The 288,358-nt window shown below is 46.9% G+C and overlaps 1 protein-coding gene and 1 long non-coding RNA gene across 7 annotated transcripts; one reads left to right on the top strand and one right to left on the bottom strand.

Moving 5' to 3' along the window:
- Nucleotides 1-71,709: 71,709 nt before the first annotated feature.
- Nucleotides 71,710-80,518, bottom strand: LOC134889123 (uncharacterized). Its single transcript, XR_010171213.1, has 2 exons — nt 80,476-80,518; nt 71,710-72,327 (listed from the first exon to the last, which is right to left on the bottom strand). It is a non-coding gene; the product is annotated as an uncharacterized LOC134889123 (long non-coding RNA).
- On the top strand, nt 80,054-250,417 carry THOC5 (THO complex subunit 5). 6 transcript variants are annotated; one of them, XM_063913349.1, is made up of 22 exons: nt 80,272-80,710; nt 96,247-96,373; nt 96,767-96,855; nt 97,002-97,145; nt 102,050-102,163; nt 102,390-102,487; nt 102,724-102,870; nt 104,645-104,759; nt 126,442-126,574; nt 173,529-173,564; nt 179,619-179,696; nt 192,423-192,463; nt 199,232-199,331; nt 199,414-199,522; nt 199,625-199,726; nt 199,885-199,981; nt 200,355-200,469; nt 224,966-225,069; nt 225,463-225,550; nt 225,776-225,891; nt 249,853-250,043; nt 250,237-250,417. In XM_063913349.1, the coding sequence occupies exons 3-22, from the start codon at nt 96,778-96,780 to the stop codon at nt 250,298-250,300; spliced, it is 2,070 nt and encodes a 689-aa protein (XP_063769419.1). In that variant the 5' UTR covers nt 80,272-80,710; nt 96,247-96,373; nt 96,767-96,777; the 3' UTR covers nt 250,301-250,417. The 6 variants fall into 6 exon arrangements, with proteins under 6 accessions (XP_063769421.1, XP_063769419.1, XP_063769418.1 ...); XM_063913348.1 differs by having other exon boundaries at nt 96,244-96,373; XM_063913351.1 differs by lacking the exons at nt 80,272-80,710; nt 96,247-96,373 and adding an exon at nt 80,054-80,265.
- Nucleotides 250,418-288,358: the final 37,941 nt, after the last annotated feature.

Here is a 288,358-nt window from a genome sequence, read left to right as displayed (position 1 = left end):
GTGAAGTGTTTTAGTGTTACGCTCTGGCTGAGGAGCGCGGCTTAAAATAGACTCCCGTGATCGTAGGGCATATAGATAACTAGTATCTATAGGCCGTGCGATTGCACCGCACATCTGTGTGTTATGCGCAGCGCAACGTGATAATATTTGCGTTATTTTACGCAGGTGTGTCATAGGCTCTTTGTAAAGCATACGCAGACGTGATTGTGTAAACAAGGGGTTTTTCACTGATGTTCTTCAGGAACTCTCCCTGGTAGACATTCACTGGAAAGGGTGATCGATAGTATGTTTCTCACCCTATAAAAATTCCAGTGGAAAGATACCGAAAAGGAATTTTTCGCTGGACCTCTCAGGAAAATATTCCAACAAAACTTCCACCGAAAGAAATTACGGTGCTGAAGGGTCTGATAGCAGTCTGAAGGTTGGGTACATTGCGATCCCACTATTTACAGTGGGTCGTAGTATAGGCCAGCAGGGACTGGAGTGACTGAAAGCACTCAATAAGAACTTTCACCATCTGCTTGCATTGTTCATTTGGTGTTTGTGAAAAAAGGCCCACAATGGGAGCCAAGTGGACAAGCGAGAGGCGTTCAGCAGTCAGGGTCCAGGCTGAAGAAGAAGTAGGGCCTAAAGGGTCCGCAAGGTTAGTAATGTGTGGTAAGTATGGTCCGCACGTAGAGGCTTTTTGTGATGAATGGAGATGTATGACGGCGGGGGATAAGGCATCATTTCCTAGGATGGGTAGTTTTAAACCAGAGGTACTGCAGAATGTAAGGAATAGAATATGTCTCATCGAGTCTAAGGAACAAAGGATCAGACCTAACGACTGTTTAAGTATATGGCAACAAGAGGGAGATGTGCAAAGGGAGTGTCACGATCCGGGTATCTGGACGCCATTACCTGCCGTTTAGGTGTCTTCTGAGACTGGCCCAGCGTTCCAAATCCGGATCTCATCTGTGTCAACACTCTGCACATCCCTCCTGTCATTCTGAGACACTACCACAGCGGCGCCATGTTTGAATCCAACATGGCGTCTCCCGGCCTCCGCCGCCGTTACTGTGTTATTGCTGCAGGTTCTCAGAATCATGTATCATGCCTGCCGCGGCCTCTGCTGCCCTCCAGGTGTCTCAGCATGTAGCTGTCGTCTGGCGTCTCCTGTCCTCCCCGGCCGGCGCCGCCATTATCACTATGTTTGCACATTTCATTACAAACCAGTTTTCCCTCCAGGTTCCAGCATGGGCGCAGCCATGTTGGATTTGATCACATGCTCCAATTCCTCCAATCCACCATCTCTGGAATCTGCATAATTGCCTAGCCAATGCCTGCATAGCAGCAGGTATAAGTATCCTGTGTCTAGGCCAGATAGATGTCAGTGCTTTGAATGTCATACCTTGTTCCAGTCTCTCTCTCCTGTGGTTTGTTTCTCCAGGTTCCAGCTCCTGTCTCCAGCATCCACAAAGAGACCCGCACCTGCTTTCCATCCTGCGGTGCAGCCTGACTCTGCAATCCTCTGTGACTGCTCCAGCTTTCAGCTATTACTTCGTTTGCTTCCAGCTTCCAAGCTTTCAGCTATTAACCCATCTGTTTCCAGCAACCTGCTTCCAACAGAATTCAACCTCCTTAAAGAGCCGGTGTTCTCCCAGCGGATTTCTACCTACCAGCAGTATCCACTACCACCGGTAACCACTCTTCATTTCATCTGTTTCCACGCACCCTAGCATCTTTCAGTTTTAACTCCGTATCTCCACCATCTGGCTGGTTCCGTCCAGTGACTCCTTCAGTGCATTCCAGTTACCAGCATCATCTTATACACCTACTGGCGTGTTCCTCGGTTGTCTCCACTACTACAGCCTGGCCTGGTAAGGTTATTCTACCCAAGGACTATAACATCTGTTCTGCAACCTACCAGTGCCCTGTTATACCTTCTATGGTTTAGTGATCCAGGAACTGTATTATCTGCCACTGCTAATACTGACTGTGAATGCTGTTGTGATTATACGGAGTCTGTTTAATAAACTTTCATTTAACTTTTAACCTGCTTGTCATGGTCACACCTTCGGGTTTCCTTCCACACTTACATGTCCAGGGGTCTGATTAAACCATCTAAGTTTAACTTCATTCCAGCCCCCACAACTGAGGCTTCCTCCCGTCAGCCTAAACCCTCAGTTGTGACAGTAAGCACTGACCATATGAATCCAGCCGGAGACCAGGATCAAGCGGCTAGACCTATGCAAGAACTGGCAGCCAGACTCGAACATCAGGAGGCTGCACAAGGTCACATCATCCGCTGTCTCCAGGATCTCTCTACTCGGCTGGATGGGATTCAGACGACCCTCCGTGGACCTGGCACGTCTGGTGCGTCCACCACAGTGACTCCAGCTGTAACCCCACCCACCTTGCCCATTTCCATACCACGTCTTCATCTTCCAACGCCAGCAAAATTTGACGGATCTCCAAGGTTCTGCAGGGGATTTCTCAACCAATGCGAAATCCATTTTGAGCTTCAATCTGGCAACTTCCCCAGTGACCGTACCAAAGTTGCTTATATTATTTCTCTCCTCAGTGGCTCAGCCCTTGATTGGGCATCACCGTTATGGGAGAAGTCTGATCCCCTGCTGTCCTCCTATACTGACTTTGTAGCATCATTCAGGCGCATCTTCGACGAGCCGGGCCGGGTTTCCTCTGCTTCATCTGAGATTCTCCGTCTACGCCAGGAAACCCGTACTGTGGGACAGTATCTTATACAGTTCAAAATCCTGGCATCTGAACTGGCCTGGAACGACGAGGCCCTGTATGCTGCATTCTGGCATGGCTTGTCAGAACGCATTAAAGACGAGTTAGCTACCAGAGACTTGCCTTCTAAGTTGGATGAGCTAATTTCACTATGCACAAAGGTTGATCTACGGTTCAGAGAAAGAGCAACCGAGCGAGGAAGATCATCCGTTCCTAACTCTTCTGCTCCTCCTCCTCGTCAACCATCTCCATCCAAGGATGAGCCTATGCAAATTGGTCGTTCCCGTCTATCTCCCGCTGAGCGCCGAAGACGCCTCTCCGAGTCTCTATGTCTCTACTGTGCAGCTCCGTCGCACACTATCAACGCCTGTCCCAAACGTTCGGGAAACTCCAGATCCTAGCTCGCCAAGGAGAGGGCCGGCTAGGAGTAATGATCTCCTCTCCATCTCCTCATGATTGTAACCTCCCAGTGTCGCTCCAAATTGCTCAACGTTACAGGAACGTCATTGCCCTCCTTGATTCCAGAGCAGCTGGGAATTTCATAACCGAAGCTTATGTTAAACGGTGGTCCCTACCCACCAAGAGACTGTCCTCGTCCATCTCTTTGACTGCCGTGGATGGCAGCAAGATTTTTGACGCAGTCATTTCCTTAAGGACTCTTCCAGTTCGTCTGAGAGTGGGAGTTCTTCATTCTGAGTATATTTCTTTTTTAGTGATTCCAAGAGCCACACATCCAGTGGTTTAAGGCCTTCCATGGCTCCATCTCCATAACCCATCAATTGACTGGACGACTACGCAAATACTGGCATGGGGTCCCTCCTGTGCTGAGACTTGTTTAGCCAAAGTAATTCCTGTTTGTTCTTCCTTCCCCAGGTCATCTGATGTTCCGCCTCCTCCATATCAAGACTTCACGGACGTGTTCAGTAAAGCCTCTGCTGATATCCTTCCTCCTCATAGAGAATGGGACTGCCCAATCGACCTCATTCCAGGGAAGGTTCCACCGCGAGGCCGAACTTATCCGTTGTCTCTGCCTGAGACACACTCCATGGAAGAGTACATCAAAGAGAACCTGGCGAAGGGTTTCATCCGACCATCTTCTTCTCCAGCCGGCGCAGGCTTCTTCTTCGTTAAGAAGAAAGACGGTGGTCTGCGTCCGTGCATCGACTACAGAGGTCTGAACGACATTACCGTCAAGAACCGATACCCTTTACCCCTGATTACCGAGCTCTTTGATAGAGTTAGTGGTGCAACCATTTTCACAAAGCTGGACTTGAGGGGTGTCTACAATCTCATCCGAATCCGTGAGGGTGACGAGTAAAAGACCGCTTTTAACACCCGTGACGGACATTATGAGTACCTTGTCATGCCCTTCGGATTGAGCAACGCTCCAGCAGTCTTCCAGCACTTCGTGAATGAGATCTTCAGGGACATCTTGTACCGCCATGTCGTGGTTTATCTAGATGACATCCTCATCTTTGCTAATAATCTCGAAGATCATCGTTTCTGGGTAAAAGAGGTTCTTTCCCGTCTCCGTGTCAATCACCTCTATTGTAAATTGGAGAAGTGTGTGTTTGAAGTTAAAACCATTCCGTTTCTAGGTTACATTGTGTCCGGTTCCGGACTAGAGATGGATCCTGAGAAACTCCAAGCAATCCAGAATTGGCCTATACCCTTAACCCTCAAAGGGGTCCAGAGGTTCTTAGGGTTCGCCAATTATTATAGAAAATTTATACGAGACTTTTCCACCATTGTGGCGCCTATCACTGCATTAACCAAGAAAGGTGCTAATCCGTCCAAGTGGTCCGAGGAAGCTACACAGGCCTTTCACCTTCTGAAGCAACGGTTCATCTCTGCACCAGTTCTGAAACAGCCCGACACCAACTCTCCTTTTATCTTAGAGGTAGATGCCTCCTCCGTTGGAGTAGGAGCAGTGTTATTCCAGAGGGCCAAAGATGGACATCTACATCCTTGCAGTTTCTTCTCCCGGAAGTTCTCCCCAGCTGAGCGCAACTATGCCATTGGCGATCAGGAGTTGCTGGCCATCAAGCTCGCTCTGGAGGAGTGGAGATACCTGTTGGAGGGAGCTTCCCACTCAATCACCATACTTACCGACCACAAAAATCTTTTATATCTCAAAGGCGCACAATGTCTGAATCCTCGTCAGGCCAGATGGGCACTTTTCTTCTCTAGGTTTGACTTTAAACTTCAGTTCTGTCCGGGTTCTCAGAATCGTAAGGCCGATGCCCTTTCCCGCTCATGGGAGCAAGAAAATGAGTCCGAGTCTGCAGACAAGCATCCTATTATTAATCCGTTGGCATTCTCCACGGTAGGGATGGACTCTACGCCTCCACCAGGGAAAAGTTTTGTTAAGCCAGTTCTAAGGAAGAAGCTCATGCATTGGGCCCATGCTTCCCGTTTTGCTGGACATACAGGTATTCAGAAAACCCTTGAATTTATTTCTAGGTCCTACTGGTGGCCAACTCTGAAGAAGGACGTTATGGAATTTATTGCCTCCTGCCCAAAGTGTGCCCAACACAAAGTCTCCCGCCAGTCGCCTGCGGGGCAACTGGTTCCATTATCTGTTCCCCGTCGACCATGGACCCATTTGTCGATGGACTTTGTTTCCGATCTACCTATCTGCAACAAGTTTAATACCATCTGGGTGGTAGTTGACCGGTTCACCAAGATGGCACATTTCATCCCTCTCACCGGTCTTCCGTCAGCTTCCAAGTTGGCTCAAGTATTTATACAAGAGATCTTCCGACTTCACGGTCTTCCTGAAGAGATCATCTCGGATCGTGGAGTACAATTTGTAGCAAAATTTTGGCGAAGTTTGTGTCAAGCCCTCCAAGTCAAGTTAAAGTTTTCCACGGCTTACCATCCTCAGACCAATGGTCAAACCGAGAGGGTGAATCAGGACTTGGAGGCCTTCCTCCGTATATATGTGTCTTCCTCTCAAGATGACTGGGTTCAACTCCTTCCTTGGGCCAAGTTCAGCCACAACAATCAATACCATTCCTCATCTTCTTCTACACCATTCTTCATTAATTATGGATTCCACCCTAAAGTCCCAGAATTCCAACCGCTTCCCGCAACTTCTGTTCCAGCAGTGGATGTCACCTTGCGTCAGTTTTCAAATAACTGGAGGAACGTCCGCGCAGCCCTGCTTAAAGCCTCATCCAGGTATAAGAAGTTTGCCGATAGGAAGCGTAGAGCGGTTCCTGCTCTCAAGGTGGGTGATCGTGTGTGGTTGTCCACGAAGAATTTGAGGTTGAGAGTTCCCAGCATGAAATTTGCACCTCGCTACATCGGTCCCTTCAAGATTGAACAAGTCATCAATCCTGTTGCCTACAGATTAGTTACCACCCTTCTTGAAAATACCCAGGACATTTCATGTTTCCTTGTTGAAACCGCTGATCCTAAATCGGTTTCATTCCGCACTTCCTCCAGCTCCCAAAGTTCAGACTCAACGGGGAGTCGAGTACGAGGTGGCCAAGATTTTGGACTCACGTTTCCGTTACGGTCAGTTACAGTATCTCTTTGACTGGAAGGGCTATGGTCCTGAAGAACGCTCTTGGACCAATGCCTCAGACGTCCATGCTCCTGCCTTGGTCCGAAATTTCCACTCAAAGTTTCCTTTAAAGCCTAAGAAGTGTCCTGGGGCCACTCCTAAAGGGGGGGGGGGGGTGCTGTCACGATCCGGGTATCTGGACGCCATTACCTGCCGTTTAGGTGTCTTCTGAGACTGGCCCAGCGTTCCAAATCCGGATCTCATCTGTGTCAACACTCTGCACATCCCTCCTGTCTTTCTGAGACACTACCACAGCGGCGCCATGTTTGAATCCAACATGGCGTCTCCCGTCCTCCGCGGCCTCCGCCGCCGTTACTGTGTTATTGCTGCAGGTTCTCAGAATCATGTATCATGCCTGCCGCGGCCTCTGCTGCCCTCCAGGTGTCTCAGCATGTAGCTGTCGTCTGGCGTCTCCTGTCCTCCGCGGCCGGCGCCGCCATTATCACTATGTTTGCACATTTCATTACAAACCAGTTTTCCCTCCAGGTTCCAGCATGGGCGCAGCCATGTTGGATTTGATCACATGCTCCAATTCCTCCAATCCACCATCTCTGGAATCTGCATAATTGCCTAGCCAATGCCTGCATAGCAGCAGGTATAAGTATCCTGTGTCTAGGCCAGATAGATGTCAGTGCTTTGAATGTCATACCTTGTTCCAGTCTCTCTCTCCTGTGGTTTGTTTCTCCAGGTTCCAGCTCCTGTCTCCAGCATCCACAAAGAGACCCGCACCTGCTTTCCATCCTGCGGTGCAGCCTGACTCTGCAATCCTCTGTGACTGCTCCAGCTTTCAGCTATTACTTCGTTTGCTTCCAGCTTCCAAGCTTTCAGCTATTAACCCATCTGTTTCCAGCAACCTGCTTCCAACAGAATTCAACCTCCTTAAAGAGCCGGTGTTCTCCCAGCGGATTTCTAGTTACCAGCAGTATCCACTACCACCGGTAACCACTCTTCATTTCATCTGTTTCCACGCACCCTAGCATATTTCAGTTTTAACTCCGTATCTCCACCATCTGGCTGGTTCCGTCCAGTGACTCCTTCAGTGCATTCCAGTTACCAGCATCATCTTATACACCTACTGGCGTGTTCCTCGGTTGTCTCCACTACTACAGCCTGGCCTGGTAAGGTTATCTACCCAAGGACTATAACATCTGTTCTGCAACCTACCAGTGCCCTGTTATACCTTCTATGGTTTAGTGATCCAGGAACTGTATTATCTGCCACTGCTAATACTGACTGTGAATGCTGTTGTGATTATACGGAGTCTGTTTAATAAACTTTCATTTAACTTTTAACCTGCTTGTCATGGTCACACCTTCGGGTTTCCTTCCACACTTACATGTCCAGGGGTCTGATTAAACCATCTAAGTTTAACTTCATTCCAGCCCCTACAACTGAGGCTTCCTCCCGTCAGCCTAAACCCTCAGTTGTGACAGGGAGCTGGCTCGCACAGCAAGTTCCAAACCTGACAGGAATGCGATTGCGAGCACACCATCACCGACACATGTCGATGGGGAGAAAACAGCTACAACCAATGGTACATCGGCAAATGATAGGAACATTCATATAAATTGTATTAACCCTAACCCATGCATATTGTACCCTGTCTTAAGTTCTGTCAAAGGTCATATGTCGGAGGAAGATGATGGATCCAGCCTAATCTCAGCCCTCATCCAGGCAGCCACCTTGCAGGAAACTCAGGTGGGCACGGCCCAACCAGTAAGAACAGTGACGGTGTCTCCCACTGAAGGGACGGGTGAGATCATAGCCACCGGTAAGTGTGAGACTGTTCATTACGCAGAGACAGTAACAACTCACAGTGAGCCGATTAGGAATGGAATGGTTGGGCTACATCCTGTCTTAGTAATAGCAACTCCCAATGGGAGAACAGATAGCCAGGGAGTAACCCTCACCAGGAATACTGCAATGTATTGCCCGTGGACCAGATCAGTACTGCGGTCAATCATTTCAGAATTCCCTGATCCCCGGAGACATTTAGCTAGATGTCAGAAGTTTATTAAGGATCTGGGTAATGCCCACGAATCTACAAAGATTGGCGGAGACTTTTGAAAGCGTGCCTACCCCCTAATATTGACACCCAAAAATGTATCACAGATTGTAAGATAGTCAGACGATCCTCTGATTGACGAATACAATCAAGAGAACGTGGAACGAATTAACATACAACTAGGATTGTATTTCCCCACAATTGTAAAATGGAGCAAAATTTTCACAATCAGAGAGAAAATGAAATGACATCTGAGTATTTCCATAGAGCCTTACAAATAATGGCTAGATACACTGGGGTATCGGATATAAGGAACGATGCGAATTACAGGGAGGTGGCTGTCTCTGTGCTAATGGACGGGCTCAATAAGGCATTGAAGATCAGGGTACAGACTTCTTTGCCTAATTGGAGAGGGGTCACAGTAGACACTCCCAGAGAGTGCGCAATCGAGCATGACAGGAATATCTCCAACCACAGAGAACAAGAGAAGAGGCTGAGGACGGTAAGCATACAAGCACTTAAAGGGATGTCTAATCAACCAAGATCCGAGGCCCCTAAAGACTGTAAACGAGCAAGAATGTTATATTTCTCATATGTCCTAGAGGATGCTGGGGACGACATCAAGACCATGGGGTATAGACGGGATCCGCAGTAGACATGGGCACTCTAAAGACTTTTCATTGGGTGTGCACTGGCTCCTCCCTCTATGCCCTTTCCTCCAGACCTCAGTTTTAGAAATATGCCCAAGTCGACTGGATGCACTCTGAGGAGCTCTACTGAGTTTCTCTGAAAAGACTTATGTTAGGTTTTTTATTTTCAGGGAGAACTGCTGGCAACAGACTCCCTGCTTCGTGGGACTGAGGGGGCAGAAGTAGGAACCAACTTCCTAAAGAGTTTCATGGCTCTGCTTCTGGCTGACAGGACACCATTAGCTCCTGAAGGGAACTGAACGCTAGCCGTGTCTAGATGCTCACTCCCACAGCACGCCATCACCCCCCTCACAGAGCCAGAAGTCAGAAGACAGGTGAGTGTTAGAAGACAGATCTTCAATCAAGAAAGTGACTGCTAAAGGTACCGCGCGGCTGGCGGGAGCGCAGCGCGCCATGTTGCCCACACATACACAGGCACTGCAGAGCGCGGCGGGGTGGGGGTGGGCACCCTGGGCAGCATGAAACCTTTGGAAACTGGCATAAATAAGGGGAATAAGTTGCTGAGGCACAGTCCTACCCCCGCCAGTATAAAAAATTACCTCATAAAAGCTGAGGAGAAACACACCATTGAAGAAAGGAGCTTCCTCCTCAGTCAGCCAGCACACTGCTCAGCGCCATTTTCTCTCCTCATGCTGCAGAGACAACACTGGTCCTCCTCCACTACTGAACAAGTATCAGGGTGCAAAACAGGAGGGGCCACAGTGAATTTGGTGCTATATAATTGTGTGATTAACATTATAAAAGCGCTGAATGTCAGTGGGAATTTTGTGTTCACAGACATTGTGTTACTGGAGCTGGGTTGTGAACTGGCAAAATCCTATCTGTGTCCCTCTGACAGATTTTACTGTGGGTCTGTCCCCTATAAATCCTGGAGTGTCTGTGGTGTGGTTCTGCACGTGTGTGACATGTCTGTGGCAGGGAACTCTGTGGAGACATGTTAGGGACACAGAGGTGTAATATGACACCAAGAACCTGACTGGGTGAAAGGTTACATGATAGTGTGAATCATATCAGAAAGAGGTTGGACTGAATCTCATACAGAAAATGAAAATAATCTGTTGAAGATGTAATTTTTAATAGTTCTGCCTTTCATCCACAGGGACCTTTCTGGGTCAGATACAAATTTGCACAAGTAGTACAAATTGATACCGACACGGACTCTAATTCCTGTGTCGACACTAGTGATTCCAGGGGAATAGGTCCTAAGTTAGCAAAAAAGCATTCAAAACATGTTTTAGCTATAAAGGAGGTGTTAGAAGTTACGAAGCCCCCTCTTTTACCACAAGGAGAGGGTTTACTTTAGTAAAGAAGTAATGTAATTTTCCCTCCACCTCAGGTCTGATTTAACCTGAAAAGAAATTTCAGATTCCCAAAAGGATATCAGGCAGCTTACCTTTTTCCAAAAAAGGTGGAAGTCACCCCGCATTTTAGACAGGGCCCTGTCATAAAAGAGAAAAGGTGTTTCTCCCTGCGCCTGGAATGGCTTCACTTAAGGAGCCGACAGACCGCAAGTGAGTGAGGTGATTTATTGATGTGGCCAATGGGACACTACTCAGGCCTACCATTGTCTGTGACTGGGTGAGTAGTGCTATTGAAAAGAGGTCAGAAAACTTGTCATTAGACATTGACACAATAGATGGAGATGAGATACTCCTAACGTTAGTTCATATCAAAGACGCTTCTGCGTACGTACTAGAATCCATGAAATATATTGGTTTCTTGGGATCAAGAACCGCTACCAAGGCAGTATCGGCTCGGAGGGCGTTGTGGATTCGCCAGTGGAATGCTGATGCAGATTACAAAAGAAATATGGAGGCTCTCCCGTATAAAGGTGAGGCCTTGTTTGGTGATGGGCTGGATGCGTTAGTCTCGGCAACTACCTCAGGTAAGTCGACATTCTTGCCTTATGCTCCTACACCGGCGAAAAAGACATCACTCTCACATACAGTCCTTTCGGCCCAACAAATACAAAAAGGCCAAAGGTCTCCCCTTTTTTTGCAGGAAGGGGAAAAGGAAAGAAATCTGCAGAGTCTCCCGGATTGCAGGAGCAGAAGTCCACCCCTGCTTCTGCCAAATCTGCAGCATAACGCTGCGGCTCCCTTGCGGGAGACCGCTCGGGTGGGAGCACGTCTGAAACTTTTCAGCCAAATCTGGATTCAATCTGGCCTGCCAGCTTCTCTTCCGGGAAGAGAGGCAGTAACAATGGCAATTCAAAAAATTATGTCAGGATCAGGTCATTGTCCTGGTACCCTTGGCACGGTAAGGAGAAGGTTTTTTATTCAAGCCTCTTCGTAGTTCCGAAGCCGGACGGCTCGGTCAGACGGATTTTAAACCTGAAAAATCTGAATCTCTACCTGAAAAGGTTCAAGTTCAAGATGGAATCCCTGAGGGTAGTGATTTCCAGTCTGGAAGAGGGGGACTTCATGGTGTCAGTAGACATAAAAGATGCTTACTTGCATGTTCCCATTTATCCTCCTCACCAAGCTTATCTGAGTACAGTACAGGATTGCAGTACAGGATTCGCAGTACAGGATTGCCATTACCAGTTTCAGACGTTGCCGTTCGGACTCTCCGCGGCATCGAGGGTATTCACCAAGGTGATGGCGGAGATGATGGTCCTCCTTCGTTAAAAAGGAGTCAATATAATTCCTTATCTGGACAATCTCCTGATAAAAGCGAGATCCAGGGAACAGTTGGTGCAGAACATCACACTCTCCCTGTCAATACTCCAACAACACGGTTGGATCATGAATTTTCCAAAGTCGCAGTTGGAACCGACGACAAGATTGTCCTTTTTAGAGATGATTCTGGACACAGAAGTACGGAGAGTATTTCTTCCAGTGGAAAAGGCTCTGGAAATCCAGAAAATGGTCAAACAAATATTGAAACCAGCAAGCGTGTCGATCCATCAATGCATTCGGTTGTTGGGGAAAATGGTAGCGTCCTACGAGGCCATACAGTTTGGCCGATTTCATGCCAGAGTATTCCAGTGGGACCTGTTGGACAAGTGGTCTGGATCCCAACCACGGATGCAAGTCTCCGAGGCTGGAGAGCTGTCATACAGGGGGAAAGCTTCCAAGGAAAATGGTCAAGTCAGGAAGCCTGCCTTCACATAAACGTTCTGGAATTGAGAGCCATTTACAACGGCCTTCTACAAGTGGTACATCTTCTTCAAGATCCCGTGCAGATCCAGTTGGACAATGTAACCGCATTTGCGTACATAAACAGGCAAGGCAGAATGAAAAGCAGAGCAGCAATGGCAGAGGTGACAAGGATTCTCCTTTGGGCAGAAAGACATGTTAGAGCTCTGTCAGCAATTTTCAGTTCGGGAGTGGACAACTAGGAAGAAGACTTCCTCAGCAGACACGATCTCCATCCAGGAGAGTGGGGCCTCCACCAAGTAGTCTTCGCAGAGGTGACAAGTCTTTGGGGAGTTCCTCAAGTAGACATGATGGCATCTTGTCTAAACAAGAAGCTTCAGAGATATTGTTCCAGGTCGAGAGACCCTCAAGCAATAGCAGTGGATGCACTGGTGACCCAGTGGGTGTTTCGGTCGGTATATGTTTTCCCTCCACTTCCACTGATTCCAAAAGTTCTCAAAATAATAAGAAGAACAAGAGTTTGAGCAATCTTCATTGCCCCAGACTGGCCAAGGAGGGCTTGGTATCCAGATCTTCAGAAGTTGCTCACAGAAGATCCTCGGCCTCTTCCTCCTTGAGAGGACCTACTACAGCAGGGGCCGTGTGTGTATCAAGACTTACCGCAGCTACATTTAACGGCATGGCTGTTGAGCGTCGGATCCTAGCCCGAAAGGGTATTCCCAAGGAATTCATCCCCACTCTTATTCAGGCCAGGAAAGGAGTAACGTCTAAACATTACCACCGTATTTGGAGAAAATATATGTCTTGGTGTGAATCCAAGAAGGCTCCTACGGAAGAGTTTGAGTTGGGACGTTTTTGTCACGATCCGGGTATCTGGACGCCATTTCTTACCCATCAGATGCCTCCTAAGGCTGGCTCAGCGCTCCAGGACCGGATTCCATCTGTTATCCTGATGTGTACATTCCTGTATCCTCTCCTGTCACTCTGGGACGCTGTCACAGTGGACGCCATATTACACCTGGCATGGCGTCTCCCGCGGCCTCCGCCGCCGTCCCTGAACTTCTGCATGCAGAGTGTCTGAGTGGCGATTACGTCAGCCGCGGCCTCCGCTGTGTCCGCGTGGTTGGATGTGCATCTGTCAGCCTGGCGCCTCCTGTCTCCGGTGGCCGGCGCCGCCATTAATGTTTTCATTACCACATGGATTACAAACCAAACTTCCCTCCAAGTGTCTGCATGGGCGCAGCCATCTTGGATTCTGTCAGCTGATCATTTCCACCAATCTGTTCTCAGTATTGATAATCTGCATAATTGCCTAGCCAATCCCTTCCTTGCTGCAGGTATAAATACACTGTGCCTGAGCAAGGAAGGCGTCAGTGCTTTGGTTGTCAAACCTAGTTCCTGTTTGTCTCTCTCCTGTGATTGTCTTCCAGGTTCCAGCTCCTGTCTCAAGACTTCCACCATAGAGACCCGCACCAGCATTCCACCTGCGGTGTAGCCTGACTCTCCAATCCATTGTGGATTCATCTGTTTCCAGCTACAACATTACCTGCTTCCAGCTCAGCTTCCAGCAGAGTACAGCTTCCCTTAAAGGGCCGGTGTCCTTTCTACACTTTACCACTCTCCACCGGTATTATTATTTCTCCGCTCTCAAGTTCTACATTTCAGTTCATATTTCATCGCTCCCAAGTTCATTTATTATTTAACTGGTTCCAGCCAGTATCCACTCCGTGCTAACAACAGTCTGGTTCCAGCCAGTATCCACAGCAGCTGTTTTATCTTCAGCAACCCAGCTTTTCCTGGAACACCAGCTGGCACAATCCTGGGTTATCTCCATTGCTACAGTCGGGCCTGGTAAGGACTTTCCATCTAGAAGATCATAAGAACTATCTCACACTACCAGTGCCCTGTGGCTCCTGCCATCCTGTAGTACCCAGGAACTGTATTTATTCTTTGCTGACTTTTACGTTTTCTTTTACTGCTGCTGTGTTGCGGAGTTGTCATAATAAACATCATTGACTTTTATCTAAGTTGTCGTGGTCACGCCTTCGGGCAGTTATTATTCATGTTACTTACATGTCCAGGGGTCTGATACAACCTCCCAGGTTCCGGTACATCTCAGCCCCTACAACTGAGGCTGCCTCCCGTCAGCTCGGGCCCTCAGTTGTGACAGTAAGCACTGACCTAATGAATCCAGCCGGAGACCAGGATCAAGCGGCCAGGCCGATGCAAGAACTGGCAGCCCGACTAGAACATCAGGAGGCTGCACAGGGCCACATCATCCGCTGTCTCCAGGATCTCTCTACTCGGCTGGATGGGATTCAGACAACTCTCCGTGGATCAGGCGCGTCTGGTGCGTCAACCACAGTGACTCCAGCTATAACCCCACCCACCTTACCCATTTCTGCTCCACGTCTTCATCTTCCAACGCCAGCAAAATTTGACGGATCTCCAAGATTCTGCAGGGGATTTCTCAACCAGTGTGAGATTCAGTTTGAGCTACAACCTGGCAATTTTCCGTGACCGTACAAAAATTGCCTACATTATTTCTCTTCTCAGTGGCTCAGCCCTTGATTGGGCATCACCGTTATGGGAGAGGTCCGACACCCTGCTATCTTCCTACACTGCCTTCGTGTCAACATTCAGGCGCATCTTCGACGAGCCAGGCCGGGTAACCTCAGCTTCATCCGAGATTCTCCGTTTACGCCAGGGGTCACGTACTGTAGGACAATATCTGATACAGTTCCAGATCCTGGCATCCGAACTGGCATGGAACGACGAGGCCCTGTATGCTGCATTCTGGCATGGCTTATCTGAGCGTATTAAAGATGAGTTAGCTACCAGAGACTTACCTTCTAAGTTAGATGAGCTAATCTCACTCTGCACGAAAGTTGATTTACGTTTCAGAGAGAGAGCAACTGAGCGTGGAAGATCATCTGCTCCAAAATCTTCTGCTCCTCCTCCTCGTCAACTGTCACCATCTAAAGATGAGCCCATGCAACTTGGCCGTTCCCGTTTAACTCCTGCTGAGCGCCGAAGACGTCTCTCCGAGTTTCTCTGTCTCTATTGTGCAGCTCCGTCTCACACCATTAATGCCTGTCCCAAACGTCCGGGAAACTCCAAATCCTAGCTCGCCAAGGAGAGGGCCGGCTAGGAGTAATGATCTCCTCTCCATCTCCTCAAGATTGTAATCTCCCAGTCTCGCTTCAAGTTGCTCAACGTTATCGGAACGTCATTGCCCTCCTTGATTCCGGAGCAGCTGGGAACTTTATTACCGAAGCCTATGTTAAACGGTGGTCCCTACCCACCGAGAGACTTCCTTCGTCCATTTCTTTAACTGCCGTGGATGGCAGCAAAATTTTTGATGCAGTTATTTCTTTAAGGACTCTACCAGTTCGTCTGAGAGTGGGAGTTCTTCATTCCGAACTTATTTCTTTTTTAGTGATTCCAAGAGCCACACATCCTGTGGTCCTGGGCCTTCCATGGCTCCGTCTTCACAATCCTACAATTGATTGGACGACTACGCAAATCCTGGCATGGGGTTCCTCCTGTGCTGAGACATGTTTGTTTAAAATATTGCCTGTCTGTTCTTCCTCCCCCAGGTCGTCTGATGTTCCACCTCCTCCATATCAAGATTTCACGGATGTGTTCAGTAAAGCTTCTGCTGATATCCTTCCTCCTCATAGAGAATGGGACTGTCCGATTGATCTCGTTCCAGGGAAGGTTCCACCTCGAGGCCGAACTTATCCGTTGTCTCTGCCTGAGACGCATTCTATGGAGGAATATATTAAAGAGAACCTAGCAAAGGGGTTCATTCGACCTTCTTCTTCTCCAGCCGGCGCAGGCTTCTTTTTTGTAAAAAAGAAAGATGGTGGTCTGCGGCCGTGCATCGACTACAGAGGTTTGAACGACATTACCATCAAGAACCGTTATCCTTTACCCCTGATTACTGAGCTCTTTGACAGAGTTAGCGGAGCTACCATCTTTACAAAGCTGGACTTGCGAGGTGCATACAATCTCATCCGGATCCGTGAGGGTGACGAGTGGAAGACCGCCTTTAACACCCGTGACGGACATTATGAGTACCTCGTCATGCCCTTCGGATTGAGCAATGCTCCAGCTGTCTTCCAGCATTTTGTCAATGAGATTTTCAGAGACATTCTATACCGTCATGTCGTGGTCTATCTAGACCATGGGTCTTCATCCTGTGGCCCTCCAGCTGCTGTGAAACTACACATCCCAGCATGCCCTGCCACAGTTTTGCTATTAAGGTATGCTAAAACTGAGGCAGGGCATGCTGTGATGTGTAGTTCCACAGCAGCTGGAGGGTCGCAGGTTGAAGACCCATGATCTAGACGATATCCTCATTTTTGCCAACGATTTAGAGGAACATCGTTTTTGGGTAAAGGAGGTTCTGTCCCGTCTCCGTGTCAATCATCTCTACTGCAAATTAGAGAAATGCGTCTTTGAAGTCAAGTCCATTCCGTTTCTAGGGTACATTGTGTCCGGTTCCGGACTAGAGATGGATCCTGAGAAACTACAAGCAATCCAGAATTGGCCGGTACCCTTAACCCTCAAAGGGGTCCAGAGGTTCTTAGGGTTCGCCAATTATTACCGAAAGTTTATACGAGACTTTTCCACCATTGTGGCGCCCCTTACTGCTTTCACCAAGAAGGGTGCTAACCCGTCCAAGTGGTCTGAAGAAGCCATGCAAGCTTTTCATCTTTTGAAACAGAGGTTCATCTCTGCGCCTGTCCTGAAACAGCCTGACATCGACTCTCCTTTCATCTTAGAGGTGGATGCCTCCTCCGTTGGAGTAGGAGCGGTGTTATCTCAGAGGGCTAAAGATGGCCATTTACACCCTTGCAGTTTCTTCTCCCGGAAGTTCTCACCAGCTGAGCGCAACTATGCCATTGGCGACCAGGAGTTGCTAGCCATCAAGCTCGCTCTAGAAGAGTGGAGGTATCTGTTGGAGGGAGCTTCTCATTCAATCACCATACTTACAGACCACAAGAACCTTTTATACCTGAAGGGCGCACAATGTCTCAACCCTCGTCAGGCCAGATGGGCACTTTTCTTTTCCAGGTTCAACTTTAAACTCCAGTTCTGTCCGGGCTCTCAGAATCGCAAGGCCGATGCCCTTTCCCGCTCATGGGAGCAAGAAAATGAGTCAGAGTCTTCAGACAAGCATCCTATTATAAATCCGTTGGCATTCTCCACGGTAGGGATGGACTCTACGCCCCCATCAGGGAAAAGTTTTGTGAAGCCGAAGCTAAGGAAGAAGCTCATGCATTGGGCCCATGCTTCCCGTTTTGCCGGACATACAGGTATCCAAAAAACCCTGGAGTTTATCTCTAGGTCCTATTGGTGGCCAACTCTGAAAAAGGACGTCTTGGAGTTTATTGCATCTTGCCCAAAGTGTGCCCAACATAAAGTATCCCGCCAGTCGCCTGCGGGGCAACTGGTTCCACTATCCGTTCCCCGTCGACCATGGACCCACTTGTCGATGGATTTCATTACAGACTTACCCATGTGCAACAAGTTCAATACCATCTGGGTGGTAGTTGACCGGTTCACCAAGATGGCACACTTCATTCCTCTCACCGGTCTTCCGTCAGCTTCCAAGTTGGCTCAAGTATTCATACAAGAGATCTTCCGACTCCACGGTCTTCCTGAAGAAATTATCTCAGATCGAGGAGTTCAATTCACAGCCAAATTCTGGCGAAGTTTATGTCAAGTCCTCCAAGTCAAGCTAAAGTTTTCCACGGCTTACCATCCTCAGACCAATGGTCAAACCGAGAGGGTGAATCAGGACTTGGAGGCCTTCCTCCGCATCTATGTGTCCTCCTCTCAAGATGACTGGGTTCAATTACTTCCCTGGGCCGAGTTCTGTCATAACAACTAGTATCATTCTTCATCTGCTTCAACACCATTCTTCACTAACTTTGGATTCCACCCTAAAGTCCCTGAGTTCCAACCGCTTCCAGCAACTTCTGTTCCCGCAGTGGATATCACCTTGCATCAGTTTGCCAATATCTGGAAGAGCGTACGATCAGCTCTGCTCAAGGCATCGTTCAGGTACAAGAAGTTTGCGGATAAGAAGCGTCGAGCAGTTCCTGCTCTCAAGGTGGGTGATCGGGTATGGTTATCCACGAAGAATTTGAGGTTAAGAGTTCCCAGTATGAAGTTTGCACCTCGCTATATCGGTCCTTTCAAGATTGAACAAGTCATCAATCCTGTTGCTTACAGACTCCAGTTGCCTTCCTTCTTAAAAATACCCAGGACATTCCATGTTTCCCTGTTGAAACCGCTGATCTTGAATCGGTTTCATTCCTCACTTCCTCCAACTCCGAAAGTCCAAACTCAACGAGGCGTTGAGTATGAAGTGGCCAAGATCCTGGACTCACGTCACCGTTACGGTCAACTACAATATCTTATTGACTGGAAAGGTTATGGTCCTGAGGAACGTTCATGGACCAATGCTTCTGATGTCCATGCTCCTGCCTTGGTCCGGAGATTCCATTCCAAGTTTCCTCAAAAGCCAAAGAAGTGTCCTGGGGCCACTCCTAAAGGGGGGGGTGCTGTCACGATCCGGGTATCTGGACGCCATTTCTTACCCATCAGATGCCTCCTAAGGCTGGCTCAGCGCTCCAGGACCGGATTCCATCTGTTATCCTGATGTGTACATTCCTGTATCCTCTCCTGTCACTCTGGGACGCTGTCACAGTGGACGCCATATTACACCTGGCATGGCGTCTCCCGCGGCCTCCGCCGCCGTCCCAGAACTTCTGCATGCAGAGTGTCTGAGTGGCGATTACGTCAGCCGCGGCCTCCGCTGTGTCCGCGTGGTTGGATGTGCATCTGTCAGCCTGGCGCCTCCTGTCTCCGGTGGCCGGCGCCGCCATTAATGTTTTCATTACCACATGGATTACAAACCAAACTTCCCTCCAAGTGTCTGCATGGGCGCAGCCATCTTGGATTCTGTCAGCTGATCATTTCCACCAATCTGTTCTCAGTATTGATAATCTGCATAATTGCCTAGCCAATCCCTTCCTTGCTGCAGGTATAAATACACTGTGCCTGAGCAAGGAAGGCGTCAGTGCTTTGGTTGTCAAACCTAGTTCCTGTTTGTCTCTCTCCTGTGATTGTCTTCCAGGTTCCAGCTCCTGTCTCAAGACTTCCACCATAGAGACCCGCACCAGCATTCCACCTGCGGTGTAGCCTGACTCTCCAATCCATTGTGGATTCATCTGTTTCCAGCTACAACATTACCTGCTTCCAGCTCAGCTTCCAGCAGAGTACAGCTTCCCTTAAAGGGCCGGTGTCCTTTCTACACTTTACCACTCTCCACCGGTATTATTATTTCTCCGCTCTCAAGTTCTACATTTCAGTTCATATTTCATCGCTCCCAAGTTCATTTATTATTTAACTGGTTCCAGCCAGTATCCACTCCGTGCTAACAACAGTCTGGTTCCAGCCAGTATCCACAGCAGCTGTTTTATCTTCAGCAACCCAGCTTTTCCTGGAACACCAGCTGGCACAATCCTGGGTTATCTCCATTGCTACAGTCGGGCCTGGTAAGGACTTTCCATCTAGAAGATCATAAGAACTATCTCACACTACCAGTGCCCTGTGGCTCCTGCCATCCTGTAGTACCCAGGAACTGTATTTATTCTTTGCTGACTTTTACGTTTTCTTTTACTGCTGCTGTGTTGCGGAGTTGTCATAATAAACATCATTGACTTTTATCTAAGTTGTCGTGGTCACGCCTTCGGGCAGTTATTATTCATGTTACTTACATGTCCAGGGGTCTGATACAACCTCCCAGGTTCCGGTACATCTCAGCCCCTACAACTGAGGCTGCCTCCCGTCAGCTCAGGCCCTCAGTTGTGACAGTTTTCTCCATTTTCTGCAGGCTGGTGTGGATGCGGGCCTTAGAATGGGGTCAATCAAGGTCCAGATTTTGGACTTATCAGTTTTCTTTAAAAAACAATTGGCCTCCTTTCCAGAAGTTCAGACATTTGTGAAAGGGGTTGTGCACATCCAGCCTCCATTTATGCCTTTAGTGGCACCATTGGACCTTAATGTGGTGTTGCAGATCCTTCAATCGGGTTGGTTTGAGCCTCTACAAGAAATAGAGTTGAAGTTTCTCACTTGGAAAGTGGTGATGCTTTTGGCATTGGCATTCGCAAGGCGGATGTCTGAATTGGGGGCCTTGTTCCACAAGAGCCCTTACCTGATCTTCCGTGAAGATAGGGCAGAGTTGAGAACTCGTCAACATTTTCTTCCAAAGGTGGTTTCCTCTTTCCACATAAACCAACCTATTGTGGTGCCAGTTGCTACTGACACGTTCGCTGAGTCAAAGTCTCTAGATGTGGTTAGAGCTTTGAAGATTTATGTCGCTAGAACAGCTCAAATACGGAAAACAGAGGTTTTGTTTGTCCTGTATGCTCCCAACAAGATTGGGTGTCCTGCTTCCAAGCAGACTATTGCGCGCTGAATCAGAGGTACGATTCAGCAAGCTCATTCTGCGGCTGGATTGCCGTTACCGATATCGGTGAAGGCCCATTCTACTAGGAAGGTGGGCTCCTCCTGGGCGGCTGCCCGGGGGGTCACGGCATTACAACTTTGCCGAGCAGCTACTAGGTCAGGGTCAAACACATTTGCAAAATTCTACAAGTTTGACACCTTGGCCGATGAGGACCTCAAGTTCGGTCAATCGGTGCTGCAGGGTCATCCGCACTCTCCCGCCGTACTGGAGCTTTGGTATAGACCCCATGGTCTTGATGTCGTCCCCAGCATCCTCTAGGACGTATGAGAAAATAGGATTTTGATAACCTACCGGTAAATCCTTTTCTCCTAGTCCGTAGAGGATGCTGGGCGCCCGTCCCAGTGCGTACTTTACCTGCAGTTTAGTTATTACAGTTACATAAGTTGTGTTATCTTGGTTTCAGTATGTTGCTGCAATTAGTTCATGCCTGTTGGCGTGTGTTATGTTGAATGCCATGTGTGCGGCATGGTTGAGGGTGTGAGTTGGTAGATACTGTATCTCACCACTAGTTAAGTAATTCCTTTCCTCGAAAGGTCAGTCTCCTTGGGCACAGTTCCTACAACTGAGGTCTGGAGGAGGGGCATAAAGGGAGGAGCCAGTTCACACCCAATGAAAAGTCTTTAGAGTGCCCATGTCTCCTGCGGATCCCGTCTATACCCCATGGTATTGATGTCGTCCCCAGCATCCTCTACGGACTAGGAGAAAAGGATTTACCGGTAGGTTATCAAAATCCTATTTTGTAGAAGGGGGGGGGGGGCATTTTGCCAGGGATTGTAGGAGTAATGGGACACATAGTAAATATAGACCCTCTAGACAAAGAACACGAGCCACGTTATCAAACACATAGATGGGACCAAGATCATATAGTAAGAATTTAATGCCATATAGAAAACACTAATTCGGTAAATGGGAAGAACGAGAAAAATGCAACATTACCCTTTGACAAAACCTGCAAAAGTTATGATTGGGCCTCTATGATGCTAAACCTTTTCATTTTTTTCCTAGCAGCAGTGGACCCTGACTAACTTAATCAACAGAGACCTTGTTAAAATGTGAAATACATATAGTCTGCTCCCGTTCAGGAAGTACAAAGTATGTTAGACACCCACAAAGACTAATGTTGTATTCCACTGTTCTAGATTCATGTCCATCACAGGTAGAGGAAATTATCTCGCAAAATACTGGGTTCCCTATGAATTTAGGATGGACAGGACACTGGATTGATGGCTGGGATAGTCCCAGTAGTAATACAGCAAGCACAAACTTTAAAGGGAGTAGACAAAGTAGAGAATCAATTCCCCGTAGTGCCCAATCCAGCTGTCATTTTAATAAAATCCTCTACACCTCTACAAAACTTATGTGTTACCAACCTCTATTCTGTTTTCTTCACAGTTTCCTCTCCATCTTTTACGTTCACCTACAGGAGGGTACAATATATGGACCCGATTACAGTTCATACACCACATGCCATATCGGTCTTTCAGAGTTCTGCCCGAACCCGGTATATCTCACCAGCACGATGGCACCTGTCGAAGTCGAAAATATTATAGCCACATGCATCACGTACAAACACCATTCAGAGTGGCCTCTGTGCGGTTGCGTACCAGCCGTGCGTGCGCAAACCCGGATGCTGCGTACATTGGCTCGTGAAGCCCTGCGTATTAGCACGTGGTATGAGTAAATATGATAACATATGCATTCGCATAGAAAAGCCATATTCAATATTTTATCCATATAGTGCATATCTCACACACAGTCTGTACACTCTTCAATGGCAAGTTAATGTGCGCACACATAATAAAATCACTCCCACACACAAACAAGGTGATACTTTCAAGAACTCAATTACAAACAGTGTCTTGAATGTATCAGACTGTCTTGTTTACGCAAAACTTTGTAAATCATGGAAAATAGACCCTGATCTACGGGAAATGTAAATACCATTGTTTGCCCCCATTGTTCTAGAGTTGTTCAGTATCTGTTGTAGACATTGTTGCACTAGAAGTCAGGACAAACAAAAGAACAATATATCCTAGACAAGAACCCAAGCCAAACCCTAAACTCGACTAACAACTTGCAAAAGCACATACCAGACATTTATATATCAGAGGTATAACATTTATAGTCTAAACTCATGGTAATATATATATATATATATATATATATATATATATATATATAGTAACTAAATTGTAATAGCGGAGATGTGTATGTATGTGTGTATATATATATATATATATATATATATATATATATATATATACTGCTAAAAAAATAGGATTTTAATACCTACCGGTAAATCCTTTTCTCTTAGTCCGTAGAGGATGCTGGGGACTCCAAAAGGACCATGGGGTATTGACGGATCCACAGGAGCCTGGGCACACTATAAAGACTTAAACTGGGTGTGAGCTGGCTCCTCCCTCTATGCCCCTCCTCCAGACCTCAGTTAGAAAACTGTGCCCAGGAGAGATGGACATTTCGAGGAAAGAATTTATGATTTAAACACAGTGAGTGTTATACCAGCTTACACCACAAACATACAGCAAGACATGGCCTTCAACAGAACACCAGTCCTCGGTATGAAAAACATACAGCCATATGCTAAGCGAATATGTAACAAAACCTGTGTGTCAACACAACCAATAATAAGACACCGCATGCCATGTCATGAACAACGTCAGCTACAGCCTGACAGAAAAGAAACACCACCAAAGTGTAACCAAAACCAGTAACTGCAGACAGTACGCACTGGGATGGGCGACCAGCATCCTCTACGGACTAAGAGAAAAGGATTTACCGGTAGGTATTAAAATCCTATTTTCTCATACGTCCTAGAGGATGCTGGGGACTCCAAAAGGACCATGGGGTCTATACCAAAGCTCCAGAACGGGCGGGAGAGTGCGGACGACTCTGCAGCACCAATTGAACCAACAAAAGGTCCCCCTCAGCCAGGGTATCAAACTTGTAGAGCATAGCAAAAACGTTTGAACCCGACCAAGTATCCGCTCGGCAAAGTTGAACCGCCGAGACACCTCGGGTATCTGCCCAAGAAGAGCCCATCATCCCATTAGAATGGGCCTCTACCGACTTCAGTAACGGCAATCCAGCCATAGAATGAACATGCCAAATCGCATCACAGATCCAGCGTGTAACAGACTGCATAACACAGTCACCCCAATCACGCTGGGAGCATATCGGACAAACAGAGCCTCTGTTTCTCCAAACTGAGCCAAATTGGCGACCTAAATATTCAAATCCCCGGCAACATCGAGAGACTTTGAATCAGCTAATGCCTAAGTAATCACCGGCATCAAAATAGACCGATTTCTGCGAAACCCAGAAACCTCTCTTGGCAGAGCTACTATCTGAGTTCTCAATTCCTCTCTATCCACATGGAAGAGCAAACAAGTCTCTTGTGAGATAAAAACCACCACTTCCGACACCCGCTTTGCGGACACCAAAGCCAATAGCATGACCACTTTCCAAGAGAGAAATTTTCGTTAAAGAAAATTATAAGGCCATACTGCACTGAAATGGAGCCTAACTCTAGGCCTGCATCCACACCGGCTTGTAAAGTATGGATAAGAACGACCTAGCTGAAAGTCTTCCGTAGGAACCTTCCTGGATTCCCACCAAGACACATAGTTACGCTAACTTTGCCGTTACTTCTTTCCTAGCCTGAAGAATTGAGGAAGACTTCACTGGGAACATCCTTTCAGCTTAGGATATGACATTCAACCGCCACGCCGTCAGACGCAGTCACAGTAAGTCTTGATACACGCCCTGATCTTGTTGTAACAGTTCCTCAAGTAGATGAAGAGGGCAGGAATCTTCTATGAGTAAATCATGAAAAACTGGATAGCAAACCCTCCTTGGCTAGACCGGATCCGAGAGTATCGCCTGAACCTTTGTTCTTTTTACGTTTATCACCGTCAGAAAAAATTAAAGCGGAGAGGCCACATAGACCAACTAAAAACATCCACGGTGTCACGAGGGTGTCCGCTGCTATAGCTTGAGTGTCCCTTGACCTGAAACAATTTCCCTGAGGCCTCTCGTTGAAGTGAGGCGCCAACATGACCAATTGCGACACTCCACAAAGACTTGTCACGTCTGTGAAAAGTTCTCGATGATGACTGAATTTCTCCCGAATGGAGATCGCGTCAGCAGAGGAAATCTATTTCTCAGTCGTTTACCTCCGGAATTAAGACTGCTAATATAGCGTTTACCAGATTTTCCACCTCACGGCAAAACTGTGCATCTTCTGCCATCGCCGCTTTGCTCCTTGTTCCGCCATAGCGGCTTACTTACACCACTGCTGACAAGTGGTCTGGCAGAACTAACATGGGTAGAACATGAAAAATACGTTCATTGAAAATAGCTCTTAAATCAAGAAAGCTTAATGCAGACAAGCTTTCCAACTTGACCTTATCCTCTGGAAATACGTCCCTTGCAAGGACTGCTTCCCAGCCTCGGAGATCCGTATGCACGGACACCAGGATCCCGAACCTTCATTTCTCTAGAGGGAGAGAACCGAGCAGACACCACAGGAGTGATGTCCTGGCCGTTAGGATTATATGCCGGTGCATGTGCAGGTGAGACCCGGACCACATGTCCAACTGGCCCCTTGAAAGCCACTCTGGTAGTAGACCTGCTCACCAAAAAAGGCCTCTTAGGCCGCACCCATCTGTTTTAGTAACAGAACATATTGATGAAGTGTCCCAGCAAAGCTGATCCAACTCTGGAACCTCAGACCTCTTTCCATAGGAAAACACCGAACATTAACCGGTCAATATCTACTCTGAAACCCACCTCCGACATCTGTGTCGATGGGAACAACCGCCAATCCCTGTGTCGAAGAACAGTCAGAGAGAAACAACGATTTGCACCTTTTTACAGGGACAACCGGACAATGTCCTGAACCTGACGCACCTCTGTATGGCGTCGCGTACTACCTCCCCTTCCAGAGGGGAACGGCAAGATCTATTAGAAAATCAGTAAGGGGAAACAACCGTAACTCAGAATGTTCCCCTTTGGATTCTATAAATAACTCACAGGTCCTAGTCTACTTTTGGACTAACTGAAAAGTAGACGAGTGCTCACCGGAGTGGGAGCCAGCCAGATAGACTCAGCGACAAGCGGTGGATGTGGTGGAAACAGAAAACGACATCCACTTCTGCGAACCTAACAAGACTGCAGAACTCTTACCTTTCAACCTTCCACTGTCTGCACAGAAAAGGAAAACAGAACGGTATCGAACCAGTTAAAATGACTGCATCCCACAAAAGAATGCGTCACCAACCGTTGTGAAGGAGGCTAACTCACTAAGTTAGACTTACCAGTGGTATCCGCCGAGATTGACTGAACTGAGGCATCTCCAAACAGCTGTATACCTCCCTCCAGTATCTCTCGGAGACATCCTCAGCATTTCCCCGGTCACACCTCCTGCTGTCACGCGGCAGCCTGCTGCAATGTTATAAAGTAGAATCAACATAAGCAAGCTTCCCCACTCTGGGCAGGGTAATTCTATCGGATGCCTACCCGAATACAACACTCCCTCATGTGCATGCAATGCAAATAAGGTCAAGGTATAGAAATAAAATATCACTTAGCTTCCTGTGTATGATCCTTTGTGTCCAGGCTCTGTGTCGACCAGGAGTTGACTGCCATAATGTCCTCTCCGCGTCGGGAAGAGAATAATATTCCCACTACTTGAGAGGATCGAAACCAACTCGTCACGGCCAATCTAGAGCTTAGTCAACAGAGCGACCAGTACATGAGAAGAATACCATTATTTCAGCATTCATGGATATACATAATATAATACACAATAAAACACACATATCCTAACCATGCATATATGAACATATATCTACATATATATACATATAGATATAACCTATACGCAAGTGGATTGTCCAGACCTGTCAGGTCCCTAGTGACAGTAATGTGTTGTGAATGTGTATGACCATGTACTGACATGCCCCCAATGTGGATCTACCAGGAACGTTATGGTCGACAGAAACTGAGTAAATGTCGACAGCAAGGAATAGTAAGCGGGCAAAAAATAATAATAATCTTGGAACCCTAAGGGGTTTGAGGGAAGCATACATATACAATTTCAATAACACTCCCCCCACATATACCTATAAATATAAATATATATACAGGTACAAGGCAATAACAGCCTGTTAATTTTTTCAGCAAGAAAAAAAGGCATTTGTTTCCCCCAGCACCCTGAATGATAACCGTAACCAGATATAAATTCCACATAATAATAGAAATCAGAGATCTTCGTTACACATATTTGCGCAAATGTGTGAATAAGCCCCAAAGCCGCATCAAGGCGTCTCTGTATATTTGGGGTCCCTAGCGCTATATCTAGGTGCAGGGTGTGGCACCCCAAAACACCAGCATAAGCCAGAAAGCCCAGCGTAGCATACCAGTGAAAAAACTATAGTGTTAATAAATTAGTATTTAGGAAGCCGAAGCTATAGAGAAAGTGATACAAAAATGAAATGCAATTAAAATAGAGAAATAGTGTTAAAAAATTAATAAGTGAAAAGTGTTAATAGAATGTAAAGGTATGCCACACTAAGGCCATCCAGCTCAGCCAGTCCAGAGGCACCACACCTCACACCTCCATTACCCCAATCTGGGTCTAAGATTAACCAGCAACACTTATGCTGCATTCAGACTGCAAATGCCGGATCCTACCCGGTAAGACAAACGTGTACTTACCGGGTGGGATCCGGCATTTGCACTCCGCTGCTGGCTTTCCGACCCGGCAAAATACCGGGTCGGTTGCCATAACAACGGAGCGCGCAGCAGCAGCAGGGGCGGGGGTGGAGGCGGCGTCGGGAGATGAGCTCATCTCCAGCGCCGCCTCTCCCTATCTTGTGAATGGGAACCGTGTCGCATCGACACGGCTCCCATTCACACCACACTTGACCCGGTAATCAACCCGGGTAAAACCCTTCTTTTTTACCGGGTTGATTTACCGGGTCAGGCGACCCGCTAAATCGGCCAGTGTGCTTTCACATCGCACACTGACCCGGTTCGACACGGCAATATGCCGTGTCGGTACCGGGTTATTTGTGCGATGTGAAAGGGGTATTAGAAATACCCCTCCCTTTCGAGCACATGAATGATATCACTAAGCTAATTGAGCATCTACCAATATATATGTTTGTTAATTTTTTCACCCAGGAAATACCGTTGATGCCGACAGGGCATCCACAAACAACTGTGCCTCCCAGACAATAAGACAGCGCTTCTCACTTTGTATCAAAATATTTTTACTTTATATATATATATATATATATATATATATATATATATATATATAGTTAACACAGTAAGGCATCGGCCAGTACCAATACTAAAACATACAGATAATGTTTGCAGGTGATATATATATAATATATGTTGATCCACAATTAAGAAAATCTCTAATATGGAATATCTCCCCTGTATTAGCCGACATATATGTCGTACTCTTTCTAGGTAGATATTTACAAAACAAGCAATTTTGTTTCCCACATTTATGGAATCCTGATGGTTTCATAGGTATCCACATATCCTCAGTGGTGGATTTCTTTTTTGTTCTTTCAAAATGACTGGGCACCAAAATGGAACGTAAGTTCTCACTCTTTCGAAAGATCATCCCCCCTCTATGATCTAATTGCGGTTTTAATACCTCATCAAGCATTAAAAAGGGACATGTTCCTTTTTATAGTTTGTTGGATCTTATGAGCACAACTATTATATTGTGTGACAAACATCATGCTTCTTTTTTCATTTTTAGTGTCTTCCACCAAATTATTTCTTTTCTTTAGGTTTTAATAATAGGGCCCTATCAAGTTGTTCTACTTCCAACAAGGCTCCCTCAAGTACTGTAGACGGATATCCCTGTTCTATGAATGAGGTCATGAGTTTAGTTGCCTGTGCTCTATATGTTAACATAGATGAACAATTTCTACGTATACGGACAAATTGACCCCTTGGGATATTTTCTTTCCATTCTCTCTGTGTTCAAATATTGCCTTTCACATATGTGCTTCCGTATTAGCTGAGCTCAGATTTAGCAGCTATATTAACAACTTTCTAAGTTACTAACATGGATGGACTCTAATCAGTAATATCTGTTTAAAAATAACCTGCCTGATTAACATTGTGATTCACCTGCATGTGGACTGGCTCACTAATTCTATGCTGCTTGCTGGACTAACATTATGCATTTTCACATGTGGACTTTATTAGTTAATGAAGATCTGTCTATATAAGCTTGATATGTGTTATTAGATAGAGCTCGTTTATATATTATATATTCCCATATTTCTTTTTAAATAGAGTCTTATTGGGATATCTATATAGTGCATCCAGGGTTATATTTATGATACCAGTGTGTAATATATAGTATTTGTATGTGATAAAACACTTTTTAAACATTATCTGTATGTTTTAGTATTGGTACTGGCCGGTGCCTTACTGTGTTAACTATATATATATATATATATATATATATATATATATATATATAAATAAAGTAAAAATATTTTGATACATGGGGCGGGATGTACTAAAGCAAAAATGCGGTAAAACCCCCGAAAACGGGGGTTTTACCGCATTTTTTTTTTACCTACAGCCTCCTTCATGTCTCCTGATGTACTGGCCTGTCTCCTGGTAGCGCCTCCATATTCTGGACACTACGCTGACAGACACAACAAACCTTCTTGCCACAGCTCGCATTGATGTGCCATCCTGGATGAGCTGCACTACCTGAGCCACTTGTGTGGGTTGTAGGGAGGTCATACAGGCACGTGGAGGCCACACACACTACTGAGCTTCATTTGACTTGTTTTAAGGACATTACATCAAAGTTGGATCAGCCTGTAGTGTGTTTTTCCACTTTAATTTTGAGTGTGACTCCAAATTCAGACCTCCATGGGTTAATAAATGTGATTTCCATTGATCATTTTTGTGTGATTTTGTTGTCAGCACATTCAACTATGTAAAGAACAAAGTATTTAATAAGAATATTTCATTCATTCATATCTAGGATGTGTTATTTTAGTGTTCCCTTTATTTTTTTGAGCAGTGTATATATGTGTGTGTGTGTGTGTGTGTGTGTGTGTGTGTATGTGTATATATACATAAACATATCTCGAGGATGGGAATAAGTACATATATCATGTGTGGGATCATATTGTTCAGGGTCACATAAGCAGTAATCCGGTGGGTATGAGGATATTGTCTCATATTGCAGCAATAAGTTATTAGTAATACCGGATTTATGTATGATTAATGTGGTGGGTTTAACTGGTCTTGGGGTGGGAACTCAGATGTAAACAACAGTAATCACATCTCAGGACTTAGCCATTGCCCACCATTTGAGCTGACCAATGATCCCCAGTGCACAGGATATGTCCCACCCCCAGACCAATGGAAGAAGAGCATACATTTCCCATTGTATTGTGTTTCGGACCATTATGTAAAAACAAGGCCTCCAGGCCGGTCTCAGGTTAATTCTCTGAAGGTCATCTTGCCAGATTGACTAAGGACCGGATCTGGGTGGCGCAGGTGAACAAAACATATGTATCCATTGATTGTAGCCTCTTCTGTTATGTTATTGTATTATTGTTGTAACCCCCTTTTGAGTAAATAGTTGTTGGTGGGTTGGATCCCAACATTTTAAATACAATTGGTGTCGTATTCCTTTCCTGCTAGGGGTTATAAAGTGTATTGCGCCTCACGTGTAGCTACTCAGTGCTTACAACGTGACGGCATGCTTACGCAACGTGTAAGCATCTGTTAGGGGTTTTACGCACAGACACTTAGCGTTTGCAGCGGCCTGATCAGATATACATTTAAGGTATTGCTTTTTCTTCCTGAAAGTTAATCAGCTTTAACAATTGGGGGCTCCTCCGGTTCATCACACACTCACAGACTTGCAGGCCATAACAGACTTAAATCTACCAGCAAAGGTGGAGACGCATGTTAAATAACCTTGCATTGTGTTAAAACCAGTTTGTGCTGTTAGATCACATCTGTTTCTGCAGTCTTAGAGGTGCTGCTGTAAGCCAGGGGACGAACAGGAAAAAAAAGCTGTTTAAAATCTGTGTGTAATTTTTTTTTGCCACAAAAAGCGTACACAAAGCGTACCGATACTTTGCATGCTTTCTCAACATATTGTTGCCATAGGTTAACAGTCATTATAGATCTGTGTGAAATCGGATACATTTGTTTGCTATATATATATATATATATATATATATATGTGTGTGTGATAGTTTGTTAAGGGCATAAATTGTAAAACACAAAACGCAGTTCCGGCCTAAAATGTTTAGGTTTACACTCAAAAGGAGATTGCCCCATGTGGATGACTTCCGGCGAGCGTACGGAACAAGTGTGTGTTGTGTTAGTGAGTGATAGTAGTTTTATTGCTCATATTTATCGAGATTGTGTGGTTTATTGAGTTGCGGGAGCAAGGTATAACCACACGATAGTTGTTCAATTTAAGGCGGGATAGTATACATTTAATACTGTAGCACATAACTATCCGATTTCAAAAGCAGATTACTTTACCCCAGAGGTAGTACAGTTTAAACAAAATATTAAGGTAGCCAAATCAAAGGGAGTGATATTTTTCTGTACAGAAAAACACTGTGTATTTGTGTGAGCTGAAAGTAGGAGTGAACGGTTGTTGGACCCAGAAATTGAGATCTCGTGGAGACACTGAGTAAGCAGAGGCTTGGTGGCGTAAGGCGGCTGACTTGCGTTAATTCATAGATAGAGAAATAAGCAAGCCGTGAGGAGATTTGCAGAGGAGCGCGATATAGAATTGTGCATTGTGAAGTTAAGGTTTTGTGTTACGCTCCGGCTGAGGAGCGCAGCTTGTGGATTCAACTCCAGTGATCGTAAGGCGGATAGATAAGTATCTATACGCTGTGCGATTGGACCGCATGTTTGTGGGTGCGATACGTGGTGCAACGTGACACCCTTTTGCGTAAACTGCGGTATCATTAGCGCCGTGTAGAGCATACGCAAGCGTGATTTGTGTATAAGCAAAAAGGGAAGTTTTCGCTGGTTCTCTCTCAGGAAAATCTTCAACGGTAGATATTCACTAAGGTGATTGGTCCTAAAACTTCCAGTGAATAGGAAACCAGGTAGGGTCCTCACTGGGTACGCGGTGTTCACTATTGGAGTGAGTCGTGGTACGTCAGCGGAGAAGGAGCGGGTGGAAAGCACTCGGAGGACTTTCACCGTCACTTCAATTGTGCATTTGGGGATTGCGTTCGGAGGCAAAAAGTCCACGATGGGATCTAATTGCACAAGCGAGGGTTCGGCAGCCAGGAGTCAGGCTGGAGACTTGCGGCCCAAAGGGTCTGCAAGGTTTATTATGTGTGGGAAATATGGTCCACACGCAGAGACTTTTTGCAAAGAATGGGTGCGTATGACTGCTGAAGATAGGGCATCATTCCCTAGGGTGGGAAGCTTTGAACCTGAGGTACTGCAGAATGTAGGTATTAGAATATGTCTGATCGAATCTAGAAAACAGAGGATCAGACATAACGACTGTTTAAACATATGGAAACAAGAGGGGTGGTACAAATGGAACTGGTTCGCACAGCCAGTTCCAAACCTGACAGGAATGTGAGTACGAGCACACCATTACCGACACATGTCGAAGGGGAGAAAATGGCTACAATCAATGGTGCATTGGCAAATGATGGGGACAGTCATGTAAAATGTATTAACCCTAACCCATGTATATTGTACCCTGCCCTAAGTTCTCTCCAAGGTCATATGTCGGAGGAAAATGAGGGATCCACCCTACTCTCAGCCCTCATCCAAGCGGTCACCTTGCAGGAAACTCAGGTGGGCCCGGCCCAGCCAACAAGAGCAGTGACGGTGTCTCCCACTGAAAGGACTGGTTAGATCACAGCCACCGGTAAGTGTGAGACTGTTCATTGCACAGAGACAGTAACACCTCACAGTGAGCCAATTAGGAATGGAATGGTTGGGTTACATCCTGTCTTGGTAATGGCAACTCCCAATGGGAGAACCGGTAGCCAGGAAATAACCCTCACCAGGAATAATGCAATGTATTGCCCGTGGACCAGAACAGAACTGCGGTTAATCATTTCAGAATTCCCCGATCCCCGAAAGCATTTAACCAGATGTCAGAAGTATATTAAGGATCTGGGTAATGCCCATGAACCTACAAAGATTGGCAGAGATTTCTGAAAGCGTGCCTACCCCCTAATATTGACACCCAAAAATTTATCACGGATTGTAAAATAGAGTCAGATGATCCTCTGACCGATAAACACAATCAGGAGAATGTGGAACGAATTAACATACAACTAGGATTGTATTTCCCCATTGTCATCCAGTGGAATAAAATTTTCTCCATAAAAAGAGAGAGAAAATTAACTGACATCCAAATATTTCCATGGAGCACTGCAGGAAATGGTTAGATACACAGGGGTATCGGATATAAGGAACAATGCAAATTACAAGGAGATGGCTGTCTCTGTGCTAATGGACGGGCTCAATAAGGCATTGAAAGTCAGGATACAGAATTCTTTGCCTTATTGGAGAGGGGTCACAATAGATACTCTCAGGGAGTCTGCTGGTAAGCAGGAAAGGAATATCTCAACGATGGTAAGTATGCAGGCTCTTACATGGAAGTCCCATCAGCCTAAACCACGGACCCCGGATGGTAAGAAACGGTCAATAATATGTTTCTATTGCAGGAAGGAAGGGCACTTTGCCAGGGATTGTAGGAATAGTAGGACACATAGTCAATATAGACCCCCTAGACCAGAACACGAGTCACATTATTAAACACGGGACATATAGTAAAAAAAATTAAAACCCATAATAGAACACACTAATTCGGCTAATGGGAAGAACAAGATAAGTGCAACATTACCCTTTGACAAAATTTGCTGAGGTTAAGATGGGGCCTCTATGATGCTAAACATTTACTTCTTTTCCTATCAGAAGTGGCCCCTGACAGAAACTTTGTTAAATTTGATATACATATAGTGTGCTCCCGTTCAGGAAGTACAAAGCATGTTAGACACCCACAAAGACTAACGTTGCATTTCACTGTTCTAAATTCATGTCCATCACAGGTAGAGGAAATTATCTCGCAAAAATACTGGGTTCCCTATGAACTGATAAAGCTGATTATTTACCTTAGAACACAAGCTATTTATTAATATCGTGAAGCCGTAATGGCCGCTGTCCCTCGTGCACGTGCTACGCACTTAGTACGCTATTTGCGTACAAAGACCTCGCACGTGGTACGCAAGTTACGTACACACGCTGCGCTGTGAGTACGGAATACACACAGCGAGCGTACACACAGATAATAACCTCTTAAACCTTACACAGAGTATGCTTATACTGTAGATCTTAGTGTTGAGATACTGCAATGATATAATGCTATTTAACCTTGATCTGTAAGCTAGCTGTTTGAGCGATTGAGATGCTCCGATTACCCTCAGCAATGTAATAAACACACAATACCTTGCTAAGGTTCCAACACCTTTACTAACAATATTTAGCTAAGTAAAAGGGAAAAGAAAACAGTGAACAGTTCATACGCTACAGGCTAACATTAAAACCTAACAGAATAACTAAACAAAAATATACACAATAGCGAACGATCGCAAACACAAATACATCGACTAAGAATGAATGGCTAACATTAAAACGGGTAACAAAGTGGCCACAGAGAAACATACCATACGGGGAACACTCGCAAGCGCAACCGGAATCCAGTCCTCCAATTATCAGAGATAAATGTTAAAGAGAGAAAGTACTGGCCGGTCTGGGGACAGTGACCCTTATATACACAACATACAGTGTACTACAAAGGGCCCTACAATCTTATTGTTCATTGGACACAGGAATGTCTCCTCGCATTATAACAAAAGGTCATAGGTTAGTTTGAACAGGTGGGCTGTGACTATATCAAACTGCTCAGGTGGGAGGGAATCTCAGAATTCCCGCCGCATGGATAATGAACTGCAAATATAGGAAATGTCCAGAAACTACTAATGGCCATAACTATACGCAGGAGCGATTAATCTTTACCCAACCAGCACCGGATTGTTCCTAATAAAATGTTCTTTAGTTAGGTACCAAACACCACTGCTCAAACCCTGTCTGACCCTTCATATCATGCAATGAGGAATTCCTCTGTCCAGCGACCAGTTACATTTATCAAACTTACAGTCATTATTAAGGGGAACATTATCTATAAAACATACTATTTGGTTTTATTATTTAACTATTGAGTCGCCCGCTAGACGCACACAAACTCTACCGTAAATGCACATACCACGCACTCGAGCGCATGGCCAAGGAGGCGCCATCACGCAGCTGCGAGTATCCGCACGCACGGGAGAGAATGTGCACGTGCAGCGGGCAAGCGCATGAGGTGAATATATGGCAACGTGTAGCATGATATTTTTCCGACTTTGACAGTCCACCCTTTGGCAGTCACCAATAACTGCCACTTCCTAAAACAGTTCAAAAAGAGAAAAATATATGTCATATGTAAATACATTTCTATGATTGGGTAAGGGAGAAGAGAGGAAGGTGGGAAAAAGGTATGACCTAGTGAGATAGTAGAAGCATGTGTGTATGAATCCATGTTTGAGGGGTCATGTATCATCGTGCCGTACGTGTTTTAAATCAAGCTTCGAGGTATTGCGAAGTATACATTTGAATTACTTCTTATCCCGTATTACGGGTCTGTGGATGGGCTGTCAAACTTTACCGAGCTCTTTTCGGCTTTTGGTTGCAACAAATGGGGGAGCACATTTAGTTGATGATACATGAATGGGGGAATATGTGAGTGCTGATATCTGTATCTATATTCCCTATCGACTATGTGTGTCATTACCTGAAGGTTGTAGAAATGAAGATAAGAAGCAATTATGGTAAATGCAGTCATAAACTATGTGAGTTTAATATACATTTGCCGATTGAGGTCTTGTCTTGTGTCTTGTCTCGATGTACATGTTGACTGTAGTCTCCTGATGCTTTTGCTATAAATGACAGCAAAAGTTTTTCCATTGTCCAGAAAGTTAGTCACTAAAATATTTGGGCTATCGTAAAATTTAAAGTCACTAGGGAAAATGGGGCTTGTAGCATAGTTCATCAATGGTCTGTATAAAAGAGGTTGTCAAATTCTTCTTCCAAGCGGATGTCTTTGTACCTTGGAGGAAAACAAAGGAGAAACGGGTGAAAGAAACGGACCGTGGAATCACATTTTCATCACAACATTGTCTCTATTGTTGGGTCATAAATCAAATTAGTTGTTGTTATTACAGTGTCCTCGCTCCTTAAGCTCATCACCCTGGTATTGCTTTTATTCTTCGTTAAAACCCGTACGCATCTAAATATCAGGCCAACCAATATGACGACCCCCAGAATACACAAAAGAAATTTCCCTACATCCATAATAATATCTTGGGCCCATTCTCCTAAACCCGAGAACCAATTTCGTGGGTTCAACCATGACACCCAACTGGTCAGCTCATTACCCACAGCAGCGAGTGTGAGATTGTGTTTCCTTCGAAACTCCCATTTTAATTGTAAAATGTCATCCATCTTTTGGTCTATGACCTCGGCTGGGTCCTCCGTGCTGTTTGTAATGTACGTGCAACACTTTATTCCATATTGAGTTGCTAGGGTAACACAATACCCACCTGTCACTGCTGTGAGGTAATTGAGAATCATCCTATGCTGAACCAGATCTGTTTTGTAGGCTTGTAACTCTTTCCCAGTGTACCTGAATGTGTCGTCATACATTTCGGTGATATTGTCTAATAAATTTGCAAGCGCAGATATATTTATAATTTATCACTCCTCTGGCGGTACGAGTGATATCTAACGCGAGTAGGAATTGAATCCCGGTGGATTCATGGATCAGATCAGATCAGAGGCTGAATGCTCTGTCCTCTCTATCAGGTGCCGTTTAACGACGTGCTCGTAATGAGTGTGAGTATAAGAAGCTTGGGCACTGCGGTGAATATCTTTCATTTTGTTATGGGATACAGTCATTACTTCAGGCAGTACTTTTCCAATATAGCACAATCCCTCTGAGTTTGGGGCAAGCCACTTATACGCCTTCCTCCCGCATATGAAATATGCATCATCGGGGAGAACAAATGGGACGGAGTATGACATTATCATGTTACAAATTTTCCATGTGAAATCTCCTAACCCTAACTCTCCCATTTGTTTTGTACACGTATCTGTTTGTACGATATGTGCACAGTATCCTGGTGATACTTCTCCAACTCGCATGGTCTTACTTCCTAGAGTGTACCTATACCGGAAAAATCTTCCATGGTCGGCTATCTGGCGTATAAGTTCTGTGTCTATGGGCATTCTGTCGGCTCTGTATGAAAAGGTCATGGTTTGATTACTCCATGACACTTCCCAATTTCCCGGCTTTCGGGGATTGGAAATCTTAAAGCACACTAAGGACCTATCTACATGATATTGGTGGAGCTTCAAACTAGGAGGACTAGAAATATTAAACCTCTTGACCACTGGCCTCCCACCACTTAGCTCAAATACCTCTCTTACAGTTAAAGGGAATGGTACTAGTCCTGATTTGCTATGACCTTGAGGTACTTGAGAGCATACCCAACAGTCTGTCTGGTTTAACACTTTACCCACTAGGGAGTGATAGTCACTCAATGGATGCCGGTCCATGTGGACATTAAAACTGGACTGACATTTCTTGATGCACCCATCCTCAACTATATTGTCACAGTGCCTACAGATGCAGTTCTCTTCAGCTAACAATCCTTCACAATTTCTTCTATTATCAATGCTACCAGATCGTTTTCTGAGACTCGCCTTTGCTCGGAGATTATGTTGCTCTTGGAAATTTACGCCTGCATCCTGGTCATCAGAACCTATTCCAGATCCCTTCTCGACCTCCATAGTACTCTCACCGAAACAGACTGCTCTGGTCAACATCATGGTCAACAGGAAAATCCGGATCACAGTCTCTTGGGGCAAGTCCATCTTAGAGGAGTAAAAGGAGAAAAATAAGAAGGGGGAAAGGAAATAGGAGGTAGGTGGGAACTGGAGAAAATAACAAATGGGAAAAAGAAATCTGGCTCGACAAGCTTCTGGTCTTATTATTCTCAGCGCTCAGGTGTCGTCTCAATCCTCCCTGAACAGACACTCTAGTGATACAACCTCTACCGTCTGTTCTTTATCACGGGACCTCTCTGGGTCAGTGACCTTTTTGCAATGAGACGAATGGACCCAAGTCTCTCTCTCGGCAACCTTCAATGCTGTTGTGCTGGTCAATAAGACTTGATATGGTCCTTCCAATCTGTCAATAAGGCAACCTGAGCGTAGAAAATTCTGTATCATTACATAATCCCCAGGTTCAATGTCATGACAATTACTGTCTGGCAGATCAGGAGTCACCAACTTTAGATTATCATTCTGATTCCTCAATTGCTTACTCATCTTAACCAAGTACTTTACGGTTACTTCATTGTTACATTTCAAATCATCCTGGGGGTTAATCATAACATGGGGTTGTCGACCAAACAGAATTTCAAAAGGAGACAGGTTAAGAGGGGACCTGGGGGTGGTTCTGATGCTGTATAATACAATTGGCAAAGCTTCGGGCCATAACAGTCCTGTTTCAGTCATTACCTTGCTCAATTTATTTTTAATAGTGCTGTTCACTCTTTCCACCTTCGCACTCGCCTGGGGGCGGTACGGAGTGTGCAGCTTACTATTAATTCCCATCAACTTACACATTGTTTGAAAGACTTCACCTGTAAAATGGGTACCCCTATCACTCTCAATGATTCTAGGGATACCGTACCTACACACAAATTCCTGCACAATTTTCTTTGCAGTAAAAACAGCGGTATTTGTGGCTGCGGGAAATGCTTCGACTCAATTTGAGAATACATCAATACAGACCAAAACATACTTTAAATTTCTACAAGGTGGTAATTGTATGAAATCAATCTGTATTACCTGGAAAGGGCCATCTGTCGGAGGGATATGGGATGGCTCCGTCGGTATTGCCTTTCCGATATTCTTCCTCAAGCAGGTGAGACATGTCATTGCTCTTTTACCCGCATGGGAAGAAAATCCTGGGGCGCACCAATAAGCTCTTACTAGCTTACACATTCCTTCTTTGCCTAGATGAGTCAGCCCATGTGCCGCTTCCGCTAGACTTGGAAGGTATGCTCTGGGTGCCACTGGTTTACCATGTCCATCTGTCCAGAGTCCTGAGGACTCCTGGCCATATCCTTTTGACCTCCAAACTGCCTTTTCCTGTGGGGAACACAAATTTTGCATTTCACACAATTTCTGTGTGTTTACAGTATTAAATACCATCAGTTGTGTACTGTCTGTTTGTATGGGGTTACCGGCTGCTGATTTAGCAGCTTCGTCTGCTCGGCTGTTACCAAGTGATACCGGGTCTTGGCTATATGTGTGAGCTTTACACTTGATAACAGCCACTCTGTCGGGTTCCTGTATCGCTGTTAGAAGTCTTTTGATGTGGGCTGCATGCGCTACGGGTGTGCCAGCTGCTGTCATGAAATTTCTGAGGCGCCATAGGGCTCCGAAATCATGGACTACTCCGAAGGCGTACCTAGAATCTGTGTAAATATTGGCTGACTTGCCCTTAGCCAATTCACATGCTCTGGTTAGGGCAACCAGTTCAGCAACTTGTGCTGAGTGTGGTGGGCCTAGCGGTTCTGCTTCTATGGTACCTTGGTCATCTACGACTGCGTATCCAGTACACAAGTCTCCCGAGTCCGTCTGTCTGTGACAACTACCGTCAGTGTAGAAAGTAAAATCTACATCTTCCAGTGGGTTGTCACTGATGTCAGGCCTTGCCGTGAAATTTTGGGTCAAATATTCCATACAATCATGCGTGTCATCCCCTGTATTAAATCCTCCTTCACCATCACTCTCATCCTCCACCCTTTGTGCCTGTCCAGGCACACCTGGGAGATACGTTGCAGGATTTGATGCGCTGCATCTCCTTATGGTGATGTTTACGGGGGCCATCAATGCCAATTCCCATCTTGTAAACCGCGCTGAGGAGACGTGTCTGGTTTGGGCCGAATTCAGTAAGGCTGACACTGCATGTGGTGTATGAATTGTGAGGTTGTGTCCTAGCACTACATCTTCGCTCTTTGTGACTAGCAATGCTATTGCTGCAACACTTCGCAAGCATGTGGGGAGGGATCGTGCTACCGTATCTAGCTGGGCGCTGTAGTAGGCTACCGGCCTGCTGGCATCACCATGCTTCTGGGTTAAGACACCTGCTGCGCACCCAGCACTCTCTGTTCCGTACAGCTCAAAGGGTTTCCCATAGTCTGGCATACCTAATGCCGGTGCCTGCGTTAGGCACTGTTTGAGTCTCTCAAATGCCATCTCGGATTCGTCTGTGTACGAAATCCGATCAGGTTTGCTTGATGAGACCATCTCCTGCAAATGTAGGGCCAGTATGGAAAAACCTGGGATCCAGTTACGGCAATACCCACACATTCCTAAAAACGTTCTAATCTGTTGCTGGGTTTGTGGCAGGGTCATGTCACGAATTGCTTGAATTCTATCAGTGGTAAGGTGTCTCAGTCCTTGTGTTAGACAGTGTCCCAAATACTTCACACGGGTCTGGCATAATTGTAACTTGTCCTTGGAAACCTTGTGTCCTGTTTCTGAAAGATGAAACAGGAGTTGTTTCGTATCTCTCAGGGACGCTTCCAGTGAATCTGAACACAGCAGTAAATCATCCACATACTGTATCAATATTGATCCACTCTCTGGTTGGAAAGACTGTAAACAATCATGCAGGGCCTGTGAGAAAATACTTGGACTGTCTATGAAACCTTGTGGTAATCGAGTCCAAGTGTACTGGACTCCTCTGTATGTGAATGCGAATAAGTATTGACTGTCAGGGTGCAGAGGTACCGAGAAGAAGGCGGAGCAGAGGTCAATCACAGTGAAAAATTTGGCAGTGGGAGGGATTTGCATAAGGATGACAGCTGGATTTGGCACTACAGGGAATTGACTCTCAACTATTTTGTTGATCCCTCTTAGATCCTGCACTAATCTGTAACCCCTCCCCCCACTCTTTTTAACAGGGAAGATGGGACTATTGGCAGTGCTGGACGTCCTTACCAGAATGCCCTGTTGTAACAAGCGCTCTATTACAGGGTAAACTCCTAACTCCACCTCTGGCTTCAGAGGGTATTGTGGGATTTTTGGAGCTATCCTACCATCTTTTACTTGCACAACTACTGGGGCTACGTTTGCCATCAATCCAGTGTCTTGTCCATCCTTGGTCCAAAGTGATTCCGGTATCTGGGAAATCATTTCCTCTACCTTGGACGGACACCTATTTACAACAACAGTGTGTGACATTAATCTTGTTGGGGAGTCTAGCATATCCTGCGCTTCCTGAGCGTGGTTTTCGGGTATGTCCAAGAACACACCTTCAGGAGTACAGTATGACGCATCCCATTTTGCACAGTAAATCTCTACCTAGGAGATTAGTCGGAGCCGATGCAGCCAGCAGAAAAGAATGCTTGGTATGCGAAGGCCCTATCGTAATCTCTGCTGGTTTGCTTAAAGGGTATTGTCGCACTACTCCTGTTACTCCCATGGCTGGAATTGTTTTACCAGTGGTTCTCATGCCCACGGTCGAATTTATCACTGACTTGGCCGCCCCCGTATCTATAAGGAAATTTAGAGATTTTCCAGCTACATCAATTGTGACCTCAGGTTCATTTCCAAGGCTCGCAATTAATTTCACTGGCTGCAGACTACAGGTGTGGCCCCACCCCTATGGTGCGTGGTGAACTCCCTGCATTGCGCTGGCAGCTATTACCTGTGAAGGAGGTAAATGGGAATTATCAGAGACTTGCCAGTCTCTTCTTGGGGGATACCTTCTTGTTTCCCCTGCGTGTGGCTCATAACTCCGTCTCTGTGGTCCTTGATCCCAATCTCGTATGTCATGTCGTTGTCTAGGGTTTTTATATGCATTGTGTGGATTACTGGTGCAGTTACGTGCAAAATGACCTTCCCTATTACAATTGTAACATTTTACCGTATGTGGCTTACCACCAGGGGTCTGAGATTTAGACTGAGCCGGCCTTGTTGTAAGGGCTTGGATACTTATAGCCATCAGTCTATCACTCTGTGACTCCCTGCGTCTTGTGATGTTCCTGTCGTGCCCAACAGCAGTCTCTCTTAAGGCGGCCACCGACATACCTCTCCAGTTAGGTTGAGTGGTTTGCACCCTATTCCTTAATACCTCATTTAAACCGTCCATCAAGACGGACACTGCTACCTCTCTATGGTGTACATTTGCCTCAATTTCCACGATCCCAGTATATTTAGCCATTTCCTCCAGTGCACGGTGGACATATTCAGAGGCAGTTTCTCCTTCCATTTGTTTGATGGAGAAAATTTTGTTCCATTTTACCACAGCTGGGAAGTATATTCCTAGCTGCAGATTGATTCTGGTTACATTATCTTGATTATACTCATCTGTAAGGGGTACTTCTTAATCTAATTTACAGTCAGCTATAAATTTCACAAGGTCAATACTAGAGGGCAGACATGCCCTCAGTAGTGTCCGCCAATCTTTGTTGTTGGGTTCTGTGGAGTTACCCAGGTCCTTAATGAACCTCTGACATGCGGCTAAATCTTTTCTGGGATCAGGAAATTCAGACAAAATTGTTCTTAATTCTGCTCGGGACCAGGGACAGTGCATTGCAATATTCCTGATGGGTGTGACCCCATTTGTGTCGGTCTTCCCATTGGGGACCGCTATCACTCTAACAGGATTAATATTAATTACTTCACTCTGGGTTGATTCTACAGTGGGTGGTGCAACAGTTTCAGCATATTGTACAGTGCCGTACTTACCTCTAGATACAACCTCACCTGTCCCTGAACTATGTGCCTTTGATACCACTCTTACTGGTTGGGCGATGCCCACTGAAGTATCGTTTATGGTGGCCGCTAGAGAGAGAGCTGAAATCGTAGTGGGCTCATCTTCCTGGTCGTATTCCTGGGGGAAGTTTAAAATGGGATACAACTTGCATGGGTTAGCGTTAGTATCAACATTTGCATTAACTTTCATTTTATTCTTATCATTACTACATTGGTTAAGTGCACCCTTATCGTACACCCGCATGTCATTCTCTGCAGCCACTTTGTCCCCTATTATATACGGTGGTGGTGCCGTTGCTATCAGACTCCTACCAGGATTTGAATTTGCTTTCTGAGCTAATTCCTGTTGTATTTCACTTTCCTGTTGCCATACCTGTAAACAATCATAATGTCTAATCCTCTGCTTTGCAGATTTTATTTGGCCTATCCTTTTTCTTAGATTCTGCAATACCTCAGGGTTCAAACTGCCTACCCGGGGAAACTGCTCCCCATCATCCTCTGTCATTCGTTCCCATTCTTTGCAAAATACCTGTGTGTGTGATCCGTATTTTTCACACATTATATACCGTGCTGACCCTTTGGACCAACAACTACCAACGTGAACCCTTGTTGGACGTCCCTTCTTTGAACAACTGGCCCCCCATTGTTTGCAGATATTGCTGTCTCAGCAAATTCTTACAAAACAAACCAAGTTGCCCGCGGTAAGGCGACGGTGAAAGTTCAACTAGTGCCTTCACTCACTTTACGCCCCAATTGGCCATTACGAGTTCCAGCAATGTGCCCACCACTGGACGTACCCAATCCACGGGATCTTTTTGTAACCTCTATTTACTGGGGCGTGTGGGAGTATGCTACCCTCCTCAGTAAGTATTGGTTGTTGGAGATTTCCTGAGTGAACAGCGAAACTCCCTTAAAATAACAAAAACCTACACAAATCACGTTAGAATGTACAAATAGCGTTTATGATCCCACAGTAAATTTTAATGGGTATCAAGGTAACAAACTAATGCACACAATTACGTGCCGTCCAGTCGCACTGCGCATAAGTAACTTAATATTTATACGCTATACGACCAACGGAATCAGTTGTTTAGGCTGCGAAACCTTCAGCCGGAGCTCAATCTATATGGGTAATACGCAAAACCCCCCGGGCTGCGCTTAAACCTTCGCAGTCCTTTTGTCTGCGGATACTACTTGCTCCTTTTACCTTGTATAATGTTAACGCGGGCAAGCCAGTCCCACGCCACCAAGTGTCCACTCACCTGATGTGGTCTCCGACGGGATCCCGATTTCTGGGTTCACAAAATAATACCTTTATTTCCACACTCACTCATATACACTGATCTTTCTGTACAGAAATTCCTTTCATACAGGCAGTAGTTCAATCCCTGAGTATTGCAATAGAAAAAGGTTCTCTTTTAACTAAGCTTTTTGGAAACTGAACAAACCTGTGCTATTATCAGGTAGTTATACTATACCGCCCCCACTAAAACAATGTTATTGTGTGATTTGAGTTTCGGTGGGCGTATCCGTATGCTCCGTTGTGTAAACACGCCACGTGCGTATGCCTTTGTGTTGCGTACGTAATCTCACACGTTGCCCGAGACACGTATGCACAAAGTCCAGATATGCCCACAGCAATGCAACTAACACGCTTCTATAAATGTAAACGATGTTCAACTGTAATCGCTTACCGTACACCACACAGTATTTGCTATGCTGTGTGCGTGTCCTTTACAATTATTCCCTTAAAAATTATCCTTTATAATCTCAACTAAATAGCACCAGATTTCCTCAGCACGTGTCTAATAATCGGTTCTAATGGCAACAAGAGAGTGAGTCGCAACAATGTAGATGTGTGCGTGCGTGTGTGTGTGCGTACGCAAAACAGAAATAAACAGTTTTAAAAGATAATAGCGTTTTGTTCTTACCTTCCTACCTTCCGGTTTCGGATTCCACCCCAGCACTCCTACAGCGTAGCGTAACAGACGCTTATCTAGTCAGCACCACTGTATCCCTCACCACCAATACGGATACGAAGGGATACTGCGTTCCCGCCCTTTGCTGACAGATAAAGTCTGTGCTCGCTAGTGGCGGATATGTGGAGGACGGACGAGCCCTCAATTGATAAAGCTGATTATTTACCTTAGAACACAAGCTATTTATTAATATCGTGAAGCCGTAATGGCCGCTGTCCCTCGTGCACGTGCTACGCACTTCGTACGCTATTTGCGTACAAAGACCTCGCACGTGGTACGCAAGTTACGTACACACGCTGCGCTGTGAGTACGGAATACACACAGCGAGCGTACACACAGATAATAACCTCTTAAACCTTACACAGAGTATGCTTATACTGTAGATCTTAGTGTTGAGATACTGCAATGATATAATGCTATTTAACCTTGATCTGTAAGCTAGCTGTTTGAGCGATTGAGATGCTCCGATTACCCTCAGCAATGTAATAAACACACAATACCTTGCTAAGGTTCCAACACCTTTACTAACAATATTTAGCTAAGTAAAAGGGAAAAGAAAACAGTGAACAGTTCATACACAACAGGCTAACATTAAAACCTAACAGAATAACTAAACAAAAATATACACAATAGCGAACGATCGCAAACACAAATACATCGACTAAGAATGAATGGCTAACATTAAAACGGGTAACAAAGTGGCCACAGAGAAACATACCATACGGGGAACACTCGCAAGCGCAACCGGAATCCAGTCCTCCAATTATCAGAGATAAATGTTGAAGAGAGAGAGAGTACTGGCCGGTCTGGGGACAGTGACCCTTATATACACAACATACAGTGTACTACAAAGGGCCCTACAATCTTATTGTTCATTGGACACAGGAATGTCTCCTCGCATTATAACAAAAGGTCATAGGTTAGTTTGAACAGGTGGGCTGTGACTATATTAAACTGCTCAGGTGGGAGGGAATCTCAGAATTCCCGCCGCATGGATAATGAACTGCAAATATAGGAAATGTCCAGAAACTACTAATGGCCATAACTATACGCAGGAGCGATTAATCTTTACCCAACCAGCACCGGATTGTTCCTAATAAAATGTTCTTTAGTTAGGTACCAAACACCACTGCTCAAACCCTGTCTGACCCTTCATATCATGCAATGAGGAATTCCTCTGTCCAGCGACCAGTTACATTTAACAAACTTACAGTCATTATTAAGGGGAACATTATCTATAAAACATACTATTTGGTTTTATTATTTAACTATTGAGTCGCCCGCTAAACGCACACAAACTCTACCGTAAATGCACATACCACGCGCTCGAGCGCATGGCCGAGGAGGCGCCATCACGCAGCTGCGAGTATCCGCACGCATGGGAGAGAATGTGCACGTGCAGCGGGCAAGCGCATGAGGTGAATATATGGCAATGTGTAGCATGATATTTTTCCGACTTTGACAGAACTTAGGATGGACAGGGCACTGGATTGATGGCTGGGATCGTCCCAGGATTGATACAACAAACACAGATTTTTAAAGGGGAGTAGACCAAGTAGAGAGTCATTCCTCGTAGTGCCCAATCCAGGTGTCAATTTTTATAAAATTCTCTTTACCTCTGAAAACTTATCTATTACCAACTCATATGTAGTTTTTCTCCAAAGTCTCTTTTTCATCGCTTGCGTTCACCTACAGGAGGGTACAATACATGGACCCGATTATAAGTCATACACCACATGCCTTATCGGAGATTCAGAGTGCTGTCCGAATCCAGTATATCTCACCAGCACAATGGCACCAGTATTACTTCAGTGTGCCTTGTCATGCACAAAGGGTGGAAATGGGAATACTGGTGAAGGGAGATTGTGTACGGACACGGATATGCATAATGGTGTGACAGCCTGTTGGTGAATGCAAACCTGACATTTTTCTTTTTTTATTCCCCCCTTTTCTCTCTTCTAGAAATGTTTTTACTCCACACAACAAATACACAACATACAAAATATGCAACAGTTAATTGAAATGCAAAATTTGTGTTCCCTACAGGAGAGTGTAGTATGGAAGGCGAAGGGATATGGTCAGGAGTCCTCGGGACTTTGGACAGATGGACACGGTGAGCCAGTGGCCCCCAGGGCATATCTCCCAAGCCTAGCTGAGGTGGCACACGGTCTGAACTCATCTGGGCAAGGAAGGTATGTGCAAACTGGTAACAGCCTACTGGAGTGCACCAGGGTTCTCTTCTCATGCAGGTAAGAAAGCAATGACATGTCTTACTTGCTTGAGGAAGAATATTGGTAAGGCAATACCAACGGAGCCATCCCATATCCCTCCTACAGACGGACCTTTCCAGGTAATACAAATTGACTTCATACAATCCTGTAGAAATTTAAGTTACCACCCTGTAGAAATTTAAAGTATGTGTTAGTACGTACAGATGTCTTTTCCTACTGGGTAGAAGTATTCCCCGCTGCCACAAATACTGCCATGTTCACTGCAAAGAAAATCGTGCAGGAATTTGTGTGCAGATATGGTATCCCTAGAATGATTGAAAGTGATAGGGGTACCCATTTTACAGGTGAAGTCTTTCAGGTCATGTGCAAACTGATGGGTAGTAATAGCAAGCTGCATACTCCTTACCGGCCACAGGGAAGTACGAAGGTGGAGAGAATGAACAGCACTATTAAGAATAAGCTGAGCAAAGTGATGGCTGAAACTGGATTGTTGTGGCCAGAAGCATTACCACTAGTGTTGTACAGCATCAGAACCACTCCCAGGTCACCGCTTAACTTATCACCCTTCGAAGTTCTTTTTGGGCGACAACCTCGTGTAATGATAGACCCCCAGGATGATTTGAAGTGCAATAATGAAATAACTGTGAAATATTTGGTTAGGATGAGCCAGCAACTGAGAAACCAGCAAAGGAATCTAAAGCTGGTGATTCCTGACCTACTGAACAGTAATTGTCATGACATTGAGCCTGGGGATTATGTGATGATTTGAAATTTTTTATGCTCAGGTTGCCTCATAGACAGGTGGGAAGGACCATATCAAGTTTTGTTGACCAGCACGACAGCACTAAAGGTCGCAGAGAGAAAAACTTGGGTCCACTCGTCCAACTGCAAGAAGGTCGCGGACCCGAAGAAAACTCGTGACAAAGAGAAAGGTGAAGAGAACCTCAAATCACTAGAGAGTCTGTCCTGGGGAAGCTGAGAGGCAGGACTGTTGAACGGCACCTGAGCAAGGAGAACAACAAAATCAAGGACGGCTGTCGTACCATATTCCCCCCCCCCCTCCCCTGCATTATTTTTCTTTTTCTCTCTTCCTTTCTTTGCTATGTAACTAAATGGATCTACCTCAAGAGACTGTGGGGGTAATTCCAAGTTGATCGCAGCAGGAATTTAGTTAGCAATTGAGCAAAACCATGTGCACTGCAGGGGAGGCAGATTTAACATGTGTAGAGAGAGTTAGATTTGGGTAGGTTATTTTATTTCTGTGCAGGGTAAATACTGGCTGCTTTATTTTTACACTGCAAATTAGATTGTAGATTGAACACACCACACCCAAATCTAACTCTCTCTGCACATGTTATATCTGTTTCCCCTGCAGTGCACATGGTTTTGCCCAATTGCAAACTAAATTCCTGCTGCGATCAACTTGGAATTACCCCCTGTGTTTCGGGTTTTTCTGGTGACTCTGTTTTTGATCAGGACAATCTGTTTTTGTGAGGGTCCCAGATATGTTGAGCAAGGATCTGGAATGGGTTCCGATGGCGAGTATGGATTCATAGGACCACAGGAGCAGCATATCACTCTAGTAAAGGCTGGTATCAGTAAGAGATCTGGTAGTCACGGAGCTCGGAGGCACTGTGAAGGGTTATTGTCTGATGAATATTGTATATGTAGAAATTGCGAAAACATAGTCGAAGATGGGTGTATCCAGAGATGTCAGTCAAACAATAATATTGACATTGGCCGAAATCCTTTGAGTGATTACCACTCATTAGTGGGTATGGTCTTAAACCAAACGGAATGCTGGGTGTAAAGTACCTCAAGGACAGAGTAAGTCGGGATTAGTGCCATATCCTTTAACGATAGATGAGGTACTCGAATTACGGGGTGGGAGACCGGTGGACAAGAAATTCAATATATCTAGGCCCCCTAGCTTGAAGCTCCACCAGTACCACGTAGATAGGTCACTATTATGTTTTAATGTGTCCAATTTCTGGTAACCAGGAAATTGGGAAGTGACATGGAATAACCAGACAATGACCTTTTCACATAGAGCTGATAATGTACCTATCAACTCCGAACTTGTACGTAAGATAGCCACAAGTGGGAGGTACTTTCAGGTATAGGTATACATGTGGGATGAAAACTATGTGGGCTGGAAAGGTATCGCAGGGGTATTGTGCCCACATCAACCAGCCCGATACTTGTACTGAGCAAATGTGAGAACTGGGGATCGGTTTATTTATAAGAAAGATATGTGATATGGTGTTGCATTTTGTCTCCTATGTTCTCCCAGACGATGCCTACTTCATATGTGGAAGGAAAGTGTACAAGTGGCTTACTCCGAGCTCTGAAGGGTTGTGTTATATTAGCAGAGTACTACCAGAGGTTATGACCATAGCACCCGACAAAATGAGAGACATTAACCGCAACGCTCAGACTCCTTATACTCATACCCATTATGAACACATCATCAAGAGACACCTCATAGATAGGACAGAGCACGCAGCCTCTGATTTGATCTATGAATCCACCGGGATTCAAGTTCTTCTCGCATTAGATATCACCCGTACTGCCAGAGGAACTATAAATTATATGTATATACATGCGCTTGCGAACTTGATAGATTATATCACTGAGATGTATGATGACACCTTCAGGTATACGGGCAGGGAGTTACAAGCCTACAAGAAGGAGCTGGTCCAGCACAGGATGGTCCTTAATTATGTTACGGCTGTGACAGGTGGGTACTGTGTTACTCTGGCTACTCAATATGGTGTGAAGTGCTGTACGTATATTACGAATAGCACTAATGACCTCACGGAGATCATTGATCAAAAGATGGACAAGATCTTGCAGTTAAAGTGGGAGTTCAGAAGAAAACACAACCTAACCTTGACGGCTGTGGGTAATGAACTAACCGGCTGGGCCTCATGGTTGAACCCACTCAAATGGTTCTCTGGGTTAGTAGAGAGGGCGCAAAATGTAATTGCAAGTGTGGGAAAGTTTCTCCTTTGTATCCTGGGAGTCATCATAATTATTGGTCTGATATTCAGATGTGTTCGAATTTTGACGCGGCGCAAACACAGCACAAATTTGACTGGTCTAAGGAGCGAGGGCGTTGTTACAGCAGCAGATTTAATTTATGACCCATCTGTAGAAACAGTGTTATGATAAGGATTGCAAATGAATTTCATGGCCTGTTTCTTTCACCATTTCTTTCTGTTTCCCCCTCTACTCCGAAACATCCAACCGGAAAAGATGTCAACCATACCAAAATTTATGTGAATGTATTTTTTTTACATGTGTCTTAATCTCATCTCTGCAACCTTCAGTTAATGGCATACATAGTCGATAAATGTTATCCACATATAGTAGCACACACGTTTCCCCTCCATGTGTCATCAGATAAATGTGCTCCCCATTTGTTGGTATAAGAAGCCGAAAAGGTGAGAGTTGAAAGCCCTTGCCTGAAAAGAGCTCGGTAGTGTTTGTTTGCCCATGTACAGACCCCTAATACAGGATGAGAAGGATTTAATATATACTTCGCAATACCTCGAAGCTGTCTTAGAACATATACAGGACGATGATACATGCCCCTCAGACATTAATTAATACATACATGCTTTTCCTATCCCACTAGGCTATACATTTCCCACCTACAAATCTTCCCCGGATATTCGAACTTTGTATATAAATTATATGTAATATTTTCTGTTTTTAATTGTGTGGCAGTTGGTTTACTGCCAAAGGGTGGACTGTCGAAGTCGAAAATGTTATAGCCACATGCATCACGTACAAACACCATTCAGAGTGGCCTCTCTGCGGTTGCGTACCAGCTGTGCGTGCGCAAACCCGGATGCTGCGTACATTGGCTCGTGAAGCCCTGCGTTTAGCACGTGGTATGAGTAAATACGGTAACATACGCATTCGCATAGAAAAGCCACAAAAGCCATATTCAATATTTTATCCATATAGTGCATAACTCACACACAGTCTGTACACTCTTCAATGGCAAGTTAATGTGCGCACACATTATAATAAAATCACACACAAACAAGGCGATACTTTCAAGAACTCAATTATAAACAGTGTCTTGAATGTATCAGACTGTCTTGTTTACGCAAAACTTTGTAAATCATGGAAAATAGACCCTGATCTATGGCAAAGGTAAATACCATTGTTTGCCCCCATTGTTCTAGATTTGTCCAGTATCTGTTGTAGACAACAGATACTGGACTGTCATTGTTACACTAGAAGTCAGGACAAAAAAAAAGAACAATATATCCTAGACAAGAACCCAAGCCAAACCCTAAAGTCGACTAACAACTTACAAAAGCACATACCAGACATTTATATATCAGAGGTATAACATTTATAGTCTAAACTCATGGTAATATATCGTAACTAAATTGTAATAGCAGAGATGTGTATGTATGTATATATATATATATATATATATATATATGTGTGTGTGTGTGTGTATATATACATACACAAATCTCGAGGACGGGAATAAGTAAATATATCATGTGTGGGATCATATTGTTCAGGGTCATATAAGCAGTAAACCGGTGGGTATGAGGATATTGTCTCATATTGCAGCAATAAGTTATTAGTAATACCGGATTTATGTATGATTAATGTGGTGGGTTTAACTGGTCTTGGGGCGGGAACTCAGATGTAAACAACAGTAATCACATCTCAGGACTTAGCCATCACCCACCGTTTGAGCTGACCAGTGATCCCCAGTGCACAGGATATGTCCCACCCCCGGACCAATGGAAGAAGATCATACATTTCCCATTGTATTGTGTTTTGGACCATTATGTAAAAACAAGGCCTCCAGGCTGGTCTCAGGTTAATTCTCTGAAGGTCATCTAGCCAGATTGACTGAGGACTGGATCTGGGTGGCGCAGGTGAACAAAACGTATGTATCCATTGATTGTAGCCTCTTCTCTTATGTTATTGTATTATTGTTGTAACCCCCTTTTGAGAAAATAGTTGTTGGTGGGTTGGATCCCAACATTTTAAATACAATTGGTGTCGTATTCCTTTCCTGCTAGGGGTTATAAAGTGTATTCCGCCTCACGTGTAGCTACTCAGTGCTTACAACGTGATGGCGTGCTTACGCAACGTGTACGCATCTGTTAGGGGCTTTACGCACACACGCTTAGCGGTCGCAGCGGCCTGATCAGATATACATTTAAGGTATTGCTTTTTCTTCCTGAAAGTTAATCAGCTTTAACACACCAGTATTACTGCAGTGTGCCTTGTCATGCACAAAGGGTGGAGAATGAGAATACTGGTGAAGGGAAATTGTGTACAGACACTGATATGCATGATGGTGTGACAGCCCGTTGGTGAACGCAAACCTGACATTTTCTTTTTTCTCTCTTCTTTTCTCTCTCCTGTAGAGATGTTTTTACCCTACACAACAATTAATTGAAATGCAAAATTTGTGTTCCCTACAGGAGAAGGCAGTCTGGAAGACGAAGGGATATGGTCAGGAGTCCTCAAGACTTTGGAGAGATGGACACGGTAAGCCAGTGGCCCCCAGGGCATATCTCCCAAGCCTAGCTGGGCAGCACACGGTCTGACTCATCTGGGCAAGGAAGGTATGTGCAAATTGGTAAGAGCCTACTGGAGTGCACCAGGGTTCTCTTCTCATGCAGGAAAGAAAGACATGTCTTACTTGCTTGAGGAAGAAGATTGGTAAGACAAAACCAACGGAGCCATCCGATATCCCTCCTACAGACAGACCTTAGCAGGTAATACAAATCGACTTCATAGTTACCACCCTGTAGGAATTTAAAGTATGTTTTAATATGTACCGATGTCTTTTCAAATTGGGTAGAAGCATTCCCCGCTGCCACAAATACTGCCGTGTTAACTGCAAAGAAAATCGTGCAGGAATTTGTGTGTAGATATGGTATCCCTAGAATGATTGAAAGTGATAGGGGTACACATTTTACAGGTGAAGTCTTTCAGGTCATGTGCAAACTGATGGGTATTAATAGTAAGCTGCATACTCCATACCGGCCACAGGCCAGTGCAAAGGTGGAGAGAATGAACAGCACTATTAAGAACAAGATGAGCAAAGTGATGGCTAAAACTGGACTGTTGTTGCCAGAAGCACTGCCACTAGTGTTGTACAGCATCAGAACCACTCCTAGGTCACCGCTTAACTTATCACCCTTCGAAGTTCTTTTTGGACGACAACCCCATGTAATGATAGACCCCCAGAATGATTTGAAGTGCAATAATGAGATAACTGTACAAAATTTGGTTAGGATGAGCCAGCAACTGAGAAACCAGCAAAGGAATCTAAAACTGGCGATTCCTGACCTACCAAACAGTAATTGTCATGACATTGAACCTGGGGATTATGTGATGATTTGAAATTTTCTAAGCTCAGGTTGCCTCATTGACAGGTGGGAAGGACCGTATCAAGTTTTGTTGACCAGCACGACAGCACGTAAGGTTGCTGAGAGAGAGACTTGGTGCCACTCGTCCCACTGCAAGAAGGTCGCTGACCCGGAGAAAACTCGTGACAAAGAGAAAGGTGAAGAGAACCTTGTATCACTAGAGCAGGGGTGGGAAACCTTTTTTCTACCGAGGGCCATTTGGATATTTATAAAATCCTTCGGGGGCCGTACAAAAATTCTCAACTTAAAAAATTACCCTGCCCCCCAGTAGGTCTGCCCCTTAGAGGTACTGTGGCTAGTTAAAATGGGACGTGATACACATATGCCTCCAATAGTGCGGTGCCAGATCCACAATTTCCCCCACAGTGCCAGGTATACAAATGCCCCCACAGTGCCAGGTATACAAATGCCCCTCACAGTGCCAGGTATACAAATGCCCCTCACAGTGCCAGGTATACAAATGCTCCTCACAGTGCCAGGTATACAGATGCCCCCACAGTGCCAGGTATACAAATGCTCCTCACAGTGCCAGGTATACAGATGCCCCCACAGTGCCAGGTATACAAATGCCCCTCACAGTGCCAGGTATAGATGCCCCCACAGTGCCAGGTATAGATGCCCCCACAGTGCCAGGTATACAGATGCCCCCACAGTGCCAGGTATACAGATGCCCCCACAGTGCCAGGTATACAAATGCCCCTCACAGTGCCAGTTATACAGATGCCCCCACAGTGCCAGGTATACAAATGCCCCCCACAGTGCCAGGCCTCACAGTGCCAGGTATACAAATGCCCCTCACAGTGCCAGGTATACAGATGTCCCCACAGTGCCAGGTATACAGATGCCCCCACAGTGCCAGGTATACAAATGCCCCCCACAGTGCCAGGTATACAAATGCCCCCCACAGTGCCAGGTATACAGATGCCCCCCACAGTGCCAGGTATACAAATACCCCCACAGTGCCATGTATACAGATGCCCCCACAGTGCCAGGTATACAGAGGCCCCCACAGTGCCAGGTATACAGATGCCCCCACAGTGCCAGGTATACAGATGCCCTCCCCCCTCCCCTCCGTGCTGCTTACCGTGGGACACGGAGGAGAGCGCGGCTGTCGGGTGGGAGTGGCGGCGTGTAGTACTTCAAACCAGCCGCCGGTTCGAGAGCCAATCAGAGCTCGCGGACCGGCAGCCGTGGCTCCTGATTGGCTGCCGGTCCGCGAGCTCTGACTGGCTCACAGACCGGCGGCTGGTTTGCAGTACTACACGCCTCCGCTCCCACTCGACAGCCACGCTCTCCTCCCTGTCTCCCTGTTCTGACAGCTGAGATACGCTGCCGCCGGACTGAGCGGCAGCGTGTCTCACTGACACAAGCTGGTGGGCAGGACCAAACGGCCCGCGGGCCGGATGTTCCCCACCCCTGCACTAGAGAATCTATTCTGGGAAAGCTGAGAGACAGGACTGTTGGACAGCACCTGAGCGTGGAGAGCAGCAAAATCAAGGACGGTTGTCGTAACATCTTTTTTTTTCCACCCCCCACTGCATTTTTCTTTTTTTTCCCTATTCTATTTTTGCTCCTTAACGAAATGGATCCACACCAAGAGACTGTGTGTTCTGGCTTTTTCTTGTGACTGTTTTTGATCAGGACAATTTGTTTTTGTGAGGGCCCCTGAGACGTCGAGCAAGGATCTGGAATGGGTTCTGATGGAGAGTACGGATTCGTAGGACCCCAGGATCAGCGCATCACTTTGGTCAAAGCTGGTATCAGTAAGAGATCTGGTAGTCACGGAGCTTGGAGGCAATGTGAAGGGTTATTGTCTGATGAATACTGCATATGTAGGTATTGCGAAAACATAGTCGAAGATGGGTGCAGCCAGCGATGTCAGTCAAACAGTAATATCGATATGAGCGGACATCCTTTGAGTGATTACCACTCATTAGTGGGGGCGGTCTTAAACCAAACAGAATGTTGAGTGTGCTCGCAAGTACCTCAAGGACAGAGTAAGTCGGGATTAGTGCCATACCCTTTAACAGTAAATGAGGTACTCAAATTACAGGGGGGGGAGACTGGTGGACAAGAAATTCAATATATCTAGGCCGCCTAGCTTAAAGCTCCACCAGTACCACGTAGATAGGTCACTGTTGTGTTTTAACGTGTCCAATTTCCGGAAACCAGGAAATTGGGAAGTGACATGGAATAACCAGTGACCTTCTCACATAGAGCTGATAAAGTACCCATCAACTCCGAACTTGTACGTAAGATAGCCACAAGTGGGAGGTACTTTCGATATATGTATACACGTGGGATCAAAACCATGTGGGCTGGAAAAGTGTCGCAGGGGTATTGTGCCCATATCGTCCAGCCCGATACTTGTACTGAGCAAATGGGAGAACTGGGGACCGGTTTCTTTATAAGAAAAATCTGTGATATGGTTTTGTTGCATTTTGTCCCTTACATTCTTCCAGATTATGCCTACTTCAGACATGGAAGGAAAGCGTACAAGTGGCTTACTCAGAGTTCTGAAGGGTTGTGTTATATTGGCAGAGTACTACCAGAGGTTATGACCATTGCACACGACAAAATGAAAGACATTCACCGCAACGCTCAGACTCTTTATACTCATACCCATTATGAACACATTGTCAAGAGACACCTCATAGATAGGACAGAGCACACAGCCTCTGCTTTGATCCATGAATCCACCAGGATTCAAATTCTTCTTGCATTAGATATCACCCGTACTGCCAGAGGAATTATGAATTATAAGTATATCCATGGGCTAGCAAACTTGATAGATAATATCACTGAGATGTATGATGACACCTTCAGGTATACGGGTAGGGAGCTGCAGGCCTACAAGAAGGAGCTGGTCCAGCACAGGATGGTCTTGAATTATGTTACGGCTGTGACAGGTGGGTACTGTGTTACTCTGGCAACTCAATATGGTGTGAAGTGCTGTACGTATATTACAAACAGTACTGAAGACCCAACGGAGATCATCGATCAAAAGATGGACGAGATCTTGCAGTTGAAGTGGGAGTTCAGAAGGAAGCACAACCTTACCTTAACGGCTGAGGGTAATGAATTGTTCGGCTGGGCCTCATGGCTGAACCTACTCAAATGGTTCTCTGGGTTAGGAGAGTGGGCACAGTGTAATTGCAAGTGTGGGAAAGTTTCTCCTCTGTATCCTGGGCGTCGTCATAATTATTGGTCTGATATTCAGGTGTTCGAATTTTGACGCTGCGCAAACACAGGACAAATTTGATGAGTCTAAGGAGCGAGGGCATTGTAACAGCGGCAGATCTGATTTATGACCCATCCGTAGAAACAGTGTTGTGATAAGGATTGTAAATTAATTTCATGGCCGGTTTCTTTCACCATTTTTCTGTTTTCCCCTCTACCCAGAGACATCCAACCGGAAAAGACTCCAGTATACCCAAATTTATGTAAATGTATTTTTATGTCTTACCCTCATCTCTGCAATCTTCAGTTAATAACACACATAGTCGATAAACGTTATCCACACATAATAGCATACACATACATCTCCTCACATGTATCATCAGATAAATGTGCTCCCCATTTGTTGTTATAAGAAGCCGGACAAGGTGAAGGCTAATGGCCCTTGCCTAGATAGAGCTCGGTAGTTGTTTGCCCATGTACAGACCCTTAATACAGGATGAGAAGGATTCAATGTATACTTTGCAGTACCTCGAAGCTTACTTAGAACATATACGGCATGATGATACATGCCCCTCAGACATTTACTCATACATACACGCTTTTTCCTATCCCACTAGGCAATACATTTCGCACCTACAACTCTTCCCCTGTTACCCGAAATTTTGTACATATTGCAAATGTAATATTTTCAGTATTGCTAGTTATGTGTGGCAGTTATTGTTTACTGCCAAAGGGTGGACAGTCAAAGTCGAAAATATTATACCCACATGCATCAAGTACAAACACCACACAGAGTGGCCTCCGTGCGTGTGCTTGTTCTGCGTGCGTGCATATGCCCGCACGCTGCGTACATTGGCTCATGATGTCCTGCGTATTAGCGCGCGGTATGAGTAAATACGGTAGCATACGCATTCGCATGGAAAAGCCACAAAGACATAACTGACATTTCATCCATGTAGTGCATAATTTACACACAGCCCACACACGCCACACCAGCAAGTTACATTTACTTTAGAAATGGAACAATAGAGATATTCAACTTTACAGGATGTGAGGGGACAGAAATAGGTCAGAACATAGTGTTTGGTATCCACATGTACAGTAATTCAAGGGCAATATTCCGATTGCAGTTTGCAGATAATCGCATGCTCCTGTGCAAAGTTATGCGCAGGAATACAATATTCATATCTCACTGTATGTACTGTACTCCTGATATTCGGCGGGAACCCAGTGGAAGACATCTGCAAGTACACCTGGACTAAGCATCGCCCACCTGTTCAAACCAACCTATGACCCCCTCACATACTGTAAATGACCAGCTCTTTGACGTATGGATGAAGAGATTACAGTTTTCTTTGTTTCATGCTTTGGACCATTGTATAAAAACCAAGCCTCCTGGCCGGCCTCAGTCTATTCTCTGAAGGTCATCTTTCCAGATCGACTGAGGACCTGAACCGGGTGGCGCAGGCGAACAAACGTATGTATCCATTGGTTGTAGCCTTTTCTCTTGTATTGTTGTATTTCTCTGTGAACACCCTTTTAAGTAAATATTTAATGCTGCATTGGACCACAACATAACATATACAATTGGTGTCGCACTCCTTTCCTGTTAGGGGTTAAAGTGTATTCGGCCGCACGTGTAGCTACTTTGTGCTTACAGCGTGACGGCGTGCTTACGCAACTTGTACGCATTTCATAGAGGTTAAACACACGCTTACAGGTTGCAGGAGCCTGAACATTTCTGTATTAAGATAGTGCTTTCTCTTCCTGTAAGTTAAACGAACTTAACACCGCGTACACAAAATCCCACCCTGTAGTTGTGCCGCTGACACAAAATCCCCCTTGTAGTAGTGCTGCTTACACAAAATGCCCCCTTAGTAGTGCCGCTTACACAAAATCCCCCCTGTGGTAGTGCCGCTTACACAAAATTCCACTTGTGGTAGTGCTGCTTACACACATTTTGCCCACCCAGTCACACAGATACAAACACCCACACACATACATACCATACATACACTTTCTCAAGCTCACTCACTCTCTTTACATCTTACTAAAAGAAAGTCTGGCTGACAAGAACTGTCCATCCTCCTGTTCCTCCTCATGATCAGCCTGGTCCCGGGTAGCTCCACTCCTCCGTTCCATGTAGCTCCACCCCCTTTTCGGGTCTTCCTTCCTGGCCTGCACAGTGCACACTCTGGCTCAGTGCTGTCACATAGTTAGGGAGCGGGAGAGGATGCATAAAGCTTCCGGCGCCACTGCCTGTCATAGTGTGACAGGCACAGCAGCCAGCAGCAGGGGGCGCAGCAGCGGCATGCAGAGTACCTCTCCTGCCTGGAGCCTACCTGCATTGCATACCTTTGCTGAGCGGGTAGCGCCGGGCCTGTTTGTACGCATTATTCTTAATTACTAATAAATACATATATTGTGCAACATATTCCATTGTGCTTTACAAGTGGGAAAAAACTTAATAAAACACTGGGTAATAACAAAGAAGTAGAAGGGCCCTGCTTGCAAGCTTACAATCTATAGATCTGCAACTATGCAATTTATAAGGGATATTTTACATAACTGCTACGAGGTTGATACAAAATCTACGTAAATTTAAGCTACATCGGTGGTGCTGTGTGGCGTCGAGTGAAATGCATTGAACCACACCCTCTTCTCTCAAACCTGGAAGCCCTGCATCTCTTGTAAGAAGCTAGCTCTTGACTGCAGGTGTCCCTACCATAGAGGTGCCTGTGTGTGAACACCGTTCTGCCAGGGAGAGACACTGCATAGCACCACCGATATAGCTGGGTCTGAAGGAAGAGACCCACTCACTACCATACCACAGCACGGACTCTGGGCAAGGCACCCCTGCCGGCAAAATGTAAGTGCCATCAGCGCTAACAAACTAATATCACCTATCAGGATCAGAACATTAACTCTTCACCTACAGTGAATATCAGCCCTGGCCATAGCTTATTGCAATTATCTTTGGAGGAATCGAAAGGATTACAAAGAGGACTTAAGAACGCATTTCTATTTAATTTTTATACAGCAGAGTATTCTTGAAAAGCAAGTTATTTTTAAAATATGCGAACAGTTCTTCATATGTGTATCATTTGTTTACATATGTATGTTTATATGTATATTTTAATTACTATATAGTTCCTTAAGGGAACCGTTCCTTTCTGCAGCGGGGTACACTGGTATTCCACAGGGAATAACATCGGGGAGTAAAGTTGGATCTTGATCCGAGGCACCAACAGGTTAAAGCTTTGACTGTTCCCAGGATGCATTGCACCGCCTCCTCAATAACCCCGCCTCCAGGCACTGGACCTCAGTTTGTAAGTTGGTGCCTGCACATCAGGGAGGAGGAAAGAGGGTCCCCCAGGTGGGACCAGCAGGTAAATCGCGGCCCGGTCGCTGTCCCAGGAGACGGACCGCGCCGTTGGCGTGGACACTGTACTGCACAGTGTCCCACTATACACCAGGGCAGGGAGCACAGGTCGGATTTACTAAAATCCGTTTAATATAGGCTCCATAGTACCCGGTGGTGAGGCCCAGCATAGGGGATAAGTCGCTGACCTGTAGCCCCTCCCCCAGATCTGGGCACCACCTACTGCTGGTGTTCCCACCCTGAAGCTGCATCTCTCTCTCCCTCACTCCCTGACAGAGATTTTGGCGCCATCTTCACTACTAGCTGGCCTGATCTCCGGGACTGCTCGGCTAAGTCTCCTCTGCAAAGCCGCCTGTCTCATCAGCGCTGTGCTTTTACCGGCACTTAAAGTATTCTACATGTCACTTTAGACAGTGTTGGTTAAGAACTAGTGTACTGCTATCTGAATATTTGTTACAAGTATTCTGTGATATACATCCAGTATCTACTGTGCATTGTTATATCTATACTCATACAGTTATATGTAATTTACTAGTCCAGTGCTGTTTTATTGTTTATATGTGATGACTTCTGCATTGTACCTGTGACTGAGTGTGCCTGTAGCTTTATCAGTGTCTGTCTATATATATATATATATATATATATATATATATATATATATATATATATATATATATATATATATATATATATATATATATATAAATACAGGTTTAGTATCCCATATCCAAAATGCTTGGGACCAGAAGTATTTTGGATATCGGATTTTTCCGTATTTTGGAATAATTGCATACCATAATGAGATATCATGGTGATGGGACCTAAGTCTAAGCACAGAATGCATTTATGTTTTATATACACCTTATACATACAGCCTGAAGGTAATTTTAGCCAATATTTTTAATAACTTTGTGCATTAAACCATACTTGCCTACTTTTGAAAAAGCATTTCAGGGAGATTGTGAAAGTAACAACTAAAAGCGCGGACGCGTACTGCTACATCGGGGAGGCGTGTTATGAAAATTACTTAGATCCAAATGTAAATGAGCCCCAAATTTAGCAAGATTTATTTGCTGAAGAAAAGACACTGACATTTGTCAGGATTTGTTTGTGTATTGTGATTTACAAGAGGTTCCAATGTAGGGAAATGGCACTAATGTTCCCGTTTGAATGTATTTATCTCTTTTTTTTCTTTTTCCCCCCAAGAATGTAATAGCTACAATGAGGATAAGGTGCAATCAGGGAGATTGCTGGACTATTCAGGGAGTGAGGGAGATTGCTTCTATTTCAGGGAGTCTCCTGCAGAATGAGGGAGGGTAGGCAACCATGCATTAAACTAAGTTTGTGTACAAACACACAATTCATTTATGTTTCATATACACCTTATACATACAGCCTGAAGGTCATTTAATACAATATTTGTAATAACTTTGTGTATTAAACAAAGTTTGTGTACATTGAGGCATCAGATAACAAACATTTCACTATCTCAGTATCCCTTAAAAAAAAAAATCAGTATTTCGGAATATTTGGATATATATATATATATAGTTTCCACTGTTGCTATTAAAGCAAACTGCACGTCACTCTCATAATGATGAAAAAAAAGAAGAGCTTTAATGAGCGTGAAAAGTAAAATCATCACTGATTTGACTTTTCACACTTAATGATGAAAAAAAGAAAAGCTTTAATAAGTGTGAAAAGTCAAATCAGTGATGATTTTACTTTTCACGCTCATTAAAGCTCTTCTTTTTTTTCATCATTATGGGAGTGACGTGCAGTTTGCTTTAATAGCAACAGTGGAAACTATGGTAACAAAGCAAGAGCACCTAATATTACAATTTTCTGCATGGGAGTGCTGGATTATTCAAAGGTGTGTGTGTGTATATATATATATATATATATATATATATATTTTTTTTTTTATTTTTTACTGTATGTTTCAGTCACCTCATATCGCTTAAATCCTCTTTTTGGTGTCCTGTGTTTACTGTCACATAACATAGGTTTTTTTTGCAGATTGTGGGGTATATGCAATTAGCGGCGAATCGCGGCAATTTTTCGGCCGTTTTTTAATTCGACACAATTCGACCGTCTAATTTCGGCAAGTGGGTGCCGAAATTGACCATATTCAATAAAAAAACGGATTCGACAGTCCCGCTGACGAAAAACGGCCGATTTGACGGATTTTGTTCCGATTTTAAAAAAACGGGAAAAAACCCGAAATAAAATTGCATGGGGTCCCCTCTCCAATGCATAACCAGCCTCGGGCTCTTCGAGCCGGTCCTTGTTCTAAAAATCCGGGGGGGGAAATGTCATGGGATCCCCCGTATTTTTAAAACCAGCACCGGGCTCTGCGCCTGGTGCTGGTGCAAAAAATACGGGGGACAAAAAGAGTAGGGGTCCCCCGTATTTTTTACACCAGCATCGGGCTCCACTAGCTGGACAGATAATACCACAGCCGGGGGTCACTTTTATACAGCGCCCTGCGGCCGTGGCATTAAATATCCAACTAGTCACCCCTGGCCAGGGTACCCTGGGGGAGTGGGGACCCCTTCAATCAAGGGCCCCCCCCCCCGCCACCCAAGGGCCAGGGGTGAAGCCCGAGGCTGTCCCCCCCATCCAAGGGCTGCGGATGGGGGGCAGATAGCCTTTGGAAAAATGAAAATACGGGGGACAAAAAGTAGGGGTCCCCCGTATTTTTTACACCAGCATCGGGCTCCACGAGCTGGACAGATAATGCCACAGCCGGGGGTCACTTTTATACAGCGCCCTGCGGCCGTGGCATTAAATATCCAACTAATCACCCCTGGCCGGGGTACCCTGGGGGAGTGGGGACCCCTTCAATCAAGGGGTCCCCCCCACCCAGCCCCCCAAGGGCCAGGGGTGAAGCCCGAGGCTGTCCCCCCCATCCAAGGGCTGCGGATGGGGGGCTGATAGCCTTGAGAAAATGACAAGAATATTGTTTTTTCCAGTAGTACTACAAGTCCCAGCAAGCCTCCCCCGCAAGCTGGTACTTGGAGAACCACAAGTACCAGCATGCGGGAGAAAAACGGGCCCGCTGGTACCTGTAGTTCTACTGGAAAAAAAATATCCAAATGAAAACAGGAGACACACACCGTGAAAGTAAAACTTTATTTCATACATGCCGACACATACATACTTACCTATGTTGACCCGCCGACTGCCACGTCTGCAATGTCGCCGACGATCCGGGGTACCTGTGAATAAAATTATACTCACCTCAATCCAGTGTCCAGGTTATAATCCACGTACTTGGCAAAAAAAAAAAAAAGGAACACCCGGACCACACGGACTGAAAGGGGTCCCATGTTTACACATGGGACCCCTTTCCACGAATGCCGGGACCCCACGTGACTGCTGTCACAGAAGGTCCCTTCAGCCAATCAGGAAGCGCTACTTCGTGGCACTCACCTGATTGGCTGTATGCGGCTGTCAGCGGCTGACCGCGGGTAACCCCACCGCTACCCGCAAAGTTCCCACCATTGAAACTAATGGAGGGAGCTGTGCGATGCGCTGTCTGACAGCAGACTCGCATACAGCCAATCAGGTGAGTGCCACGAAGTAGCGCTTCCTGATTGGCTGAAGGGACCTTCTGTGACAGCAGTCACGTGGGGTCCCGGCATTCGTGGAAAGGGGTCCCATGTGTAAACATGGGACCCCTTTCAGTCCGTTTGGACCGGGTGGTCTGGGTGTTCGTTTTTTGTTGTTGCCAAGTACGTGGATTATAACCTGGACACTGGATTGAGGTGAGTATAATTTTATTCACAGGTACCCCGGATTCTACTTGGACAAGTGGACCGAACGTCGTGTCAACATAGGTAAGTATGTGTGTGTCGGCAGGTGTGAAATAAAGTTGTACTTTCACGGTGTGTGTCCTGTTTTTATTTGGATATCTTTTTCCCAGTAGAACTACAGGTACCAGCGAGCCCGTTTTTCTCCCGCATGCTGGTGCTTGTGGTTCTCCAAGTACCAGCTTGCGGGGGAGGCTTGCTGGGACTTGTAGTACTACTGGAAAAAAACAACATTCTTTCATTTTTCCAAAGGCTATCAGCCCCCCATCCGCAGCCCTTGGTTGGGGGAGGGGAGGGACAGCATCGGGCTTCACCCCTGGCCCTTGGGTGGCTGGGGGGGGGACCCCTTGATTGAAGGGGTCCCCACTCCCCCAGGGTACCCCGGCCAGGGGTGACTAGTTGGATATTTAATGCCACGGCCGCAGGGCGCTGTATAAAAGTGACCCCCGGCTGTGGCATTATCTGTCCAGCTAGTGGAGCCCGATGCTGGTGTAAAAAATACGGGGGACCCCTACTCTATTTGTCCCCCGTATTTTTTGCACCAGGCGCAGAGCCCGGTGCTGGTTTTAAAAATACGGGGGATCCCCTGTCATTTTTCCCCCTGGATTTTTAGAACAAGGACCGGCTCGAAGAGCCCGAGGCTGGTTATGTTTTGGAGGGGGGACCCCACGCCATTTTTTTTCGGGATTTTACCATTCCATTTAAAAAAATAATAATAATATTTTTAAAAATATATAAATAATACTTGTGCCTCCAAAATAGACAAACCAAGTACCTAATCCCTTCTAATATAAATAGATATGCTATTACCAATAAAAAAAAAAACACCAAAAAAAACATGTTTTAAAATTTTTTTTAATTAGATTCCCCCACCAAAGTGTGGCGGATTGAAAATGACGAATTTACTGTCTAAAAGCACTGTTGTCGAATTTCCAAACTTCAATTGAATATACTTTTGGCGAATTGCTGCATTTGTACCATTGCAGAAATGTCGAATTTGACAAATGACGAATTTCAAAAAGTCGAATTTTGAAAGTCCGTTTTTTTGACGGAAAGTACTGAATTGCATTGTCGATTTTTTTGGCAAAAAAGTCCAGTTTTTCGACAATTTCGGGAATTCGACCACAATTGCATATACCCCATAGTGTTTGTCTGGCTATATTGTACCGTTACGCCTTACGGCTACATTTCCTATAATGTCTGCTACAAAGGGCGGGAAATCCACGGATGCTTCTGCACCCTGCAGTACTGGCGCCACGGATTTACCTGAGGGGGAAGTTTTAGCTGCTGGTTCAGGCGCTGAATGCCATACAGTGCGTCCCCTCCCATGAGGAACTGCTTTAGGACATCCCGATGTTATTCCCTGTGGAATACCAGTGTACCCCGCTGCAGAAAAGGAGATTTATGGCAGACTTACCATAGTTAAATCTCTTTCTGCGAGGTGGTTTCCGGATGACACGCCGACCGGAAGAATGCAGACAGCAAAAAGACCGACAACAGAAGACAGACAGACACCAGTCAGACAGTGGTGAAACACAGACAGATAAAACTCAGACAAAGTTAATATATTGACAATGGAAACACCGACAAGGCCAACAGCCCTACAGAACAAAGACCGACAGTTCATAAGTCAGACAACAGTCACATCGACAACCCCAAAGCCGACAGCGCATACATCGACAACAAAACAGACCGACACGTCATCCATCAGACAACAATGATACCGAACCACAACAGACCGACAGCATATACACAGACACATAAAAGACCGACAGAACACACGTCAGACGTGCATTAGACCGACACGCAAAAGACTGACAGCGCAAACATAGTAAAAGAGACTGAAATGTCATTTACCAGACATCAATTAGATAGACAATCCCAGAATGCAGACAGCACATACATAGACAGCTAAATGACCGACAATACATATAACAGACTCCAATAAGACCGACACGTAAAAGTCCGAAAGCGTATACATAGACAGCTAAATGACCGACAATACATAACTCAGACCCCAATAAGACCGACACGTAAAAGACCGACAGCCCATACATAGACAGCTAAATGACCGACAATACATACATATAACAGAATCAAATAATACCGACACGCAAAGACCGACAGATTATTAGGAATGGGGCCCATAAATCGATTTCATAGACTTCTGAGATTTTCATTTCCCCAACACTACCCTCCTACACACAGACATGTCGCCGCGTACACACCTGCACCCTTAGCTCCAAATAGCTATGGCGGGTGGACGGGGGTCCCAGCATCCAGTCCTGTATGGCCCTCTACCACTGGCATGAGCTACCACCATAGCTCATCGTCACTCCAGCAACCCCCTGCGATACTCTCATCCATGGAACTACAGGTCCCAGCCAAACCTGTCAGCGGTCCTACTAGCAAGCCCAACTCATACAGGCTAAAGTCATGCTCACCCCCCCTACACACACACACACACACACACACACACACACACACACACACACACACACACACACACACCTCCCCCCAGTCCCTGCAGCGCACCCCTTCCCCTCAGTCACCCCTCTCCCCGCTATTTTTGGGTGCCCTGTCCTGGAAGCCTTCATCGTCACCCCAGCAATAGTATGCCATCTAGGCTAAGACGCGCCTACGCTAATAGCGTTACCCCCGGCGCTACTTTCATCCGTGGAACTACAGGTCCCAGCCAGACCTGTCAGCTTTCTAACTAGCAAGCCCAACTCATACAGGCTAAAGTCACGCGTGCAACACCCTCCCCCCCCCCACACCTCCCCCCAGTCCCTGCAGCGCACCCCTTCCCCTTAGTCACCCCTCTCACGTCCCCCGGGCGCATGGCTGTAGTGGTGTACTCCAGGGCGAAGGGAAACCCCCCACCGGCACCCCTCCATAGCTATTGCAGGCGATAGCAGCCCGTCCAGGATGAGACGCTATGAGTCCCGTTCAGCCGCAATAGCTATTGAGAGCACTACGTCCAGGTATGGACGCGACGCAGTGACTGAGTGTACAGGGGTGGTGTAGGAGAACTACAAGTCTCAGGACTTAAGATATGGCCCTGTTTCCTAGTAAGAATACCTGTCTAATAACTGTCTGTTATGTGTAATATTATATTTTGGCAATGAATGTGTGTCGGTCTTATTAATATCTGACATATGTCCTGTTGGACTTTTAACTGTCTATATATGCTTTGTCTGTCTTTTTTGTGTCGGTCTTATTAATGTCTGATATATGTCCTGTCGGGCTTTTAGTGTGTCTGTCTAATTGATGTCTGAATGAGGACATTTCTGTCTCTTTATTTGTCTATGGATTCGCCGTCGGTCTATTAACTGCCTATGTATGCACTGTCTATCTCTTAAATGTCTATGTATTCGTTGTCCGTGTTATGTTTGTGTCAGCCTACTTGTTGTCTCAAATGCCCTGTCAGAATTTCAGGTGTCTATGTCAATGTCGGTCTTCAACAGTGTCTATATAATACGTATCTGATGGATAAATGTCGGACTTTTTTTTGTCTGTGTATCCGCTGTCGATCTTTTATATGTCTGATTAATTACATTGTCTAACTTATCTATGTCGAAGTATTATTAATGTCTAACTATTATTTGACGGGAAACCTCCAGTGTCTGACAAGCACTGTCTGACTAATGAATGTAGGTAAAATAACAATAGGACCGCTATACCACACCCCTGCGAGGTACACTGGATTCCACAGGGCGCCCACCCTAGCTTCTGCATTAGCCGCTAGTCCCTTCTCCTGTCGTGAGAATGTGGTTCTGTGTGACCAACATCTACCGTCTCTTTTGCCTGCTACTGCATTGGACTGGTTAACGAAACTAAGCTCCAGTGCCTGGAAGCGGTGTTATAGAGGAGGTGGTGCAATGCATCCTGGGAACAATCAAAGCTTTAGCCTGTTGGTGCCTCGGATCAAGATCCAACTCTACACCCTGATGTTATTCCCTGTGAAATCCAGTGTACCTCGCAGAAAGAGATTTAACTATGGTAAGTCTACCATAAATCTCCTTTTACCAATAAGGTGATCAGTTTCTGGCCCAGCAGCAGAAGTAAATTGGGATTGTGAAAGGGGAACCCGCTATGACAGACTTGGCTGCAGTAGGTCTACAAAAGCCAACTTTTCAGCACCATACGAACATCCTCAGGGAATCCTCTGTGCGGACTTGGGAGTGACCCAGTAATTCGCAATCTAAAATACTAAAATCTGTTTTGTTTTTCCTATTTAACAAGCCTGGTTAGTTTCAAATGTGCGTCATATTTTTCCCTTAAATGGACCGCAAAACTTGGGATTACAATGTTTTTAATGCAAGATTTTCATATTGACAGAATCCCTGCTTTAAAGTCCATCACTGCTGACAATCAAAATGGGCTCTAGCTTGTATTAAGTTACGTAGTGTTTCTGCTAGCTTGTATTAAGATACAGCGAGTTTGACCATTGTTTTTTGTTTTGTTTTAAACGGGTGTACTATGAAGTACCGGCGCCCAGCATACTGGCGGCGGGATCTCGACCGCCAGAATACCAGCAGTAGGGCGAGCGCAAAAGAGCCCCTTGCTGGCATGGTGGCGAGCTACGATCACCAGACTATTTATTCTGCCTCCAGGGTTGTCGTGGACACCCCAAGAGGGAGAACAATTGTCGGGATCCCAGCGCCGGTATGCAGAGCACTGGGATATAGAGTGCCTCCCGTTTTAAACACTTGAATAGCATTCCAACAGCACATTAGTCTATGTTGCAGTACATTTTTTAGTTAGTTTTTTCCCATTGCTGTACATAGTGTAGCCATGTAATAAATAAATAAATATATAAATATTTATATAGCACCTATAATATAAAAAAATATATAATATAAAATTTAATGTAAGTGAAATTCATTTATGTTGTTATAATATATATGTATGTCCAATGTTGGTAGTAGTTGACATGTGGGTTTAGAGCACTGGACAGCTGGTCTGACAGACTTACAGCCGAAGTCTGTCATAAGCTAAGTCCCTGCTTGCCGCTCCAAGCTGAATGGAGATAGCCTGCAAGGGCGGCAAGAACAGTGCCTCGAGACACCCATCTGCTTCATGCGCCACGGTAGTAACAGTCTGCCGGGCGGGAAGCAGAAGCTCACGCGCTCGCTGTACTAACCGCGAGCCGCTGGAGACGGGGAGACGCGCTGATTGGCGCCGGGGATGAGAGGCCACCAATGGGGATATGCCGGTCAGCACGAGCCTGGGAAGGGAGAGAGATAAAAGAGGGCTCCTCAGCGCTGACCGGCAGTCTGCAGATCCCTCGGTCAGTGCGCTGTTCCTACTTGCTATCCCTGCCGATAAGAGCTGTACATTGGGCAGTGGATGAGCAGTGGGACTGTGGCCAGCACCTGAGCAAAATCCTGGGTACAGGCGCATTGGGTAGTGGTGCTGAGGTTTCCCTGGCTGCCACTCATTCTCGCTGTAAACATCCAGTGAGCGGCAGGGAGACTAATGCAGCTACATCCTATGCATGCCTATAGGTACTATAGCGATGCTCATGACTACACTCACAGCCACTTCACTTGCTGTAAACATAGAGTGGACTGTGGGGAAAGTTTATGAGGCAGCAAGCTAGGTACTAAGAGCCAGGTACACCACAGTATCTCTGTCTGCCACAACTATTCGCTGTATACATCAGTGGCAGGCAAAGCGGAGAGGGCCATTCGGTGTTAACGCCATCCTGAACCCAACCGGGTCAAGGCAGCAGAAGTTCAGCCGATCACCCTACAGCGCCAGAGAGAGAGGGAGAGCCAGGTGTAGTTGGGACCAAGCTACTGAGGACAGAGTTGAGGGAGAGACAGTGTCAGCAATACCAGCTCAGAGCATCGTAAAACCGTTTCAGAGGAAGCTGTGAGTTCAGATATTCGTGGACGGGTGAGAACTATAATTTGCATTCACCTGCAGTATTCACAGACACTTAAGCTAAAATATACCACTAGCTCATCTTGAACTTTGACATTTAATGAGCTGCATGTAAGGACTATAGAGCACTAGTACCAAGAAAGTTTTTAGCCTAATACACAAACATCTTCAATACAACGAGCCACCCTATCCAGTTACAATATAAGGAGTGATTTTCCAAGTATAGTATGCCTATAAGAAAGACATCTGGAGTACACTGTCAGGCAAGCTCAACAATACTTTGGTAACTTTAAAAGACACATAAATTGTATCAGTGCTGTTTGGCTCAACAAAGTAACTATATATTCTGGGAGCACTGCCAGACTTTCCATATATTGGATACAGTAGTAAAGGAAACAAAACTGATACAGATACTGTTTGGCTAGGTAAGAATAATTTACCCTGTGGAATCCACCAAGTCAGAATAACATGTTCTATGAGAATATATGAAAATTCAATTAACATATTTATCTCTAAAACGAGATTGGAAGGAGTTCAGCACACAAACTGATTTATTGAACAGCAACAAAGGATATGCCCTTGTAATAATACATATATATATATATATATATATATATATATGTGAGATATTAAGAATTGAATACAGTTTTGTAAAATTACTGAATAGTAACCCAACCCTGATGTATATGTGAAGTATGTTATGCATAACATTTAGTATTGCAATCCAGGTGTACACCTAGGAATATTTTTTATATATCTGCCTAGGCAATATTCGGTAGCTACCAAAAGGTAATTTTTTGTATTGCATGCAGGTAAAACTGTATAGGCCTTGAGGGTAGGATTAGAAGGGAACGTGCGACTTACAAAATTTATTTTCTTGTCATATTACAATCTTTGTGATATTAAACTACCATCACTATTAAAATTGTTACTTTTGTTTAGACACAAGAAAGCAGTGTGTAGGGTGTTAATATTAGCTGGGTGTTAATATCTATTAAATAGAAATATTACTAGCTGCCCCAAGCCAGCCTAATATTAAAAAAATAATATATAACATCTAGAGTTAAGCTTGGGTGGAGGCACTGAATGTCAATAGTTTAGTAGTGTATAGCACATTATTAGTATACGTAACCAAGGGTTACAATAGCAAACAAACTAACCGTTTGGTTGTGTGGAATCATTGGGTTGTTGGGAAACCAGGCACTGATGGAAGTTTATGTATTAAACCTAAAGTGATGCCAGTTGACCAGCCTCTGTTTGATTCAGAGGTCAAATTTGTGGCCCAAGACTATTTAACCCATGCAAAACTACCAGCTACTTGTTCAAAATGGTAAAATATGGTGCCTATGCCCACTTTGCCAGCCTATTTCAAGCCCAAAACTGCGATGGGCCAGGCAAAATACAAGCGCATTAAAATAAGTGACCACCCTCTGTTGGTTTCACGTGTCCAATTGGACCAAAGACTATTTAACCCTTGCAAAACTACAGCTATTAAAATCATTTTAGTACATGTGCCCACTTTGCCAGCTTATTTCATGCCTTGTTGGGCTAGGCAAAAAACAAATGGGTCAAATGTAAATAATCACCTCTTTTGGTTTCAAGTGTCAAATTTGTGGCTCAAGATTATTTAACCCTTGCAAAATTACAGTTATTCAAATCAATAGTACATGTGCCTACTTTTCCAGCCTATTTCATGACCAAAACAGTAGGGCATATGTAAGTGACCATCCTCTTTTGGTATCAGCTATCAAATTTGTGGCCCAAGAATATTTAACCCTTGCATAACTACAGCTACTAATTAAAATCAACGCGCATATGCTCAATTTACCAGTCTATTTCATGCCCAAAAGCTTGTTGGGCCAGGCAAAATTCAAGTGGGTCATGTATAATTGACCACCCTCTGTTGGTTTCAGATGTCAAATTTGTTGCCAAGTCCATTTAACCCTTGCAATACTTATTCAAGTCAATAAAATTAGTACATATGCCCACTTTGCTAGCCTATTTCATGCCCAAAAGTTTGTTGGCACAGGTCAAATACAATGCAAATTCGTGTAAGAGATATGATTTTTGTTTATACACTGTTAAATGAGAAACTGGAGCTCGAATAAGAAGTGAATAAAAATCTGGCCAAATAAGAAGTTAACCTCAGCCTCGTGAAATAAAGAACATTTATTTTTATATGATCCAATTGGTTACTGCAGAGTACAAAAAATCAGCATGCCTTCGCCCATCCTCAATCTTTAAGCTGTTGCTCCATGAAATTCTGTCAAATGCCTATTTTTAGTGCCCATGGACAGGAGGAAACCTTCATTGCTGTGAGTCTGTGTCCAATGCATGATATAAAATGTTCCCGATTATGTTGGCATGGACCTCTATACCAAAATCCAAACTGGCATTTCTACAGAAGACATCACAATCTCGAGAAAAAGTAAAGGCCCATACACACTAGAAGATATTTTCCATAGATATGAGCGATAACGACGGTTGTGAACGATCAGATCGTTCTAGTGTGTAAACAGCGAACGATGCACGCTCCCATGGTCGTTTGAAGCGGTGGGCATGTCTTCCATGCATGCAGCTAAATCCCCTCAATCCCAGCAGAGCAGATGGTTCGTTGTTAAGATTGTAAAAAAGCTCAGTGTGTACACTCAGTCTCATTTGTCAGGGAGTTCAAAGGAAATTGCACATCTTCCACATTGTTCATTTTCCACATTTTTCAAGTCTTCTAGTGTGTATGGGCCTTAAGTAATTTCAATGGTGCACTGGAACTAATAGCAAATATATTAAAAGTAATACTTCATTGATATGCTGTAAAATGTTTCACAATTTTATTATGTCTGTTAAAATGTTGAAATATAAAATAAAAGATAGTGAAATAAAGAGATTAAAATGTGTGTAATACAGGTTGAGTATCCCTTATCCAAAATTCAAAATGACAGAATTTTGGGTGCCCTACTGAAACAATGACATAATATATATTCTATATTATGTGTGTATTATATATATATATATATATATATATATATATATATATATATATATATATATATATATATATATATATATATATTATATATATATTGTCATTATCTCAGTAGGGGAACCAAACGTGTGATTTTGAATTTTGGATAAGGGATACTCAACCTGTATATAATTATTAAAATTCAACCATTGTCTTGTGTCGATCTTATGTTATAGATAAAAAAAAAATAGGATTTTAATACCTACCGGTAAATCCTTTCTCTTAGTCCATAGAGGATGCTGGGGACACTTCAAGAACCATGGGGTATAGACGGGATCCGCAGGAGACATGGGCACTTTAAGACTTTGAAAGGGGTGTGAACTGGCTCCTCCCTCTATGCCCCTCCTCCAGACTCCAGTTATAGGAACTGTGCCCAGGGAGACGGACATATCGAGGAAAGGATTTATTGTTAACTAAGGTGGGACATATACCAACTCACACCTCAAACACGCCGTCCAACATGGCATTTAACAGAAAACTCCAGTCAACGGCATGAACAACGTCAGTAACAGGCTGACCATAACGTAACACAACCCGTGTGAAAACATAACTAACAACTGCAGATAGAGTCCGCACAGGGACGGGCACCCAGCATCCTCTACGGACTAAGAGAAAAGGATTTACCGGTAGGTATTAGAATCCTATTTTCTCATACGTCCTAGAGGATGCTGGGGACACTTCAAGAACCATGGGGTTTATGCCAAAACTCTAGAACGGGCGGGAGAGTGCGGATGACTCTGCAGCACCGATTGACCAAACATGAGGTCCTCATCAGCCAGGGTATCAAACTTGTAAAATTTGCAAAAGTGTTTGAACCTGACCAAGTAGCTGCTCGGCAGAGTTGTAATGCTGAGACCCCCCGGGCCGCCGCCCAGGATGAGCCCACCTTTCTGGGTGGGCCTTCACTGATTTCGGTAACGGCAATCCAGCCGTAGAATGAGCATGTTGAATCGTATTACAGATCCAGCGCGCAATAGTCTACTTGGAAGCAGGCGTCCCAATCTTGTTGGCAGCATACAGGACAAACAGAGCTTCCGTTTTCCTAAGTTGAGCCATTCTGGCGACATAAATCTTTGAGGCCCTAACAACATCGAGAGATTTTGACTCCGCGAAGGCATCAGTAGCCACCGGTACCACAATAGGCTGGTTCATGTGGAACGATGAAACCACCTTCGGCAGAAATTGTTGACAAGTCCTCAACTCCGCTCTATCTTCACGGAAGAATAAATAAGGACTCTTCTGAGACAAAGCAGCCAACTCAGACACCCGCCAATAGCATGACCACTTTCCAAGTGAGAAATTTCAACTCTACATTCTGTAAAGGTTCAAACCAATGTAACTGAAGGAAATGCAATACCACGGTAAGATCCCATGGTGCCACTGGGGGCACAAATGGAGGTTGGATGTGCAAAACTTCTTTCACGAAAGTCTGAACTTCCGGAAGGGAGGCCAATTGTTTTTGAAAGAAAACCGATAAGGCCGAAATTTGTACTTTAACTAAAATAAACTTTAGGCCCGCATCCACACCTGCTTGCAGGAAATGGAGGAAACGCCCTAGCTGAAATTCTTCCGTAGGAGCCTTCTTGGATTCATACCAAGACACATATTTTCTCCAAATACGGCGATAATGTTTAGACGTTACTCCGTTTCTAGCCTGAAGTAGTGTGGGAATGACTTCACTGGGAATACCCTTTAGGGCTAGGATCCGGCGTTCAACCGCCAAGCCGTCAAACGTAGCCGCGGTAAGTCGTGATATACGCACAGCCCCTGTGGTAAAAGATCCTCTCTTAGAGGAAAAGGCCAGGGATCTCTTATGAGTAATTCCTGAAGATCTGGATACCAAGCCCTCCTTGACCAGTCCGGAAACAATGAGGATCGCCTGAACCTTTGTTCTTCTTATGATCTTTAGCACCTTTGGAATGAGTGGAAGCGGAGGGAACACGTACACCGACTGAAACAACCATGGTGTCACCAGTGCGTCCACTGCTATTGCTTGAGGGTCCCTCGACCTGGAACAATATCTCTGAAGTTTCTTGTTGAGGCGAGACGCCATCATGTCTATTTGAGGAACTCCCAGACGACTTGTCACCTCTATGAAGACTTCTTGGTGGAGGTCCCACTCTCCTGGATGGAGATTGTGTCTGCTGAGGAAGTCTGCTTCCCAGTTGTCCACTCCCGGAATGAAGATCGCTGACAGAGTGTTTGTATGCATTTCCGCCCAGCGGAGAATCTTTGTGGCTTCTGCCATCACCTCTCTGCTTTTCGTACCGCCCTGATGGCTTATGTACGCTACTGCTGGTACATTGTCCGACTAGATCAGTACGGCCAGATCTCGAAGAAGATGTTCCGCTTGTAGAAGGCTGTTGTAAATGGCCCTTAACTCCAGAACGTTTATGTGGAGACAAGTTTCCTGACTTGACCATTTTCCCTGGAAGGTTTCCCCCTGTGTGACTGCTCCCCAGCCTCGGAGGCTTGCATCCGTGGTCACTAGGATCCAGTCCTGGATCCCGAACCTGCGCCCCTCTAGGAGGTGAGAGTTGTGCAGCTACCACAGGAGTGCGAATCTGGTCTTGGAAGACAGGATTATCTTCCGGTGCCTGTGTAGGTGGGATCTGGACCACTTGTCCAACAGGTCCCACTGGAACATTCTGGCATGGAACAACCAACTTCCCCAGCAACCGAATGCATTGATGTATTGACATTCTTGCTGGTTTCATAATTTGCTTGACCAGAGTCTGGATCCCCAGAGCTTTTTTCCCCTGGAAGAAAAACCCTCTGTAGATCTGTGTCCAGTATCATTCCCAAAAACGACAACCGCGTCGTTGGGACCAACTGTGATGTTGGCAAGTTCAGGAGCCAACCATGTTGTTGAAAAATTGTCAAGGAGAGTGCAAAGTTTTGCACCAACTGGTCCCTGGATCTCGCCTTTATCAGGAGATCGTCCAAGTACGATATAATTATGACTCCTTGCTTGCGAAGGAGAACCATCATCTCCGCCATCACCCTGGTGAAAATCCTCGGAGCCGTGGACAGACCAAACGGCAACATCTGAAATTGGTAATGACAATCCGAAATTGCAAATCTCAGGTAAGCTTGATGCGGAAGAAATGGGAACAAGTAAGAAAGCATCCTTTATGTCTATCGAAACCAAGAAATCTCCTTCCTCCAGACTGGAGATCACTGCCCTGAGAGATTCCATCATGGAATTTAATTTCTTTAGGTAGAAATTGAGGGATTTCAGATTTAGGATTGGTCTAGCCGAGCCGTCCGGCTTCAGGACCACGAAGAGGCTTGAATAAAAGTCTTCTCCCTGTTGTGACGGGGGGGACCAGGATACTGACCTGAGTCTGACACAACTTTCGTTTTGCGTCGCATACTACCTCTGTCCGGAGAACTGGTAATGCCAATTTTAAAAAATCGGTGAGGGGGAAAGTCTTGAAACTCCAGTTTGTACCCTTGGGACACTATTAGTAAAACCTACGGGTCCAGGTCCAGACGAATCAAGGACTGACTGAAGAGTTTTAGACGTGCCCCCACCGGTGTGGGCTCCCGCAAGAAAGCTCCAGTATCATGGGGTGGATTCGGCAGAAGCAGAGGATGATTTCTGCTCCTGTGATGCTGAAGAGGCTTGGCCCTCTTCTCTCTTCTCCTTCCCCTACCTGCAAAGAAAGGGGAATCTTAACTTCTTGTGTATCTATTGGGCTGAAATTACGGCATCCGATAATGATGCGTCTTCCTCCGATGTGAGGGAACATAAGCCAAGAAGGTTGACTTACCTGCGGCAGCTTCCGAGATCAAATTAACTAGGCCGTCACCAAAACAGGCTTCACCGTCATAGGGTAGAGACTTCATTTCTTCTTGGAGTCAGCCGCAACATTCCATTGGTAAATCGACAACGCCCTCCTAGCCAAGACCGCCATGGAATTGGCCCGTTTTTTTTAACCCAAGAGTCCTATATCCCTTGCAGTCTCACGCAAGTATGCTGCAGCGTCCTTGATATGACCCAACGTAAGGAGTATCTCTCTCCAGGGTAACCATATAGGATGACAAGGTATCCGACCATTTTCTTTTGAATATTACTACTCACCATGTGCTTGTACTGGTAGCCTAAGTAACGTACCCGTGGTTACATAACTAGAATATAACGTAGCTTCCTGCATACGATCCGCTGGATTTGTGACAGGGCCCCGTGCAGAACAGGGGGTGACTCTCACTTTATTCTGTCCGCGGCAGGAAAGGAATAAACAACCGGAATCCACTTGAGGATTTGAAACATCTTGTCCGGGCTGACCCAGACTTTCTGAAACAGAGCCATGAGATGGAGGAACATTACCACAGCTTTTATATATATTATATATTTATATACACACACACATACCTACATACACAGACCCCTTTGCAGGAACAGAAGGGTCCTCAGTGACGTTAATACGTCCTTAATATTTACAATCATGTACTGAATGCTCTTTGTCAATATTGGATCTAATCAGGAAACATTATGGTCGACATAGGAATCAGTATCCATGTCTACGTCTGTGTCTGGGACACAGAGTTATCCAATCTTACTTTGATATGAATCACAATATTATTCAAACTTTCACCCAGTCAGTTATTGGTGGTGCTGACAGGGTCACCCCATCACATGTCTGCGTCCCTAATATAGTTACCTCTTTGGAAAAATACGACCTTCAGTAGTCAACCTGAGTATCGACCTAAGTTGGGTCGACCCAACGACCGTAACCCTTTACTACCGACATTCTCCAGTGTTCATTTCTTATTCTATTGATGCTAGGCAACAAGTGCACATTTAGTCTGGCTCAGTGCGCAGCACGTCAGTTTTATGTGCGGACATGACATATATTGGGTTGGATGTAATGGCTTGTGAGGCGGCCGGAGCTCCAGACTCCGGCCGAATTGGTACGTTTTTTTAAAGCAGCAAACGTTTACAAGGCAAAACCTGGTTGGTTTTGCCTTGTAAACGTTTGCTGCTTTAAAAAAACGTACCAATTCAGCCGGTGTCTGGAGCCCCGGCCGTCTCGCAAGCCATTACATCCGGCCCATTATCGTTTTCAATTATTTGCACATTCAATATATTTAATAATTTTCTAAAAACTAAGGGCCTAATTCAGGTTGGATCACAAAACGCGATTCAACCGCAAAAATTACAAAAAAGATGCGGGCGCATGTGCAATGCCAGTCCTGCGCACGCATTTTCTGCGGGGGGCCATCCCGCCCCACGACCGCCTCTGCCTGATTGACAGGCAGAGGCGGTCGTAGGGCAGGGCGGCAACGATCAGTTTCCTAGACGGAGCGAGGCGAAGGCCAGCTAACGGGGGTGGCGTTTTGGAAACGGGGGGTGTTGCGTGGGCGTGATCGTGGCAGCTGTGTGATGTCAACAAACATGGCGGCAGGCCTCCTGCGGGCACAGCTATGCTGCGCCGGCAGCAGGCAAGCACAAATTCTATGATGAAGCAGAAATTGCGACGCGAATGCAATTTCTGCTTCATCGGTGGGGTGGGGGGGGGGGGGGGGAGAGTGGCGGTCAGCATGCTGGGGGGGGGGGGGGGGGCGTCCATTGCAAGGCAAAGCTCCACAGCATGCCGACTGCTGCATCCCCCCCCTTCACATCGCAATGTCTGTGAACAAAAGGATTTGTTTGCAATTTCTGCAAACAAAAGGATTGCAAATTCTGCTAATTAGCAATCCTTACTAAATTATCCCTAAAGGTCCATGGGGGTAATTCAGATCTGATTGCAGCAGCAAATTTGTTAGCAGTTGGGCAAAACCATGGGGGTCATTTCGAGTTGATCGCTAGCTGCTTTCGTTCGCTGCGCAGCGATCAGGCAAAAAATTGGCACTGCGGCGCAATGCGCACGCGCGTCGTACTATTACAAAAAACGATGTAGTTTCACACAAGGTCTAGCGAAGCTTTTCAGTCGCACTGCTGGCCGCAGAGTGATTGACAGGAAGAGGGCGTTTCTGGGTGTCAACTGATCGTTTTTAGGGAGTGTTCGGAGAAACGCAGGCGTGCCAGGAAAAATGCAGGCGTGGCTGGTTGAACGCAGGGCGTGTTCGTGATGTCAAAACAGGAACTGAATAGTCTGAAGTGATCGCAAACGCTGAGTAGGTCTGAAGCTACTCTGAAACTGCATAAAATTATTTTGTAGCCGCTCTGCGATCCTTTCGTTCGCACTTCTGCTAAGCTAATATACACTCCCAGTGGGAGGCGGCATAGCGTTTGCACGGCTGCTAAAAACTGCTAGCGAGCGAACAACACGGAATGACCACCCATGTGCACTGTAGGGGGGGCAGATATAACATGTGCAGAGAGAGTTAGATTTGGGTGGGGTGTGTTCAAACTGAAATCTAAATTGCAGTGTCAAAATAAAGCAGCCAGTACCCTGCACAGAAACAAAATAACCCACCCAAATCTAACTCTCTCTACAAATGTTATATCTGCCCCACCTGCAGTGCACATGGTTTTGCCCATCAGCTAACAAAGTTGCTGCTGTGATCAAATATGAATTAGGCCCCATACACACTAGATGACGTCACTCTATGAGCGACATCGTCTAGTGTTTCCCGGGCAGGACGGTAGGCGACCACCCATACACACTGAGCGATATGACCGTTCATATTGCTGAATGACGTCACGCAAACGCCAGCCGTGCATGCAGCTCCTGGACGCCGGTCCAGATAGAGCATGCATGCACTGCCAACAGCGACGATCGTTCCCAACCCATGGGGCCGCCACGCATCGACCGTCGCTGGCAGCATACACACTTGCCGAGAAAATGAGCGACGTTGCTAATTTTCTCGGAAAGTGTATATGGCCCTTAAGACAACAGCTTTCTCAAGGCAACAGAAGAGCAGTCAATAGCAGGAGTTACATATTTGCTACAATTTTGGAGAACATTATTAAATTTACATTGAAAAGGAATATTAGAGCTAATATAATGTGCTGGAATCACCATGCAGCAGACTGTAAGGCTATTTTGGCGCTGGTTTTTCCAGTGAGTTAGGGGGATGAGGTGGCTGCTACAAATGCACTTATAATGATAGCTACTTCTGCTAATGGATGGATGGAGGCGGTGTGACTGCATAGACACGTGCAACTCCGGATACAGGCAAAATGCTGCATTTACTTCGTGCACACAATGGGGGTAATTCCAAGTTGATCGCAGCAGGAAATTTTTTTAGCAGTTGGGCAAAACCATGTGCACTGCAGGGGAGGCAGATATAACATGTGCAGAGAGTTAGATTTGGGTGGGTTATTTTGTTTCTGTGCAGGGTAAATACTGGCTGCTTTATTTTTACACTGCAATTTAGATTGCAGATTGAACTCACCACACCCAAATCTAACTCTCTCTGCACATGTTATATCTGCCTCCCCTGCAGTGCACATGGTTTTGGCCAACTGCTAAAAAATATCCTGCTGCGATCAACTTGGAATTACCCACAATGTGGCCACATTATGTGCACATCTGAATCATCCCCTAATTAGCTATCACTCAAACATTAACCTACCAGCATGTTGTTGGACTGAGGGTGTAAATTGGAGCACTGAGAAGTAAACCAGCCCCAGGCAAACATAAGAGAACGTAATGCAACCAGAACGTAATAGCAGTTTGTGAAGTTTTTCCCAACTGCAGCAGGCTCGCAGTGGATGGCAGATAAGCACAGGGTAAGCACAAGTCCCTGCGACAAGACAGGAAAAATACAATCGCTACCAACCAAAGTGCCATTTGACTTAATATTGAAAGCGTCCCTATAAAATGTATTAATATAACCGATACAACAACTAGAACAACAGACCACAATTGCATCCACCTAACAACCATCGCATGTAATGTACTGCTGTATTGTAACGGAGACTAGTGCTGCTAATAACCACCTCTTGTCTCTGGAAGACCCGACTTGTACTCTATCATCTGCTACCAAGAAAGGCCCAACCCTTCATCTCACTCACCACTCTATGATAGGCTGCGGATACCTTCACTGAATGGCGCTTCCTGGCGGACCGGTGTGCTGTGCGGAGAAGGGACCGGAAGTAGAATTGAGAACTTTCAACAAGACTGCAGTCTCTGTTTAATATCGTATAGGTTGTGTCTATGGTCCTCTCCACGAAGGTAATTTAAACGCTACCGTATCGTATACAGCCCCCGGTTTCCGTCACGGCAGCGCCGGTCGGACACGGCCATAGGCTGGGTACGGCACATAGAGCCTCTTCCATAATCTTGACTCTTGGTGACAGTAAAATATCATGAAAGTGTAACGGTGACTGTAGGTGTGTGAGCTGTAGTCTGCATCCTAGATCAGCATCCGCTGGCTTGCCTGTTGAACTACAATTCCCAGCATGACTTGCCATTGCCTGATTTAAGGGTGTTTTAACGCTGCACTCATTGATAGTTAATTATTTATTATTTGTCTATTAGCAGTTTCTTATATAGCGCAGCATATTCCGTTGCGCTTTACAATTAGAACAACAATTATAGAACAAAACTGGGCAAAGACAGACAGACAGAGGTTGGAAGGCCCTGCTCGCAAGCTTACAATCTATAGGGAAATAGGCATTGAATTTGATACACAAGGATAGATGCTACCTGTTACATAATGGTTGCTAGGTTCTTAGTGGGTTGTATACGATATGATCACCCAGCAATGTTGGAAGACAAAATGTGAGTTTATGTGGACTGTACAGAGGGGATGTAACTTGATAGGGAAGCTGTTAAGGTTATGTGTGTGGGTCTGAAATTTGGTAGGCCTGTCTGAAGAGATGAGTTTTCAGAGAACGTTTAAAGGTTTGGAGACTAAAGGAGAGTCTTATTGTGCGTGGGAGGGCATTCCACAGAGTGGGTGAAGCCCGGGTAAAGTCCTGTAATTTTGAGTGGGAACAGGTAATACATGTGGATGAGAGACGCAGATCTTGTGCAGAGCGGAGAGGTCTGGTAGGGAGATATTTTGATATGAGTGAGGAGATGTATGATGGTGCAGTTTGGTTAATAGCCTTGTATGTAAGTAAAAGTATTTTATATTTGACACGGTAGAAAACCGGTAACCAATGGAGGGACTGACTGAGCGGATCAGCAGATGAAGAACGTCTGGCGAGGAAGATTAGCCTCGCAGCTGCATTTAAAATGGATTGAAGTGGTGATAGCCTATGTTTGGGAAGACCAGTAAGGAGACTATTACAATAATCAATGCGGGAGATGATGAGTGCATGGATTACAGTTTTTGCAGTGTCTTGTGTAAGATAAGGGCGTATTTTGGATATGTTTTTAAGGTGCATGTAACATGATTTAGAGACAGATTGAATGTGTGGAACAAAGGACAGTTCAGAGTCAAGGGTGACACCTAGGCAACAAGCTTGTGGGGTGGGGTGGATAGTTGCATTGTCAACAGTTATAGAGATATCAGGTTGGTAACTACTCTTAGCTGGTGGGAAAATAATTTGGTTTTGGAAATGTTGAGTTTGAGGTGGCGAGATGACATCCAAGATGAAATGGCAGACAGGCATCCAGTGACACGAGCCAATACTGGTGGTGACAAATCTGGGGAGGATAGGTAGATTTGAGTATCATCAGCGTACAAATGATACTGAAATCCAAAGGAGCTGATTAGTTTACCAAGAGAGGAGGTATAGATTGAGAAAAGCAGAGGACCTAAGACTGAGCCTTGCAGTACTCCAACTGATAGAGGTAGAGAAGAGGAGGTAGAATCAGAGAAGTGAACACTGAAAGAGCGATTAGATAGGTAGGATGAGAACCAAGAAAGGGCTGTGTCCTGAAGACCTAGGGATTGTAGTGTTTGTATGAGAAGAGAGTGGTCAACAGTGTCAAAAGCAGCAGAGAGATCTAGAAGAATAAGTAGTGTGTAATGGCCTTTTGATCTAGCAGTGACTAGATCATTCACTACTTTGGTCAGTGCCGTCTCTTTGGAGTGTTGGGCACGAAAGCCTGACTGAAGTGGGTCCAATAAGTTGTGCGAGTTAAGAAAGTGTGTAAGGCGAGTGTAGGCAAACCTCTCAAGTAGCTTGGAGGGACTGGGTAGCTGAGAAATGGGACGGTAGTTAGAGAGTGTGTTTGGGTCAGAGGCGTGTTTTTTTTAGAATGGGAGTAATGACTGCATGTTTAAACAGAGAGGGAAAGATCCCAGTAGAGATAGAGAGATTACAGATTTTAGTTAAGGTTGGGATAAGCACAGGAGACAAAGTTTTACTGACCCGTGAGGGTATAGGATCAAGAGGAGAGGTAGTGGAGTAGGAGGATGAAAAGAGTGTTGATATTTCATCTTCACTTGTGGGATCAAATGAAGAGAAAGTGCCAGAGGGTTCAGGTAGGGAATTGAGCAGGTCACTGGCTGAGTTAGAGCATACCATTTCATCTCGGATTTTATCAATCTTATCCTTGAAGTAGGAAGCAAGTTCTTGTGCACGGATAGTAGCTAGTGGGGGAGGTGAGGGAGGGTAAAGAAGTGATTTAAATGTATTAAAAAGTCGCTTGGGGTTGTTGGCATGATAAGAGATGAGAGATTGGAAATATGTTTGTTTGGCAGTGTCCAGGGCCTGACGATAGGAGTGGTAGGTAGTCTTATATGTGAGAAAGTCACTTGGATTCTGAGATTTCCGCCACTGACGTTCTACTTTACGTGACAGTTTTTGTAGGTGTCTTGTTGATTTAGAGTGCCATGGTTGGCATCTAAGCCTACGTGGAGTGTGATGGGTAGCTGGAGCCACTTCATCAAGGGCACTCTCTAGGGTCTGGTGCAGGTGTAATACAGCAGTGTCAGGTGTAGTAAATGTAGAGATTGGTGAGAGCAGTTGTTGCAGAGAAGTGGAAAGTTGTTGAAAATGTATATTGTTAGTATTTCTGCGGGTAAGAGGAGGCTTGCTTGGTTTTAGTGTCCTAGAATTTAAAGTAATAGAAGAGATTGTGAAGGTGATCAGGTTGTGATCAGAGAGAGGGAAAGGAGTGTTAGTGAATTCGGAAACTGAGCAGAGCCTGGTGAACACAAGATCAAGGCAGTGGCCCTCCTGGTGAGTAGAGGAGTCGGACCATTGGGTTAGGCCAAGAGAGGAGGTTAGAGAGAGGAGTTTGGATGCATGAACAGATTGTATAATCTCTCAAATTACTCTTCCCACCAGGGACTTTAAGCCTAAAAACATTTTTCTCTGACGTCCTAAGTGGATGCTGGGACTCCGTAAGGACCATGGGGAATAGCGGCTCCGCAGGAGACTGGGCAAAACTAAAGAAAGCTTTAGGACTACCTGGTGTGCACTGGCTCCTCCCACTATGACCCTCCTCCAGACATCAGTTAGAATCTTGTGCCCGGCTGAACTGGATGCACACTAGGGGCTCTCCTGAGCTCCTAGAAAGAAAGTATATTTAGGTTTTTTATTTTACAGTGAGATCTGCTGGCAACAGACTCACTGCAGCGAGGGACTAAGGGGAGAAGAAGCGAACCTACCTAACAGGTGGTAGTTTGGGCTTCTTAGGCTACTGGACACCATTAGCTCCAGAGGGATCGACCGCAGGACCCGACCTTGGTGTTCGTTCCCGGAGCTGCGCCGCCGTCCCCCTTACAGAGCCAGAAGCATGAAGAGTCCGGAAAATCGGCGGCAGAAGACTTCGGTCTTCAACAAGGTAGCGCACAGCACTGCAGCTGTGCGCCATTGCTCCTCATGCACACCTCACACTCCGGTCACTGATGGGTGCAGGGCGCTGGGGGGGGGGGGCGCCCTGAGGGCAATATAAACACCTTGGCTGGCAAATCATCACAATATATAGTCCCAGGGCTATATATGTGATAAATTACCCCTGCCAGAATCCATGAAAAAAGCGGGAGAAAAGTCAGCCGAAAAAGGGGCGGGGCTATCTCCCTCAGCACACTGGCGCCATTTTTTCTTCACAGTGCAGCTGGAAGACAGCTCCCCAGGCTCTCCCCTGTAGTTTTCAGGCTCAAAGGGTTAAAAAGAGAGAGGGGGGGGGGGGGGGCACCAAATTTAGGCGCAATATGTGTATACAAGCAGCTATTGGGGGAAAATAAAACACTCAGTTATAGTGTTAATCCCTGCAATATATCGCGCTCTGGTGTGTGCTGGCATACTCTCTCTCTGTCTCCCCAAAGGACTTTGTGGGGTCCTGTCCTCAGTCAGAGCATTCCCTGTGTGTGTGCGGTGTGTCGGTACGGCTGTGTCGACATGTTGGATGAGGAAGGTTACGTGGAGGCGGAGCAGAGGCCGATAAATGGGATGTCGCCCCCTGTGGGGCCGACACCAGTGTGGATGGATAGGTGGAAGGTATTAATCGACAATGTCAACTCCTTACATAAAAGGCTGGATGACGTAACAGCTGTGGGACAGCCGGCTTCTTAGCCCGCGCCTGCCCAGGCGTCTCAAAGGCCATCAGGGGCTCAAAAAACGCCCGTTACCTCAGATGGCAGACACAGATGTCGACACGGAGTCTGACTCCAGTGTCGACGAGGTTGAGACATATACACAATCCACTAGGAACATCCGTTGCATGATCTCGGCAATGAAAAATGTGTTACACATTTCTGACATTAACCCAAGTACCACATAAAAGGGGTTTTATGTTTGGGGAGAAAAAGCAGCCAGTGTTTTGTTCCCCCATCAGATGAGTGAATGAAGTGTGTAAAGAAGCGTGGGTTCCCCCGATAAGAAACTGGTAATTTCTAAAAAGTTACTGCTGGCGTACCCTTTCCCGCCAGAGGATAGGTCACGTTGGGAGATATCCCCTAGGGTGGATAAGGCGCTCACACGTTTGTCAAAAAAGGTGGCACTGCCGTCTTAGGATACGGCCACTTTGAAGGAACCTGCTGATAAAAAGCAGGAGGCTATCCTGTAGTCTGTATATACACACTCAGGTACTATACTGAGACCTGCAATTGCCTCAGCATGAATAGTGCTGCTGCAGCGTGGTCTGATACCTTGTCAGATAATATAAAGACGTCGTCTTATATATGAGGGATGCACAGAGGGATATTTGCCGGCTGGCATCCAGAATTAATGCAATGTCCATTCTGCCAGGAGGGTATTAGAGACCCGGCAGTGGACAGGTGATGCTGACTTTAAAAGGCACATGGAGATTCTGCTTTATAAGGGTGAGGAATTGTTTGGGGATGGTCTCTGGGACCTCGTATCCACAGCAACAGCTGGGAAGAAAAAAATTTACCTCCGGTTTCCTCACAGCCTAAGAAAGCACCGTATTTTCAGGTACAGTCCTTTCGGCTTCAGAAAAGCAAGCGGGTCAAAGGCGCTTCCTTTCTGCACAGAGACAAAGGAAGAAGGAAAAAGCTGCACCAGACAGCCAGTTCCCTGGATCAAAAATCTTCCCCCGCTTCCTCTGAGTCCACCGCATGACGCTGGGGCTCCACAGGTGGAGACAGGTGCGGTGGGGGCGCGTCTCGGGAACTTCAGGGACCAGTGGGCTTGCCCACAGGTGGATCCCTAGGTTCTGCAAGTAGTATCACAGGGATACAAGCTGGAGTTCGAGGCGACTCCCCCATCGCCGTTACCTCACATCAGCCTTGCCTGCTGCCCTCGGAGAAAGGGAGGTAGTACTGGCGGCAATTCACAAGCTGTACTTCCAGCAGGTGAAATCAAGGTACCCCTCCTTCAACAAGGCCGGGGTTACTATTCCAAAATGTTTGTGGTACCGAAACCAGACGGTTCGGGGAGACCCATTCTAAAATTGAAATCCTTGAACACTTATATACGAAGGTTCAAGTTCAAAATGGAATCGCTCAGGGCGATTATTGCAAGCCTGGAGAATTTCTTGGTATCACTGGACATCAAGGATGCTTACCTGCATGTCTCTATTTACCCTCCTCACCAGGATTGTCATTACCAATTCCAGACGTTGCCGTGGGTCTGTCCCCGGCACCGAGGGTATTTACCAAGGTAATGACCGAAATAATTATTCCGTACTTGGACGATCTCCTTATAAAGGCGAGGTCCAGGGAGCAGTTGTTCGTCGGAGTAGCACTATCTCGGGAAGTGCTACAACAGCACGGCTGGATTCTGAATATTCCAAAGTCGCAGCTGGTTGCTACGACGCGTCTACTGTTCCTGGGTATGGTTCTGGACAGAACAAGAAAAAAGGGTTTCTCCCGGAGGAGAAGTCCAAGGAGTTGTCGTCTCTAGACAGAGACCTCCTAATACAAATACAGGTGTCGGTGCATCAATGCACGCGAGCCATGGGAAAGATGGTAGCTTCTTACGAAGAAATTCCATTCGCCAGGTCCCATGCAAGGATCTTCCAGTGGGATCTGTTGGACAAGTGGTCCGGGTTGCATCTTCAGATGCATCGGCAGATAACCCTGTCTCCAAGGGCCAGGGTGTCGCTGTTGTGGTGGCTGCAGAGTGCTCATCTTCTAGAGGGCCGCAGATTCGGCATACAGGACTGGGTCCTGGTGACCACGGATGCCAGCCTTCAAGGCTGGGGGGCAGTCACACAGGGAAGAAACTTCCAAGGACTATGGACAAGTCAGGAGACTTCCCTACACAAAAATATTCTGGAACTAAGGGCCATTTACAATGCCCTAAGTCAGGCTAGTCCCCTGCTTCGACACCGGCCGGTGCTGATCCAGTCAGACAACATCACGGCGGTCGCTCATGTAAACCGACAGGGCGGCACAAGAAGCAGGATGGCGATGGCAGAAGCCACAAGGATTCTCCGATGGGCGGAAAATCATGTGTTAGCACTGTCAGCAGTGTTCATTCCCGGAGTGGATAACTGGGAAGCAGACTTTCTCAGCAAACACGACCTCCACCCGGGAGAGTGGGGACTTCATCCAGAAGTCTTCCAAATGATTGTACACCGTTGGGAAAGGCCACAGGTGGACATGATGGCGTCCCGCCTCAACAAAGAGCTAAAAAGATATTGCGCCAGGTCAAGGGACCCTCAGGCGATAGCTGTGGACGCTCTGGTAACACCGTGGGTGTACCAGTCGGTGTATGTGTTCCCTTCTCTGCCTCTCATACCCAGGGTAATGAGAATGATCAGAAGGAGAGGAGTAAGAACTATACTCATTGTTCTGGATTGGCCAAGAAGAGCTTGGTACCCAGAACTCCAAGAAATGATCTCAGAGGACCCATGGCCTCTGCCGCTCAGACAGGACCTTCTGCAGCAGGGGGCCTGTCTGTTCCAAGACGTGCCGCGGCTGCGTTTGACTGCATGGCGGTTGAACGCCGGATCCTGAAGGAAAAGGGCATTCCGGAGGAAGTTATTCCTATGCTAATTAAAGCTAGGAAAGAAGTGAACGCAAACCATTATCACTGCATAGTGCGGAAATATGTTGCGTGCTGTGAGGTCAGGAAGGCCCCAACGGAGGAATTTCAGCTAGGTCGATTTCTGCACTTCCTACAGTCAGGGGTGACTATGGGCCTAAAATTGGGTTCCATTAAGGTCCAGATTTCGGCTCTATCGATTTTCTTCAAAAATAGAACTGACTTCACTGCCTGAAGTTCAGACTTTTGTTAAGGGAGTGCTGCATAGTCAGCCCCGTTTGTGCCTCCAGTGGCACCGTGGGATCTCAACGTGGTGTTGGATTTCCTGAAGTCGCATTGGGATTGAGCCACTTAAATCCGTGGAGCTAAAATACCTCACGTGGAAAGTGGTCATGCTGTTGGCCTTGGCGTCGGCCAGGCGTGTATCAGAATTAGCGGCTTTATCATGCAAAAGCCCTTATCTAATTTCTCTGACGTCCTAGTGGATGCTGGGAACTCCGTAAGGACCATGGGGAATAGCGGGCTCCGAAGGAGGCTGGGCACTCTAGAAAGATTTCAGACTACCTGGTGTGCACTGGCTCCTCCCACTATGACCCTCCTCCAAGCCTCAGTTAGAATTCGTGCCCGGCCGAGGTTGGATGCACACTAGGGGCTCTCCTGAGCTCTTAGAAAGAATAGACTTAGGTTTTTTATTTTCAGTGAGACCTGCTGGCAACAGGCTCACTGCAGCGAGGGACTAAGGGGAGAAGAAGCGAACTCGCCTGCTTGCAGCCGGATTGGGCTTCTTAGGCTACTGGACATCATTAGCTCCAGAGGGATCGACCGCAGGCCCGTCCTTGGTGTTCGGTCCCGGAGCCGCGCCGCCGTCCCCCTTACAGAGCCAGAAGCAAGAAGATGGTCCGGAAAATCGGCGGCATGAAGACTCTGTCTTCACCAAGGTAGCGCACAGCACTGCAGCTGTGCGCCATTGCTCCTCTCACACTTCACACTCCGGTCACTGAGGGTGGAGGGCGCTGGGGGGGGGCGCCCTGAGGCAGCAATAATAACACCTTGGCTGGCTAAAATACCTCAATATATAGCCCCAGAGGCTATATATGAGGTAAATACCCCTGCCAGAATTCCATAAAAAGCGGGAGAATAGGCCGCGAAAAAGGGGCGGAGCCTATCTCCTCAGCACACTGGCGCCATTTTTCCCTCACAGCTCGGCTGGAAGGAAGCTCCCTGGCTCTTCCCTGCAATATACAGTAACAGTAAGAGGGAAAAGAGAGGGGGGGCATTAAATTTGGCAGTATATATACATATATTATATGAAAAGCAGCTATTAGGGACATAACTCAGTTAGTCCCTGTATATATATATATAGCGCTCTGGTGTGTGCTGGCATACTCTCACTCTGTCCCCCCAAAAGGCTTTTTGTGGGTCCTGTCCTCTGTTGAGCATTCCCTGTGTGTGTGGGGTGTGTCGGTACGGCTGTGTCGACATGTTTGATGAGGATAATGAGGTGGAGGCGGAGCAGATGCATTTTGAAGGGACGTCACCCCCTGCGGGGCAGACACCCGAGTGGATGAACTTATGGAAAGAAATGAGTGCACGTATAGATTCTTTACATAAGAAATTTGACGACATGCCAAATGTGGGACAGCCGGGATCTCAGCTCGTGCCTGTCCAGGTGCCTCAGGGGTCGTCAGGGGCTCTAAAACGCCCGCTACCTCAGTTTGCAGACCCGGATGTCGACACGGATACTGATAACAGTGTCGACGACGATGAGTCAAACCTAATGCCTGTCAGGGCCATTCACTGCATGATTGAGGCAATGAAAGAGGTGTTAAACATTTCTGATTTACATCCAGGTACCACAAAAAAGGGTATTATGTTTGGGGAGAAAAAACTACCCGTAGTTTTTCCCCCATCAGATGAACTAAATGAAGTGTGTGAAGAAGCGTGGCTTTTCCCTGATAAAATAATTGTAATTCCTAAGAAGGTACTAATGGCGTTCCCTTTCCCGCCAGAGGATAGGTCACGTTGGGAAACACCACCTAGGGTGGATAAAGCGCTCACACGTTTGTCAAAAAAGGTGGCACTACCCTCTCGGGATACGGCCGCCCTTAAGGAGCCTGCTGATAGAAAGCAGGAGGCAATCCTGAAGTCTGTATACACACACTCAGGCATTATACTTAGACCAGCTATTGCGTCAGCTTGGATGTGCAGTGCTGCCGCTGCGTGGTCAGATAAACTGTCAGAAAATATTGACACATTAGACAGAGACACGATCCTGTTAACCATAGACCATATAAAAGACTCAGTCTTATATATGAGAGATGCACAAAGGGAAATTTGCCGGCTGGCATCTAAAGTAAGTGCATTGTCTATCTCTGCTAGGAGATGCTTATGGACTCGTCAGTGGACGGGAGATGCAGATTCCAAGAGGCACATGGAAGTTTTGCCTTATAAAGGGGAGGAATTATTTGGGGATGGTCTCTCCGACCTAGTTTCCACAGCAACGTCTGGGAAGTCAGCATTTTTACCCCATGTTCCCTCACAGCCTAAGAAGGCGCCATTTTATCAGGTTCAGTCCTTTCGGACCCAGAAAAGCAAGCGTGGAAAAGGAGGGTCTTTTCTGTCTAGAGGCAGAGGTAGGGGAAAAAGGCTGCAACAGACAGCAGGTTCCCAGGAACAAAAGTCCTCCCCCGCTTCCTCTTCCAAGTCCGCCGCATGACGGTGGGGCTCCACAGGTGGAGCCAGGTACGGTGGGGGCCCGCCTCAGAAATTTCAGCGATCAGTGGGCTCGCTCACAGGTGGATCCCTGGATCCTTCAAGTAGTATCTCAGGGATACATGCTGGAATTCGAGTCGGCTCCACCCCACCGGTTCCTAAAATCTGCCTTGCCGATTGCTCCCTCAGACAGGGAGGCGGTGCTAGCGGCAATTCACAAGCTGTATTCCCAGCAGGTGATAATCAAGGTACCCCTACTTCAACAAGGCCGGGGTTACTATTCCACACTATTTGTGGTACCGAAGCCGGACGGTTCGGTGAGACCCATTTTAAATTTGAAGTCCTTGAACATGTACATAAAAAAAAATTCAAGTTCAAGATGGAATCGCTCAGGGCGGTTATTGCAAGCCTGGACGAGGGGGATTACATGGTTTCCCTGGACATCAAGGATGCTTACCTGCATGTCCCCATTTACCATCCTCACCAGGAGTACCTCAGATTTGTGGTACAGGATTGCCATTACCAATTCCAGACGCTGCCGTTTGGACTCTCCACGGCACCAAGGGTATTTACCAAGGTTATGGCGGAAATGATGATACTCCTTCGAAGAAAGGGAGTTTTAATTATCCCGTACTTGGACGATCTCCTAATAAAGGCACGGTCCAAAGAACAGTTGTTGGTAGGAGTAGCACTATCTCAGGAAGTGCTGAACCAGCACGGCTGGATTCTGAATATCCCAAAGTCACAGCTGGTCCCGACGACACGTCTACTGTTCCTGGGGATGATTCTGGACACAGTCCAGAAAAAAGTGTTTCTCCCGGAGGAGAAAGCCAGGGAGTTGTCTTCTCTAGTCAGAGACCTCCTGAAACCAAAACGGGTATCGGTGCATCACTGCACGCGGGCCCTGGGAAAGATGGTAGCATCTTACGAAGCAATTCCATTCGGCAGGTTCCATGCCAGAATCTTTCAGTGGGACCTGTTGGACAAGTGGTCCGGATCGCATCTTCAGATGCATCGCTTGATAACCCTGTCTGCAAGAACCAGGGTGTCTCTTCTGTGGTGGCTGCAGAGTGCTCATCTTCTGGAGGGTCGCAGATTCGGCATTCAGGACTGGGTCCTGGTGACCACGGATGCCAGCCTGCGAGGCTGGGGGGCAGTCACAAAGGGAAGAAACTTCCAAGGACTATGGACAAGTCAGGAGACTTCCCTTCACATAAATATTCTGGAACGAAGGGCCATCTACAATGCCCTAAGTCAAGCAAAATCCCTGCTCCTACACCAGCCGGTGCTGATCCAGTCAGACAACATCACGGCAGTCGCCCATGTGAATCGACAGGGCGGCACAAGAAGCAGGATGGCAATGACAGAAGCCACAAGAATTCTCCGATGGGCGGAAAATCATGTACTAGCAGTGTTCATTCCGGGAGTGGACAACTGGGAAGCAGACTTCCTCAGCAGACACGACCTCCACCCGGGAGAGTGGGGACTTCATCCAGAAGTCTTCCAAATGATTGTACATCAGTGGGGTTGTCCACAGGTGGACATGATGGCGTCCCGCCTAAACAAAAAACTAGAGAGGTATTGCGCCAGGTCAAGAGACCCTCAAGCGATAGCTGTGGACGCTCTGGTGACACCGTGGGTGTACCAGTCAGTTTATGTGTTCCCTCCGCTGCCTCTCATACCAAAGGTATTGAGAATAATAAGAAAGCGAGGAGTAAACACAATTCTCGTGGTTCCGGATTGGCCAAGAAGAACATGGTACCCGGAACTTTAAGAGATGATCTCAGAGGACCCGTGGCCTCTGCCCTAAGACAAGACCTGCTACAGCAGGGGCCCTGTCTGTTCCAAGACTTACCGCGGCTGCGTTTGACGGCATGGCGGTTGAACGCCGGATCCTGAAAGAAAAGGGCATTCCGGAGGAAGTCATTCCTACGCTTATTAAAGCCAGGAAAGAGGTTACAGCAAATCATTATCACCGCATATGGCGGAAATATGTTGCATGGTGTGAGGCCGAAAAGGCCCCAACTGAGGAATTTCAACTAGGTCGATTTCTGCATTTCCTGCAAGCAGGAGTGAATATGGGTGAAAAAATGGATATACCCGAAGGTACTTGGGCGCTTTGGGTGTGAGATGCTTCGTCGAGCTGCAGTCACAGAAAAGGGGGAGAGTCACTCCCGTTGTATTACACAGCAAAGAAAAAGAGGGGTATTGTGACTGCGCTGAGTTTGATGAATACAACACTACTGATGTAATTAATAAAACATATTTATTCCTAAAATTGCACAATAGATATAAAATAAATAATAAGATATGCACATGTATAGAGTATTAAGAAATACAATTGCTAAAATGTGAAAGAACAGCTTAAGGGACTACCCAATTCGCCAGGTATTGAGATAGGACTTTGTGGAGTTGGATGCAATGACCGTTCCTGATATATTTCCCCTATATCATTATAGTCCAGTTTATGCAATAGTCTCAGAATTTAGGCAAGGTCCAATGAATGGACTAGTTACCGTTAGAGGGTATTGTGCTCCAGAATCTGTAGTGGAGAGCTCCTCATGCGTTACGGTTGATACAGTCCTTTATGCGGTGTTTGCCATATGGAGTCTGAGAATTGGACGAATCGTCTGGACGAAGCTTCGGGGAATGGTTCGGTCCTCCTTAAAGTCACTTCCTGGTAGGGGTCCCTGGTTCACCTGTTCAGCTGACGCGTTTCGCTGCAACCAACTGGCAGCTTTCTCAAAGCTGCCAGTTGGTTGCAGCGAAACGCGTCAGGTGAACAGGTGAACCAGGGACCCCTACCAGGAAGTGACTTTAAGGAGGACCGAACCATTCCCCGAAGCTTCGTCCAGACGATTCGTCCAATTCTCAGACTCCATATGGCAAACACCGCATAAAGGACTGTATCAACCGTAACGCATGAGGAGCTCTCCACTACAGATTCTGGAGCACAATACCCTCTAACGGTAACTAGTCCATTCATTGGACCTTGCCTAAATTCTGAGACTATTGCATAAACTGGACTATAATGATATAGGGGAAATATATCAGGAACGGTCATTGCATCCAACTCCACAAAGTCCTATCTCAATACCTGGCGAATTGGGTAGTCCCTTAAGCTGTTCTTTCACATTTTAGCAATTGTATTTCTTAATACTCTATACATGTGCATATCTTATTATTTATTTTATATCTATTGTGCAATTTTAGGAATAAATATGTTTTATTAATTACATCAGTAGTGTTGTATTCATCAAACTCAGCGCAGTCACAATACCCCTCTTTTTCTTAGGAGTGAATATGGGCCTAAAACTGGGTTCCATTAAGGTACAGATCTCGGCTCTATCGATTTTCTTTCAGAAAGAACTAGCTTCAGTACCTGAAGTTCAGACATTTGTAAAGGGAGTACTGCATATTCAGCCCCCATATGTGCCTCCTGTGGCACCTTGGGATCTCAACGTGGTGTTGAGTTTCTTAAAATCACATTGGTTTGAACCACTAAAAACCGTGGATCTGAAATATCTCACGTGGAAGGTGGTCATGTTATTGGCCTTGGCTTCTGCCAGGCGAGTATCAGAATTGGCGGCTTTGTCTTATAAAAGCCCTTATCTGATTTTCCATATGGATAGGGCAGAATTGAGGACTCGTCCCCAGTTTCTCCCTAAGGTGGTGTCAGCGTTTCATTTGAACCAGCCTATTGTGGTGCCTGCGGCCACTAGGGACTTGGAGGACTCCAAGTTGTTAGACGTGGTCAGGGCCCTGAAAATATATGTTTCCAGGACGGCTGGAGTCAGAAAATCTGACTCGCTGTTTATCCTATATGCACCCAACAAGCTGGGTGCTCCTGCTTCTAAGCAGACTATTGCTCGTTGGATTTGTAGTACAATTCAACTTGCACATTCTGTGGCAGGCCTGCCACAGCCAAAATCTGTCAATGCCCATTCCACAAGGAAGGTGGGCTCATCTTGGGCGGCTGCCCGAGGGGTCTCGGCTTTACAACTTTGCCGAGCTGCTACTTGGTCAGGGGCAAACACGTTTGCAAAATTTTATAAATTTGATACCCTGGCTGAGGAGGACCTGGAGTTCTCTCATTCGGTGTTGCAGAGTCATCCGCACTCTCCCGCCCGTTTGGGAGCTTTGGTATAATCCCCATGGTCCTTACGGAGTCCCCAGCATCCACTAGGACGTCAGAGAAAATAAGAATTTACTCACCGGTAATTCTATTTCTCGTAGTCCGTAGTGGATGCTGGGCGCCCATCCCAAGTGCGGTTTATCTGCAATACTTGTACATAGTTATTGTTAACTAAATCGGGTTATTGTTGAGCCATCTGTTGAGAGGCTCAGTTGTTTCATACTGTTAACTGGGTTTCATATCACGAGTTGTACGGTGTGATTGGTGTGGCTGGTATGAGTCTTACCCGGGATTCAAAATCCTTCCTTATTGTGTACGCTCGTCCGGGCACAGTATCCTAACTGAGGCTTGGAGGAGGGTCATAGTGGGAGGAGCCAGTGCACACCAGGTAGTCTGAAATCTTTCTAGAGTGCCCAGCCTCCTTCGGAGCCCGCTATTCCCCATGGTCCTTACGGAGTTCCCAGCATCCACTACGGACTACGAGAAATAGAATTACCGGTGAGTAAATTCTTATTTTTTTTATATGGATAGGGCGGAATTGAGGACTCGTTCCCAATTCCTTCCTAAGGTGGTATCAGTTTTTCATGTGAACCAACCTATTGTGGTGCCTGAGGCTACTTGGGACTTGGAGGATTCCAAGTTACTGGACGTAGTCAGGGCCCTGAAAAATATATGTTTCCAGGACAGCTGGAGTCAGGAAAACTGACTCGCTATTTATCCTGTATGCACCCAACAAGCTGGGTGCTCCTGCTTCTAAGCAGACTATTGCTCGCTGGATCTGTAGCACGATTCAACTTGCACATTCTGCGGCTGGACTGCCGCACCCTAAATCTGTAAAAGCCCATTCCACGAGGAAAGTGGGCTCTTCTTGGGCGGCTGCCCGAGGGGTCTCGGCTTTACAAATTTGCCGAGCTGTTACTTGGTCGGGTTCAAACACTTTTGCAAGAGTCTACAAGTTTGATACCCTGGCTGAGGAGGACCTAGAGTTTGCTCATTCGGTGCTGCAGAGTCATCCGCACTCTCCCACCCGTTTGGGAGCTTTGGTATAATCCCCATGGTCCTTACGGAGTCCCCAGCATCCTCTAGGACGTCAGAGAAAATAAGATTTTTCTCACCGGTAAATCTATTTTTCGTAGTCCGTAGTGGATGCTGGGCGCCCATCCCAAGTGCGGATTGTCTGCAATACTTGTATATAGTTATTGCCTAACTAAAGGGTTATTGTTGAGCCATCTGTTGAGAGGCTCAAGTATATTTCATACTGTTAACTGGGTATAGTATCACGAGTTATACGGTGTGGCTGGTATGAGTCTTACCCGGGATTCAAAATCCTTCCTTATTGTATCAGCTCTTCCGGGTACAGTATCCTAACTGAGGTCTGGAGGAGGGTCATAGTGGGAGGAGCCAGTGCACACCAGGTAGTCCTAAAGCTTTCTTTAGTTGTGCCCAGTCTCCTGCGGAGCCGCTATTCCCCATGGTCCTTACGGAGTCCCAGCATCCACTACGGACTACGAGAAATAGTTTTACCGGTGAGTAAAATCTTATTTTTTCTCTCTTTTTTTGGTCAGCAGGTTTAGCTAGTTCAAGTTCGGAACATGGGACCCTCTGAGTTACCATAACTGAACTGCTTCAGGCCATCATTAAATTGGATCAGAGCAGTACCCGTGTACCCACGCAGGCTCGCTCCGCTTGCCACAGGTAACTATTCCCAGTAGATCCCCATGTGGATAGCTTTCTGAGGCAGTTTAATTCTGGGTTCCCGTGTTCTGAACTTGAGCCGGTTTAACCTGTAGGATGGAGGTACAGCCCCATGTGCATCAGTAACACTGATTGCATCACACATGAGAAACATAAAACAGATTACATTATTGGGCTATACTCCTTTGTGCAAAGTGAAAATTCCTTCATTATAAACCAAAATGATACGGTGGATGGTGGAACGGGCTCTGTGATTAGTAGTTACATTTAAATAGCTGATATTTCTATTGTCATTTTTACATATGTATGATCACTGACCAGTTTTAAGATGCTATATTTAAAATGTACTGTAGATTTTGTGTTGAATATTGTATTCCTGATTAACTTTAACAGTGTCTACAAAGATGTCTTCAGATTCTAAGAAGAGGAAACCAAAAGTGATCCGGAGTGAGGAAGGAAAGAGAAGCCGTCATGAAGAGCAGGTAACCCACTATGACCAAACTTAAGTGTTGGAAATTACTTTTAACATCGACAATGTAAAAATACAAGCTACTAGCAAAACATGCTTTTAAGAGTTTGTAGATTAAAATTTTCTGTTCTTACATTTTTTTATTTATTTTTTATAAAGGAGGGTAGATATTACAGTGAGGAAGCTGAAGTGGATTTACGAGATCCAAAGAAGGATTACGACCTCTACAAGGAAACCTGTGAAGATCTGCAGAAACTTATGGCTGAAATCCAGGATCTTAAAAGCAAGGGCAGCAAAGATGCAGTGAGTGTTTTGGTGTGGCAGGAGGAGAACTTTTTCCAGATGGGCTTCTCCACTATTTTTTAAATCATAGGAACTCTTTGACTTGTTCACTACACATTGCAATATCCCACTAAATGCCCTCTATTTGTATTGTACTATTTTGTGTTGGAAAGCAAACTTGCAAAAGAGAGAATTTGGTAATAAAAATGTCAGTTTTAACTTACATAGGTTATGGTAAATCCGTAGCTTTGAATATTGCAGTCATGTAACATATATTGGAGGTGATTCAGATCTGACAGCTGCTGTGCGTTTTTGCACAGCGGGCGATCAGATCCTAACTTCGCATGCATATGCACCGCAATGCGCTCGCGTGTCGGACGACACCCATAGAGTGGAAATAGAACCAGTGGTGAGTGCAGCTCGCAAAGGGGCTTCGTTGCGCTCGCTTCCCCCCCTTCCCCCACCGGATATCTAAAAGCCAGGATCCCGGCATCAGTATTGTGACCGGCGGTCTCCCGAACCCAACCCGTAATAAGCCAAGTACAAAATTGTCTTTATGCAAATCAGTATAATATGAAACTCATTATCTTGTGTCAGTACAAGAAGAGATAAGAAAGGATAAGGTTGAAACAATTCAGCAACAGCAAGAGGGGTGAAAGAACCGCTGATAATACAGAGGAAGTTTAGGAAGGGGGTGTATAAGTAAGAAGGAAATTGAGAAAAATAAAGGGAAAAGGATCTCCCATTATCAGGGGATATAAAAAAATAAGAAGAGTTATGTCTGAGACATATAAGATTTATATACTGCAGAGGATTTATATTCCAACCAAGGCAACCAGGTAGCTGAAAATCTTGGGCGTTTAGCAGGTGCATAGTGTAAGAAGTCTTCTATAGATATGAAGTAGTCTATTAAAACTCTCTCTTTACGACAGGGCGGTTTGTTAGACTTCCATAGCACAGGGATAGTAGAATGTGCTGCATTGCCTAGATATCTAAGAAGAGATGGTTTATACTCAGTCAGTGGGATATGTGAATGATTGAGTAGCCAAAAGGTAGGGCCTGTGGGTACTGGGGTATTCAGAATTCGTTGAGAAATTGTTGATTACGTCAGACCAGTAAGCAATTGAACCAGAGCAGTCCCACCAAACATGCTTCAGAGTCCCCATTGTCAAAGAACATCACCAGCAGAGTTTAGAGACAAATGGAAAGATAGCATGGAGTAAAGAAGGATGTCTATACTGGTGCATAAGGATTTTATATTGTGTTCTCGAGTTGTCATGCAAATAGAACTAGAATGGTCTTTCAGAAAAACATTCTGACATTCTAAATCTGACAAAGCGATGCCTAATTATTTTTCCCAGGCTCTAACCCAGGGGGGAACAGGAGAGTCCTGTCTAGATAAGAAGATTTTGTAAAAGGTGGAAACTGTATGGGATTGGGGTGAGGGAGAGAGACACATTTTTTCAAAGGGAGTAAGATCTCTTTTAGCTGGAATCAAGCGTTTACTGCCGTCAAGAAGTGTTGAACTTGCAAGAACTTCCAGAAGTCAGACTGAGGCATATCCCATCTGTCTCGGAGTTCTTCAAACTGGGTCCTACATTAATCACCAGCTAGCCTACCCTGAAAAGCCCTTCAGTAACTCTTGCAGATAAGTGTGAAAGATGCAAGCTCAGCTGAAAAAGGGGGTTAGTGAGAAAGGAGGTTAAGGTACCAAAGCTCAGACATATCTGGTAAATTTCGATGGGATTTCCACACAGTCAGGCTTGGGGTAATTGTTGTGTGAGGGGAAGAGAGTTTAGGTATGTCTGGGAGCCATGGAGTTATCTCAATAGGCGATTTCATGAAGCAGCTCTCTAGGGCTACCCATTGTTTATTTTCTCTATCTCTGGTTCATTCAATAATCCTGCGTAGATGTATCGCTTGATAATACAGTTTAAAGTCCAGCAGCTAAAGTCCTCCCATCTGTCTGGGACGCGTCAAAGAAGTGTTTGACTCTTGGACGCTTCCTGGATCAGATAAATTGTTGGATCGGGGAATCGAGAGAGCGAAACCATGCTACAAGAATTTGCATTAGGAGGGTCTGGAGGAGGTAAAGGATTCTAGTAAGCGTAGTCATTTTAACTCCCAAGCCATTAATCCTCCCAAGCCATGAGAGCTGCCTCAAGTTCCAACGGAGATAATCGTAATGGATAGAGGAAAGAAGTGGAGAAAAGTTTACACAAAGTAGATAGGTTAAATTACTAGTGATTTGACACCTAAATAGGTTATATATGAGGGAGGCCAAACAAAAGGAAAAGCTGTTTGCAGTCCCTCTATCATAGAGTTGGGGGCAGAAATGTTCAAAGCTGAGGATTTAGTAAAAGTAATTTTAAAATTTAGAAAGTAATCCAAATTTCTTAAATTCCAACATTATATGGGGAAGCGAGGTCACGGGATGGTAGCATGTAGGTCGTCTGCGTATAATGCGAGTTTATGTCCTACCCCTCTCATCTGAATACCCAATAATTGAGGATTAGCCTGTATTGAGAGTGTCTAGGCTTCTATACATAGAATAAATATCAAGGGGGAGAGAAAACATCCCTGACGAGTGTCATTTCACCTGGGTGGAGAAATCGGAGGACACTTCATTAAAAGCACGGAGTATCATTGGAGCCAGAATATCTTTCAAGGTCTTATAATAGGCTATAGTGAAGCAGTCCGGGCCTGGAGTTGATGAGGTGGCCATATCAACCTCCCGTAAAATGAAGGGTTGTTCCAGGGCGTCCCTATCATTCGGAGAAATATTCTGAAAATAAATAGGCGAAAGATAATCATGTAAGTCTTGGAAAGAAGAAAGAGGAATTTTCTCGGAAGGAGTATCAGGTAGATTATATAGGGAAGAATAGTATTTTCGAAATGAGGAAGCTATTTTAGAAGTCTCTGAAACTACCGAGCCAGTCTCATCTTTAACAGTACTAATAAATCCAGCCGCTCTCGGCCCTAAGAGCTTATTTCTCCGTATATAAAAGCGGCTTTTGCATTTAGTCAATTAAAATGTTATCTTGTCCAAAAGCAGTTTATTAAGGGAAACACGTGCTTCTGATAGTTTGAGTCCACACATATCCTCACGTATTTTTTCTTCCTTCACTTTCCCTTCCTCCTGACCCCAGTTCATCATTGCTGTGATATCATACAGCTCACCAAGAACCTTTACAATCTGGTGGACCATTATGCAATGACTAACACTTACCCTTGTAAATCAATGCCTATTTCCCTATAGATTGTAAATTTGCGAGCAGGGTCTTCCTACCTCTAGGACTGTGTTTATTACCCAGTTTTGTTTTATCACTGTTTCCAATTTTAAAGTGCGATGGAATTTGCTGCGCTATATAAGAAACTGTAAATAAATACATTTATTTATCCAAATATGGATAATATTTTGGGTGCCCCTCAGTAAATATTTATAGGCAGTTACCGTATTTTTCGGACCATAAGACGCACCTGACCATAAGACGCACCTAGTTTTTAGAGGAGGAAAACAGGAAAAAAAATATTCTGAACCAAATAGTGTAATAAGCTTACAATCTATACTGTAGACACAGACATCAGCTTTACAGGCCATTTACATAGAATACGGTACACAGATTTTTCTGGGACAGTGTGTGACAGAGGCAGCCACACAAGCACAGCCATAGTCACAGTACAGAGCAGACGAGAACCTTTTTACCTCACAACATACAGATGACGGCGAGGCAGCAGCAGCAATACTTTGGAGGAGGCAAGGGGAGGAAGCGGGGGAGTCACGTGATGCCGCCTCTCAGATGACGGCGAGGCAGCAGCAGCAGTACTTTGGAGGAGGCAAGGGGAGGAAGCGGGGGAGTCACGTGATGCCGCCTCTCAGATGACGGCGAGGCGGCAGCAGCAGCAGTACTTTGGAGGAGGCAAGGGGAGAAAGCGGGGGAGTCACGTGATGCCGCCTCTCAGATGACGGCGAGGCAGCAGCAGCAGTACTTTGGAGGAGGCGAGGGGAGGGAGCGGGGGAGCCACGTGATGCCGCCTCTCGGATGACGGCAAAGCAGCAGACAGGACCCGCCGCTACCCGCACTCGTAACTGCTGCCTCTCCCACCCAGCGCATTGAGAGCGCATTGAGAGCGCTCCATAAGGTTTTTACTCCTGCTCTGTTATTCGGACCATAAGACGCATATTCGGACCATAAGACGCATGTACTTTTCCCCCCACATTTTTGGGGAGAAAAAGTGCGTCTTATGGTCCGAAAAATACGGTATATAACAATTCCTGCGTGTTCTACATGCTATATGCTAGTCCAGCTTACAAGTACTTTAAGTCCATAAAATCTAAACAAATACTGGTACAGTGGTGTGTAATCACCCTTATGTAGGTCTTCTGCAGTTAGAGTTCTGTTCATCTTATCTGTTGATGGTGCTCGGTGAGTAGGTTGCTTATATTTGATCCAGAATTTTTCACTGGTAAGTCTCTTCACTTGACTCCCCATGGTGCTTGCCCCCTTGGAGTAAAAGGGTGGGGGAGCTTACACTTTTTAGCTTCATCCTCTCCCTATTGGCCAACCCATGTTAGGAGAATACAATTTTATATTGGCCAACCCATGTTAGGAGAATATAATTGCAGAGGCAGTGGTTGGCTATGAGGATAACATGTTGTGATTGGCTAGAGTATGGGACCTTGTCTTCGAGATCGGTATGTGCTGTATTGTGCTATATTTGCCTGATATTTTTGACTTTCTATGTTATTGAAAACCTTAAAATAGAGTTTTAAGGTAAAAAAAAAAAAAAGTTTTCGCCAAACTTAACAAGCCACACAGTTATGTAATCAAACCGTAGTATTCTATTTTCGTTCATTGTAGATTTTTTTCTTTTTTTTTTACATAGTTGTCAGTACAATTTTAGGTAACTTTGCTCTCTTTCAGGCTGCAGAGATTGAAGAAAAAAAAATCCAGAGTTGTGTGCACTTTATGACCCTAAAGAAACTTAATCGCCTGGCTCACATTCGCCTAAAGAAGGCTCGAGACCAAACCCATGAGGTATACTTCTGTTTTTCACAAACTTGTCACACCCCTTCATTATTTAGATTAGATTTTGACCTGTCTTTGGTGTTGGTCTTTTTTCCTTTATGCTACAGTAATCAACAAACTATACATATCTGTTTTTTTTTTTTTTTTTGTTCTGTTATTTCTGCAGTAATTTATTTTCAATGTTAAAAATTTCCATATTTTCCTTTTGTTGTATTGGTTTTGTTTTCTCTTTCAGGCCAAACAGAAGGTGGATGCATATCATCTGCAGCTGCAGAACTTGCTATATGAAGTCATGCATCTTCAGAAGGAGATCACAAAGTGTCTGGAATTCAAGTAAGACTATGAGGCTTGCAGTAATGTCTACGTTCCTCTTCCTGGTTTATTCGTGTTGGTTTTCACGACAACAGTGTTACATGTGCAACTTCTAAATTCAGCGATACAACATATACCATGAATTATAAATCCACTTTCTGAAAATCATCACATCATTTCACTTTCTTCAGTTTAGCCATGTTCGTTTGTGGAGGTATTCACCAAGATTTGTAATGTTACGCTTATTTTATATACAGGTCAAAACATGAGGAAATTAATCTGGTGAGTGTGGAAGAATTTTACAGAGAAGCTCCTCCAGAGATCAGCAAGGCAGACATTACTTCCAGTGACCCCCACCAGCAAACACTAGCACGTCTGGACTGGGAGCTTGAACAGAGGAAAAGGTTAGAAATTGTACATTTTCTCTGCTAGTTTTTTAATTTTTTCTACAGCCAAAGTAAATTGATACGTCGCATCCCAGTGACCACAGCCTGCTAGCTGGCACTAGAATAGAAGAAGGCACTGACTCCTTCATTCCATACTGCTCTCCAGTGTTTCATATCAAGTGTTCTCTACAGCTCATCCCTATCTTTTTCTAAAATGTGGGAACATTGCAATGGACCTCTCATTTTAACATTTATCTAACATTTAGTTGATTGCTGGTGAGCTTATTTATGTTGGAACCTCTAACATGAGCCCATTTAGGTCTTTAACCACTTGCCTGGCATGGGTGCTTTATCTGACCTGGTCGCACAGGTTGCGACCAGTCAGATAAACTGTGTTTGCAGCGGCAGGGAAAGGAAACTTCCCTCCGCTGCTCTGTCAGAGGGACTGGAAGGTCCCTCTGCCTCCCTGCACTCCTCCCTACTGATTGTGTTACCGATCACTGCTGATCGGTCAGCACGGCAGGACCCCCCTTCCCTCCAGCCTCTGCAGACAATGGCAGCCGCTGGGGAAGTGTAAATTAACCCCCCCATTCTTCCCCCTGTGTACCTGGAGGCTGTCTCTGCTTTCAAAATGAAGGTCGCAATGTTCCTGAACAATGTTTCGATTTTTTTTTTTTTTGGGGGGGGGGGGGGGGGACCTGTGCGGGGACTGGTGAGCTTTGCCAGTACTAGTGTATGTAGGGGGTTATTCAGATCTGATCTGATCGCTGCTCTGCGTTTTCGCACAGCGGGCGATCAGGTCATAACAGCGCATGCGTATGCACTGCAATGTGCGTCGGACAACAGCAACGAGGATCGCCGGTCAGCGACGGGATGGTGCAATAAATCCGATCGCACGGGCGTTCGCAAGGTGATTAACAGGAAGAGGCCATTTGTGGGTGGCAACTGAGCGTTTACAAGGAGTGTCCGGAAAAACGTAGGCATGCCCAAGTGTTTCCAGGGAGGGTGTCTGACGTCAGATCCAGCCCCGATCAGCCTGCATCTATCGCACTGGAGGAGTAATTCCTGGGCTGCGCGCACACTGCACAAAAAGAGTTTTAGCAGCTCGGCGTACATATAGGATCGCACACTTGCACAGCGAAGATACACTCCCCCTGAATGTAGGACAGCAAAAAACGCAGCCCAGCGATCAGATCTGAATGACCTCCATAGTGCAGCATCCCATTACAGATATACAGCATATACAGTGCATCCGGAAAGAATACGCAGTGCTTCACTTTTTCCACATTTTGTTATGTTACAGCCATTTTCCAAAACGGAATAAATTATTTTCCCTCAAAATTCTACACACAATACCCCATAATGACAACGTGAAAAAAGTCTTTTGAGATTCTTAAATTTTTTTTATTAAAAATAAAAAAACTAAGAAATTGCATGTACAGAAGTATTCACAGCCTTTGCTCAATACTTTGTTGATGCACAAGCTTGGCACATCTATGTTTGGGCAGTTATGCTCATTCCTCTTTGCAGTACCTCTCAAGCTCCATCAGGTTGGATGGGAAGCGTTGGTGCACAACCATTTTCAGATCTCTCCAGGGATGTTCAATCGGATTCAAGTCTGGGCTCTGGCTGGGCTTGTGTGATACACGATATGATGTGCTATACATTTTAATTAATAAGGCTTGTGAGACAGGTAGATTTTTATTTTTGCCTCTTACACAATTGCAGGACTGGCCTATAACATGTTCTTAGTATTTTATGCAGTAATCACATTTTTCTTTTCCTTGGTTAGGTTAGCAGAGAAGTACAAGGAGAGCTTGGCCAGTAAGGAGAAGATTCTGAAGGAGATAGAAGTCAAGAAGGAATATTTGAGCAGTCTGCAGCCACAGCTCCACAGCATTATGCAGGTAATATACTGCAGCAATTCTATTTATGTGTTAGTCAGTCTTTACATATAGGGAAAGGTATAACTACAGGTTGTGTTAACATTTTTAGTTGTAATTGATATCCGAGACACAGAAGTTCTATACATTAATTCAATTGTTATGTTTTCTACTGTATATATAAAAATTTAAAAAAAAATCATATGTTGTTGACATTATGTAGCTGCATGGGTTACACAGCACAAAACTGCCCTCTCACACTCCTTGTATTTGTATAATGAATGGAAAGGTGCTGCTAATTATATGCATAGGGTGTTACGATGCTGACACTTGTAATGTTCGAGAACGCAGCAGTTCTGGCATTCACAAGAAGACCGGCGGGTCATATTTTAGGGTACTCAGTCATAAGTGCAGTTGCGCTAACTTCTTTCAGATTGAAACTGGTTAATTTGCAAATGCTTTATTCTACCATTCTTAAAATAGGACCAAAAATGTGAAACATTCATTTATAGACTGCTATGAGGTAATTAACTAGACATATACCCTTTTTAGTTTTTAAATGCAGTACTTTCTCATGTTTTGGAGCAACTGTCAGAATACTGAGCAGAATATAGTGTTGTCCTAGGATATATTACTGAGCTGACTTTTTTTGGAGTTCTTTTCGTGTTTAATTCCTTTTTTGTCCTATCTGGGGGACACTGCAGACTGCACGTTTAGAGGAGAGGCTGCAGAGTAGGCATTAAATAATTAAAATCGTTGGAGCTGAAACAACCCTAAAGGGCCCTACACATTGGCCGATCCGCCGCCGAGCTGCCCGACGGCGGATACGGCCGACGGGTGACCTGGTGGCGAAGTGGCAGTGACGGGGGGAGTGAAGTTTCTTCACTCCACCCATCACCCGGCTTCATCGAAGTGCAGGCAAATATGGACGAGATCGTCCATATTGGCCTGCATGCACAGCCGACGGGGGACCAGCGATGAACGAGCGTGGGGCCGCGCATCGTTCATCGCTGGAGCCTCCACACTCAAAGATATGAACGGTATCTCGTTCATTTATGAACGAGATCGTTCATATCTTTGACTGATGTCGGCCAGCGTGTAGGGCCTATAAGCCCTCCATTTTTATTTAGTGCTTGCAATAGAGGCACAAAGATTTGGAGCTAGGAGAATGTTTTACTTTTTATTTTTTATTTTACTTGTTAGGTTGCCTGAATCCCCTTCTGGGATTAGACTTTGTAGAGGAATGGGTATTGTGAGAGCACGACATCTGTTATCCCAGCCTCAGCCCTCTCGTGGCCCCAGCAGAGGGTCACCAGGCACCTGCAGGTGCTCTGAGACCCGAACGTCAACAGGATGCTCCCCCCTTCAGTAGCTGCAGCGCTGCAACCAGGAGCTGTGGGATAGCAAAGCAGCTCATTCACCAGACTAAAGACTACTCCTGTTCATATTATGGTTGCCACAGCCTATGGAGGTAGTGCTGGATGTTTGGGAGGTTTACAAAGCAACTCTTCCAGCTGACCAGAGCCTGCTCCGGTTCTCACTGGGGCAATTCCAAAGAGCGCAACCTTCTGTTGGCTCACAGTTTTCTTAGATTTCAATTTAGAGCCTTTTGTATGATTTTATGTTGGTGCCATTTTTTTACCATTTAAATTTGACCCCTTTTTGTGTGGTGGCCTCCATCTTGGCCACTCTGCCTGGCTATAGAGGAAGATTATACAATTGAACACCTCCTACCTGTGCCTGTGGGGCTACAGTTATAATCTGCAATGTCTGCGGTTTTAGACTTAATTGGGGGAGATTCAAATGTTTGAAAAGTTAGTCGGTAGTCTGTTTTTTCCTATCTAATAGACAGGAAAAAACAGACACCCAACCGACTTTTCAAACATTTGAATTCCACCTAGTGAGTGCAGATAGGTTTTGTTTCATTCCATGTGCATTCTGTAGTCCTGCTGGCTCACATCTGTTGTGCTGCTCTCAGCAACCAGAAATGTTGTTGCAACTAGTACTTTACCCGGTCTCTAGAACGCCAAGACTTAGGTCGACAGTGTCTAGGTCGACCAGTATTGGTCGACAGGGTCTCTAGGTCTAGAGGGCAAAAGGTTAACATGAGTTTCACATTTTTCTTTTCTCTGACGTCCTAGTGGATGCTGGGAACTCCGTAAGGACCATGGGGAATAGCGGCTCCGCAGGAGACTGGGCACAACTAAAGAAAGCTTTAGGTCACCTGGTGTGCACTGGCTCCTCCCACTATGACCCTCCTCCAAGCCTCAGTTAGATTTTGTGCCCGGCCGAGGTTGGATGCACACTAGGGGCTCTCCTGAGCTTCTAGAAAGAAAGTATAGAATTAGGTTTTTTATTTTCAGTGAGACCTGCTGGCAACAGGCTCACTGCAGCGAGGGACTAAGGGGAGAAGAAGCGAACCTGCCTGCTTGCAGCCAGCTTGGGCTTCTTAGGCTACTGGACACCATTAGCTCCAGAGGGATCGACCGCAGGCCCAGCCTTGGCGTTCGGTCCCGGAGCCGCGCCGCCGTCCCCCTTACAGAGCCAGAAGCAAGAAGAGGTCCGGAAAATCGGCGGCAGAAGACATCAGTCTTCACCAAGGTAGCGCACAGCACTGCAGCTGTGCGCCATTGCTCCTCATACACACTTCACACTCCGGTCACTGAGGGTGCAGGGCGCTTGGGGGGGGCGCCCTGAGCAGCAATAAAAACACCTTGGCTGGCAAAAATACCACAATATATAGCCCCAGAGGCTATATATGTGGTGAATACCCCTGCCAGAATCCAGAAAAAAGCGGGAGAATAGGCCGCGGAAAAGGGGCGGAGCTATCTCCCTCAGACACACTGGCGCCATTTTCTCTTCACAGTGCAGCTGGAAGAAAGCTCCCCAGGCTCTCCCCTGTAGTTTTCAGGCTCAAAGGGTTAAAAAGAGAGGGGGGGCACTAAATTTAGGCGCAATATTATATATACAAGCAGCTATTGGGGAAATTTCACTCAGTTATAGTGTTAATCCCCACATTATATAGCGCTCTGGTGTGTGCTGGCATACTCTCTCTCTGTCTCCCCAAAGGGCTTTGTGGGGTCCTGTCCTCAGTCAGAGCATTCCCTGTGTGTGTGCGGTGTGTCGGTACAGCTGTGTCGACATGTTTAATGAGGAGGCTTATATGGTGACGGAGCAGATGCCGATAAATGTGATGTCGCCCCCTGTGGGACCGACACCAGAGTGGACGGTTAGGTGAAAGGTATTAACCGACAGTGTCAACTCCTTACATAAAAGGGTGGATGACGTAACAGCTGTGGGACAGCCGGCTTCTCAGTCCGCGCCTGCCCAGGCGTCTCAAAGGCCATCAGGGGCTCAAAAACGCCCGCTCACTCAGATGGCAGACACAGATGTCGACACGGAGTCTGACTCCAGTGTCGACAAGGTTGAGACATATACACAATCCACTAGGAACATCCGTGACTTGATCCCGGCAATAAAAAATGTGTTACACATTTCTGACATTAACCCAAGTACCACTAAAAAAGGGTTTTATGTTTGGGGAGAAAAAGCAGGCAGTGTTTTGTTCCCCCATCAGATGAATGAATGAAGTGTGTGAAAAGCGTGGGTTCCCCCCGATAATAAACTGGTAATTTCTAAAAAGTTACTGATGGCGTACCCTTTCCCGCCAGAGGATAAGTTACGCTGGGAGATATCCCCTAGGGTGGATAAGGCGCTCACACGGTTGTCAAAAAAGGTGGCACTGCCGTCTTAGGATACGGCCACTTTGAAGGTACCTGCTGATAAAAAGCAGGAGGCTATCCTGAAGTCTGTATTTACACACTCAGGTACTAGACTGAGACCTGCAGATTGTGCTGCTGCAGCGTGGTCGGTGACCCTGTCAAACATGAGAACATATTAAAGACGTCGTCTTATATATGAGGGATGCACAGAGGGATATTTTGCCGGCTGGCATCCAAAATGAATGTAATGTCCATTCTGTCAGGAGGGTATTAGAGACCTGTCACTGGACAGGTGATGCTGACTTTAAAAGGCGCATAGAGACTCTGCCTTATAAGGGTGAGGAATTATTTGGGGATGGTCTCTGGGACCTCGTATACATTACCTCAGGTTTCCTCACAGACTAAGAAAGCACTGTATTATCAGGTACAGTCCTTTCGGCTTCAGAAAAGCAAGCGAGTCAAAGGCGCTTCCTTTCTGTACAGAGACATGGGAAGAGGGAAAAAGCTGCACCAGTCAGCCTGTTCCCAGAATCAAAATTCTTCTCTCGCTTCCTCTGAGTCCACAACATGACGTGGGGGCTCCACAGGTGTAGCAAGGTACGGTGGGGGGCCGTCTCAAAAATTTCAGCGATCAGTGGGCTCGCTCACAGGTGGATCCCTGTTTCATTCAAGTAGTATTTCAGGGGTACAAGCTGGAATTCGAGATGTCTCCCCCCCGCCGTTTCCTCAAATATGCCTTGCCGACAACTCCCTCAGGCAGGGAGGCTGCGCTAGAGGCAATTAATAAGCTGTATTCCCAGCAGGTAATACTCAAGGTGCCCCTACTTCAACAAGGACGGGGTTACTATTCCACACGGTTTGGGGTACCGAAACCGCATGGTTCGGTGTGACCCATTTTATATTTAAAATCCTTGAACACATACATAAAAAAATTCAAGTTCAAGATGGAATCGCTCAGGGCGGTTATTGCAAGCCTGGACGAGGGGGATTACATGGGATCCCGGGACATCAAGGATGCTTACCTGCATGTCCCCATTTACCATCCTCGCCAGGAGTACCTCAGATTTGTGGTACAGGATTACCATTACCAAGTCCAGACACTGCCGTTTGGACTGTACATGGCACCGAGGGTGTTTACCAAGGTAATGGCCGAAATGATGATACTCCTTCGAAAAAAGGGAGTTTTAATTATCCCGTACTTGGACAATCTCCTTATAAGGGCAAGGTCCAAGGAGCAGTTGCTAGTCGGGGTAGCACTATTTTGGAAAGTGTTACAACAGCACGGTTGGACTCTAAACAGTCCAAAGTCACAGCTGGTTCCTACGACACGTCTACTGTTCCTGGGGATGGTTCTGGACACAGAACAGAAATAAGTGTTTCTCTCGGAGGAGAAAGCCAAGGAGCTGTCATCTCTAGTCAGAGACCTCCTGAAGCCAAAACAGGTATCGGTGCATCATTGCACGCGAGTCCTGGGAAAAAATGGTAGCTTCCTACGAAGCAATCCCATTCGGCAGGTTCCATGCAAGAACTTTTCAGTGGGACCTGTTGGACAAGTGGTCCGGATCACAGCTTCAGATGCATGACTTCCCTACACATAAATATTCTGGAACTGAGGGCCATTTACAATGCCCTGAGTCAGGCAAGGCCTCTGCTTCAAAACCAGCCGGTACTGATCCAATCAGACAACATCACGGCAGTCGCCCATGTAAACCAACGGGGCGGCACAAGAAGCAGGATGGCGATGGCAGAAGCCACAAGGATTCTCCGATGGGCGGAAAATCATGTGTTAACACTGTCAGCAGTGTTCATTCCCGGAGTGGACGACTGGGAAGCAGATCTTCTCAGCAGACACGACCTCCACCCGGGAGAGTGGGGATTTCATCCAGAAGTCTTCCAAAGGATTGTACACCATTGGGAAAGGCCACAGGTGGACATGATGTTGTCCCGCCTCAACAAAAAGCTATAAAAGATTTTGCGCCAGGTCAAAGGACCCTCAGGCGATAGCTGTGGACGCTCTGGTAACACCGTGGGTGTACCAGTTGGTTTATGTGTTCCCCCCTCTGCCTCTCATACAAAAGGTACTGAGAATAGTAGGAAGGCGAGGAGTAAGAACGATACTCGTGGTTCCGGATTGGCCAAGAAGAGCTTGGTACCCAGAACTTCAAGAAATTATATCAGAGGACCCATGGCCTCTGCCGCTCAGACAGGACCTGCGGCAGCAGGGGCCCTGTCTGTTCCAAGACTTACCGCGGCTACGTTTTGACGGCATGGCGGTTGAACGCCGGATCCTAAAGGAAAAGGGCATTCCGGAGGAAGTCATTCCTACGCTGATTCAAGCCAGGAAAGATGTAACTGCAAAACATTATCACCGCATATGGCGAAAATATGTTGCTTGGTGTGAGGCCAAAAAAGGCCCCAACAGAGGAATTTCAACTAGGTCGATTTCTGCATTTCCTACAAGCAGAAGTGTCTATGGGCCTTAAATTAGGCTCCATTAAGGTACAGATCTCGGCTCTGTCGATTTTCTTCCAGAAAGAACTAGCTTCAGTACCTGAAGTTTAGACATTGTAAAAGGAGTGCTGCATATTCAGCCCCCGGTTGTGCCTCCAGTGGCACCTTGGGTTCTCAACGTGGTGTTGAGTTTCTTAAAATCACATTGGTGTGAGCCACTAAAAACCGTGGATCTAAAATATCTCACGCGGAAAGTGGTCATGTTATTGGCCTTGGCTTCGGCCAGGCGTGTGTCAGAATTGGCGGCTTTGTCATGTAAAAGCCCTTATCTGATTTTCCATATGGATAGGGCAGAATTGAGGACTCGTCCCCAGTTTCTCCCTAAGGTGATATCAGCTTTTCACTTGAACCAACCTATTGTAGTGCCTGCGGCTACTAGGGACTTGGAGGATTCCAAGTTACTGGACGTAGTCAGGGCCTTGAAAAATTATGTTTCCAGGACGGCCAGAGTCAGGAGAACTGACTCGCTGTTTATCCTGTATGCACCCAGCAAACTGGGTGCTCCTGCTTCTAAGCAGACTATTGCTCGCTGGATTTGTAGCACAATTCAGCTGGCGCATTCTGCGGCTGGACTACCGCAGCCAAAATCTGTAAAAGCCCATTCCACAAGGAAGGTGGGCTCATCTTGGGCAGCTGCCCGAGGGGTCTCGGCTTTCCAACTTTGCCGAGCTGCAACTTGGTCAGGGGCAAACACGTTTGCTAAATTCTACAAAATTGATACCCTGGCTGAGGAGGACCTGGAGTTCTCTCATTCGGTGCTGCAGAGTCATCCGCACTCTCCCGCCCGTTTGGGAGCTTTGGTATAATCCCCGTGGTCCTTACGGAGTTCCCAGCATCCACTAGGACGTCAGAGAAAATAAGATTTTACTCGCCGGTAAATCTATTTCTCGTAGTCCGTAGTGGATGCTGGGCGCCCATCCCAAGTGCGGATTGTCTGCAATACTTGTATATAGTTATTGCCTAACTAAAGGGTTATTGTTGAGCCATCTGTTGAGAGGCTCAGTTATATTCATACTGTTAACTGGGTATAGTATCACGAGTTATACGGTGTGATTGGTGTGGCTGGTATGAGTCTTACCCGGGATTCAAAATCCTTCCTTATTATGTCGGCTCGTCCGGGCACAGTGTCCTAACTGAGGCTTGGAGGAGGGTCATAGTGGGAGGAGCCAGTGCACACCAGGTGACCTAAAGCTTTCTTTAGTTGTGCCCAGTCTCCTGCGGAGCCGCTATTCCCCATGGTCCTTACAGAGTTCCCAGCATCCACTACGGACTACGAGAAATAAATTTACCGGTGAGTAAAATCGTATTTTTTTTCTTTTTGAGAACACTTTCATACTTTGCCATCCATGTGGACTACGATTCGCTCGCCATGTGAGGGGACACGGTGCAGTAATTGGGGTTCCCGGTCACTGTATGGCGAAAACGACACCAAAAAAGATTGAAAAACTCATGTCGACCTTTTGACCTGTCCACCTAGAGACCCTGTCGACCTAGTGACTGTCGACCAATAGTGGTCGACCTACAGTAAGTGTGGTCGACCTTCAATACCATACCCCTTTCCCCTGAGTATGCTCACATCATCTAATGATGGCTGCCCAGACTACATCAGTTAGCATCATATTTATGGGCTCCCAGTGTGTAAGTTTCACACCTTTAGCACCTCTTGTTTAGACTTGATGCCTGTGCTCCTGTGTACTTTTCCCTAGCTTCAGTTGCTACACCGTTCAGTTGGGATCACGCTTGCAGTTTTGCAGGGCTGTTAATGTGCATCCCTTGTGACTTCATGGTTTCAGATTATTGTTCGGTATGGGTATCTCGGCACACTTCCATTGTCTCTCCTTTCCTTGCTGCGGGAAAGGTTGACCCCGGTTATCTGTCAGCTTTCGTCTGTCTTGTTTCAAACACGTCTGGCCTTATTTCCAGAAGTTTAGCTATTTCGCAGAGTGTACCGCGTGTGTAACCTCTACAACCTCCTTTTGTTCTACTGGTCCTGTCTTGGAACCTTAGTTTGGCTTTGGAGGCGTTTCAGTGGCTCCTCCAGTTGGCCAGCGATAGCTTACTCGGAAGGTGGTGTTCTATTGACCATTATTTCCACTTGGCAGATCTCTCTATATTGGCAGCTCAACCTAAGTGGTTTTCCATTTTTTTCTCCTAAGTCCTAGAGGATGCTGGGGACACCAAAAGAACCATGGGGTATAGACTGGATCCGCAGGAGACATGGGCACTTTAAGACTTTGAAAAAAGGGGTGTGCACTGGCTCCTCCCTCTATGCCCCTCCTCTAGACTCTAGTTTTAGAAATGTGCCCAGTGAGACTGGACGCACTACAGGGAGCTCTACTGAGTTTCTCTGAAAATACTTTTATTTTAGGTTTTTTATTTTCAGGGAGGCTGCTGGCAACAACCTCCCTGCTTCGTGGGATTAAGGGGAGAGAAGTATGACCCACTTCTAGTGAGTTCAAGGGCCCTGCTTCTGGCTACAGGACGCCATTAGCTCCTGAGGGTTTGATCGCCGGGTACGCTCAGATGCTCGCTCCCGCAGCCTGCCGTCACCCCCCCCCCCCCCCCCCCCCCCCTTACAGAGCCAGAATTCAGAAGACAGGTGAGTAGAAGAAGAAAGAAGTGACGGCATTTACCTGAGGCACCGCGCAGCGGACGGACGTTGCGCGCCAGGCTCCCGCTCATACACACAGCACTATCTGGGTGCAGGGCGCGCGGGGGGGGGCGGGCGGCGGCGCCCTGGGCAGCTTAGGATACCTCAACAAAAGTTTGGCAAGGGGACATTAGTGCTAGACGCTGTCCTAACCCCCGCCAGTGTATTTTATATTATTAAAAGAGCGGAAAGGAAGCGCGCCATTACGGGGGCGGAGCTTCATCCCCACAGCTCTCTGCGCCATTTCCTCTCCGCTGGTCCTTTCTCACACTGCTGAACAAGTATCAGGTTGCAAAATGGGGGGGGGGGCTAGGTTATTTGGTGCAATATTGTATATTATATAAAGCGCTACAGGTCTGGGGCATTTTAATGAATGCTGCTGACCCATTTATTTGGCGCTGGGGTGTGAGCTGGCAAATTCCTTCAGTGTCTCTCTGACAGGCTTCTCTGTGGGTCTGTCTCCTATAAGCCCAGTGTGTCTGTGAGTGGATATTACACGTGTGTCGGCATGTCTGAGGCTGAGTGCTCTTCACAGGAGGAGACTGTGTTAGAGATGCAAAAGGCGGTGGGGGTGACCGTGTCGGCACCGTCGACTCCTGATTGGGTAAATGTATTGAATTCTAATGTGGCTCGTAGTAGTAAAAGATTGGACAAGTTTGAGTCTCAGACCCAGGCTTGGAAGAAATCTGTGGAAGATATGTTATTACAAGTTCAGGTCCCCTCGGGGTCACAGAAACGTACGTTTACCCAGTTGGCAGACACTGATACCGACACGGACTCTGATTCCAGTGTCGACTATAGTGATTCCAGATTAGATCCAAAATTGGCAAAGCGCATTCAGTGCATGATTGTGGCTATTAAAGAGGTATTGCATATTACTGAGGACCCTGCTGTTCCGGATAAAAGGGTCTGTATGTATAAAGAAAAGAAACCTGAAATAACGTTTCCTCCCTCTCGTGAACTGAATGCTTTATTTGATAAAGTCTGGGGAAAGTCCTGACAGAAGATTTCAGTTTTCCAAAGGATTCCGGTAGCTTATCCGTTTCCCACGGGGGATAGGGAAAAATGGGAGTCACCCCCCATTGTGGACAAGGCCCTATCGCGGTTGTCTAAAAAGGTGGCTCTTCCGTCACCGGACACAGCAGCCCTTAAAGACCCGGCAGACCGTAAGCAGGAAGCTACGTTAAAATCCATTTATATGACCACAGGGACACTACTCAGACCGGTCATTGCCTCGGCGTGGGTGAGTAGTGCTATATTCTAAAGTGGGCAGATAACTTGTCATCTGACATAGATACCCTAGACAGGGATAGCATCCTCTTGACGCTGGGTTATATCAAGGATGCGGCAGTTTACCTAAAGGAAAACTGCGAGGGATATTGGCCTTTTGGGATCAAAGGCCAATGCCATGGCTGTCTCAGCTAGACGAGCGTTGTGGATTCACCAATGGAATGCTGATGATGATTCCAAGAAAAGTATGGAGTCTCTACCATATAAAGGTAAGGCCTTATTTGGTGACGGCCTTGATGATTTGGTATCTACAGCTACCGCGGGTAAGTCATCCGTTTTGCCTTATGTTCCCCCACAACAAAAGAAAACGCACCACTATCAGATGCAGTCCTTTCGGCCCAATAAATACAGAAGGGCCGAGGTTCTTCCTTCCTTGCTACTAGGGGAAGAGTATTGATTTTTGGAATCATATTTATGAATATTAATATTTAATATATCATATATGGTATTTAATATATGGATATATTTTAATTAATATGCGTTTATCATATATATCTGCAAATATATTATGTCAGGCTTACTAAGTGGCTGATAAATATATGCAGTCTTATATATATGACTTATGAAGTTAAGATTCCTAAAGAGAGTTCAAGCTTGAATATTACCGCTCTTTTTATATGATTATTTATTTACAGGCGATCAAATCGTACAGAATAAGATATACACAGTAGTGATATATATATATATACTATATTAAGCTAAGCTATGCTATGCTTCCTTAGTTATATAACATAAAACAACATGACATAAGTTTCACAAACAGTTTCAATTGCTAACATAAAGTGTATACTTGCAAGTTACAGATCCTTTCCTCCTGCATCTTCTCCATGACTTCTCCTCCTCCTGACTGACTTCCTTCCTTCTCTCCTTCCTTCTAACTAAAAAGTCTGCTCCTTTTATCCTATATTTTACAATTCAAACTATCATATTCTCATAGTTCTCAGTGCAAAATATAATTATAGGTGTGCCATTTACATTCCAAGGTGTCGCAAAACATGCTCTGCTCTAAGTTGGATATTCTGCTCAAGCAGGTATGGTGCCATAAAACGTGTCCTTTCCTTATACTGTACATCAAAGACCTTCCTTTGGTTATTTGAAGTGTAACAATATTTGTATGCCTGAAGCATGTTTTATCAATGGATGTGATCTCTTTTCGTAATAGTTAATTATGGTCCCTAGCTTTAACCTCTACTGGACAATTGACCAGCTAGTTTTATAATTGCCAGAGGTATTGCAAATCTTGATTCTGATCTAAATGTACACCTGTGGATTCCAGTGTCCCATTTGATTGTAAATGCATTCTTTGTTATACTGTGACCTCTCTAGCCTTATTTATGGCTAGAGCAGAATAAACCTGTTCCCTACACTATGTTTTACCATCTTGCAGTAAAACACAAATATACCGTTAAATATATAAACACATATACAAACCTAATTTCTTAAATTAGCTAAACATTACCTCATACATTCAACGTATTTCATATGTATTCCTTACTATATATATATATCCAGTATACTGTTCACTATGGTTACATCGCCTATTTATAATGAATTATATTTTGTTTCAGACAACATCCATTGCCCTAATATTATATTGAGTGCGGACAATTACCTATATGGCAACAAGAAGTAAACGGTCACCAGCCTTGTCAGGCTCCCAGGAGCAGAAGTCCTCCCAGGTTTCTGCCAATTCCAACGCATGACGTTGGGGCTCCTATGTGGAGTCCGCACCGGTGGAGGCACGTCCCAAACTCTTCAGTCATTTCTGGGTTCGTTCAGACCTGGACCCATGGGTTTTACAAATAATATCCCAAGGGTACAAACTGGAGTTTCAAGACGTCCCCCCTCACCGATTTTTCAAATCTGCGTTGCCAGTTTCTCTTCCGGACAGGGAGGTAATTTGCAACGCCATACAAAAGTTGTGTCAAAATCAGGTTGTCGTCAGGGTTCCCCGGTCACAACAAGGAGAAGACTTTTATTCAAGTCTTTTTGTGGTTCCGAAGCCGGATGGCTTGGTCAGGCCAATCCTAACCTGAAATCCCTCAATTTCTTCCTAAAAAAAAATTCAAATTCAAAATGGAGTCTCTCCGAGCAGTGATCTCCAGTCTGGAGTAAGGGATTTTATGGTGTCGGTGGACATAAAAGATACCTACTTACATATCCCCTATTTATCCTCCACATCAGGCTTACCTAAGGTTTGCAATTCAGGATTGTCTTTACCAATTTCAGACGTTGCCGTTTGGTCTGTCCACGGCTCCGAGGATTTTCACCAAGGTAATGGCGGAAATTATGGTTCTCCTTCGCAAGCAAGGGAGTCACAATTATCCCGTACTAGCGACGATCTCCTGATAAAGGCGAGATCCAGGGACAGTTGGTGAAAAACGTGGTCCTGTCTCTGAAAGTTCTTCAACAACACGGTTGGCTCCTGAACTTGCCAAAATCACAGTTGATTCCGGCAACGAGGTTGTCATTTTTAGGGATGATACTGGACACAGAACTACAGAGAATTTCTCTATCGTCCTAAGTGGATGCTGGGGTTCCTGAAAGGACCATGGGGAATAGCGGCTCCGCAGGAGACAGGGCACAAAAAAGTAAAGCTTTTACCAGATCAGGTGGTGTGCACTGGCTCCTCCCCCTATGACCCTCCTCCAGACTCCAGTTAGATTTTGTGCCCGAACGAGAAGGTGCAATCTAGGTGGCTCTCCTAAAGAGCTGCTTAGAGAAAGTTTAGCTTAGGTTTTTACTTTACAGTGAGTCCTGCTGGCAACAGGATCACTGCAACGAGGGACTTAGGGAGAAGTAGTGAACTCACCTGCGTGCAGAGTGGATTTGCTGCTTGGCTACTGGACACTAGCTCCAGAGGGACGATCACAGGTACAGCCTGGATGGTCACCGGAGCCGCGCCGCCGGCCCCCTTGCAGACGCTGAAGAGAGAAGAGGTCCAAAATCGGCGGCTGAAGACTCCTGAGTCTTCATAAAGGTAGCGCACAGCACTGCAGCTGTGCGCCATTTTCCTCTCAGCACACTTCACACAACAGTCACTGAGGGTGCAGAGCGCTGGGGGGGGCGCTCTGAGAGGCAAATAAAAACCTTATTAGAGGCAAAAAAATACCTCACATATAGCCCACAGAGGCTATATGGAGATATTTAACCCCTGCCTAACTTCAAAATAGCGGGAGACGAGGCCCGCCGTAAAAGGGGCGGGGCTATCTCCTCAGCACACAGCGCCATTTTCTCTCACAGAAAAGCTGGAGAGGAAGGCTCCCAGGCTCTCCCCTGCACTGCACTACAGAAACAGGTTAAAACAGAGAGGGGGGGCACTGATTTGGCGATATTGTATATATATAAAAGATGCTATAAGGGAGAAACACTTATATAAGGTTGTCCCTATATAATTATAGCGTTTTTGGTGTGTGCTGGCAGACTCTCCCTCTGTCTCCCCAAAGGGCTAGTGGGTCCTGTCCTCTGTCAGAGCATTCCCGGTGTGTGTGCTGTGTGTCGGTACGTGTGTGTCGACATGTATGAGGACGATGTTGGTGAGGAGGCGGAGAAATTGCCTGTAATGGTGATGTCACTCTCTAGGGAGTCGACACCGGAATGGATGGCTTATTTAGAGAATTACGTGAGAATGTCAACACGCTGCAAGGTCGGTTGACGACATGAGACGGCCGACAATCTATTAGGACCGGTCCAGGCGTCTCAGAAACACCGTCAGGGGTTTTAAAAACGCCCATTTACCTCAGTCGGTCGACACAGACACAGACACGGACACTGAATACAGTGTCGACGGTGAATAAACAAACGTATTTCTCATTAGGGCCACACGTTAAGGGCAATGAAGGAGGTGTTACGTGTTTCTGATACTACAAGTACCACAAGAAAGGGTATTATGTGGGAGTGAAAAAACTACCTGTAGTTTTTCCCTGAATCAGATAAAATAAAATGAAGTGTGTGATGATGCGTAGGGTTACCCCGATAGCAAATATTGGCGTTATACCCTTTCCCGCCAGAAATTAGGGTACGTTGGGAAACACCCTTAGGGTGATAAGGCGCTCACACGCTTATCAAGTGGCGTTACCGTCTCCAGATACGGCCGCCCTCAAGGAGCCAGCTGATAGGAAGCTGGAAAAATATCCTAAAAAGTATATACACACATACGGTGGTTATACTGCGACCAGCGATCGCCATCAGCCTGGAGATGCAGTGCTGGGTTGGCTTGGTCGGATTCCCTGACTGAAAATATTTTATTCATGTACAGCATTTAATAGGATGCATTCTATATATATGTATGTGAGATGCACAGAGGGATATTTGCTCTCTGGCATCAAGATAAGTGCGTTGTCCATATCTCCCAGAAGATGTCAGGGACACGACAGTGGTCAGGTGATACAGATCCCATACGGCAGATGGAAGTATTGCTGTATAAAGGGAAGGAGTTATTTGGGGGTCGGTCCATCGGACCTGGGGACCACAGCAACAGCTGGGAAATCCAACCTTTTTTACCCCAAGTTACATCTCAGCTAAAAAGACACCGTCTTTTCAGCCTCATCTTTCCTTTCCCATGAGGGCATGCAGGCAAAATATCTGCCCAGACATAGAGGTAAGGGAAGTAGACTGCAGCAGGCAGCCCTTTCCCAGGAAAAGAAGCCCTCCACCGCGTCTGCCAAGTCCTCAGCATGACGCTGGGGCCGTGCAAGCGGACTCAAGGTGGGGGGGTAGTCTCAAGAGTCTCAGGGCGCAGTGGGATCACTCGCAAGTTGACCCCTAGATCGTACGAGTATTATCCCAGGGGTAAAGATTGGAGATTCGAGACATCTTCTCCTCGCAGGTTCCTGAAGTCTGCTTTACCAACGGCTCCCTCCGACAGGGAGGCAGCATTGGAAACAATTCACAAGCTGTATATCCAGCAGGTGATAATCAAAGTACCCCTCCTACGACAAGGAAAAGGGTATTATTTTTCCCCCACACTTATATTGTGGTACTGAAGCCAGACGGCTTGGTGACACTTAGTCTAAATCTAAAATGTTTTGAACACTTACATAAAAAGGTTCAAATCGAGATAAAGTCACTCAGAGCAGTGATAGCGAACCGGAAAAAAGGGGGACTATATGGTGTCCCTGGGACATCAAGGATACCTCCATGTCCAAATTTTGTCCTTCTCATCAAGGGTACCTCTGGTTCGTGGTACAGAACTGTCAATATCAGTTTCAGACGATGCCGTTTGAATTATCCACGCACCCCGGGCCTTTTTACCAAGGTAATGGCCGAAAAGATGTTTCTTCAAAGAAAAAAGGCATCTAAAATTATCCCTTACTTGCACGACCTAAAAAAGGGCAAGTTCCAGAGAACAGTTGGAGGTCGGAAGAGCACTATCTAAAGTAGTTCTTCGACGGCACGACTGGATTCTAAATATTCCAAGAATCGCAGCTGTTTTCCGACGATACGTCTGCTGTTCCTAGGGATGATTCTGGACACGGTTCAGAAAAGGTTTTTCTTCCCGAGGAAAAAGCCAAGGAGTTATCCGACCTGTCAGGAACCTCCTAAAACCAGGAAAGGTGTCTGTACATCAATGCACAAGAGTCCTGGGAAAAATGGTGGCTTTTTACGAAGCAATTCCATTCGGCAGATTCCATGCAAGAATTTTCCAAAGGGATCTGTTGGACAAATGGTCAGGGTCGCATCCTCAGATGCACCTGCGAATAACCCTGTCGCCAAGGACAAGGGTATATCTTCTGTGGTGGTTGCAAAAGGCTCATCTATTGGAGGGCCGCAGATTCGGCATACAGGATTTGATCCTGGTGACCACGGACGCCAGCCTGAGAGGTTGGGGAGCAGTCACACAAGGAAGAAACTTCCAGGGGGTATGGACGAACCTGGAAAAGTCTCTTCACATAAACATTCTGGTACTAAGAGCAATCTAAAATGCTCTAAGCCAGGCGGAACCACTCCTGCAAGGAAAACCGGTGTTGATTCAGTCGGACAACATCACGGCGGTCGCCCATTGTAAACAGACAGGGCGGCACAAGAAGCAGGAGTGCAATGGCAGAAGCTGCCAACATTCTTCGCTGGGCGGAGAATCACGTAATAGCACTGTCAGCAGTGTTCTTCCCGGGCGTTGGACAACTGGGAAGCAGACTCCTCAGCAGACACGATATTCACCCGGGAGAGGGGGGTCTTCATCCAGAAGTCTTCCACATGCTAATAAACTGTTGGGAAAGACCAATGGTAGACATGATGGCGTCTCGCCTCAAGGACAAGTATTGCGCCAGGTCAAGAGATCCACAGGCAATAGCAGTGGACGCACTGGTAACACCTTGGGTGTACAAATCAGTATATGTGTTTTCCTCCTCTGCCTCTCATACCAAGGTATTGAAGATTATACGGTGAGGAGGAGTAAGAACAATACTAGTGGCTCCGGATTAGCCAAGAAGGACTTTGGTACCCGGAACTTCAAGAGTTGGTCACGGACGACCCGTGCCTCTACTTCTGAGAAGGGACCTGCTACAACAGGGTCCCTGTCTCTTTCAAGACTTACCGCGGCTGCGTTTGACGGCATGGCGGTTGAACGCCAGATCCTAAAAGGAAAGGCATTCCAGAAGAAGTCATTCCTACCTTGATTAAGGCAAGGAAGGAAGTCACCGCGAAACATTATCACCTGCATTTGGCGAAAATATGTCGCGTGGTGCGAGGATCGGAGTGTTCCGACGGAGGAATTTCACTGGGTCGTTTCTACATTTCCTACAATCAGGATTGTCTATGGGTCTCAAATTGAGATCTATTAAGGTTCAAATTTCGGCCCTGTCAATATTCTTCCAAAAAGAATTGGCCTCAGTTCCTGAGGTACAGACTTTTGTTAAAGGGTACTGCATATACAGCCCTCCTGTGGTGCCTCCGGTGGCACCGTGGGATCTAAATGTCGTTTTAGATTTCCTCAAATCCCATTGGTTTGAACCATTGAAAAAGGTGGATTTTAATATCTCACATGGGAAGTGACTATGTTACTGGCCCTGGCTTCCGCCAGGAGAGTATCTGAATTGGCGGCTTTATCTTATAAAAGCCCTTATCTAATCTTCCATTCGGATAGGGCAGAACTGAGGACTCGTCCGCATTTTCTCCCTATGGTGGTATCAGCGTTTCACCTGAACCAACCTATTGTGGTGCCTGCGGCCACTGGCGACTTGGAGGACTCCAAGTTGTTGGACGTTGTCAGAGCCTTAAAAATATACATTTCAAGCACGGCTGAAGTCAGAAAATCTGACTCGCTGTTGATACTATATGCACCCAACAAGTTGGGTGCCCCTGCTTCTAAGCAGACGATTGCTCGTTGGATTTGTAACACAATTCAACTTGCTCATTCTGTGGCAGGCCTGCCACAGCCTAAATCTGTTAAGGCCCATTCCACAAGGAAGGTGGGCTCATCTTGGGCGGCTGCCCGAGGGGTCTCGGCATTACATTCTGCCGAGCAGCTACGTGGTCGGGGGAAAACACGTTTGTAAAATTCTACAAATTTGATACCCTGGCAAAAGAGGACTTGGAATTCTCTCATTCGGTGCTGCAGAGTCATCCGCACTCTCCCGGCCCGTTTGGGAGCTTGGTATAATCCCCATGGTCCTTTCAGGAACCCCAGCATCCACTTAGGACGATAGAGAAAATAAGAATTTACTTACCGATAATTCTATTTCTCGGAGTCCGTAGTGGATGCTGGGCGCCCATCCCAAGTGCGGATTATCTGCAATACTGTACATAGTTATTGTACAAATTCGGGTTATATTGTTAAGGAGCCATCTTTAAGAGGCTCTTTCTGTTATCATACTGTTAACTGGGTTAGATCACAAGTTGTACGGTGTGATTGGTGTGGCTGGTATGAGTCTTACCCGGGATTCAAATTGCCTCCCTTATTGTGTACGCTCGTCCGGCACAGTACCTAACTGGAGTCTGGAGGAGGGTCATAGGGGGAGGAGCCAGTGCACACCACCTGATCTGGTAAAAAGCTTTACTTTTTTGTGCCCTGTCTCCTGCGGAGCCGCTATTCCCCATGGTCCTTTCAGGAACCCCAGCATCCACTACGGACTCCGAGAATAGAATTATCGGTAAGTAAATTCTTATTTTTTCTACTGGTGGAAAAAGCTCAGGAACTTCAAGAGCCTGGTTCAGAGCCTGGTCAAACAAATTCTGAAACCACCAAGGGTGTCAATCCATCAGTGCACTCAGTTGCTGGGGAAGATGGTGGCGACCTACGAGGCCATTCAGTTTGGCAGATTGCATGCCAGAGTATTTCAGTGGCACCTGTTGGACAAGTGGTCCGGATCCCACCTACACATGCACCGGAAGATAGTCCTGTCCTCAAAGACCAGAATATCGCTCCTGTGGTGGCTGCACAGCTCTCACCTCCTGGAGGGATGCAGGTTTGGAATCCAGGACTGGATCCTAATGACCACGGATGCAAGTCTCCGAGGCTGGGGTGCAGTCACGCAAGGGGTAAACTTTCAAGGAAGATGGTCAAGGCAGGAATTTTGTCTCCACATAAACGTTCTGGAGTTAAGGGCCATTTACAACTGCCTAGTACAGGCGGAACATCTTCTTCGCAATCTGCCCGTGCTGATCCAATCGGACAATGTGACAGCAGTAGCGTACATAAACCGCCAAGATGGAACAAAAAGCAGAGCGGCAATGGCAGAAGTCACAAAGGTTCTTCGCTGGGCAGAGAAGCATACAAGAGCGCTGTCAGCTATCTTCATTCCAGGAGTGGACAAGTGGGAAGCAGACTTTCTCAGCCGACACGATCTCCGTCCAGGAGAATGGGGCCTCCATCAAGAGGTCTTCACGGAAATCACAAGTCGTTGAGGAATTCCTCACATAGACATGATGGCGTTGCGCCTCAATAAAAAGCTTCAGAGATATTGTTCCAGGTCCAGGGACCCTCAAGCAATAGCAGTGGATGCACTGGTGACACCGTGGGTGTTTCCGTTGGTGTATGTGTTCCCTCCACTTCCTCTCATTCCAAAAGTTCTAAAGATCATAAGAAGAACAAAGGTTTGAGCGATCCTCATTGCCCCAGACTGGCCAAGGAGGGCTTAGTATCCAGATCATCAGGAATTACTCATAGGAGATCCCTGGCCTCTTCCTCTGCGCGAGGACCTGTTGCTGCAGGGGCCATGCGTATACCAAGACTTACCGCGGCTACGTTTGACGGCATGGCGGTCGAACGCCAGATCTTAGCTCGGAAGGGCATTCCCAGTGAAGTCATTCCCACGCTACTTCAGGCCAGGAAGGGAGTAACGTCTAAACATTACCACCGCATTTAAAGGAAGTATGTATCTTGGTGTGAATCCAAGAAGGCTCCTGCGGCAGAGTTTCAGCTAGGACGTTTTGTCCATTTTCTACAAGCAGGTGTAGAGGCGGGCCTAAAGTTGGGCTCAATTAAGGTTCAAATTTCAGACCTATCGGTTTTCTTTCAAAAACAATTGGCCTCCCTTCCTGAAGTTCAAACTTTCGTGAAGGGTGTGTTACACATCCAACCTCCATATGTGCCTTCTGTGGCACCATGGGATCTTAACGTGGTGTTTCAGTCCCTTCAGTCACATTGGTTTGAGCCTTTACAGACGGTGGAGTTGACGTTTCTCACTTGGAAAAGTGGTCATCCTGTTGGCTTTTGCGTCCGCAAGACGCGTGTCAGTTAAGCGGCCTTGTCTCACAAGAGCCCTTATTTAATCTTTCATGAAGACAATTTCTGCCGAAGGTGGTTTAATCTTTCCACATGAACCAACCTGTTGTGGTACCAGTGGCTACTGACTCTTTCGTTGAGTCAAAATCTTTGGATGTGGTCAGAGCTCTGAAAGTCTATGTCGCCAGGACGGCTCGGGTTAGGAAAACCGAAGCTCTGTTTGTCCTGTATGCCCCCAACAACATTGGGTGTCCTGCTTCCAAACAAACAATTGCACGCTGGATCTGTAACACGATTCAGCATGCTCATTCCACGGCCGGATTACCATTACCGGAATCGGTGAAGGCCCATTCTACTAGGAAGGTGGGCTCTTCTTGGGCGGCTACCTGAGGGGTCTCAGCATTACAACTTTGCCGAGCTGCTACTTGGTCGGGTTCAAACACTTTTACGAAGTTTTACAAGTTTGATACCCTGGCCGATGACTACCTAAAGTTTGGTCGATCGGTGCTGCAGAGTTATCCGCACACTCCCGCCCGTTCTAGAGCTTTGGTATAATCCCATGGTTTTTTTGGTGTCCCCAGCATCCTCTAGGACGTATGAGAACATAGGATTTTAATACCTACCGGTAAATCCTTTTCTCTTAATCCATAGAGGATGCGAGCGCCCGTCCCAGTGCGTACTGAATCTGCAGTTATTAATTTTGGTTACGCGCATGTTGTGTTATGTTTATAGCCAGCCTGTTGTTGTCATTGATTCATGCCGTTGGCTTGGTTTCTGTTGAATGCCACGTTTATTCGGCGTGTTTGCGGTGTGTACTGGTATGAATTTCACCTTAGTTAACAATAAATCCTTTCCTCGAAATTTGTCCGTCTCCCTGGGCACAGTTCCTATAACTGGAGTCTGGAGGAGGGGCATAGAGGGAGGAGCCAGTGCACACCCCTTTTTTCAAAGTCTTAAAGTGCCCATGTCTCCTGCGGATCCCGTCTATACCCCATGGTTCTTTTGGTGTCCCCAGCATTCTCTACGGACTAAGAGAAAAGGATTTACCGGTAGCTATTAAAATACTATTTTTTCTTGACCTGGGAGATCATATTCCCTTTTTTTTTTTCTTTTTTTTTCCTGACCTAATGCTAGTCCTGTCGGCTTTTTGGATGTTGTCCAAACATTGCAGGTTTTATTTCTCTGGCTACGTTGGTTTGGTGGTCGTTTGGTCTATTGGTCCTTTAGAACACTCATCGGTGGAACTTGTCACCAAATAGCCCACTATTCACCAGGCTTATGTCTATTTAGGTCAGCCGGTGCCTGACCCTTTCCAGGTGCAGTTTCCTCGGACTGTGAATGTCTCTTGGACATCGTGGTAGGGTGTCTCGGTTGAGCAGCTTTGCTGGGCGGCTCCTTGGTCTCTGTGTAGTCTTTCTCCACCATTTTCGAGGTACCATACTTTCTGGCCATTGATGCCAGCTTTGGGCATCAGTGGCTTCAAAGTGGGAAAGAGAATTAGGGTGAAATAGGAAAGATTTTTTTGTACTCAACATATAATCAAATCCTCTGAGTCCATCTGGTAAACACTGCGTTTTTTTATTGTTAGTTGTACTGTTGCATGCTGCAGACTCATTTCAGTTTTGTTTCGATTTGCTAAAACGTTGTAGGGGTGTGGGTGGGGTGAGAGTTTCAGCTCCTATAGTTTAGCCTTCCATCTAAACCCACAATCTGCAAAGTTACCAAGATATGCACTGTGTCTATTGCTAAATCTATCCAGATTAATGTCAGATATTTGTCAAAATGTAGTAACTGAATGGGGACAATAATAAATTAATACTAGTACTCTAATAAAGTTTCAACCTGAAATGCATATTATTCTCTCCCCAGGCCTCATTGCCAGTACAGGAATACCTGTCCATGCCCTTTGACTGCATGCATAAACAGTATGAGATAGCACGCCATCTCCCTGCACCACTGTACGTGCTGTTTGTGCAGGCCAGCGCCTACAGCCAGGCATGTGGTGAGTAACCATTTTATTTATGGTGTTCCCTTTCACATTTTCAGTTGTCGTTTCACTTTAAGCTTGGAATTTTTCCAGCACTGGATACAAAGGTAAAAGTTTGGATCTATAAAAGGTTTAACAAACTACCAAATATACCAAACTTGAAAGAATATACCAAATTTAACATGTTCTAAACTAAGTTGTTACTTGATGTCCAGAGTTTAGTGGGTCCCGCAACATCTTGCGCATGTGTGCAGCTGCTCAGATTGCTCCTCACTTCTTACTTTGAGAATCCAGCAATGTCTGTTGCCATTTTTTATTCAGACAGGTAGCATGATGTCTACTAACATTATGCTATCAGCAGGAGTTGGCTAAACGGCAGCAGGAACGTTCAAGAGGTACAGTAACCAGGTTTCTTGAACGTTCCTAAGTAAAATCTTTCTCTATCGTCCATGAGGTATTTTGGATGTTTGGCACTACTAAATCGTTTGACCCAGTCTACTGTGAATATTCCACAGCTTGTAGTACATCCCAAGGGATGCAACTGAGGGTTTTCTATTTTCCGATCTCTTTGCTGGAACCTCATGAAATTACATTTCTCTTTCATCCAGTCTGGGGGACGGACACTGGACCATGGGGTTGCTTGAGGGATCCGTAGGAGATGGCACTTAACTAGACTAATATAACTTTGAGAGTAACTCCTGCCCTTTGAGCTCTTCCCTTCTAAAACCTGTGCTCTACAGTGTTTAAATGCTTATGGAAAGCAGACTAGACATCATGGATCATAGCAGGGATCATAGGGTAGATGTAATAGGGTGCGATTTCGGAAAACGTGCGATTTTTACGGTAAATTTGCACGTCTTCCGAAAATCGCAAATGTAATAGCTTGCGAATTTGTTAAAAATCGCAAGTTTTGAACATATACCAAATATCGCAAGTGAAAAATTGCATCCAGATGTTTTCCCATCGAAAACAATGAAAATCGCAAATGTAATAGGATGCGTTTTTTTTTGTTTGTTTTTTTTGCTTGCGCGCACAAAACCTTACCAAAAATCGCCAGAACAATAGACCAGGTTTAAACTGGCGATTTTTGGAGAAGCATGCACAGATCAGTGAGATATATATATATATATATATATATATATATATATATATATATATTATTTCTCTGACGTCCTAGTGGATGCTGGGAACTCCGTAAGGACCATGGGGAATAGCGGCTCCGCAGGAGACTGGGCACAACTAAAGAAAGCTTTAGGACTACCTGGTGTGCACTGGCTCCTCCCACTATGACCCTCCTCCAGACCTCGGTTAGAATTTTGTGCCCGGCTGAGCTGGATGCACACTAGGGGCTCTCCTGAGCTCCTAGAAAAAGAGTATATTTTAGGTTTTTTATTTTCAGTGAGATCTGCTGGCAACAGACTCACTGCTACGAGGGACTTAGGGGAGAGAAGCGAACCTACCTGCTTGCAGCTAGCTTGGGCTTCTTAGGCTACTGGACACCATTAGCTCCAGAGGGATCGAACACTGGGCCCGTCCATGATCGTCCAGTCCCGGAGCTGCGCCGCCGTCCCCCTTGCAGAGCCAGAAGCAAGAAGATCTTCCTCAAAATCGGCGGCTGAAGACTCCTGTCTTCATTAAGGTAGCGCACAGCACTGCAGCTGTGCGCCATTGCTCCCTGTGCACACCACACACTCCGGTCACTATGGGTGCAGGGCGCTGGGGGGATGGGGGGGGGGCACCCTGGGCAGCAATTTGAGTACCTTACAGGTGGCAAACACACATAATATAGCTTACTAGGCTATATATGTGTAAAATACCCCTGCCACATTAATTTAATAAAAGCGGGAGAAGTCCGCCGAAAAAGGGGCGGGGCTATCTCCCTCAGCACACTGGCACCATTTCCTCTCACAGCTCCGCTGGAAGGATCGCTCCCAGGCTCTCCCCTGCAGTTTCAGACTACATAAGGGTAAAAAAGAGAGGGGGGGCACTAAATTTAGGCGCAATTCTATGTAATAAGCAGCTATAAGGGAAATCACTGTGAGTAGTTTAAATCCCGGCATTATATAGCGCTCTGGTGTGTGCTGGCATACTCTCTCTCTCTGTCTCCCCAAAGGGCTTTGTGGGGTCCTGTCCTCAGACAGAGCATTCCCTGTGTGTGTGCGGTGTGTCGGTACGTCTGTGTCGACATGTTTGATGAGGAGGCTTATGTGGAGGCGGAGCAGGTGCCTATAAATGTGATGTCACCCCCTGCGGGGTCGACACCTGAGTGGATGGATATGTGGAAGGAAGTACGTGACAGTGTCAACTCCTTACACAAAAGGTTTGACGACATGACAGATGTGGGACAGCCGGCTTCTCAGCCCGTGCCTGCCCAGGCGTCTCAAAAGCCATCGGGGGCCCTAAAACGCCCGCTACCGCAGATGGCAGATACAGACGTCGACACGGATACTGACTCCAGTGTCGACGACGGTGAGACCACGGTACATTCCAATAGGGCCATCCATTACATGATTACGGCAATGAAAGATGTGTTGCACATTTCTGATCTTTACCCAGGTACCACAAAAAAGGGTATTATGTTTGGGGAGAAAAAGCAACCAGTGGTTTTTCCCCCATCTGATGAGTTGAATGAAGTGTGTGATGAAGCGTGGGCTTCCCCCAATAAGAAACTGGTGATTTCTAAAAGATAACTAATGGCGTACCCTTTCCCGCCAGAGGATAGGTCACGTTGGGAGACATCCCCTAGGGTGGATAAAGCGCTCACACGCTTGTCAAAAAAGGTGGCACTACCGTCTCCGGATACGGCCGCCCTAAAGGAGCCTGCAGATAGAAAGCAGGAGGCTATCCTGAAGTCTGTTTATACTGCGACCGGCTATTGCTTCAGCATGGATGTGCAGTGCTGCAGCCGCGTGGTCAGATTCCCTGTCTGATAACATTGATACCCTGGACAGGGACACTATATTGCTAAACATAGAGCATATTAAGGATGCACTCTTATATATGAGAGATGCCCAGAGGGATATTTGCCGGCTGGCATCTAGAGTAAATGCAATGTCCATATCTGCCAGGAGGGTATTGTGGACCCGGCAATGGACAGGTGATGCAGATTCTAAAAGGCACATGGAGGTTTTGCCTTACAAAGGTGAGGAATTGTTTGGGGAGGGTCTCTCGGACCTTGTCTCCACAGCAACTGCTGGAAAGTCGACATTTTTACCCCATGTTCCCTCACAGCCAAAGAAAGCACCGTATTATCAGGTACAGTCCTTTCGGCCCCAGAAAGGCAAGCGGGTTAAAGGCGCGTCCTTTCTGCCCAGAGGCAGAGGCAGGGGGAAAAGGCTGCACCATACAGCCAGTTCCCAGGAGCAAAAGCCCTCTCCCGCTTCCTCTAAGTCCACCGCATGACGCTGGGGCTCCACAGGCGGAGCCAGGTGCGGTGGGGGCCCATCTCCGGAACTTCAGCGACCAGTGGGCTCGCTCACAGGTAGATCCCTGGATTCTACAAGTGGTATCTCAGGGTTACAAGCTGGAATTCGAGACGTCTCCCCCTCGCCGTTTCCTCAAATCAGCTTTGCCAACAACTCCCCTAGACATGGAGGCAGTGCTGGAGGCAATTCACAAGCTGTACTCTCAGCAGGTGATAATCAAGGTACCCCTCCTGCAACAGGGAAGGGGTTATTATTCCACGTTGTTTGTGGTACCGAAACCGGACGGTTCGGTGAGACCCATTTTAAATCTAAAATCACTGAACACTTACATAAGAAGGTTCAAGTTCAAAATGGAATCGCTCAGAGCGGTTATTGCGAGCCTGGACGAGGGGGATTACATGGTATCACTGGACATCAAGGATGCTTACCTGCATGTCCCCATTTACCCTCCTCACCAGGAGTACCTCAGATTTGTGGTACAGGACTGTCATTACCAATTCCAGACGTTGCCGTTTGGTCTATCCACGGCTCCGAGGGTATTTACCAAGGTAATGGCAGAAATGATGATACTCCTTCGAAAAAAGGGAGTCATAATTATCCCGTACTTGGACGATCTCCTTATAAAGGCGAGGGAACAGTTGTTGATCGGAGTAGCACTAGCTCAGACAGTGCTACAACAGCACGGCTGGATCCTGAATATCCCGAAATCGCAGCTGGTTCCTACAACGCGTCTACTGTTCCTGGGGATGGTTCTGGACACAGAACAGAAAAAAGTGTTTCTCCCGGAGGAGAAGGCCAGGGAGTTGTCATCTCTTGTAAGAGACCTCCTGAAACCAAAACAGGTGTCGGTGCATCACTGCACGCGAGTCCTGGGAAAGATGGTAGCTTCTTACGAAGCAATTCCATTCGGCAGGTTCCATGCAAGGATCTTTCAGTGGGATCTGCTGGACAAGTGGTCCGGATCGCATCTTCAGATGCATCGGCTGATAACCTTGTCCCCAAGGGCCAGGGTGTCTCTACTGTGGTGGCTGCAGAGTGCTCATCTTCTAGAGGGCCGCAGATTCGGCATGCAGGACTGGGTCCTAGTGACCACGGATGCCAGCCTTCGAGGCTGGAGGTCAGTCACTCAGGGAAGAAATTTCCAAGGACTATGGTCAAGTCAGGAGACTGTCCTACACATAAATATTCTGGAACTAAGGGCCATTTACAATGCCCTAAGTCAGGCAAGGCCCCTGCTTCAACACCAGCCGGTACTGATTCAGTCAGACAACATCACGGCGGTCGCCCATGTAAACCGACAGGGCGGCACAAGAAGCAGGATGGCGATGGCAGAAGCCACAAGGATTCTCCGTTGGGCGGAGAATCACGTGTTAGCACTGTCAGCAGTGTTCATTCCGGGAGTGGACAACTGGGAAGCAGACTTCCTCAGCAGGCACGACCTCCACCCGGGAGAGTGGGGACTTCATCCAGAAGTCTTCCAAATGATTGTACACCAGTGGGAAAGGCCACAGGTGGACATGATGGCGTCCCGCCTCAACAAAAAGCTAAAAAGATATTGCGCCAGGTCAAGGGACCCTCAGGCGATAGCTGTGGACGCTCTGGTAACACCGTGGGTGTACCAGTCGGTATATGTGTTCCCTCCTGTGCCTCTCATACCCAAGGTACTGAGAATAATAAGAAAGAGAGGAGTACGAACTATACTCGTGGTTCCGGATTGGCCAAGAAGATCTTGGTACCCAGAACTTCAAGAAATGATCTCAGAGGACTCATGGCCTCTGCCGCTCAGACAGGACCTGCTGCAGCAGGGACCCTGTCTGTTCCAAGACTTACCGCGGCTGCGTTTGACGGCATGGCGGTTGAACACCGGATCCTAAAGGAAAAAGGCATTCCGGAGGAAGTCATTCCTACGCTGATTAAGGCGAGGAAAGATGTGACCGTAACACATTATCACCGTATTTGGCGAAAATATGTTGCTTGGTGTGAGGCCAGAAAGGCCCCAACGGAGGAATTTCAACTGGGTCGTTTTCTGCACTTCCCACAGTCAGGAGTGTCTATGGGCCTAAAATTGGGTTCCATTAAGGTCCAGATTTCGGCTCTGTCCATTTTCTTCCAAAAAGAACTGGCTTCACTGACTTTTGTTAAGGGAGTGCTGCATATTCAGCCCCCGTTGTGCCTCCAGTGGCACCGTGGGATCTCAACGTGGTGTTGGATTTCCTGAAGTCGCATTGGTTTGAGCCACTTAAAACCGTGGAGCTAAAATACCTCACGTGGAAAGTGGTCATGCTGTTGGCCTTGGCGTCGGCCAGGCGTGTATCAGAATTGGCGGCTTTGTCATGCAAAAGCCCTTATCTGATTTTTCATGTGGATAGGGCGGAATTGAGGACGCGTTCCCAATTCCTTCCTAAGGTGGTATCCGCTTTTCATGTGAACCAAACTATTGTGGTGCCTGCGGCTACTCGGGACTTGGAGGACTCCAAGTTGCTGGACGTAGTCAGGGCCCTGAAAATATATGTTTCCAGGACGGCTGGAGTCAGAAAAACTGACTCGCTATTTATCCTGTATGCACCCAACAAGCTGGGTGCTCCTGCTTCTAAGCAGACTATTGCTCGCTGGATCTGTAGCACGATTCAACTTGCACATTCTGCGGCTGGACTGCCGCATCCTAAATCTGTAAAGGCCCATTCCACGAGGAAAGTGGGCTCTTCTTGGGCGGCTGCCTGAGGGGTCTCGGCTTTACAACTTTGCCGAGCTGCTACTTGGTCGGGTTCAAACACTTTTGCAAGATTCTACAAGTTTGATACCCTGGCTAAGGAGGACCTTGAGTTTGCTCATTCGGTGCTGCAGAGTCATCCGCACTCTCCCGCCCGTTTGGGAGCTTTGGTATAATCCCCATGGTCCTTACGGAGTTCCCAGCATCCACTAGGACGTCAGAGAAAATAAGATTTTACTCACCGTTAAATCTATTTCTCGTAGTCCGTAGTGGATGCTGGGCGCCCATCCCAAGTGCGGATTGTCTGCAAAACTTGTATATAGTTATTGCTTAACTAAAGGGTTATTGTTATGAGCCATCTGTTGGTGAGGCTCAGTTGTTATTCATACTGTTAACTGGGTATAGCATCACGAGTTATACGGTGTGATTGGTGTGGCTGGTATGAGTCTTACCCGGGATTCAAAATCCTTCCTTATTGTGTCAGCTCTTCCGGGCACAGTATCCTAACTGAGGTCTGGAGGAGGGTCATAGTGGGAGGAGCCAGTGCACACCAGGTAGTCCTAAAGCTTTCTTTAGTTGTGCCCAGTCTCCTGCGGAGCCGCTATTCCCCATGGTCCTTACGGAGTTCCCAGCATCCACTACGGACTACGAGAAATAGATTTACCGGTGAGTAAAATCTTCTTTTATATATATATATATATATATATATATATATATATATATATATATATATATATATATATATATATATATATATATATATATATATATATATAATGTGTGTATAAAATATATATTTCTCTATCGTCCTAGTGGATGCTGGGGTTCCTGAAAGGACCATGGGAATAGCGGCTCCGCAGGAGACAGGGCACAAAAAGTAAAGCTTTTCCAGATCAGGTGGTGTGCACTGGCTCCTCCCCCTATGACCCTCCTCCAGACTCCAGTTAGATTTTTGTGCCCGGCCGAGAAGGGTGCAATCTAGGTGGCTCTCCTAAAGAGCTGCTTAGAAAAAGTTTAGCTTAGGTTTTTTATTTTACAGTGAGTCCTGCTGGCAACAGGATCACTGCAACGAGGGACTGAGGGGAGAAGAAGTGAACTCACCTGCGTGCAGGATGGATTGGCTTCTTGGCTACTGGACATCAGCTCCAGAGGGACGATCACAGGTACAGCCTGGATGGTCACCGGAGCCGCGCCGCCGGCCCTCTTGCAGATGCTGAAGTCAGAAGAGGTCCAGAATCGGCGGCTGAAGACTCCTGCAGTCTTCTAAAGGTAGCGCACAGCACTGCAGCTGTGCGCCATTTTCCTCTCAGCACACTTCACACGCAGTCACTGAGGGTGCAGGGCGCTGGGGGGGGGGCGCCCTGGGAGGCAAATGTAACCTATATAAAGGCTAAAAATACCTCACATATAGCCCCCAGAGGCTATATGGAGATATTTAACCCCTGCCTGGATTCACTAAATAGCGGGAGACGAGCCCGCCGGAAAAGGGGCGGGGCCTATCTCCTCAGCACACGGCGCCATTTCCTCTCACAGCTCCGCTGGTCAGGACGGCTCCCAGGTCTCTCCCCTGCACCGCACTACAGAAACAGGGTAAAACAGAGAGGGGGGGCAAATTTATGGCGATATTTTGATATATATAAAGCAGCTATAAGGGAGCACTTATTATAAGGCTATCCCTGTTATATATAGCGCTTTTGGTGTGTGCTGGCAAACTCTCCCTCTGTCTCCCCAAAGGGCTAGTGGGTCCTGTCTTCGTTAGGAGCATTCCCTGTGTGTCTGCAGTGTGTCGGTACGTGTGTGTCGACATGTATGAGGACGATATTGGTGTGGAGGCGGAGCAATTGCCAAATATGAGGATGTCACCCCCTAGGGAGTCGACACCAGAATGGATGCCTTTATTTATGGAACTACGGGATAGTGTCAACACGCTAAAGCAGTCGTTTGACGACATGAGACGGCCGGACAATCGATTAGTGCCTGTCGAGGCGACTCAAACACCGTCCGGGGCTGTGAAACGCCCTTTGCCTCAGTCGGTCGACACAGACCCAGACACAGGCACTGACTCCAGTGGTGACGGTGACGAATCAACCGTATTTTCCAGTAGGGCCACACGTTATATGATTTTGGCAATGAAGGAGGCGTTACATTTAGCTGATACTACAGGTACCACTAAACAGGGTATTATGTGGGGTGTGAAAGAACTACCTATAGTTTTTCCTGAATCAGAAGAATTAAATGACGTGTGTAATGAAGCGTGGGTTGCCCCTGATAAAAAGCTGATAATTTCAAAGAAATTATTGGCATTATACCCTTTCCCGCCAGAGGTTAGGGAGCGCTGGGAAACACCTCCTAGGGTGGACAAGGCGCTAACACGCTTATCTAAACAAGTGGCGTTACCCTCTCCTGAGACGGCCGCACTTAAAGATCCATCAGATAGGAGGATGGAAAATATCCAAAAAAGTATATACACACATGCAGGTGTTATACTACGACCAGCTATAGCGACTGCCTGGATGTGCAGTGCTGGGGTAGTTTGGTCAGAGTCCCTGATTGAAAATATTGATACCCTGGACAGGGACAATATTTTACTGTCGTTAGAACAAATAAAGGATGCATTTCTTTATATGCGTGATGCACAGAGGGATATCTGCACACTGGCATCACGGGTAAGTGCTATGTCCATTTCGGCCAGAAGAGCTTTATGGACGCGACAGTGGACAGGCGATGCGGATTCAAAACGACATATGGAAGTTTTGCCGTATAAAGGGGAGGAGTTATTTGGAGTCGGTCTATCAGATTTGGTGGCCACGGCTACAGCCGGGAAATCCACCTTTCTACCTCAAGTCACTCCCCAACAGAAAAAGGCACCGACTTTTCAACCGCAGCCCTTTCGTTCCTTTAAAAATAAGAGAGCAAAGGGCTATTCATATCTGCCACGAGGCAGAGGTCGAGGGAAGAGACAGCAACAGGCAGCTCCTTCCCAGGAACAGAAGCCTTCCCCGGCTTCTACAAAAGCCTCAGCATGACGCTGGGGCTTCTCAAGCGGACTCGGGGACGGTGGGTGGTCGTCTCAAAAATTACAGCGCGCAGTGGGCTCACTCGCAGGTAGATCCCTGGATCCTGCAGATAATATCTCAGGGGTACAGGTTGGAATTAGAGACAGATCCACCTCGCCGTTTCCTGAAGTCTGCTTTACCAACGTCCCCCTCCGAAAGGGAGACGGTTTTGGAAGCCATTCACAAGCTGTACTCTCAGCAGGTGATAGTCAAGGTACCTCTTCTACAACAAGGGAAGGGGTATTATTCCACTCTTTTTGTGGTACCGAAGCCGGATGGCTCGGTAAGGCCTATTCTAAATCTGAAGTCCTTGAACCTGTACATAAAGAGGGGGACTTTATGGTATCCTTGGACATCAAGGATGCGTATCTCCACGTTCCAATTTACCCCTCACACCAGGGGTACCTCAGGTTCGTTGTACAAAACTGTCACTATCAGTTTCAGACGCTGCCGTTCGGATTGTCCACGGCACCTCGGGTCTTTACAAAGGTAATGGCCGAGATGATGATTCTTCTTCGAAGAAAAGGCATATTAATTATCCCATACTTGGACGATCTCCTAATAAGGGCAAGGTCCAGAGAACAGCTAGAGATGGGATTAGCACTGTCGCAAGAAGTGCTAAAACAGCACGGGTGGATTCTGAATATTCCAAAATCCCAGTTAATGCCGACAACTCGTCTGCTGTTCCTAGGGATGATTCTGGACACGGTTCAGAAAAAGGTTTTTCTCCCGGAGGAAAAAGCCAAGGAGTTATCCGAGCTTGTCAGGAACCTCCTAAAACCAGGAAAGGTGTCTGTACATCAATGCACAAGAGTCCTGGGAAAAATGGTGGCTTCTTACGAAGCAATTCCATTCGGCAGATTCCACGCAAGAATTTTCCAAAGGGATCTGTTGGACAAATGGTCAGGGTCGCATCTTCAGATGCACCTGCGGATAACCCTGTCTCCAAGGACAAGGGTGTCTCTTCTGTGGTGGTTGCAGAGTGCTCATCTATTGGAGGGCCGCAGATTCGGCATACAGGATTGGATCCTGGTGACCACGGACGCCAGCCTGAGAGGCTGGGGAGCAGTCACACAAGGAAGAAACTTCCAGGGAGTATGGACGAGCCTGGAAACGTCTCTTCACATAAACATTCTGGAACTAAGAGCAATATACAATGCTCTAAGCCAGGCAGAACCTCTGCTTCAGGGAAAACCGGTGTTGATCCAGTCGGACAACATCACGGCAGTCGCCCATGTGAACAGACAGGGCGGCACAAGAAGCAGGAGTGCAATGGCAGAAGCTGCAAGGATTCTTCGCTGGGCAGAGAATCATGTGATAGCACTGTCAGCAGTGTTCATCCCGGGAGTGGACAACTGGGAAGCAGACTTCCTCAGCAGACACGATCTTCACCCGGGAGAGTGGGGACTTCATCCAGAAGTCTTCCACTTGCTGGTAACCCGTTGGGAAAGACCAATGGTGGACATGATGGCGTCTCGCCTCAACAAAAAACTGGACAGGTATTGCGCCAGGTCAAGAGATCCGCAGGCAATAGCTGTGGACGCGCTGGTAACGCCTTGGGTGTACCAGTCGGTGTATGTGTTTCCTCCTCTGCCTCTCATACCAAAAGTATTGAGAATTATACGGCAAAGAGGCGTAAGGACGATACTAGTGGTTCCGGATTGGCCAAGAAGGACTTGGTACCCGGAACTTCAAGAGATGATCACGGAAGATCCGTGGCCTCTACCTCTAAGGAGGGACTTGCTTCAGCAGGGTCCCTGTCTGTTTCAAGACTTACCGCGGCTGCGTTTGACGGCATGGCGGTTGAACGCCGGATCCTAAAGGAAAAAGGCATGCCGGAAGAAGTCATTCCTACTTTGATTAAAGCAAGGAAGGAAGTAACCGTGCAACATTATCACCAAATTTGGCGAAAATATGTTGCGTGGTGCGAAGATCGGAGTGCTCCGACGGAGGAATTTCAACTGGGTCGATTCCTACATTTCCTGCAATCAGGATTGTCTATGGGTCTCAAATTGGGATCTATTAAGGTTCAAATTTCGGCCCTGTCGATTTTCTTTCAAAAAGAATTGGCTTCAGTCCCTGAAGTCCAGACCTTTGTTAAGGGAGTGCTACATATACAGCCTCCAGTGGCACCGTGGGATCTCAATGTGGTTTTGGACTTTCTAAAATCTCATTGGTTTGAACCACTAAAGAAGGTGGATTTGAAATATCTCACATGGAAAGTGACCATGCTTCTAGCCCTGGCTTCGGCCAGGAGAGTGTCAGAACTGGCAGCTTTATCTTACAAAAGCCCATATCTGATTTTCCATTCGGACAGGGCAGAACTGCGGACTCGTCCGCATTTTCTCCCTAAGGTGGTGTCAGCATTTCATCTGAAACAGCCTATTGTAGTGCCTGCGGCTACAAGTGACTTGGAGGACTCCAAGTTACTGGACGTTGTCAGAGCATTAAAAATATATATTGCAAGGACAGCTGGAGTCAGAAAATCTGACTCGTTGTTTATATTGTATGCACCCAACAAGATGGGTGCTCCTGCGTCTAAGCAGACGATTGCTCGTTGGATCTGTAGCACAATCCAACTTGCACATTCTGTGGCAGGCCTGCCACAGCCTAAATCTGTAAAGGCCCACTCCACAAGGAAGGTGGGCTCATCTTGGGCGGCTGCCCGAGGGGTCTCGGCATTACAACTTTGCCGAGCAGCTACGTGGTCAGGGGAGAACACGTTTGTAAAATTTTACAAATTTGATACTCTGGCTAAGGAGGACCTGGAGTTCTCTCATTCGGTGCTGCAGAGTCATCCGCACTCTCCCGCCCGTTTGGGAGCTTTGGTATAATCCCCATGGTCCTTTCAGGAACCCCAGCATCCACTAGGACGATAGAGAAAATAAGATTTTACTTACCGATAAATCTATTTCTCGTAGTCCGTAGTGGATGCTGGGCGCCCATCCCAAGTGCGGATTATCTGCAATAATTGTACATAGTTATTGTTAACTAATTCGGGTTATTGTTGAAGGAAGCCATCTTTCAGAGGCTCCGCTGTTATCATACTGTTAACTGGGTTTAGATCACAAGTTGTACGGTGTGATTGGTGTGGCTGGTATGAGTCTTACCCGGGATTCAAAATCCTCCCTTATTGTGTACGCTCGTCCGGGCACAGTACCTAACTGGAGTCTGGAGGAGGGTCATAGGGGGAGGAGCCAGTGCACACCACCTGATCTGGAAAAGCTTTACTTTTTGTGCCCTGTCTCCTGCGGAGCCGCTATTCCCATGGTCCTTTCAGGAACCCCAGCATCCACTACGGACTCCGAGAAATAGATTTATCGGTAAGTAAAATCTTATTTTATATATATATATATGTGTGTGTGTGTGTGTGTGTGTGTGTGTGTGTGTGTGTGTGTGTGTGTGTGTGTGTGTGTGTGTTTCTAAAATAAATATATATATCTATATATATATTTCTCTTACGTCCTAGAGGATGCTGGGGACTCCGTAAGGAACATGGGGTATAGACAGGCTCCGCAGGAGACATGGGCACATATAAAGAACTTTTAGTATGGGTGTGCACTGGCTCCTCCCTCTATGCCCCTCCTACAGACCTCAGTTAGATCCTGTGCCCAGAGGAGAAGGGTGCACTGCAGAGAGCTCTCCTGAGTTTTCTGTGGAAAAAATAAGATTTTACTTACCGATGAATCTATTTCTCGTAGTCCGTAGTGGATGCTGGGGACTCCGTCAGGACCATGGGGAATAGCGGCTCCGCAGGAGACAGGGCACAAAAAGTAAGCTTTTAGGATCACATGGTGTGTACTGGCTCCTCCCCCTATGACCCTCCTCCAAGCCTCAGTTAGGTACTGTGCCCGGACGAGCGTACACAATAAGGAAGGATCTTGAATCCCGGGTAAGACTCATACCAGCCACACCAATCACACCGTACAACCTGTGATTTGAACCCAGTTAACAGTATGATAACAACGAAGGAGCCTCTGAAAAGATGGCCCACAACAATAACAACCCGATTTTTGTAACAATAATTATGTACAAGTAATGCAGACAATCCGCACTTGGGATGGGCGCCCAGCATCCACTACGGACTACGAGAAATAGATTTATCGGTAAGTAAAATCTTATTTTCTCTAACGTCCTAGTGGATGCTGGGGACTCTGTCAGGACCATGGGGATTATACCAAAGCTCCCAAACGGGCGGGAGAGTGCGGATGACTCTGCAGCACCGAATGAGAGAAACTCCAGGTCCTCCTCAGCCAGGGTATCAAATTTGTAGAATTTTACAAACGTGTTCCCCCCTGACCACGTAGCTGCTCGGCAAAGTTGTAAAGCCGAGACCCCTCGGGCAGCCGCCCAAGATGAGCCCCCTTCCTTGTGGAATGGGCATTTACAGATTTTGGCTGTGGCAGGCCTGCCACAGAATGTGCAAGCTGAATTGTACTACAAATCCAACGAGCAATAGTCTGCTTAGAAGCAGGAGCACCCAGCTTTTTGGGTGCATACAATATAAACAGCAAGTCAGACTTTCTGACTCCAGCCGTCCTGGAATTATATATATATATATATATATATATATATATATATATATTTTCAGGGCCCTGACAACGTCTAGCAACTTGGAGTCCTCCAAGTCCCTAGTAGCCGCAGGCACCACAATAGGTTGTTTCAGGTGAAACGCTGACACCACCTTAGGAAGAAACTGGGGACAAGTCCGCAGTTCTGCCCTGTCCGAATGGAAAATCAAATATGGGCTTTTGTAAGACAAAGCCGCCAATTCTGACAATCGCCTGGCCGAGGCCAGGGCCAACAGCATGGTCACTTTCCATGTGAGATATTTCAAATCCACAGATTTGAGCGGTTCAAACCAATATGATTTTAGGAATCCCAACACTACGTTGAGATCCCACGGTGCCACTGGAGGCACAAAAGGGGCTGTATATGCAATACTCCCTTGACAAACGTCTGGACTTCAGGAACCGAAGCCAATTCTTTCTGGAAGAAAATCTACAGGGCCGAAACTTGAACCTTAATGGACCCCAATTTGAGGCTCATAGACACTCCTGTTTGCAGGAAGTGCAGAAATCGACCTAGTTGAAATTTCTTCGTGGGGCCTTCCTGGCCTCACCCACGCAACATATTTTCACCACATGTGGTGATAACGTTGTGCGGTCACCTCCTTCCTGGCTTTGACCAGAGTAGGTATGACCTCTTCCGAAATGCCTTTTCCCTTAGGATCCGGCGTTCAACCGCCATGCCGTCAAACGCAGCCGCGGTAAGTCTTGGAACAGACATGGTACTTGCTGAAGCAAGTCCCTTCTTAGCTCCCGAGGCCATTAGTCCTCTGTGAGCATCTCTTGAAGTTCCGGGTACCAAGTCCCTCTTGGCCAATCCGGAGCCACGAGTATAGTTCTTACTCCTCTACGTCTTATAATTCTCAATACCTTGGTTATGAGAAGCAGAGGAGGGAACACATACACCGACTGTTACACCCACGGTGTTACCAGGACGTCCACAGCTATCGCCTGAAGGTCTCGTGACCTGGCGCAATACCTGTCCCGTTTTTTGTTCGGGCGGGACGCCATCATGTCCACCTTTGGTCTTTCCCAACGGTTCACAATCATGCGGAAAACTTCCCGATGAAGTTCCCACTCTCCCGGGTGGAGGTCGTGCCTGCTGAGGAAGTCTGCTTCCCAGTCGTCCACTCCCGGAATGAACACTGCTGACAGTGCTATCACATGATTTTCCGCATAGCGAAAAATCCTTGCAGTTTTGCCACTGCCCTCCTGCTTCTTGTGCCGCCCTTTCTGTTTACGTGGGCGACTGCCGTGATGTTATCCCACTGGATCAATACCGGCTGACCTTGAAGCAGAGGTCTTGCTAAGCTTAGAGCATTATAAATTTGCTCTTAGCTCAGTATATTTATGTGGAGAGAATTCTCCAGACTTGATCACACTCCCTGGAAATTTTTTCCCTGTGTGACTGCTCCCCAGCCTCTCAGGCTGACCTCCGTGGTCACCAGCATCCAATCCTGAATGCCGAATCTGCGGCCCTCTAGAAGATGAGCACTCTGTAATCACCACAGGAGAGACACCCTTGTCCTTGGATATAGGGTTATCCGCTGATGCATCTGAAGATGCGATCCGGACCATTTTTCCAGCAGATCCCACTGAAGAGTTCTTGCGTGAAATCTGCCGAATGGAATCGCTTCGTAATAAGCCACCATTTTTACCAGGACTCTTGTGCAATGATGCACTGACACTTTTCCTGGTTTTAGGAGGATCCCGATTAGCTCGGATAACTCCCTGGCTTTCTCCTCTGGGAGAAACACCTTTTTCTGGACTGTGTCCAGAATCATCCCTAGGACCAGCAGACGTGTCGTCGGAACAACTGCGGTTTTGGAATATTTAGAATCCACCCGTGCTGTCGTAGAACTACTTGAGATAGTGCTACTCCGACCTCCAACTGTTCTCTGGACCTTGTTCATATAAGGAGGTCGTCCATTTTCTTTGAAGACAAATCCTCATTTCGGTCATTACCTTGGTAAGGACCCGGGGTGCCTTGGACAATCCAACGGCATCGTCTGAAACTGATAGTGACAGTTCTGTACCACGAACCTGAGGTACCCTTGGTGAGAAAGGCAAATTTTGGGACATGGAGGTAAGCATCCCTGATGTCCCGGGACACCATATAGTCCCCTTCTTCCCAGTTCGCTATCACTGCTCTGAGTGACTGCATCTGGATTTGAACCTTTGTAAGTGTTCAAATATTTCAGATTTAGAATAGGTCTCACCTAGCCTTCTGGCTTCAGTACCACCATATAGTGTGGAATAATACCCCTTTCCTTGTTGTAGGAGGGGTAATTTTATTATCACCTGCTGGGAATACAGCTTGTGAATTGTTTTCAATACTGCCTCCCTGTCGGAGGGAGACATTGGTACAGCAGACTACAGGAACCTGCGAGGGGGAAACGTCTCGACTTTCCAATCTGTACCCCTTGGATACTACTTGTAGGATCCAGGGGTCCTGTACGGTCCCAGCGTCATGCTGAGAACTTGGTAGAAGCGGTGGAGGGCTTCTGTTCCTGGGAATGGGCTGCCTGCTGCAGTCTTCTTCCCTTTCCTCTATCCCTGGGCAGATATGACTCTTATAGGGACGAAAGGACTGAGGCTGAAAAGACGGTGTCTTTTTCTGCAGAGATGTGACTTAGGGTAAAAAACGGTGGATTTTCCAGCAGTTGCCGTGGCCACCAGGTCCCATGGACCGACCCCAAATAATTCCTCCCCTTTTATACGGCAATACATCTTTGTGCCGTTTGGAATCTGCATCACCTGACCACTGTCGTGTCCATAAACATCTTCTTGCAGATATGGACATCGCATTTACTCTTGATGCCAGAGTGCAAATATCCCTCTGCGCATCTCGCATATATAGAAATGCATCCTTTAAATGCTCTATAGTCAATAAAATACTGTCCCTGTCAAGGGTATCAATATTTTTAGTCAGGGAATCCGACCAAGCCACCTCAGCTCTGCACATCCAGGCTGAGGCGATCGCTGGTCGTAGTATAACACCAGCATGTGTGTGTATACTTTTTAGGATATTTTCCAGCCTCCTATCAGCTGGCTCCTTAAGTACGGCCCTATCTGTAGATGGTACCGCCACTTGTTCTGATAAGCATGTGAGCGCCTTATCCACCCTAAGGGGTGTTTCCCAACGCGCCCTAACTTCTGGCGGGAAAGGGTATACCGCCAATAATTTTCTGTCGGGGGAAACCCACGCATCATCACACACTTCATTTAATTTATCTGATTCAGGAAAAACTACAGGTAGTTTTTTCACATCCCACATAATACCCTTTTTTGTGGTACTTGTAGTATCAGAAATATGTAACACCTCCTTCATTGCCCTTAACGTGTGGCCCTAAAGGAAAATACGTTTGTTTCTTCACCGTCGACACTGAAATCAGTGTCCGTGTCTGGGTCTGTGTCGACCGACTGAGGTAAATGGGCGTTTTACAGCCCCTGACGGTGTTTGAGACGCCTGGACAGGTACTAATTTGTTCGCCGGCCGTCTCATGTCGTCAACCGGCTTGCAGCGTGTTGACATTATCACGTAATTCCATAAATAAGCCATCCATTCCGGTGTCGACTCCCTAGAGAGTGACATCACCATTACAGGCAATTTGCTCCGCCTCCTCACCAACATTTTCCTCATACATGTCGACACACACGTACCGACATACAGCACACACATAGGGAATGCTCTGATAGAGGACAGGACCCACTAGCCCTTTGGGGAGACAGAGGGAGAGTTTGCCAGCGCACACCAAAACGCTATAATTATACAGGGACAACCTTTATATAAGTGTTCCTCCCTTATAGCATTTTAATATATATTCATATCGCCAAATCAGTGCCCCCCCCTCTCTGTTTTAACCCTGTTTCTGTAGTGCAGTGCAGGGGAGAGCATGGGAGCCTTCCCACCAGCATTTCTGTGAGGGAAAATGGCGCTGTGTGCTGAGGAGAATAGGCCCCGCCCCCTTTTCGGCGGGCTTCTTCTCCGGAGTCTGTGATATCTGGCAGGGGTTAAATACATCCATATAGCCTCAAGGGCTATATGTGATGTATTTTTCGCCATACAGGTATTATACATTGCTGCCCAGGGCGCCCCCCCCCCGCGCCCTGCACCCTCCGTGACCGCTGTGTGAAGTGTGCTGACAACAATGGCGCACAGCTGCAGTGCTGTGCGCTACCTGATGAAGACTGAAAGTCTTCTGCCGCCTGGTTCCGGACCTCTTCAATCTTCAGCATCTGCAAGGGGGGTCGGCGGCGCGGCTCCGGGACGAACCCCAGGGCGAGACCTGTGTTCCGACTCCCTCTGGAGCTAATGGTGTCCAGTAGCCTAAGAAGCCAATCCATCCTGCACGCAGGTGAGTTCACTTCTCTCCCCTAAGTCCCTCGATGCAGTGAGCCTGTTGCCAGCAGGACTCACTGAAAATAAAGAACCTAAAAACTTTTTCTAAGCAGCTCTTTAGGAGAGCCACCTAGATTGCACCCTGCTCGGACGGGCACAAAAACCTAACTGAGGCTTGGAGGAGGGTCATAGGGGGAGGAGCCAGTACACACCATGTGATCCTAAAAGCTTACTTTTTGTGCCCTGTCTCCTGCGGAGCCGCTATTCCCCATGGTCCTGACGGAGTCCCCAGCATCCACTAGGACGTTAGAGAAAAGAATTTTGTTAGGTTTTTTATTTTCAGGGAGCACTGCTGGCAACAGGCTCCCTGCATCGTGGGACTGAGGGGAGAGGAGCAGACCTACTTAAATGATAGGCTCTGCTTCTTAGGCTACTGGACACCATTAGCTCCAGAGGGAGTCGGAACACAGGTCTCACCCTGGGGTTCGTCCCGGAGCCGCGCCGCCGTCCTCCTCACAGAGCCGGAAGATAGAAGCCGGGTGAGTATGAGAAGCAAGAAGACGTCAAAGGCGGCAGAAGACTTCAGATCTTCGTGAGGTAAAGCGCGCAGCAGTAAGCTGCGCGCCATTGCTCCCACACACAGACACACAGAAAGCACTGATGGGTGCAGTGCGCAGGGGGGGGCGCCCTGGGCAGCAATAAACCTCGTTTTTGGGCAAAAAAGGTCACATTAGGCTGTGGAGACAGCAAATAGATGATCCCCCGCCATTTTATTAAAATTGAAGAGGGACCGAAGCCCGCCGCTGGAGGGGGCGGAGCTTGATCCCTCAGCACTAACCAGCGCCATTTTCTCCACAGAGGCTGCAGAGAACGCTGGCTCCCCGGACTCTCCCCTGCTGAACACTTCAGAGGGCTGAAAAAGAGGAGGGGGGCACATTGGAGCGCAGTGAGTGGGAAGATTGGCATTATATAATAATGTAAAAGTGCTGTCTGGATTTTCCAGTGTCAGTTTGGCGCTGGGTGTGTGCTGGCATACTCTCTCTCTGTCTCTCCTAAGGGCCTGGTTGGGGATTTGTCCCCTTATAGGTATATCCCTGTGTGTGTGGGGTGTCGGTACGTGCGTGTCTGCATGTCTGAAGCGGAAGGCTTCTCTAAGGAGGAGGTGGAGCAGATGAGTGGTGTGTCCCCTTCGGTAGTGCCGACTCAGGAATGGATGGACATGTGGCATATGTTGAATGCAAGTGTGGCATCTTTACATAAGAGGCTAAATAAAGCTGAATCCAGGGAGGCATCAGGGGGTCAATCCTCGGATTGGACCGACTCACAGGTCCCGTCGGGGTCTCAAAAGCGTCCCTTGTCACAAATTGTGGACACAGATACTGACAAGGACTCTGATTCGGGTGTCGACTATGATGAAGCTAGATTGCACCCTAAGGTGACAGAGTATTCAGTGTATGATTATTGCAATAAGAGACGTGTTGCATATTACTGATGAACCCTCTGTTCCAGACACGAGGGTACACGTTTAAGGGAAAGAAACAGATAATAAACTTCCCCCCATCTCATGAACTTAACGAGTTATTTGAAAAAGCTTGGGAGACTCCAGATAAGAGGCTGCAGATTCCCAAAAGAATTAATATGGCATACCCTTTCCCTACACAGGACAGGGTACGTTGGGAATCCTCTCCCACTGTGGACAAGGCTTTAACACGCCTGTACAAGAAAGTGGTGCTGTCTCCAGACACAGCGGCCCTCAATGACCCTGCGGACTGCAGGCAGGAGACTACATTAAAGTCTATTTATTCACATACTGGTGCTTTGCTCAAACCGGCAATTGCGTCGGCATGGGTATGTAGCGCAGTTGCAGCTTGGACAGATACCCTGTCGGCTGACCTTGATACCCTAGATAGGGATGCTATTTTGTTAACTCTAGCCCATATTAAAGACGCAGTTTTGTATATGAGAGACGCTCAAAGGGACATTGGGTTGCTGGGTTCCAGAGCCAATGCCATGGCTATTTCAGCGAGACAATCCTTATGGACTCGCCAATGGACGGGTGATGCGGATTCGAAAAAGCATATGGAGGTTTTACCCTATAAGGGTGACGTGTTGTTTGGGGATGGGCTCGCGGACCTGGTTTCCACAGCTACCGCGGGTAAATCTACCTTTTTACCTTTTATTTCCCAACAGCAAAAGAAAACTTCACAATATCACATGCAGTACTTTCGGTCGCAAAAGTCCAGAAGAGGTCGGGGATCCTCCTTCCTTGCCAGAGGTAAGGGTAGAGGAAAGAGAACACCTGCTTCGGCTGGTGCCCAGGAACAGAAGTTCTCCCCGGCTTCTACAAAACCCACTGCATGACGCTGGGGCTCCCCTGCGGGAGTCCACACCAGTGGGGGCACGCCTTCGACTCTTCAGCCAGGTCTGGGTCAGGTCAGACGTGAATCCATGGGCGTTGGAAATAGTTTCCCAAGGCTACAAACTGGAATTCGAAGAGGTGCCCCCACGCCGATTTTTCAAGTCGGCCTTACCAACTTCTACCCCAGAGCGGGATGTAGTGTTAGCTGCAATTCAAACGCTGTGTCAACAGCAAGTAATTATCAGGGTTCCCCTGAACCAACAGGGAAAAGGGTACTATTCGACCCTCTTTGTGGTCCCGAAGCCGGATGGTTCGGTCAGACCCATTTTAAATCTAAAATCCCTAAACCTGTACTTGAAAAGATTCAAATTCAAGATGGAATCGCTCCGAGCGGTAATAACCAGCCTGGAGGGGAGGGATTTTATGGTGTCACTGGACATAAAGGATGCTTACCTTCATGTCCCCATATATCCCTCTCATCAGGAGTACCTGAGATTCGCTGTACAGGAATGTCATTACCAGTTTGATGTTGCCGTTTGGGCTTTCCACGGCCCCGAGGATTTTTCACCAAGATAATGGCGGAAATGATGGTGGTCCTGCGCAAGCAAGGATTCACAATTATCCCATACTTGGACGATCTCCTGATAAAGGCGAGATCAAAAGAGCAATTGCTGAGAAACGTGTCACTCTCTCTGAGAGTACTCCAGCAACACGGTTGGATTCTCAATCTACCAAAGTCACAGTTGGTACCAACAACTCGACTAGCGTTCCTAGGTATGATACTGGACACGGAACAAAAGAAGGTTTTTCTCCCGTTGGAAAAAGCCCAGGACCTCCAGAACATGGTCAGAGACCTGCTAAAGCCAAAAAGAGTGTCAGTTCATTAATGCACTCGTGTTCTGGGGGAAATGGTGGCAGCCTACGAGGCCATCCCCTTCGGCAGGTTCCATGCGAGGACGTTTCAATGGGACCTTCTGGACAAATGGTCCGGGTCCCATCTACAATTACATCAAAAGATAACACTGTCCCCCAGGGCCAGGGTGTCTCTTCTATGGTGGCTGCAAAGTGCTCACTTCCTAGAGGGTCGCAGATTCGGCATTCAGGACTGGGTTCTGGTAACCACAGACGCGAGCCTCCGAGGATGGGGAGCAGTCGCCCAAGGAAGAAATTTTCAAGGACTATGGACAAGCCAGGAGTCCTGCCTGCACATTACCCGTGTTGGAATTAAGGGCCACATACCACGGCCTTCGACAAGCGGAGAGTCTTCTTCGAAACCTATCGGTGCTGATTCAATCGGACAATGTCACAGCAGTGGCTCATGTGAACCGCCAAGGCGGGACAAGGAGCAGAGTCGCGATGGCAGAAGCCACCAGGATTCTTCGCTGGGCGGAAAATCACGTAAGCGCTCTGTCAGCTGTCATCATTCCGGGTGTGGACAACTGGGAGGCAGACTTCCTCAGCAGACACGATCTCCATCCAGGAGAGTGGGGACTTCATCAAGAAGTCTTTGCAGAGATAACGGGTCTTTGGGGAGTTCCTCAAATAGACATGATGGCGTCACGCCTCCAACAAGAAGCTTCGGAGGTATTGTTCCAGGTCCCGGGACCCTCAGGCAATAGCAGTAGACGCTCTGGTAACGCCATGGGTGTTCCAATCGGTCTACGTGTTTCCTCCTCTTCCTCTCATCACAAAGGTGTTGAGGATCATAAGGCGAAAAAGAGTACAGACAATACTCATTATTCCAGACTGGCCTCGAAGGGCCTGGTACTCAGATCTTCAGGAGATGCTCACAGAAGATCCTTGGCCTATTCCTCTAAGGGAGGACCTGTTGCAGCAGGGGCCCTGCATGTTCCAAGACTTACCGCGGTTACGTTTGACGGCATGGCGGTTGAACGCCGGATCCTAGCTGAGAAGGGTATTCCGGAAGAGGTCATACCTACTCTAATAAAGGCTAGGAAGGAGGTGACGGCAAAACATTATCACCGTATCGGAAATATGTCTCTTGGAGTGAAACCAAGAATGCTACTACGGAAGATTTCCATTTGGGTCGTTTTCTCCACTTCCTACAGACTGGAGTGGATATGGGCCTAAAATTAGGCTCTGTTAAGGTACAGATTTCGGCTCTGTCGATATTCTTTCAGAAGGAATTGGCTTCTCTTCCAGAAGTCCAGACTTTTGTTAAGGGAGTGCTACACATCCAGCCTCCTTTTGTGCCCCCAGTGGGACCTGAACGTGGTGTTGCAGTTCCTAAAATCACACTGGTTTGAACCCCTTAACACGGTTGAGTTGAAATTCTCACCTGGAAGGTGGTCATGTTATTGGCCTTGGCATCTGCAAGGCGGGTATCAGAATTAGCGGCGGATTCCAGGTCCCTGGATGTAGTCAGGGCCTTAAAGATTTATGTAGCCAGGACGGCTAGAATTAGGAAAACAGAGGCTCTGTTTGTCCTGTATGCAGCCAACAAGATTGGCGCGCCTGCTTCAAAGCAGACTATTGCTCGCTGGATCTGTAACACGATTCAGCAGGCGTATGTTACGCCTGCTGTATGTTACGTATGTTACGGCTGGATTGCCGTTACCACATTCAGTAAAGGCCTATTCCACTAGGAAGGTGGGCTCTTTTTGGGCGGCTGCCCGAGGCGTCTCGGCATTACAGCTTTGCCGAGCAACGACTTGGTCGGGGTCAAACACTTTTGCTAAATTCTACAAGTTTGATACCCTGGCTGATGAGGACCTAGCATTTGCTCAGTCGGTGTTGCAGAGTCATACGCACTCTCCCGCCCGATTGGGAGCTTTGGTATGAACCCCATGGTCCTTACGGAGTCCCCAGCATCCTCTAGGACGTAAGAGAAAATAAGATTTTAACCCTACCGGTAAATCTATTTCTCCTGGTCCGTAGAGGATGCTGGGCGCCCGTCCCAGTGCGGAAAATCTGCAAGACTTGTATATGGTTATTGCTTACATAAGGGTTATGTTACAGTTGGAATCGGTCTTGGACCGTTACTGTTGTTGTTCATACTGTTAACTGGTTATGTATGTTCCAGGTTACATGGTATGATTGGTGTGGGCTGGTATGAATCTTGCCCTTAGATTTACAAAATCCTTTCCTCGTATTGTCCATCTCCTCTGGGCACAGTTCTCTAGCTGAGGTCTGGAGGAGGGGCATAGAGGGAGGAGCCAGTGCACACCCATACTAAAAGTTCTTTATAGGTGCCCATGTCTCCTGCGGAGCCCGTCTATACTCCATGGTCCTTACGGAGTCCCCAGCATCCTCTACGGACTAGGAGAAATAGATTTACCGGTAGGTTTAAAATCTTATTATGTGTGTGTGTGTGTGTGTGTGTGTGTGTGTGTGTGTATATATATATATATATATATATCTCTTCATACAGGTCCTACACTATCACAAAGCCTTAAAAATTGAAACCTGGCAACTGTATCACACATAATATAACTGCAATCATGCCCACTCGGTTTAATGTATACCTGCCACATATCTTATGGCTTTTAAAAGTATACTAGTCACCTGACACTGGCTGATAAATTACTAAGGAGCAGCTGACACAGGTTTAGAACAATTGAGTTTACACGGGGGTGCATGAAAAGGCCCGTGGCCACAGTTAATAAGAGTTAACCAAAGATTAACCCCACAATATACAAATAAATATAGAAAACCACAGCACTCGCCACCCCAGAAGCGGGGTGCAGTGTCTGTACTCACCACTCATGAGGTGGGGTGCATGCAACCCATGACCACCTACCCTAATACATACAAATAGAAAATTCAGCACTCACCATAGCTAGCTCACTTGTCCTCACAACATCAATAAATAAAGTGAGCTTGCTCACTATCATTATTATTATTGCTCACTATTCATTATCTAATGTTTTGGTAAACAACTAAAATGACAAATTGTGCCAGTGTCCAAATATATTAGGACCTAACTCTATAGGGCAGACCTAAAATAAAAAAAAAAAATTCTCATACGTCCTAGAGGATGCTGGGGTCCACTTCAGTACCATGGGGATATAGACTGTTCCGCAGGAGCCATGTGCACTTTAAGACTTTTTCAGAGTGTGAACTGGCTCCTCCCTCTATGCCCCTCCTCCAGACCTCAGTTTAGAAAATGTGCCCAGGCAGACTGGTCGCACTCTAGTGGAGCTCTACAGAGTTCTACTAAAAGACTTTGTTTAGGTTTTTTATTTTACAGGGAGACTGTTGGCAACAGTTCCCTGCTTCGTGGGACTTATGGGGAAGGAGTAGGAACAAACTTCATATGTAGTTCGTGGCTCTGCTTCTGCTGACAGGACACCATTAGTTCCTGAAGGGTACTGAACACTAGCTGTGGCTATGCGCTCACTCCCACAGCACGCCGTCACCCCCCTAACAGAGCCAGAAGTCAGAAGACTGGTGAGTAGTATTACCGGAGATCTGCAGAGAGGGACCTCCGGTCATCGTGACGGCTTAAGGTACCGCGCAGCGAGCGGGAACGCTGCACGAGCATGCTATCCATATACACAGAACCGTGCAGGGCGCGGGGGGGCGCCCTGGGCAACATCAACCCTACTCTCACTGGCAAAAGGTAGCATATGATGTTTTACACAGTCCTAAACCCCCGCCCGTATAAAGATGATCTCTAATACCTGAGGGGAAAAGCGCCATTACAGGGGGCGGAGCTTCTTCCTCAGGCAGCCAGCACACTTCTCAGTGCCATTTCCGCCCAGCAGCAGCAGGGGAAGACATGCTGATCCTCCTCTCCACATCTGACCAAGTATCTGGGTGCAAAAAAAAAGGGGGGGTGGAGTGTATTATTTAGGTGTTATAACCTATATTGGCATTATATAAGTGCTCTACAAGTCTCTGTGTGTAAACAACATTTCACAGGAATTTTGTTTTTTGGTGCTGATTTGTGGACTGGCAATTCCCTTCTGTGTCCCTCTGACAGATTTTGCTGTGGGTCTGTCTCCAGTAGCCCCGGAGTTTCTGTGGTGTGATTTTGCACATGTGTGACATATCTGAGGCAGGGAGCTCTTCCCCTGAGGAAGCCATTTTAGGGACACAAGGATGTAATGTGTTGGCGCTGCCATCGCACCACGAGCCTGAATGGGTGAAAGAATTACGTGATAGTGTGAATCATATCAGTAAGAGATTGGATAAGTCTGAGTCTCATGCAGAAAAGTGGAGGAAATCAGTGGAAGACGTGATTTTTCATAGTTCTGCCTTACAGGGGACCCCTCTGGTTCGCAAATAAGGTCATTTGCACAAGTAGTACAAACTGATACCGACACGGACTCTGATTCCTGTGTCGACACTAGTGATTCCAGGGGAATAGATCCAAAGTTAGCAAAAACATTCAATACATGATTGTTGCTATAAGGGAGGTGTTAGAAGTTACGGTGCCCCCTCCATTACCACGGGAGAAGGCTTACTTTAATAAAGAGAAGAAACTTAATGTAACTTTCCCTCCATCTCATAAACTGAACAGACTCTTTGAGGGAGTCTGGGCAAACCCTGAGAAGAAATTTCAGATTCCCAAAAGAATTCAGGCAGCTTACCCCTTTTCCTGCAGAGGACAGGAAACGGCGGGAGTCACCCCCCATTTTAGACAGTGCCCTGTCACGTTTAACAAAGAAGATGATTCTCCCTGCGCCTGGGACGGCTTCACTCAAGGAGCCGGCAGACCGCAAGTTAGAGACTACATCTGACATTGACACGATAGATAGAGATGAGATACTCCTAACGTTAGGTCATATCAAGGACGCTGCTGCGTACATGCTGGAAGCCATGAAAGATATTGGTCTCTTGGGATCAAGAGCCGCTACCATGGCGATTTCAGCACGTAGGACGTTGTGGATTCGCCAATGGAATGCAGACGCAGATTCCAAAAGGAATATGGAGGCTCTCCCGTATAAGGGCGAAGCCTTGTTTGGAGATGGGCTGGATGCCTTAGTTACTGCGGCTACCGCAGGTAAGTCGACATTTGTGCCTAATGCTCCTGCTCCGGCAAAAAAGACACATCACTCTCACATACAGTCCTTTCGGCCCAACAAATACAAAAAGGGTAACTGTTCCCCTTTCTTTGCAGGTAAAGGAAGGGGAAAAGGGAAAAAGTCCACTGCGTCTCCAGGATCGCAGGAGCAGAAATCAACCTCTGCTTCTTCTGAAAAATCCTCAGCATGACGCTGGGGCTCCCTTGCGGGAGTCCGCTCAAGTGGGGGCACGTCTGAAACTCTTCACTCCGATTTGGGTTCAATCTGGCCTGGATCCGTGGGTCTTACAAATAGTGTCCCACGGGAACAAGCTGGAGTTTCAAGGTATTCCCCCATGCTGATTTTTCAAATCGACCTTACCAGCTTCTGCTCCAGACAGGGAAGTGGTATCGGCAGCAATACAAAAATTGTGTCAGGATCCAGTGATTGTCCTGGTACCCTTGTCACAACAAGGAGAAGGTTATTATTCAAGCCTTTTCGTAGTCCCGAAGCCGGACGGCTCGGCCAGACCGATTCTAAACCTGAAAAAACTGAATCTCTACCTGCAAAGGTTCAAATTCAAGATGGAATCTCTGAGAGCAGTGATTTCCAGTCTGGAGGAGAGGGACTTCATGGTGTCAGTGGACATAAAAGATGCCTACTTACATGTTCCTATCTATCCTCCACATCAAGCTTATCTGAGATTCGCAGTGCAGGATTGTCCTTTCCAATTTCAAACGTTACCGTTCGGGCTCTCCACGGCACCGAGGGTGTTTACCAAGGTGATGGCGGAGATGAAGGTCCTCCTTCGACGGCAAGGGGTCAACATAATTCCTTACCTGGACGATCTCCTGATAAAGGCGAGGTCCAGGGAAAGGTTGGTACAGAGCATTGCGCTCTCCCTGACAATACTTCAACAACACGGTTGGATCATTCATTTTCCAAAGTCACAGTTGGACCGACGACAAGATTATCATTTCTGGGGATGATACTGGACACAGAAGTACAGAGGGTATTTCTTCCAGTGGAAAAGGCTCTGGAAATCCAGAGAATGGTCAAACAAATTCTAATACCAACAAAAGTGTCGATTCATCAGTGCATACGTTTGTTGGGGAAGATGGTAGCGGCCTATGAGGCCCTACAGTTCGGCCGATTCCATGCCAGAGTATTCCAGTGGGACCTATTGGACAAGTGGTCCGGAACCCATCTACACATGCATCAGAGGATAATCCTGTCCTCAAAAGCCAGAATTTCGCTCCTGTGGTGGCTACACAGTTCTCACCTCCTAGAGGGACGCAGGTTCGGGATTCAGGATTGGGTCCTAGTAACCACGGATGCAAGTCTCCGAGGCTGGGGAGCAGTCACACAGGGGGAAAACTTCCAAGAAAGATGGTCAAGTCAAGAATCCTGTCTTCACATAAACGTTCTGGAGTTGAGAGCCATTTACAACGGCCTTCTACAAGCAGTGCATCTTCTTCAAGATCAACCCATACAGATCCAGTCAGACAATGTGACAGCAGTGGCGTACATAAACAGCCAGGGTGGAACGAAAAGCAGAGCAGCAATGGCAGAGGTGACAAAAATACTCCTCTGGGCAGAAAGACATGCAAGAGCTCTGTCGGCAATTTTCATTCCGGGAGTGGACAACTGGGAAGCGGACTTCCTCAGCAGACACGATCTCCACCCAGGAGAATGGGGCCTCCACCAAGAATTTTTCGCAGAGGTGACAGGTCTTTGGGGAGTTCCTCAAGTAGACTTGATGGCATCTCGTCTCAACAAGAAGCTTCAGAGATATTGTTCCAGGTCGAGAGACCCTCAAGCAATAGCAGTGGATGCATTAGTGACCCAGTGGGTGTTTCGGTCGGTGTATGTCTACCCTCCACTTCCACTAATACCAAAAGTTCTCAGAATCATAATAAGAACAGGGGTTCGAGTGATCCTCATTGTCCCAGACTGGCCAAGGAGGGCTTGGTATCCAGATCTTCAAGAGTTAATCATCGAAGATCCTCGGCCTCTTCTTCTTCGCGAGGACCTGCTGCGGCAGGGGCCATGCGTGTATCAAGACTTACCACGGCTACGTTTGACGGCATGGCTGTTGACGGCCGGATCCTAATCCGAAAGGGTATTCCCGAAGTCATTGCTGTTGACGTTGGATCCTAGCCCGAAGTCATTCCCACGCTTATTCAGGTCAGGAAAGGAGTAACGTCTAGACATTACCACTGTATTTGGAGCAAATATGTTTCTTGGCGTGAAACCAAGAAGGCTCCAACGGAAGAATTTCAGTTAGGACGTTTTCTCCATTTTCTTCAGGCAGGTGTGGATGCAGGCTTAAGATTGGGTTCAATCAAGGTCCAAATTTCGGCTTTGTCCATTTTCTTTCAGAAACAATTGGCTTCTCTTCCGGAAGTTCAGACGTTCATGAAGGGGGTTCTGCACATCCAACCTCCTTTTGTGCCTCCTACGGCACCTTGGGATCTTAATGTGATGTTGCAGTTCCTTAAATCGGACTGGTTTGAACCTCTCCAAGAGGTCGAGTTAAAGTTTCTCAATTGGATAGTGGTCATGCTGTTGGCCTTGGCATCCGCAAGGCGGGTGTCTGAGTTAGGGGCCTTGTCTCACAAGAGCCCTTATTTGATCTTCCATGAAGATAGATGAGCTAAGAACTCGTCAGCAATTTCTTCCAAAGGTGGTTTCTTCTTTCCACGAGAACAAACCTATTGTAGTGCCAGTAGCTACTGACACTTGAGCTGTTTCAAAGTCTCTGGATGTGGTCAGAGCTTTGAGAATTTATGTCACTAGAACAGCTCAGATAAGGAAAACAGAGGCTCTGTTTGTCCTGTATGTTCCCAACAAGATTGGGTGCCCTGCTTCTAAGCAGACGATTGCGCGCTGGATCAGATGTACGATTCAGCATGCTCATTCCACGGCAGGATTGCCGGTACCGAATTCGGTGAATGCCCATTCTACTGGAAGGGTGGGCGCCTCTTGGGCGGCTGCCCGGGGCGTCTCGGCATTGCAGCTCAGCCGAGCTGCTACTTTGGTCAGGGGCAAACACATTTGCTAAATTTTGCAAGTTTGACACCTTGGCCGCTGATGACCTGAAGTTTGATCAATCGGTTCTGCACGGTCATCCGCACTCTCCCGCCCGTACTGGAGCTGTGGTATAACCCCATGGTACTGAAGTGGACCCCAGCATCCTCTAGGACGTATGAGAAAACAGGATTTTAATACCTACCGGTAAATCCTTTTCTCCTAGTCCGTAGAGGATGCTGGGCACCCGACCCAGTGCGTACTTTACCTGCAGTAGTTATATAGTTATAAGTTTTACACAAGTGTTGTGTTTAAATTGTTTTCAGCACATTGATGCAATGGTCATGCTTGTTGGCATGTGTTATATTATTTGCCATTTTGTGCGGCATGGTTGAAGTGTGAGCTGGTATGAATCTCACCATTAACTTAAAAGTAAATTATTTTTCTCGAATTGTCCGTCGCCCTGGGCACAGTTCCTATACTGAGGTCTGGAGGAGGGGCATGGAGGGTTCACAGTTTACACTCTGAAAAAGTCTTAAAGTGCCCATGGCTCCTACAGAACAGTCTATACCCCATGGTACTGAAGTGGACCCCAGCATCCTCTACGGACTAGGAGAAAAGGATTTACCGGTAGGTATTAAAATCCTGTTTTTTCTTCATCTAGCACTGTTTTCTCCCTAAAAAGCTTCTACAATTTTTTTTTTATTTTTTTTATTGAATTGCCACTATTTTCTTTGTGATCATGCCCGCCATAATATAATTTTAATAATTTGTCATGGAGTAGTTGTAGTAGGTACTATAGATGGAGGTAGCAGTAGTAAAGGACACATGACAACTGAGGATGGTAGAAGCAGAAGAAGGGACACAGATGACAGCTGGTAGGGGACATAGTAGGAACATGATGATTGGAAGGAGTTAACAGTATGGACAACTGACATGTAGGTGGGTCTAGTAGTAGTTGGGGCACATGATGACCGCTTATGGGCAAAGTACTTATCAGTAGCTGGGAGCATACATGCAGTTCTCCTGTTAGCCGGGACATTGTCTTCCACTGCTAGTCTTATGACTTGACAACAGGGAGCTGCACCTCCAAACCCCACATGTATAGTGCTCCCCTCCATATACCAGGCTTACATGTGAGCAGCTAGCCTATTGCCCACACAAAGTTAGCTATTTTTAATGCCGACAAAGAAAATGGACCAGCAGGGGAAAATAATTAAGCGCTTGTTAATATGTAAAAAAGTAAAGAGAGAATATTATTAAATCTGAGTGCAGTGGGCTAATTATACTCAGATGTAATTTCTCTTGCGTCCTAGTGGATACTTGGGAACTGTACTTTAGTACCATGGGGTATAGATCGGATCCACTGGAGCCTGGCACTTTAAAACCTTTAGTGTGTGTGCTGGCATCTCCCCTCTATGCCCCTCCTACCAGACTCGGTTTAGAAAAATGTGCCCAAGGAGCCGGGTGCGTTTCTCTGGAGCTCCAGAGAGTTTCCTTTTTATTTTTTATTTTAGTTCTTTATTTTCAGGCAGTACTGGTTGGCAACCAGTCTACCTGCTTCGTGGGACTTAGAGTGGAGACCATATCACCCTCCTGAGGGTTAATGGTTTTGTAATTCCAGCTGTCAGGACACTGAGGTGCTGTTTCACACACCATTCTGTGTGTGCCCACGCCAGCAGCTTGCCGCCACCCTCTAGCACAGAGCTGGCCAAACCAGTCCTCAAGATCTACCAACAGTTCACATTTTCCAGACCACCTAGCTAGTGCACAGGTGTAGTCATTACTAATTAAGATGTGCTGCATTCATTCCCAACTGACAATTCTACAGATCTCCAGGAGGCCTGAAAACATGAACTGTTTGTAGATCTCGAGGACCGGTTTGGCCAGCCCTGCTCTAACAGATGCCAAAGATCGCAGGTGTGATGAGTGTTAACACCGGGGTCCCGGTTAGCAGGTCCCCGGTGCGGTTTGGCGGCATTTCACGCGGCGGTCACGGACCACGAGCTGCGGTGTCCGCCGCAGACTACACTGGCTCAGCGGGCTTTATGCTCCACAGGTGCTCACTCTCAGGCTTTTTGTGTACTGTATATCTTACTTCAGCCAGTCTAAACAATTTAGTGGGGCCGCGTGCCATTACAGGGTTCGGGGCTACCCGGAGAGCCGGACCAGAGACTGGAAGGTGCCATTTCCTGCTGCTGCGGATCATCAAGGCTGCATGCCCGCTGCTCCTCCACAGACCCATGCTGTTACAGACTCTGTACTGGTACCAGGGGGTCATAGCAGGGGGGGAAGCACATCTGCGGTAGCACCGCTGCACATATACAAAGCGATACACATAATTTCACACACTGCGCTGCTGTGTTTTGTGTGCTGGTCTCCATTTCTCTGTGTCACTCCAGGGGCTCTCTAGGGTCTGTGTGGAGGTGTTTTCCAGTGGGTTTGCACTGCAAGACAGTTGTGTACAATTTGTCTATTTACATGGTTATGTGTACTGCTTGTAACTCTACTCCTTCTTCTGTGGGGTCCCTCATGTGTGAACAGTGCTCCTTATCTCCACAGGTACACCGTTCACAGGCACCTGACTGGCTAGACACTTTTAAGAGCATGATTCACAATGTGAATTCAAAATTAGCTGAGACAGGTGTTAAAACAGTATATTGATTGTATGGCTAAAGCAGCAGATACCAGAAAGGCTTCTCAGCCCCCTCTGTTGGTTTCACATAAACTCTCTCTGCCACAGGTGCTCCAGTCTGATTCTGATTCTGACCAGCCTGATGTGGATAATGATATGGATGAGGACAGCTCTCTGTACCCCCGGGTGGAGGCCCTCATTTATGCTGTAAGTGAGGTTCTTCACATACCCGATCAGGAAGCAGAACCAGATGAGGAGTTGTACTTTAATGTTAGACCCAAGACCTCAGCCACGTTTCCTGTGTCGAAGGAATTAAACTCCCTGGCCAGGGAGGCATGAGTGAACCCGGACAAGAAATTCAAAACTCCTCAGAGGTTTTTATCTACTTTTCCCCTCCCAGCTGAGGACAGGAAGGTATGGGAAATCCCCCCCCCATCAGTTGATACGTCTGTGTACAGACTGTCTAAGAAATTATACAGCAGCTGGCGTAGCACAGCGGCCCACAGTAGTTTGTGGTTGGATTTCTAGGGCAGTAGTCAAGTGGTCTGATAATATTGTTAATGTATTAGACACTCTGCCCCAGGATGAGGTCATTACTCTGCTGCAACACATGCTGCAAATTTTATGAGCGAAGCTATAAAGGAATTGTGTAAGATAAATGGCCGCACTACTGCAATGGCCGTTTCGGCACGCAGAGCTCTGTGGTAACGTCAATGGTCAGCGGACGCAGATTCCAAAAAGGGTGTAGAAAATCTTCCCTTTACAGGTGATGCCTTGTTTGGGGACGAGTTAAATAAATGGATCTCCCAGGCAACGGCGGGTAAGTCTACCTATCTGCCATCGGTTGCACTACCTCACAGGACCCTCCTTGCAGTACTTTCGTGTGGCAAGGTTCAGAGGCAGGGGCCGAGGGGTCTCCACCACTCCCAGAGGATCTCGTGGTAAGTCCCGTAAACCTGCAACTGCTGCGTCCCTGGACCAGACCACCGGATCCCCTGCCACTAAGCCTTCCGCGTGACTGTTGGCCCCAGCAGCAAGGCGACTTTCAGGTAGGTGCTCGCCTTCAACACTTCGCCCACGTGTGGGCGGAGTCCTGCCGGGATCCTTTGGTGAGGGACCTAATTTCCCAGGGATACCGGCTGGAACTTCAAGCACTTCCTCCTCACAGATTTTTCAAATCGGGCTTACCAGTTTTGCCCAAAGCAAAAGTTACCTTGCAAGAGGCTATTCAAAAACTTTTGCAGACAGGGGTGGTGGTTCCAGTACCTCCTCCGTTACACAACAGGAGTTTTTACTCCAGTCTTTTTGTCGTTCCAAAACCAGACTGTTCGGCGCGACCCATCTTGAACCTGAAGACTCTAAACCTGTATCTGCGTGTGTTCAAATTCAAGATGTAATTCCTGCGGGCAGTGGTGTCTGATCTGGAGTAGGGGGAATTCCTGGTATCTCTAGATGTCAAGGATGCTTACCTACACTTTCCTATGTGGCCCCTTCATCAGGCTTACCTCAGGTTCGCCATATTGGACGACCATTTCCAGTTTCAGGCCTTACCCTTTGGCCTATCCACAGCTCCGAGGGTCTGCACCAAAGTCATGGCGGAAATGATGCTGCAACTGTGCATGATGGGAGTCAGCATAGTCCCCTACTTGGACGATCTCCTAATAAAGGCTATGTCCAGGGAGCGTCTACTGCACAGCATCGATCTGACGATCTCCTTCTTACGGATCATGGGTGGATCCTAAATTTTCAGAAATCTCACCTGGAACTAGAGATGAGCGTGTTCGGATTTAACGCCAGTTTAGTTTTATCCAGATTTTTCTTTTTGGCTATCCAAAACACGTGACATCCGTGAGCCAATAAAATGCTGTTTTGAGATCCGAGTAAAACCGAACCTGCTCATCTCTACCTGGAACCGATCCATCATCTTCAGTTCCTTGGAATGATACTGGATACAATGTCTCAAAAGGGGTTTCTTCTGATGGACAGGGCCTTGGCTATCCAGGCTATGGTCCGCTCAATGCTCCATCTTCGCAAGGTATCCCTACATCTTTGCATCCGCTTGCTGGGCAGGATGGTTTCTGCTTACTAGGCAATCCAATACGGCAGATGTCATGCCCAGCCATTTCAGCTGGATCTGCTGGACAGATGGTCGGGGTCTCACCTTCACATGCATCAGAAAGTGACCTTAATATCGAAAGGCTGGATTTCTCTATTATGGTGGCTACAAGTTCCTCACCTGGTAGAAGGCAGGAATTTCAATATCCACTCGTGGATTCTACAGACAATGGATGCCAGCCTCCGGGGTAGGGGAAGCTGTGACCCAAGGGGCCCAGTTCCAGGGTATATGGTCAATTCAGTAATCTGCTCTGCCGATAAACATCCTGGAACTCAGGGCAATTTACAATGCTCTTCTGCAAGCTTCCCATCTCTTGAAAGATCAGGCGATCCAGGTTCAATCGGACAACGTCACGGCGGTGGCGTACATAAACTGACAAGGTGGAAGAAGAAGCAGAGCGGCGATGCGGGAAGTGTCAAAAATACTCTTCTGGGTGGAGGCCAACGCAAAGGCCATCTCATCCATATTCATTCCAGGAGTGGACAACTGGGAAGCAGACTTCCTCAGCAGACATGACCTCCATCCGGGGGAATGAGGCCTACATCCCCAGGTGTTTCAACAGCTAATTCACTGGTGTGGCTGTCCGCAGATAGATCTGATGGCTTCTTGTCTCAACATGAAGCTATGCCGTTACTGTTCCAGAAAGAGGGATCCGCAGGCTGTAGGAGTGTGGACGCGCTGACGACACCTTGGACGTTCCAGTTTGTCTACCTGTTCCCTCCTCTACCGCTAATCCCAAGGGTTCTAAAAAGACTACGAAGGGAAAGCGGTCAAGCAATTCTAATTGCCCCAGATTGGCCTCGACGGGCATGGTAATCGGACCTCCTAACCATAGCTCTTGAGGATCCCTGGCCTCTGCTGCTTCAAAAGGATCTTCTTCAACAATCTATCCAGACTTCAGGGGGGTACTCACGGAGCGATCGCTGCTTAAAATCCTAAGCAATTTGACCAGATTGCTTCGATTTTAAGCATGATCACTCCGTGTGTACCCCTCACAGCGATAGCGTTGCGCAGCCCTGCGCATCGCTATAGCTGGTGCTAGATTGGCCTGCATGCAGGCCAATCTAGCAAGTCGCTCACTTCACCCGCTGGGTGAAATGAGTGGTTCCCCCATTTCCCCCCGCACGCTCAGCACACATCTCGCTGTGCTGAGCAGGGAGAGAGATGTGTGCTGAGCTAACCGCTCAGCACACATCTCTCCCCAAATCGGCCCGTGGATACAGCCCTTTACTGCGGCTACATTTGACAGCTTGGAAGTTAAGAGGGAGATTCTAGCAAGAAAAGGTCTTCCCTCCAGGGTTATTTCCACTATGGTCCAGGCCAGGAAGATGGTTACATCTAAATATTATCATCTTATCTGGAAGAAGTATGTTTCCTGGTGTGAAAGTAGAAATGTTTCTCCCATGGAATTTAGAATGGGTCGTTTTCTACTTTTTCCTGCAAGTGGGAGTGGATGTGGGCCTACGTTTAGGCTCCATCAAAGTCCAGATTTCTGCGCTCTCTATTTTCTTCCAGAAACAACTTGCCTTGTTGCCGGAAGTACAAACTTTCCTAAAAGGAGTTCTTCATATGCAAACGCCCTTCGTACCTCCCACGGCTCCGTGGGATCTCAATGTGGTTCTGTCCTTTCTTTAATCGGACTGGTTTGAACCATTACATAGGGTGGAGTTGAAATTTCTTACCTGGAAGATGGTGATGTTATTAGCATTTGCGTCTGCCAGACGGGTCTCTGAATTGGGGGCCTTATCATGTAAGGGCCCTTATTTGATTTTTCATGAAGACAGGGCGGAACTCAGGACCCGACCACAGTTTTTGGCAAAAGTGGTATCCGCTTTTCATGTGAATCAACCCATTGTGGTATCGGTGTTGTCTGACGCTTCCGTTCTAGAGTCCTTGGATGTGGTGAGGGCTCTGAAGATTTATGTCAAACGGACTGCTCGTCATCGGAAATCTGACTCTGTTTGTCTTTTATGACGCCACCAGGATTGGTTGTCCAGCTTCTAAGCAATCAATTGCTCGTTGGGTCAGGTTTACATTCAACAGGCCTATACTTCGGCGGCTCTGCCTACGTCTATTCAGGCCCACTCGACGAGATCTGTGGACTCTTACTGGGCGGCTGCCCGGGGGGTCTCGGCCTTGCAGTTGTGCTGAGCTGCTACTTGGTCTGGTTCGAAAACTTTTTTTTTTTTTTTTTTTAAAGTTAGAATTTTTATTGAGAGTGATCAGTAATTAAAACAGTAGCAATAACAAAGTTGTACAGGTTAGGGTATTGAACACGAGGGCAAGAATTTTACATACCACATCAGAATAATAGAGACAATTCTATGTTAATATAGGCTGACAGGTATTAGCAATATGTTCCCTGTGTAACTTCAAACGTATACTAGATCAGTCTCATTTTATTTTTCAGTTATCGTATAGAATCTATACCAAAACAGAGTATAATCCTATGAAGAGTAGAAGCAAGAAAGAGAAAGAGGAGGAAAGGAGAGAAGAAACAAGAAAACATATGTTAATAGAGGGGGAACATTAAGAAAGCTACCTTTAAGGAAGCAAGAGGTTGGGAACAGTCCTCTGTATTGATAACAGAGGAGGAGACAACTAAGGTATTAGAGGTATTAGCAGTATTAGCAGAGTCCGGGCATCAATAAAGAGTGTGCGAGGTACCATGGAGACCAGATGTTGTGGAACTGGTCCACAGTGTTATTCCTCAGGCTTGTGATATATTCCATACTGGCTATATAGTTAATCTTGGTCATCAGTAAAGCCTTGGAGGGTGGTTTATGGTCTTTCCAGGATTTAGCGATCAGAGATTTAGCTGCCATGCAGAGTTGCATGGCAAGCTTGTCTTGGGTTTTGGGTATTGACTGTATGGGGGCATGAAGCAAAGCAATTTCAGGGGAGAGATCTAGGTTATGTCCACAGATTTGAGCAATGAGTGCTCCAACCGTGTTCCAAAAGGGGCAAATAGAGGGGCAAGTCCACCATATGTGAAAAAAGGTGCCCTCCTCTCCACAGAGTCTCCAACACAGATTTGATGTCGTGGGGAAAATGGAATGAAGTCTGGAGGGAACCAGATACCACCTGGTATAGACCTTATAACATGTTTCCCTAAGTGCCACACTAATCAAGGCTTTAGAGATGCGCGATCTAATTTCCTCCCATTGGTCGTCTTCCAACGGATGGGAGAGATCCGATTCCCAAGCTAATTTGTGGGATTCACGGGCAGGGGGATCTGGAGTCAAAATGGAGTTGTATATTGTTGAGATATTCCCCTTTTTGCCAATTGAAAGTAAACACATATGTTCAAAGGAGGTGGGTGATTTCAAAGGGATATTTTTAAACTGAGATTTGAGAAAGCTAAGAATTTGGACATAATGGTAATGACACGAGGATGGGATACCCAAGCGCTCATGAAAATCTCCAAAAGAGGTCGGTGCGGAGTGGCCTTTAACATGGATAAATCTCGTGACACCCTGCGATTGCCATGGGGCCGCTATTCTTCTTTCGCAGCCTGGGGGGAAGGCAGGGTGACCCCAAATAGGTGATAAAGGTGAGGGGTATGAAGATAGATTGTGGGTGCTGCGGAGTTTGTCCCACAGTCCTAGGGTGAATTTAATCGTGGGGACTGAATAGGCCGAGGCTGGTCTGCAGGACCTGGGGAGCCATAGAAGAGAATCGAGGGGGACACCTTGATATATTGAATTCTCAATATCGACCCATTTTCTGTTCCCTTGGGGGGAATGCCAGGAAACTATGTGGTTAAGGTGACAGGCGTTAAAGTAAGCCTGAAGATCAGGGTAACCCAAACCGCCTGAGGTAGCACTCTTAGTCAACAGTGTTTGTCTTAATCGAGATTTACGATGGGCCCAAATAAATTTGTTGCACAGTGATTGCAGGGAAGCCAAAGTCGCTCGGGGCACCATTATCGGAATGGTCTGAAATAGGTAAAGAATACGGGGGAGGAAATTCATTTTTAGGGCGTTGATCCGTCCAATCCACGAAATGAATAAACGGTCCCATTTATCTAGGTCTTGGGTGAGAGTTTTAATCATAGGAACATAATTAGCCTGATATAGGCTGGTGTAGGATTTAGTAATGAATATGCCGAGGTATTTGATAGCTGAGGGTCTCCAAAGAAAGGGGAAAGAGGAGGTTAAAATCAAGTGAGTATGGGAGGATGTAACATTAAATGTAAGGGCCTCAGATTTGGTGTGGTTTATTTTGTAACCAGAGAGGGAACCATACAGGAGTAATTCTTTCTGTAGATTAGGGAGAGAAATCAGGGGGTTAGTAAGAGTCAAGAGCACGTCATCCGCAAACAAAGATATTTTGTACGAGTCCTGTCCCACTGTAACACCTCCAATGTAAGTATTAAGTCTAATTCGGGCCGCAAGAGGTTCAATGCATAAAGCAAAAAGTAGGGGTGAGAGAGGGCAGCCCTGCCGAGTACCATTCTTCAGACTAAATCGAGGTGAGCTCAATCCATTGGTCAGGACCGTAGATGAGGGGTTGGAATAGAGAGCCGCTATTGCAGTGATGAAATGACCATGGAAGCCAAATGTAGATAAGGTAGAAAACAAAAAGGGCCAAGAGATACGATCAAATGCTTTTTCGGCATCTAGTGCCAAAGCAATCGCTGGTGTTTTCGTCGAGTTTATTTGATGAATCAAATTAACAATACGTCTGGTGTTGTCCGAGGCCTGACGGCCAGGAACAAATCCCACTTGGTCAGGGTCTATTAATGATGGCAACACAGCGTTCAGGCGAGATGCCAATATTTTGGCAAAAAGTTTGAGATCGGTATTTATCAAAGATATGGGTCTATAATTTGAGCAATGCGAGGGATCCTTTCCGGGTTTCGGGATTACTATAATGCGGGACGTTGTGGAGTCAGTGTGAAAATGCGTACCCTGTAATATCTTATTAAACAAAGAGACCATATGAGGAATGAGTTGAGGGGCGAAGGTTTTATAATACACCATCGGATAGCCATCCGGGCCAGGTGCTTTAGAGGGTTTCTGGGTTTTTAGTGCAGCTTCAATTTCCTCAGCAGAAATATCTGCATTGAGAGCAGAGTTAGTTTCCTCGTCTAAACGAGGGAGAGCGCACGAATCTAGATATTGTTGTGCCTGGTCGGCTTGTGCTAAAGGGTCGGACGGGGGATCAAGGTTGTAGAGTGTCTTATAATAGTCAAAAAAGATACTATTAATTTTTTTGGGGTCGTAAGTAATGTTACCTGAGGGTTGTCTAATAGTATGGATGCATTGGTTAGCTTTTTTGGCACGTAAGCGATTAGCCAACAAAGTGTGTGCTTTGTTACTTTTGTCGTAAAACGATTGGTTAGCCCATCGAAGTGAGCGCTCGATATTCTCCGCCAAAAGAGATTGTAGGTCATCAAGTTCGGGTAAAAAATTTTTAGAGCGTGTGCGTTTGTGTTCCTGATCCAATGTTGCGATGTTATCTGTTAACAGAGCAATTTGGTTTTCTCGATTTCTCTTACGGCGGGATGCAAATTGGATAATGGATCCCCTGATGACCGCTTTATGGGCTTCCCATATAGTGGCTATGCTGCAGTCTCCTTCTACATTAACCGCAAAATATTCCCGAAGCTCTGTTTTAATTAGGTCCTGAAACTTAGGGATCTTCAATAACGTCTCGTTAAGTCTCCATGTCGGTCTACCGTCAGGGATATCAAAAATGTCAAATGTCGCAGCTAATGCTGCGTGGTCAGTCCAGGTAAGCGGGATTATCGAGGAAGAGCGAGCGGTCCGGGAAAGAGGTGCACAACTCAAAAACATATCAATGCGAGAGTACACATCATGTGGATTGGAATAAAAAGTATAGTCCCTGGTGGTCGGATTAAGAAACCGCCATATATCGAACAAACCAGCCTCGGCCATACTCCTGTGTAATACTGAGGAGTTTAGGGTTTGACTACTACGCAAGGGGCCGGACCTGTCCATGCCTGTAAGAGCCATATTGAAGTCACCACCGACAAGTGTCTTACCTCTTCTATATGAGTAAAGGTCATGAAAAAAACTTGCGAAAGAATTTGGATTGGGCACTGTTTGGAGAGTATAGATTAGCCAAGGTAACCTCCTCGTGTCCAATTTTTCCTCTCACCATTATATAACGACCTTCATTGTCGCGTTTACAGTCTAAGAATTGGAAAGGGACGGACCCTCTTACTAATATGGCCACCCCATGTCTTTTAACTGTATGATTGGAGTACCAGGCCATGGGAAATTGTTTAGATGTCAGGGAGGGATGGGAGTCCGATTTCAAGTGTGTTTCCTGTAAGAAAATCACGTCACCTTTTAATGCTTTAAGAGATCTGTGGAGATGAGAGCGCTTCTGGGGAGTATTCAGCCCCTTGGCTTTAATGGACAGGCATGTTAACGGCATGGTTGAAGCGAAAGAGGGAGTAGGTCGCTGGAGATCTCTAGGGTCCCGGACTCTGCTAGGATGGACGAGAGAAACAGAAAGAAAAAAGAAAAAGGGAAAAATAGAAATATATATTACTGAATACAAACAATATTAAATAAATGGATCTATTTGTCTGTGAATACAGAGATGTCAACTTGCAGGTGTACTGTAACAGGGGTCTAAGAGAGGAGGGGAATAAGAGAAAGTGAAACAAAAAAGAAAAAGGCAGACGTTGTATCCAATAGGCAGGATACTCGGCTGCCAGGATTGAGCTCTAAAAAAAAAAAATAGAAAGAGCTCGCTGGCGGGATATAAATGCAATATAACAAAAGAGGGTAATGACTAGTGATGAGCGGATTCGGTTTTACTCGGTTCTCAAAACCGAATCTTATTGGCTCACTGATGTCACGTGTTTTGGATAGCCAATAAGATTCGGTTTTGAGAACCGAGTAAAACCGAATCCGCTCATCACTAGTAATGACCCACTATGTTTGATAATAACTTTAATCCCTAAGGTTCGGGGGAGGAAGTATCAAGACAGGGCACTGACGCCCCCCACCCGAGACCAATAATAAGCAGAAAGGATGGACCTTCGTGTAGCGAATTAAGACCCATCACAAGGGCGGGACAGTCCTAGATACAGAACACTAAAGAAAAAATGATCATATAACAGCTAGAATCAATAAAGTAATAACACTAGAGCAAATAGTAAAGTCGCAGGACAGGTCAGTGGCCAGAGACACGCCCCACGGGAACAGCAAAGGAGTCAATCCAGTACTCCATCCATAGGGCTGTGACTCCGAGCCATCGACCAGGACAGCGAAATAATAACATAGCAATGCGTGAAGTATAAAGGTCCGCCAACAAGAACATTTTGAGAAGAAAGTAAATGGGTCATTAGTGTATAAAACGGTATCTAAAACAGTATCTAAATTACATAGCAGTTGAGCAAGGTTGAGAACAAAATTTAAACGTATGGAGCTTCGCTTCTATGAAGTAACAGCCGGGGACAGCTGCAACTTTCGGAGCAGCTTGTCTCCATCAGGAGAGCGAATGATGTGAACTTTGCCATCAATCTCCACAATGAGGCGAAAAGGAAAACCCCAGCGATATTTGTAACCATTGTCGCGCAGTGTAGAGGTAACAAAACGTAGATCACGCCGTTTAGCAATGGTCACAAATCTTGGTAGATCTGAATCCGGGAGTCTTCGAATAAAATTGAGGTTGAATTTCTGCACGCCAGTGTGATACTATTTTTAATCTTGAAGGACATAAACCGGAGGATGACATCGCGGGGAGGTTCCGAGTCCTTCGGTTTAGGTCTCAGGGCGCGGTGAGCTCTCTCTATCGAGATGGCAGATTCCGAGTGTGACGGGACCAAGTGAAGAAACCAGCGTCGGAGGTATGGTTTCAATTCGGAGGCTGAGACAGATTCAGGGATATTGCGGATGCGTAAATTATTCCGTCTCTCGCGATTTTCGCCATCCTCAACTTTATCCTTAAGAAGTTCCAGCTCGCTGGATAGGTAGCTCATGTCCTCACCCACTTGCTTGCGGAAATTTTGTTGGTGGTCCTCCCGTGATTCCAGCGCGGTTGTGCGGGTGTCCAGAGCCGCCATATCAGATTTTAATTCCCCGATCGCTGACTGGAGAGCTGTCGTGAAGGAGCTCTTAAGGTCTAATATCATATTCTGAAGGGATTTAATGTCCGCCTTGGTTGAGGGTGCATCCGTATGATCCATGATGGGGGTGGGCATCGGTGAGGATGGAGATGAAGTTTCAGTCGTTTTTTCCCGGCGTGAGAAGTGTTGTGAAATATCTTGTGAAGCTCCTGATTTTTTTGCTCTTGTGTTCGCTCTGCTCATAATATCTGGTGAGATTAAAACGTCCGTTTAAGGAGTGGTAACAAGAATGATCCACCGGGATGTTACGTGTTCATCAGTTGGTCCGGGTGAGGGGGAAGTCAGGCATCTGTGATATTACATCATTTAAAGGACCTAGGTCCTATTTATCTGTTAAAACAGTGAGAGGGATCCACAGGAGAGCGTCCTGAATTACCACACACCTTTCCGTGAGTATATGAGAAGTAGTGTAAGGAAGGAACGGTGCACAACACTCCGATCCGTGAGTAAATGAAGTGTAGTATAGAGAGTAAATAATAAATAACAGCAGCTGCAGGGTAGAGGTTCTGGTTTGAATCTCTGCTGATATAGGGTGTTCGTTCCCTCACAAGTCCAGCAGGGGCAGCACTGTACAGAGGAGCCTGTCCTGTCTCCTCCAAGATGGCCACCGTCAATCGAGCTCAAGGTGTTCCCCCACAGGCCCTCTCTGCTAATCAATCAGGGGTCCAGAGGTCTTCTTGTCCCCCCAGCGCCCTCAGCCAGCTCCCCTTAACGTTTTGCAGCGGTCAGTGGGCTTCTCGCAGCGGTGCAGCATCTGCTTACCGCCGGACGCCACATCCAATATGGCCGCTGCCACCGGGTCACCGTCGTTCAGCTCGGCCCCGGCCCTGCAGCTCCAGGGGCGCCTGCAAGCTTCACTGCACCCCGTCCGGGTCCCTTCAGGTAAGGAGCGGCGGTGTGCGGCTTCCGGATTTCGGGCGGGGGTGATGGTAAATTGAGGCCCCGGCTTCACCACTGGGTGAAGGCCGCAACCTGCAAGCACAGGACAGGCCTGTGCTCCGGCTCCGCAGCTCCCTCCCCAAATATACAGAGTAGTAAGGGCTGCTGTGGGAAGCTATTAGGGAGACTTAGGCAGCGTTAGGGCTGTGGAAAGGGGTTATATTAGTTTATTCCAGCAGGAGCTCTCCAGGGACACGTGCTCCCAGTCAGGTCACAAGCTCCGCCCCCTCGAAAACTTTTTTTGTTAAGTTCTATCGGTTCGACACCTTGGTCAAGGATGACCTTCAATTTGGTCAGGCGGTTTTACAGGGGCCTCAGCACTCTCCCAACTGTTTGGGAGCTTTGGGACTTTCCCCATGGTACTAAAGTACAGTTCCCCAGTATCCACTAGGACGTTAGAGAAAATAGGAATTTGATACCTACCGGTAATTCATTTTCTCGTAGTCTGTAGTGGATACTGGGCGCCCGTCTCAGTGCTTCGATTCCTGCTTACCTGTGTAAGTGTTTGGTTGGTCCACCGTTGCGGTCCCCTTTTGTTCGGTTAGCTTTGCTATCCCGGGGATGGGGGGGGTCATTCTAACCTGATCGCACGCTGCTGTTCATCGCAGCGATCAGATCAGAAGTGCGCATGCCAGACAGCCGACGGCTGTCGTAGCCCAGTGATGGCCTCTGCCTGATTGACAGGCAGAGGCGGTCGCTGGACGGAAGGGGGTGGCACGACGGCGTTTGGCCAACTTTTTGTGGGCGTGGTCCGGCCAACACAGGTGTGGCCGGATCATGCGGGAGGTGGGCCGCAGTGGCTGCGTGACAACAACAAGTAACTCCCGGCCAGCACGCAGGAGCTTCGCTGGCTGGGAGTTACTGTTAAAGTATAAAAGCATCGCCGGGCATGACATGCGGGGCGTCCCCCCACATGCCAGTGTGGATGATCGTAGCTGTGCTAAATTTAGCACAGCTACGATCAGGTCTGAATCACCAACCCCGACTCCCCACCCCTTCCCCCCTCACTTGGGTCGGTTGGTGTTGCTATCCTCTGTTCTGGTTAGCGCCCTCCTTTTCGGTTATGGTTGTGTGTTGGCTTAGTGCCTCACCGCTGTTGTACCTGTTTTCTTCTCTCGTGGTATGTCCGTCTCCTTGGGAACAGTTTCCTAGACTGAGTCTGGCAAGAGGGGCATAGAGGGGAGGAGCCAGCACACACATACACACACTAAAGGTTTTTAAAGTGCCAGTGTCCAGTGGACCCGATCTATACCCCATGGTACTAAAGTACGGATCCCCTTCGGACTACGAGAAAAGGAACTACTGGTAGGTATCAATTTCCTTTTATCCTATTAATCCTATTACCGTACTTACTGAACCACCTCTTACAGTGCACCTGGAAAGTATTCACAGTGCTTCACTTTTTTGTTATGTTACAGCCTTATTCCAAAATGGGATAAAATAATTTTTGTCCTCAAAATTCTGCACACAATACCCCATAATGACAACGTGAAAAAAGTTTTTTGAGATTTTTGCAAATTTTATAACAAAAAAAAAAAAACACACTAAGAAATCACATGCACATAAGTATTATCAGTCTTTGCAATGAAGCTAAAAATTGAGCTCAGGTGCATCCTGTTTCCACTGATGATCCTTGAGATGTTCCTACAGCTTAATTGGAGTCCACCTGTGGTAAATTCAGTTGATTTGGAAAGGCACACACCTGTCTTTGTAAGGTCCCACACTTGACAGTGCATGTCTGAGCACAAACCAAGCATGAAGTCAAAGAAATTGTCTGTAGACCTCCGAGACAGGTTTGTCTCGAGGCACAAATCTAGGGAAGAGTACCGAAAAATATCTGCTGCTTTGAAGGTCCAAATGAGCACAGTAGCCTCCATCATCCATAAATGGAAGACGTTCGGAACCACCAGGACTCTTCCTAGAGCTGGCCGGCCGTCGAAACTCAGCGATCGGGGGAGAAGGGCCCTAGTCAGGGAGGTGACCAAGAACCCGATGGTCACTCTGCCAGAGCTACAGCATTCCTCTGTGGAGAGAGGAGAACCTTCCAGAAGAACAACCATCTCTGCAGCAATCCACCAATCAGGCCTGTATGGTAGAGTTGCCAGACGGAAGCCACTCCTTAGTAAAAAAAGCACATGGCACCCTGCCTGGAGTTTGCCAAAATGCATCTGAAGGACTCTGACCATGAGAAACGAAATTCGCTGGTCTGATGAATCAAAGATTGAACTCTTTTTGGCGTGAATGCCAGGCGTCCGGTTCGGAGGAAAATAGGCACCGATCATCACCAGGCCAATACCATCCCTACAGTTAAGCATGGTGGTGGCAGCATCATGCTATGGGGATGTTGTTCAGCAGCAGGAACTGGGAGACTAGTCAGGATAGAGGGAAAGATGAATGCAACAATGTACAGAGACATTCTGGATGAAAACCTGCTCCAGGGCGCTCTTGACATCAGACTGGGGCGCCTATTCATCTTTCAGCAGGACAACGACCCTAAGCGCACAGTCAGGATATCAAAGGAGTGGCTTTAGGACAACTCTGTGAATGTCCTTGAGTGGCCCAACCAGAGTCCAGACTTGAATCCGATTGAACATCTCTGGAGAGATCTGAAAATGGCTGTGCACCGACGCTTCCCATCCAACCTGATGGAGCTTGAGAGGTGTTGCAAAGAGGAATGGGCGAAACTGCCAAAAGTTAGGTGTGCCAAGCTTGTGGTATCATATTCAAAAAGACTTCAGGCTGTAATTGCTGCCAAAGATGCATCAACAAAGTATTGAGCAAAGGCTGTGAATACTTATGTACATGTGATTTCTTAGCTTTTTTTATTTTAAATAAAAATGCAGAAATCCCCCAAAAATGTAATAGTCATTATGGTTTATTGTGTGTAGAATTTTGAGGGAAAAAATTAATTTATTCCATTTTGGAATAAGGCTGTAACATAGCAAAATGTGAAAAAGTGAAGCGCTGTGAATACTGTCCAGATGCACTGTATTTGCAGGGCACTGGCAAACATTGTTGGCTGTAACTTTTCACTGCCGACAAAGGAGCGTAATAGCTCTTGAAAGCTCATTTCTCTTTTCTATATTTTTCCCCACACAACCCTCTTGCGATGGTGCAGACCCAGTGATTTGGGAAGCCGCAAAGGTAACACACACAGTACAACAGTCAGGGAGAGAGGGAAAATGACGTCCAGCAATCGGGCACTGGTCCATGGACCATTCCAGTGCAGGAATGGGAGCCTCCCAAATGGCACCTTTTAGAGTGCCGCAGAAAACAGTTCTGTGTGCCTTGTGTTGCCTTACTATGTTCTAGGCAATTCCTACTGTTATTTTGATCATGACACTGGCTAGTGCTTAAATTATGGTTCACCGGAAGTGACTGATATGCTTGCATAGAGTCACTGGGGAAGAACTTGTGCTACAACAGAATCATACCATAACCAAGTGTAACACGGTGATGTTATGTTCTGAGACGTTTCTGCATTAGTGGTGACATTGTATTGCTGTGTGTAGGATGTATTAATACGGTCAGTATGTACTGCACCTCATGCAGTTGCACATGTCTCATTAAGTCTTATAGCTAGGTGGTCCCCACTATTTTTCTTAGCTGTTCTCCACATATTCTATCATTCCCCCCCCCCCCACACTTCTTTTCTCTTAATTCATTCCTTGCTTTCTCTGTGTCTGTTTATTCTCTTGCCCTGGTGAAAGCCCATATGAAGAGTTACTCCCAGTCCTATAGGCAGGGTGAGTATACATCTTCTGTTCAACTCCTCTCTGTCCATTTCACACCTGTTATATTTAGTTTCTACTCTGTGGGATCACGCTCATTAGTAGGTTTTTGCTGAACTGCTGCATTTTGCTACAGGTGACTTGTCTGTAGGGAGCATATTAAATGGTTGTCAAATTACTGTTCTAAGTGTCACATTGAGGTTTACCTAACTATTGTGCTTTTACTTCAGATAAACCAGGTTCTAATACTGCCTCTAAGCTTTGAGGTGCAGCGCTGACCGCATTATTAACTAACATTGCTGTTTGTTTATGTAATGCATGAAAATGTACTTTTCTCTGACGTCCTAAGTGGATGCTGGGGACTCCGTCAGGACCATGGGGATTAGCGGCTCCGCAGGAGACAGGGCACAAAAGTAAAAGCTTTAGGATCAGGTGGTGTGCACTGGCTCCTCCCCCTATGACCCTCCTCCAAGCCTCAGTTAGATTTTTGTGCCCGGCCGAGAAGGGTGCAATCTAGGTGGCTCTCCTAAAGAGCTGCTTAGAGTAAAAGTTTTGTTAGGTTTTTTATTTTCAGTGAGTCCTGCTGGCAACAGGCTCACTGCATCGAGGGACTTAGGGGAGAGAAGTGAACTCACCTGCGTGCAGGATGGATTGGCTTCTTAGGCTACTGGACACCATTAGCTCCAGAGGGAGTCGGAACACAGGTCTCACCCTGGGGTTCGTCCCGGAGCCGCGCCGCCGACCCCCTTGCAGATGCCGAAAAGTGAAGAGGTCCAGAAACCGGCGGCAGAAGACTTTTCAGTCTACATAAGGTAGCGCACAGCACTGCAGCTGTGCGCCATTGTTGTCAGCACACTTCATAGCAGCGGTCACTGAGGGTGCAGGGCGCTGGGGGGGGCGCCCTGGGCAGCAATGATAGTACCTTATTCTGGCTAAAAATACATCACATATAGCCCCTGGGGGCTATATGGATGTATTTAACCCCTGCCAGGTCTCAGAAAAACGGGAGAAGAAGCCCGCCAAAAAGGGGGCGGGGCCTATTCTCCTCAGCACACAGCGCCATTTTCCCTCACAGAAATGCTGGTGGGAAGGCTCCCAGGCTCTCCCCTGCACTGCACTACAGAAACAGGGTTAAAACAGAGAGGGGGGGCACTTATTTGGCGATATGACTATATATATTAAAATGCTATAAGGGAAAAACACTTATATGAAGGTTGTCCCTGTATAATTATAGCGTTTTTGGTGTGTGCTGGCAAACTCTCCCTCTGTCTCCCCAAAGGGCTAGTGGGGTCCTGTCCTCTATCAGAGCATTCCCTGTGTGTGTGCTGTGTGTCGGTACGTGTGTGTCGACATGTATGAGGACGATGTTGGTGAGGAGGCGGAGCAATTGCCTGTAATGGTGATGTCACTCTCTAGGGAGTCGACACCGGAATGGATGGCTTATTCAAGGAATTACGTGATAATGTCAACAGAGACGGCCGGCAAAAAAATAGTACCTGTCCAGGCGTCTCAAACACCGTCAGGGGCTTTAAAACGCCCATTTACCTCAGTCGGTCGACACAGACACGGACACTGATTTCAGTGTCGACGATGAAGAAACAAACGTATTTTCCTTTAGGGCCACACGTTACTTGTTAAGGGCAATGAAGGAGGTGTTACATATTTCTGATACTACAAGTACCACAAAAAAGGGTATTATGTGGGGTGTGAAAAAACTACCTGTAGTTTTTCCTGAATCAGATAAATTAAATGAAGTGTGTGATGATGCGTGGGTTTCCCCCGATAGAAAATTATTGGCGGTATACCCTTTCCCGCCAGAAGTTAGGGCGCGTTGGGAAACACCCCTTAGGGTGGATAAGGCGCTCACACGCTTATCAAAACAAGTGTACCGTCTCCGGATAGGGCCGTCCTCAAGGAGCCAACTGATAGGAGGCTGGAAAATATCCTAAGAAGTATATACACACATACTGGTGTTATACTGCGACCAGCGATCGCCTCAGCCTGGATGTGCAGAGCTGGGGTGGCTTGGTCGGATTCCCTGACTAAAAATATTGATACCCTTGACAGGGACAGTATTTTATTGACTATAGAGCATTTAAAGGATGCATTTCTATATATACGAGATGCACAGAGGGATATTTGCACTCTGGCATCAAGAGTAAGTGCGAGGTCCATATCTGCCAGAAGATGTTTATGGACACGACAGTGGTCAGGTGATGCAGATTCCAAACGGCACAAAGAAGTATTGCCGTATAAAGGGGAGGAGTTATTTGGGGTCGGTCCATCGGACCTGGTGGCCACGGCAACTGCTGGAAAATCCACCGTTTTTACCCTAAGTCACATCTCTGCAGAAAAAGACACCGTCTTTTCAGCCTCAGTCCTTTCGTCCCCATAAGAGTCATATCTGCCCAGGGATAGAGGAAAGGGAAGAAGACTGCAACAGGCAGCCCATTCCCAGGAACAGAAGCCTCCACCGCTTCTGCCAAGTTTCTCAGCATGACGCTGGGGCCGTACAGGACCCCTGGATCCTACAAGTAGGATCCCAGGGGTACAGATTGGAAAGTCGAGACGTTTCCCCCTCGCAGGTTCCTGAAGTCTGCTTTACCAACGTCTCCCTCCGACAGGGAGGCAGTATTGGAAACAATTCACAAGCTGTATTCCCAGCAGGTGATAATCAAAGTACCCCTCCTACAACAAGGAAAGGGGTATTATTCCACACTATGTTGTGGTACTGAAGCCAGAAGGCTCGGTGAGAACTATTCTAAATCTGAAATATTTGAACACTTACAAAGGTTCAAATAAAGATGGAGTCACTCAGAGCAGTGATAGCGAACCAGGAAGAAGGGGACTATAGGGTGTCCCGGGACATCAGGGATACTTACCTCCATGTCCCAATTTGCCCTTCTCACCAAGGGTACCTCAGGTTCGTGGTACAGAACTGTCACTATCAGTTTCAGACGCTGCCGTTTGGATTGTCCACGGCACCCCGGGTCTTTACCAAGGTAATGGCCGAAATGATGATTCTTCTTCAAAGAAAATGGACGACCTCCTGATAAGAGCAAGGTCCAGAGAACAGTTGGAGGTCGGAGTAGCACTATCTCAAGTAGTTCTACGACAGCACGGGTGGATTCTAAATATTCCAAAACCGCAGTTGTTTCCGACGACACATCGGCTGTTCCTAGGGATGATTCTGGACACAGTCCAGAAAAGGGTGTTTCTCCCGGAGAAGAAAGCCAGGGAGTTATCCGAGCTAGTCAGGAACCTCCTAAAACCAGGAAAAGTGTCAGTGCATCATTGCACAAGGGTCCTGGGAAAAATGGTGGCTTCTTACGAAGCGATTCCATTCGGCAGTTTTCACGCAAGAACTTTTCAGTGGGATCTGCTGGAAAAATGGTCCGGATCGCATCTTCAGATGCATCAGCGGATAACCCTGTCTCCAAGGACAAGGGTGTTTCTTCTGCGGTGGCTGCAAAGTACTCATCTACTAATGGGCCGCAGATTCGGCATTCAGGAAGGGTCCTGGTGACCAGGGATGCCAGCCTGAGAGGCTGGGGAGCAGTCACACAGGGAAAAAATTTCCAGGGAGTGTGATCAAGTCTGGAGAATTCTCTCCACATAAATATACTGGAGCTAAGGGCAAGTTACAATGCTCTAAGCTTAGCAAGACCTCTGCTTCAAGGTCAGCCGGTATTGATCCAGTGGGACAACATCACGGCAGTCGCCCACGTAAACAGACAGGGCGGCACAAGAAGCAGAAGGGCAATAGCGGAAACTGCAATTCTTCGCTGGGCGGAAAATCAGGTGATAGCACTGTCAGCAGTGTTCATTCCGACGCCCGGGAGAGTGGGGATTTCATCGGGAAGTCTTCCACATGATTGTGAACCATTGGGAAAGACCAAAGGTGGACATGATGGCGTCCCGCCTGAACAAAAAACTGGACAGGTATTGCGACAGGTCAAGAGACCCTCAGGCAATAGCTGTGGACGCTCTGGTAACACCGTGGGTGTACCAGTCAGTGTATGTGTTCCCTCCTCTGCTTCTCATACCCAAGGTACTGAGAATTATAAGACGTAGAGGAGTAAGAACTATACTCGTGGCTCCGGATTGGCCAAGAAGGACTTGGTACCTGGAACTTCAAGAGATGCTCACAGAGGACTCATGGCCTCTGCCGCTAAGAAGGGACTTGCTTCAGCAAGTACCATGTCTGTTCCAAGACTTACCGCGGCTGCGTTTGACGGCATGGCGGTTGAACGCCGGATCCTAAGGGAAAAAGGCATTCCGGAAGAGGTCATTCCTACCCTGGTCAAAGCCAGGAAGGAGGTGACCGCACAACATTATCACCACATGTGGCGAAAATATGTTGCGTGGTGTGAGGCCAGGAAGGCCCCACGAAGAAATTTCAACTCGGTCGATTCCTGCATTTCCTGCAAACAGGAGTGTCTATGGGCCTCAAATTGGGGTCCATTAAGGTTCAAATTTCGGCCCTGTCGATTTTCTTCCAGAAAGAATTGGCTTCAGTTCCTGAAGTCCAGAAGTTTGTCAAGGGAGTACTGCATATACAACCCCCTTTTGTGCCTCCAGTGGCACTGTGGGATCTCAACGTAGTTCTGGGATTCCTCAAATCACATTGGTTTAAACCGCTCAAATCTGTGGATTTGAAATATCTCACATGGAAAGTGACCATGCTGTTGGCCCTGGCCTCGGCCAGGCGAGTGTCAGAATTGGCGACTTTGTCTCACAAAAGCCCATATCTGATTGTCCATTCGGACAGGGCAGAGCTGCGGACTCGTCCCCAGTTTCTCCCTAAGGTGGTGTCAGTGTTTCACCTGAACCAGCTTATTGTGGTACCTGTGGCTACTAGGGACTTGGAGGACTCCAAGTTGCTAGATGTTGTCAGGGCCCTGAAAATATAGGTTTCCAGGACGGCTGGAGTCAGGAAAACTGACTTGCTGTTATCCTGTATGCACCCAATAAACTGGGTGCTCTTGATTCTAAGCAGACGATTGCTAGTTGGATGTGTAGTACAATTCAGCTTGCACATGCTGTGGCAGGCCTGCCACAGCCAAAATATGTAAATGCCCATTCCACAAGGAAGGTGGGCTCATCTTGGGCGGCTGCCCGAGGGGTCTCGGCTTTACAACTTTGCCGAGCAGCTACTTGGTCAGGGGCACACCCTGACTGAGGAGGACCGGGAGTTCTCTCATTCGGTGCTGCAGAGTCATCCGCACTCTCCCGCCCGTTTGGGAGCTTTGGTATAATCCCCATGGTCCTGACGGAGTCCCCAGCATCCACTTAGGACGTCAGAGAAAATAAGAATTTACTTACCGATAATTCTATTTCTCGTAGTCCGTAGTGGATGCTGGGCGCCCATCCCAAGTGCGGATTGTCTGCAATACTTGTACATAGTTATTGTTACAAAAATCTGGTTATTATTGTTGTGAGCCATCTTTTCAGAGGCTCCGCTGTTATCATGCTGTTAACTGGGTTCAGATCACAGGTTGTACAGTGTGATTGGTGTGGCTGGTGTGAGTCTTACCCGGGATTCAAAATCCTTCCTTATTGTGTACGCTCGTCCGGGCACAGTATCCTAACTGAGGCTTGGAGGAGGGTCATAGGGGGAGGAGCCAGTGCACACCACCTGATCCTAAAGCTTTTACTTTTGTGCCCTGTCTCCTGCGGAGCCGCTAATCCCCATGGTCCTGACGGAGTCCCCAGCATCCACTACGGACTACGAGAAATAGAATTATCGGTAAGTAAATTCTTATTTTAACATTTTGTTTCCCTCTGTACAAGTAATAAGTATATTTCTGCCAATATGTAACACTTTTATTGCTGTAAATACCTGCTAATCCAGTCTAATAATAATCTTCATTCACATCACTGCTGTGTTGATTTGGAAAACATTGTGGCCTGGACTAAATACACATATAAATACAGTGGCTGGACATACAACAATCCGTTTTATGTTGCTGTGTAGATGGGATAAGTGGATACTATGCATTTTGCTTGTGTGCTTCTTGGCTGGCTATCATGATTACAGTGCTGAACTCTTTTACCTTCCTGTTGCAGACAAGAAGCTTGTGGTCACCATTGAAGGAAGTGTAGAAGAGGCAAAAGCTTTATTTAAACCTCCTGAAGATTCCCAAGGTAATGAAAAGGTCAACAATTCTTTTTTGAGGCATTCATTTTCCAGCTGTCGGGATCCCGGCTTTCAGAATACCAACGCTGAAATACCGGCGGTTGGAATCCCCACACGAGTGGGGAACCATAACCTTGTGGTGAACGAGGATCGCCACCGGGCACGAAGCGTGGCGAACCCGAGAGGGGACACAGTGCGCTTGTCGCCGGTATTCGGCTGCCTGGATCCCGCTGTTGGTCTCCTGACCGCCGGGATCCCGGCAGCTGGCATATCATACTGAATCCATTCTTTTATGTTTAAAGCGTGTACATGTATCTTACGTCCTACTGCAATTTTGGTGTAAAGTGTTTGCCATTTTTGCCAACACCTACATAACATAGCACAAAAGTCAGATTTCACCCTTACTAGCCACTTAACAAAAACCTGCTGATATTATCAGTTGCTTTATCACCTTAAAATATTCAGTGACAACTTGTTATTCCTGCACTTGTGTATAATTCAGTCAGTTTGCACTGACTGTATTCTAGGAGTCTGCAAACCAGTCTCCTGGCTCTGCACTGCTCCTTTCCAATACCAGTATGATGGCAGATTGAGAAGCTCTGCACCTTTGCACATTATTCCACCACATTTCTCTTTCATCTTCTTGGGGGACACTCCACCACGGGTTAGAGTGGCTCCATGAGGATGGCGATATAGAGCCTGATTCATAGGTGGACACTGATCCCATTGCAGCTGCGTCTTTGTACTCAGTGGTACTGTGACCATATGCTAATGCTGTATCTGCTGGACTCTGTATATAGACATCCATAGGGTTCATCTCTAATCTGCCGCTTACAGTCCAAGATGCACCATTGAACTTCTGAGCAGACTTGTGATTACTTAGACGTTCCATTGGAACGAAGCCACCGGACCATTGCTACTGCGTACACAGATGCAGTCGCAGGCTGCGGCACACCCCCAGAACGCTTGCGACTTCCCAAAGCTGTTCTGCAGTCTTAGCCTTAAGTCAAATTGAAAATCATCTTTCTACTTAAGGGCTATGAATTAAGCCAAGAAAGCCTCATGAAATGTGTGTCGCAAATAAACAATGATTGGAACATACAGTGGCAATGTTACACTTTTGGGCGATTCTCCGTGATGCATGGGACAGCTACACAAAATCAAACGACATACGTCTCCAAAATATCAAGATTTTAGTGGGTCTTTAGTCATAGGGTAAGACATCGCTACTAAGCAATTACGATTTCATATAACAACAATTTCTTAGCGGACCAGTTTAAAAGGAAAAAAATAAGTAAAAGATTTTATGTTCACTTTCTGGAGAATCACCCTTTTGATATTTCCTGTCATCCACTGGGGGGGCACAGGAGAGACTATACGCTGGGTTATAAGTGCTGAGGGAGCGAGCAGGCACCAATGGGTTAACTTTTTTTTTTTTTTTAACCCAACATGCTCAGCCTCCATCTCCCCTATACCTCGGGCCGGGCCCGCCAGTTTTTACTTTGGTGCTGGTAGCAGCAGGCACCGCTTCAGGGGGGCTGCTTCCCCCCAGGTTACTGTTACTTCTTTTTTACACTGTTTGAGTGGTGGTACAGGCATCCATTGGAAGCCCATACCACCGCTCTGACACCTGTCGGCTGCAGCACCGGTGACTGTGTCGGTGTGGTTCCGACGTGGGGAACCCCATACCAGGCCGCACACCTTGGGGTATCCCCCATCCGGACGCCGGGCAGGTAAGGTGACCAAGGATCCACGGCGGTACGGCAAATTTCCCACTGAAGGGAGACAGCAGGGAGCAGGTGCAGTGGGAGCACAGTAAGCTGCGCTCCACCACTAGACCACCTGGGTGCGGGCCACAGGCAGTAAGCCAGGTCCCTGGGGTGGAGGCACCTGAGGGGGAGATGGGCATAGCCTGTAGCCCCCCCCCCCCCCTCTCTTCACCCCTGGGTTTGCTTGTAACTATGCTTATGCCTGTGATTTGAGAGTTTGTGTGATTACTTGTGTGTTTGGTCCTATTGCAAGGAACGACCTGTTCTCAGTGCATTATCAAATAATAATAGTGTGTACCACTCAATATTTTCTATCTAGCTGCCACTCTTGTCATAGTTTGGGTCTGCTTTGCTCTCTTACACCACAGCATTTATTCACTCTTGTTGTCTGTGTGTGAAATTTCTATTGGTGACATGCTTTCCAAGGTTAGAGCTGACAAGGTGGTTACTGAACCAGTACCTCATACTTGTAGAGTCTGTTTTACTTCTCTCTCATATATAGAAACAAGGGTGCAAGTGCACCATACACCATTAAATTATAATTTTCTCTATCGTCCTAAGTGGATGCTGGGGTTCCTGAAAGGACCATGGGGAATAGCGGCTCCGCAGGAGACAGGGCACAAAAGTAAAGCTTTTACAGGTCAGGTGGTGTGTACTGGCTCCTCCCCCCATGACCCTCCTCCAGACTCCAGTTAGATTTTGTGCCCGAACGAGAAGGGTGCAATCTAGGTGGCTCTCCTAAAGAGCTGCTTAGAGAAAGTTTAGTTTAGGTTTTTTTCTTTACAGTGAGTCCTGCTGGCAACAGGATCACTGCAACGTGGGACTTAGGGGGAAAGTAGTAAACTCACCTGCATGCAGAGTGGATTTGCTGCTTGGCTACTGGACACCATTAGCTCCAGAGGGATCGAACACAGGCCCAGCCGTGGAGTCCGGTCCCGGAGCCGCGCCGCCGACCCCCTTGCAGATGCTGAAGCGTGAAGAGGTCCGGAAACCGGCGGCTGAAGACTCCTCAGTCTTCATAAGGTAGCGCACAGCACTGCAGCTGTGCGCCATTTTCCTCTCAGCACACTTCACTGGGCAGTCACTGAGGGTGCAGAGCGCTGGGGGGGGGCGCTCTGAGAGGCAAATATAAACCTTATACAAGGCTAAAAATACCTCACATATAGCCCATAGGGGCTATATGGAGATATTTAACCCCTGCCTGACTGGAAAAATAGCGGGAGAAGAACCCGCCGAAAAAGGGGCGGGGCCTATCTCCTCAGCACACGGCGCCATTTTCTGTCACAGCTCCGCTGGTCAGAACGGCTCCCAGGTCTCTCCCCTGCACTGCACTACAGAAACAGGGTAAAACAGAGAGGGGGGGCACATTAATGGCTATATATATATATATATTAAAGCAGCTATAAGGGAGCACTTAATATAAGGATATCCCTTGTATATATAGCGCTTTGTGGTGTGTGCTGGCAGACTCTCCCTCTGTCTCCCCAAAAGGGCTAGTGGGTCCTGTCTTCATTAGAGCATTCCCTGTGCGTTTGCGGTGTGTGTCGGTACGTGGTGTCGACATGTATGAGGACGATATTGGTGTGGAGGCGGAGCAATTGCCAAATATGCAGATGTCACCCCCCAGGGGGTCGACACCAGAATGGATGCCTTTATTTGTGGAATTACGTGATGGTTTATCTTCCCTTAAACAGTCAGTTGAGGACATGAGGCGGCCGGACAATCAATTAATGCCTGTCCAGGCGCCTCAAACACCGTCAGGGGCTGTAAAACGCCCTTTGCCTCAGTCGGTCGACACAGACCCAGACACGGGCACTGATTCCAGTGACGACGGTAGAAATTCAAACGTATTTTCCAGTAGGGCCACACGTTATATGATTTTGGCAATGAAGGAGACGTTACATTTAGCTGATACTACAGATACCGTAAAACAGGGTATTATGTATGGTGTGAAAAAACTACAAACAGTTTTTCCTGAATCAGAAGAATTAAATGACGTGTGTGATGAAGCGTGGGTTGCTCCTGATAAAAAGTTGATAATTTCAAAAAAGTTATTGGCATTATACCCTTTCCCGCCAGAGGTTAGGGCGCGCTGGGAAACACCCCCTAAGGTGGACAAGGCGCTCACACGCTTATCCAAACAAGTGGCGTTACCCTCTTCTGAGACGGCCGCACTTAAGGATCCATCAGATAGAAAGATGGAAGTTATTCAAAAGAATATATACACACATGCAGGTGTTATACTACGACCAGCTATAGCAACTGCCTGGATGTGCAGTGCTGGAGTAGTTTGGTCAGAATCCCTGATTGAAAATATTGATACCCTAGATAGGGACAATGTTTTACTGTCGTTAGAACAAATAAAGGATGCATTTATCTATATGCGTGATGCACAGAGGGATATTTGCACACTGGCATCTCGGGTGAGTGCTATGTCCATTTCAGCCAGAAGAGCCTTATGGACACGACAGTGGACAGGCGATGCGGATTCAAAACGTCACATGGAGGTTTTGCCGTATAAAGGGGAGGAGTTATTTGGAGTTGGTCTATCAGACTTGGTGGCCACGGCTACTGCCGGGAAATCCACTTTTTTACCTCAAGTCACTCCCCAACAGAGAAAGGCACCGACCTTTCAACCGCAGCCTTTTCGCTCCTACAAAAATAAGAGAGCAAAGGGCTTGTCGTACCTGCCACGAGGCAGAGGAAGAGGGAAGAGACACCAACAGGCAGCTCCTTCCCAGGAACAGAAGCCCTCCCCGGCTCCTGCAAAAACCTCAGCATGACGCTGGGGCCTCTCAAGCGGACTCGGGGACAGTGGGGGGCCGTCTCAAAAATTACAGCGCGCAGTGGGCTCACTCGCAGGTAGACCCCTGGATCCTGCAGATAATATCTCAGGGGTACAGGTTGGAATTAGAGACGGATCCTCCTCATCGTTTCCTGAAGTCTGCCTTACCAACCGTCTCTTCCGAAAGGGAGAGGGTGTTGGAAGCCATTCACAAGCTGTACGCTCAGCAGGTGATAGTCAAAGTACCCCTATTACAACAAGGAAAGGGGTATTATTCCACTCTATTTGTGGTACCGAAGCCGGATGGCTCGGTAAGGCCTATTCTAAATCTGAAGTCCTTGAACCTCTACATAAAAAAGTTCAAGTTCAAGATGGAGTCACTCAGAGCAGTGATAGCGAACCTGGAAGAAGGGGACTTTATGGTATCCTTGGACATCAAGGATGCGTATCTACACGTTCCGATTTACCCCGCACACCAGGGGTACCTCAGGTTCATTGTTCAAAACTGTCACTATCAGTTTCAGACGCTGCCGTTCGGATTGTCCACGGCGCCTCGGGTCTTTACCAAGGTAATGGCCGAGATGATGATTCTTCTTCGAAGAAAAGGCGTATTAGTTATCCCATACTTGGACGATCTCCTAATAAGGGCAAGGTCCAGAGAACAGCTGGAGACAGCTTTAGCACTATCTCAAGAGGTGCTAAGACAACACGGGTGGATTCTGAATATTCCAAAATCCCATTTAATCCCGACAACTCGTCTGCTGTTCCTAGGAATGATTCTGGACACGGTTCAGAAAAAGGTTTTCCTTCCAGAGGAAAAAGCCAAGGAGTTATCCGATCTGGTCAGGAACCTCCTAAAACCAGGAAAAGTGTCAGTACATCAATGCACAAGAGTCCTGGGAAAAATGGTGGCTTCTTACGAAGCAATTCCATTCGGCAGATTCCATGCAAGAATATTCCAAAGGGATCTGTTGGACAAATGGTCAGGGTCGCATCTGCAGATGCACCTGCAAATAACCCTGTCACCAAAGACAAGGGTGTCACTTCTGTGGTGGTTGCAGAAGGCTCACCTATTAGAAGGCCGCAGATTCGGCATTCAGGATTGGATCCTGGTGACCACGGACGCCAGCCTGAGAGGCTGGGGAGCAGTCACACAAGGAAGAAACTTCCAGGGAGTATGGACGAGTCTGGAAAAGTCTCTTCACATAAACATTCTGGAACTAAGAGCAATCTACAATGCTCTAAGCCAGGCGGAACTTCTCCTGCAAGGAAAGCCGGTGTTGATTCAGTCGGACAACATCACGGCGGTCGCCCATGTAAACAGGCAGGGCGGCACAAGAAGCAGGAGTGCAATGGCAGAAGCTGCCAAGATTCTTCGCTGGGCGGAGAATCACGTGATAGCACTGTCAGCAGTGTTCATCCCGGGCGTGGACAACTGGGAAGCAGACTTCCTCAGCAGACACGATCTTCATCCGGGAGAGTGGGGTCTACATCCAGAAGTCTTCAACATGTTAATAGACCGTTGGGAAAGACCAATTGTAGACATGATGGCGTCTCGCCTCAACAAGAAACTGGACAAATATTGCGCCAGGTCAAGAGATCCACAGGCAATAGCTGTGGACGCACTGGTAACTCCTTGGGTGTACCAGTCAGTGTATGTGTTTCCTCCTCTGCCGCTCATACCAAAGGTATTGAAGATCATACGGCAAAGAAGAGTAAGAACAATACTAGTGGTTCCGGATTGGCCGAGAAGGACTTGGTATCCGGAACTTCAAGAGATGCTCACGGACGAACCGTGGCCTCTACCTCTGAGAAGGGACCTGCTACAGCAGGGTCCCTGTCTTTTTCAAGACTTACCGCGGCTGCGTTTGACGGCATGGCGGTTGAACGCCAGATCCTAAAAGGGAAAGGCATTCCAGAAGAAGTCATTCCTACCTTGATTAAGGCACGGAAGGAAGTCACCGTGAAACATTATCACCGCATTTGGCGAAAATATGTAGCGTGGTGCGAGGATCGGAGGGTTCCGACGGAGGAATTCCAACTGGGTCGTTTCCTACATTTCCTGCAATCAGGATTATCTATGGGTCTCAAATTGGGATCCATTAAGGTTCAAATTTCGGCCCTGTCAATATTCTTCCAAAAAGAATTGGCCTCTGTCCCTGAGGTCCAGACTTTTGTCAAGGGAGTACTGCATATACAGCCTCCTGTGGTGCCTCCGGTGGCACCGTGGGATCTAAATGTAGTTTTAGATTTCCTCAAATCCCATTGGTTTGAACCATTGAAAAAGGTGGATTTGAAATATCTCACATTGAAAGTGACTATGTTACTAGCCCTGGCCTCTGCCAGGAGAGTATCTGAATTGGCGGCTTTATCTTATAAAAGTCCTTATCTAATCTTCCATTCGGATAGGGCAGAACTGCGGACTCGTCCGCATTTTCTCCCTAAAGTGGTATCAGCATTTCATCTGAACCAACCTATTGTGGTGCCTGCGGCCACTAGCGACTTGGAGGACTCCAAGTTGTTGGACGTTGTCAGAGCCTTAAAAATATACATTGCAAGGACGGCTGGAGTCAGAAAATCTGACTCGCTGTTTATATTGTATGCACCCAACAAGTTGGGCGCACCTGCTTCTAAGCAGTCGATTGCTCGTTGGATTTGTAACACAATTCAACTTGCACATTCTGTGGCAGGCCTGCCACAGCCTAAAACTGTAAAAGCCCACTCCACAAGGAAGGTGGGCTCATCTTGGGCGGCTGCCCGAGGGGTCTCGGCATTACAACTCTGCCGAGCAGCTACGTGGTCGGGGGAGAACACGTTTGTAAAATTTTACAAATTTGATACCCTGGCAAAGGAGGACCTGGAGTTCTCTCATTCGGTGCTGCAGAGTCATCCGCACTCTCCCGCCCGTTTGGGAGCTTTGGTATAATCCCCATGGTCCTTTCAGGAACCCCAGCATCCACTTAGGACGATAGAGAAAATAAGAATTTACTTACCGATAATTCTATTTCTCGGAGTCCGTAGTGGATGCTGGGCGCCCATCCCAAGTGCGGATTATCTGCAATACTTGTACATAGTTATTGTTAACTAATTCGGGTTATTGTTTAGGGAGCCATCTTTCAGAGGCTCTTCTGTTATCATACTGTTAACTGGGTTTAGATCACAAGTTGTACGGTGTGATTGGTGTGGCTGGTATGAGTCTTACCCGGGATTCAAAATCCTCCCTTATTGTGTACGCTCGTCCGGGCACAGTACCTAACTGGAGTCTGGAGGAGGGTCATGGGGGGAGGAGCCAGTACACACCACCTGACCTGTAAAAGCTTTACTTTTGTGCCCTGTCTCCTGCGGAGCCGCTATTCCCCATGGTCCTTTCAGGAACCCCAGCATCCACTACGGACTCCGAGAAATAGAATTATCGGTAAGTAAATTCTTATTATAACAACCATCATAACCGAGGTTCTTGGCATATATTGGCAATATATGAGCCTGCCCACCTGCTTCACGGTGACCTCTTCGGACAGGTCGCTAAACTAACATTATAGGGGTTCACCTATGGGGCGCAGAGCACCCCCAAATCACCCCAGGGCATCACACAAATGAGAGATAGAAGTGAAAAATCAGTGTTAAACAAGTGAGGGAAGCTGCTGAGTGTTAGAAAGAGGACAGAAGTAAGGTGTCAGAGTGTTAGAAAGTGAGGTTAGCTGATCAGTGTTACAAGTGTAAAATATATGTGAAAAATGCTACATAAATAAAAACAAACACTGGGTGATATACAGTAGGTGTTAGAAATAAGTATAAGGTGGTGATGCCCCAAAGTGGCCCAGCCAGAGCAATCCAAGGAGCCCCAAAAGTTCACCACCAAATGAACTTTCTATATAATTGAAAGGATCTTACTTATGGCTGGTGTGCAGTCAGCTTATGTTAGTTTCCTGTTTAAAAGCCTGAGAGGCAGGGAGTGGGGTGCTAATCCAGATGAGGGCATCCCAAGCCTTCAGATGTGTATACACACACACACACATTATTATGGGTGAACTTTTGTGGCTGGGCCACTTTGGTGCGTCACCACCTTTTACTTGTTTCTAACACCTACAGTATATCAGTAATTGCCTTTTTTGGATATTCACATTAATTAATTAAATATGGTATATGTTTTATTAGTGAACACGATCACAATAATATAAACACAAATATATATTTTGTTTATACAGTACATTCATTGAGCACGTTTTACCTAGGGTGTGCAGTCCAGGCCCCCTCTCCACAATATATTACCATTCTCTCTCCCCAAGATTCTGACAACGGCATGTGCAATCCCGGCTTTACGGCTCTGCTGCGACAGTCATCCTCCTCACAGGTACCACAGGAACCGGTTTGGGTTTCTACGTTGACCCAGGTAGTTTCACAGCACCTTGCACACCTATATTTAGTGCAGGGCCGGTGTAGCCTACCCAGTCTTACACTGCTGATGCAATCCTTTGCACAGTCAGTACAGGGCTTAGCGGACATTTCAACCTCTGTCAAGCAGCTCCTGGACAGAGATCGGAGGTCTCTGCGCAGACTGTTGACACTGGAGTGTTCTACTCCCTTGTTGGAGGAGGGTTCTGAGCTGGAATCCCTTTCGGATCAGGAGTCTTCAGCTTCAAATGTGGAATCATCTTCAGTTACTGAGGAAGCCATGTTCCCCGACTTCAGTAGAGGCACTAGACAGGGCTATTAGAACGGTGTTATGGATTGAAGATACTGTACCGTCTCCTCGTGACAAGTCTCCACTTTTAAAGAGTCAGAAAAAAAGAGTCTACTCTCTTTACTGCATCAGCACAATTGGAGGACCTTCTGGAGGTGGCCTGGTCTCAACCGACCAGACGTTTACAGGTACCTAAGCGGATGGCTTCTTTTTATTCTCTTCCTCCAAAAGAAAGGACCAAGTGGGAATCTCCTCCAGTGAATGCGCATGTGGCATGCTTGACTAGATCCTCGGTCTTAGCTATCCCGGGTACCTCTTCCCACAAGGATCCAACTGATAGAAAACTAGATTTCCTCAAAGCGGCTTACTATCATGCGGGGGCCATCACTTGTCCAACCTTGGTTTCGCTCTGGGTAGTGAAAGCCATTCGTGATTGGGAAGAAAAACTGGAACAGGGACTGACTGACGGCAGCAGTAGAAAGCAGTTACTTACCTACAGTATATCCAGAATATACAGAAGGCAAGTAAGTAACTTGGTGAGGCAACCATACCGGACTCATAGCATCCAAGGTTTCAGCTTCCACGATTGCAGCCAGACAGACACTTTGGTTGCATTCCTGGCGCGCGAACGCCAAAAAGGCCCTTGAAGCGCTTCCTTATGCGAGTGATACCCTTTTGGTCAGAAACTACTGTAAACAAAATAGTTTCACAATTAGTAGCTTCCAAGACAGCCTTCTTACCTTCAGCTGTACAGCCTCGGACCAAGACTACCTTTCGTCGCAGGGAAGAATCAGAGGTCAGGCGTCCTCTAAATATCAGCCTCTGTGCAAGGGCACTAAGCCCCGAATGAACCAGCCCTGGGCTGCCAGACATCCAGCTGCCAAGCAGCCTGAGATGTCTACAACCTGACGGGACAGGCCTCCCCCTGGGGGACTCCAGGGTGGGAAGCCGACTTCGGTCTTTTTCACCCAGGTGGATAGACACCACGACAGATGCATGGGTCAGAGGTGTCATCACTCAGGGATACACACTGACGTTCCGTAGATGCCCTCCTCAACGGTTCTTCTGTACCTCTCATCCACAGGATAAAAACAAAAGCAGAGGCTCTTTGCAGTCAGTGCAGTCTCTACTGGCCTCGAGTGTTGTCGTCATCCCTGTCCCTCAGGCACAGAGGGGCCAAGATTTGTATACAAACCTTTTTACCATCCTATTCTCCAACCTTAAGAAACTGAACACGTATCTTCAAATTCCCAGGTTTCGCATGGAATCCCTACAATTCATTATTCTAGCCTTGGACCCAGGGGACTTCATCGCATCTCTGGATATTCTCTTATATTCCTATCGGAGCTGACCAACAACGCTTCCGATGCTACGCCTCGGGGAGGACCACTTAAAATTTCGGGTGCTGCCATTTGGGTTGTCTACAGCTCCTTGGCTGTTTACCAAGATTATGGCAGTCATGGCAGCACGCCTGAGGCGCAGAAGGGCTGGATTTTGCCTTATTTGGATGATTTCCTACTATTGGGCTGTACTGCAGACATGTTACAAGACTACATTCGAGTGACTGTCGATCTTCTACAATCTCAAGGTTGGAAGGTTAATTGGAGAAAATAGTCTTTAACACCTTTGCAAGAAATGCTGCACTTGGGGGCGTTCTTGGACTCGCGTGTTCAACGAGTCTGCCACAGGACGAATTTTTTACTTTGCATTCCAGGATCAGATTCTTGTTACATCATCGCTGAGTCTCCATCCATGCGTGTATGTATGAAGGAACTTGGGTCGATGGTGGCCGCTTTCGATAGTGGAGTATGCTTAGGTTCACACTCGTCCTCTACAGCTGTAAGTCCTCAACCAATGGAATGGCTCCTACCTGCATATCAGGTCACAGACCATTATTCTCTCCTGAGAGGTTCGACACATCCTCGCGGGGTGGCTCCTAAAGACCATCCTGACTCGGGGCTGCCCGTACTGGATACCGAATTGGATCCTGATAACTACCGATGCCAGCCTTCAAGGACGGGGAGCAGTCTGAGTCACCCAATCATTCCAGGGCCGCATGTGCAGCCGCCCTTTGTATTCCTCGTTGCTCCGTGAGATCTCCCCTGGTTTTTCTCGTTCTCAAATCATCCCCTTTGAATCTCTGAACACTGGATCTCCTGATTGACAGGCAGAGGCGGTCGCGGGGTGGGAGGGGCCGTGCCAGCGGCGTTAGAACAACGTTGGTGTGGCACGGTCTCAGACTCCCCTCCGTTGGGGGTTGGGCTGTGTGACGTCACACGCAGCCGCTGCGACCCAGGATGTGGCGAGAAGCTCCCTGTCGGCGCGCAGGAGCTGTGCTGGTAGGGAGCTACTCGTCAGGTCCAAAAGCATCGCTGCCGTGCGATGCATTTGTACCTGTGCGGCGGGGCAGAGCCAGACATACAGGGTGGACTAGCCCTGTGCTGGACGTCCCCTCGTCTGTAAAAGTGATCGTAGATGTGCTAAATCTACGATCAACTCTGAATTACCCCCTTTACTCATTTGGTGAGTACCTCTTGGGCTGCAAACCGTGGGCCCTCTGCAGAACAACTCTGCAAGGCCGCCACATGATCTTCTGTCCTGACTTTATGCCTTTGTCACTTTAGTGTTGGCTGACCCAGCCTTTGGGTGTAATGTCCTCAGCGCAGTCCAGGATCGTCCCCGCCTATGAGGGGACAGCTTTAGGATGTCCAAGCGTATAGTATCTCCTGTGCCCCCATGTGGACGAACAGGAAAATGGTAGTTATGGTCTTACCTTAATAAATCCTTTATCCTGGAGACCATAGGGGGTACAGGACGCCCTCCCTGATGCACCTGACTGGCGGGTTCCTTTCCTATACTAGTAAGTATGTAGCCGGTTCTTTGGTGTGTCTGTGTTGGCCTTCCTCACCTCTTCTCTCCTCTCCTCTTCTTTCTCCTCTCCTTTCCTCTTCTCTCCTCTTCTTTCCTCTCCTCTTCTTTCCTCTCCTCTTCCTTCTCCGCTCCTACCTTTGGCTTGCTAACCAAACTGCCAGACTGTGGGGCGGAGTACAGGGGAGAGGGAGGCTGTGCACGCTGGGTTAAAAAAATTAACCATTTGGTGCCTGCTCGCTCCCTCACTGCCTATAACCAAGCATATAGACTCTTCTGGACTCCAGGAAAAGGATTTATCAAGACCATAAATCCCATTTTTTCAGCTTTGTTTTAGTATGTGGTTATAGCGCAGTTAGCTGCTGTTACTGCTGAGGGTCTATTTGGTCTATCTTAGCTTTGCACATCTTCACCCACCAATTTTCACTGTTTCTTCTTTGCAAGTTTGCTGGAACCTCGGTGAACAACGTGGGGAATAGTAATTTGTAAATCATTCCACAGCTCTCAATGATTGACTAAGAAATTAGCTCTTTCCAGTGACCCTTAAAAGTAGTCTAAATGTAATGTTGGTCTTGTAATGACAGTGAATAAATTCTCCTATCATTTCCTTTTTGTCTTTTTGTACTTGCAGATGATGAAAGTGATTCAGATGCAGAGGAGGAGCAAACAACGGTAAGGAAAAATAACTTTCCCTATCCAGTGCTACAGCAGCTAGTTTATCAATTATATCATATTATGCATTCCCAATCTAAGGCCATTTACTTTATTTATGGCTCGGGACAATGCACAGTCATCCCAAACTATATTCCTTACCAAGTACTTGATAAGTACAGGTCATCAAAAGCTAATTTAACCATTTGAAGCTACAGAACTACAATGCAAGCTTTGCAGCAAAGCTGCACCAGGATCCAGTCAGCGTATCGGTGGTTGGGATGCCGGCAGTCATAATACTGATGCTAGACGACCGACGCTAGGATCCCGAAATGGATCACAATGCCGGCGCTGGAATTCTGACTGCCTGCATCCCGATCACAAGTATTCCGGGCGGGTTAGGCTCAGGCTGTAAGGGGGAAGTTAGGTTTAGACTGGGTGGGGGGGGGGGGTTAGGCACTAAGTGGAGTTAGGCTGTGGGGAGGGAGGGTTAAGGTTGGCAGAATGGAGTGTGTGCCGGTCTTCCTTCTCCTTTCTCTCGCTCCTTGCCTTGGGCTTGTTAACTGGATCCTGAGACTGGTGAGACCGGGTGTAGGGGAGAGGGAGCCTGGGCTGCTGTTAAAAGAAACAGCCATTTGGTGCCCAAGACTCCAGTACTTTTGGCTAAAATGGTTGCTTGATCTAAAAGCAGCTCTATTCTCCAGGAAAACCAAGAAAAGGGACCTGCTGGAAAGAGCTGCCAGTTCTGAAGCATTCCTAGTCAAGGATACGACCTGGAGAAACTTCTTTCCAAGCAAGCATTTTGATGTCGTAGGTCCCCAGGGGCTCAAATGGTGAAGTTCAATTTCAGATGAATAGCACCATAGTAGGAATGGCCTTCACTAGGCTGTAACGCCATCACAATGTACCTTAGCAACTCATCTGCAATTAACTTTTCTCTGACGTCCTAGTGGATGCTGGGAACTCCGTAAGGACCATGGGGAATAGACGGGCTCCGCAGGAGACTGGGCACTCTAAAGAAAAGATTAGGTACTATCTGGTGTGCACTGGCACCTCCCTCTATGCACCTCCTCCAGACCTCAGTTAGAATCTGTGCCCGGCCAGAGCTGGGTGCTCCTAGTGGGCTCTCCTGAGCTTACTAGTAAAGAAAGTATTTATTAGGTTTTTTATTTTCAGTGAGCTTCTGCTGGCAACAGACTCACTGCTACGTGGGACTAAGGGGAGAGAAGCAAACCTACCTGCGTGCAGCTAGCTTGTGCTTCTTAGGTTACTGGACACCATTAGCTCCAGATGGTTCGAACACAGGCACCTGTCCTCGATCGTCCGTTCCCGGAGCCGCGCCGCCGTCCCCCTCGCAGAGCCAGAAGAACAGAAGCTTGAAGACGACGAAATCGGCGGCAGAAGACTCCTGTCTTCATTTAAGGTAGCGCACAGCACCGCAGCTGTGCGCCATTGCTCCCAGCACACTTACACACTCCGGTCACTGTAGGGTGCAGGGCGCTGGGGGGGGCGCCCCGGGCAGCAATTGAAGTACCTTTTGGCAATAAGAATACATATATACAGTCTGGCACTGTATATATGTAAAAAACCCCACCATTTTTTTTTTACACAGAAAGCGGGACAGAAGCCCGCCACTGAGGGGGCGGGGCCTTCTTCCTCAGCACACCAGCGCCATTTTTTCTTCACAGCTCCGCTGGAAGCAGCTCCCCAGGCTCTCCCCTGCAGTATCCAGGTACAAGAAGGGTAAAAAAGAGAGGGGGGGCACATAAATTTAGGCGCAAATAAAACATATAAGGCAGCTATTGGGTAATCACTTATTATAAGTGAAAATCCCTGTGTTATATAGCGCTGTGGTGTGTGCTGGCATACTCTCTCTCTGTCTCCCCAAAGGACTTTGTGGGGTCCTGTCCTCAGTCTGAGCATTCCCTGTGTGTGTGCGGTGTGTCGGTACGGCTGTGTCGACATGTTTGATGAGGAGAGTTACGTGGAGGCGGAGCAAGGGCAGATAAGTGTGGTGTCGCTCCCGTTGGGGCCGACACCTGATTGGATGGATATGTGGAAGGTCTTAAACGACAATGTAAGCTCCTTACATAAAAGGTTTGATGACGCTGCAGCCTTGGGACAGCCGGGGTCTCAGCCTGCGCCTGCCCAGGCGACTCAGAAACCGTCAGGGGCTCATAAACGCCCTCTATCTCAGATGGTTGACACAGATGTCGACACGGAGTCCGACTCCAGTGTCGACGATGATGAGGCACATTTACAGTCTAAAATGACCAAGGCCATCCGATACATGATTATTGCAATGAAAGATGTATTACACATTTCTGAGATTAACCCTGTTAATACCAAGAGGGTTTATATGTTTGGGGAGAAAAAGCAGCCAGTGACTTTTCCCCCATCTGATGAATTAAATGAATTATGTGAAGAAGCGTAGAGTTCCCCTGATAAGAAACTAGTGATTTCTAAGAGGTTACTGATGGCGTACCCTTTCCCGCCAACGGACAGGTTACGTTGGGAAACATCCCCTAGGGTGGACAAGGCGCTGACACGCTTATCTAAAAAGGTGGCCCTGCCGTCTCAGGATACGGCCGCCCTAAAGGAGCCTGCGGATAGAAAGCAGGAAGCTATCCTGAAGTCAGTGTATACACACTCTGGTACTCTACTGAGACCTGCTATTGCTTCAGCCTGGATGTGTAGTGCTGTAGCAGCATGGACAGATACTCTGTCAGACGACATAGATTCCCTCGACAGGGATACTGTTTTGCTAACCCTGGGCCATATAAAAGACGTCGTCTTATATATGCGGGATGCCCAGGGGGACATTTGCCTGCTGGGCTCTAGAATTAATGCTATGTCCATTTCTGCCAGGAGGGTCTTATGGACTCGGCAATGGACAGGAGATGCTGATTCTAAAAAACACATGGAGGTTTTGCCTTATAAGGGTGAGGAATTGTTTGGGGACGGTCTATCGGACCTCGTGTCTACAGCAACAGCTGGAAAGTCGACTTTCTTGCCTCAGGTTTCCTCACAGCCTAAGAAAGCACCGTATTATCAAATGCGGTCCTTTCGTTCTCAGAAGGGCAAGAGGGTCAGGGGCGCATCCTTTCTTGCCAGAGGCAGGGGTAGAGGTAAGAAGCTGCACCATGCAGCCAGTTCCCAGGAACAAAAGTCCTCCCCTGCTTCCACTAAGTCCACCGCATGACGTTGGGGCTCCACAGGCGGAGCCAGGTGCGGTGGGGGCGCGTCTCCGAAACTTCAGCAACTAGTGGGTTCGCTCACAGGTGGATCTCTGGGCTGTACAAATTGTATCTCAGGGATACAAGCTGGAATTCGAAGCGACTCCCCCCCCCGCCGTTACCTCAAATCAGCCTTGACAGCTTCCCCTATGGAAAGGGAGGTAGTACTGGCGGCAATTCACAAGCTGTACCTCCAGCAAGTGATTATCAGGGTCCCCCTCCTTCAACAGGGAAGGGGTTACTATTCCACAATGTTTGTGGTACCGAAACCGGACGGTTCGGTGAGACCCATTGAATTTAAAATCCTTGAACACTTATATAAAGAAATTCAAGTTCAAAATGGAATCGCTCAGAGCGGTTATTGCAAGCCTGGAAGAGGGGGATTTTATGGTGTCGCTGGACATCAAGGATGCTTACTTGCATGTCCCCATTTACCCACTTCACCAGGAGTACCTCAGGTTTGTGGTACAGGACTGTCATTACCAGTTCCAGACGTTGCCGTTTGGCCTGTCCACGGCACCGAGGATATTTACCAAGGTAATGGCCGAAATGATGATACTCCTTCGGAAGAAGGGAGTTATAGTTATCCCGTACTTGGACGATCTCCTCATAAATGCGAGGTCCAGAGAGCAGTTGTTGTTCAGCGTAGAGCAGCTGATTCCTACGACGCGTCTGCTTTTCCTGGGCATGATTCTGGACACAGAACAGAAGAAGGTGTTTCTCCCGGTGGAGAAGGCCCAGGAATTAGCATCTCTGGTCAGGGACCTCCTGAAACCAAAACAGGTATCGGTGCATCACTGCACGCGAGTCCTGGGAAAGATAGTTGCTTCATACGAAGCCATTCCCTTCGGCAGGTTCCATGCAAGGATCTTTCAGTGGGATCTGTTGGACAAGTGGTCCGGATCGCATCTTCAGATGCATCGGCTGATCACCCTGTCCCCAAGGGCCAGGGTGTCTCTTCTGTGGTGGCTGCAGAGTGCTCACCTTCTCGAGGGCCGCAGGTTCGGCATACAGGACTGGGTCCTGGTGACCACGGATGCAAGCCTCCGAGGATGGGGGGCAGTCACTCATGGAAGAAACTTCCAAGGGCTGTGGTCAAGTCTGGAGACTTCTCTACACATAAATATTCTGGAACTAAGGGCCATTTACAATGCCCTGAGTCAAGCAGAGCCCCTGCTTCGAAACCGGCCAGTGCTGATTCAGTCAGACAACATCACGGCGGTCGCCCATGTAAACCGCCAGGGCGGCACAAGAAGCAGGATGGCAATGGCGGAAGCCACAAAGATTCTTCGGTGGGCGGAGAATCACGTGCAAGCACTGTCAGCAGTGTTCATTCCGGGAGTGGACAACTGGGAAGCAGACTTCCTCAGCAGACACGACCTCCACCCGGGAGAGTGGGGACTTCATCAAGAAGTCTTCACACAGATTGTAAAGCGATGGGAACTGCCACAGGTGGACATGATGGCGTCCCGCCTCAACAAAAAGCTAAAAAGATATTGCGCCAGGTCAAGGGACCCTCAGGCGATAGCTGTGGACGCCCTAGTGACACCGTGGGTGTACCAGTCGGTATATGTGTTTCCTCCTCTTCCTCTCATACCCAAGGTACTGAGAATAGTAAGAAAGAGAGGAATAAGAACAATACTCATTGTTCCGGATTGGCCAAGAAGGACTTGGTACCCGGAACTGCAAGAAATGCGCACAGAGGACCCATGGCCTCTGCCTCTCAGACAGGACCTGCTGCAACAAGGGCCCTGTCTGTTCCAAGTCTTACCGCGGCTGCGTTTGACGGCATGGCGGTTGAACGCCGGATCCTAGCGGAAAAAGGCATTCCGGATGAAGTTATTCCTACGCTGATAAAGGCTAGGAAGGACGTGACCGCAAAGCATTATCACCGTATATGGCGAAAATATGTTGCTTGGTGTGAGGCCAGGACGGCCCCTACAGAGGAATTCCAGCTGGGTCGATTCCTGCACTTCCTCCAGTCAGGGGTGACTATGGGCCTAAAATTGGGGTCCATAAAGGTCCAGATTTCGGCCCTATCCATTTTCTTTCAAAAAGAACTGGCTTCACTGCCTGAGGGTCAGACGTTTGTTAAGGGAGTGCTGCATATTGAGCCCCCTTTTGTGCCACCAGTGGCACCCTGGGATCTTAACGTTGTGTTGGATTTCCTGAAATCCCACTGGTTTGAGCCACTTAAGACCGTGGAACTAAAGTATCTCACGTGGAAAGTGGTCATGCTGTTGGCCTTAGCATCGGCTAGGCGTGTGTCGGAATTGGCGGCTTTGTCATGTAAAAGCCCATATCTGATCTTCCATATGGACAGGGCAGAATTGAGGACTCGTCCCCAATTTCTCCCAAAGGTGGTATCATCTTTTCATTTGAACCAACCTATTGTGGTGCCTGCGGCTACTCGGGACTTGGAGGACTCCAAGTTGCTGGACGTAGTCAGGGCTTTGAAAATATATGTTTCCAGAACGGCTGGAGTCAGGAAGACTGACTCGCTGTTTATCCTGCATGCACCCAACAAGCTGGGTGCTCCTGCTTCAAAGCAAACTATTGCTCGCTGGATCTGTAGCACGATTCAGCTGGCTCATTCTGCGGCTGGATTGCCGCATCCAAAATCAGTAAAAGCCCATTCCACAAGGAAGGTGGGCTCTTCTTGGGCGGCTGCCCGAGGGGTCTCGGCTTTACAGCTTTGCCGAGCGGCTACTTGGTCGGGTTAAAACACCTTTGCAAAGTTCTACAAGTTTGATACCCTGGCTGAGGAGGACCTTGTGTTTGCTCATTCGGTGCTGCAGAGTCATCCGCACTCTCCCGCCCGTTTGGGAGCTTTGGTATAATCCCCATGGTCCTTACGGAGTTCCCAGCATCCACTAGGACGTCAGAGAAAATAAGAATTTACTCACCGGTAATTCTATTTCTCGTAGTCCGTAGTGGATGCTGGGCGCCCGTCCCAAGTGCGGACTTTCTGCAATACGTGTATATAGTTATTGCTTGAATAAGGGTTATTGTTATGAGCCATCCGTTGAGTGAGGCTCAGTTGTTGTTCATACTGTTAACTGGGTAAGGTTATCACAAGTTGTACGGTGTGATTGGTGTGGCTGGTATGAGTCTTACCCTGGATTCCAAATATCCTTTCCTTGTAATGTCAGCTCTTCCGGGCACAGTTTCCCTAACTGAGGTCTGGAGGAGGGGCATAGAGGGAGGAGCCAGTGCACACCAGATATAGTACCTAATCTTTCTTTTAAGAGTGCCCAGTCTCCTGCGGAGCCCGTCTATTCCCCATGGTCCTTACGGAGTTCCCAGCATCCACTACGGACTACGAGAAATAGAATTACCGGTGAGTAAATTCTTATTTTCTTTGTATAGTGTAGGAAAGACAGTGGAAGCAAACATATGCTTGCTGTAGTTGTAGTGACATTTGCACCTTCTTATCCTGCATGCAAAAAACAGTGTAAAGGTTTGAGTATGCTTGATTTGCAGATATCCTATTTCTTATCCTTCCATGCGTCTTATCCATTTCACAACTTAATTGTGTTTATTTTTTCTGTAGAAGCGGCGACGCCCAACACTTGGGGTTCAACTGGACGATAAGAGGAAGGAAATGTTAAAGAGGCATCCAATGTGTGTTTCCCTTATAATTAAGTGCAAAGGTAAGTATTCTAAGTATCAACGTAGAATATTTTTTGTTTAGTATAATTATATGTTTATCGCAGTCTTCTTTTGTCTTCATAGATTGCAGCTCTCTATATTTGACTTTCTACTTCCTTATGAACCTCAACATACTCACTGTAAAGGCAAAGGTCACACCAGCATCTGAATTGGTAAATGCCATCAGTGCGGGGTAAGATTCAGGGAATTGCCGAGGCTTCACCATACTAATGGATGAAAAAAATCCTGTATTCATTGAAATTTTTTCCATGTTCTTTAAAATCTCCTTCACTAGCGATCTGCTGAACCCTGATTCAGTTCTCCGGTGCCTCTACACTGGAGATGATGGCAAGAGAACCCCAAATCCAGCCAATCGATACCAGTTTGATAAAGTGGGGTGAGTTGTGTTCCATTACTTCAAAATATTGATTAAGCTGTGCTAATTTTAATTGGTAAAATGATGAGTTACGATGAAGAGCAGTTAATAACATTATACTTACGTATAATAATATTCGCTTTAGTAGAAAATTCTCATTATTCCTCATACCACTGCAGAATCTTGGACCTGAGTGACTATATATCAGATGTCGGACACCCTTACCTATGGGTACAGGCAATGGGTGGACTGCATTTCCCAACAGACCAACCGCAGGTAAAGAAGATATTGCTGCTTGTTTTAGGATAAAATATTTAGCTTTCATTGTTCACTACAACAGCGTTTCATAAGCTTATTTCTACCAGTGGTTGGTTTAGGGGTTATTACACACTGTGGTATTGGTTGGACTCTGGCATTCATTACAGAGAGAACATTTTCAGACAATGCCTGGAAAACACTGCTGGTTACGTCACCAAAATGCAGTATTTGTAAATAGGCCATTATTACATGGTCAGGTTGCTACAAATTAGAAACTTCTCCAGAATTCCTTTCCGAGGATTATTAAGTGAATATACATGGAAATTTAGCAGATGCAAATATTCTAGCTGCAACGTGAAGCCAGTATTTCTAGCTGTACTTCTATCCTCAGCTTGCTGTCATAGCAGACAACGCTCTCAGTGCCAGTCACATGGAGAAGACCATTAAGTTGCTGCGGTCCCGGCTACTGTCTCGGCTGTCTTTGCACAAACAATTTGCATCTCTGGGTAAGTGGCCTTTTTTGTTTTTACCTAGCTCCTTGCTAGACTACAAAGTTCACATGTTTCTCTATCATCCACTAGGGGACAGTAGTTAGACAGCTGGGGTGGGAAGTATGCAGACCGGAGGTAGCACAATGTAGTATAAAAAAATTAGGGAAAATGACTCCTCCCCCTTCACGCCCCCTTATCCCTCCAGTTTGAAAAATTGTGCTAGGAGGTAGAAGCACAGGAAAGGAGCTCTTCCTCCATAAAAGGTTTTCTATCTAAATAGTTCAGTGGGCTGATCCCACCTGACTGAAAGGAGGGTGCAGGCTATCACTAAAGTACTTTTAAGTACATGTGAGACAAAGATCCCGGTGGAAGGGATCAGCATCTCACTCAGGAGATCTACTAACAGTGAGTAGCTATGACAGAGGGGGACTGGGGAAGCACGTCTCTTAGACTTCCCTAGCAGGCTCAGGTGTTAGACTCCCTCGCTGGGCGCAGCAGTTTAGATAGGAAGCAGCCGGATCAGGTCCTGTGGAGGGATGGCGCAAGCAAGTGGCACAGGTCCGGTGGAAGGCAGCTCCGGAGCGGCGGTCAGACGGCGGGAGTCTGACGGGCGTGCATCCAGCGTAGGGGGTGCATCGCGACATACAGGCGCAGGTAATAGGGCTGTTTCGGGGCAGGCTAGCTTGTGAACATGCAGGGAGAGGCACGGAAGGGCATAAAGAGGCTCTAGTCTCCTCGCTGCAGGACAGTTAAGCAGCAGAGTGAATGAAAAATTTCGGTTGCGCCCATTTTTTCTCTCTAACGTCCTAGTGGATGCTGGGGACTCCGTAAGGACCATGAGGATAAACGGGCTCCGCAGGAGACATGGGCACTTTAAGAAAGAATTTAGGTTCTGGTGTGCTCTGGCTCCTCCCTCTATGCTCCTCCTCCAGACCTCAGTTTGATACTGTGCCCAGACGAGCTGGGTGCTTTTCAGTGAGCTCTCCTGAGTTTGCTGAGAGAAAGTATTTTGTTAGGTTTTTTTTTTTCAGGGAGCTCTGCTGGCAACAGACTCCCTGCATCGTGGGACTGAGGGGAGAGAAGCAGCCCTACTCTCTGAAGCTAGGTCCTGCTTCTTAGGCTACTGGACACCATTAGCTCCAGAGGGATCGTACGCAGGATCTCACCCTCGCCGTCCGATCCCAGAGCCGCGCCGCCGTCCCCCTCGCAGAACCGGAAGACAGAAGCCGGGTGAGTATGAGAAGCAAAGAAGACTTCACAGGCGGCAGAAGACTCCGTTCTTCACTGAGGTAACGCACAGCACTGCAGCTGTGCCCCATTGCTCCCACACACCTCACATACTCCGGTCACTGTAAGGATGCAGGGCGGGGCGCCCTGGGCAGCAATTGGGACCTCTTTTGGCAAAAGTTTAACATATATACAGTTGGGCACTGTATATATGTATGAGTCCCCGCCAAAAATTACATATTTAAGCGGGACAGAAGCCCGCCGTCGAGGGGGCGGGGCTTCTTCCTCAGCACTCACCAGCGCCATTTTTTCTCCACAGCTCCGCTGAGAGGAAGCTCCCCAGGCTCTCTCCCCTGCAGATACACGGTAGAAGAGGGTAAAAAGAGAGGGGGGGCACATAATTTGGCGCAAAAACAATATATAAACAGCAGCTACTGGGTTAACATTAAGTTACTGTGTTTTCTCTGACGTCCTAGTGGATGCTGGGACTCCGTAAGGACCATGGGGAATAGCGGCTCCGCAGGAGACAGGGCACAAAATAAAAGCTTAAGGATCAGGTGGTGTGCACTGGCTCCTCCCCCTATGACCCTCCTCCAAGCCCCAGTTAGATTTTTGTGCCCGGCCGAGAAGGGTGCAATCTAGGTGGCTCTCCTGAGCTGCTTAGAATAAAAGTTTAGTTTAGGTTTTTTTATTTTCAGTGAGTCCTGCTGGCAACAGGCTCACTGCATCGTGGGACTAAGGGGAGAAGAAACGGACTCACCTGAGTGCAGAGTGGATCGGGTTTCTTAGGCTACTGGACATTAGCTCCAGAGGGACGATCACAGGTTCAGCCTGGATGGGTCACCGGAGCCGCGCCGCCGTCCCCCTTACAGAGCCAGAAGAGACGAAGAGGTCCGGTGAAATCGGCGGCAGAAGACATCCTGTCTTCAGACTAAGGTAGCGCACAGCACCGCAGCTGTGCGCCATTGCTCTCAGCACACTTCACACTCCGGTCACTGAGGGTGCAGGGCGCTGGGGGGGAGCGCCCTGAGACGCAATATAACAGTATATACCTTAGGTGGCAAAAAGAATACATCACATATAGCTCCTGGGCTATATGGATGTATTTTAACCCCTGCCATTTTTACACAAAAAAGCGGGAGATAGGTTCCGCCCCTTCACGACGTCCTTATCTCCTCAGCACACAAGCGCCATTTTCCCTCACAGCTCCGCTGGAAGGACGGCTCCCTGACTCTCCCCTGCAGTCCTGCTTCAGAATCAGGGTAAAAAAGAGAAGGGGGGGCATTTTTGGCAGCAAATAACGATAATAACAGCAGCTATAAGGGAATAACACTTATATAAGGTTATCCCTGTATATATATATATATATATATATATAGCGCTGGGTGTGTGCTGGCAGACTCTCCCTCTGTCTCTCCAAAGGGCTAAGTGGGGTCCTGTCCTCTATCAGAGCATTCCCGGTGTGTGTGCTGTGTGTCGGTACGCGTGTGTCGACATGTATGAGGAGGAAAATGATGTGGAGGCGGAGCAGTTGCCTGTGTTGGTGATGTCACCCCCTAGGGAGTCGACACCTGACTGGATGATTGTATTTAAACAATTAAGTGATAATGTCAGCAATTTGCAAAAAACTGTTGACGACATGAGACAGCCGGCAAATCAATTAGTGCCTGTCCAGGCGTCTCAGACACCGTCAGGGGCGCTAAAATGCCCGTTACCTCAGTGGGTCGACACAGACCCTGACACAGATACTGAGTCTAGTGTCGACGGTGACGAGACAAACGTAATGTCCAGTAGGGCCACACGTTACATGATCACGGCAATGAAAGAGGCATTGAACCTTTCTGACACTACAAGTACCACAAAGAAGGGTATTATGTGGGGTGTGAAAAAACTACCAATAGTTTTTCCTGAGTCAGAGGAAATAAATGAGGTGTGTGATAAAGCGTGGGTTTCCCCCGATAAAAAAACAGCTAATTTCTAAAAAATTATTAGCATTATATCCCTTCCCGCCAGAGGTTAGGGCGCGTTGGGAAACACCCCCTAGGGGTAGATAAGGCGCTCACACGTTTATCTAAACAAGTAGCGTTACCGTCTCCTGATACGGCCACCCTCAAAGAACCAGCTGATAGAAGGCTGGAAAATATCCTAAAAAGTATATACACACATACTGGTGTTATACTGCGACCAGCAATCGCCTCAGCCTGGATGTGCAGTGCTGGAGTCGCATGGTCGGATTCCCTGACTGAGAATATTGATACCCTGGATAGGGACAATATTTTGTTAACTATAGAACATTTAAAGGATGCATTACTATATATGCGTGATGCACAGAGGGATATTTGCACCCTGGCATCAAGAGTAAGTGCTATGTCCATCTCTGCCAGAAGAGCGTTATGGACGCGACAGTGGTCAGGGGATGCGGATTCCAAACGGCACATGGAAGTATTGCCGTATAAAGGGGAGGAGTTATTTGGGGCTGGTCTATCGGACCTGGTGGCCACGGCAACGGCTGGAAAATCCACCTTTTTACCCCAGGTTACTTCACATCAGCAGAAAAAGACACCGTCTTTTCAAACTCAGTCCTTTCGTTCCCATAAGTACAAGCGAGCAAAAGGCCACTCCTTTCTGCCCCGGGGCAGAGGAAGAGGAAAAAGACTGCACCATGCAGCCGCTTCCCAGGAGCAGAAGCCCTCCCCTGCTTCTGCCAAGTCTTCAGCATGACGCTGGGGCTTTACAAGCAGACTCAGATATGGTGGGGGCTCGTCTCAAGAATTTCAACGCGCAGTGGGCTCACTCGCAAGTGGATCCCTGGATTCTACAGGTAGTATCGCAGGGGTACAAACTGAAATTCGAGGCGTTTCCCCCTCGTCGGTTCCTGAAGTCTGCTTTACCAAAGTCTCCCTCCGACAGGGAGGCAGTTTTGGAAGCCATTCACAAGCTGTATTCCCAGCAGGTGATAATCAAGGTACCCCTCCTGCAACAAGGAAAGGGGTATTATTCCACGCTGTTTGTGGTACCGAAGCCGGACGGCTCGGTGAGACCAATTTTAAATCTGAAATCCTTGAACACTTAAATAAAAAGGTTCAAATTCAAGATGGAGTCACTCAGAGCAGTGATAGCGAACCTGGAAGAAGGGGACTATATGGTGTCTCTGGACATCAAAGATGCTTATCTCCACGTCCCAATATACCCTTCTCACCAAGGGTACCTCAGGTTTGTAGTACAAAACTGTCATTATCAGTTTCAGACGCTGCCGTTTGGATTGTCCACGGCACCTCGGGTCTTTACCAAGGTAATGGCCGAAATGATGATTCTTCTACGAAGAAAAGGCATTTTAATTATCCCTTACTTGGACGATCTCCTGATAAGGGCAAGATCCAGGGAACAGTTAGAAGTCGGAGTAGCACTATCTCAGGTAGTGTTACGTCAGCACGGGTGGATTCTAAATATTCCAAAATCGCAGCTGATTCCAACGACACGTCTACTGTTCCTAGGAATGATTCTGGACACAGTCCAGAAGAAGGTGTTTCTCCCGGAGGAGAAGGCCAGGGAGTTATCCGAGCTAGTCAGGAACCTCCTAAAACCAGGCCAGGTCTCAGTGCATCAGTGCACGAGGGTCCTGGGAAAAATGGTGGCTTCTTACGAAGCGATTCCATTCGGAAGATTCCATGCAAGAACGTTTCAGTGGGATCTACTGGACAAATGGTCCGGATCGCATCTGCAGATGCATCAGCGGATAACCCTGTCGCCAAGGACAAGGGTGTCTCTCCTGTGGTGGCTGCAGAGTGCTCATCTACTAGAGGGCCGCAGATTTGGCATTCAGGATTGGATCCTGGTAACCACGGATGCCAGCCTGAGAGGCTGGGGAGCAGTCACACAGGGAAGGAATTTCCAGGGCTTGTGGTCAAGCATGGAAACATCTCTTCATATAAACATTCTGGAACTAAGGGCCATTTACAATGCCCTAAGTCAAGCAAAACCTCTGCTTCAGGGTCAGGCGGTGTTGATCCAATCGGACAACATCACGTCAGTCGCCCACGTAAACAGACAGGGCGGCACGAGAAGCAGGAGGGCAATGGCAGAAGCTGCAAGGATTCTTCGCTGGGCGGAAAATCACGTGATAGCACTGTCAGCAGTGTTCATTCCGGGAGTGGACAACTGGGAAGCAGACTTCCTCAGCAGACACGACCTTCACCCGGGAGAGTGGGGACTTCACCCAGAAGTCTTCCACCTGATTGTAAACCGTTGGGAAAAACCAAAGGTGGACATGATGGCGTCACGTCTAAACAAAAAACTGGACAGATATTGCGCCAGGTCAAGGGACCCTCAGGCAATAGCAGTGAACGCTCTGGTAACGCCGTGGGTGTACCAGTCAGTGTATGTGTTCCCTCCTCTGCCTCTCATACCAAAAGTACTGAGAATCATAAGAAGGAGAGGAGTAAGAACTATACTCGTGGTTCCGGATTGGCCAAGAAGGACTTGGTACCCGGAACTTCAAGAGATGCTCACGGACGAACCGTGGCCTCTACCTCTAAGAAAGGACCTGCTACTGCAGGGGCCTTGTCTGTTCCAAGACTTACCGCGGCTGCGTTTGACGGCATGGCGGTTGAACGCCGGATCCTGAGGGAAAAAGGCATTCCAGAAGAAGTCATTCCTACTCTGGTCAAAGCCAGGAAGGACGTAACCGCAAAACATTATCACCGCATTTGGCGTAAATATGTTGCGTGGTGTGAGGCCAAGAAGGCCCCTACAGAGGAATTTCAACTGGGTCGTTTCCTTCATTTCCTGCAAACAGGACTGTCTATGGGCCTAAAATTAGGGTCCATTAAGGTTCAAATTTCGGCCCTGTCGATTTTCTTCCAGAAAGAACTGGCTTCAGTACCTGAAGTTCAGACATTTGTAAAAGGGGTGCTGCACATACAGCCTCCTTTTGTGCCTCCAGTGGCACCTTGGGATCTCAATGTGGTGTTGAGTTTTCTAAAGTCACATTGGTTTGAACCACTTTCCACTGTGGACTTAAAATATCTCACATGGAAGGTGTCGATGCTGTTAGCCTTGGCTTCAGCCAGGCGTGTGTCAGAATTGGCGGCTTTATCATATAAAAGCCCTTACTTAATTTTTCATTCTGACAGGGCGGAATTGAGGACTCGTCCTCAATTTCTACCTAAGGTGGTTTCTGCATTTCACATGAACCAACCTATTGTAGTACCTGCGGCTACCAGGGACTTAGAGGACTCTAAGTTGCTTGACGTTGTCAGGGCCTTGAAAATATATGTTTCCAGGACGGCTGGAGTCAGAAAATCTGACTCGCTGTTTATCCTGTATGCACCCAACAAGCTGGGTGCTCCTGCTTCTAAGCAGACGATTGCTCGTTGGATTTGTAGTACAATTCAGCTTGCACATTCTGTGGCAGGATTGCCACAGCCAAAATCAGTAAAAGCCCATTCCACAAGGAAAGTGGGCTCATCTTGGGCGGCTGCCCGAGGGGTCTCGGCTTTACAACTTTGCCGAGCAGCTACTTGGTCAGGGGCAAACACGTTTGCTAAATTCTACAAATTTGATACCCTGGCTGAGGAGGACCTGGAGTTCTCTCATTCGGTGCTGCAGAGTCATCCGCACTCTCCCGCCCGTTTGGGAGCTTTGGTATAATCCCCATGGTCCTTACGGAGTCCCAGCATCCACTAGGACGTCAGAGAAAATAAGATTTTACTTACCGATAAATCTATTTCTCGTAGTCTGTAGTGGATGCTGGGCGCCCATCCCTAGTGCGGATTGTCTGCAATACTTGTATATAGTTATTGTTACAAAAATTCGGGTTATCATTGTTGTGAGCCATCTTTTCAGAGGCTCCTTTGCGTTTATCATACTGTTAACTGGGTTCAGATCACAAGTTGTACGGTGTGATTGGTGTGGCTGGTATGAGTCTTACCCGGGATTCAATATCCTTCCTTATTATGTACGCTCGTCCGGGCACAGTATCCTAACTGAGGCTTGGAGGAGGGTCATAGGGGGAGGAGCCAGTGCACACCACCTGATCCTTAAGCTTTTATTTTGTGCCCTGTCTCCTGCGGAGCCGCTATTCCCCATGGTCCTTACGGAGTCCCAGCATCCACTACGGACTACGAGAAATAGATTTATCGGTAAGTAAAATCTTATTATTCCTGGGTTATAGCGCTGGGGTGTGTGCTGGCATACTCTCTCTCTGTCTCTCCTAAGGGCCTGGTGGGGGAACGGTCTTCAAATAGGGCATTCCCTGTGTGTGTGGTGTGTCGGTACGCTTGTGTCGACATGTCTGATGAGGAAGGCTGTGGAAGCAGAGCGGGAGCAAATGAATGTGGTGTCTCCGCCGACGGCGCCGACACCTGATTGGATGGATATGTGGAAGGTTTTGAATGATAATGTTAATTCCTTGCATAAAAGGCTAGAAAAAGCTGAAGCCTCGGGACAGTCAGGGTCCCAACCCGTGCCTGTTCCTATGTCGCAGAGGCCGTCAGGGTCTCAGAAGCGCCCACTATCCCAAATTGTTGACACGGATACCGACATGGATTCTGACTCCAGTGTCGATTACGATGATGCAAAGTTACAGCCAAAATTGGTTAAATCCATCCGTTATATGATTATAGCAATTAAGGATGTGTTGCACATCACAGAGGAAACCCCAGTACCTGACAAGAGGGTACATATGTATGGGGAAAAGAAGCCGGAGGTAACCTTTCCCCCCTCACACGAGTTAAATGAGTTATGTGAAAAGGCTTGGGAATCTCCAGATAAAAAACTGCAGATTTCCAAAAGGATTCTTATGGCGTATCCTTTCCCGCCAACGGACAGGTAACGGTGGGAATCTTCCCCTAAGGTGGACAAAACTTTAACACGCTTATCCAAGAAGGTAGCCCTGCCGTCACAGGATACGGCTACCCTCAAAGATGCTGCTGATCGCAAACAGGAGGTTACTCTGAAGTCCATTTATACACATTCAGGTACCTTACTGAGGCCGGCGATCGCGTCGGCCTGGGTGTGTAGTGCTGTAGCAGCATGGACGGATACCTTATCTGAGGAAATTGATACCTTAGACAAGGATACTATATTGTTGACCTTGGGGCATATTAAAGACGCTGTCCTATATATGAGAGATGCACAAAGAGACATTAGTCTACTGGGTTCTAGAATAAATGCTATGTCAATTTCTGCCAGAAGGGTCCTGTGGACTCGGCAGGTGATGCCGATTCAAAAAGGCATATGGAGGTTTTACCTTACAAGGGTGAGGAAATGTTTGGGGAAGGTCTCTCGGACCTGGTCTCCACAGCTACTGCTGGAAAGTCAAATTTTTTTGCCATATATTTCCTCACAGCCTAAGAGAGCACCATATTATCAAATGCAGCCCTTTCGATCACAGAAAAACAAGAAAATCTGAGCTGCGTCCTTTCTTGCCAGAGGCAGGGGCAGAGGAAAGAAGCTGCACAACACAGCTGGTTCCCAGGAGCAGAAGTCCTCCCCGGCCTCTACAAAATCCACCGCATGACGCTGGGGCTCCACAGGCGGAGCTAGGCCCGGTGGAGGCACGTCTTCGAAATTTCAGCCACAAGTGGGTTCACTCACAGTTGGATCCCTGGGCAATAGATATTGTGTCTCAGGGGTACAAGCTGGAATTCGAGGAGATGCCCCCTCACCGATACCTCAAATCGGCCCTGCCAGCTTCCCCCCACGAGAGGGAAATAGTGTTAACTGCAATTCACAAATTGTATCTTCAACAGGTGGTGATCAAGGTTCCCCTCCTTCAACAGGGAAGGGGTTATTATTCGACCATGTTTGTAGTCCCGAAACCGGACGGTTCGGTCAGACCCATATTGAATTTAAAATCCCTGAACATATACCTGAAAAGGTTAAGTTCAAGATGGAATCGCTGAGAGCGGTCATCGCAAGCCTGGAAGGGGGGGATTTTATGGTGTCTCTGGACATAAAGGATGCATACCTTCATGTCCCCATTTATCCACCTCATCAGGCGTACCTCAGATTTGTGGTACAGGATTGTCATTACCAATTTCAGACGTTGTCGTTTGGTCTCTTCACAGCACCGAGAATATTTACCAAGGTAATGGCGGAAATGATGGTACTCCTGCGGAAGCAAGGGGTCACCATTATCCCGTACTTGGACGATCTCCTCATAAAAGCGAGATCAAGAGAGCAGTTGCTGAACAGCGTCGCACTTTCTCTAAGTGTTACGACAACACGGCTGGATTCTGCATATTCCAAAGTCGCAGTTGGTTCCTACGACTCGTCTGCCTTTCCGGGGCATGATTCTAGACACAGACCAGAAAAGCTCAGGAACTCATGACACTGGTCAGGAACCTATTAAAACCAAAACAGGTGTCAGTGCATCACTGCACTCGAGTCCTGGGAAAGATGGTAGCATCATACGAGGCCATTCCCTTCGGCAGGTTTCATGCGAGGACCTTTCAATGGGACTTACTTGACAAGTGGTCCGGATCACATCTTCAGATGCATCGGTTAATCACCCTATCCCCCAGGGCCAGGGTGTCACTCCTGTGGTGACTGCAGAGCGCTCACCTTCTCGAGGGCCGCAGATTCGGCATTCTGGATTGGGTCCTGGTGACCACGGACGCAAGCCTCCGAGGTTGGGGTGCAGTCACACAGGGAAGAAATTTCCAAGGTCTGTGGTCAAGTCAAGAGACTTGCCTTCACATCAACATCCTGGAACTAAGGGCCATATACAACGCCCTACGTCAAGCGGAGACCCTGCTTCGCGACCAACCGGTTCTGATTCAGTCAGACAACATCACCGCAGTGGCTCATGTAAACCGACAAGGCGGCACAAGGAGCAGGGTGGCGATGGCGGAAGCCACCAGAATTCTTCGCTGGGCGGAGAATCACGTAAGCGCACTGTCAGCAGTGTTCATCCCGGGAGTGGACAACTGGGAAGCAGACTTCCTCAGCAGACACGACCTCCACCCGGGAGAGTAGGGACTTCATCAGGAAGTCTTCGCACAGATTACAAGTCGGTGGGAACTGCCACAGGTGGACATGATGGCATCCCGCCTCAACAAAAAGCTACAGAGGTATTGCGCCAGGTCAAGAGACCCTCAGGCGATAGCTGTAGACGCCCTGGTGACACCGTGGGTGTTTCAGTCGGTCTATGTATTTCCTCCTCTTCCTCTCATACCCAAGGTGCTGAGGATCATAAGAAAAAGAGGAGTGAGAACAATACTCATTGTTCCAGATTGGCCACGAAGGACTTAGTATCCAGATCTGCAAGAGATGCTCACAGAGGACCCGTGGCCTCTTCCTCTAAGACAGGACTTGTTGCAACAGGGGCCCTGTCTGTTCCAAGTCTTACCGCGGCTGCGTTTGACGGCATGGCGGTTGAACGCCGGATCCTAGCAGAGAAAGGCATTCCGGATGATGTCATTCCTACGCTGATAAAGGCTAAGAAGGACGTGACAGCCCAACATTATCACCGTATATGGCGAAAATATGTTGCTTGGTGTGAGGCCAGGAATGCTCCTACGGAGGAATTCCAGCTGGGCCGTTTCCTTCACTCCCTACAGTCCGGAGTGAATTTGGGCCTAAAATTGGGTTCCATTAAGGTCCAGATTTCGGCCCTATCCATTTTCTTTCAAAAGGAGTTGGCTTCTCTACCTGAAGTTCAGACGTTTGTAAAGGGAGTGCTGCATATTCAGCCCCCTTTTGTGCCTCCTTTTGTGGCACCTTGGGATCTTAACGTGGTGTTAAGTTTCCTGAAATCCCACTGGTTTGAACCACTCAAAACGGTGGAGTTGAAATATTTTGCGTGGAAGGTGGTCATGCTATTAGCCTTGGCTTCGGCTAGGCGTGTGTCAGAGTTGGCGGCTTTGTCACATAAAAGCCCCTATCTGGTTTTCCATGCGGATAGAGCAGAATTGCGGACCCGTCCACAATTTCTGCCGAAAGTGGTTTCATCCTTTCATATAAACCAACCTATTGTGGTGCCTGTGGCTACTACTGACTTGGAGGATTCCGAGTTACTTGATGTGGTCAGGGCTTTGAAGGTTTATGTAGCCAGAACGGCTAGGGTCAGGAAAACAGAGTCTTTGTTTATCCTGTATGCTTCCAACAAGCTTGGTGCTCCTGCTTCAAAGCAAACTATTGCTCGCTGGATCTGTAACACGATTCAGCAGGCTCATTCTGCGGCTGGATTGCCGCTACCAAAATCAGTTAAGGCCCATTCCACTAGGAAGGTGGGCTCTTCTTGGGCGGCTGCCCGAGGGGTCTCGGCATTACAGCTTTGCCGAGCGGCTACTTGGTCAGGTTCAAACACTTTTGCAAAGTTCTACAAGTTTGATACCCTGGCTGAGGAGGACCTTGTGTTTGCTCAGGTGGACATGATGGCATCCCGCCATCATGTCCACCTGAGCAAACACAAGGTCAATCGGTGCTGCAGAGTCATCCGCACTCTCCCGCCCGTTTGGGAGCTTTGGTATAATCCCCATGGTCCTTACGGAGTCCCCAGCATCCACTAGGACGTTAGAGAAAATAAGATTTTACTTACCGGTAAATCTATTTCTCGTAGTCCGTAGTGGATGCTGGGCGCCCGTCCCAAGTGCGGACTTCTTCTGCAATACGTGTATATAGTTATTGCTTCAATAAGGGTTATGTTATGGTTGCATCAGGGTTGGACCTGATGCTCTGTTGTTGTCATACTGTTGACTGGTTGTTATAAACTCATGTTATACGGTGTGATTGGTGTGGCTGGTATGAATCTTGCCCTGGATTACCAAAATCCTTTCCTTGTACTGTCAGCTCTTCTGGGCACAGTTTCTCTAACTGAGGTCTGGAGGAGGGGCATAGAGGGAGGAGCCAGAGCACACCAGAACCTAAATTCTTTCTTAAAGTGCCCACGTCTCCTGCGGAGCCCGTCTATCCCCATGGTCCTTATGGAGTCCCCAGCATCCACTACGGACTACGAGAAATAGATTTACCGGTAAGTAAAATCTTATTTTTATAGTTTGGGCGCGCAGTTAGAGCGGGCAATATTCAGTGAGGAAGGCGGAGACACAAGAAGCTCCTTGTTCTGCATTTAGATGCTTTATTACAGCAGCCATGTTCTGATGTATTCCCACAATACATGTACAGTAAGATGGGGAGCCCTACTTGCACTGGCTCTGGGCCAAACAGAGAGGAAATATAGGAGCACTGCTGTTGAGATCTCTCTGAATTTTGAAAGGTTAATTAAGATAAATGTAATTGTCTTCCAAGGGACACTGCTGACAGGTCCTGCGGAGGGGGAGCATCAGAATTCTCAACCCGGTTACAATTCAAGCTGTATCAACAGTTGGTGGTGTGGGGGTTGTAAACGTCTGGCTGGTAAAAAAAAATATTTTTTTCTTTTTATTCTTTTTTTACAAATTTTTATATACGATTTCAGCTGTGTGACTCCTATTTTTCATTACTCCCCATATTCCTACGGTCTTTCTCCATCTATACCAATAGGGTGAAAGCACTGCTGGTTGGTGTGTGTGTGTGTGTGTGTGTGTGTGTGTGTGTGTGTGTGTGTGTGTTTTAACATGGCGTCTAAAGCACCAAATAAAACCACAAAGACTTGTTATGCATGTTCAAAATGTGAGAAAAAGAGCACAAATGTTGGCAGCTCCGGGGTGTGCGACACATGTTGGGAATGGACGCTCAACCTGGAAGCAGTGGTCCATCCGGTTTATGGGAAAATGCCCTGGCAGATATTTCTAAGGAAATGGCGGAATCTCGCAAGCAACATTTAGAATGGGCTGCAGGTTTTTCAAAAACTATGGAGGAATTCCTATTTAGTCTTACTCCGCCCGCACAGGTAGAACAGACTGTGCGCAAATCTGTAAAAAGACCTTTTCCTGTCCTGCAGGAAGAGGAGGAAGGTCTCTTGGCAGATGAGGAAGAGAGGGAGTCAGTTGAAGAGATAATTGATGTTAGTCCTCAGGAGGAGGACGCAGAGGTCAAAGGGTTAGACTCCCTTATTAAAGCTGTTAAACAGGTCCTTCAAAGAGGAGGAGATTAAGGAGCCTGAAGTTTTTGATCTGTTTGAGTCTCAGAAACCACAAGCAGCAGTATTTCCGATTCCTCAGACACTCCAAGATCAAATGGGAGAAGCATGGAAGCAGCCAGATAGACGCTTCCAATTACCCAAAAAGTTCACAGTTAATTATCCCCTACCTAAGGGAGTCATGTCCAAATGGGAGGTACCACTGATTGTGGATGCTTCTCTGGATAGATTGTCAAAGACGACATTCTTACCGATACCGAACGTGACTACACTAAAGGATGTGTCAGATTGTAAGTTGGATAAGGCCCATAAATCCATCTTTGTGGCTGCAGTAGTATCACAGAGACCTACAATTGTCAGTGCTTGGGTTAATAAGGCTATCGCCACTTGGGCTGGGCAAATAGTTCAAGCAGTGGCGGAAGATAATAGGAAGAAATAGTTTGACTAGTGGAACATATCCGTGAGTCGGCCACGTACATTTGCCAAGCTGCAAAAGATGCTAGCAGGATAGCATCACGCATCTCAGCTTCGGCTAGATCTGCCAGATGGATTCTGTGACTCAGGGATTGGCAGGTGGACTCAGATTCAAAGAAGGCAGTGGAAGCAATCCCCTTTGTGGGGGAAGCATTATTTGGTCCAGAATTGGACAAGTGGATTTCACAAGCCACGGTGGGAAAATCTAAGTTTCTGCCCACTATGTATCCTAGAACCACGCCACCGGTAAGAAGAAACTACTCCTGGTCCGGTGTTCAATTCTTTTGGGACTCGGTCCTTTCGTGCCAGAGGTAGGGCTTTTGGTGGACAAGCTTTTGGAAACAGAGGCAGAGGCCGTTCCCAGTCCACAGCCCGAAAGCAGGACTCTAAACCTGCGGACAAGACCGTGGCATGACTGTCTCCCAGCGCACCTTGGGTCTCCCAAGGTGGGCACATGGTTGATGAGGTTTCAGGAGGCCTGGGCCAATACCTCACCAGAAGTCTAGATCAACAATATTATTTCTCTAACGTCCTAGTGGATGCTGGGGACTCCGTAAGGACCATGGGGAATAGACGGGCTCCGCAGGAGACTGGGCACTCTAAGAAAGATTTAGTACTACTGGTGTGCACTGGCTCCTCCCTCTATGCCCCTCCTCCAGACCTCAGTTAGAATCTGTGCCCGGCCAGAGCTGGGTGCCTTTAGTGGGCTCTCCTGAGCTTGCTAATAAGAAAGTATTTTAGTTAGGTTTTTTATTTTCAGAAAGCTTCTGCTGGCAACAGACTCTCTGCTACGAGGGACTGAGGGGAGAGAAGCAAACCTACTAACTGCGGCTAGGTTGCGCTTCTTAGGCTACTGGACACCATTAGCTCCAGAGGTTTCGAACACAGGATCTTAACCTTGGTCGTCCGTTCCCGGAGCCGCGCCGCCGTCCCCCTCGCAGAGCCAGAAGACAGAAGCCGGCAGAAGCAAGAAGACATCGAAATCGGCGGCAGAAGACTCCTGTCTTCACATGAGGTAGCGCACAGCACTGCAGCTGTGCGCCATTGCTCCCACACTAACCCACACACTCCGGTCACTGTAGGGTGCAGGGCGCAGGGGGGGGCGCCCTGGGCAGCAATTAAGTACCTCCTGGCAAAAGCAGCATATATACAGTTGGACACTGTTATATGCATGAGCCCCCGCCATTAATTTTACACAAAATCGCGGGAGAAGCCCGCCGCTGAGGGGGCGGGGCCTTCTTCCTCAGCACTCACCAGCGCCATTTTCTCTCCACAGCTCCGCTGAGAGGAAGCTCCCCAGGCTCTCCCCTGCACGATAGAGAGGGTGAAAAAGAAAGGGGGGGCACATAAATTTGGCGTAAAAACAATATATACAGCAGCTACTGGGTTAACACTAAGTTACTGTGTGATTCCTGGGTCATATAGCGCTGGGGTGTGTGCTGGTATACTCTCTCTCTGTCTCTCCAAAGGGCCTTGTGGGGGAACTGTCTTCAAACAGAGCATCCCCTGTGTGTGTGGTGTGTCGGTACGTGTGTGTCGACATGTCTGAGGTAAAAGGCTCCCCTAAGGAGGAGAGAGAGCAAATATGTGTGTGAGAGGGTGTCTCCGTCGACAACGCCGACACCTGTTTGGATATGTGTAAGTGCTGAGGTGAATTTATTGCACAAAAGATTAGAGAACAGACAGGAAATCTACCCATGTCTGTCCCTGTGTCACAGAGACCTTCAGAGTCTCACAATGCTCACTATCCAAAATAATAAACACTGATCTCGACACGGAGTTTGACTCCAGTGTCGACTACGATAATGCAAAGTTACAGCCAAGATGGCTGAAAGGTATTCAATATATGATTATTGTAATAAAAGATGATTTGCATATCACTGATGACTCATCTGTCCCTGACACAAGGGTACACATGTTAAGGGGAAGAAAGCTGAGGTAAATTTCCCTCCTCTCATGAGGAAAAAGAGCGGGAATCTCCAGACAAGAGACTGCAGCTTCCCACAAAAAATTCTCAGGCAGTATCCTTTCCCCACTAGGGCCAGGATGTGTTGGGAATCTTCCCCTAGGGTGTCCCGTTTGCACAGAAGGTAGCACTAGCTATTCTCAGGGATCCTGCAGATAGCGTGCACATTCTAGTATACTACTCAGACCGGCGATTGTGTCGGCATGGGTTTATAGCGCTGTGGCAGCGTGGACAGGTACCTTATCAGCAGAGATTGAGACCCTAGTATGCATATAGATATATATATATATCTATATAGAGATATATATATATTAAAGATGCTGTCTTAAGTTATTATATATATATATATATATATATATATATATATATATATATAAAACATGCCCAAAGAGACATGAGTATACTGGGTCCTAGAGTCAAAGCTATGTCGATTTCTGCTTGACGTGTCCTGTAGAATATGCAATGGACAGATGATGCCGACTTAAGAGGCATTTGGAAGGCTGAAGATTGTGTGGAGAAGGGTTCTCGGACCTGGTCTACACAGCTATAGCTGGTAATTATGATATTTTGCCTTATATTCCTGCACAGCCTAGGAAAGCACGACATTATCAAATGCACCCTTTCGAATAAAGAAACAAGAAAGTCCGAGGTGCGTCCTTTCTTGCCGGCCTCTACAAAAATCCACCGCAAGGCGGAGCTAGGCCCGGTGGGGGCACGCCTTCGTAAGTTCAGCCGCAAGTGGGTTCACTCCCTGTTAGATCCCTGGGCAATAGATATTGTGTTTCAGGGATACAAGCTGGACTTTGAGAAGATGCCCCCTCACCGACGGCCCTGCCGGCTTCCACCCACGAGAGGGAAACAGTGTTAACTGCAATTCATAAATTGTATCTTCAACAGGTGGTGGTCAAGGTTTCCCTCCTTCAACAAGGAGGGGGTTATTATTCGACCATGTTGTAGTCCCGAAACCAGACGGTTCGGTCAGACCCATATTGAATTTAAAATCCCTGAACATATACCTGAAAGGGTTCAAGTTCAAGATGGAATCGCTAAGAGCGGTTATTGCAAGCCTGAAAGGGGGAGATTTTATGGTGACTCGGGACATAAAGGATGCATACCTTCATGTCCCCATTTATCCACCTCATCAGGCGTACCTCAGAATTGCGGTACGGGATGGTCATTACCAATTTCAGACGTTGCCGTTTGGTCTCTCCACGGCCTTGAGAATATTCACCAAAGTAATGGCGGAAATGATGGTGCTCCTGCGGAAGCAAGGTGTCACTATTATCACGTACTTGGACAATCTCCTCATAAAAGCGAGATCAAGAGAGCAGTTGCTGAACAGCGTATCACTTTCTCTGGAAGTGAAACGGCAACACGGCTGGATTCTATATATTCCAAAGTCGCAGTTGGTTCTTACAGCTCATCTGCCTCTCCTAGGCATGATCCTAGACACAGACCAGAAAAGGGTTTATCACCCGATAGAGAAAGCTCAGAAGCTCGTGACACTGGTCAGGAATCTATTAAAACCAAAACAGGTGTCAGTGCATCATTGCACTCGAGTCCTGGGAAGGAGGGTGGCATCATTCGAGGCCATTCCCTTCGGCAGGTTCCATAGGAGGACCTTCCAATGGGACTTACTGGACAAGTGGTCCGGATCACATCTTCGGATGCATCGGTTAATCACCCTATCCCCCAGAGCCAGGGTGTCTCTCCTGTGGTGACTGCAGAGTGCTCACCTTCTCGAAGGTCGCAGATTCGGCATTCAGGACTGGGTCCTGGTGACCACGAATGCAAGCCTCCGAGGGTGGGGGGCAGTCACACAGGGAAGAAATTTCCAAGGGCTGTGGTCAAGGCAGGAGACTTGCCATCACATCAATATCCTGGAACTAAGGGCCATATACAACGCCCTAAGTCAAGCGGAGACCCTGCTTCGCGACCAACCGGTTCTGATCCAGTCAGACAATATCACCGCAGTGGCTCATGTAAACCGCCTAGGCGGCACAAGGAGCAGGGTGGCGATGGTAGAAGCCACCAGAATTCTTCGCTGGGCGGAGAATCACGTAAGCGCACTGTCAGCAGTGTTCATTCCGGGAGTGGACAACTGGGAAGCAGACTTCCTCAGCAGGCACGACCTCCACCCGGGAATGGGGACTTCATCAGGAAGTCTTCACGCAGATTGCAAATCGATGGGAACTGCCACAGGTGGACATGATGGCGTCCCGCCTCAACAAAAAGCTAAAAAGGTATTGCGCCAGGTCAAGGGACCCTCAGGCGATAGCTGTGGACGCACTGGTAACACCGTGGGTGTTCCAGTCGGTCTATGTGTTTCCTCCTCTTCCTCTCATACCAAAGGTGCTGAGAATTGTAAGAAAAAGAGGAGTGAGAACAATACTCATTGTTCCGGATTGGCCAAGAAGGACTTGGTACCCGGAACTGCAAGAAATGCTCACAGAGGACCCATGGCCTCTGCCTCTCAGACAGGACCAGTTGCAACAAGGGCCCTGTCTGTTTCAAGACTTACCGCGGCTGCGTTTGACGGCATGGAGGTTGAACGCCGGATCCTAGCGGAAAAAGGCATTCCGGATGAAGTTATTCCTACGCTGATAAAGGCTAAGAAGGACGTGACAGCAAAGCATTATCACCGTATATGGCGAAAATATGTTGCTTGGTGTGAGGCCAGGACGGCCCCTACAGAGGAATTCCAGCTGGGTCGATTCCTGCACTTCCTACAGTCAGGAGTGACTATGGGCCTAAAATTAGGGTCCATAAAGGTCCAGATTTCGGCCCTATCCATTTTCTTTCAAAAAGAACTGGCTTCACTGCCTGAGGTTCAGACGTTTGTTAAGGGAGTGCTGCATATTCAGCCCCCTTTTGTGCCACCGGTGGCACCTTGGGATCTTAACGTGGTGTTGAGTTTCCTGAAATCCCACTGGTTTGAGCCACTTAAGACTGTGGAGCTAAAGTATCTCACGTGGAAAGTGGTCATGCTGTTGGCCTTATCTTCGGCTAGGCGTGTGTCAGAATTGGCAGCTTTGTCATGTAAAAGCCCCTATCTGGTTTTCCATATGGACAGGGCAGAATTGCGGACTCGTCCGCAATTTCTGCCAAAGGTGGTGTCATCTTTTCATTTGAACCAACCTATTGTGATGCCTGCGGCTACTTGTGACTTGGAGGATTCCAAGCTGTTTGACGTAGTCCGGGCTTTGAAGATTTAGGTAACCAGAACGGCTGGAGTCAGGAAGACTGACTCGCTGTTTATCCTGTATGCATCCAACAAGCAGGGTGCTCCTGCTTCAAAGCAAGCTATTGCTCGCTGGATCTGTAACACGATTCAGCAGGCTCATTCTGCGGCTGGATTGCCGCATCCAAAATCAGTGAAAGCCCATTCCACAAGGAAGGTGGGCTCTTCTTGGGCAGCTGCCCGAGGGGTCTCGGCATTACAGCTTTGCCGAGCTGCTACTTGGTCGGGTTCAAACACCTTTGCAAAATTCTACAAGTTTGATACCCTGGCTGAGGAGGACCTTGTGTTTGCCCATTCGGTGCTGCAGAGTCATCCGCACTCTCCCGCCCGTTTGGGAGCTTTGGTATAATCCCCATGGTCCTTACGGAGTCCCCAGCATCAACTAGGACGTTAGAGAAAATAAGATTTTACTCACCGGTAAATCTATTTCTCGTAGTCCATAGTGGATGCTGGGCGCCCGTCCCAAGTGCGGACTTTCTGCAATACGTGTATATAGTTATTGCTTAATAAAGGGTTATGTTATGTTGGCATCCATTGGTTGATGCTCTGTTGTTTGTTCATACTGTTAACTGGGTAAGTTTATCACAAGTTATACGGTGTGATTGGTGTGGCTGGTATGAGTCTTACCCTGGGTTCCAAAATCCTTTCCTTGTAATGTCAGCTCTTCCGGGCACAGTTTCCTTAACTGAGGTGTGGAGGAGGGGCATAGAGGGAGGAGCCAGTGCACACCAGTAGTACTAAATCTTTCTTAGAGTGCCCAGTCTCCTGCGGAGCCCGTCTATTCCCCATGGTCCTTACGGAGTCCCCAGCATCCACTACGGACTACGAGAAATAGATGTACCGGTGAGTAAAATCTTATTTTCCCAGGGATACTAAATAGATTTTCTAACCCGAGCTCACAGTCCGTTTTTTACTACAGGCTTTCCTTGGTGCCTTCAAAAAGCGAGGGCATTAAACACGGCTATTCAAAAATTACTTCTGACGGCGGTAATTATGCCAGTTCCGGTTCCTCAAAGAGGAACAGGCTTTTATTCAAATCTTTTTGTAGTACCAAAACCAGATGGTTCAGTCAGACCAATTCTCAATTTAAAAGTATTAAATCAATTCCTGATGGTTTACAGATTCAAAATGGAATCGATACAGTCGGTCATTGCAAGCCTGGAGCAACAGGAATTCATGGTGTTGATGGACATAAAGGATGCGCACCTGCTTGTCCCAATTTGGTCTCCACACCAAGCTTATTTAAGGTTTGCAGTGGACAAGAATCATTACCAATTCAGGCTGTACCGGTCGGCCTATCATCGGCCCCGAGAATTTTCACGAAGATCTTGGCAGTCGTGGTAGCGAAATTGAGACCTTTACGTGTAACACTAATACCGTATATCTGGACAACCTTCTTATCAAAGCTCTGTCCAAGGAGCTATTGATCCAGGACGCTAGGATCACTCATCAGATTCTAATTCAACATGGTTGGACTGTGAATTTCATTAATCCAATTTACAACCGACACAGAGAATTCAATTCCTGGGTCTCATCTTGGACACAATACAAATGTGTTCCTTACGGAAGACCAGTTTCGAGACATCAAGGAGATGGTTCGACAAGTCTTACAAAATCAGACGGTGTCTCTCCATCTTTGTATACGGCTTCTGGGAAAAATGGTGGCATCTTTTGAGGCGATCCAATACGGCAGACTACATTCCAGACCTTTTCAGTTAAATCTGACTGCTCAAGGGGCAGGCATACATCTACTCCTTCACTGAAGAATTCGATTGTCACTTCAGGCCAAGACTTCGTTGAATTGGTGTCCGTTCACAGGAACCTATCAAAGGGAAAAAGATTTGGAATCTGGGATTGGATCATTTTGATGACGGATGCCAGTCTCCGAGGATGGGGTGCAGTACTAGGCAACCATCAATTTCAGGGGAGATGGTCACCCTACGAGAGCAGCTTACCAATAAATGTACTGGAACTACGAGCCATCTACAATGCACTCTATCAGGCGGAGAGCCTAGTAAGAGCCCAGCACGTGAGAGTGCAATCGGACAATGTGGGTAATTCAGAGTTGATCGCAGCAACAAATTTGTTAGCAGTTGGGCAAAACCAGGTTCACTGCAGGTGTGGCAGATCTAGCATTTGCAGAGAGAGATTTGGGTGGGTTATTTTGTTACTGTGCAGGGTAAATACTGGCTGCTTTATTTTTACACTGCAATTTAGATTTCGGTTTGAACACACCCCACCCAAATCTGACTCTCTGCACATGTTATATCTGCCCCCCCCCCCGCAGTACACATGGTTTTGCTCAACTGCTAACAAATCAACTCTGAATTAGGCCCAATGTGACAGCAGCGGCATACAGTTAGGGAAGAATAAAGAGCCGCATGGCCTTAAGGGAGGTACAAAGATTCTGTCTTTAACGGAAAAACACAACATAATCCTGTTGGCAGTCTTCATTCCAGGTGTGGACAATTGGGAGGCAGTTTTCCTCAGCCGTCAGGATATGTACGCAGGAGAGTGGAGTCTACACCCACAGGTCTTTGACGCAGTGGTAAGAAGGTGGGGCTTGCTGCAAGTAGATCTAATGGCCTCTCTGAACAACCATCGGCTTCCGAAATAGGGATCCAGCTGCGGAAGCGGTGGACGTGCTAGCAATTCACTGGACTTACAAACTAGTATACGTATTCCCGCCGTTTCGCTTATTGCCAAGAGTGTTAAAAAAGGTGAAACAGGAAAGCGCGTGGGTAATTCTGATAGCACCGGACTGGCCTCGCAGAAGTTGGTACACGGATCTGAAGAGTTTTCTAGCGGACGTTCCTTGGAGACTGCCGCAGAGGGAGGACCTGCTGTTGCATGGACCACTACTACATCCAGATCTAAACCCCCTATGTTTGACGTTGTGGTTCTTGAAACCAGGATTTTGAGGGAAAAGGGTATCCCAAAATCGGCTATTCCTACTATGTTAGCAGCTAGGAAGCCAGTTACTGCGGCACACTACTATAAGATCTGGAAGAAATACGTGGACTGGCGCCAGCCTAAGGGTTGGAAACCAAGAGAATTCCGTCTTACTAGATTGTCGAGGTTTCTTCAATCGGGGTTGGATGGCGAATTACGTTTGGGATCATTGAAAGTGCAGGTCTCAGCCCTTTCAATTATTTTCTAACAGCGGCTGACGTCCTTGCAGGAGGTTCAGACCTTTTTACAGGGAGTTTTGAGAATTCAACCACCTTTTCGTCCTCTGGGATCTACAGTGCCTGTATTCACCCACCTTAGCTTTTTACCTATTTTGTTACATTACAACCTGTAATTTGAATTTTTTTTTTTATCTGAATTTTAGGTGATGGATATGCACAAAATAGTCTAATGTTGGTGAAGTGAAAAGAGAAAATTTTATATAAAAAATAATTTTTATAAATAAAAATGTGAAAATTGGCATGTGCATATGTATTCACCCCCTTTGCTATGAAGCCTCTCAAAAGTTCTGGTGCAACCAATTACCTTCAGAAGTCACATAATTAGTGAAATGAAGTCCACCTGTGTACAATCTAAGTGTCACGTGATCTGTCAGTATAAACGCACCTTTTCTGAGAGGCTGCAACACCACTAAGCAAGAGTCATCACACCATGAAGACCAAGGAGCTCTCCAAACAAGTCAGGGACAAAGTTATTGAGAAGTACAAGTCAGGGTTGGGTTATAAAAAAATATCCAAATCTTTGATGATCCCAGGGAGCACCATCAAATACATCACCTTGAAATGGAAAGAACATGGTACCACAACAAACCTGCCAAGAGAGGGCCGGCCACCAAAGCTCACAGACTGTGCAAGGAGGGCATTAATGGGAAACTGTTTCAAGTCGAGGGTAGGATAGATATTGCTATATACAGGGATATTCTTGAGCAAAACCTGTTTCAGTCTGCCTGTGATTTGAGACTGGGACGTAGGTTCACCTTCCAGCAGGACAATGACCCAAAGCATACCGCTAAAGCAACACTCGAGTGGTTTAAGGGGAAACATTTAAATATGTTTGAGAATCTGTGGTCAGACTTGAAGATTGCTGTTCACAAGCGGAAACCATCCAACATGAAGGAGCTGGAGCAGTTTTTCCTTGAGGAATGGGCAAAAATCCCAGTGGCAAGATGTGGCAAGCTCAGAGAGACTTATCCAAACTGACTTGAAGCTGTAATTGCCGCAAAAGGTGGCTCTACAAAGTACTGACTTTAGGGGGGTGAAGAGTTATGCACGCTGAAGTTTTCTGTTATTTTGTCCTATTTGTTTACTTCACAATAAAAAAAAAAAAACCTCTTCAAAGCTGTAGGCATGTTCTGTGAATGAAATGATGCAAACCTTCAAACAAACCATTTTAATTCCAGGTTGTGAGGCAACAAAACACGAAAAATGCAAAGGGGGTGAATTCTTTAGCAAGGCACTGTAAATTTAGTGTTGGATTTTTTGAGATCTGACCTTTTTGAGCCTTTGGAACGGCCATATTTAAAATGTGTGCTGGAAAACAGTCATACTGCTTGCATTAGCATCAGCAAGACTGGTCTCTGAATTGGGGGCCCTGTCATGTAAGAGTTCCTTCTTAGTTTTTCACGAAGACAGGGTGGAGCTTCGCACAAAGGCGGAGTTTTTACCAAAGGTGGTTTCTGGATTTCACATAAACCAGCCGATTGGACCCATCTTTCCAGGGATTGTCAGAAGGGGACCTGTACCTGGATGTGGTCAGAGCCTTACAGGTATACGCACAGGCTACGAGTTCCGTTAGGAAGTCAGACGCTTTGTTTGTACTGTATGATGGCCCCAGGAAGGGCTGGCCTGCTTCTAACCAAACCTTAGCTAGATGGATCAGGTTAACCATTGAGCAGTCATATATTTCAAAGGGTAAAAGAGTCCCATTTCGAGTGGGTGCTCATACCACTAGATCTGTTGGGTCTTCTTGGGTGGCGGCTAGAGGAGCGTCCACAGCCCAACTTTGTAGAGCTGCAACGTGGTCATCAGCGCACACGTTCACTCGGTACTACAAGTTCGATACCTTTGCATCTAGGGATTCCGATTTGGTTGTTTGGTTCTACAGGCATCGGACAGCACCCCCACCCATGGAAGTATCTTTTGGACGTCCCCAGGTGTCTAACTCCAATGTCCCCTAGTGGATGATAGATAAAAGAGGATTTTGGTACTTACTGATAAATCCATTTCTCTGAATCCACTCAGGGACACTGGACGCCCACCTCTGTGCTGTCAGCCTGCGTGTTCTTGTTATATTGGGTCAAACATGTTGGTTATTGTATTTAGAGTTCTTGGTTGCTGTTTGACGTTGTGGTATGGTTGGTTCCTACCCATATGGCTTTGGCCTTTTATGTTTCCTCTTCTCTCCATTAATTTTTCAAATTGGAGGGATAGGGGTGTGTGAAGGGGGAGGAGCCAGCTGTGCATAATTTTTTTTATTACGACATTGTGCTACCTCCGGTCTGCATACTTCACACCCCAGCTGTCTAACTCCAGTGTCCCTGAGTGGATTCAGAGAAATGGATTTATCGATAAGTACCAAATTCCTTTTTGTGATGCAATACTTCATTTTACAGAACATGGCATCATTCCGATTTCTGGAGATTGTCAAAATCTAGTCCCTGCCAAGGTGGTATCACGGTTGAGTAGGTGGAGCATGATGACATATGAGGATTATCTGGTAAGTGAAGTTCTTTGTCTATATGACATTAAGGTTTGTAGAACAAAGTAACCGTTTTCTAGGAGATTTTAAACTGTCCTGAAAGTCATATTTGGCATACTGTATGTCCAGCTTCTGAAGACTAAATACTGAAATAACGTTTATTAGTAAAGCTTTTAATTACTAGAAATTAAAATTGAGCAGATATTAAACATAAAACTTTGTTTTAATGACATTGGTTTCTGCACAAAATCCTTAAAGGAATCTGCTTTTTTTCCATAACTATCTAATTGTGTTCAGAGACTAAACTTCTGCAAAAAAAAAATTTAATGTTACTGGTGGTTTCTGTATGCGACCACTGAGGCATAACACTGTAATTTCTTATTCGGTGTTCACCTCTTCCCTCCTTTACAGGTGCTGCCTTATACAAAGAATGTTGTGGAGGGTGGACTAGCTCAGGAAACTGATCATTATTACTCCCTGATGATCGAGAGAGGAACAGGTAGGGAATCACTGCTGCAGAAACATTGGCATCATTGAACTGGTATTGCGCAAAGTAAAAGGGGCTACCAGTAGTAGTGTTGTACTGTATCTTACGCTGGACTGATGCAGTTGTATGCTTCTTTGGGTGCTTTTTTGTTGCCATAAAAACATTCTATGCCGTTTCTTTCGTGGACTAATGTTGCCCTGCTTTTTTCCAATACCACTATCTGACTTCTGTTTCCAGCCAAGCTTCATGGAGCAGTGGTACTTAATCCAGGATATTGCTCAGTTCCACCATTGTTCAGTCTTTGCCTCAATTGGAAAGGCAATCGCAGCTCCAGAAATGATGAAAACATCCGGGTAAGCATTTTGGTCTAATGGTATCAAGTAAACTGGTGCTTTCATGAAGACGTTAGCATGTTCTAGGGAGCCTGTATTCTTTTAATAGGGTCATTTCATGTCAGGTTATCCAATGCAGAGTACTATTTTGTTTTATTCTCTGCACACATTTAGTTTAGTACTATAGATGTCCTGTTAATTTTAGGTTTAATACCCTCTGTTAGTTAATCATTTCTCATAGTTTGAAAGTGTAAATAAATCCACACATTTCTCATACGTCCTAGAGGATGCTGGGGACACTTCAAGAACCATGGGGTATAGACGGGATCCGCAGGAGACATGGGCACACTATAAGACTTTGAAGGGGTGTGAACTGGCTCCTCCCTCTATGCCCCTCCTCCAGACTCCAGTTTTAGAATTGTGCCCAGGGAGACTGGTCACACACAGGGGAGCTCTACTGAGTTTCTCTGAAAAGACTTTGTTAGGTTTTTTATTTCAGGGAGGCTGCTGGCAACGGTCTCCCTGCTTCGTGGGACTTAGGGGAGAGAAGCAGACCTACTTCTAATGAGTTTAAAGGCTCTGCTTCTTGGCTACAGGACACCACTAGCTCCTGAGGGTTTGGAACACTAGGTACGCCTAGGGGTTCACTCCCAGAGCCCGCCGTCACCCCCCCTTGCAGAGCCAGAAGTCAGAAGACAGGTGAGTAGAAGAAGATCAGAAGATTTCAGTGACGTCTTTCTGAGTTACCGCACAGCGATCGCGCTGCGCGCCATGCTCCCAAACACAGCGGCACTGCAGGGTGCGGGGGGGGGGGGGGGGGGGCGCCCTGGGCAGCATAAAATCCTCTTTCTTTTTCATCCACTAGGGGTCACTGGAGTACTCTTGGGATATGGACGGCTTCCACAGGAAGTAGGCACTGAATAAATTAATTTTGAAACTACACCTCCCCTCCATATTCCTGAGTACCTCAGTGTTTTTTCTGTGCTCGACACAGTTAGTAGGCTTGTGGCTTTGCTGCCACAGAGGTCCACATTTCATTGGAATTTTTTCTAAGTTTTTTTTTTTTTCAACGATTTACCACATCCCTTCCCCCCTTCCAATAGGCGTGGGTCCGGGATAGTGAAGGCTGCTTTAGCAGCTGTGGGTGTCGGACCTCTCTAAAAAGAGCTCCCTCACTACCACGTGCAGGACTAAAACCTGCAGTAAAGGCTGGACGGAACTTACAGAGAAGCCCCGTCATAGCCCTCACCACAGGGTCCAGGTATGTTGAACGGGGCGGTCAGCTCACGCTGCCACCCCACTGTGTGGGATACTGTGTGTGTGTGTGTATGTGTGTGGTCACCCGCCGCTCTGAGCTGCGTCAGCCACATGGTTTTATGCATAGGCCGCTCCATGAGTAACTTTGCTGCCACAGTGATGTTCCCTGCACACAGAAATGTCAGGGTCACTGGATAAAAGATCATGATTCAACTCTTATTGATAAAGGGAATACAGCAGCGCTGCATATGTATTACAATAGGCTATGAAGTCTTTGTTAAAACAGGATACAAGTTACATGTGCAGGTTTGAGTGCAACATAAGTTGTTTATTAAATCTGCCTACATAATTATAAGTCGGCACTTTGTGTTATACTGTGAGCATGGGGACATATTAACCATGCTTCCTGTTGTTTTCCTGTTGTATTTCCAGAATTTCCTGTGTTACATCTCTCCTCCATTGAAAGCGCAGGGGTGTTAAGGGGAATTTGGGATCAGGCATATTGCTGGCGTGCACTGCACTTGGCCAGATATATATTTTTAGAGACACCTTAGTGCTATTTACTGAGTCGTGCAAGTTGTCTGTCTTTGTTTTTTTTGGTTTTTTTTTGTATTGTCTGTCTGCATTAGTAAGACACCAGCAATTACTAATAAGCAGTTTCCCTGCCATGTCTAAAACATGGGTATACACTTACTAATTATTTATTTCATAAACTGTTTATAATGTTCCTAAAGACTGCAAATCTGAATCATGGCTGTGGCAGCCAAATACTGGCTTTGTTCACTGTTGTAAAGTAAGATATGTTATATCAATTGGTCAGCACATGGTGATTATAAAACAGTATCTGTGGAGCACTGCAAAGCATTATGAGTTCAGGTCTCACCTGCAGCAGCTTTGGCTTAATTCACTTGGCCACACCACACTGGATACGCCCAATCTCATCTGATTTTGGAAGCTAAGCAGTGTTGGGCCTGATTAGCCACCTGGGAGTACAAGGTGCTGTAGGTATTTTTAATCTACAGCCACACCACTCTGGATACACCCAAACTCATCTGAGCTTGGAAGCTAAGCAATGTTGCATAGTGTTTTGCCATCTGGGGGAAACTGGTGATCCCACTAGATTGCATACTAATACATGCTAGTTCAAACTGTTAAAAATAGCTCAGTTGGGGCTTACACTATCAATATAAACCTACCATAGGTTTAACAGTCAGGATAGCTCTCCAGAGGCTGCTCCAAAGAGCGCGCTCCCGGCGCCTGCCACTAGATAGGGCCCATTAACTAAGCTGTGGTTAAGCAGCAGTCATCTCAGGTTTTAAGCCTGTGTGAGGTCACATTTAGTTTCAGACTTCTAAAAAAAATGTATTATACCTCTGTATCAGGATATATCTGGATATTTGTGTATGGGTATAAAATATATATGTATATATGTGTATGTATGCATATATGGAATATATATATATTTATTAAGATCTGAGTATGTGTGAATATACATTGTTGTATGTATGTGTGTGTATGTGTATATATATATATATATATATATATATATAATATGCTGACATTAAAAATCTATTTTGCAGTAAGCAAGACTAATTGGTCAGCACACAGTGCTTATTAAACAGTATCTGTTGAGCACGGCAAACATGGTGAGTTCAGGCCTCATCTGCAGCAGCTTTGCTTATTGTTTTTACAGGTGGCTCTGTAGCTAAGTGGTTAGGCTTTCCGGCCACAGTGAACATTGTGATTGCATGGACACTGGTTCAGATCCCGGTTTAACAAAAAAAAAAACATGGTAGGACACCATTTTCTTTTAACGTTACTTCCTGGTTCTTTCCCGGAGGTTGCTGCTCTACAACACTTAGCATCTGAAGGAGCGGGGTGTTGTTAGGAGTTTAATTTATTAATTGTTTTTGTACAGCATGACTCTACAGGAAGATTCACTATTGCTGGTAACCACATGCACGGTAATGCAGGTTAATACACACGTTACTTCCGTGGTGTACTTACTGGTTGGAGTACATGATCACTAAGTCTAATGCACAAGCAGCTTCGCTGCAAAGTCGTCACACAGTGTGTCGGACAAATACGAATCTGGGCCAGTGGCGCAATGTATAACGCATCTGACTACAGATAACAAGATTGTAGGTTTGTCTCCTACCTGGCTCGTTTAAGTTGTCATGATCGTATAGTGGTTAGTACTCTGCGTAAAAACTGCACAGACAGACCCTTACCGGTCCTCTTTTGGGGGAATGCAAGGGCATGTACTGCCTGAGGGGGGGGGGGGGGGGAATATTTTTTTTTTTACTGTTTCAGTTAGATTGTTGCAGCCCTCATAGCACCAGGCCAGTACGTCAGGTTCTCAGCGAAGGCTGAACGATTTCCAATGAGAGACAATTACAATTATTGGGTGTTTTACTACCTATCGGAGTGTACCCTACACAGCAGTAGGGCTGTTGCTTCGCCCTGCTTTGGTAAGGGTTTTGAGGTAACAAGGCTGTAGGGGCAGGGCACTCCAGTTCAGGTTTGCCCTAAATAAAGACCACCTTACACTTCTTGCTACCTACAGCTTCTTTGGACGTTGGCAGTTGGTTCTTGCGTTTTCAGCTTCGCTAGTGGCGCATAACGTCCACTTTGGCTACGTTCCTAACAGGCGGAGTCGGATTCCAAACGAGATAGATTGCAGACCAAGTGGGGGGGGAAATCTGATTTCCTACCATTGTCTACGCGAATTCCTGAATGATTCCGTCTCAGCGACTTCAATTCCTAGGCATGATTCTCGATACGGTAAATCAAAGAATTTACCTACCCGAACAGAAAGTACAGGTCATTCGTCATCTGGTACAATTAGTGCTCAAGCTACGCACAGTCTCGGTTCATTTGTGCATTCGCCTATTAGACACAATAGTGGCGGCTTTCGAAGCGCTTCAGTTCGGAGGACTTCGCTCACGTCCTTTTCAATTGGATGTGCTCGCACAGTGGTCGGGCTCGCATCTGCAGATTTACCGCAGGGTGAGGTTGTCTCCAAGGGCCAGAGTGTCTCTACTCTGGTGGCTCAAAGTACAGAATCTAACCGCAGGGAAACGGTTCGGTGCCTGGAATTGGATAATTCTCACGGCGGACGCGAGTCTCAGAGGTTGGGGAGCTGTAGTTCAAAATTATCAGCTCCAGGGTCTCTGGGCGGTTCACGAAAGATTGCTGTCTATAAATGTCCTGGAACTCCGGGCAATTTACAGTGCGCTACGACAAGCAGTGCACAGGCTGCAGGCTTAGGCTGTTCAGGTGCAGTCAGACAATGCGACGGCGGTCGCATACATCAACAAACAAGAAGGAACGAGAAGCCGTATGGCAATGCGGGAAGTAGCTTGAATCCTCTATTGGGCCGAGTATCACCAAATGATATTGTCGGCAGTAGTCATTCCGGGAGTGGACAACTTGGAGGCGGATTATCTCAGCCGTCTGAATTTTCATCCAGGAGAATGGGCATTAAATCCAGAAGTATTTCACATGCTGGTCCAGAAATGGAGTTACCCGCAGGTGGACCTGATGGCATTTCGCCACAATCATCAAACGCCCCAGGTCGTGTCCAGAACGAGAGATTTAAAGGCAGTGGCGGTGGATGCTCTCACAATCACGTGGCCATACAGTCTCGTGTATCTGTTTCCACCGTTTCCACTGCTCCCTCTGTGGCTAAAACGGATCAAAGGAGAGTCCGTCACAGTTATACTAGTGGCGCTTCTTTGGCCTCGGAGAGCTTGGTTCTCGGATCTCCGCGGTCTACTCGCAGTCGGTCTTTGGCCGCTCCCACTACGTTCTGACCTGTTACAGCAGGGTCCGTTCCTTTACCCCGATTTAGCGCGGCCGCGTTTGACGGGGTGGCTGTTGAGACAGCCCTCTTAAGAAGAGAAGGCATTCCAGAATCGGTTATACCAACCATGTTACGAGCTAGGAAGCTGGTTACGGCAGCTCATTATTACAGAATTTGGCGTGCCTATGTAGGTTGGTGTGAAGCTCTGAAGTTTCCGACATCATCTTTTAAGTTATCCCGTCTTTTGTTATTTCTACAGATGGGGTTAGATAGAGGTCTGAGTTTATCCACACTTAAAGTGCAGATATCGGCGTTGTCCATTTATTTTCATAGTAGATTGGCCCTATTGCCATCGGTTCACACCTTTATGCAGGGTGTCCTCAGAGTTCAGCCTCCATTCACTCCACCTACTGCGCCATAAGACTTGAATCTGGTTTTTAGATTTCTTACAGTCTTTTTATTATGAACCCTTACAACAAGTGGATATTACATTTCTCAATTGGGAAAAAATTTTTCTTTTAGCCTTAGCGTCAGCAAGGCGTGTTTCAGATTTGGGTGCTTTGTCGTGCAAGCCACCGTATTTAGTGTTTCATGATGACAGAGCGGAACTCCGGACGAATTCCGCTTTTCTACCAAAGGTAGTGTCATCTTTTCACATCAATCAACCAATAGTAGTTCCTGTGTTACAGGAGACTCTGGTAGGTTGGATGTGGTACGCGCATTACGCATTTATGTATCCCGAACGTCGACCGTTCGTAAGACGGATACGTTGTTTGCTCTTTATGATGCTGCCAAGATGAGTTGGCCAGCTTCTAGGCAGACCTTATCCAGTTGGATTAAACTGACCATACGTCAGGCTTACCTTCATGCTAGGTTACAGCCCCCTACATCAGTAACAGCTCATTCCACACGGGCTGTGGGAACATTATGGGCAGCGAGTCGTGGAGCTTCTACGACACAGCTTTGCCGGGCGGCTACATGGTCTTCGGTGCACACGTTTGTGCGCCTCTACAAGTTTGATACGTTGGCGGCATCAGCATCTAGCTTTGGCCGCCTAGTGTTACAGGTGCCAAACAGCTCTCCCGCCCACGGGGGAAACTTTGGTACGTCCCAAGAGTACTCCAGTGACCCCTAGTGGATGAAAAAGAAAATAGGATTTTGGTACTTACCAGGTAAATCCTTTTCTTTGAATCCATAGGGGGCACTGGACGCCCACCCAGAGCAGTGTACCTGGTTTGGGGTAGGTTCAGTAGATCTTATGGTAACACATTTTCACCGACTGGTTTAGATTAACAAGTTATGGTGTCAACTGTTTAGTTGTCAGTAATGTTGTGTCAACTTTATTGTTGTCCGTTATGTTATATGTAATTCTACGTTGTCAACCTCTCTATCGCTCCTGTTCGGCTCAGTAAAAAACACTGAGGTACTCAGGAATATGGAGGGGAGGTGTAGTTTCAAAATTAATTTATTCAGTGCCTACTTCCTGTGGAAGCCGTCCATATCCCAAGAGTACTCCAGTGCCCCCTATGGATTCAAAGAAAAGGATTTACCTGGTAAGTACCAAAATCCTATTTTCTGCTGCGGGGTACACTGGGCTCCACAAGGATAGACATAGGGGTATAGAGTAGGATCTTGATCCGAGGCACCAACAGGCTGAAAAGCTTTGACTGTTCCCAGAATGCATAGCGCCGCCTCCTCTATAACCCCGCCTCCCTGCACAGGAGCTCAGTTTTTTAGTTGGTGCCGCAGATAGCAGGCACATAACAGAGGGTCTGCTCTGGGCAGCCCTAAGAAGAGCTTTTTGAGAAGCAAAGTTAAGACTTCAAGGGCTGCAGCAGTGTGTACATGTCTAGTGACATTCACTGCTGCAGCTCCATCTCTCCCCAGCGGCGCTGTACACTCCCGGGCCCTGGTTGCCGGGTAACTACAGCAGGAGGCTCCGGTTTTCTTCCATGTTTAGGCACACACGACGGGGGCTCTCCGGGATCGCGTGGCCGTGCTTCGGGAGGTGGTGAGTGGGTCCCACTTGCGGGACCCATACTTTATCGCGATCCGGCACGGTCAGTGGGAGGCGGGCCACGCGCGCTGGTGGTGGACATTGTGGCAGTACAGGCGATCCCACTAGATCACCGGGGCATGGGTGCAGGTCAAGTTTTCCCTTAAAACCAGTTTACTAGTAGCCCACAGTACCCGGTGGTTTTGCCAGCAGGGGAATAAGGCTTAGACCTGGAGCACCTCCCCCAGCCCCAGGGCGCCATTTCCAGAAAATGTTTCCGCCCTGGAGCTGCATATCTGTCTCTCCCTTGCTCCCTGTCAGTGTTTGGGCGCCATTTCTCTCAGCTACACTGTTCCTGCTTGGGCAAATCCTCCTGTGTAAAGCCGCCTGGTTGTCAGCACTGTGACTTTACGTGACACTTAAGTATTCTACCTGCCTATTAGACAGTGTTAGTTAAGAAAGGGTGCATTTAGTCAGGGTTTTCTAGTACAATTACCCTGTGATATACATCCAGTTCTTACTATGCAGTGTTATATCTATTGACTACATAGCTATATAAGCTGGTCCAGTGCAGTATTATTATTAGTAATAACCTCTGCATTGTACAAACTGTGACTATATGTGTGTGCATTAGCTTGCTGAGTGGTTTCCATTTTGTGTCTCTCACTCAACTTGCTATCCCTATATTCTATAACCTGAGGGGGCTTAGTGCGTCAGGTTTTAAATTTATATAGGATTTCGCAAGATATACTCTAATACGTATTTTTCTCTGTGATTTTAGTCACCATATCTCTCCTATATCTCTGCTTGTGCTGACTACACTACGCAGGGGTTTGGGTAAGAGGTATTGTGCTGCTGCCAATTGTACTGTGTTACCTGATACTGCATGTTATATCATGTCTGCTTCTGAAGGTAAGGTTCTGGGGCGGAACACACTGCAGGTGTTGCTGAAGCCACAGATCCATATGAGGAGAATATAGCAGCTGTGGGCTCTGATTCTGGGGGCTCCTTGCCCCCCAGTGGGACTGTGGCAACGGAGGTACATAATGACCCACCGTGGGCTGCTTTTTCCACGCTTCTGCATACGCTAGTTAATAAACTAACACCCCCTATGTGACCCCCTATGCCGGTGCAACCGTATGTGGTCCCTGCAGCTAACCCGCCGTGGGCGGACAATTTATCTGCTCAATAGAAGAAGTTGAACCAGTCCCTGACTACTAAAAAGTCTGACCCTCGCTCGCCCAAGCCCAAGGGGTCCTCTAAGCGAGCTCTTATCTCCTCACAATCCACTGCTGTCACTGACACCTCGTCTGATGAAGATGGCACTTACACTGACCCCACAGATTCTGACACAGATACTGCTGATGGGGAGGGTAGTTCACATGTGGATGTTCCTGATCTTTTGGAGGCTATTAAGTTGATTTTACAGATTACGGATGATCCCGAGCCATCCGTCCCTCCTAAGAAACCAGATAGGTTCAAGTGTCAGAAAGTGGTTAAACAAGTTTTACCTCACTCTGACCACCTAGTGGATATACGTCAGGAACCCTGGGAAAACCCGGGTAAGAAGATTGTGCCTCCCTTGCGCCTGAGCTGTCTAAAAATTGGGAAACGCCTCCTCCAGTAGACTCACATGTGGCTAGGATGGTGGTTTCCTCAGCTCTACCTGTCACTACCGTCGCGTCTCTAAAAGAGCCTACGGATAAACGTGTGGAGGGTTGTCTGAAAGCGATTTACACCCTCACGGGTGCTGCACAAAGGCCCACTATCACAGCAACATGGGCTGCAGAGGCTATTGAAGCATGGGCCTTGGAGTTAGAAGCTGAAATCTCTTCTGACCATGCTAGACAATGCTTGTCATATATTGTCACAGCTTCTCACTATATTAAAGAGGCGGCTTCTGATGCCGGTATACTAGCAGCCAAGGCCTCTACTACATCAGTCCTGGCTCGCCGGATATTGTGGCTGAGATCCTGGTCTGTGGATCTGGACTCTAGAAAAACTCTGGAGGTACTCCATTTCAAGGGAGATATTCTGCTTGGGGAGGACTTAAATAAGATAGTGGCTGACTTGGCTACTGCCAAAACTGCCTGTCTGCCAAGTACCGCTCCTTCTGTGTCGAAGGCTAAAGGTACTTCCTTTCGCCCCTTTCGTCCTACAGGTAAAGCAAAAGGTTAGGCGTACAACAAGCAGGCCCGCACTTCCAAACCTGGTAAGCCGAAGCCCAAAAGAGCCTAGGCGGCCCGTCAGCCAGCTTCCAAGACCTATAAGCCAGGGTGGGGGGCCGGCTTCTAGGGTATACCCAGGAATGGTTGAAGACCACTTCAGATGCCTGGGTACGGGAAGTCGTCACTCAAGGTTACGCCATAGCCTTCAAAAGCCGACCCCCTTATCGATTTTGTTGGACAGACGTCCCGTTGGACCAGACAAAGGCAAACACTTTACATTCGGTGGTACAGACCCTCGATACAGGAGTCGTAGTACAGGTGCCTCTTGCGCAGAGGAGCCGGGGTCACTATTCTCCGCTGTTTCTGGTCCCGAAACTGAATGGGTCTTCCCGGCCCATTCTCAACCTCAAGGCATTGAACAAGTTTGTGAAGGTTTCCAAGTTCTGTATGGAAACCCTTCGCTCTATAGTTCTGGCCTTGGAACCTGGGGACTACATGCTCTCCCTGGACATACAGGATGCTTACCTGCATATTCCTATAGCAGCGTCACATCAGCAATACCTGAGGTTTGCGATTGGCAACCTCCATTACCAGTTTCGAGCGTTACCTTTTGGTTTAACTACGGCTCCGCGAGTCTTCACAAAAGTTATGGCGGTGATGACGGTGGTACTCCGCCGTCAAGGGGTCAGGATACTGCCATATCTGGACGACTTGTTAATCCTGGCAAATTCCCCAGATCTTCTCCTACGTCATCTGAATATGACTGTCCGGTTTCTACAAGCCATGGGGTGGCTCATCAACTGGAAGAAATCCTCCCTGGTCCCTGCTCAGAGCATGGTGCACCTGGGAGCGCTATTGGACACTCACAACCAGCGGTTGTTCTTGTCTCAGGAGAAAGTCCTGAAGCTTCAGGACAGGATTCGTTGCTTCCTTTCTCGTCCGCAAGTGTCGATACATTCGGCGATGCAGGTGCTGTGGGCATCATGGTGTCAGCATTCGACATGGTGGAGTATGCTCAATTCCATTCTCGCCCCCTACAGAAGCTGATTCTAGCCAAGTGGGCCTGCCTGCCTCACCATATCAGGTCTCACATGATCTCATTGACTCCGGAGGTCCGTCTGTCGCTGCTCTGGTGGCTCCAGGAACGACCGTTGTGCAGGGGCCGTCTCTTCTGGATATCCGACTGGGTCCTGTTGACGACAGATGCCAGTCTGAGAGTTTGGGGCGCGGTGCTGGAGCAACACTCCCTTCAGGATCGGTGGGCCAAGGAGGAATCCCTCCTCTCGATCAACATTCTGGAATTGCGAGCGGTCTTCAATGCGTTGAACCTGGCCCAGCATTTAATTCAGAACCGTCCTGTTCAAGTACAGTCGGACAACGCCACCACAGTGGCTTACATAAATCATCAAGGCGGCACTCGAAGCCGTTTGGCAATGAAGGAAGTCTCACGGATTCTACATTGGGTGGAACGCCATCTACCGGCCATATCGGCAATATTCATTCCGGGAGTCCTGAATTGGGAAGCGGACTTTCTCAGTCGTCAGGACGTACATGCTGGCGAGTGGAGCCTCCATCCAGAAGTGTTTCAACTCCTAGTGGAAAAGTGGGGCCTTCCAGACGTAGATCTGATGGCGTCTCGACACAATCACAAGGTTCCGGTCTTCGGAGCAAGGACAAGGGATCCTCAAGCAGCATTCGTGGATGCGCTGGCGGTACAGTGGAGGTTTCGGCTGCCGTACGCGTTCCCTCCGGTGTCGCTCCTGCCCAGGGTAATTCGGAAGTTCATGCAAGAAAAAGGAATTCTGCTCCTCATAGCTCCAGCGTGGCCCAGACGGCACTGGTTCTCAGACCTTCAAGGCCTATCGTCAGAGCGTCCAATTCTACTTCCACAACGCCCAGAGCTCCTCGTTCAGGGCCCCTGTGTCTACCAGGACCTAGCCCGGCTGTCTTTGACGGCGTGGCTCTTGAAGCTTCAGTCTTAAGGGCTAAACGGTTTTCTGAGGCGGTCATTCAAACTATGTTGCGGGCCCGGAAACCGGCTTCTGCTCGGATTTACTATAGGGTCTGGCATTCTTACTTTGTTTGGTGCGCATCCAACAATTATGACGCTTCCAAGTTTAGTATAGCCAAGTTGTTGGCTTTTCTTCAGCACGGCCTGGACTTAGGCCTGCGTCTGGCCTCCCTCAAGGTTCAAATATCTGCCTTGTCTGTGTGGTTTCAGAGAAAGATTGCGACCTTACCTGATGTGCATACCTTCACTCAGGGTGTGTTGCGTATCCAACCTCCCTATGTCCCGCCTGTGGCTCCTTGGGACTTGTCAGTGGTTTTTGAGGCATTACAAGAGTCTCCGTTTGAACCTCTTGGTTCAGCTGATCTTAAGTGGCTTTCCCTTAAGGTGGTAATTCTGCTGGCTATTGCTACAGCTAGAAGAGTGTCGGATTTGGGTGCCTTGTCTTATAGTTCCCCATATCTGATATTTCACCGTGACCGGGCGGTTCTTAGGACTCGTCCCGGTTATTTGCCTAAGGTGGTTTCTTCGTTCCATCTTAACCAGGAAATTGTGGTTCCGGCACTTGTTTCTCCTGATCTGTCTCCCAAAGAGTGGTCTGTGGATGTGGTACGGGCTCTCCATATCTATGTGAAGAGAACTGCTTCTATTAGGAAATCTGATTCTCTCTTTGTGCTGTTTGGATTTCACAAACGGGGCTGGCCTGCTCACAAGCAAACTTTGGCCAGATGGATTAGAATGGTGATTGCACATGCTTATGTGAGGGCTAGTCTATCAGCTCCTGCTCACATTACGGCCCATTCTACTCGGTCTGTTGGACCTTCTTGGGCGGCCCGCCGTGGTGCGACCCTTGAACAATTGTGCAAGGCGGCTACGTGGTCCTCAGTGAACACGTTAATAAGGTTCTATGCCTTCGATACTGCCGCTTCCCAGGATGCTTCCTTTGGATGCAGGGTTCTTGTGCCCGCTACAGTGCGTCCCCTCCCATAAGGAACTGCTTTAGGACATCCCCAATGTCTATCCTTGTGGAGCCCAGTGTACCCCGCAGCAGAAAACGAGTTTTATGGTAAGAACTTACCTTTGTTAAAACTCTTTCTGCGAGGGACACTGGGCTCCACAAGGCCCCCACCCTGACGCACTTAGCTTCTTTGGGTTGGTATGGCATTAGCCGCTGACACTTCTCCTGTCATGAGAGTGTGGTGTATGTGGCTACTAACCGTTGTCGTCTCTTTTCCTGCTACTGCATTGGGCTGGTTAACTAAAAACTTCGTTCCTGTGCGGGGAGGCGGGGTTATAGAGGAGGCGGCGCTATACATTCTGGGAACAGTCAAAGCTTTTCAGCCTGTTGGTGCCTCGGATCAAGATCCTACTCTATACCCCTTTGTCTATCCTTGTGGAGCCCAGTGTACCTCGCAGAAAGCGTTTTAACAAAGGTAAGTTCTTACCATTAAACTCGTTTTTTAAGGCTGGCAAGAGTGGATTGGAGTGCCTGGGCACAAGATCCGAACCCCCGCCAGTAATATATATTAAGAAAATAGCGGGGCTGAAGTGCGCCATTAAGGGGGCGGGGCTTAGCCCTCTCAGCTCTTACCAGCGCCATTTCCTCTTCACAGAAGCTGCAGAGACGCTAGTCCTCTCCTCCAAACACATCTGTACAAGTAACAGGGTGCAAAACGGGGGGGGGGGGGGGGCACATAATTTGGTGCAAATATAAAAGTGCTACTGGTCTGGGACTTTATATTAGTTTCAGATCTGGGATTGAGCGCTGGGTTATGAGCTGGCAAACTCCCTCTGTGTTTCTCTGACAGGCTTTACTGTGGGTCTGTCCCCTATTTGCCCAGTGTGTCTGTGGGTGTCGGTACACGTGTGTCCGCATGTCTGAGGCTGAGTGCTCTTCCCAGGAGGAGACTGTGGTAGGGACAGAAACGGCTGTGGGAGTGACCCTGTCGGCACCGCCGACTCCTGATTGGGTAAATGTGTTGAATGCTTTGAATGCTAATGTGGCTCTTATTAATAAGAGATTAGATACATCTGAATCTCAGAACCAGACATGGAAGAAATCTGTGGAGGATGTGTGATCACAGGTCCAGACCTCTTCGGGGTCACATAAACGTGCATTTGCTCAGTTGGCAGAGACAGATACCGACACGGACACTGACTCCAGTTTTGACTATAGTGATGCCAAATTAGACCCAAAATTCGCAAAAAACATCCAGTACATGATTGTCGCAATAAAAGACATGTTACATATCACAGAGGACCCTGCTGTTCCTGATACTAGGGTCTGTATGTTTAAGAGAAAGAAACCTAAGGTAACATTTCCGCCCTCTCATGAACTGAATACCTTTTTTGAAAGAAATGGGGGAAAATCCTGACAAAAAGTTTCTGATTCCCAAAAGGATTCAGGTGGCGTATCCGTTCCCCTCTGGGGATAGAGATAAGTGGGAATCATCTCCCATTGTGGACAAGGCTCTATCATGGTTGTCTAAAAAGGTGGCTTTTCCGTCTCCTGACACGGCAGCCCTTAAGGATCCCGTGGATCGTAGACAGGAGACTACGTTAAAATCCATTTACGTCGCCACAGGTACGCTGCTCAGACCAACCATTGCATCGGTGTGGGTGAGTACTGCTATTGAAAAATGGGCAGATAACTTGTCATCTGATATAGATACCCTAGATAGGGATAGCATCCTGTTAACGCTGGGTTATATCGCTGCGGCCTATCTAAAGGAGGCGGCGAGAGATATTGGCATTTTGGGATCAAGAGCCAATGCCTTGGCAATTTCAGCTAGACGAGCATTGTGGATTCATCAATGGAATGCTGATGCTGACTCTAAGAAAGCTATGGAGTCTCTCCCATATAAAGGTAGTGTCTTGTTTGGTGAGGGTCTCACTGATTTGGTATCTACTGCTACTGCGGGTAAGTCGTCATTTTTGCCTTATGTTCCTCCACAACAAAAGAAAACTCACCACTTTCAGATGCAGTCTTTTCGGCCAAATAAATACAAAAAAGGCCGAGGTTATTCCTTCCTTGCCAATAGAGGAAGAGGAAAAGGTAAAAGATCTCTGGCCGTGGCAGGTTCCCAGGAGCAGAAGTCCTCCCCGGCTTCTGCCAAATCCACCGCATGACGCTGGGGCTCCTCTGCGGGAGTCCGCACCGGTGGGGGCACGGCTCAAGCTATTCAGTCAATTCTGCGCTCGTTCAGCCCTGGACCCATGGGTTTTAGAAATAGTGTCCCAGGGGTACAAACTGGAGTTTCAAGACGTTCCCCCTCACCGATTTTTCAAATTGGCCTTACCAGTTTCTCTTCCGGACAGGAAGGTTGTATGCGATGCAATACAGAAGTTGTGTCTAAATCAAACCATTATCCGGGTTCCACCGTCACAACAGGGAGAAGGCTTTTAGTCAAGCCTGTTTGTGGTCCCGAAACCGGAAGGCTTGGTCAGACCAATTCTGAACCTAAAGTCTCTCAATCTTTACCTAAGAAAATTCAAATTCAAGATGGAATCTCTCCGAGCAGTGATCTCCAGTCTGGAGGAAGGGGATTTCATGGTGTCGGTCGACATAAAGGATGCCTACTTACACGTCCCCATATATCCTCCGCATCAGGCTTACCTGAAGTGTGCTATTCAGGATTGTCTTTACCAATTTCAGATGTTGCCGTTTGGTCTGTCCACAGCTCTGAGGATTTTCACCAAGGTAATGGCAGAAATGATGGTTCTCCTTCGCAAACAAGGAGTCACAATTATCCCTTACTTGGACGATCTCCTGATAAAGGCGAGATCCAAAGACAAGCTGGAGCAGGACATTGCGCTCTCCCTGACAGTTCTGCAGCAACATGGTTGGCTCCTAAACTTGCCGAAGTCACAGTTGAATCCGACGAAACAGCTGTCGTTTTGGGGAATGATTCTGGACACGGAATTACAGAGAGTTTTTCTTCCAGAAGAGAAGGCTCTGGAAATTCAGGGTTTGGTCAAACAAATTCTGAAACCAGCGAGAGTATCAGTCCATCAATGCACTCGATTGCTGGGGAAGATGGTGGCGGCCTACGAGGCCATTCAATTTGGCAGATTCCATGCCAGAGTGTTTCAGTGGGACCTATTGGACAAGTGGTCCGGTTCCCATCTGCACATGCACCGGAAAATAATCCTGTCCTCCAAGACCAGAATCTCACTCCTGTGGTAGCTGCACAGCTTTCACCTTCTAGAGGGACGCAGGTTCGGGATCCAGGACTGGATCCTAGTAACCACGGATGCGAGTCTCCGAGGCTGGGGAGCAGTCACACAGGGGGAAACCTTCCAGGGAAAATGGTCAAGCCAGGAAGTTTGTTTACATATAAACGTTCTAGAGATAAGGGCCATTTACAATGGCCTTCTTCAAGCGAAATGTCATCTTCGCAACCTGCCCGTCCTAATACAGTCGGGCAACATAACAGCAGTAGCGCACATAAACCGCCAGGGCGGAACGAAGAGCAGGGCGGCAATGGCAGAGGCTACAAAAGTTCTCCGCTGGGCAAAAAGACATACAAGCGCTCTGTCGGCAATCTTCATTCCAGGAGTGGACAACTGGGAAGCAGACTTCCTCAGCAGACACGATCTCCATCCAGGAGAGTGGGGTATTCATCAAGAGGTATTCACAGAAGTGACAAGTCTTTGGGGAATTCCTCAAATAGACATGATGGCGTCTCGCCTCAACAAGAAACTTCAGAGATATTGTTCCAGGTCGAGGGGCCCTCAAGCAATAGCAGTGGACGCGCTGGTGACACCATGGGTGTTTCAGTCGGTGTACGTGTTCCCTCCGCTTCCACTCATTCCAAAGGTGCTAAAGATCATAAGAAGAACCAAGGTTCATGCGATCCTCATTGTTCCGGGCTGGCCAAGGAGGGCTTGGTATCCAGATCTTCAGGAATTACTCATAAGAGATCTCTGGCCTCTTCCTCTACGAGAGGATCTGTTACAGCAGGGGCCGTGCGTATATCACGACTTACCGCGGCTACGTTTGACGGCTTGGCGATTGAATGCCGATCCTAGCCCGAAAGGGTATTCTCAGTGAAGTCATTCCCACACTACTTCAGGCTAGAAAAGGAGTAACGTCTAAATATTATCACCGTATTTGGAGAAAATATGTGTCTTGGTGTGAATCCAAGAAGGCTCCTATGGAAGAATTTAAAATAGGGCGTTTTCTCCATTTCCTGCAAGCAGGTGTGGATGCGGGCCTAAAGTTAGGCTCGATCAAAGTACAAATTTCGGCCTTATCGGTTTTCTTTCAAAAACAATGGGCCTCCCTTCCAGAAGTTCAGACTTTCGTGAAAGGAGTTTTGCACATCCAACCTCCATTTGTGCCCCCAGTGGCACCATGGGATCTTAACGTGGTGTTGCATTTTCTTCAATCACATTGGTTTGAACCTTTACAGAAGGTTGAGTTGAAATTTCTCACTTGGAAAGTGGTCATGCTATCGGCCTTAGCATCCGCAAGGCGGGTGTCTGAGTTAGCGGCTTTGTCTCACAAGAGCCCTTATTTAATCTTCCATGAGGATAGAGCGGAGTTGAGGACTCGTCAACAATTTCTGCCGAAGGTGGTTTCATCTTTCCACATGAACCAGCCTATTGTGGTACCAGTGGCTACTGACGCCTTCGCAGAGTCAAAATCTCTCGATGTTGTCAGGACCTTGAAGATTTATGTCGCCAGAACGGCTCAACTTAGGAAAACGGAAACTCTGTTTATCCTGTATGCTGCTAACAAGATTGGAACGCCTGCTTCAAAACAGACTATTGCGCGCTGGATCTGCAATACGATTCAGCATGCTCATTCTACGGCTGGATTGCCGTTACCGAAATCAGTGAAGGGCCACTCTACCAGGAAAGTGGGCTCATCCTGGGCGGCTGCCCGTGGAGTCTCGGCATTACAACTCTGCCGAGCAGCTACTTGTCGGGTTCAAACACTTTTGCAAAATTGTATAAGTTTGATACCCTGGCTGATGAGGACCTCATGTTTGGTCAATCGGTGCTGCAGAGTCATCCGCACTCTTCCGCCCGTTCTAGAGCTTTGGTATAAACCCCATGGTTTTTGAAGTGTCCTCAACATCCTCTAGGACGTATGAGAAAATAGAATTTTAATACCTACTGGTAAATCCTTTTCTCTTAGTCCGTAGAGGATGCTGGGCGCCCGTCCCAGTGTGGACTCTATCTGCAGTTATTAGTTATTAATTATGTTTACACACAGGTTGTGTTTCTGTTATAGTCAGCCTGTTGCTGACATGGTTCATGCCGTTGACTGGAGTTTCTGTTAAATGCCATGTTCTACGGCGTGTTTGAGGTGTGAGCTGGTATGTATCTCACCTTAGTTTAACAATAAATCCTTTCCTCGAAATGTCCGTCTCCCTGGGCACAGTTCCTATAACTGGAGTCTGGAGGAGGGGCATAGAGGGAGGAGCCAGTTCACACCCCTTTTTAAAGTCTTAAAGTGCTCATGTCTCCTGTGGATCCTGTCTATATCCCATGGTTCTTGAAGTGTCCCCAGCATCGTCTACGGACTAAGAGAAAATAAGATTTTACTCACCGGTAAATCTATTTCTCGTAGTCCGTAGTGGATGCTGGGGACTCCGTAAGGACCATGGGGAATAGCGGCTCCGCAGGAGACTGGGCACAGCTAAGAAAGAATTAGGACTACCTGGTGTGCACTGGCTCCTCCCACTATGACCCTCCTCCAGACTTCAGTAAGGATACTGTGCCCGGAAGAGCTGACACAATAAGGAAAGGATTTTGAATCCCGGGTAAGACTCATACCAGCCACACCAATCACACCGTATAACTCGTGATATTATACCCAGTTAACAGTATGAACATAACAGAGCCTCTCAACAGATGGCTCAACCATAACCCTTTTAGTTAACAATAACTATATACAAGTATTGCAGACAGTCCGCACTTGGGACGGGCGCCCAGCATCCACTACGGACTACGAGAAATAGATTTACCGGTGAGTAAAATCTTATTTTCTCTAACGTCCTAGTGGATGCTGGGGACTCCGTAAGGACCATGGGGATTATACCAAAGCTCCCAAACGGGCGGGAGAGTGCGGATGACTCTGCAGCACCGAATGAGAGAACTCAAGGTCCTCCTCAGCCAGGGTATCAAATTTGTAGAATTTTGCAAACGTGTTTGCCCCTGACCAAGTAGCAGCTCGGCAAAGTTGTAAAGCCGAGACCCCCTCGGGCAGCCGCCCAAGAAGAGCCCACTTTCCTCGTGGAATGGGCTTTTACAGATTTAGGCTGCGGCAGGCCAGCCACAGAATGCGCAAGCTGAATTGTGCTACAAATCCAGCGAGCAATAGTCTGCTTTGAAGCAGGAGCACCCATCTTGTTTGGTGCATACAGGATAAACAGCGAGTCAGTCTTCCTGACTCCAGCCGTCCTGGAAACATAAATTTTCAAGGCCCTGACTACGTCCAGTAACTTGGAGTCCTCCAAGTCCCTAGTAGCCGCAGGCACCACGATAGGTTGGTTCAAGTGAAAAGCTGATACCACCTTAGGAAGAAACTGGGGACTAGTCCTCAATTCTGCCCTATCCATATGGAAAATCCAATAGGGGCTTTTGCATGACAAAGCCGCCAATTTTGCCACCCGCCTTGCCGAAGCCAAGGCCAAAAGCATGACCACTTTCCACGTAAGATATTTTAAATCCACGGTTTTGAGTGGCTCAAACCAATGTGACTTTAGGAAACCCAACACCACGTTGAGGTCCCACGGTGCCACTGGAGGCACAAAAGGAGGCTGAATATGCAGCACTCCCTTGACAATGTCTGAACTTCAGGCAGTGAAGCCAGTTCCATTTTGGAAGAAAATCGATAGAGCCGAAATCTGGACCTTAATGGAACCCAATTGTAGGCCCATAGTCACCTCTGACTGTAGGAAGTGCAGAAATCGACCTAGCTGAAATTTCTCCTTTGGGGCCTTCCTGGCCTCACAGTACGCAACATATTTCCGCCATATGCGGTGATAATGGTTAGCGTTTACTTCTTTCCTAGCTTTAAATAGCGTAGGGATAACTTCCTCCGGAATTCTCTTTTCCTTCAGGATCTGGCGTTCAACCGCCATGCCGTCAACGCAGCCGCGGTACGTCTTGAAACAAACAGGCCCCCTGCTGCAGCAGGTCCTGTCTGAGCGGCAGAGGCCATAGGTCCTCTGAGATCATTTCTTGGAGTTCTGGTTACCAAGCTCTTCTTGGCCAACCCGGAACAATGAGTATAGTTCTTACTCCTCTCCTTCTTATTATTCTCATTACCCTGGGTAAGAGAGGCAGAGAAGGGAACACATACACCGACTGGTACACCCACGGGGTTACCAGAGCGTCCACAGCTATCGCCTGAGGGTCCTTGACCTGGCGCAATATCTTTGTAACTTTTAGTTGAGGCGGGACGCCATCATGTCCACCTGTGGCCTTTCCCAACGGTGTACAATCATTTGGAAGACTTCTGGATGAAGTCCCCACTCTCCCGGGTGGAGGTCGTGTCTTCTGAGAAAGTCTGCTTCTCAGTTGTCCACTCCGGGAATGAACACTGCTGACAGTGCTAACACATGATTTTCCGCCCATCGGAGAATCCTTGTGGCTTCTGCCATCGCCATCCTGCTTCTTGTGCCGCCCTGTCGTGTACATGAGCGACCGCCGTGATGTTGTCTGACTGGATCAGCACCGGCCGGTGTTGAAGCAGGGGTCTAGCCTGACTTAGGGCATTGTAAATGGCCCTTAGTTCCAGAATATTTATGTGTAGGGAAGTCTCCTGACTTTTCCATAGCCTTGGAAGTTTCTTCCCTGTGTGACTGCCCCCCAGCCTCGAAGGCTGGCATCCGTGGTCACCAGGACCCAGTCCTGTATGCCGAATCTGCGGCCCCCTAGAAGATGAGCACTCTGCAGCCACCACAACAACGACACCCTGGCCCTTGGAGACAGGGTTATCCGCCGATGCATCTGAAGATGCGACCCGGACCACATGTCCAACAGATCCCACTGGAAAATCCTTGAATGGGACCTGGCGAATGGAATTTCTTCGTAAGAAGCTACCATCCTTCCCAGGGCTCGCGTGCATTGATGCACCGACACCTGTATACGTATTAGGAGGTCTCTGTCTAGAGACGACAACTCCTTGGACTTCTCCTCCGGGAGAAACCCTTTTTATCCTGTTCTGTGTCCAGAACCATACTCAGGAACAGTAGACGCGTCGTAGGAACCAGCTGCGACTTTGGAATATTCAGAATTCAGCCGTGCTGTTGTAGCACTTCCCGAGATAGTGCTACTCCGCCGAACAACTGCTCCCTGGACCTCGCCTTTATAAGGAGATCGTCCAAGTACGGGATAATTATTTCGGCCATTACCTTGGTAAATACCTCGGTGCCGGGGACAGACCAACGGCAACGTCTGGAATTGGTAATGACAATCCTGTACCACAATTTTGAGGTACTCCTGGTGAAAAGGGTAAATAGGGACATGCAGGTAAGCATCCTTGATGTCCAGTGATACCCTCCAGGCTTGCAATAATCGCCCTGAGCGATTCCATTTCGAACTTGAACCTTCGTATATAAGTGTTCAAGGATTTCAATTTTAGAATGGGTCTCACCGAGCCGTCTGGTTTCGGTACCACAACATTTTGGAATAGTAACCCCGGCCTTGTTGAAGGAGGGGTACCTAGATTTCACCTGCTGGAAGTGCAGCTTGTGAATTGCCGCCAGTACTACCTTTCTCCGAGGGCAGCAGGCAAGGCTGAGGTGAGGTAACGGCGAGGGGGAGTCGCCTCGAACTCCAGCCTGTATCCCTGTGATACTATTTGCAGAACCTAGAGATCCACCTGTGGGCAAACCCACTGGTCCCTGAAGTTCCCGAGACGCGCCCCTACCGCACCTGTCTCCATGTGCCTTTTATAGGCAGCATCACCTGTCCACTGCCGGGTTTCTAATACCCTCCTGGCAGAATGGACATTGCATTAATTCTGGATGCCAGCCGGTAAATATCCCTTTGTGCATCCTTTATATATAAGACAACGTCTTTAATATGCTCTATGTTAGCAAACTATTTTCCCTGTCTTAGAGTATTAATATTATCTGACAGGGTATCAGACCACGCTGCAGCAGCACTATTTATGCTGAGGCGATTGCAGGTCTCAGTATATAACCTGAGTGTGTATATACAGACTTCAGGATAGTCTCCTGCTTTTTATCAGCAGGCTCCGTCAAGGTGGCCGTACCCTAAGACGGCAGTGCCACCTTTTTTGACAAACGTGTGAGCGCCTTATCCACCCTAAGGGATATCTCCCAACGTGACCTATCCTCTGGCGGGAAAGGGTACGCCATCAGTAACTTTTTAGAAATTACCAGTTTCTTATTGGGGGAACCCACGCTACTTTACACACTTCATTCATTCATCTGATGGGGGAACAAAACACTGGCTGCTTTTTCTCCCCAAAAATAAAACCCCTTTTATGTGGTACTTGGGTTCATGTCAGAAATGCGTAACACATTTTTTATTGCCGAGATCATGTAACGGATGTTCCTAGTGGATTGTGTATATGTCTCAATCTCGTCGACACTGGAGTCAGACTCCGTGTCGACATCTGTCGTTTAATACCTTCCACCTATCCATCCACTCTGGTGTCGGCCCCACAGGGGACGACATCCCATTTATCGGCATCTGCTCCACCTCCACGTAACCTTCCTCATCCCACATGTCGACACAGCCGTACCGACACACAGCACACACACAGGGAATGCTCTGACTGAGGACAGGACCCCACAAAGTCCTTTGGGGAGACAGAGAGAGAGTATGCCAGCACACACCAGAGCGCTATATAATGCAGGGATTAACACTATAACTGAGTGATTTTTCCCCCAATAGCTGCTTGTATAAACAATATTGCACCTAAATTTAGTGCCCCCCCTCTCTTTTTAACCCTTTGAGCCTGAAAACTACAGGGGAGAGCCTGGGGAGCTGTCTTCCAGCTGCACTGTGAAGAGAAAATGGCGCCATTGTGCTGAGGGAGATAGCTCCGCCCCTTTTTCGCGGACTTTTCTCCCGCTTTTTTATGGATTCTGGCAGGGGTATTTATCACATATATAGCCTCTGGGGCTATATATTGTGATATATTTGCCAGCCAAGGTGTATTTATTGCTTCTCAGGGCGCCCCCCCCCAGCGCCCTGCACCCTCAGTGACCGGAGTGTGAAGTGTGTATCAGGAGCAATGGCGCACAGCTGAAGTGCTGTGCGCTACCTTGGTGAAGACTGATGTCTTCTGCCGCCGATTTTCCGGATTTCTTCTTGCTTCTGGCTCTGTAAGGGGGGGGCCGGTGGCGCGGCTCCGGGTCCGAACACCAATGGCCGGTTCCATGCGGTCGATCCCTCTGGAGCTAATGGTGTCCAGTAGCCTAAGAAGCCCAAGCTACCACCAGTTAGGTAGGTTCGCTTCTTCTCCCCTTAGTCCCTCGCTGCAGTGAGTCTGTTGCCAGCAGATCTCACTGTAAAATAAAAAACCTAACATATACTTTCTTTCTAGGAGCTCAGGAGAGCCCCTAGTGTGCATCCAGCTCGGCCGGGCACAGGATTCTAACTGAAGTCTGGAGGAGGGTCATAGTGGGAGGAGCCAGTGCACACCAGGTAGTCCTAATTCTTTCTTAGCTGTGCCCAGTCTCCTGCGGAGCCGCTATTCCCCATGGTCCTTACGGAGTCCCCAGCATCCACTAGGACGTTCGAGAAAAGGATTTACCGGTAGGTATTAAAATCCTATTTTTTAGTATTTGTGATTATACAAGAACCTAACCCTTGCACTTTATTTTTTATCGGAGTACCTGTAATAGACCACAAAGAGATGTAATGTTGCTTGGTTATTGTTCCAATTAAGAATGAGTTTTATCCAATACAAGTAGTATTCTAAACAGTCTAAATTGATGACCTCTTCATTCTCCTTAATGTTTACTTAAAGATAGTTGTACAGTGGTTACTGGTGAATAAATAGTATGTATTCAGTGTTAGGAGTTGTTCACAAAAAATGTAGACAAAATATTCAGAACAAATTGTAAATGTTTCTAAAACCTACCTGTTACCTGACACACTATCTGTATGTAACCTTTTCTTTCATCCTCTCTTCCAGTATGTTTAACCTCTGTTCATTTTAACTGATTAGGACTTGGACAGTTGTTCCATATACCTAAATGGCACTGTGGGGTTGCAGGCATGCCTTCTATTTTTGTTGCATACTTTATAATAATTTTAGAGTTGACCTACCATCTCTTAACTTTATCCACTTATCATTATTTTAACATTCTACTGTAATTAATGGTATACACAAATAGAATGTGTACCACCACTTCCACCTGTTAGACACCACACAGAATTTTTGAATGTTGACGTAATAAAAAAAAAAGCTAAAATATAAACAACTCTAAAAAAGCAAAAAAACTCTAAATTACCTGTATGTTGAGAATTTTTTTTTTTAAATCAAACTTTATAAATTGAACGCTACTCAAAATAATAATAAAATCCAGGATATGTAGTGCCCTTTGTTGGTATGAAATCACTATTGAGTGATATAAAAATTTGGAAACACTGCTAATAATTTTATTGAAATGTGGACGAGTGAATGTGGAATGACAAATAACTTAAAAAGCATTATCATCATGTTTACAAGCTACTTATTGGCCGATTTTGTATTTTTTTGATGCTGGTGTGTGATTATCCATACTTATTTTTTTTTCCTTCCTTAAAGGTTATGGAGAGTGAGATTAATGTCTACTACAAGGAGCTCTCTGGGCTTTCTCCAGGGTTTCAGATGCTGACAAATCAAATTCAGAGATTGTGCATGCTGCTGGATGTCTATTTGGAAACTGAATGCCATGACAACAGTGTTGAGGGACCGCATGAATTTCCTCCAGAGAAGATATGTCTGCGATTAGTCAGGTGTGTAATGATATGGTAGTTGTATAAATGTGCTGTTGACTATTTTTGCGATTGGGCTTTCATTTTTTCAAAGCTACACATTGTTTGTCTTTATTTCATTATGTTTCTATTGTGTTTGTGATACATGCTCAACTTTAATAGTGCTTTTTTAATTTCTGTTCATTTTATCTGATTCTTCTGTTTGTTACGACAGGGGACCAAGCCGTATGAAGCCTTTCAAGTATAATTATCCACAAGGATTCTTCAGCCACCGCTGATATCTTGATTTTCCCCAAATTGTTTCCTTTATGCTTTTGTAGTCTCTTTCCACCAAACACCATGTTACCTTTACCCTACTGTGTCATAGATTGAAATAAAATATTTCCCAACTGTGACTTTGTGTTTTAGTCTTAATACTTTACAGGATTCATGTCAATTGTGGTGCATGTTCATTCTTCATTGGAATCTTCGCTTTTTTCCTTACATTATAGACACTGCCGCTGCAGTAAGCAAGAGCTGTATTGTTTGTGCTGCAAGGCAGATACAGTTCAGAAATTGACCTTTTTTATTTTTCACTAGATTGGTCTGTACTTCATCTCTAATTGACATGGCTTACTGATACTTCCGCATAGTGAAAATAAACTATTGATCAGTTAGCTAGCCCACATTAGCTAGGAGAGTTACAATTTGTGGTCAGAGCTGGTTTTCAGCTGATGTTCAGTTTTACTATTTCAGTGCTGGTCACAGAGTGTCGAGGCTCACATAAATCTTTAGTTCTGGATAGAAATAGTCAGTGTTCAACACTCCTTTAATATATTTCTCATAATGGACTGCTGACAGTTCAGTGGTATATAAAAAAACAAAACAAAAACTTCCAGTGAGCCCATGCTTGTAAACTGTTTCAGATTGATAACCTTTACTCCCAAATGGCCAGTAGTGTAGTACTGCCTGGAGGGGGAACGCCTCTATCCCTGGTGCTCAGGTCACGGCTGTGACCCCATTGTGTGCTCCAGGTACCGGCAGTTGTCACTGGCCTATTCACCAGTGCTCTGGTCCCGGAGCAGGGTTCCTGATGGAGCATCCCGTGTGAGTGCAGCACCACTCTCCAGTCAAGTAAAGTTAAGAAATAAAGTAAAAAATAGCACAGGCTTCTCCTCCCGTATAACCTACTCTCCAGCCTGTTATAGCCAGTTTCATAGGTGGAGCTGGAGGAGCATGGGTACCAAAGTGTTAATGTGTGACATAGCACAGGCTTCTCCTCCTCTATAACCTACTCCCCAGCCTGTTATAGCCAGTTTCATTTTAGTGCCCAACAGAGCTGGGTCCATTTTTTTGTAGTTGCTGCTGCACATTGGGCCTAATTCAGAGTTGATCACAGCAGCAAATTTGTTAGCAGTTGGGCAAAACCATGTGCACTGTAGGGGGGGGGGGGGTGCAGATAGAACATGTGCAGAGAGAGTCAGATTTGGGCATGGTGTATTCAAAATGAAATCTAAATTGCAGTGTAAAAAGAAAGCTGCCAATATTTACCCTGCACAGGAACAAAATTACCCACTCAAATCTAACTCTCTGCACATGTTATATCTACCCCCCCCCCCCCCTGCAGTGCACATGGTTTTGCCCTACTGCTAACAAATTTGCTGCTGCGATCAACTCTGAATTAGGCCCAATGTGCAGCAGCAACTACAAAAAAATGGACCCAGCTCTGTTGGGCACTAAAATGAAACTGGCTATAACAGGCTGGGGAGTAGGTTATAGAGGAGGAGAAGCCTGTGCTATGTCACACATTAACACTTTGGTACCCATGCTCCTCCAGCTCCACCTATACCCATGGTTTCAGTGTCCCCATGGAAGAAAGAGAAAATAATGTTTTTTCGCATGAAGTGTCTTTATCACTCTAGTGCAGGCTTTTTCAACCAGTGTGCCTTGTGCCACGACCAGTTGCAAGGTGTTCAGTGGAGCCAGAGCAGCTTCCTGCACCTTCAGAGTGAACTGTTGGCCCAGGCTCTTCTTAGAGGATCAGTCGGGATTCGGCCGTGACCTACTGTATGCCTTGAAAACGATGTGATGATATAGGTCACGGCCGCCGCGTCTCACCACCCAGCCAGCCTACCTGCCTGCATACACATCTTCCAGTTCCCGCCGGCATACACATCTTCCAGTTCCCGCCTGCATCCACACCTGCCTGACCGGCCGCTGCTCAGTATTCGCAGAACTCCACTATGAACAACCCCCGCCACTGAGGGACAGGGAGGAGGACAGCTGATAATAATATTTGTTATTTTATTTCTCCTGTGGGGAACAATAGGATTTCAATAGGATTTATGTGGGGAGAATAAGAATTTATGGGGGATCAATGTGAATAATTTATGTGGGGAGCAATAGGATTTATGTGGGGAGAAATGTGATTGATTTATGTGTGGAGCAATAGGATTTATGTAGGGAGCAACATGATTTATGTGGGGAGCAATGTGATTGTTTTTCTGTATAGGCCAATGTATGTGCGGATTATTATTATTATTTTTTTTTACTGTGAGGGCCAATGTGTGTGTTTTGTTTTTTTCTGTGGGGAACTGATGGGTGTGTCTTGGCAAATTTAAAATATTGTTCGGTGTGCCGCGAGTAAAAAAAGGTTGAAAATCACTGCTCTAGTGGATAATTTGTGTTGGGAAATATGTGCCCATTCGTTAACTCAAATAGTTTTTTGTTTTAATTACTTTGTGCCCGTTATTCTTAAAAAATTCTGTTGCCCATCTCATCATAACTTAATGCCTTTGGCCATATACATTCAGGACCCAGGAGCAATATACTCATATACTCACCCTTAGATAGCAATCCCTGAAGATAGCCATTTATTGATGGTACATGGAGTCCTCTGGCCAAAATCTGTCAGTGGTCAACCAAATGGTCTATATCAATATTGCTTCCTCGGGAGCCATCTTCACACCATGAAGAATGCTATAGGTAGTGCCCCACTCCTTGAATGTGATTACTTGTTCAATTTGTTAAGCACTCAATAATTCCATTTTGGATACCCTATTTGTGGTTTGTTTTTTGTTTTTTTTACTTTTTATTAAGACCGTAAACATATAGATGAGTGTTTTTCAAGCACTGTGTCGTGGCACACTAGTGTGCCCTGAGCAGTCTCCAGGTATGCCGCCATAGAAGCACAGCCAGGCCCGTCAGTTTTGCTGCTAATGAGTCCCTGGAACGATCAATACTGGTGGGTTTACTGGTTGCAGAGCCAGTTCTAATTTTGGGCCCGGGCAGTGTTGGGCTCTTCTGGCTTTCTCAGATGTGGCTCAGGCGTTACCTATGGAGAAGCTGCGACATGACATCCTAGGACACGCAACTGCACCATGCATCACCATTATATTTGCATGTGCCTTGGCAATATTTAAATCTTGTTGAGTGTGCCACGAGTTGTAAAAGGTTGAAAATCTCTGATATAGATAGAGCAATGTACAGTATACAGACATTAAAATATTTTCAGCAAAGGTACAGTGAAACACAGCTAGGAACATTTCAATATTTTGTACAATCTCCAAGAATAACTGCCTTCATTTACAATAAAACAGAAAAGTCTATCTTTAAAACTAAACATCAAAACAGCCGATAGAAAGAAACAGAAAAGAAAGAGAGAGTAAGAAAGACAGGAGAATAGGTATCCCTAGTGAAAACAGGGTGACGAGCAAAGTAGACCAATTATAAACATCTCCACTTCCAATAAACTAAATTGTAATAAAAAAAAAAGCACTGAAAACCGACCTACAAAGTCATGCAAGTGCGATATGTGGGCGATTCCTTAAATTCAAGCCAAGATAGCCAAATAGCTGCAAAATTGGAGATTTTCCCCATGGAGAAAGAGATAAGATCCTTCATCTCCATGAAATGCACACACACTATCTTTATCTCATCTATATTTGGAACATCCGTTCCATCCGGACCCCTATTACATTAGTGGCAATTACCATCCACAGTGGGGGTGCTACCAACTACAGCTATCGTAAATACAGGAAAGGAAGAAGGAAAGTGCTATATTGTCGGTGCACATGAGGAAGACTAGATCTGGTTATCACGTCTGCCTATATTTTAATAAAATGTAACTTTTATTGATATCCATTTAAAAATGGTGTATATTACTTACACATTACCATGAGTACAAGCGAAACATAGGGGTTAAAATTATGACATAAACAAAACATACAAAGTGCAATGAAATAATGGTGATTTTAAGATTAAAATGTGTGTCCACGTGTTTTATTCTAATGTCCAAGTGTATATAGTCTATTATTCCGTAATTGGATCAGTATTCATTCATGTGTTTAGTCCTCATCAAATTTATGAAGGAGGCATTTTGGAAAATATAGAAGTCAATTGTGGTAGAGCCCTAAATATGAATTCGATATGGGCTGTTTGGTTTCAGATATTGCGACGAATATTCTACTATACCTAAGTTGAAACCAAACAGCCCATATCGAATTCATATTTAGGGCTCTACCACAATTGACATCTATATTTTCCAAAATGCCTCCTTCATAAATTTGATGAGGACTAAACACATGAATGAATACTGATCCAATTACGGAATAATAGACTATATACACTTGGACATTAGAATAAAACACGTGGACACACATTTTAATCTTAAAATCACCTTTATTTCATTGCACTTTGTATGTTTTGTTTATGTCCTAATTTTAACCTCTATGTTTCGCTTGTACTCATGGTTATGTGTAAGTAATATACACCATTTTTAAATGGATATCAATAAAAGTTACATTTTATTAAAATATAGGCAGACGTGATAACCAGATCTAGTCTTCCTCATGTGCACCGACAATATAGCACTTTCTTTCTTCCTTTCCTGTATCTCCATGAAATGCTCAATCTTCTTAAGCCAGTGTTTAATCGAGGGAGGCGTAGTTGATATCCAGTTCTCAGGCATTAATAGCCATAGCCGCGTTAAGATGTCTGAGCAGCGAATGTTTGTAGGTGTGTGCGTTGGCAGAGGTTACATTTAAGTAACCAGAACCCTGGGTCTGTGGGCACCACATCTTTAAGTATTAACTCTGAACATTTAAACACCTCAGTCCAAAAGGAGATAAAGGGTATAATCCCTCCATATATGTATATGTCTCCAACATTGGCCAGATACAGTAAGATACATCTTATTGAGAATCAGGGGTGTTCTATACCTTCTATACAAAATCTTATATAAAGATTTCTCCTTCATCCACTAGGGGCCACTGGAGTGTAGTTACAATGGGGAAATAGTAGGCAGTAATTGGGAGCTGGCACTTTAAAACTCTCACACACTGGCTAGCTTCTCCCCTACTATCTCCCCTCCAAGCCAGTCTTAGTTAGTGCCCGATGTGAGCTGGTTCACTTGGGTTTAGCTGAAGAAATTTTTCTTTTTTCTTTATTATTTTTTCTTTCTTGCACACACAGACTGGCAGCTCTGCCACTGCCAGTCTGCACCGCGGGAGGCTGCCGGCGGGGTCCCATCGCAGCTGCGTGCGGCTCGGGATGGGCCCCGGCTGAGGGAGACACTGAGCTCTCCTGAGTTGGCCGGACACCGCTGCGTGCGGCGCGTGTCGGGGCCGCTCCACCAGCAGAAGATTACGGCAGCGGTGAGTATCAAAAGGGGCCGGCCACCGCTGCGTGTGGCGCGTGTCGGGGCCGATCGGTCTACATCAGGACAGTGGTGAGTACAATCTCCCCCCCCCCCCTCCAGACTGATGTGTGATTTTACATGTGCAGAGTGAGACTCTTTAGATGTGTGGTCTTTACTGCGTTGTGTCCTGAGCCAGCCTAACCTCTAACCCCCTTATAAGGCTGCAGTGCAACTTACTAATTCGAATTTGGCGCCATTATGTGGGGACGGAGCTTCAGCCCGCTCTGTAAGCGGGCTCAGCGCTCTTCAATCCCCGGCTGCAGCAGACAGGCAGCCGGGTGATACATTTACACTACCCGGCCGCAGCATACAAGCTTACAGGCAGCCGGGTAATACATAGCGGGTTTTTACATTTAAAAGTGGCGCCGGAACAGGGGGGCGGAGCTAACTCTCGCTCCGTCCGGCGGGCTCAGACTCTCCGCTCCCCAGCCGCAGCATACAGGTGGCCGGGGGGTTACAGGTTACACACCGCTCCCCGGCCGCAGCATACAGGCGGCCGGGGGGTTACATTTACAATGGATCCGCTCCCCGGCCGCAGCATACAGGCGGCCGGGGGTTACATTTACCCGCTCCCCGGCCGCAGCATACAGGCGGCCGGGGGTTACATTTACCCGCTCCCTGGCCGCAGCAATGCGGCCGGGGGATACATTGGCAGCGGATTAAAATTGGGCGCCGAAGCGGGGGGGCGGAGCTAACTCCCGCTCTGTACGGCGGCCTCTCTCCGCTCCCCGCGCCGCTGCAGCATGCCGCTCCACAGTCTCCCGCTGAAGGCTCATTTCCTCTCCTGGCTGTGCAGGGAGGATTTCTTTGCAGGTAGAAGGTAGGAGGGGGAGTAAAGGCTTATAACCCGCTTTACTCAGCGGGCTCCCAAGCTCAGTGTCTCTAGGCAACAGACCCTGTCTCTGGGGTTTTTAGCTTTTCAATGCTTTGTGCTGCTCAAATATAGCTACATTCCTCCCTGCAGTAGAGTCCTCTGCCAGGCATTTCACAGTATTTATCTACCCTATTAGGCTCACATAGACAGTGTTTATCTACCCGGTTGGGTTCACTGTGGTGTGTGTGTGTATATATACATATATAGTTATGTTTGTATATATATATATTTAAGTGTGTGTGGGTGTGTATATAGATATATCCATACAATACCATATATAGGGGATAAAACAAACATTTCTGCAATGTTTTTCTAATAACAGAATACCCCACCTTGCCACATAACATTTTCCCCCATCTTTTCTCACAGGCTGGTCACCATTTTGAAAAGCCAGCGGAACCTCCAAAAACATCTGGTGCACCTAAATTAGCAGTACACTTCATACAGGGCGGGGTGTTGGCTTCCCTTTATTATTCCTTGGTGTCACTAGTTACTAATGCTATTTGTAATTTGGGGAATGTGTGTAAGGCATCAGACAAATAGCGCTGTGGCTCAGTACACTAGTAGCGGGTATCTGAAACTTTAAGGGGAGCTCCTATAGCCTAGGGCTAAGACTCCTGTCCCACAGCTCAGCGCTACTGGTTCAGGTCTCCGCTGCTCCAGAAAGTTTATTTGAATCGTGTCGGTCACTACACATTATAGTGCAGACCTTACATAGGGCTGTGTTTATTTAACCCACCTTTTCTCCTTTCGTTTGTCTCACCTGGGATAGTCAAAGAATTCCCTCTTAGGTGTGAAGTATGGGGTGGAGCCATCTGCTTAGCCCTCCACGCACCGGCAGAACACTCCTGTTTGAACAGCTCAGATTATGCAGGTAATGTCACTGTTAACCAGAGACCTTATACGTAATTTCACCTCTCCAGGTTTCTAAAGGAACCTTGCTAACATTCCAGGTTACATTACTGATGATGTCTGTTTTCTGTGGAGTCTAAACCAGTGTCTCAGAATATCCAGATGCATTATACAGCAGTTCGTCTGATACTGCAGGTAAAGGAGGCGGACACGTCAAGTCCATCAGGGTTCCACGCCAATGACGAAATGACAGCGACTGGTCCAGTTTCGGATGAGCTGGGCAGGCTCCGGTAGGCGGCCGACAGACACCCGAATACACAATATCAGGTATCAAACAATGTTTGTTTTCCTATCCTTTCCCCGCAGACGGCAGGAGATGGTATCAGAACCTCTCTAGGGTATACCCCTCGATGTATCGCCGGTCCATCAAGCTGCCGTTTTCCTGAAGCAACCTTGCTCAGGGATCCATCGACATATACGGCAGCGCGGTTCTACCGTGTCCGGAGCAGGTAGGTTGTGGAACAATTGTCCTCTAGGTTACAGGATGTTTCGCATCAGGATCCATTGATACTTTGGTACAGGTCAGAATCACGATTCTACTTTATGTTCTTTGGAGGTCTCCACGTCTGCAGACTCGGACCCTGCATCTTCGCTTGGGCTGTCTTAACCCGACGACCTCTGGGGCTGCGACAGTGACAGGTGAACATGAAATCCTACGGGGCAGATGGTTCTGGGGAAGGAACTTTCTGCATGATTTCTTGAACCATTGGAGGTAAGTCCACTTTGCTTTCTCCTACTACTGCCCCAGCTCCAAGACAGACCTTTACTGGTCTTTCCTTTAGATTTTTCCGTGCCCTTTCAAGCTTTCGACTCCACACGGGCGATATCTCCGTCGCCAGGGGTTCTCAGGGTAAAAAGCTGAAGCAGAGGTTCAACATCCTCGGTCCAGTCTGATTTTAGGTCATCCTATACACCCACTACAGGTCAAACTTTCCTACCACCTGGAGGGTCCCAGGGTAGGCGCAGGTCGGTGGGAGAAGGCTTGGGCGGTTACAAACTAGATTTTGGAGTACAACCGTCTCAGGAGTCCCTCGGCATGGGACGGACGATTTACGATGACAAGAGAGTCATACTGCAGGCTGCGCTCCATAGGCTTCTAACCGCAAAGGGTGTTGATCCCTGTTTTTCACATATCATTTGAAGCGGGACAGTTCTCAGGCCTTTGTTTTCTTTTCACGTTCCGAAGCCAGTTGGCTCGGACAGGCCTATTCTGGCCTTAGAATCCTTTTAGTCTGTGATTGCTAGTTTGAACAAGAAAGGGAGTTTTACGTGTCCCTTGTCTTCAGAGATGCCTGTTTACTGATTTCCGTTGGACGGGCTTTTCTCAGATTCGCATTACAGGATTCTCATTTTCACTGTCAGTCCTTTCCTTTCGGTCTCTCTTCCGCTCCCACAGGGTTCAGGAAGATCACAGAATAACTCTTTTTCAAGGGCAGTGGGTGACGTTGGTTCCCTAATGGGACAATCTACTGCTACTATCCCACTCTGTACATTAGGTGGCTACTGAATATCCGGAGGATCCAGGAGCTTCTGGTTCGACACAGATCCAATTTAGGCTCCTCGTAGACGTTTCTCAACACGGTCCGTCAGAGGATTTTTCCTTCCTCGGCACCATGTACTCTATTCCTTCAGTCAAGTTGCGACGCAATGAGTGGTCGCCGCCATTCCTCTCTGAGCGGGGGACAACAATCTTCTTTCCAGGTCAAGCCACCAGGTCAGACTCCCGGGTGAGGGAACATTCCCCGGAGTTTTGTCAGCTGGTCCGCTGTGGGCGGAGATTTCGGATCGACCTCAGGGCGTTCTGCCTGACTCTTTAACCCTTTATTCCTCTCGGACGTGAGCTCTGGCGGCAGTAGCCGAGGATGCCCTCAGGGCTCCTGGGAGTTTCTGGTTATTCTATCCTGCCTCCTTTTCTATTTCTACCTCATGTTCAGTAACACAGGAGGGGATTATGCGTGCTAGTCCTCTCGGTGGCGCTGGTTGGGCCACGCATGACTTGAAGATACAGATACACCTGTTGTCAGTAGAGGAGCCTTGGCTCCTACCTCGACTGGACTGTCTACTTCAACAGGTTCCTTTTTTCTTTGTTCAATCTTACACTGGTTTCGTTTAACCGTGTGACTATTCACGAGACCTCAGAAGGGAGGAGTTCCCTAGTTCTGTTAGGCCTACTGGGCCCCGAGTTCAGAAGTCTGTTACCTCTTCTCGCTTTTGCCACTTTTGGAAAACTTTATGGGACATAAGGATAAAAGGGGGTTTTTCCCCTTCTTTCAGTTACCATTCAGCCGTCATCTTTGGTTTCTCTGGGAGGTTTTGCTCCGCTGCGCTTCAAACCACACTGACCGGAATTTTAGGTCTCTGCCTTTTTCGGTTTTCTTCCAAAAGAGATTAGCCTAGCGGCCGTAAGTTCGGCCTCTTTTTCAGGGAGTACTCTATTGGCAACTCCCCTGGCTGAGCTTCGGCCTCAGCGGTCGTTTCTTCCAGAGGGGATGTCCATTTTTCATATAAATCTGACACTAGTGTTTTTCGGTCCTCTTTGAATGTTGTCAGGGCTCGCCGACTCTCTCTACAGAGGTCTTAGGCTGTTCGATGAAGTGTTTTTCTTCTTTGTTCTGTACGATGCTCCCGTGCTAAATAGCCGGGGTCCCAACATACGCTGGGCCGTTGGATACATCTGACCATCAGACAGTCTTCTTGGCGGTTGCTAGGGAGCCTCCGTTTTCCATTTCAGCGCACTTTACGCGCGTTGTAAGACCTTCGTGGGCTGCTGTCCGTGGGGTATCCATGAATACTTTGTCGGGCGGCTACTTGGTCGAACCGACATTCGTTTTGTCAAATTCTACAAGTTTGACACTTTTGCGGCCTCTGCATCACAGTTTGGCCGAGCAGTTTTTACAGGACTCTCAGCGCTCTCCCACCCGTTTTTGGGAGCTCTGGGACGTCCCCATTGTAACTACACTCCAGTGGCCCCTAGTGGATGAAGGAGAAATCAGGATTTTGGTACTTACCGATAAATCCCTTTCTCCGATTCCACAGGGGCCACTGGACGCCCGCCCAGCGCTGTTCCTCCTTGTTTTTTGCTTAAAGGTTTGCAGATCACCATATGACTGCTTGTTGAGTTCAGGCTAGCCTGGTTTTTGTCAGGTTCTGTTCCAGGTTTAGTTTGGGTTATCCTGGTTTACAGGGCGTCATTAACCTCCTCTACCTTAAGGTTTGTTTATTCCATCTCTCATCGGGCACAGTTTTACGTAGACTGGCTTGGAGGGGAGATAGTAGGGGAGGAGCTAGCCACAGTGTGAGAATTTTAAAGTGCCAGCTCCCAATTACTGCCTACTATTTCCCCATTGTAACTACACTCCAGTGGCCCCTGTGGAATCGGAGAAAGGGATTTATCGGTAAGTACCAAAATCCTGATTTTCCAACGTGGATAAGCAGAGTGACCTCGCTTGTGTTGTGCGAAATATTTGAGTCCCAGTTAAACTGTGTGACTAGGCCTTGAAGATCTCTCTCCCAAAAAATTGTAAACTGAAAAGACAGAGTAAAAAGGTTTTCAATTATCATAGTATATATATATGGGAGATAGTATGAGTGGGAGATTGAGGGTAAACGCACAATTGTTCAAAAGCGGTTAGATCTCTTGTTATATCAGAAATATTGCCAAAGGATGTAATAGTGATATAGTTGAAGGTATTTCTGAATTCGGAGCCTGGTAGGTTCCAGAGTCAGTATCTGAAAAAATACATACCCTGCCTGAGCACACCAGCTGACCCACTCTGAAGACCCTAGTCTCAGCCCCCTGTGTAAAAGAAGCACCATGAAGACCAGGAATAAAGTCTGGGTTAAAAAGGAGAGGTGAGAGGGGACAATTTGGACGATATATGGCTACATAACCGAAGCTTACCCCATATCCAGTAAAGAGCCATTCTAATTTGCGGGGCCGGGGAGTCAGGCATTGCCGAGTCCCAGTTGTCTCAGAACACCAGACATGAAACCCCAATCCACCCTGTCAAACGCTTTTTCAGCATTAGTCGATATTACAGTAGAGGGGGATGAGGATAGGGATGCATAATGGATCATATTAATCACTTTACAGGTCTTTTCTATAGCTTCTCGACCAAAGACAAAGCCCACCTGATCTCCATGAATCTGTGTTGGTAACAGTAATTTAAGACCATTTGTTATCAATTTGGCGAAGATTTTAAGATCTATGTTCAACAAAGAAATTGGTCTATAGCTTGAACACAGACTAGGATCTTTACCATCTTTTGGTAGTACTGCGTTATGGGCCTCAAGTGATTGTGTAGAAAAATGTGGCCTGTCCGAAGTGGCATTAAGTGCCCCTGTGAGGAGAGGTGCCAGTTTCCCTTTAAAAGCCTTGTAGTAGGCAATAGGGCCAGGGCTTTTACCATTAGGTGAGGACTCAATAACTTTAGCAACCTCCTCAGTGGAGAAGGGGTCATCTAAGGAATCCGCATCCTCTTTAGACAGGACCGGGAAATTTAAAGATTGTAAGTAGGCAGATGTGATAATGTGTCTACCCTCCTATCCATACCTGAAAGATTATATAGATTGTAATAATAAGCTTGAAAAGCCTCGGCAGTTTTGTTTGTTTCATGATGAGTTTGGCCATGTGTATCTTTTATCACTTGAATAAAAGTGATTGCCTGTTGTTCCCAAAGAGCCTTCACCAGCAATTTACCAGGTTTATTTCCCCATTGGTAGTAACGGCTGCGGCATTTACGGTATGAAAATTTAATATTATCCGAAAGAAGTTTGTTTAAAGAGGCTCGGACTTCCTCAAGATCAACATAAGATTGGGGAGACAGATTCCTTATGCAAGGTTTCTAATAATTTGATCTTGGCCAGTAAGTCATCCCTCCGTTGCATCTTTTGCCTTTTCATATAGGACCCCAATTGAATACATGTGCCCCTCAAAACACACTTATGTGCTCCCATTTAGAAACCTTAGAAGTCTCGTTGTTATTCCTAATATAGTAATCTATGGCGGAATCCAATTGGGATCTACAAAAGACATCCTGAAGAAAGGTGACATTAAAACGCCACGTCCAAGACTTCCACGGCTGAGCGGGAAGACGTAGCTTAAGGCTAACGGGCATGGTGGGACCATGTCATTTGTCCAATGGAGGCTGCAGACAGAAGGTGAAGGTGCCGGTGACTTAAAAACAAATAATCAATTCTGGAATATGTTTGGTGTGGATGTGAAAAATAGGAATAATCAGTGTCCTAGGGTTGAGCTAATCTCCCAAGTGTCCATCAGCTGGTGGTCAAGCAGGGTACGTCTCTTCTTCCTATATACCTTCTCTTTTTGACGTGTCACGAAGAGGGTCAAGGGCTCAATTCAAATCACCACCTATTACCACTATTCCCTCGAGTGATTCGGCTTTTTCTAAAACAGAGGAGAGGAAAGAGGGTTGTTTCAAATTAGGGGCATATATGTTCAAGAAGGAAAAACGGTTATTAATGTCGCATTTAACCAATAGGCCTCTACCTTCCATTATTTTATGAGAGGTAATATTCAAAATAGACCTATATATTCAATATTCAAAGTAGGTAAATGTCAGGCCAGCAATATAGCCACTCCCAAAGTCTTTCCAGAGGGGTTATTAGCAGTAAAATGTGGGGGTAGTAGTGACATTTAAGCGACGGGACATTACCAATCTTAAAATGTGTCTTGAATTAGAGCAACATCTACTTTATCATCTCTAAGCCATTTAAGAAGAGCCTAGATCGAACCACAAAGAAATGTTATTTGTCACACAACCCATACAATAGTGGAGAAATTATAACCAGTGATTAGAGTGCGCGTCACAAGGAAAAGGGGATGGAAAATATGAAGAGAGACTAGGGAAACAGCAGAAGAGAGAGAAAATCAGAAAAGTCAAGAAAAAAAAAAAGACAGCTGTACAAAGAGATGCACAGCAGAAGAAACAAGTACAATATAGAAATACTGTTAACAATAAGAAAAGTACAGCTGCAGTTGGATCAGGAGTGGAAACCTGCCGCCTCCCAGCCCAGAGGAACAGTGGATGCAGTATAATGGGGGGTATATTGGGGGGCCAAAGACAGCGACCACCCACACTGAAAAATGAACAACTTTAGAAATACCAATAAGCAGAGATGAATATTTAAAAAGGGGAGACAGAATATACATAGCCAACAGGAGAGCTTGATTATAAACGGAAGTAGGTAACCCCATTTCCATAATTGTAAGCATTACTACACATATATAGAATGGAAAATAAAAATACTTTCAAAACGAATGTAAAATTATTAACTAGTATACAGGCAGTCAGCATGTAATATCAGAGTTATGAGAAAAGAAGAAATCTAGGCATATGACGCCAATGGACATGAGTCATCTCACCGACAGGTAGTGCACCATGATAATCAAGTCTTTTCAGATGAGCGTGAACCAGTAGAGTCCCCCTTTTCCCCACTGACCGTACTTGTTGCCACGTACCATCATGAGGAGCAATTGGTGGGAGCTCGAATTGATGGTGAAAAGATTACCAATCTGGCAAATCTAGAGGCTGTATGTTAAGGGGGAGTAAAGAAAGCTGGTAAATCCGTCGGCTTAGAAAGTGTGATTGATCTGCCATTGTGGGAAACTTGAAGATAGAATGGGAAACCCCAACGATACTTCAGTTCATGTTTCTGGACGGCATCTGTGAGGTGTTTCAGGGCTCAGCGTTGTTGCAGAGTCAACCAAGCCAAGTATGGAAACAACTGTATCTTGTCACCTTGAAAGTCTATTCCATCCAATTGGCGGGCTTTCCGCAATATCTCCTCCTGTAATAGTGCAGCCTGCAAATCTTGTCACACGGGCGATCCGATGGCAAGCCTCTAGGTCTAAGTGCGCGATGCACCCCGTCAAAAACAATCTCACTATTGCGGTCTAAATCAATAATCTCTCCAAAGGAAATCTGTTAGGTCAGTCTGCTAAATATCCTCAGGAAGGCCTCTGGCCCTGATATTATTTCGCCTGCTGCGATTGTCCAAATTCTCTATGCGAGATTTAAGGAAGTTAATATCAGTGGTTTTTTTGCGAAATCACATCTCTGATTTTATATAAGATGTCCACAGTGGTCGTTTCATGGTCCTCTAACGTGTCGATTCGGGTCGCAAGTTGAGACATGTCACTCTGAAAGGTGGCCACCACTTGTTTAATGGTAGACAGCGAGTGGGACTCCAAGGCCAGAAAGTCCTGCTTTGTGGGTAGCGATTTAACATTGGACAAGATTTTGCTTATATCTGCAGTTAAAGTGGAGGCCGCCTGAGGCTGTGTATCCCCAGGTGAAGACATACCGTCAAGAGGATGTGGACAAAGTTGGGGATGTAGGAACTACGTTGCCAAGAGGTGGATCTGCACTAGGCGCTATCAGGAACTGTCGTAGATCAGACAAGTGGCAGTCGGTGGATCTCCGAGTCCCTTCCTGCTTGGTCTTAGCTTTTTTGCTCCTCACCATGGGTTCAAGTAGTAGAAGATACACTCAGCAGACAAATAACAAAACAGACATCACTGCTCATGCTTTGGTATTATAAAAACGTGTGGATCATCACCGTGTGATAGCCCCCCCACGTGGCTCAGGGTGGCCATCAGCAACTGGGTAGCAACATCAGGAGAACATGGAGGATGCCTTACCCAGCCGGGTATGTGCAAAGTGAGGATAATACTCAAAGGCACACTCCAGGTCGGGAATAACGGACGTCGAATGGGCTCTGCTAATGAAGACAAATGGAGAGGTGGAGAGTGTGAACAGTATAGCCTGCAGCCTCAGTAATTTGCATCCAAGGGTAGACCAGTGTCACTAAATTGCAGGTGTGAGATAGATGGTGCAATATAGGCAATGTCTTCCCAGCCCTTCATTAATCCACTGCAAGAACCAGCAATTCCTTAGGGTACAATGAGTGCCTGAGCAGAGAACCACACCAGATGCCAGGGCAAGGGGTTGTTACTCAGTGTTTGGGCGCTCCACAACACATGTGGCTTTAAGCACTGCTCACAACCCCTGTGGTCAGGCAAGAGCAGGGATAGCCTGAGTCACCAGGCACAGAGCAGCATGTACTCGCAGCTCCAAATGGTGCCTCTGATACCGCGCTGGCCACTGATGGGCATCAGGGAAAGACCTTCCTCCCGCCTAGCGTGCAGGCCGCTTGTCGAGGGTGCCATGGTTGTAATCTGCTGGGCGCCACGCAACTCCACGATCGCCTCTCCTCAAGTGGTGGATCTCTGTTGGCAATTGAGGCCCCGGCTCGTCTCCCAGGGGTACACCGTGGCTGGCAGAGCACTGGAGTTCCGGTCCCCGCTACTAATGACGTCCCGCACGCTCACAGGGTGATGGCAGCAAGTAGCGGGGAGTTCAGGGAGGGTTGGGAATACACTGCAACCCGAGGTTGAGGCAATAAACGGCCACCCGAGAGAGGAGCTCCAGAGCCGCACGTCTCCTCCAGATGGCTCCCAAGCCACATCCCCCCCTATTTGTCGTTTTAAAGGGTTATGGGATGGTATGTGTTGACCCTATTATCTGGTATGGTAGGCCTATTTTGTTGATAGATTACCTGTTTCCTCTGCATTGTCTACACACTTGACAAGTTTGGTAAGTCCTTATTAGGTAACAATTTAGGTGATAAAAAGTACACTCAAACGCACCATGTAATGGCACATGACAGAAGACAATTTTGTGCTGGACACTAGGTAGAAATGCAATCTAGTCAAGGTTACTGTGGGGTAATAAAATGTCTTCAATAGAATGCTTAATGAACGTATGACATCATCTGACTATTAACAAATCACTGAATGTAATAAAGTAGAAAATAAAATAAAAACGCAAAGGAAGGAGCAAGATGATAAGAAAAAGTGAAAGAAGAGTTTAGCGTGACCAATTCCAGGAGATTGTCGTGCAAAGGGAGAGGGATTGCATCTTTTTTTTTTAATCGTTTGCTGTTCCCACCTCATTTATTATCGCATATATAGTCCTTGTACTCTTTTGAGGATTTATATTCTAACCAAGGAAACCAAGTAGCTGTGAATTTGGATAGCCTTTCCCTTGAGGTTAGGAGAATGTTCTCCATATTCATGTAATAATCGATTCTAGTGAACCAAGTTTTTCGTGTGGGTGAAAAAGATCTCCATAATGTGGGAATAACCGCTCGTGCTGCATTAGACAGGTGGATATGTGTTAATTTCCGTGCTCAATTGTAAAAAGCTGCTCCAATTAAAAAGAAATATATAAAAAGGGATATGGGACCGCTAATGTCAGTTATATGTGTATACCTGCAAAGTCAAAACAAGTTAAAAACAATTGTAAGGCAAATTATTGACACTGCTCCATTGCAGAATGTTTACAATCTTTTCAGAGTATTTGTATTGCCAACCGAGTTGCCAGTATGGAGGTGTGTTAACGTCCGAGTTCCATATCCTTGTGGGCGGGAGGTGGGTCTTTCCCGCGGCACTGGTCACTCGTCCTCACAGTCTTTCTCCTTTCCTGGCGTTCTACGCGATACCGGAAGTGCTTGTTCCGTGACTTCCGGTGCGGCGTGTATCCGGTTCCCAGCATCCGTAGGAAATTGTTCAGACTATTTGCCAACAGTTTCGCAAAAAGTTTGACTTCAACATTGAGAAGATATGGGCTTATAACTGGAGCACACCGAGGGGTCCTTACCGGATTTCTGGAGAACAGTAATGTGAACTTGTAAGGACTGGCCAGAAAAATGAGTATCTGCGGAAATAGAATTAAAAGCATGTAGAAGATGGGGAGCTAGCAAACCTTTTAAATTGTTTATAGTAAGTCGATGGAAAACCATCCAGCCCCGGGCTCTCACCTGAAGGTGCAGAAGTTGGAGCTTGAAGAACGGGATAAGATACTTTTTCTAAATACGGCTTTGCTCTTAGAATGTCAAAAATAGGGGCAGCACCCTTGGAGTGTCTCTCTAAGTAACGTATATAAAAGAGAATAATATTGTTTGAAACAGGCTGCATTTTAGGTGTCTTGAAACGTAGGGTACCCTTGTAATCTTTCATATTATTAATAAACAAGGAAGTTTGCTGGGCTCTAAGCACCTAAGCTAAAAGACGGCCAGGCATATTACCCCATTGATAATATTTAGAGTTACTTTTACGGATGGAAAGTTGAATGCTATCATTAAGGGTCTTCTCAAGCCATGCCCATGTCTCAATTAGTTCTAAATAGTCAGTCTCTGATAAGGATGATTTATGAGAGGTCTCTAGAGAATTAAATGTTTGTAATAGTTTGGTAATAAGCGCTGACCTGTTTTTTTCATAAATGTACCTAACCGTATAAGTATACCTCATATAGTGCATTTGTGTGCTTCCCATAAAATTATCTTGGAAACTTCATCAGTATTGTTTATGGAGAAAAATTTGGTTAAGGCCTTCTCAATTTCCCCCCTGCAATATTGATCTTGTAGTAGGGATTCATTAAGACGCCAAGTCCACTCGCCCGGGGTACTTAGAGGAACTGATAGTCAGGAATATAGGAGCGTGTTCAGACCAAGTTATCAAGCCAATAGAAGTCTCTATTAGTAAAGGAAGATGTCTATGGCTGAGAAACAGTCAAGATGTGAATAAGTTTGGTGGGCACTAGAGAAAAAGGAGTAATCCCAATCAGAGGGGTGAAGGACCCTCCAGGAGTCAGCCAGCTGGAGATCGTGGAATAACCTTTTAACGTGGCGATATTTACACTGGGAGGCCCTGGGAGCATTGGAAGAAGAATCTAAAGATGGGTCCATTGTCCAGTTCAAATCTCCTCCCAAAACAACAACGCCCGTAAGGAGGGATTCTATTTGGAAAAGGGAAGACTGAAAAAGGAAGCCTGATCCTTATTAGGAGCATAAATCGCTACAAACATGTAAGGATACATATATATTTTACAGTTTACTACTAAAAGCCGTCCAGGAACCAGCTTATGCACTAATATGTCGGTTGTCTGAAGGTTCCTAGAGAACATTATTGCTACACCCTTAAAATGTGTCCTGAATCAGAGCAACATCTACTCTATCAACCCAGAGAGATCGTAGAAGGGAAGCCCTTTTCTCTGGGACATTAAGACCCTTTGCGTTAATCAATGACATTTTTAGTTTACCTGGGGATGTCATAGGAGCCACAGAACAGGATAGAATGCAGCGGGCCCAGGATGGTCAAAAAAGAAGAGTGAAAAGAGAACAGGAAATAAATAGAAAGGAGAAAGACAATTCAAATACTAAGAGGAAAAATAACATACAAAAAACCCGCAGTGGGGGAGCTGATCCATCTAAGAATCAGAACCCCAGGAGGCAAGTAGCCGAGAGCGGGTAGGTGGGGGCGGGGGAGCCACCACTGAAGGCATAATTGGAAAGTGGACAACAATATCAAAACAATCATTACACATATATAGTTATTACGGACTGTAAACATTTTTGTCATCAAGAAATCTTCATATGAAATGAAGAGAGAAATGTTTCAATAAACATAAACCAAATAATTAATGGCATTATAGATAATAGGAGAAACCTAGTCACACTAGGAACATGACAGTATCATAATTCTCACCACTGGTAAAAAAAAGAAAAAATTACTTGAACCTAAGGAGAGAATTGGTAAAAACATATACCAACAAGCGACATAAGTTCATCACTCAGGTAATACTTGTGTCGTGGCCAGAGGGGGACACATCAGCTCTCTTCTTCTTGGGGCTTTGCACCACCTGCCAAGAAGATCCATTACTCAGATGTTGGAGAGATGGCAGATCAAGTATAGGGAAGTCCCAATTGCGTATCTCAAGTTTCGGCAAACCAAGACCAGAGCAGAACATTGCGAGGTCAGAATGAGAACTAAGAATGTGAGTCTTCCCTGAGGAGGAAACTTGGAAGATGAAGGGGAAACCCCAATGGAAATTCAACTGACATTTACCGAGCTCATCCGTTAGTGGTTTGAGGGATTTCCGCTGTTGGAGGGTGTGCCAGGACAGATCTTGATAAATATGTATCATCGTACCATTAAAGTCGACTCCATCGAGTTGGTGAACTTTACGCATAATGTCATCTTTTTGAGAAAAGTAGTGTAATCTGCAGATGACCTCACACGGGCGGTCTGCTGGAAAGCTTCTTGGTTTCAGAGCACAATGGGCCCTATCAAAGGTAATGGTGTCTTTAGGGTAATTTCTCAATACCTCATTAAAGATCTTTGTAAGAGCATCAATCAAGCCTGTCTGAGGGACATCTTCCGGCAAGCCCCGCACTCAAATGTTATTTCTCCTCCACCTGTTGTCCAAATCTGTCATTCGTGTCTGAAGTGATCTTCTGTAAGCAAAAATGTCTTGGAAGTTCCTATCACCTGGAGGGGAGAGGTGTGGTACATCAGCACCTGGAGAGGATGATGGAGTATCAGGAGGGGAGGGGGAAGGGCTTGAAGCTGAAGGATTATTCTTAAACTTGGATGGGGTAGGTTGTAAGAATAGTCTCGTATCTGACTGAGACATGTTCCCCTTTGGAAGAGTCATAACATTTTTTTTAGATTTCTTATTGCGGAACATCATTCAGTCAGCATCCAAAGACATGGGTTCACATAGGTCAGAATATTAAGCTAGACTGTGTTTACATAATTCATGAAAGGAGGCCTTCAGCGTGGTGACTTCCAGTGGGTCGGCTTCAACATTACATTACAGTATTAATGGCACTAACGGCCCAGGTAATCATGTATCCACCGTAACGGACCACTGGGAGGCCCTGTAGATGTGCAGCAAGTGATCCCAGCAGATGATCAGTTATTTCTCAAGGGTGTATTTCCAAACAGAACCTCTAACTTCAGTGGCCTGAGCCTGCAGAGCCACCTTCTAGGGGGAATATAAGACATTTTTCACTGGCTTAGGGTGTTAAGGTAGATGCTGTCACCTTTGGTGATAGCTGCTGCAGTTGTGTGTAGTGTGGACGGCCAAAAGCAAGTAACTGCTCTTTACTCCCTCCAGACTACAATTATAATTATGGGCTTTATACCAAACGCATCAATGTCCAGTGAGCAAAGCTGCGTGTTTGAACTACAATAAAGGGAAGTGTTTTTTTCTCATACGCCCTAGAGGATGCTGGGGTCCACTTCATGACCATGGGGTATAGACGGTTCCGCAGGAGCCATGGGCACTCTTAAGACCTTTCAATGGGTGTGAACTGGCTCCTCCCTCTATGCCCCTCCTCCAGACCTCAGTTTTAGAAATGTGCCCAGGCAGACTGGATGCACTCCAGGGGAGCTCTACTGAGCTTCTCTGAAAAGACTTATGTTAGGTTTTTTATTTTCAGGGAGAACTGCTGGCAACAGTCTCCCTGCTTTGTGGGACTGAGGGGCCAGAAGTAGGAACCAACTTCCTGAAGAGTTTCATGGCTCTGCTTCTGGCTGACAGGACTCCATTAGCTCCTGAAGGGTACTGAACGCTAGCCGTGTCTAGATGCTCACTCCCACAGCACGCCGTCACCCCCCTCACAGAGCCAGAAGTCAGAAGACAAGTGAGTAGAAGAAGACAAATCTTCTATCAAGTAAAGTGACGGCTGAGGTCAGAGCCGGCCCTAACCAATATGATGCCCTAGGCAAAATTGTGGTTGGTGCCCCCCAGCACCACCGCTGGTTCCGCCTTTGACCTTGCACCTCTTTCCCAGCACCATCACCCCTCACCTATAGCAGTCCTTATTTTGGTGTTTGTACCCCCTATATTTTAAATAGGAACAGTTCGCACATTTGGCGCACAGCCCAAAAAGGGGTGTGTTTTTGCTGGCAAGGGGCATGGCCACACAATAGTAACCCCAATTCCAATTACGCCACACAGTACTGCAACTTTATTCACATTTGACCATGCGATAGTGTCCATAAATCATATTACATCCTACAGTAGTATCACTTTACCTTATAAACGTTATTCCTCACAGTAGAGCCCCTTATTAACATTACATCACACTGAATTGCTCCTTATTCACATTACACCACACCAGATAGACGACACAGTAATGCCCTTTCTATATGCCACGCCACATAGTACAGCACCTTATACACATAATGCCACACATTAGTAATGCATTTATACACCTAATTCCACACAGTAATGCCCCTTACACATATGAGACATTATCAATGTCCTTATAAACGTAATGTGCCTTACACATTATGACAACCTTTATTAATGCCCTTTTACACATAATGTCCCTTACACATATGCCGCACATTATTAATGCCCTTATACACATAGTGCCCCCTACACATTTGCTGCACATTATTAGTGCCCCTATACACATAATGACACACATACAGTAGTACCCTGTTACACATATGCCGCACATTATTAATGCCCTTATACACATAATGACACACATAGTGCCCCTTACACATACAAGTATGCTGCACATTATTAATGCATTTTTACATGACACATACAATGCTCCTTACACATATTCCGAACACTACTGCACAACCAACTCACTCACATGCACACAGCACTCACACTGCTACTAACACTGTGACCTCTGCCTCTGCTTGGATACAGATGTGTCCTCATAAATCTTGCCTCAATGCTAACGTCGGGCACCTTTTTTTATGAAAATGCATCTTATTTGCATTGCTATGTGGCTAGGATGCACAAGCAGCTTCTTCTGATTAAAATGATATGCTGCATGCCTATATACTGTGTGAGACTGTGGCTGTATCTGCATATGAAATGCTAGACACAGAGTATAGGGATGCCGCATATCATTTCAATCACAGAAGCTGCTGATGCCCCTAGGCATATCAAATGCCCTAGGCAAGTGGCCAGTTTGCCTATGCCTATAGCCGGCTCCGGCTGAGGTACCGCGCGGCTTGTGGGAGCGCAGTGCGTCATTGCTGCCCACACTCACACAGGCACTGCAGGGTGCGGGGGGGGGGGGGGCCCTGGCAGCAAAAACACTTCTATAAACTGGCAAAAAGGGGGCATAAGATGCCCAGGCACAGCCCTACCCCCGCCAGTATAAATATTATGCAAAGTCTCTGAGGTAAAAACGCGCCATTGTGGGGGCAGAGCGTCTTCCTCAGCCAGCACACTGCTCAGCGCCATTTTCTCTCTCAGGCTGCAGAGACATCGCTGGTCCTCCACTTCTGACTACAAGTATCAGGGTGCAAAACAGGGGGGCACAAGCGAATTTGGTGCTTTACAAGTGTGTTTTACTGTGTAAAAAGCGCTGCATGTCAGTGGGCATTCTGTGTTCACAGGCATTAGATACTGGCGCTGGGGTTGTGAACTGGCTGCTCCTAAACTATGTCCCTCTGACAGATTTTACTGTGGGTCTGTCCCATATAAGTCCCAGTGTGTCTGTGTGTGTTTGTACACGTGTAAGACATGTCAGAGGCAGGGAGTTCCTCCCCGGAGGAAACCATTTTAGGGACACATAAGTGTAATGTGGTGGCGCTGCCGGCACCCCAAGGGCCTGCATGGGTGAAAGAAATACGTGATAGTATGCATCATATCAATAGTAGATTAGATAAGTCTGAATCTCATGCTGAATGCTGGAGAAAATCTGTGGAAGATGTGATTTTTCAGGGTTCTGTTTTTCCATCCGCAGGCGACCCCTCTGGGTCACATAAGAGACCATTTGCGAATATTGTGAATACTGATACCGACACAGACACTGATTCCTGTGTCGACGATAGTGACTCCAGGGAAATAGATCATAAATTGGCACAAAATATACAATATATGATTGTAAGGGAAGTTCTGGAAGTCACGGAAGCCACTCCGATACCTCAGGAGAAGGCTTATTTCTATAAAGAAAAGAAATCTAAGGTCACTTTCCCTCCTTCCCACGAGCTTAATACTCTCTTTGAAGGGATGTGGGTGAATCCCGAAAAGAAATTTCGTATTCCCAAGAGAATTCAAATAGCTTATCCTTTCCCGGTAGAGGACAGAAAAAAAATGTGAGTCACCCCCTGTGTTAGACAGTGCACAGTCCAGGTTGACAAAGAAGGTAATTCTCCCTGCACCTGGCACGGCTTCACTAAAGGAGCCGGCTGACCGAAAAATGGAAACTACATTGAAATCCATTTATGTTGCCAATGGTACACTGCTCAGGCCCACAATTGCTTGCGCATGGGTGAGTTGCGCTATTGAAAAATGGTCAGACAGCGTGTCATCAGAAATTGACACGATTGATAAAGATGAGATACTGTTAGGGTCTCCTGCCCTGTGCTGCCACGTCGTCATGGCAACCGGGAGACAAGTGCTAGTGGAGTAACCTGAGCGCAGCTGATACTCCGGTTCGGGTCTTTTGCTGTGCAGTGGTTATAGGCTCTGTGCACGGCAGGGGATCCGGTGCTGGTTTTTGTGCTCACAGTCTGTGAGGTCTGAGTGGGGCGTGGACAGCACCTGCTTTATAAGGCCTCTTTTCAGGGTAAGCAGATGCTGCTGAATCTTTGTTGGTTAGTCAGTTCATGAAAGTTAGCCAGTACTGTGTAGCTTTGTATTTGTTTGTTGCTTACTGCAAATAGGCCTGGGGATTTGGTATTACACTCTGCCAATCCAGACCTAGCAGTAAGACTGGAGTCAGTCGTTTAGCTTGCTGGGGTTCTGTTACTACTCTGTGAACTTAGCAAGTTTGCGGCTGTATTCTAAGACTTGCCTGTCTAATCCTGTCTCACTGTGCTAGGTGTCAGGGGTCAGTTTAGTGGCAGTAAGCTAAAACCTGTGCACTGCAAGTGAGAATCAGGATTGTGGACACTCTCCTTGTGTCTATCATTCCATCTCTGACCAAGGAGTTTACTGCCACACCCGTTGGTAACCCTTTAGGGTTTTGCTGTTGCCCTTAGCAACAGCATTTCGGGTTCTCTACGTATTAAAACACAACATCTTGCTTTTTACATCTGAGCAGTTCTAATACAAGGGAGATACCCAGTTCCTTAGCCTCTGGGCTTCTCTGTTCACTTTGTGTGTATTTTGTTACCCTATCACCTTCTGTGTACGTTATGTCATATTCCCCAGTTTGTCTGTGAGTCCATTTGTTTTGCATAACAGTTCAAACACCAGTACATTCCTGCAGACACTGGAGTGCATAACAGTTCTGACACCAGTACTTTCCTGCAGGCACTGGTGTGCATAACAGATACTCCTTAAGTTAGGGAATATCAAAGACGCTGCCGCATACATGCTAGAAGCGATGAAAGATATTGGACTCTTGAGTTCACAAGCAGCTACCATGGCAGTATCGGCTCGGAGGGCGTTGTGGATTCGCCAGTGGAACACGGATGCAGATTCCAAAAGAAATATGGAGGCTCTCTCATATAAATAGGATCAAATAAGGTTAGAGATAAAAATAATATAAAAAAAAAAAAAAAGGGGCAGACTAGATGGGCCAAGTGGTTCTTATCTGCCGACAAATTCTATGTTTCTATGTTTAAAGGTGAGGCCTTATTTGGCGATGGACTGGATGCATTAGTCTCGGCGGCTACCGCAGGTAAGTCGACATTTTTGCCCTCTGCACCTGCATCGGCAAAAAGGACATATCACTCTCACATGCAGTCCTTTCGGCCCAATAAATACAGCATGACGCTCAAACTGTTCAGCCAAGGTTGGATTCAGTCTGGCCTGGACCCCTGGGTTTTGCAGATAGTATCCCAGGGGTACAAGCTGGAGTTTCAAGACGTTCTCCCATGCCGATTTTTCAAATCGACCTTGCCAGCTTCTCTTCCAGAATGAGAGGCAGTAACAGCGGCAATTCAAAAATTATGTCAGGATCAGGTCGTAGTCCTGGTACCTTTGTCACAACAAGGGGAGGGATTTTATTCCAGCCTCTTTGTAGTTCCGAAGCCGGACGGCTCGGTCAGACTGATCCTAAACCTAAAAAATCTGAATCTCTACTTGAAACGGTTCAAGTTCAAGATGAAATCACTCGGGGCAGTGATTTCCAGTCTGGAGGAGGGGGATTACATGGTGTCAGTAGACATAAAGGATGCTTACCTGCATGTTCCCATTTATCCTCTTCACCAGGCTTATCTGAGATTCGCGGTTCAGGATTGTCATTACCAGTTCCAGATGTTGCCTTTCGGTCTCTCCACGGCGCCGAGGGTATTCACCAAGGTGATGGCGGAGATGATGGGCCTCCTTCGTCAAAAAGGAGTCAATATAATTCCATATATGGACGATCTCCTGATAAAGGCGAGATCCAGGGAGCAGTTGCTACAGAACATCACGTTCTCCCTGTCCATACTCCAACAACACGGTTGAATCATAAATTTTCCAAAGTCACAGTTGAAACCGACGACAAGATTGTCTTTTCTCGGGATGATTCTGGACAGAGAAGTTCATAGAGTATTTCTTCCGGTGGAAAAGGCTCTGGAAATCCAGAAAATGGTAAAACAGATATTGAAACCATCAAGTGTGTCGATCCATCAGTGCATTCGGTTGTTGGGGAAGATGGTGGCGGTCTACGAGGCCATACAGTTTGGCAGGTTCCATGCCAGAGTATTCCAGTGGGACCTGTTGGACAAGTGGTCGGGATCCCACCTACACATGCACCGGAAGATAATCCTGACGTCAAAAGCCAGGATTTCGCTCCTGTGGTGGCTACACAGCTCGCACCTACTAGAGGGACGCAGGTTCGGGATTCAGGACTGGGTCCTGGTAACCACGGATGCAAGTCTCCGAGGCTGGGGAGCTGTCACTCAGGGGGAAAGCTTCCAAGGAAAATGGTCAAGTCAGGAAACCTGCCTTCACATAAACGTGCTGGAATTGAGAGCCATTTACAACGGCCTTCAACAAGCGGTACATCTTCAAGATCATCCTGTGCAGATCCAGTTGGACAATGTAACAGCAGTCGCGTACATAAACAGGCAGGGCGGAACGAAAAGCAGAGCGGCGATGGCAGAGGTGACAAAGATCCTCCTCTGGGCAGAAAGACATGTAACGGCTCTGTCGGCAATTTTCATTCCGGGAGTAGACAACTGGGAAGCAGACTTCCTCAGCAGACACGATCTCCATCCAGGAGAGTGGGGCCTCCACCAAGAAGTCTTCACAGAGGTGACAAGTCTTTGGGGAGTTCAAGTAGACATGATGGCATCTCGTCTCAACAAGAAGCTTCAGAAATATTGTTCCAGGTCGAGAGACCATCCAGCAATAGCAGTGGATGCGCTAGTGACCCGGTGGGTATTTTGGGCAGTGTATGTCTTCCCTCCACTTCCGCTGATCCTAAAAGTTCTCAGAATCATAAGAAGAACAAGGGTTCGAGCAATCTTCATTGCCCCAGACTGGCCAAGGAGGGCTTGGTACCCAGATCTTCAGGAGTTGCTCATAAAAGATCCTCGGCCTCTTCTTCTTCGCGAGGACCTGCTGCAGCAGGGGCCATGCGTGTATCAAGACTTACCGCATGACGGCATGGCTGTTGAGCGCCGGATCCTAGCCCGAAAGGGTATTCCAAAGGAAGTCATTCCCACATTTATTCAGGCCAGGAAAAGAGTAACGTCGAAACATTACCACCGTATTTGGAGAAAATGTGTGTCCTGGTGTGAATCCAAGAAGGCTCCTACGGAAGAGTTTCAGTTGGGAAGTTTTCTCCATTTTCTGCAGGCTGGTGTGGAGGCGGGCCTTCGATTGGGGTCAATCAAGGTCCAGATTTCGGCCTTGTCAATTTTCTACCAAAAACAATTGGCCCCTCTTCCAGAGGTTCAGACCTTCGTGAAAGGGGTTCTGCACTTTCAGCCTCCATTTGTGCCTCCAGTGGCACCATGGGACCTTAATGTGGTGTTGCAGTTCCTTCAATCGGATTGGTTTGAGCCTCTACAAGAGATAGAGTTGAAGTTTCTCACTTGGAAAGTGGTGATGCTTTTGGCATTGGCATCCGCAAGGCGGGTGTCTGAATTGGGGGCCTTGTCTCACATGGTCTTTCATGAGGATAGGGCAGAGTTGAGAACTCACCAACATTTTCTTCCAAAGGTGGTTTCATCTTTCCACATAAACCAACCTATTGATGTGCCGGTAGTTACTGACACGTTCACTGAGTCAAAGTCTCTAGATGTGGTTAGAGCTTTGAAGCTTTATGTCACTAGAACAGCTAGGAAACGGAAAACAGAGGCTCTGTTTGTCCTGTATGCTCCCAACAAGATTGGGTGTCCTGCTTCCAAGCAGACTATTGCACGCTGGATCAGAGGTACGATTCAGCATGCACATTCTACGGCTGGATTGCCGTTACCTACGTCAGTGAAGGCCCATTCTACTAGGAAGGTGTGCTCCTCCTGGGCGGCTGCCCGGGGGGTCTCGGCATTACAACTTTGCTGAGCAGCTACTTGGTCAGGGTCAAACACATTTGCTAAGTTCTACAAGTTTTACACCTTGGCCGATGAAGATCTCAAGTTCGGTCAATCGGTGCTGCAGGGTCATCCGCACTCTCCCGCCCGTACTGGAACTTTGGTATAAACCCCATGGTCATGAAGTGGACCCCAGCTTCCTCTAGGACGTATGAGAAAACAGGATTTTAATACCTACCGGTAAATACTTTTCTCCTAGTCCATAGAGGATGCTGGGCATCCGACCCAGTGCGTACTTTACCTGCGGTTTTGTTTATTAGAGTTACACATGTTGTGTTTTATTAGTTTCAGCATGTTTGCTGTAATTGGTTCATGCCTGTTGGCGTGTGTTATGTTGAATGCCATGTTGTGCGACATGGTTGAGGTGTGAGCTGGTATGTATCTCATCATTAGTATTAAAGTAAATCCTTTCCTCGAAATGTCCGTCTTCCTGGGCACAGTTCCTATAACTGAGGTCTGGAGGAGGGGCATAGAGGGAGGAGCCAGTTCACACCCATTGAAAGGTCTTAAGAGTGCCCATGGCTCCTGCGGAACCATCTATACCCCATGGCCATGGAGTGGACCCCACCATCCTCTACGGACTAGGAGAAAAGGATTTACCGGTAGGTATTAAATTCCTGTTTTTTCTTTTATTCCCCTCCCTGCTCTGTACTTTCAAGATGGCAGGCACCCTTTATAGCCAGGGCTCAGCCATTCTGGGGGGGGACCTCTGCCGCCTCAGTCTTGGCTCCCGCCAGGATTTCGGCAGGGTTCAGCGCATGGCCACCCGGGAAAGATGAAGGAGGTTCAGGATGATGTCACCTCCCGCCACGGTCACAGAGTGCGGACGGGAGCTCTAGGATGCAGACCTGAGCCAGGCGCAGGCCCCGATCACCCCAGTCAGCCGTACCACCAGCGCAGGTAACAGAGCACTTGGGGATCAGCTCCGCCATGTCCCCCACACCTGGAGAGTGTGTGGAAGTCAGTTGTGGGAGTGTGGAGCGATATAGTGGCCCCAATAATTCGTTTTAGGCAGGAGCCCACAAAATCTGCTGCCGTCCGTGTAGCCAGCCAAGCCACGCACCTCTGGATGGGGGAAATTACAAGTTATGCATTAGAGAGGTAAGTGAAGTAATCGAGGAAAAAGTAAGCCAATTTAGGGCCCACTGTGTGTCAAGTGAAATGTGTGAGGATCCGGAGTCCAAGGCAAAAGGTCTGCAGAATATTAAGTATTGTCAGTTTAGACCCACTTCTTGGAAGATGACGTGGTTGACCATACAGCAATTCAGGCTCATAATATTGTAAAAAGTTAGGTAGATGGAGTCCCCCACAAGATTTGTGTCACTCCAATTTCAAACTTTTAGGCAATTCACAATCAGCTTTGCAAATCATTTTACATCCACATTTAGGAGAGAAATTTATCAGTAGTTAAAGCATTGGTTTGGGTTTTTAGCCTCCTTAGGTAAAACAATAATATGGGACTCTTAAGGGGGTATTCAGTTAGCTCCAGAAATTTCTGAGTTATCGAATTTACCCAGTTGCGTATTCAGTTGCAGGCCTTTTTGCCCTTTTTTTTTAGGCATTTTCGCCAATGCCTTTTCACTTCTTTTTTTTTGTTTGTTTGTGAAAAGGCATTGGCGAAAATACCTAAAAATCTGCCAAAAAAAGCCTGCATTTCGCCGGCGCAGGAGCAAAAACATGGATTCGACGATCCACATGTTTTTCACTCCTGTCGAATGTTTCACTTAGGCGAAACTAGGGACGTGCAGTGAGCGAAATGGCTCAGGAGGCACTGGCTTTTGGTGACTTTTGATCTGAGAAGTGTGGAAAAGGTCAGCCGGTGAGGCACTGCCTCACCTGCCATAGTTTGGCTGTAAAAATTATTAGAATAATGCAAAGAAGATATTTCAAACATATTCTTTTCATATACTTTATATAATCGAAACTCTGGTACAAACGTTCGTATGACAGGAACGGCCCTGTCTCATCTGCCTCACTGCACCGCATGTCAGTGGGCGAAACGGCACTAATTGCATACCCTCATAAGGCTTGTGGGGGAAGTTGATGAGTCATAGAATTAATTAAAAGCATGGGCCAACATAGTAACATGCTTTTCCTGAAAACATTTTAGAATAGAATATAGTAAATCCATCAAGTCCAGGACTTTTGCCTCTCAGGGAAGACTTGATTGCCTTGAAAACTTAAGTGCACTTCAGTGAAGAAATTACTTCCTCTAGCAACATGAGGAAATTAATTTCCTCTAAGAAAGACCATCTTTGAGCAGAGAGCCTGGACCTATCTGGCTCATGGGGCCAGGTTATAAAGCTTTCTACAGGTGGAACAATGAGACAATCTCTTTGGAAGAATGTATAGTCCATAGGTCTGCAAACTCTGTCCTCAGTACCCCACACAGTGTATGTTTTGCAGGTCTCACAGAATCATAAGTGAAATAATTAACTCCACCCGCGGACCCTTTAAAATGTGTCTGTGAGTAATTAATACACCTGTGCACCTGCTGGGTTACCTGCAAAACATGCACTGTGTGGAGTAATGAGGACTGAGTTTGCAGACCTATGGTATAGTCGCTCCCTGATCAATCTTCATTTTAGGGTTATTTCCTCAGAGCTTGGGTCAGAAGCCTACAGGATTTGTTCTCCCACCAAAAGTACTGTTATATAAATTAAAAATTAGTAAAAGCTTATTTAACTTTGTCACTAAGTTTAAGTGCCTGGTGGGTTTCTGATAGCTACAGCTGTACAGTCTTAGCAAGGGATTGTTTATGCTGTTTTAAGGATTTAATGGTATCCAAAAGAGAGATCACTTGGGAGGCCGTTTGTTTCTTAAGTTTAGACTCCAATTGGATGAGTTTGCCTCTAAACACACATTTATTAGGTTCCCAGATAGGAGTCTTAGAAAAAGTTATGGAGGATAAACTCCTCCAAGGTGTCCAGCAATTCAACTTTGCAAATGGGATCTTGGAAAACAAGTTTATTGAGCGCCAGTACCAGCTCGCTGTCTCCTAGGGATGCCATCGGTACCACACCCATCGATGGTTGCCATCGATAGGTGTTTTAGCTGGAACCATCGATGGTTAGAAACTATGTTATTCTATACCATCGATGGTTCCCGTTACTGAATAGTCACACATGCACAGAAGAGGCTTTTGCTGGAGAAATTCAGCAAGCAAGAATTTCCTCTGTGCATGCATCCCTGGTGGCTGTCTCTGGCTGTTGCATGGCTGCTGTCATTCACTGTGTGCCAGCCAGCCTGTGACATCGCGTGTGGCCCAGTTAGCTGTGCAGTGCGGATTCTAGTAATCACTTCACTGCTGTGAATACAGGGAGGAGACAGTCATTGACTCCTCGCTGAAAGGTTGACACAATCCCACATAGGCAGGGTGCAAGTAGCCACCTTCCCTGTCTATGAAGCTAGTTACAGTAGGCGGGGAGGGGCGGGGCTGTTGTGTGACTGACAGGACAGCTGAGATGAGCAGCCAATGCTGTGGCTGCCGCTGACTCTGCTGCCAGGCCATAAATCTAACTGACGAAGACTGTGGCAGCACCCAGTGGAGCAGCGGTGGGCAGCAGCAGTAGTAGCTACTGTGAGTTGTGTTGTGGGCGCATAAAAAAAAACATTGCCATCGGTCCCCTACCATTGATGGCAGAAAACCATTGGTGTCTCTGCCATCGATGGTAAAACTATTCATAATCGAACAAAAACCATCGATGATTCCAATTCATCGATGGTCGATGGCCATCCCTACTGTCCCCCAGTGGAATGGGGAACCACAACCGAGATGAACACTGGAGAGTCATCCAACCAAGTTATGGGGCTAACTGAAGTCTGAATAAGAGAATGAAATCTATGTGGGATAAAAAAAATAATCAAGCCTACTGTAAATTTGATTGGGAACGGAGAAGAAGTCCCAATATAGGGAGTGTTAAAGGCGCCACGGGTCAATTAGCTGATGGTTTGTGTAAGGCACACCTGGTGATGAATATGAAAGGAGGTTTGAAAATAGCCCTTGGAGGTATTGAAGAGAAGCCCATTGGCCATTTTACATATATACCCAGAAACAAAAAAACTGATTGCAGGCTACCTTTTCTAATACCAGGGCAAAAGAGACTTGTTGACTTACAGTAATTTGGGTGTATAAAGGGAAATCAAAGTGAATATTTAACTTTTAACTAAAAGCCTCTTTTCACTGACATAAATAGTGGACACCACTGAGATGGGCAGTCTACAGGCATAAAGGACAGCACCCTTAAGGTGCATACACACGGAGAGATTTTGGCTATGAGAGATTTTGACTAACTTTTCCCTTGAACTGGCAGTAGGAGATTTTGACTAACTTTACCAGAGATTTTGTCTAACTATGCAAGAGATTTTGGCTATGGGAGATTTTGACTATCTCATTTAAATAAGGGGATGAGTGTCATATATAGGATGAATTTACAGGGTGGCTGGTATTTAATTAGCTAAAAGTTAAAAAAAAAATTTTGTGTGGGGTCCCCCCTCCTATGTAAAACCAGCCTCGGGCTCTTTGAGCCAGTCCTGGTTGTTAAAATACAGAGGAAAAAATGAGTAGGGTTCCCCCATATTTAGACAACCAGCACCGGGCTCTGCGTCCGGTCCTGGTTTAAAAAATACGGGGGACAAAAGACATAGGGGTCCCCCGTATTTTTAAAACCAGCACCGGGCTCCACTAGCCAGGGAGATAATGCCACAGCCGGGGGACACTTTTATATTGGTCCCTGCGGCCGTGCCATTACCCCCCCAACTAGTCACCCCTGGCCGGGGTACACTGGAGTGAGGACCCCTTAAATCAAGGGGTCCCCCCCTCCAGCCACCCAAGGGCCAGGGGTGAAGCCCGAGGCTGTCCCCCCCATCCGTGGGCGGTGGATGGGAGGCTGATAGCCTTTCAATAGTAATATTGTTCTTTACAGGTGGCCTACAGGTCCCAGCAAGCCTGCCCCAGCATGCTGGCACTTGGAGAACCACAAGTGCCAGCATGCCCGGACATAAAGGGCCCGCTGGCACCTGTAGTCCACCTGTAAAGAAAATATTGGAAAAAAAACACGACACATTCTTTAAAAAATCCTTTATTAAACTGGGTCTTCACCTGGGGGCGGCGGCCTTTAAGCTCTTTTGCATGGCCGCCGCCTTCCCAGGGCTTCCAGCATCTTCACCTGGTGGGCGGCGGCTGCTAAGTCTTTTGCATAGCCGCCGCCCATCCAGGACTTCCACGGCGTCTTCAGTCTTCAGGAGCTCTTCTCCGCTCCTCCTCCGCCGTCGGACTGAAAGCCGCTGCCTCGCGCTGACTTATATAAGTCAGCGGGAGGGGGCGGGGCGATGACGCGGCGAGCCGTGATTGGCTCGCGGCGGCCATCTTGAATTTCAAAAATGACGCTGAGGCGCCATTTTTGAAACTGGTACCGCTCCGCTGCCAAACTCTGCAAGATAAAGGTAAATTTCCCCCGCCCGCACCGCTGCCGCAACCCGCCGCCGCCCGCACCGCCGCCGCCCACACCGCAACCAGCCGCCGCCCGCACCGCCGCCGCAACCCACCGTCGCCCACACCGCCACCGCAACCCGCCGCCGCCCGCACCGCCGCCACAACCCGCCGCCGCCCACACCGCAACCCGCCGCCACCCGCACCCGCCGCCGCCCGCACCACCCCCGCCGGCAACATCGCTATCGCTGGGAAAAATCGCTGGCCTCTAGCGATTTTAACTAACTTTCCCAGCGACATAGCCAAAATTGACTTGCCTGCACTGACTATTTTTCCCAGCGATAGCGACCTGGCGGGGACGCGCATCGCTATCGCTGCCTGTGTACACACGGAGCGATCTGCACTAACTTTCTGAGCGATTTTGACTATATAGTCAAAATCGCTCAGTTATATCGCTCCGTGTGTATGCACCTTTAGACTAAAGGTGCATACACACGGAGCGATATAACTGAGCGATTTTGACTATATAGTCAAAATCGCTCAGAAAGTTAGTGCAGATCGCTCCGTGTGTACACAGCCAGCGATAGCGATGCGCGTCCCCGCTAGGTCGCTATCGCTGGGAAAAATAGTCAGTGCAGGCAAGTCAATTTTGGCTATGTCGCTGCAAAAGTTAGTCAAAATCGCTAACACTTTAAGAGGCCAGCGATTTTTCCCAGCGATAGCGATGTGCAGGCGGCGGTGGTGCGGGCGGCGGCGGGTTGTGGCGGCAGTGCGGGCGGCGGCGTGGGCGACGGCGGGTTGCGGCGGCGGTGTGGGCGGCGGTGGGTTGCGGTGGCGGTGGGTTGCGGCAGCGGTGCGGGCGGGGGAAATTTACCTTTCTATTGCAGAGTTTGGCAGCGGAGCGGTACCAGTTTCAAAAATGGCGCCTCAGCGTCATTTTTGAAATTCAAGATGGCCGCCGCGAGCCAATCACGGCTCGCCGCGTCATCGCCCCGCCCCCTCCCGCTGACTTATATAAGTCAGCGCGAGGCAGCGGCTGTCAGTCCGACGGCGGAGGAGGAGCGGAGAAGAGCTCCTGAAGACGCCGTGGAAGTCCTGGATGGGCGGCGGCTATGCAAAAGAGCTTAGCAGCCGCCGCCCACCAGGTGAAGATGCTGGAAGTCCTGGGAAGGCGGCGGCCATGCAAAAGAGCTTAAAGGCCGCCGCCTCCCAGGTGAAGACGTCGTGGAAGTCCTGGATGGGCGGCGGCTATGCAAAAGAGCTTAGCAGCCGCCGCCCACCAGGTGAAGACGCCGGAGCAAGACCCCAGAAGCCCTGGGGAGGTGGCGCCCCCCCCAGGTGAAGACGCCGGAAGCCCTGGGAAGGCGGCGGCCATGCAAAAGAGCTTAAAGGCCGCCGCCCCCAGGTGAAGACCCAGTTTAATAAAGGATTTTTAAAAGAATGTGTTGTGTTTTTTTTTTTTATATTTTCTTTACAGGTGGACTACAGGTGCCAACGGGCCCTTTATGTCCGGGCATGCTGGCACTTGTGGTTCTCCAAGTGCCAACATGCTGGGGCAGGCTTGCTGGGACCTGTAGGCCTCCTGTAAAGAACAATATTACTATTGAAAGGCTATCAGCCTCCCATCCACCGGGCCACGGATGGGGGGGACAGCCTCGGGCTTCACCCCTGGCCCTTGGGTGGCTGGAGGGGGGGACTCCTTGATTTAAGGGTTCCTCACTCCTCCAGTGTACCCCGGCCAGGGGTGACTAGTTGGGGGGGTAATGGCACGGCCGCAGGGACCAATATAAAAGTGTCCCCCGGCTGTGGCATTATCTCCCTGGCTAGTGGAGCCCGGTGCTGGTTTGGAAAATACGGGGGACCCCTATGTCTTTTGTCCCCCGTATTTTTTAAACCAGGACCGGATGCAGAGCCCGGTGCTGGTTGTCTAAATATGGGGGAACCCTACTCATTTTTTCCTCTGTATTTTAACAACCAGGACTGGCTCAAAGAGCCCGAGGCTGGTTTTACATAGGAGGGGGGACCCCACGCAAATTTTTTTTTTAACTTTCAGCTATTTAAATACCAGCCACCCTGTAAAATCGTCCTATATATGACACTCATCCCCTTATTTAAATGAGATAGTCAAAATCTCCCATAGCCAAAATCTCTTGCATAGTTAGACAAAATCTCTGGTAAAGTTAGTCAAAATCTCCTACTGCCAGTTCAAGGGAAAAGTTAGTCAAAATCTCTCATAGCCAAAATCTCTCCGTGTGTATGCACCTTAAAGGTGCATACACACGGAGCGATATAACTGAGCGATTTTGACTATATAGTCAAAATCGCTCAGAAAGTTAGTGCAGATCGCTCCGTGTGTACACAGCCAGCAATAGCGATGCGCGTCCCCGCTAGGTCGCTATCGCTGGGAAAAATAGTCAGTGCAGGCAAGTCAATTTTGGCTATGTCGCTGCAAAAGTTAGTCAAAATCGCTAACACTTTAAGAGGCCAGCGATTTTTCCCAGCGATAGCGATGTGCAGGCGGCGGTGGTGCGGGCGGCGACGGGTTGTGGCGGTGGTGCGGGCGGCGGCGGGTTGCGGTGGCGGTGTGGGCGACGGCGGGTTGCGGCGGCGGTGGGTTGCGGTGCGGGCGGGGGAAATTTACCTTTCTATTGCAGAGTTTGGCAGCGGAGCGGTACCAGTTTCAAAAATGGCGCCTCAGCGTCATTTTTGAAATTCAAGATGGCCGCCGCGAGCCAATCACGGCTCGCCGCGTCATCGCCCCGCCCCCTCCCGCTGACTTATATAAGTCAGCGCGAGGCAGCGGCTGTCAGTCCGACGGCGGAGGAGGAGCGGAGAAGAGCTCCTGAAGACGCCGTGGAAGTCCTGGATGGGCGGCGGCTATGCAAAAGAGCTTAGCAGCCGCCGCCCACCAGGTGAAGATGCTGGAAGTCCTGGGAAGGCGGCGGCCATGCAAAAGAGCTTAAAGGCCGCCGCCTCCCAGGTGAAGACGTCGTGGAAGTCCTGGATGGGCGGCGGCTATGCAAAAGAGCTTAGCAGCCGCCGCCCACCAGGTGAAGACGCCGGAGCAAGACCCCAGAAGCCCTGGGGAGGTGGCGCCCCCCCCAGGTGAAGACGCCGGAAGCCCTGGGAAGGCGGCGGCCATGCAAAAGAGCTTAAAGGCCGCCGCCCCCAGGTGAAGACCCAGTTTAATAAAGGATTTTTAAAAGAATGTGTTGTGTTTTTTTTTTAATATTTTCTTTACAGGTGGACTACAGGTGCCAGCGGGCCCTTTATGTCCGGGCATGCTGGCACTTGTGGTTCTCCAAGTGCCAACATGCTGGGGCAGGCTTGCTGGGACCTGTAGGCCTCCTGTAAAGAACAATATTACTATTGAAAGGCTATCAGCCTCCCATCCACCGGGCCACGGATGGGGGGGACAGCCTCGGGCTTCACCCCTGGCCCTTGGGTGGCTGGAGGGGGGGACTCCTTGATTTAAGGGGTCCTCACTCCTCCAGTGTACCCCGGCCAGGGGTGACTAGTTGGGGGGGTAATGGCACGGCCGCAGGGACCAATATAAAAGTGTCCCCCGGCTGTGGCATTATCTCCCTGGCTAGTGGAGCCCGGTGCTGGTTTGGAAAATACGGGGAACCCCTATGTCTTTTGTCCCCCGTATTTTTTAAACCAGGACCGGACGCAGAGCCCGGTGCTGGTTGTCTAAATATGGGGGAACCCTACTCATTTTTTCCTCTGTATTTTAACAACCAGGACTGGCTCAAAGAGCCCGAGGCTGGTTTTACATAGGAGGGGGGACCCCACGCAAATTTTTTTTTAACTTTCAGCTATTTAAATACCAGCCACCCTGTAAAATCGTCCTATATATGACACTCATCCCCTTATTTAAATGAGATAGTCAAAATCTCCCATAGCCAAAATCTCCCATAGCCAAAATCTCTTGCATAGTTAGACAAAATCTCTGGTAAAGTTAGTCAAAATCTCCTACTGCCAGTTCAAGGGAAAAGTTAGTCAAAATCTCTCATAGCCAAAATCTCTCATAGCCAAAATCTCTCCGTGTGTATGCACCTTTAGCCTTATTATTGTTGCTATAGAAAATGGCAGGTTAGTAATAGCTGGATTAGTTAGGAACAGAATCTGTGCAAAATTGTCTCTTGAATAAAGACTATATCTGTTTATATGGAGCGAAAACAGTGCCGTGACGGAGGGTGCTTCTCAGGTGTGGTCAACCCCTTTGTGTTAATAATGAGAATTTTCAATATCTGCTGAAGGGACATGACTCAATAGAAATGGTAACTAAAGGGGCATCCACAGTGAGGAGAGGACATCAATAATAAAATAGAGTAACCCTAGAAAGAAAACTAACAGAGGCATCAAGGCAGAGCCGGATTAAGGGGGGGTCACAGGGGGTCAGTACCCCAGGCCCTCTAATCTTAGGGGGCCCCCCTGACCGACGATCATCAGCGCTGCTGAAAGATGTTTTTTTTTTTCATTGCGTGTATACAATACATGGCTGCTCCAGCTCCCTACACTGTCAGGCGGCTGGCTGCCTGTAGGGGGAGCTGCAGCGATAACGAGCAGCTCCTCACAGGCAGTACACGAACGTGCCTGACTCCTGAGTCTTCTTTGAAACAGAGCCGTCCGGGTGAGAGCAGGCAGCGGCTGCTGCTGTCTCTCTCTCCACTGACTCTGCAAGCAGCCAGGTGAAGAAAGGGCCAGTAGCTATGTGGCATGCTGTCCCATATACTGCAGCAGTGTGTGTGGTGAGTAGCATGTGATTGAATGGGTGGCCTCTTAATGGTGTGTGTCATCACAGTGTATGTATATATGTATATATGCTGTGTGCATGTAATATAAGTATGTATGCTGTGTGCATGTGTACTATGTGTATGTATCATGCTGTGTGCATGTATAGTGTGTGTGTATATGTACAGTATACTGTGTGTGTATGCATGTATACTTCCTGTATGTATGTTTACTGTGTGTGCAAGTATACTCTATGTATGTATGTATGTATGTATGTATGTATGTATGTATGTATGCTGTGTGTGCTGCGTGTGTTTGTTTAAGTATGACAATGTGTGTGTGTGTGTGTACAGTGGTCTGACACTCAGGTGCTTCTGTATTTAAT

The sequence above is a fragment of the Pseudophryne corroboree genome, chromosome 1 (assembly GCF_028390025.1).
Source record: "Pseudophryne corroboree isolate aPseCor3 chromosome 1, aPseCor3.hap2, whole genome shotgun sequence".
In the NCBI taxonomy this organism is placed as follows: Eukaryota; Metazoa; Chordata; class Amphibia; order Anura; family Myobatrachidae; genus Pseudophryne; species Pseudophryne corroboree.
The sequence above is the reverse complement of the archived record's forward strand: the minus strand, read 5'-3'. Positions and strand labels throughout refer to the sequence as shown.

What these genes read in the sequence shown, in the direction of transcription:
- THOC5 (XM_063913351.1), top strand. Translation starts at nt 96,778, where the DNA reads ATGTCTTCAGATTCTAAGAAGAGGAAACCAAAAGTGATCCGGAGTGAG. An exon ending in GCAAGGGCAGCAAAGATGCA is followed by an intron (nt 97,146 to 102,049) that starts GTGAGTGTTTTG and finishes GCTCTCTTTCAG; the next exon opens with GCTGCAGAGATTGAAGAAAA. An exon ending in TGACATATGAGGATTATCTG is followed by an intron (nt 225,070 to 225,462) that starts GTAAGTGAAGTT and finishes CCTCCTTTACAG; the next exon opens with GTGCTGCCTTATACAAAGAA.